The sequence below is a fragment of the Coturnix japonica genome, chromosome 6, assembly GCF_054131305.1.
Source record: "Coturnix japonica strain WE chromosome 6, WE-NBRP24, whole genome shotgun sequence".
Taxonomy (NCBI): domain Eukaryota; kingdom Metazoa; phylum Chordata; class Aves; order Galliformes; family Phasianidae; genus Coturnix; species Coturnix japonica.
The window spans coordinates 27942081-28199580 of NC_140668.1; the positions used below are offsets into that span (position 1 = coordinate 27942081).

General features: G+C 42.3%; 7 protein-coding genes, 3 long non-coding RNA genes and 1 other non-coding gene across 35 annotated transcripts in view; 3 read left to right on the forward strand and 8 right to left on the reverse strand.

The window, feature by feature from the left end:
* The first annotated feature begins 16940 nt into the window (after positions 1-16940).
* On the forward strand, positions 16941-30309 carry BRD7 (bromodomain containing 7). Of its 3 annotated transcripts, none has more exons than XR_014947491.1 (17): positions 16941-17038; positions 17303-17511; positions 18594-18723; positions 19088-19145; positions 20361-20505; positions 21578-21688; positions 22007-22191; positions 22639-22762; positions 23186-23261; positions 24088-24195; positions 24725-24857; positions 26183-26294; positions 27171-27334; positions 27936-28044; positions 28209-28352; positions 29013-29156; positions 30099-30309. XR_014947491.1 is itself a non-coding variant. In XM_015873511.3 (17 exons), the coding sequence occupies exons 1-17, from the start codon at positions 16990-16992 to the stop codon at positions 30161-30163; spliced, it is 1953 nt and encodes a 650-aa protein (XP_015728997.2). In that variant the 5' UTR covers positions 16941-16989; the 3' UTR covers positions 30164-30309. The 3 variants fall into 3 exon arrangements, 2 of the variants coding, with proteins under 2 accessions (XP_015728997.2, XP_015728998.2); XM_015873511.3 differs by having other exon boundaries at positions 27284-27334; XM_015873512.3 differs by lacking the exon at positions 24088-24195 and having other exon boundaries at positions 27284-27334.
* A 1322-nt stretch (positions 30310-31631) lies between these two features.
* Positions 31632-87112, reverse strand: ADCY7 (adenylate cyclase 7). Of its 6 annotated transcripts, none has more exons than XM_085551024.1 (27): positions 86743-87112; positions 58631-59171; positions 57748-57948; positions 55581-55742; positions 54675-54824; positions 52448-52596; positions 52044-52155; positions 50338-50465; positions 49932-50090; positions 46789-46921; positions 45534-45719; positions 45117-45160; positions 44649-44729; positions 44151-44223; positions 43229-43326; positions 42439-42523; positions 41248-41385; positions 40186-40248; positions 39683-39721; positions 39055-39218; positions 38151-38232; positions 37470-37625; positions 36650-36796; positions 36176-36283; positions 35324-35438; positions 34566-34690; positions 31632-34442 (listed from the first exon to the last, which is right to left on the reverse strand). In XM_085551024.1, exons 2-27 carry the CDS (start codon positions 58799-58801, stop codon positions 34296-34298), a joined length of 3216 nt encoding a protein of 1071 aa, XP_085407150.1. In that variant the 5' UTR covers positions 58802-59171; positions 86743-87112; the 3' UTR covers positions 31632-34295. The 6 variants fall into 6 exon arrangements, with proteins under 6 accessions (XP_085407150.1, XP_015728980.2, XP_085407152.1 ...); XM_015873494.3 differs by having other exon boundaries at positions 40162-40248; XM_085551026.1 differs by having other exon boundaries at positions 57748-57797; positions 86524-86779.
* Positions 87113-88159: 1047 nt separating this feature from the next.
* On the reverse strand, positions 88160-89065 carry LOC146760542 (uncharacterized). The gene is made up of 2 exons (XR_014947493.1): positions 88927-89065; positions 88160-88207 (listed from the first exon to the last, which is right to left on the reverse strand). It is a non-coding gene; the product is annotated as an uncharacterized LOC146760542 (long non-coding RNA).
* Positions 89066-90791: 1726 nt separating this feature from the next.
* TENT4B (terminal nucleotidyltransferase 4B) lies at positions 90792-127718 on the reverse strand. Of its 7 annotated transcripts, none has more exons than XM_015873509.3 (12): positions 127020-127718; positions 110478-110601; positions 105567-105613; positions 102815-102935; positions 101710-101817; positions 100578-100706; positions 99086-99299; positions 98026-98152; positions 97823-97926; positions 95900-96087; positions 95176-95340; positions 90792-93834 (listed from the first exon to the last, which is right to left on the reverse strand). In XM_015873509.3, exons 1-12 carry the CDS (start codon positions 127574-127576, stop codon positions 93655-93657), a joined length of 2064 nt encoding a protein of 687 aa, XP_015728995.2. In that variant the 5' UTR covers positions 127577-127718; the 3' UTR covers positions 90792-93654. The 7 variants fall into 7 exon arrangements, 4 of the variants coding, with proteins under 4 accessions (XP_015728995.2, XP_085407155.1, XP_085407156.1 ...); XM_085551029.1 differs by lacking the exon at positions 127020-127718 and adding an exon at positions 112325-112539; XM_085551028.1 differs by having other exon boundaries at positions 92232-93834; positions 95900-95946.
* A 491-nt stretch (positions 127719-128209) lies between these two features.
* On the reverse strand, positions 128210-129091 carry LOC146760543 (uncharacterized). The gene is made up of 2 exons (XR_014947492.1): positions 128950-129091; positions 128210-128862 (listed from the first exon to the last, which is right to left on the reverse strand). It is a non-coding gene; the product is annotated as an uncharacterized LOC146760543 (long non-coding RNA).
* A 4400-nt stretch (positions 129092-133491) lies between these two features.
* HEATR3 (HEAT repeat containing 3) lies at positions 133492-150614 on the reverse strand. Of its 6 annotated transcripts, none has more exons than XR_014947485.1 (16): positions 150165-150614; positions 148934-149106; positions 148725-148812; positions 147986-148098; positions 146368-146477; positions 145738-145878; positions 144851-145131; positions 144555-144725; positions 144095-144185; positions 140903-141060; positions 139780-139862; positions 139384-139520; positions 136355-136443; positions 135508-135651; positions 135228-135404; positions 133492-134348 (listed from the first exon to the last, which is right to left on the reverse strand). XR_014947485.1 is itself a non-coding variant. In XM_085551027.1 (15 exons), the coding sequence occupies exons 1-15, from the start codon at positions 150480-150482 to the stop codon at positions 134229-134231; spliced, it is 2223 nt and encodes a 740-aa protein (XP_085407153.1). In that variant the 5' UTR covers positions 150483-150614; the 3' UTR covers positions 133492-134228. The 6 variants fall into 6 exon arrangements, 2 of the variants coding, with proteins under 2 accessions (XP_085407153.1, XP_015728996.2); XR_014947487.1 differs by having other exon boundaries at positions 150223-150394; XM_085551027.1 differs by lacking the exon at positions 144555-144725.
* CNEP1R1 (CTD nuclear envelope phosphatase 1 regulatory subunit 1) lies at positions 150612-156434 on the reverse strand. Of its 3 annotated transcripts, none has more exons than XM_085551033.1 (6): positions 156306-156434; positions 154675-154746; positions 152763-152836; positions 152329-152438; positions 152140-152194; positions 150612-151585 (listed from the first exon to the last, which is right to left on the reverse strand). In XM_085551033.1, the coding sequence occupies exons 1-6, from the start codon at positions 156328-156330 to the stop codon at positions 151538-151540; spliced, it is 384 nt and encodes a 127-aa protein (XP_085407159.1). In that variant the 5' UTR covers positions 156331-156434; the 3' UTR covers positions 150612-151537. The 3 variants fall into 3 exon arrangements, with proteins under 3 accessions (XP_085407159.1, XP_015729010.1, XP_085407157.1); XM_015873524.3 differs by having other exon boundaries at positions 150612-151896; XM_085551031.1 differs by having other exon boundaries at positions 150612-152194.
* Positions 155514-155587, reverse strand: LOC146760544 (small nucleolar RNA SNORD36). The gene has a single exon (XR_014947836.1). It is a non-coding gene; the product is annotated as a small nucleolar RNA SNORD36 (small nucleolar RNA).
* A 6463-nt stretch (positions 156435-162897) lies between the features above and the next one.
* Positions 162898-164433, forward strand: LOC107319034 (uncharacterized). Its single transcript, XR_001557626.2, has 2 exons — positions 162898-162977; positions 163936-164433. It is a non-coding gene; the product is annotated as an uncharacterized LOC107319034 (long non-coding RNA).
* A 26468-nt stretch (positions 164434-190901) lies between these two features.
* On the reverse strand, positions 190902-192521 carry LOC146760545 (uncharacterized). Of its 3 annotated transcripts, none has more exons than XR_014947494.1 (3): positions 191504-192521; positions 191179-191283; positions 190902-191084 (listed from the first exon to the last, which is right to left on the reverse strand). XR_014947494.1 is itself a non-coding variant. In XM_085551035.1 (3 exons), exons 1-2 carry the CDS (start codon positions 192519-192521, stop codon positions 191195-191197), a joined length of 327 nt encoding a protein of 108 aa, XP_085407161.1. In that variant the 3' UTR covers positions 190902-191084; positions 191179-191194. The 3 variants fall into 3 exon arrangements, 1 of the variants encoding a protein (XP_085407161.1); XR_014947495.1 differs by having other exon boundaries at positions 191504-192360; XM_085551035.1 differs by having other exon boundaries at positions 192284-192521.
* Positions 192522-192951: 430 nt separating this feature from the next.
* Positions 192952-257500, forward strand: part of ZNF423 (zinc finger protein 423) — a 191699-nt gene continuing 127150 nt past the window's right edge. For 2 of the 3 annotated variants that reach the window (XM_015873489.3, XM_085551034.1), the window contains exons 1-4: positions 192952-193117; positions 222459-222518; positions 241322-241522; positions 244961-245041. In XM_015873489.3, coding sequence (XP_015728975.1) covers positions 193078-193117; positions 222459-222518; positions 241322-241522; positions 244961-245041 — 382 coding nt within the window. In that variant the 5' untranslated portion in view covers positions 192952-193077. The remainder of the gene's footprint in view (positions 193118-222458; positions 222519-241321; positions 241523-244960; positions 245042-257500) is intronic. The other variant, XM_015873490.3, reaches the window with a different exon arrangement.

Consider the following 257500-nt stretch of genomic DNA (forward strand, 5'->3'; position numbering starts at 1 on the left):
TTTCAGGTTTTCTCCCTGAATTTATAAAGCTGATACTGAAAATCCTTACACAGTGCACATTATTCTAACACGTACTGCATACAATGTATGTCACCAAAAATAATTCTAAGTAAGTCTCACTCCTTTGTAGTGTCACATATGGACTATTCCGATTAAACATAAATTTCCTAATCACTACTTCAGTGAAAAGATTTAGCCTCTGTTTTGACATGGTAGAGCATATCACAAAGTATCTTGATCCCCACTTATGAGATTTACAGAGCAATGTCTTGGGTAAGCAATCATGATACGCAGACACCTGTTATCTTTCTTACTCACAACTTCAGAGGGAAATATTATTATATGGTGAGATTTTCAAAGGTAAAAACAGAGTGAAGTATTCAGCTGACACGGATTTTCAGTCAGCTGCCTAGCTGCCCTTTGCAGCTTCAGAAATTCTCTATTAAATATGATATTTTGCAAAGTATTGAAACAGCCTCATCAGAGACGTGTACCCATTTTGGCCAATGTCAAAAATAGATAATGCTTATGAGGCGCTCCACAGTGAAATGTTAGGGTGAAGGACAAAGTTAAGAAAAGAAATAAAGGGATGACTGGTGATTTATCTTCAAAAGAAAATAAATATAGGCTAGTATGACAAAATTTTACAGCAGTGCAGAATGTAACCCAGGCACTGCTTTTTACCCTTTTCTTTAAGCAAAACCATTGGCTCATCCAGTAAGATAGAAAGCCAACACATCCATCCACACTTCACACGGGCCATACCTTTTCTAGGCATTTTTTCCACAATGCTGAATTGATCAGTGTTTAACTCTAGCAGTGGAAAAATAAATCATGAAAACAAAGACAGGAATATTATTTCATGGAAACAGATATGCCATTATTTGTCCAGAGTACTACTGCAGAAACCACATATTAGAATTTCAGTACTCCAGGAACTTCAATTCTCTGTATGTATTGAAACTTTTCCTCAAAACCTTATACCCTACAGAAACACATTAAATGTGATTTGTGTAAACAGACTCAATGTTGCTTTAAAATGTATAATCTACCAGCACAAACCGGAATACAAATTAACCATGAAAATATTTAGCCAGCATGGTTACAGGTGCTTACAGCTCCCACTAAGCCCTGTGATGTAATTAATGGCCCAGACCAGCCCATTGGGTATATCCACACCATGCTACACCAAAGTTTGTACAGATCATTATAAGAATAAATGACAATCGCATTGCAGTACGTTATGCATTATCACATTTATATAGCTACTACACGAGAGCTTTTAGCAGAACTCCAAAAACTTTGAGCTACAAATCTCCAGGTGCTTGTAAGGCACACACATCTCCTAATTGTATGGCAGCCTGGGAAAAGGCATAAAGATTACACCAGATTCATTTCATCTCATTCTTTTATGAGATGACGAGTTTGATCGATGCAGTTGGGAAGTATAGACCTACTTAATTGCACTGCTGTAAGATCATTGATGAATACCAACTCTTCATTTAATTAAAATTTAATGTTAAAAAAATAAAATAAAATAGCCAGGCAAACATTAATGAATTACAAAATGAATCATTAATAAGAAAAGAGGTCAATGGTGTTTCACACTTTCAGTATTGACAAAGAAGAAAAATACATAAATATTGATCAAGTCTGCAGATACCATTTGGTGGAGAACTAAACCATAGCATGAATAGTTCATCCATATCCAGCTAAAACAGACATCAAAAAGAGTCAAACATCTGCTCATCTGCAAACAAAGGTAGGTGGTCATACTTACCGAGTGAAGTATCCTGGAAAACAGCAACGTTGTAAAGTATCTTAGAATTGTAACAGGTAGCAGACAACAAAGTATCAAGGGCACCAGGCCACAAGAGCTACTGAACTAGGTCTTCAGTTGCATAAGCAACGAAGAATACAACTCCATTTGTGTTTCAGATCACCACTAGGGTACAAATCTTGAGGATCTACTTTTCAAAAGGATTAAATACTGACGAACTTCTTTTTCTTTTTCTTTTCCTTTTCCCCCTCCCTCCACAGGACAGTTAAATGTCCTTAATTAGAAACAAGTGAAAGGAAACTATAAAAAGAGCAGCTACATGCTTGAAATCCTCGAGGAATGCTGTCTTTTTGTCTATTTCCTTAAAACAAAGAAACAAACATGCTTTTACAAGATTAGTAAAATAGAATTCAGGAGTCATACCACTTTCTTTAATATGAGGAAAACAAATGAATTGACTTACATTCCACATTGCACAGCGCAGAATAAGACATTTGCTTGGAGGCCACAGAACACCTGATATACACATCTATATAGAATACTGGTGGGCAGGGTGATTACTACTAAAAACAGATTTAAAGGGTTCCCTGTTGTCAGGCAGATTGTAGTTGAGAGTTTTAGGATGCTTACAGTAGTTAATTAAAGAGAAGCACTGGGAGCATCACAAGGCTATAAATTCCTCCCTCATACCTTATGGGGCTCAGTGCTGGAACTTTCCATATGTCTGTTTTTAACTGGCATAAACTTGTTTTGACCTTAATCAGCATTTTAGACTACCATTACATGGGGAGGAGAGAGAGAGAAAAGCAAGGGAGAGATTATTAATCAAAGAGGCTTCCTGCAAGATGCATGTAATGAGAAGATTGGCCCTCCTGATCTATCCACTAGGATGTTAAAAACATCAAAACGAAGACAACACGACATTTTATAATCTAACCGTTCTACAGGAACATAAATTAACATACATTTTGCAATCAAACCAGCAAGAACTTGAAGGACAGGTTTATCATATCTGCAGGTGTCAAGTATCGTAAAACATATAAATTAACAAGTCTGTAGATTATTAAATGACAGTCGAGATGCCAGCTTTCCTTTTTTTATCATGGAAGATATTCCCAGGATCTGTGACATCTGTGGTGGCTAATCCCCCATAGAGAAACTGACATTAAAAGGAATTCACACTGTGGTAAAGCCATACACCATTACAATGTCAGCTATGGCTTCCCAGAGCTTTCCTGGATTCTAGGCTGTGGAGTGGATTATGAGTGAAAAACGACAAAGCTGGTATCCTATGTGCATTGCAAACAGCAGAACATATGAATGTGACTGTGAACTGATTTGCTGTGATAAAGATTTCCAACCTACCTTTCACAAGAAAAAAAATACATCCCTACGCACCACTGTTCTCATCTGCTCTCCTGAATGCCCTGCTATTCTCAAGAAACATTTTTCCAGCTATTACTTACATCTCTTTCAGCATATGAAGTACACACGATTTTTTAATTTGATAAAAATGTAACGTTATCACTGTGAAATATCCCTGCAAGTTCTCCAGACACTGCACAGTTGACAAATGTGTAGATTATTCACAACAACCTTTCAGGGGAAGGCTCAGAACAAGGAATAAGCCTTTCCCCACACCACCTCAATCCATGTAGTTAATAAGTATAGTCTTGTCCCTGTTCCAAACCCCTCTACACATACCTTCTATCCCTGACCTCAGAAAGGTTCCTGAATTTGTGTTCCGATCTTGATCCCTCCAAATAGGAATCTAGGAACTTCTGTTCTTGCTTCCTCTGATAAAACCCTCCAAGTTAACAGTGTTTTTTTCATTCAATTTCTGATCAGGACAATATCATGATCTTTTTCCTTCTGCTTTTGGGTTGCAAACTTTGCATCTCAGCAGGACATCCTCAATCTGACATTACCAGATCCTTGCTGTGCTGTAAGTCTTCTAACACAAACCAGCTCAAAGATTGAAGGCTTACATCACTGAAGAATTCCATTGTCATTCTCACAGAAATACAACCTATACAATCAGTGTAGGTCAAATGGTTTTCCACTATCGTGTGGCCAAAGAAAACAAATCCAAAAACTAACAGATGACTTCAAAAAAGAACTTTGCTTCACCGTGCAGCTCCTTCACTGTAAGCGGCTGCTATCATGTAAGTAGCTGGGCCAGCAGTGGTAAATAAGTGACTGTAAGGAACAGTGGGAAGAAAGGAGACAAATCCCCTGTACCAAACTGCATCAGGAAAGAACTGAACTGCTACAGATCCCAACTGAATTTGTAGGCAGCATTTGACAGGAAAAATATATATATAAAGAAAAAATTCAAAAAGAAAAGTGTTTCTGTCCCTTTACTTTTAGAAGTAAAACTCAAAGAGACACAACCTTCAAACATCTTGGACAAAGGAACCTTAAAGCTCAAGCTCATTTACAACCCAAGACTAACTCTTCATAGCAGTACGGCAGTAACTCTGTACACACACAAAAACATCCCAACTACTTCATTTCTGAAGTGTTAATCAGACTTTCCACGAGCCTTGAAACACAGCATTCTTTCAACCAAAATAGCATCCTCAAAGTAATACTACGTATTTTTGCTTTGCTGCTATGACAAGAATGGCAATTACTGACTACACACAGTTTCCACTTACTTAGGCGAAACTACTCTTTAAAAAAAAGAGTATTTTATACTAGCTTATGCAATAGTAAAGATCCAAATGAGAACCATTTCTATACCACATTTACCTTTCATTGCAATTTAAATCACTTACTATGTCTATGGTGTACATCTCAATTGCAAAACCATCCTATAATTTCATATCTGTGCTATAATTATATATATATATAATTATATATATATGTATTCATATCTCACTAGACTTCCATTCTTTAGCCCAATATGCCAAATAATCTCTCATTGAATGCTTCCCCATGGACTGTATAACAACTAGGGGGAAAAAAAAGGATAATTAATTAGCACTGGAGAGAGAGAAGAAACTTCAACAAGAAGCCTTAAATAATTAGATAATTAAAATTAAGATTTGAGTTAAATCAGAAGAATCACATTAAAGAAAGACTGACATGCATCATTATAAAAATAATATAAACAATGTAAATAAATTGCTGATACATTTTTTTTCTCCCTGGAGTCATCTAAGAAAGGAGGCAGCTACCTGGTGGAAAATGCTCTAACGCCATCACAACTAGCCCACAAACAGCACCCTTCATTCATTACTAGTTCTGTGAGAGCTACAGGAAAAGGCTGTTGTGGCAGCAGCCCATCCTCCAGTACCACCACTTCAACTATGTTCTGTCCCATCACCCTGATCGCTTTGAGCTGCATAGACACACAATGAAAGTATTCCAGGCTTCTCAGGATTACCTGATCTGTTCAGAATAGCAACAGTCACAGTGGACTGGTGGTCACTGAAAGTACCTGCCCTACTGCACATCAATGCTGCAGCAGCTCTGTGCAGGGCAATGCCTTCTATCGCAGCCCTGCAGGATTTTGCAGGCTCAAATCCTTAAAAAGTAAAGGAATTTTCTTATACACAATATTTCAGTTCTTAGTGTTCTATTTATTTTTAATCCAGTTACATCATAAATCACATAAGCATGAATTATGAGCAAATAAAACTGTGAGACAGAAAGTTTTCTTAAATTTTAAGAGCTTTGATTTCTTAATGGGATTTGATGTACATTACATTTTGAGTCACTGAAAATATGATTAGGTAAAAATATAACAAAATATCCTTCATAACTTCACCAAATATAAAACGCTGTAGCTCCATTATGGTTTTTATTTAGTTAGCAAGCTATTTTGGGTAAGAACCTGTGAAACCCTAACCTCTATAGCAGCACAGCCAGAGTACATGTCAGACAACACTGTAATGTGCTATATTCTAATGCTAATCAAAAGCAAAAATAAGGCTAACAAAATGCATTTAAAAAGTAGCATCAGTTGTCACGTGAGTGTGAAATCCACCAGCCTGCTAATATCAGTCTCAAAATCACAAAAATCACCAACTCTTCCTTCTAAACTGTGGTGGGTTTTCTCTCTGTGATTAACACAACCATAGATCCACAGATTCTCCCTACTGTTAAGCAAATGTTTATCCTACTGTGGAACTCAGACACTGAAATGTGGAACTTCAGTTACACATAGAAGCAGCAGCTCCTATAATGTCACATCTGAAGTCAGATATCCTTTCAATAGAATAAAAATCTCAATTCTATGCAATATTACTGGAAAATCAGTACTGACCTAAATGCTGAATAACATGCTCAAAAAAAATGAGTGAAGATGTAGCACAGCAGTAACATTCCAAGTAGTAAGTGCTGCACACAAAAGTACTAATGCTGCCTGCATTAAAAAAGTAAGGTGCATGCAAGAAGCATGCATTCAAGCACTTCAATGGCTTAAAGGCTAAAATGCCACGCTGACAACAGAGAACCTCCCTAGGAACGGGAGTTTGACCAATGGGTAATCTAATAAAATGCCTCCAGGCATAGGAGGTAGAGCAGCCACCTGCCATTTAGAGAACAGCTTAAATTCCATTTTGTCATGGTAAAAGCTGAATGAGGAAGCCACCACTCCAAACACAGTTCCGCAACCCTGGTTTGATGTTCTAGAGGTTGGGACAGGTGGACTGAGGTTTTTCCTCATGTCTGAATGCTAAAATCAGCCTAGAGATTTTTGGTGGAGTCACATGCAACTTAAAACTGAACACTAAAAACAGCTTGAGGCAGCCAGAGGCAAAATATAAAATAAAATTAGGCAGCAGGAAAGTCAAGGACACAGGAAGAAAGGCATGGTAATACAGCCCTGGGAGAAAACGGAGAGAAAGCAAGAGCAACTACACCTTCTAAAACAAAAGATTAGGAACTATAAGCCAGGAAATTTTTTTGCTGCCATTTAATTCCAACCATTATTAGGACTACACATGTTCTCCGTGAATATGGAACTGCTCTCACGTCTTTCTACATAAAAAAATTCTTCCCTTTACAGAAACAACCTGTAAAACTCTGAGTAACAAGAAATAAAGCTCTTCTGCTATTAATATCCTGCATTTATGGAATACCAGTTGTCATCAAGAATACTGAGCGTAGCAGCCACTCCCAGAGAAACAGACCCATCATAAAACATTCAGCAAGTGGTTAGGTGATTAGTAAAGGACAGTGAAACATCTATCTACATTTGGCTAAAAATAAATAGGGATGAAAGAACACAACCAGATTTGCTATAGATGCCAGACCTTCAAACATATCTGTTTTGGAGGATATTCTTCATAAGCACCCACACAAACAGCCACCACAATCTGATACACTGAGGTGATTTATCATAAAAGAGCGGTAGGATTTATCATTGCACTTGTAGTACAGGTGACACACAACTCATAACAAGAGTTACAACAACTCATAACACTTCAGCATTTTCCTTCAAGAAGATTATTTTATTCTATATTTATTATTATATTTATTCTATATTTATTCTAATAACTCAGATATTTTAGAGACAATGCACAAAAATATCCCTTCTGTGGTCTTACATTCCATAGAGCCCTAAGCAATGGCTGCACAAGAAGAATCCCAGTTTAGTGGACATCTTTATAGCCTCTGTATCATGCAAAGATTTAGGTACACAGAACTGCTTTTGTAATCCACAGTGTTATCTTGCAGCATTACCTTGTATTTAGTTATACTGTGCATGTCATCCATATTACTAAGGAACCAGACTCCCTTGATCAAACATTCAAGATCCATCGCTTCTAGTTATTCTGAGCAGCAGAGTTCTACATAAGTAGCTCCAATATAATAAGCACACTTCTGCCAAAAAGATGATCAGTGGGACTAACCTGAGAAGTAAGGCTGACATTATTCAGAAGTATTAACTAGAATATATGCTAAAATTAAAAAGAAACCCAACAACCCAGAGGTCCAGTACAGTTGCCAACATTTTTCCCTTTCGTGTGCTCTCTAGAGGGGGAATCAAAACTGAACTGTAACCAGGAAACCAACATAATAGCATGAACTGAAGTTTCTTTCATCTAAAATGACCCAAAACGCCCTCCTGAAAAGAAAAAAAAAAACAACTTGCCTTCCCACACTGCTGCTAAATCTCTGCATTAGAAATCTTTGCAAATCTAATGCGCTCAAGAAATGTGATGAAAATGAAATTAATGTACTTTTGTACATTTGAGGATTTGGAAGAATCCCCTTTCTTTTGAACATATAAAATGAAAAGATCCACAACACCCAGAAGGCTGTGAATAATTATTTTTACTAACAGGACTGCCAGAAATTTTTAAACACTTACTAAGCACAAGATTTCAAGATAAAAAAAAAAAAATTAACTTTTAAGTTTTTTTTCCCCAGATTCCTTTCCTCAACAGACTTCACATAAAGAACTTATTTCAATTTTCCCCTCTATTAAAAATAAATGACATTAATAAAGCCAAAGAGGAGGCATTTCTATTCATCTAAACTCAGTGAGGAAGTAGATTTATGCAGATAGATGTGGTAACGAACACTACAAATCACTCAGAAGTGAGGCTGCAGCTCTTCAGTTTTGGCCTTTTTGTGAAGTAAACAATATGCTCGATTCTGCTCCGTGACGTACTGATCGCAGAGGTGTCACTCAACAGCATATGTTCACAGCTGACACAAGATACACATTCCTCTTATTTCTTGTGTATTTTCGGTAGCTGAAGTTCTGTGCTAGTCAAACTCAGAATTATTTATAATGAAAGCCAAATTCTTCTCTTGTTTGTACTGAAGTAATCCTACAGTAACTCAATTTCAAGAGTAAAACTGAGTTTTGAATAAATCTGAGCTAAAATATTCCAGGAGTTGCACTAACAAACTGTAAAAAGTCTTCTTTGCTTCGTGGGCTAAGCTACACTCTTAGAAGGCGGCAGCATTTAACTGTTCACTAAGTATAGTATTCTTGCTAAGAAACAGTGGTCCTGCCTATTTTACTCCTCTTTCTGTTCAGCAAATATGACTATCAATACTTGAGCTATAGAACAAATCGATGTCGGCAGTGAAATCCCCACCTGCCAAGCCTGACATAAGAATACAAGTACTTTTAACCTCTGTTAATCCAGATCTTAGTTCAGTGCCAGCCAAGGCAATCAGTCATGTTACAAAAGCAGGAAAACATCCTGGCTGCAAAGTGCCTCGAACGTTACATTCACAAAATAAGCTTTTTCAGCGCAAGGAAAATGATGCAATCCCTATGGTCAGTGCATATTATAATCTCCTTCTAATAAAAAAAAGGCTTGAAGTCTATCAACAGAGACTATCAGAAGTTTGACTTTAATTTAAAGACTCACACATTTAACTGAAAAGGTTATTACTTAATTAACTGCCTTCTGGCTAAGTGAAGTCATCACACTTACACCCTTACTCCCTGATCCAGCTGACATGAGCACACACCAGCCCAGTTAAGCCACATGTTTCTCTGATTATAAATCCAAAGGCATCAGATATCTAGCTGAAAAATAAGGAGAACTCTGGCAGCATTATTACTGCCAAGGTATTAAAGCAAAAAGAGTTGTCTGTGGCCGAGAAAAGGCTATGGAACTTTTCTGCAATAAAGTGAATTTAACCTGAAAGATACTCAAGTCAATTTACCACCTGTGTAAACCGGTAATCTCCAAAAATACCAGCACTGTCATCTGGTTTACCTTAGACAAACAAATGTTCTGCTTCTTTTTAAATCAGACTATGAAATAAGCCTTCTTGATAGAGTTACAGAGTTCTAATGAAAGTTTGAAATAGCTGGGGGGACTGCTTAGTGAGCCACTGTAGGAAGCAATGCTGTATTGCTGTGGAATGCTTTAACACTACAGTGATACTGACAGGAGCAGGGGAGTCTAAGGCAAACAGCTTCCCTCTAGAGAAAGCTTTTCACTTTGTGTTATCTTCATCCTTAATAATCATTCAGACTCACTTTATACATTAGACGTTTTCTCCCAAAATAATGCTTATTTTAATCACTACAGCAGAATAGGCCGTGCCACTTGCAGGCAGGTAGGAAGCTGTTCAGGCACTGTAGAGTCGGACATCAGCAAGCAGCTTAGAATATGGTGTTGCTATAAGATAAGATAAGAACCGTGCATGATCTTTAGATACCCTAAGATGAGGAGTGATATGGTGAATCACGTGTCTAGCATTTTTTCCTCTAGTTCTCCTGAGCACAGTATTTCCCTAAGTGGGAAATGTTAGTAAAAGCAGAAAGTACTTTTAAAAAATACTTTTAGAAAAAAGATATTCTCCTTTACATCCTTCAGTTTTTAGCAAGTATTTTCATTACACAGAAGTGGTGACTATGTTTTCTTTATGGTTATTGTTAGAAATGTGTATAAGTCTTACAAGATCACGTGTTGAGCAACAATCACAAATAAATTAACATACTCAGCGTGAGATGACAGAAAACAACTTTTCTGTTCCTTTTTGCTCCTGGGTTCAGCTTAGCAATACATCTCCAGAGAATTCTGTTTTGGTCTTTACCACATTGCTTATTGCTGCATTAGCATTAATCCCTTCCCAGGTCTTACAACTTGAATTATGTCAGAGTAATAATGAATCAAATCAAAACACAGAGTGACAGTGTTTACCTTATGCGAACATGGTATGAGACTGAAATGAGACTTGCTAAAATGCACATGCATAAAACTCTCTTCATTTAGACACATAATGGCCTCCCATTTAGTAGTCTTAAGAAAATGTATGCATGCATTATGAATGAATTTCAGTTCAGCACAAAGTGATACAACGTTGGACCTGTTAAAAGTTCCAAAAAGTTTTTTCTCGTGCTGTAGGAATACATTTTACATCATTATTTAAGCCTTAATGGATTTTTTTCCACTTAAGTCTTACCATTTCTCATCACACTTGGCTTTCTGATCTTTGCACAACCATAACAGAACTTGACAATTCCCAATTACCTGCAGTTCTTCTCCCCACTTGCTGTATGTTCACTGATGTGCTTAGCAATGCTCATTCTTCCTAAGCAATTTTACTTAAATTCTTCCTATTTTTCCTCTCTTTCCTCCCTGCACAAAGTAAGTTTGCAAAACTAAATCATTTATAAGCATCTTCTCTGTCAAATTTCAGTGCTTGTTATATAAAAACTTATTTGCATCATTATGGTTGCTAAGATGAGTGTTAAATTGAGCCAAGTAGAACTGAGATCCCAGAACTTCTTAACAGCCACAGTGAGGCTGGTAAGAATTTGATCATCTTGCAGACTACTGATAAAACCTCTCATTTAGGTTATTGTCTCATTTTTTTTCCCCTTCCTCCTATTAAAAAAAAGACCTATGAATGGGCAGAAGATAATAAAATAAAATAAGTAATAAAAATTGGACTGTACTTCAGCTAAAAATCCTCCAAATAATTATCACAATCACAGTGTTTTTGATATTAAATACTTCTAATCATTTTTCACACCCGGAATAGATTCTATGTGTTGTTAAACGCAGGCACAGGGCCAAAACAAGAAAAGTATTTTACTAAGAATTACAATAAAATATTTATTTTAATTTAATCAGAAAAATAAGCAACCTGATTGGTAATCAAAACATTAAGCCTTATAAAAGCTCTGTAAGACTTACTTTATCCCACACTTTTTTGTTTACGTCAATAAGAATAACAATCCCAGGGTGTTAAGTAAGAAATCTGTAGGCTGATCAAATAAACCCAGTGCTATTGTATCTTAAAAAGGCCACCAGACTTGTAGAGAAAATACTCCTAAGTAGTTTGAAAACCATGTTATGCTACACTTGCATTTAATAAGGTAACGATTTACATTTATGCAGCACCTATTATTCCAAAGCAATTTACCACTCATAGCCTGAGATTATCACTTCATCTCCAGAGAAACTTGGCAACTATGAAGTGTTACTCTATACAATAAAGCAAGAATTCTGGCAGGTAGCAATAAATATAAGGTTTCAGTTGAATAAGTATGACTTATATTTATCCCTACAATGAAATCAAGTAGAATATTATTTTTCTGAAGTTGTATTGTCTTTTTATATGTAGTGTCCACTGGCAAAACCAGAAATAGTTTCCTTAGAAAGCAGAAAAATATTTGCAACATACTTTGCAACAAACCTTCCCAGCAATACTGGTGGTCCAACAAGGACTCTGGAAGCGCCATCTACTGTGTGCTTCAAACTTCTTCCTGCGCTGCTTCCTGTGCACATGTTTGGCTGAAGAGCACTCAGGAATGGTTCCAGTTTGGGAGCTACATTTAGAAATACCTCTAGCTTTCACATGAATGGATGAAGATATTTCAATACAGGATTGAAGAGAAAAATAAATAGAAATCTCAGTCATTCAAAATGCCATGATTTCCACAGGAAAAACTGTTATTATCTTAAAACAAATGTATGTTGTATACTTTCATTTTCTGTTAATTTTACCTCTGGAATACATATTTCCATGCTTTACTCTGCATCTACAAAGATGAGAGAGTGCTCCTTTGGAAAGAAAGAAAGAAAAGTAGAAAACAAAAACAAAGAAAAACAAAACCCTGAAGGCTAGAAGTTATGTGACTCAATGTACTATGGGCTCAGGGGAAAAATACTGGCTATCCTGCTGTAAGGTTAAGCACAGATGATGTTGGTTTTCCAGGACATAGTAGCTTGGCATGAGAGTAGCTCTAACTGAATATCATCTATTCTATGTGTGGAAAAGAAAAAAGGTCACATTAGCCAAATGAGGACATAAAATTTAAAACTGATGGAAAAATATACACCTTCTTGCCCAATGAGCCCATGGAACCACCTGTCATAAGATAACAGAATGAAAACAACACCAAAAAAAAAAAATAATAAAAATCAGGAGTTTAAAACTTCAATTACATTCAATCATTCCATTCTCAGTATGCAAGACAATGTCCTTCAGAGAAATCAGGGTATAACATCAGGGAATAACCATGCCAGCATTCAGCTCAGTTGCCTAATGCAACTCTATGTCAAGTTCTGTAACCCTGGTAGGCAGTGTTTGGAATTAGCAGTCTCCTCTGGAGGCAAGAAGAGAACAGATGAAGGGCTTACAGAAAGGTACACAAAAAATCCATCCCAGCTCCAAGCTCACAATCTGGTATTTCCCCCAGGCCTGCAGCGTGCTGTAATTCAGGTAACCTTCTATCAGAGCGGGAAAGAAGGAAATGGCTGCAGCGAGGGGCTGATCTCTGAGGCGCATTGCAGCAGTCAGCTCAATCACTGGGATGATCGATTGCATTTAATAGGAGATACTACAACCCTATGAGAAGCACCCTTATTGCTGTTTGCCTGTTCTTAATTAACAGAAAGAATAAATAAAACATTGATTGTGGTCAGATGTAAAAATCAGAAGGACTCCAAGCAGCAATGTGAACACCCTGTCGGAATACATCATTAACATGTACATCCACCTGGATCTCAGAGCGAATCCTTCATGCAGCCTGACAAGGCCATTTTGAATTGATCACATCCAGTTCTTTTCAGACAATCACGCACAAACACTTGGCATAACAATGTTAATAAGCAATGACAGAAGGAATCTGTGTCTATCCAAACAGACTGCATCTGAGCAGTTACATGAGAAAAGCCTTCAATTCCTTCCCCTGCTCTCTGGACCAAATTCTTTACTTATTTTTTTACAGGTGATTAAAATAAATAAAAAATGGATCACTTACTGGTCATTTACCACAGTTCTTTCCATAGCAGTGCAGCATAAGAAGAAGCATAAAAAAGGTATAGTGGAGTCATGTTTTTCTCAGCAACTGCACCCATATTCCCTCTGATGCCACATATTACTAAAGAATTTGGAAGAACTCTAATCTGTACGGCATTCTAGAGCATCAGCCCAGCCTGAAAGCGTCTCTCATGGCTTTCATTTCATTTCATTTCATTTCATTTCATTTCATTTTTCCTACTGTCAACTTCTAATCCCAGCCCAGCTTCTTAAAAGAGTCTGTATTCCACTGCATGGAACAGGTTGAGATACGTATGCATATATTTATTATTATTACTAAAGAATTTAAACACAGCAAAAGTTTGGGAGTATTCAGAGCAATGACTACTCCACATTCCACTTCACTGTCTATACAAATAATAATAATAATAATAATAATAATAATAATAATAATAATAATAATAATAATCAGTAAAAACCTTAGGAAAATATCCCTTACTAAACTAAGGGAAACCAAAGCATTTAATAAAAGAAACATCCATGTCTTGTGACAGAACATCACAACAGCCCAGTGAAAATGCAAAAAGGGCCATCAGCTGTTCCAAGAGCCATATTCAGAGAACAGAAGGATGTCCTGAAAGAAAAGAAGTGGTTCACTCCAGCTCAAGTTTGCAGAGCAGCGTTATCCTGGTGCTCCTGTCCTCACTTTTGTCCCTTGACATGAACACCAGCACACACAGCAGACATTTCTGTCTGTGCACACAGTGTTCTGCAGAGCTGTGTGGCATCCTGCTGACCTCAAACATTTTGCACTAGGGGTGCAGGCAAAGGCAGGCTGAACAATTCATTCTCTTTGTTGGGCAGAGAAAAACAAACGGGCCCCATCAAACTGACCTTCCCCCATCACCATCCCTCCACATCCTCACTGCACCAACGTGCCTGTGGTACAGTGTCGCCACACAAGCTCAGCTGTAGCGGCTGCACCTGTGAATGTGAGAGATGCCCAGCCTGCAGCAGATGAAAAGCCAGGCTCTTACTGGCAGCCATACACTGTGGGGGCTGCAGATGTGGTCATTTCCATTTTTATGTTTAGCTTTTCCACTGTGAACCTTCCCAGGATCCCTGGACTAGCAAACAGAACAGCAGTAACTTGCACACAGGCACCTTCAGAGAAAGCTGAGCTGAAACCACAACTGATTCTAGCAAATGTACTTTCTTGGCTTCCTGCTTGAAATTAAAGGTCTCCAAAAAAAGGCTGCTTGTAGTAATATCACTTACTGGGTTTAATCAGATAACCACTACTGCTTTAACAAGTGAATAAGCGTGGTCTATTGTGTGCACTTCTTCAACTTCAACATGACTGGTTCATTTTCCTTTGCGTATTACACCACCAAGTGGCCTAATGCTCTTCACATTTTCTTCTATTTATCACATTTCCTTTAGAGATACCAGTGCAGAAAACAAAATAAAATCAAAAAGCTGAATCACTACGTACAATAAATGAACTAACCAGAGCATAACCTGAGAGATCCAGCTAGATGCTGGGAAAACATTTTTCTCCTATTATACAAGCACAAATTTAATATAAATGTGAATTTGATTATCAATTTTCCCTCTTAGCATCAACTTAAAACCTACTAGGAAGAGGATCATCTGCACCTTGTCTGGGTAATACTCTGCCAGTGACACCCTGCTCGCTAAGTAAATGACCTGCTCCAGCTGCCCAGGCAGTTCCAACTAGTTTGCTATTCAGACTTCTCCCTCTTTTTGCTCCAAATCCTTTGAAATCCATGTGAGCAGGGAGAGGTGTGGATGAGGGCTACATTTTCCACTCACCTCCACTCATGAAGGAAGCTAGATGGATCTAGCTGAATCCTGTTTAATTTTCCCAACCAATGCAGCAATGCCAGCCAACAACCGAGGTCATAAATGCTTAAATTTCATGCAATTTCATGCACATCTAGCAAAAATTTTGCTATCTAAGTTCCAAGTTATGCAACAAGTTTTTCCTCCAGGTGCATAAAATCACTTTAAAAGAGGTGTATTAAAAGAGGTCCCCAGAGGACTTGGATAATGTCATGGGCAGGATATTTACAAGACACAGACTTTTGCGAATATACACATGTGTACACATGATCAGCACAGGGCTCTGTGGAAAATAAGGTAATCTTCCCTAATTACAAATGAAGGCCAACCTGATTATAATGAGGTGCATTTCAGTACATTTCAGAATAGAAACTGAACAAATGGTTTTGCCATACAACACTTAAAAGAAAAAATAACTCAGAAAGCCAGCCAGTCTTCTTGTGGGAACAGAGGATGTAGCAACTGCTTTTCTTTTTTTCCCATTATATAAAACACGTCCTTTAAACATTTACTAGCCTTGTAGTTTCTACATGTGGCCACGTCCCAAGCAAAAGCCCTCTGCCTCTCACTAAATGATGCTTGAGAGCCCTCGCCGCACGTGTAATAAGAGCATCAGAGGATCCAGATGTGGATTAGAAAAACAACTGTGTCGTTTACAGCTGAGTTTCCAACTGCTGGGCTGGGATCAAGCGGCAGAACTGCGGTTTGCTCCATGGCAGAACCCACCCACACAGCACTCGGAGCTGAGCAGGAAAGCACACAGCGCTCACACCTCATGGTGCTCCCCTTACTCAGATCTATACATAGATGTACCCTACGTTCCTAATTATCATCTGATTCTTATGTTCTTTAGCTATAGAATATCACAAGTGTTTCAGCAAATCTGGGCAGTACTTACAGCGTTATTGGGTGGGATTAAAGCTACGGCTTCTCCTGCACTCAGCTCCACGGGGCGACATTTCACGAGGCCTCACAGAGCTGGGCCGGGCAAAAGCAGCAGCCAGGGCAGCGCCGTCGAAACAGTATCGACCTCTTGGCTTTAAGAGTGCTCCAAGGAGGCGCTCATTAGTATCTAAATGAAGTTATCTGTAACTTACGATGGACAACGCCAATGCGTTCGCCGTGAACGTGCAGCTGAGTTCTGAGGCGCTGCCGGCTCTGCTCACGGCGCGAGGCGTAACGGGGCGGTTTGCAGGAGCTGCGGGGCTGGATCCGCCGCCTGCAACAAGGCGATATCCCGTGTGTGAGCACGGCGGGGCGTGCAAAGCGGGCTGTGAGGAACGGGGCACACACGGGACAGTGAGGGGCAGAACACCAGGAAGGAGCTCACTGCAGGCTGAGACAGCTCTGCATAAGCAGCACTGCTGTGCATAAGGCTGAACGGGTTGAGCAGCTCGGAACAAACCCCGTCCGACCTCCCGCTCTCCATTGCAGTGCTCGGCCCCGACGACCGCTCGCCGCCTCCCACCCGACGGCAGCCGCCCGCTACTGCGCCTGCTCCGTGATGTGCAGGAGCTCCGCCGAGCCGCCAGGGGGCGCTGCAGGGCACGGCTCCCCCCGAGGCCGCTCTGTGCCGTGTGCGCGCGGCGCCGCTGCTCGGCGGGGCCGGTATCCGCCCCAACAGCGCGGATTGTAGGGCCGCCATGGGGAAGAAACACAAGAAACACAAGTCGGACAAACACCCCTACGAGGGTGGGTGGGGAACGGGGGGTTACAGCGGGCATCGAGCCTCGGGCCTGCCGGCAAGGCCCAGCCAAGCGAAGAGGGAAGCAGGGGATGGGCAGAGAGACGCGGCCGGGCCTGGACACCTACGGGCGGGTGGGGAGGGGGGTCACAGCCGGGGGGAGCCGGGGATACGGGCTGTAGGGGTGAGGGCGGAGGGGAATGATGTATGGGGGAGGTAAGATCTGTCTGTGCTGCTCGTACACCTCATTGATGTGCTGTCTGTTGTTACAGAGTACGTGGAGAAGCCGCTGAAGCTGGTGCTGAAAGTTGGAGGGAACGAAGTTGCCGAACTGTCCACTGGAAGCGCGGGGCTCGATAGCAGCCTGTATGAGGATAAATCCGAGCATGAAAAGCATAAAGATAGAAAGAGGAAAAAGAGGAAGAAGGGAGAGAAACAAGTTCCGGGAGAAGAGAAGGAGAAAAGAAAGAGAAAAGTTAAGGTATGTGTTCATGCAATTGCATATTTGTGAAAAGGAGCAACAACCTCATAGAAAAATACCTTCAACTTTGCCCCTGTTACCAGACAGCGAGCAGATACACCTGGAACTTGTATCCTTAACCATAGAATGGCTTTGGTTGGAAGGGACCTTAAAGATCAATTAGTTCCAACCCCTCACCAACCTCTGAGTCATCACTCTTTTCCTAACATCTCACCTCAATCTCCCCTCTTTTGGTTTAAAGCCATTCCCCCTTGTCCTGTCACTATCGGACTGTGTAAAAAAAACAGTTCCCTTCCTGCTTGTTGGTTCCCTTCAAGTATTGGAAGGCCACAATAAAGTCTCCCTGGAACCTTCTTTAAGCTAAACAAGCCCAGCTCCCTCGGCCTTTCTTCATAGGAGATGTGCTCCAACCCCTTGATTACCTTCCTATGCTGGAATGCATTCAGACTCTGTGTACTGGCTTTGCCAATTCCTTTGTTTCAGGTATTCCAGATAAAGGTGTGTAAAGTCATCTCAAATAGTGGCTAGTATAAACATACAGAAAGTTAAAAACGGAAATAAATGATGTCCAAATAAGTCGATTTATATAAAATAGAATTAAGACATCACTGGTTCTTAATTCAGAAGAAAATACAATTCCTTTGGGGGATTTTTTTTACCCAATCAGCATTTATAACGCATTTATTTATAGCACATGGTTACACTCTCATTTTAAACTTCCTATCTCTCTCTTTTACTAATTTTCATATAAAATTCAGAATCATCCCATAGGTATCACTAGAGACAGTTCTCTGTGCAGAGGATCCCTGTCATGCTGTAAAGGCTGTCATGTGGTGTTTAAAAAATAAACGTTCAATGATAGATTGCATTGTATGGCTGAATTATCGTATTGACCAGTAGATGGAGACAGTACATTAGAAACCCTGCATTTTTTTTTTAAGCCTTGTAAACACGGTGTGCTTTTTTGTGGTTTGTTTTGTTTTCATTATGCAAGGGTGTTTTGAAAAATCTGGAGAGTTCCATGCAGTCATAACGCTGGTTTTGCAGCTCCTCTGAGGCTTTGTAACAATTTTTTCTCCTAGGAGGATAAGAGGAAACGCGACCGAGAACACCCAGACAGTGAGGGAGAGCAGGAACTGAAATGTCAGACCCCCATCAGATTGGAATTGTCGCCAGAGAAACCATTGACGAGTACTTTATCAAAACAGGAAGGTAGAAAAAAAATATTCAGTGAATTCTAATTCTCTTCTACTGATTTGCTTTTTATTTTTGCTGGTGAAACAAGTGTGCTGACATATTTTGTCATCCCCATGTTCCTCTCCAGCTCCTACAAGTATTGAAACTGTTACTGTATCCTTCTTTTGTAAAAGTTGTATCTACTGCCCCTGTGTAGAACATTGAGAACCGTGAGAGAAGTATGTCCACCTATCCTGTTTTTTACCACTGTATTTGTTTATGCAGAGTTCTCAAGTAAGATCAGTTTTGTTTGGTTGATTACTAACATCTTGGAAATTCAGTATCACTTGCAGTCAGTTCCGTTTCACATCCTTCCTATCCACAATTCTTTTTGGTCTAGAGGTGGAGCAGACACCGCTTCAGGAAGCTCTGAATCAACTCATGAGACAGCTACAGAGGTAAGTATGCATGCTACAGGCTCTCAGAGGTGCAAAATGAATATAACATACATTTAGGGACAAGGCCTATAAAAAGTTTAGTTCAAATATTATTGGATAAAACATATATTACTGAAAAATTAGGTATAGTTCCTATATAAGAACTTCTTTTCCCCCCCATGAGGTTGGAATAAAGTTAAAAAACTACAATTTCATTTATTTACCTTGAGTTCTCCAATTTTTTATATAAAAAGGAAGTATATGCTTCATAAGTGTAAGTTATGTCCTATTAACTAAATGCATTTTGAGTAAAATAATCAGATCTGCAAAAGCTGCAGTTCCTTCAGGTAAGCTCTGGTTCAGGGTATTCCTCCTTAAGGAATTAATGTATGTCTTAAAGTGGTTGAAAGACCTTTACGCTGTCTTACCAGATTAAGCTCAAAACGTTGTTTGGGAGGTATCTGTTATCAGGTTTGGGAAACTGACAGCATACTATCTAAATGTGCGTACAGGCAACTTTGCAGCTAGGAGTGCTGCATAACTAAGGCCTGAAACATCAGTGCTTTCACCAGTATGTAGTAACAGCAAGGAATTCAGCAAAATTGGCATGGGGGGCCAGTCTGAAATTACAGAGTTCAGGGAAAAGGGAAGAAAAAAAATAATAAAAAAAAAACAAACAGCAGTTCTGGAAGAGAAATTCCTACCAATTAATCTGTCCAGCTTTATCCCAAGGAGGGAACACCAGGGAGCGTTTAATTTTAAAGCTGTTCAAAATTGTGTAACCTGAAAACAAACATAACTCTGAATACACGCTCTATTGTAGCCTTTATTCTCTTCCTGTAATTTCAGAGTGAGCAAGCTAGTTAATGCATGACAAGTATACGTTCTCATCACATCAGTTCCCTTTGTTTTACATTGACCTAGTTTTAATTTAAATAAATTGTGAAGAGAAAAACCTCAAAAGCATGTTAATTGTATTTTACTTTTTAATCTTGGGAATAAAGATAGTTATCAGAATGTAGAACTAACTTCTAAAATGTGTTTGTAGCACTTTTCTGGTATCTGGGTTTGCTTTCCAGTCTTCAAAAGTGAAAGACTGTGCTGACAAAAGCCATTCCTGGCTTCGTATTTTTGATTCTTTTTCAACTTGGCCTGTTCCTTTCTACTTAACTCTAAGCTCAATATGTTCTTTGTTATAAAGTTGAAACATAAAAATGTCCTTTCATATCTTAACAGAAAGGATCCAAGTTCTTTCTTTTCATTTCCTGTGACTGATTTTATTGCCCCTGGCTACTCCATGATCATTAAAAATCCAATGGATTTTAGTACTATGAAAGAGAAGATCAAAAACAATGGGTACCAATCCATAGAAGAATTAAAGGTAATTCTATGAATTTCATTTTGACTACAGAGATGGATTATGTGCAATTTACTTCAGCTCTATGATTTTAGAATAATATGAAGTTGCCAAAAAAGAACCAGTGCTTGTGCCTGAGGAAGTATTTCTTACTGACTTGATTGCGAGCAGCTAAGTTGTGGAAGGGAAGAGAAAGCTTACTTCTGGTTTGTGAATATGCACTTCAAGACAGCATAGATGTCTTTGTTTCTTATGCAGGATTATATAAACTTGTCCATCAGTGCGTCAGTTTAGGTCTTCAGAATGAAAATGTTAGTACTGTAGCAGAACTGCCTCCCAGAAAAACAAGGAGTTGGGTTAATTTATCGTCTTTGCCTGTCGGTTACTTCACCATTGGCATCCCGTCACCTCAGTTCTAGCTGCTCAGCTTATCTAGGGATGTAGAACCACAAGTAGGAAAGGCCAGATTAGCTCAGTCCTGTTCATGGCAGGCAGTTGTGTCTGGTGGATTGAAGGCCCCTAAAGTATTGTGCGTGCGATGGTGTGTGTGGGGGGTGGGTCTGGGTCATAGTTTCAAGTACTATTTTGTAGAACAATGGAAGAAGATGCTGAAATGTTCTCTTACACATATTTTTTAAAATTCAGTAAAGGGACATAGGCAAGGATAACTGGCCTATTATTAGATAGCATGGGTTCATTACTATTTTGTCAAAACATAAGAGAAGTGAAGCTGTTTTAACACTGTAAGCAAAAAAGAAAGCAGGGAAAAACTTACATTGCTTCACTGTTGCTCTTTCAGTGCCTGATGATTTGTCAGGGAGGTGGTAATTTTATCTAACAGGGCATGCATAAAAACTTAAAAAATTAAGAAGAAAGCTGAACATTTAGGAGTATTTTCAGGGTGTTTACTGCATGCTGGTTTTGAGACTTGGGTCTGATTCACATGCTTACTTCCATTTACATTTTAAAATCCTTTTAATTGAAACTTTTCTTTGAAATTCTTTTTTGCTAAAGCTTTGGGTACACCATTTGCAACGAGGATTTTAATACGGCATATTATAAAACTTTAACTTTCATTCCAAAATTTTTTGCACAGGACAACTTCAAATTGATGTGTACTAACGCAATGACATACAACAAACCAGACACCATTTACTACAAAGCTGCAAAAAAACTGCTGCACTCAGGGATGAAGATACTGAGCCAGGTAATAAGGGATTACAAAACAAAATATTAAAAAGAAGAAAAGCTCCTTGCTTTCACAGAGTTTAGGGGTTGGAAGGGACTTCTAAGGATCATTGAGTTTAAGCCCCTGCTAAAGCAGGCTGCACAGCTGGGGCATCCAAATGGGTCTTGAATATTTCCACAGGAGATATTACCAGATGACTTATTTGCATTTAATATTTGAGTTTTCTGAATTGTCTTTATACTTGCAAGCATAAGAAAGAACTAAAGTTAAACTCTTCTTTATGGTTAAGAAAAAAATAATGTAAGCAGGAAACAGAAGGATTCTAATGTTTTTTAGGAGAGGATTCAGAGCCTGAAACAAAGTATAGAATTCATGGCTGATCTGCAGAAGACGAGGAAACAGAAGGACAAGGTGGAACTGCAGCTAAGTGGAGAGGATGAAGGTGGTTCTGGGAAAGACAAAGGAGAACCCGTGGATGGTGATGTCAAAGCTTTCAAAACACCTAACAAGGAACACAAAAAGTGAAGTATTGTCTCATTAATGTTTAGAGGATGGACCCCTTTAATGCCACTGAAATAAGATGACTACTGGGGACTTGGAGGTGTGGCTTTCTTTGGTGTTGGGTATACTATAACAGTCCTTCATATCTCAAGGGAATAACATTTATGTAAAGTCAAAATACCAATATAAGTATATTTGGAATATATATATATTTTATATGATATTGTCATTTTTCATGGGGATAGCCTTTTACTTCTCAACAACTCCAGTTATTTTGTGTTCTAGTGTCTGTTTCATGTAAATTGTACTGTAATTCTTATCATTCTTAGTTCGTTTTGTCAGAGTAATGATGTAAATCTGGACATGCCAAACTTTGCAAAAAGAAATTATCCAGTGCCCTGTTCATAATACTCAGCCATTTGTGTCTGTTAAAGCTATCAACTAAGGTATATTGGTTTTATTCATAGGAAGGACAAAGATCTAATTGAAGACAAATTAAGAATCAATAGCCTGGAAAGGGAACAAGAACAGATTGATCGCATTGTTAGAGAATCCGGAGGAAAGTTAACAAGACGACTTGCAAACAGCCAGGTAAATCCCTTTTTCCTGAACTGGGCTTAGGTAGCATCACTGAAACTCAAGGAATGCTCTTAGTACAGTTTGTATCATCTTACACGTGACTGATAACGTCAATGTAAAGGCAGGAAGAGAATCAGTTGAATGCATGCTGAACATCATCAGCAGAGCAAGTTCAGCTGACATTGTCAGAATTCTTTGATAAAGTAATAGAGGAGAGTGAATGCTAGGAATTTCAAGGAAAAAAAAACCTCCTAAATCTGAAGCAACCACATATCTAAGCACAGGAGAAGGAATCCAGTTTGGTGAAACAGCCTGCTTCTACTAAATATGACTTATCCATTTCAATTCCTACCGGTAAACGTATAGAAATAGCTAATGAAGTTGTCTTAAGAACTTGAATTTCATCTAGTGGCATAAATTATAATTTTATTTCAGTGTGAATTTGAAAGAAGAAAGCCAGATGGTACAACAACTCTGGGCCTTCTTAATCCAGTTGATCTTACTGCAGGAGGTAAGTTAGCACAGTTCAGATAACAAACCATTTCCACCAAAGCACTCTGCTACTTTTTTTTCCCCCCACTGGTTTAGATGGGCAAATACCTGTGGTTCTTAATACCCTGATAATCTGAATCTAAAAAGCTGCAGCTGGTTTGAGGCAATTGGGGCTGCACTGAGGAGCAGCTGGAGGGAACCATCAGTGGCCAATCCTTTTCCATTTTGCATGAGTTGTTTGTGGGAGATGCAAGAGAGCTTTTGCCATGAGAGAAGGAACTACCAGCCTTATGTTAGGGTACATTTAATTCCTGGTCTCTCCACAAGTCAGAATCAAGTTCTCAGTGCAGTCTGTTGACCCAGAGGGTCAGACTCCCCAGAACTGGGAACTATTCGAGTTCCACATGACTTTGTTTCATCATTGCCATCTGTGTAGTGCCACCAGCTGGAACACAGGTGCTTGATTATCTAACTGCCACCTTACTGCAGAATTGAGCTGAATGTCTACAGTACACAGAAACCATGCTGAAAACTTCTCAATTCCTCTTACTTATGCAGTAGGAGACCTCAGCAAGACAGTACAGCTTTTGTTACAGGAGGCAGGAAGGAAAAAAACTAATCCTTAACCAGTGTTACCACTTAAACCAGTGTGTTATCCTGGGTTTGAATTCATATTTAGAACTACGTGCGGTCTTTAATATGAAGCAATTGAAGAACAATGCACTGAGTCGTAGCCAGAAATTTCAGACTAAACAGGATGCAAGTAATTTAATAAGTTTGGACATCTTTTTATGTCACTTAATGGTGCCTTATTAGTCTTGTATTTTGATTGTATGCTATTGTAGAACCAGGTTACTGCCCTGTAAAGCTTGGTATGACAGCAGGAAGACTTCAGTCAGGAGTTAATACATTACAAGGGTTCAAAGAAGATAAAAGAAACAAGGTTACTCCAGGCAAGTGCTGATTGATTTCTTCTTGTTATATATAAACAAAATATGTTGATCTCATTACTAGTACTCAGTTTAGAACTATTTTCATTATAAAGTACATCTTTGCATGTATTTATGGCACAACTAAGCAGCACATCACAAAATCGAGCTTAATTTACACACACAAAGGAGGAAGCGTATTCAATAGAAGATTGATCTACACTAATAGAAACAGCACCAGGGAGATGCAGGGGTTTCTGCTGGCTTTGAAGGAGCGCAGTGGGGAGCCTGAGAACCAGCACCAGACTGAATTTTCGTATTGATTTTAGACACACAATATCATTAATAGAACAGCTATAAATAAATATGTATTTGAAATAGGCATTATTAAAAAAATGGCAGGGTAAAAAGATGGTATTTTATGAAAACTTGTTTTCTCTTTAAGAAACGTGTACTTATAGCTTCTTCTGGGGGATTACTTGACAACTTCTTCTCATTTTTATTTAATATGTTCATACCAAAGGTACTAATTAGTATTATTGTTATTCATTAGTGACATACTTGAACTATGGACCCTACAGTTCATATGCTCCAACATATGATTCTACATTTGCCAACATCAGCAAAGAAGATTCTGACTTAATCTATTCAACCTATGGGGAGGACTCTAATCAGGGATCGTTCAGGTAATTCTGCAGCTGGAGCATGCATTACAGCAGTCATGTATGGAAACAGCATGCAAATTGCTGCAGCATGGGCTGTGTCTGTGCTGCTGAATGATGTCAGTGTGTCACGTGTCTTACAGCTACCGCTTTTTTGTTTTAATGTTTTGTTTTTCCCTTATTTAGTAAAGGAAGTTGCATGTAGTGTGAAATGAGGCAGGAATAGGGGATTTGGATGTTGCTGATACATAAGAACATACAGTGTAACAATTATATATATAACTTGGGACTCCTGTTCAGAAACAGAAACGTATGGATTGGATTTTTTTGATGTTAAAGAACTTCACTCCTGCCTTAGTAAAAGCAGTTTTTCTTAATGACCACACTTCTGTGCTTGCAGTAGTAGATCTGAGTGCAGAGACAGTATGCACTAGTTTCATTGTTAAATACCACTGCTAGATTTTTATGTTATTTGCTACAACAACAAAAAATCCCGTTGTTTCCTTCACCATTAGGATGTCAAAGTCCCTCCATTATGAGGACTCAGAAATAGAATACGCAGATATGCATTTGCATGAAATATGGGAGTACTTAAGTACAGTACAAATGTTAAGTGTCATAAAATCCTAGAATACCAAGGTTGGAAAAGACCCATGCAATCACCCACAGTCCATCCACCCATCACTAATGGTTCTCACTAAACCACATCTCTCAACACTGTTTCTGTGCATAATGCTATAATGTGATGCACAGCAATGACAGCAAAGTCCTAGACTGCAGCAAGTGAGGACTTGCTTAAATACAACAGTCATGGGCAAAGAAATAAAAAAAAAATAATCTACTCACCCTTAGAAGGCCTCCAAAAAGTAGTTACCACTGTAACACTAACACTGTAACAGTAACACTGTTTAAACTAAAAAGTAGGTTTGCCACTGCAAACCCTTAAATGAGGTCTAGGAAGGGGTGCATCCTGGCTCCACCCCTTCCAGTCACTCAGGTACACTGCATGCACCTGAGCTCCCCTGGTTGGCCCTGCCTTCCCACCATGTGCTCCATCACTGTTTCAGGCCATGACTTAGCACTCCTACTATGCTTTATATGTTTGCTTTCAATTTCACACAGCTGCCTGAGGATGCAGATTTTTGTTTTTCAGTTCTTGAATCTGAATGTGTTCCTGGGCTACAATGGCTCTAGGCAATACAAAAAAAAGCAAGCCAGTTAAATTAAATTCTTTGCTCCTTTTTGTGTTTTCCGTGCTGTAGGCATTGGTTAGCCTTTGCCTAACAATTTTTTTTCTCTTGAATGTTTGATACAGAAATAGTTGTCTTAACTATCTTTTGATCTTCTAGTATTCATGAATTTTTGATGAAATCGCAAGATTATCCTTTCTTAATGGCTGATAGCTTGCTTGATGTTCTAACTAAAGGAGGACATTCAAGATCTCTCCGAGAACTAGAAATGGTAAGGATGAACTTGAGTTTTCTAGTCATTATTCCTGGTGCACAAGCTGTACAGCTAGGAAAAGATGACACTGATCCTAGTAAAGGGGCTCCCTTTTTAACAGTGAAATTTGAAAGTGAAGATACCTGTCTCCAGAGAATAGGTTTTTCTGGAAATATATTATGCTAGTTTGTTAATTGGAGAAATGTGAAAATGAAATATTGTAGATAGAGCCAGAGCCTCATAGCCACTTATCCATCTGTTCTCCTACTTGTGCCTATTACAGTTAGTAAGAAAACAGCTTAGAGCTCAGCTTAGAGACAAGGTGATCACTGTTGTTTGTTTGTTTCCACGAGAAGTTCAGCACACTGCTAGCAACACTGCTTATTTTAAGAGAATATTAACTAATTTTTTCCCATTAGTTAGTGCAGCGCTTTTAAACTCAAATATGTGCTATGAAAAAATAGTAAACGACTTGTGAGACTTCAGTATCCACATGTGCCAAACAGGACTGGAATCAGAGGGACTGATGTGTATCTCCAAAAAGTAGTTACTCCTGCTTGCTGCTGTAGCTTACTCTGAATTGAATGGAAGCTACTGTAATAAAAAGTAATAGGTGTTTAATAACGATTTGTATATAAGCTAAACGAATTCTGGAAATAGCTCACAGAGATCAGACCCCCAGCTTCCAGTTCAGACCTTTGCTTTGCATTACAAGTTTATCTCTTCTGTTGTACCCAGCAGTGCCATTGACTTATAGGGGTGATATCACTGGGGAAAAACATGTGGATGTTTGCAAAGAGTAGTGAAACGTGTGCTCTAATAGCATATCTTGATAAATATTGATATCTGAAGAAAGCTGTTTAAAAACAGCTGCTTTGTAACTTGGTTTTACAGAGAGAGCTTGAATCGTTTACCTCAGATTCAAACCGCCGCATTTTAAGGTTCACTTTGACTTTAAGGAAAAGATTAGTTTTAATTCCTGCTTTAAAAATCCTTTCTGTATTCAGCCCCTGGAGGAAGATGAAGGGCACCATGAAAGAAGTGACGCATTAAAAGAGGTAAGGGTAAAATTTTTATAGCTGTAAGCCGCTTTAAGAAACATCCATCTAACACCTCAGTTATCCAACAGCCCAAACCCCTGCAGCTTACAAAGCAACAGTGAAACTTTAAATGTAAATATGCAGTACCTCACTTCTGACAACTGCCTGCTATTGTGCAGCCATTTAGAGCACAAGAATATCACAAAAGTCAAAAGTCAGTCTTACACAAATTTGACTGTGTCAAGAAAACCAGAAAAAAAAATGTGTATGTATTTGTGATTGCTTGTTTATCAGTTCAGTTTTAGGTGAGCTCACATTTATAGTCTTGTTATATTTTTTTTTCCAGTGGGATGTTGGTTTGTTTACCACATCATTTGTGCACGGCCCCACTGCTTTTGGCAGATGCCAATTCCTTCCTATCTATGTATGAAACATAGTAATAGGCTGAGTAGCTAGAGAGCAGTAGATGTTTCATAGGGTATCAGTACTACTTTTTTTTCCCCCTCTTTGGAGCTGACTAATTTTAATTAACATAGCATTCTGGTTTTCCCAAAACAACTTTGTTGTTTCAAGGTTGATCTAAGTATTATCTATCTGAATTATTACTTACTCTTTTTAGATTATGGAAATTGATATCACTGCAAGGTTGGATTCTGCTAATGACAGACTTACAGCCCTAAAAGCTGTTACAAACTTTGGCATGCCTATGGAAGAGTTTGATTCTGAGGGTAAGTTAGTACGGTACTTGCAATTTTGATATGCATCTTTAACTTCGAATGAAAGGTAGTTAATGTTCTCAAACTCTCTGCACAGTCAGCCTTAGTGTATTTGATATCAGAACATAAGTAAAGGTACCCTCCTTACTTAGCCAGGACTTTTCTTTGATAAACAGAGGCTGAAATCTTCCAGAGGAAACTTGATGAAACAACAAAGCTTCTGAGAGAACTTCAGGATGCTCAAAATGAACGATTAAGTACAAAGCCACCCCCTAATATGATCTGTCTTCTGGGTCCGTCTTACAGAGAGATGCACTTGGGTAAATATATTTCTTCTGCTCATTCTTGCATAACTGATGAAATACCAACTTAGAGTAAAGCAGAGGTGTAACGGAGTGGAATCTGTGTGCTGTTCAATGTCATATGTGAATTTATTTTTCATTTTTTTGTATGGAGATCCAGATGGAGCTTTTAAACAATAACTGCAAGTAATTGAGCTATCCTAAAATTGTAATTTTCTCAATGCCGCAGGGCAGATGATAGCCAAGCATCTCTAACTCTACCATTTTTCCCATGTCTCTGAACAGATGTTGCTTACATTTCACCAGGTTGTTATTGTAAGGTCAGTTTTATTCCAGGTTTGGTCTATTTTATTATGGCAATTAACAGCAATCATTTATTTAATTATCTGAGCAAGGTTCCTTGTCCCACTGGTCAGTTATGGTAATGGAAGCCCTCCATATTAGGACTATGCACAGAGCATGTCTGTTTTGCAAGTAGAACTAAATTGTGCACTATCAACTGCAGTTTACGTGATCTGAAGTAGCCAGCTCACTGAGGAAAGCTAAAATGCTACCAGTGTTGGTCCAGTTGCATTTGAGTAATTAAACTCTGCTTACAAGATGAAAGACTCATGTCAGCAATTGTGTGTGTGTGTTTATATATGCAGCTTGTAAGTACATCCATTTATCTTTTTTTAGCGGAGAGAGTAACCAACAATCTGAAGGAACTGGCACAACAAGTGACTCCAGGTGATATTGTTAGTACATATGGAATCCGGAAAGCAATGGGAATTTCAATTCCTTTACCTGATACAGAAGACAATGGGGTAGACTTGACAGATGGTGAGTATCTAAAACCTGTGTAGCATCTGTACAACTAAAACAAAACCATGTCTGCAAATCATTAGAATGGCTTCTGGTACAACTTACGGGACTGTCAGCTTCCAGTTATTCTCCGCTTCTAAAAATTGTGTTTAATGGAAAATTCCTGTGCTTGGTCTCAGTCCAGAATTAATCTTTAGGATATATGGAACTTTGGTTCAACTACTCAAAATAGTTGTTTTATCATTCATCTTAAAGCACTGCCAAATTTTAAAGCTTGGCTCCATTAAATTCCAGTTTTTCCATTTAGAGTGAAGTTGCAAGAGAAGAGTTAAAAGTTACTCACTTGCTGAAATGAGGACATCTTGCTCCCTTTTTTGCAAGGCTTTTAGCTGTGCTCTCCTTTTGCTTACTTTGGTCAGCTGTATGCTTTTCTAGTTGACAGCATCAACTCATTTATCTAGCAAGAACTAATTACTGATTTTGCTGGATTAGGAATTTGGCCAGTGGAAAACACGAGTGCCAGAATCAGGTCTCCCCCTTGTGGCAGTGGCTTTAATAGGTCATGTAAACTATGAAAGCACACCTAGAACTTCTACTCAATTTATAAGGCAAGTAAGAATTCAGTTTCAAGATAATTCATGCAACAAAATTTACTCAAGTTGTTGCTTGTAAAAGGTTTTAGTTAATAAGTTATTTAATAACATCCAGATTGATTCAATGAAACTAAGAAATCTCAATTAAACAATTACTGAGCAATTTAGTTTTCATAGCATTGTACTACTGCAAGAGAGGCCATGTAGCAGATGCAACTGAGAAAAGTCTCATGGACTAAAGGAACACACTGCTAACTTGGGGCTGTACACAAATAGTGAGCGTCTGAGTACTGTGTTGTCTGTGCACTTCTGACATTGAAAAGTGACTAACACGCTGACTGACCTGGTGTCTGTTGTGAACTTTCAGATTTTCAAGAACCTAAAAAGACTGTCACCATCACTGAAAACGAATGTGGTCCAGTTACAGTCTGAAGCGTCAGTTAAGTTTACAGGTGTTTGTTTGATTCTGTTTAAGAACCAGATAAACGTCCTTCAGGTGCATTCACTGGGCATGTGTATATTGTGTGTTAAAGAAACTACTTTTGTTTATTAAATTTTGGAACTGATGATTTTTGAAATTGAGTTGTTTGTATTAGAATTTCTTCTGCTTCATAAAGCCTACATATGGTGCAAAGACTGAACTCAATTTCCAAATGTGACACGTACGTGGTTTAGCTGAATCTGACCAAGGCAAAAATAACTCTGAATATTGTCTGAATATGAAAGTTTCCCTTTTCAAAGTAACTCTGCAACAGGCAGTGTTGGGTATTTTTAATCATTGTTACCTACAGCATTTACTCACGTTAAGATTCCAGAATTACTTTAGACTTTACAGTAATGATACGCAGTAGTTCATCTCCATCTGATTAACAATTTATAACATGTGAAGTGGCATGAAACCAAAATGAAGAGCTAACTTAAAGGTAAAGCAGAATAACAAATTCCCCTCAATCTGCAGCCTTACGTCCAAAGTAATCTTTGTAATTCCTTTCCTCTTCTTCCTCCATTATGACAAGGAGCAGCAGAGGTGCTTGTCTGCTTGTTGGGGTTTTTTTGTGTGCTTCCATAATTCTTAAAATTCATTCCTAAAAAGGTTGAATTGTCACCCTGAACACTTCCCCTGTAATTTCAATTGTCACAGAATGTTTTTAGTTTATTAACAAACAGTCACTGGGGTTTTCTTCCCCAGCAGTGGCTAATTGTAGCTGATTACCATGACATTCTCAAGGGAGTGAGTTTCTCCATTAATATTTATATTTAAACTTATTTTGCTACAAGAGAAGACAAGATGTAAAGCAACAGTTCCAGCCAAATCATCGTTGGCTCAGTTTTTAGCATCTAATTTCCCATCACTTACCTCACTTACTTTTAATATAGTGAAAGTATGAGGCCACAGATGGCAGAAAACAGGACTGAAGTTATATTTCAGCTGTTGAATGCAAGTATCTCAGTATGTAATTTTCACTTGTATAAATTCTCATAAATATATGTATCAAATTCACTTTGCTGCTAAAAAAAAAATAAATTACTAACTCTACAGGAGGTATAAGAAATAACAGCTCCTGTTCATGGCTATCACAGAATCACAGGGTTTAGAAGCAATCTCAGAAGATCATCAAATCCAACCCCCTGTTAAAGCAGGTTCCCTACACAGGTCGCACAGGGAGGCAACCAGCCAGGTCCTGAGTATCTGCAGAGAAGGAGACTCTATCACCTGTCTGGGCAGCCTGTTCCAATGCTCCATCACCCTTACCGTAAAGAAGTTCTTCCATATCTCTTTATGGAACTTCCTATCTTCAAGTTTTAGGTCACTGCTCCTTGTCCTATCACTACACACCACTGAGAAGAACCTGGACTCATCCATTTGCCTCCCTTCAAAATAACTGCAAAAACAAACAAGTTTCAGGAAGTTGTTTATTTAATAATAAAAACAAAAGTTTGTTCTTTAAAATAGATTGTTAATTCTAAACATTATTAGCTCTTCAGATTAGATACAGTGTCATTTTCATAGTTCAATAATGCTGTAAAGATTTTCTAACAAGATTACTTTCTCAGTGGTCAGTTCACAGTTCTCTTGAGATTAACGAACAGTTGTCTCTTAAACTGAACTTTTTCTGTAGTCAAATAGTTTTCCCAGCATAGCACACAATTTCTATAGTATTTCTAACAAGAACTTAGTCATCTTCAGCAATGAACCCCTTTTTCTTTACATAATTCTGTGACCCCAACTAAAATTCAGTGAGCAGTACACAATGTCCTTTAAAAACAACAACAAAAAAGTTACTCATTCCAGTTCAAAAGCAACAGCTTTCTATACCACTTCTGTAAAAGAGGTTAAGGTATGCCTAAGCAAGTCATTAGCCTGACAGGCAATACAATGTAAACAGAAGCATTTCCAAATGCTGTTAGTGACAGCCAGTTTTTTTCCATAGATAACTTAAATCTAAATTCTACTAGTTCTGTGAACGTTAGAGCCAGCTCTAGCTATAGGCACGATGCACTTTTCAAAACATATTGGCAAGGCAAATAGCCACTTCACCTAACTACTACATGACATGAAAGACTGCTGAGTCTTTCATACATGCATGGTCCTTATAAAACAATAAATAAATACCTCAAAACAAATGCTTGTTGAGCATCTGGTATTACAAACACACATCATACAAGAGTAGCAAAAGCTCTTTGAGAGTTTATTCTATTACAACACTGACCTGATACTGAGAAGACACCAAGTATGAAGCTTCCATCCTCAGCAGAGCCCATACATGAGCCAGACAACCTCAAACTACGGTTTTCTAACCTGCTAATTTCTAAAGGAGAATTACTACAAGCACAGCTTTGACCTACCAAATTGACAAAGGCTGTAAGTATGATTTTTTAAATCCACAGTAGGACAATATTTAGATTTGTTTCTGTCTTGAAACAGTCACTTCATTTCCTAAGGAAATTACACAGTAATTAGAAAGTGGCAGTAATGTATATGACTGCTTGTTACAATCTTTTCCAGTATAATTTAGTACTAACCCCCAAAATTAGTAGATGCTGCTTTGTTTGTAAATGAGTAAGGCTTAACAAAGCAGATGTTGCATTTATTAATCACTGTGCTGTTAGTCATACTCCATGGGGTACAAAGGGATGAGGAAAGAACACATCCTTAGTGTATGCGTTCATGTGTTTAGCCACAAGATCTCATCATTAGAAAAAATGGTCATCTCCACCAAGAGAAAATAGATTGATTGTAAGTAGATAAAGGCTAATTTAGATTTTTGCTTAAACTATTAACACCTTAAAAACTTTACAGACCGACTTACAGCAAGCCAACTTCTGTGATCACCTCACCAATGTGCTAAGCCTACTTTTTGGCACTGAGGCTCTGCTCAAACATTTCCCTTATGAATATGTTTTTCCACATGTCCTTTTGTAATCTTCAAAACCAAATTGTTTCATAAACTGCAGTGCCTTTAAAAGGAATATAAACCAGCAAGAAGCCAACCGTATCAAAGAAACAAAATAGAAAAAAAAACCTGAAAACTCACCTCAGCTGCAGCTCTGTTTATACAGTATCTGCCGCTGTTTCTAATACTATTTTATTAGATCTGTTCTTCAGTTTCCAAATAATTCAAACCAGATTATTTTCTTCTACTAAAACATTCAAGAATGCAGTCAGAATGCAGAGTTCCGGCTGGATGTCAGTGCTAGAAGCTGGTACCAGAGTCTGTCTGACCAGCATTCAGCACAAACTGCACTAGGTAGAATTTTTTGTAATTTCAAACCAGATTTTTAAAGACCATTGTCCTATATGGCTGTACATATAGCACATGCATGCGCTAAATACAGAGGCACATAAACACAAAGGGCAACATATCTAATGTAAACACCCTGAACTAGATGAAAGATTTTTGGACAGCTGCTGGTTAGGAAAACTCTTGCATAATACACGATACTGCAGTGGAGGAGGAGAAGATAATGAAGAAGCCATCCAAATCTGTGCAATTACTTTTGTATCCGCCTCAAAGGCTCTCAGCTCGAAGTTTACTTGTGTTTCTCTTCCATTATTCCGCCATCTTCTGCCATGAAGTTTGTTACGCATTAATAGCAGGGCATGCAGTGCCTGGAGTGTCATCTCAATATGTCTGTGACAAATGCAATACTGTGTGCAAGTGTGACAAAAAATGAAGCAGTGGAACATTTTAACGTGGTAAGGAGTTCAACAGTGCATCCACGTAGTTTGTTACAGGAGCTGTTAGACTCTCACAGTGCAAGTAAAGAAAGGACCTAACAGAGAATGCTTCACAACCATTCCAGGTAAATCCTGAAATCACGTCAAGGAAAAGGTAGCCTTGTTCAGAGTGGTGGTTTGACAGGAACTTGTCAGAGCTTCTTTTGAAGATAAAAAAATTAAAACACCAAAACTGCACACATTCTCCCATCTTTTGATGCAGAAGAAATATGAATACTATGTATGTATTTTTAGAATAATCTCCTTCACATAAGGAGGGAAGTTCTTAAGTCTTCACAGAAGGGAGGCAGTTCAAAGTCTACTTGCATTAACTTTGTCTTAGCCTCAGTTCAGTCCAATACCTTGGAATTTGGCTGTCTCGGTGCAAACAAAGTAAGTCCTCAGTTCTCCCTTTCCTTTGACGTTAATGAGGCCCCTACATTCACATGAATATCCCAGGTCCTGTAGTATTCTACTCGTTTCTTCTGTGACCTTTGTGTGAAAAGAATTAGAAAGCTCTGTTGAAATACTGCAGATTATTCAAAGGAAAAAAAGAAATCCATAACCAATTGGAAATAATTTCTTAGACTTTCCAAGGCTTATACATTTCTTTACCTGGATTTTTCCAAGCTCCCCTGTACTCTCCATCCTGCTGGCAACATTAACAGTGTTACCCCAGATATCGTACTGAGGCTTCCGGGCACCTATTACACCAGCGATCACAGGACCATGATTTATCCCTGTATAAGTAAAAGCAGGTGTTGTTACTGAAGTAGAAAATTACTTGCTATCTACCTTCATTATTAGTTATAAATTGTCAGTCTCAAGGAAAGACAAAAATGGAAAACTGTTCCATACTAACCCTGCTGTGCCTTTCTAGCGGTCTTACCACTGATCCAGCACTGAGTGGTACTTAGGCTTGGGAGATGTGAAATTACTATTCACTGTATAATGGAAAGTCCAAGAGAAACATAGGGTAGAGCTCATGCCAAAGCAAAACTTCTAGTCTTAATATATAGAAAAACAAAAAAGAAACAAAAAAAAAACACCAAAACACTTGTATAATATAACGCTGTCTTTATTTAATTATGGGCTATCTCCCTTTTCACCTGTGCCTGTAGTTTTCTCCCAACTGATCCAAGCTGAAGTCTTCCTATTGGTCCTTCCAGTGATTAGAAGAACCCATTCCTCAATTAGCTTGGCATATTAAAAAAGCTAGACTATACAACACTACCTTCATATCTTCAGCATTTTGTAAGCACCCAAATACTGCATTCAGTGTTAAGTATTGAGTGTTATGAACACTCTGTGTGCCTAAGTGCTTCATTTTTAATTTGTACAAAGATGAGCAATTGGAGCACTTGACAACTTACCAATCCGCAGTCGGAAATTGTTAAAGGAATGTCGGTTGATGCCATCCAGTTTACTCATCAAGGCAATCCCATATTCCACCATAATCCCAATGTGTGCGTGTTGTCTCTCCTTATCCTACACAGTTTGTAACATGTATTAATGATCAAATAACAACACAGATGGTTGCGCTTAGGCTACCATTCCAAAACAGTTCTGTTAGTGCGTAAAGTATATAAGGATGAGGGCACGGAATAAAACAGCACAGTTCAACAGATATTCAACAGACTAAATTCAATTGGCATGGCTAGTTATAATCAATTACATATCTCTTTTTGAATTCCACATTTAATGTACATGCCTTATATGTACGTAACAGCTACCTGCATCCTCCTGTCCTGTGTAATCCTGCTACAGTGAAAGTGAGCCTGAATACAGACAACACTGCTTCTAATTCTTGTTGGTTGCAGAATGTTTCAGATTCAGGTCTAACACAGCACTGAAAGAGTCGCTTTTTGTGCAGGTTCTCGGGTATCATAAAAAGCTTCCTGTCAAATTCTGAGATAGCAATTTCTCTGGCAGCCATTCTTTTACTTCCTTATCATTAGAGCTACTGTTATGTCTCTAGAAATGTTAAACTACAGTAATAAGAGAAAATATGTAAGAAATATACAGGGGTTACAGTCTTACTGCTCACTTCAAAATAGTAAATGTGAGACAATATGCTTCTGTGACCTTTTCCAACATTTCAGAAAGTCATTCTTAATAATTTCCTTTTTCCATGACATTTTCTGCTGTTAGTCTGAAATGCTCATACAGACATGGTAGCCTCATAAAACACAGAAAATTGAAGGGGGATTCCAGAGAAAACTCACCTGGTTGTTCTCTTGGCCTGGCGTAACACTGAGACCAGCTGCTGCCATATAAGTGCTTCCAATTGTTTTTATTTTTTCAACACCACTGAATTTAGGTTTTAACAAGAGCTGTTAATGTAAAGAAAATAGAGACAGAGACTTTAATAGCCTATTCCAGTGTCTGCAATGAACATCTCTAGGAACAGAATCACCACATGAGCATTAGATGTAAGAAAGCACTGGGTATTCATTTCACTGTCTTGCTCTAAGAGTTCATATAATAAGAGCAGTGAAATCCATGACTTTCAAGCCATATTACTAATGAATTAGATGATCCCATCAGATGGAATATATTTTCTTTCCAAGATTGCAAGGCTGAACTCAAAGTATTAGATCAGTCTAAAGGTGTTTTTCACCCTCCATTGCTCACAAATCTAGTGAAGCATTTTACAGCAAGTATGTAATCCAGTTCACTTTAGCCAAAACCTTAATTACCTCATCAAAATCAGCAATGATTTCATTCAACAGTCGCAAGCATTCCAGACCTTCTTTATTGACATCGCATTCAGTATAAAACACCTTAAAATCTGGCACTGATGCAAACATGACACAGACACAGTCATAAGACTGATGGTACCAGTCCTACAGGAAAAGAGTATAATCACACACTGTCAGCAGTTGACTTCCACCACAGGTATTCAAAACCACGATTATTGTTTGCAATCAAATTACAGTTTTCCTATGAAGCTACAGTACTTTACAATGGGTGTGTCCAATTTCAAGAGAAATGTTAACAAAGTTGGTTTGCATACAATCTACTTATCTCAAAGATTCTAATCTGTTCTAGACCGTGCTTGTTTTCTCCCACTCAGCATGGCTACAAAATCAGCAATACTTATTCTGGTAATATGTTGGCAAAATCAGAAGGATGTCTTTGAAAAATCATTAACGATCAGCTTTTCTCACAGGGGTTGTTAGCACAGAGATACCAGCTGTTCCTGGACTGATTTGGTTAGAAAGAAATCCTGCTTTCTCCAGTAAAATATGGTCTTTAGAAAGCAGTAAATCAGCATTAACTATTTGCCAAACTCAAACTGTGTCCCAAAGCGAAGTAACCAATTCTGAAAACAGATTTCAGGGGCTGGCACTAAAATTTGCATTTTTCGAGCCCTCCTGGATGGCAGATTAGATTTACAAAGGTTCACAAGCAAGATGGAAAACAGTGCAGAACCTTGTAGCTTTTCCTGTGCTTGTTAGCCTGATGTTCTGTGCCACAGAAATCCAATTTACTGTCATTAGTAGAGACTAAACCTACCTCGTTTCGCTTTTCACCAATGAAATAGGCAGCAACGTGTGCTGGGAGTACATTTTCCAGTAAAAGCCTGTTGACATTCTCCATCGTTTCAAACTGCTCGTGTTCTTTTTTAAACTTATTCTTCCACAGACAATCCAGTCGACAGTAATAGTCAATCTGCAGAAGAACACAATACGATACATTAAATAAATACATATAATATCTTGCTGAAACATACATGAGTCAAATTAATCCAACAGCATGGAGGCAACATTTCTCTAAGACCTTTTTAACCTGAGCAGTTACAAAGAGGATGCTTCAAAAATGAAGGTCAAAAACATAAGCAGCAGTCACTGTGAATGCCGTTCAGGTAGCATCAGGTGTATTAAAAAGGATATTTTATTAATGAAGTGATTGTTTTTATCTATAATTGCTACCTTGATTTAGGATAATTACATATAAATATAGATGGATTCAAACTGGTGGAAGTTCAAAAAGTTAAGACTAATATAAATACTATTGAAAAGAGTAAAAATGTTCCTGCCTTCCTACTTTTAATAGTATTTATTTATATTATCTACAGTTAAGTACAAGAAAAGAATTTATACATATCTACACATACCCACACATACATTTACATTTTATTTAAATTAACTGGCTGCAAGTAAAAGAGAACTAACCTATTGCTTTTTCAATACATACCTGCTTTGCAAGTAATATTAGGGTTATGTAAAACAGAACCAGGTATATATTAATCATTATTCTTGGCTCTTCAATGAAAAGCCTGTAAACAAGAAAGCAATACAAAATCCTCTGTGTTAATCCCATATGATTAAGAGTTGCTTTGGGGGTATGGAGGGCAACAGAAAGCATGCACACACATATCTATCACCAGTGTCATTTTTTGCCAGTGGCTGTCTGGTTACAGCACTATCCGATAATGAAGAAAGATTACCATAGTTCAGTACGTGAACTGTTTCACATAACAACAAGACAACACTGAAACTTTGCTAATTGTTGCAAGGAGATATTTGTCCACACTGTCCTACAGAAAACAGTCAACAGAGCCTTCAGATTCAAAAGCAAAACTTTCTTGTTTGTAGAAGGGCAGCTGATAACAAATAACAACCGGAATTACTAAAAACTCAGCCATTAAGATACTCGTGGAAATCTGAAAGGCATTCATATTTTTTAGTGAAATCAGTTCCTCGTTACATGATGAAATTTCAGCAGTGTCTCAAACTAAATTCTCACAATATGATTAGTCTGGGATTACAAGGCTAAATTAAGAGCTCATTTAGCCTTTTTTTTTTTAACTGTACAGAGAGCTCACAGGCAGTCTCTGCAAAATGAATTTATCCTAATTATGACCTATGAGAATATGCTAAAAACCTGAGAACCAAACTTGTAAATTAACAGTACAAGTTTTTCACATATTTTTTACAGTTCCTTCAATTAGATCAGGGTATTTCTGTGGCACTGGAGTTAAGCTTAACAAAAAGCTTTATAATGTCTGACTCACGCAATTCTGATATCTTAATATAGTGTACCAAAATCTAACATCTTCTTTAACAGAATATTATTGTTAATAGATTTTCAACCACACCTGGTAACGTTGACAGGGACGCTTGTGTTTCTTTGTGGAAGGGTATTAAAGATGATGAGGTATACAGCTACAGCAATGGAGAGGAGGAGAACTTTGAGTTCAAAGCTCATTTGAAGAAATACTGAGCAAGCAATGAACCCCAAAATGCAGCAATAGGCGTAATACTGGAAAAGAAGAATTTAAATACAGTTTCATTATTCAGACTTTATGCTGCATAAGATTAAAACTAGAGTGTTGAAAACGTATCTTCTGATGACTATGAATTACTTATTATGAGTTCAGGAATAACTTGAAGCAGTTTTACAGTCCGACAAATCGGTTCCAAAGCAGAAAGTCCAGAACCCTGGTCCTATTTTTCATAGTGCTCCCTTTGTAAGCTTAAGCTGATGCTACATTCTGAGATCTCTACTTTTAAAATTCAATAAATAAATAAATAAATAATTGCAAAGCCATACTTTCTTTATCAGAGCAAGAGCAACTGAAATGCCTTGATTTCATGCAAAACTTTGCTGCTGCTGCTGGGCACCTAGAAAAGCTGCATCTTAGAGCAACAAAGCCTGACAGTTGTCAAAAATAGGTACAGTATTGAAAGATCTGGGCTTTAAAATGAAATGGATTTACTACTTACAGTTTCCTCAATGAAGTATTCAGTTGTGTTTTCAAATGACTGATTTACAAACATGCAAGAATAGAAAATTACAAAATTAGATGAGTATCATCTACAGATTGGAATGATCTCTAAACTGAGTGCTATTTAGAAGTTAAAGAACTAAAAACATTAAATCCTTAGAAATTATCCTCTTGTCCAGTTAACATGTGCTATGTCTAACTGTCCCTGACACAAACTGCAGGGAACAGCTTCTAAAAATGCAGAGGAACCAAAGCAAGCTGTCTTTGGGTTAATGCTCTGGTACTGGAGACTTCTGAAAATCCCTGGGAGATGCAGAGCCAAGTCACAGTTAATTACAGAAAACACTTCAAGAACTGCCTTGTGGAAGTAATAATCTTTGAGTTCAATGAATTAATTCTATTTTTATAAATATGTGAAAATGTATAAAAATACTCCATCCATTTATACTATACACACCAAGCCTTATTTCTTTTTACCTTAGAAATGAAGGTATAACTCACATTGGCAGTGCCATTCAAGTCACTTGATCCAGTAAAGTTTGCAGCATTGATCTTTTCAGTAGTCTCATTTATTAGGAAGAAAAAGAGACAGAAATCAGTTAGCAGGTAGTCATTTATTTTAAGTGTCTTCTCTCCACATGTTATACAGTGAATCCTTGCCTGGTTGCCCTTTCAGTGCTATTGCAATGTAAGTGTTAAAATTCATGATACCCCTTATATGCAGAGAGGTTAAAATTGCCAAGTGTCTACCTTTTGTTTATTTATCTGGGGGTGAAGCTTCACATTACAGCTAAGCTAATCCAGCAGCTAACTGGCACAGTGTCCCACTCACCAGTCTCACAGCTGCTGTTCTCTTTTGGGCTGTCTGGTGGTGTTCACATGACACCACTGTGAGTCAGTTCAAGGACCTGAGCCAGCAGAAACACAGCCCTACAAAAGCTGCAGAACAGCTTTCAGTATGAACTCCCCATGAAATCAGGAGAATGATAAACTGAGAGTGTGGGATAGGAAATATATCACTTATAGTAGTTAGCTACTAGAGAGGTTTAACTGTTACCTTGATGTCACACAATACTTATTAAAACTACAAAAAAACAAATGGTGTGGTCTTGAGCATAATGTAACACCAAAGAGTAGTTTTTTCACATGTGTGTACCCCAGGTGGAATACAATACACAACTGAGGTTAGAAGATGAATTCTGTTTGCCTCTAGTCTAGTCTAGCAGCTACTACCTACAGCATGTTCTACACAATACAGACACTTAAACCTACATAAATCAGAAGACAATCTTACTGACAATAGCTATAATCTATGGTAATTATAAATGCCATCTTGAAAACAAGAAAAGGTGATGTAAAATAGATCTCAGAACTTTTAGTTTTGGTGGGATTTTTTTTCCTTTGAGTTCTTTTAATTCACATGGGGCATTTATCCATGTGCAAGTCAGCTCAGGTGGGAACTGGACATTGGGAGGAGAAAAGAGAGAGCCAAATCCTTCATGAAATGAATAAAGAACGCTGCTCTTAGTATGGGCACAGAATGAAGACAAAGTGATTACTTACCAAGTTAAAAATGGCTATAACCAACAAGGCACCTATAGTGATGGCTGCTAAAGGAAGCCGAAGTAAAGGCATTGTTTCCACTTTTTCTGAGACAGTGCAAAGTCGGCGTAGGAAAGGCCACCTTTCTGAGCAGCACTTCTGTTAAAAAATAGAAGTTTCAATAACACAGACAACATGAGGGAAGAAATATTTGTGAGTTTAGAAATGCTTTGTGCGTGCGAGAGAGAGAAAAGACTCTTTGTTGAAATCCTAATTTATAACTCTGAATCCAGACATTCAGATTCCATGCCTGCTACCTTGGATTCCACGTTTGTGCAGTGAGAAAATGCCTTCTCATTTCCAAGACACTGGGCCACTGCATTTTTTGAATTTCTGCTATAAAGATCCAAAGTCAGGATCTGAGTGAAAGGCCCTGAGAAATTTTAGTAAAAACATAATAACATCCTGCACTGTATTTTTTATTCAGTTATAATATCTTTCTTGGAACTACATTTGCAGGTGTCTAAACCAAAACCAGGTGGTTCCTTTGCCATCCTAATACCCTCCATTTGATGGTACAGCAAAAAACCATGTAATGAAGCATATTAGTTTAAGAGACTGCAAACACTGTTTAAGGGTGCTACAACCAAACATCCCCAGTGTAAAATTCAAGCCTGATTGTAATATTAGAACTTTCTTTTCTCCACCACCTTTTATGTATGTAGAAACTACCTGCACACCTATACATGCACATATACACCTCTCTACATAGACCTATACACACATACATATAAAATCCATCTACCAATTGTACTTATGTAAAAGCCATGCATGCTATCTAACAGTATCTAACAAGTTATTCATATATTTATAATTTTCATGGGGCTTTACAAATTATTATGAAAACTAATTCAAACTTTGTTTTGCTTTTAATACGGTTTCCACTATAGAAACCTCAGGATTTACAGCCAAAATTACTGTTAATGACATAGAAATGAATGTAAATAAGAGAACAGCCCCACCACACAAGTGTTAGTAACTTCCTCCTCCCTCCTAGCTACCTATTTTGGTACTCAAATTAGTCTGAATTACATTAACAACTTTCAAACATGACAGTCCATTTCAGCTCCTATGGAAACTTGCAGCTTAACCCATCAACCTCAAAGACAGACTGAACTGCCAAATCACATCCATCCACGTTTTTATACTTACCATACATTTCTCAGCAAAGCACACAAACAAAATAAGTGCAATGATGATTGCAACGACGCCAAAGGAAATTCCTAGTTTTGCAGTTCTAAACAGAAGAGAAAGGATTTAAACAAACCAGTGTTAAATGAAAACGTCATTCAAACTGCACTTCAGACTAACATTTCCTAACACTGTTTCTCAAACTTTGAATAGACTTTTTTTCCCTTCTGGCACTGGATAACCACCAAACTGCTCATGTTACTGTTGCTGTGTTGCACAAATACAACTGAATTATCTTATCCCCTCGCTGAGGGCCTGAGCTATTTCCCTTATGCATAAAAAACATGGAAATTGAACTCCAGTGGCCATGAAAAAACTTCAGAAACATCAAACATCTGCTTTCTTGGAAGTATGAGAAGAAACTGGAAGTTCCTCCCTTGCAACTCTACAGAAAAAAGGAACACTGAGCACCTTTTTACCAGCTAATCCCATTTTTCTATTCCCCATTCAGTCAACATTTTTACAGCCAGCTGTTATAAAATAGTAATCCTCAATCCCTTGATCATCTCCTTGTGTATACTAATGAGGCACGCAGATTATTTATGAAATATCTATATTTTATTTTCATAGTGATATCTGGGCTCATTTCCCAACAACACAACACAAAGGCACCTTTTACTAAGGGTTAAATTACACTTAAAAGTCACATCCCTTAGGAACTACAAAGGACCCCAAAAAGTCCCATACATGCGAGTTTCACTTTAGCTACTGCCTAATTTGAATCGTCAGTTACTAAAATACTGGTACTTACTTGGGCATTACAAACACTTGTATCAGAAAAATACAGAAGAACACAAAACTTGCGCACGCGAAGTAACTCTTCAGTTTTAGAATTGTAATGGTGCGGTACTGAAACAGATGTTAGTAAATCAGATTGTTATAAAGAATATTACCTTTTTAAAATGCTATAACTTTTGTGATTACATATATATAGAAGTTTACACTGCATTATTCAAAACATACACAGAACTAAAAAACAACAAAAGAAAGTCATCTGAACATCTGTCAATATATACCAGCCCAGACCAAAGGATAATTTTTAACCTAGAGGAAAATCTAGCACTGACTATGTAAATCAGAACTTCTCAGATGCATAAGACCAAAATCCTTACCAAAAAATGACATACACAGAAGTAAATCTAGTAAATTCATGTGTGTATATATATCTATATACATACATATACACCTATGTATGTATATACTAATATACATACACACACACCACATAATGGTTCATTATATATATGTGCACCAGCAACTATGCACAGTGTATCTCAGCACAGCAAATTTAGGAACCTAACCAATAATGGTTTTATAGTTGTAATGAAACAACCACAGAAATTAATTTTATTATGGATGCAGTATCTACTTTTTAAAATTCTCATTACTTTCGAAAGTTCTTCATACAGTAAAACCAGCCCAGGTCCTACTGACTCCCTATGGCAAGAATTTAACCACAGATTAGAAACACTCTCCAAAACACGGGTTATCAAGGAAGCTTAATCAACTTAAACAAATCATGAGATTCACTTTCCATTAGGTATCAAAAACCATTCTGGGTTTGCAGTCATCACCAGAATCCAGTTCAAGAATGAAAACAGTTTTAATTACACTACTGTGCTGCTCTGAAGTAGAAATCAAAGAACAAAAACTATTATTTTGCTCTTACCAACCTCTTTTTCAAGACCAGGTTCTGCAAATATCAGTGAAAATCCACAGAAGTCATCGGATTTGCCACACCATGGGCTGCATGCACAGAGACACACGTGTTACAGAATGTACAGAACAGCCCAGGAAGGATGCAAAAGCAAAATAGTTACAGCCCCACAGTACATGGGGTGATAGTGCTACAGATTTATACGCAATTGACAGCTCTGAAAAGTCTTTATAATTCATAGGGTGACCCAGAAGCTGTTAAGTTTTAAGTTAAGAACTTCCACTAACAGCAGTTTGCCATTTATGTGCAAAATGTAACCCCAGACCTTCTTTGTGGTTTAAAAATAGTCATGTAGAACAGCAAGTGTTAGAGATGGCTTACAGCCTCCAAACTTTGCCCCTAATTATTACCAACAGCATCACCTACTAGGAATAGTAGGAAGTACAGTTTTAATTGCCAGTTAAAAATTGAGGAAAAAAAATAAAAGATTATAGAAAATAAGAGCTTTGCATACTTAGTTGAACTGAGTCCTTCAATGGTTGACATCATTTCATCATAAATATCTTCCTCTATTCTTCCCTTCTGAGATGAATTTCTGTGAACAACATGAAGCCAATGTCACAAATGCTATTCAAAAACAAGTAACTGCTTAATCCTCTCTATCCCAACTACACAGTAGAATTATCACACATTGTTTATCTTAACTAAAAAGCTTTTTGACAAATAGAGGTATCCTAAGTCACACTGAAATAACATCTGGCTACTTTCAGAACTGAAGGAAGAGAAGGTTGGGGAGAAAGCCTTTAGAGACTGCCAACCATAACAAACATGAATTTATATGCCTTTTAAAAGTCCAGCAACCTAGCTGCACATTTTCATTGTGGAAACAGCATACACAGTGATTAATCAGTCAAAAGATTGCATGCTTACAGTAGACAGAACACAGAATGATATATCAAGGAAAAAAAAGTACCCAACAAACCTGTCAGAAGTCCTCTGGCGCCCAGTGGAACACAGAGGTATTTCCTAAGTCATGGAAGGAATAAAGAATAAGTTACACACTCAACACCGGGAACAACTACTGAGAATGAACTTCAAGAAGAAGCCAAAACCAGTTTTATTTACAAACAACATTCAAGAAACACTCTCAAACAGAAAGGCTTATCAAAACCAACACTTTCCAGCAACATTTTCTGCTTTAAGAAGCGGGTGTTTTCTGCCCTTTCTATAAAAATCATTAGAAAATGATTTAACAAATCTTTTCTCTGTTTTTTTTCCATACACATATTTAATAGTAACAGCAGAAATTCAACCACAAAAATATGCCAGATTTCAAGTTTCAAACCAGAGACAGAAGTAGCTCATAATTTTAAGATGACATAATCACTTAAAACTTTACCTTTCTTTGCCTTCCTTGTGAAGTCGAAGAGTCACTGCTCACACTTTCTCTATGGTTTAGGTGGGCAAAGGGCCTGGCTGCTCCCCAGGACTCTAAATAACGTGTCATTCGAACAGATGCCCGCATCTTCAGCCCATCATTCACTCTTGTTTTAGGAAGATGATTATTTGATAAGCACTGTTTGGACTAACAGAAAAACACAGTAACTTAGAAAACAGGAAATTATACAACTTACAAACAAACAAAGCTCAATATAGTTGAGTAATTGTAAACTAAATAACTGAGCCACTTAGTAGGACTTGACACTCATCAGCAAAGTCAGCCAACCTCAATTCCTTTGTCTCATTTCATTAATTTCAGTTGTAGCAAATCATGACATAATGAATTTGCTTGAGCTGCCTTTGCTAGCCTTCACATGTAAAGCAACTTTCAAGCTCCCTCATTTGAAAGTGATGATACCAGAGATCCTGGGACCATAGATACAATTTCCATGCAATCAGCGCAACAGCAGGAACATAAGGTTCCCAATTTCTGAGCCAAAGCATATCAAAAGAATAGTCAGGAGAAAGATCCCATCGATGACAAACTCACTCTTAGATTATATCCCTACACAACAGATAAACAGTCTTCTGTGGGTCTAAAAGGAAGCTTAAACTACAGAATAAAGTGATGCATCATTGACTGGCTATTTGCTAACATTTCATAGGTATCTTCAGGTGAGCAGGGACCACTTCAATAGTTTGTTTCAGTGTTGTGTAAATAAAACATATAAGGAAGATAAGATTGAGTTCTTGATAACTAAAAGTGGCTCTCCTTTTGAAATGTCTTACTTGTCAGCCACAAGCCAATCCAAACTAGTAATGCTTGAGGCATTACTCATCCCTAAATGGGTGACAGTTACTAACTTCATACCTTGAAAGGAAGGTGAATCTTACATATACAATAGCGAGGAGAAAGTTGCTGGAAGCTATTTCACAGAGAACATTCTATCTGGAAGTGGCTACACTCATGGGTGCTCTTTCATGACTTCATCCCACCTTTTGAACTGAATTTGTAAGTCACATGCTTCAAGCAAATACACGGTCAAATACAAATGCTGTGACTATATGAATCACATATGAGGTTGCAGACACAGAACAGTAGGATATGCTTTCAGATCTAAAGTCCTAAATCTAAGTTACTCAGATGACTCACACAGACACCTCTGTAATTAAAATGAATGTATTTAAATATGTGTTTAAAAACACACACATACCCTTGGATCAACCACCAAATAGGTTTTGATATTCATGGATTCAAGGTAAGGGTCTCTAAGGTGTCCATTTCCTTCTTCTACTTCATAAGCCTTGCCCAAGTGATTTAGCGTTGCTTCAGTGATGTGTACACGACTGAGAATGGAAGAAAAAGACAAACAAGCATTTACAGAAAGGTCATAGTAAGCATTTCATTTACATTTCAATGGCTACTGCTACATTTCTGCTTTTCAGCTTTGGCAGCCAACTCCAAAATCCTGGCAGAACTTAAAACTGCATTTGCAATCCATCACCACAGTCCTTTGTTGAACATCTTTCATACAAAGTATCCCAAAAAACACTTCCCAGAATGAGACAGTATCAGTGCAAGATTAAAATGGAGTAAGCACAAAACCAGAAAGACAGAGATAAAAGAAGAAATATCATGACAGAAGATCTGATGACCGAGAAGACAGACATACAGGCAGGTTGTTGCAGACTGTAAGAGCTGCAAGGAAAGCTGACATAAAGCACACAAGGGAGGACTGTCTTAGGCTGGCAATGCATGAGTGACAAAGAAAAGGGGAAAAGAGAATGGAAAAGGTTTTTGTCAACAAGGAGGATACGTCCTGAAGTCTGTCTCTCCTGACAGAAACAAGTACAATATAACAGCAACAGCTGGCACTTTTTGTATCCACTCATGCTTTCCCCCTGGATGTGACTTAGTTCAACATCCTGAATCATGTACTTGCACAGAAATGATGAGTTACACTTTTCCACACAGAATTTACTCATGAGAGGCCTCAATACGTTCATGTAAGTATGTACACATAATTTTGCTATATTTTTTCTAGTTGCCCATTGTCCCACAACTTTTCTCATTTTTCCTTGGTAAAGAGGGGTTAAAACCACTGCACCATCATTCCTACAACCCATCAGCACAGAGCTGGTAACAGCACATGTCCAGAATGGAAGCTGATTGCATTTGTCTAAATGAAGAAAAAAGGGAGTGATGGTCCGGTCTCAACTCTCTTAACCTGAATAGGATACGAGAAGATAAAGCAGCCAAGACCTGGAGACCATGGGCTGTGGTTTCCCAGAGAGAAGCAAAACATTCACAATTCTTTTGGAACTAGAAGGTAAGAGGTTTTTGTTTACTGGCAATTTTCTAAAAAGACTATGGTGTTTTGTTATTTGTTTTTTCCAATGGATTAAGCAGCTCTGAAATACAGGCAAGTATTTGAATCTGAAATCTTACAGCCAGCTTCTGATTGCCATTTCTCCCCCCGCACAGGAACTGAAGCACATTGAGTGATGTCTGTATTAACTCCGCATTAAAACACACACTTACTGCAGTTACTTTTCTGTCTTTTTCTACTTACCTCATCTGTTCAGTATCCATTTTTCTTATGGATCCTCTACCCTCTTCCCTAATCACACACTATCATAGTACATATCAGATCTTACTGTAAACTTCCTTCTACTTATTGTGCTGACAACTTCCAACAGTTCCTAATGCTTCAGTGGATTCCAGGATCAGCATATAACAAAAGCTGCTAAAGCTGCCTCTCCAGGCAAGCTTTGACATGCACTAAGGCACCTATATCAATGCAGAACACCTGAAACACTGCACTCTCACTTCCCTATGCTAATATGTCTGAGCATGTATTTCAGTGTTTCTGGCACATCTATGTTAGAGAAATGATCATAAATGTGTTTTTAAATATTGATGCTGTGCTTGCTCTGTTTTACCAATACATTATTATGTTATTACAAATGTAATTAAATTTTAGACTGTGAAAGAAGAACAAGGATACTCATTCAGTGGGAATAAATTATTCATAAAAGGAGCAGTTTCTCTGCATTTTTTCATAAACCATTAAAATTTCTTCATTCACAAGGCCCAGTACATTTATACTTCCTATTTTAAATAAAAACCTCAAACTGCTCCCTATGACAAAACTTCTGCTGACTTCCAAAGGAGAAGAACTAGGTAGGAGTGGAAACTATGGAGAACCCCAGACAGATGATTTTTCCACAGTAGAAGCTACATAACAAGCAGAAACCCCTCCTCCCTTGGAGGCTCAGTCTTCCAAGAACAGGTTTCCTGTGGCCAGTTTTAACACATGGAAAGTGAGTGCCACAGCAAGTATTATGTGCTATGTTTTGGAATCAACAAGCAAACTGAAAATAATTTTTAATTCTATCAGAGAGTGGAATAATCAGTTTTTAAGATTCAACAATAGTCCTAAATGTGATATTTGTATGATATTCATGTCATATTCAGATTCGTGTTGTTTTCTTTGTCAAGAAGAGGAACTTCACAACTCCATATTCTTGTTTAACCATGCAAAATTGCTCTAAAACACTCAACCTGGATGATATTGCAACCGTTAACTAAGTTTCAATTAGTTCGCTTTCTGTTACCGAAGAAACAAAAGAACGTGATATTCATATCCTACTACTTTGCAAATCTTACCTAAAACATAAATAAGACACTCTACAATGGCAGTGACACTAAGCAGAAAAAAAAGAGTAAGTCCAACGCCCTGCACTGCTGAGTGACACAAATTTGACTACTCATTCTCCTCTCGTTCTGCCCATGCCAAATACAGCTCAGAGAGAACACATAACAGCCAACAGCTCTAAATTCTTCTTCCTTGGATGCTCCTCACCAACGTTTATTTTCATTTCTCAGAGTTCAGTGCTGTGAAGTGTTTGAATATAGAGCAAATATAAATCGGGTGACCAAGGAACCAACTGATATATCAACAGAAACATTAACTGCTGCAAATATGCAGCTTTTCTTTGTCAACCTAAGTTCTGTATCTATTCTTCACTGAAGCTTAAAAATATAGTATTACCCTCATACACAACACAGGTCGATTCAACATAATAATACAGTGCTAAAGCCACACAGCTTTCTCAAATAAAGGAGAGGTCAAGAAGTAGTCACTTTCCTGATAACACAATTTTATAGCTCATTAAAAAATTACAGCCAGAAAATATTAGCTTTTTACAGCTCAGGTAAGTACACATTCGCTCCATTTTATTCACATCATTATGGTGATTTGTGTCACGGAACAGTTACAAATTCCAGTCTCACAAGCCATGACTATGAGAAAGGTGATGACAGTGAGCCAGCAGTGAGAGTGGAGGGCCTCACCCAGGTACGCCTGCAGACTCCATACGGTTCGCTAAGGAAACATCATGAGACCAGACATCGTACTGCCACTTGCGGAGGCCGATGACACCACACAGCACATTCCCAGAATGAATGCCAACTCTCATGTTGATATCCACACCTGTGGCTTCTCTCACCTGCCTGTAGGAGAAGAGAGGAGTTAGAGTATAATTTAGACTTCTGACTTTCTCACTTCCTTCTGGAGACCTATTGAGGTTTAGCTTCATTAAATGCTCAGTGCAAAGACAAGCGAGAAACTTATGACCTAAAGCATAACTATCAAACTAGAGGGAGTAAATAATTTTTTACAATGGCAGTACTAACAATGACTTCATTCAATATCTTTATAGCCTCTGCACAAGTAAAAAGTCTTCTATGCTTTGCTTACTTTATTGCTTCACACATGTCCAGTCCCATTTTAACACAGTTCCTGGCATGAACTGGCAAGGACACGGGTAGGCCTGAGACACAGTAGTAACAGTCTCCCAGGATTTTTATTCTCATGCATTCATTCTCCTGAAAAATAATAATTAATGTATTTAATGGGAAATAGGAAAAAAAAAAACAACAAAAACAAACAAGAAAAACAACCAAAAAACCTGCAAGGAGATGAATTACACCAAAACTAGGACTTGTCAACATCTTTTTGAGGAAGTACGGCTATATTCAGTCCTGTCAGAAGCAAAACCCATTCTCATTTTCTGCATTCAAATGGCTGGAGCGTAATAGAAATTACTTCAAGTGTTTCTGAAATACAGTCTTAATAATTTCTGACTTTATTCTTGGAACTGTTAGCAACTGAAAAATGTTTGAAGAATTTATCGTTTGGAGGATGAAATTTACTCAACTATATTTTAAGACTCATCTTTATTATTCAAGTGTTAATAAATTAATCACTTTGTTCACCTTTTCCTCAGCTTTTCAGGGAAGTGTCATAAAACCTTCACAGAATCTTGGGATAAGTTAGGAATTAAGGGGCCTAACATGGTATATTTACATACAAAAAATTTATTTTATTTTTAAATTTAAAGGAAGAGGAACTTGGCACACAGTGGAGTTTGCTGTCACTCATCATCAAAGCAGCAGTTCAGTTTGGCAGCAGAAAACAACTTCTGAACTCTGCAACAGAAGACATTACTGCCTGTTATTGGCTGAAAAGAGGAAAGAAGACTTCCTCATATTGTCTGTTGTTAAGATACTACTGACAAAATTTAGCTACAAAGTTTACAAGTAGGCCAAGGCTAATTCTGCCTGAGAAGGCTGTATAAAGTTTGATTGATAAGGGGAGATGTCTTAATCAAGAACAGCTGCCATTCCAGCTGCAAAACCATCCCTGCTGGGGAGCAGCCTAGCAATTCTTCCACCAACTAAAAAATACTATTATTCACAACCAATCAGTGACAAGTCATCAAACTAAGCTGTTCTCACTCGTCAATCCAGGCCTGAAAAGGACATCCACTATTCCCAACATCTGAAGCCATCCAGTAGATTCTGAGTAAACCAGCTTACACAGCCCTGAGCTTCTTCATTTCAAAGATCAGTGGGTAACATTGTTAGAGCTGGTAGACTTCAGTATCACGCCCAGTTTCCAGGTTAGCCATGGGCTTTTATTACGTAGTTTGGAGCCTACAACATCCTTACATAATGGAAAAGATGACAGAACATACTGCAGAACAAAAATAGCAAAAATAACCCAAACAAACAAACAAGCCCAAACAAGAATCACTTCTTATAGCCCAATCGGAGAGCTGGAAGACCTTGACTCACTAAATACAAGTGTTTTTTAGACAGGGCAATTTATGGAAAGTAGCAAGAAATTCAGATGTATCAACTTAAAATCACAAATCTTTTATATTCTTGTAACCAAAGAACAGTTGCAAACAGTGACCAAATATCTTTGACCTCAGCTCTTACTGTAGCACAAAAAGCTGGTGGCAGCTAGGATGGCATAACTTATTTTTGTACATTCTAGATCCCTGCTTTGATACAATACAGTAAGTATGGCCCTCTTATTTTCCAGCACTTGGAAGTTCAAACAACAACTGAACTTTAACTAAATTAAATCCCTATAACACAACAAACTTCAACATGTACCTTTGCAATCTGATCAAACTTTCCAAAAAGTTCATTCAGCATCACTACGAGTTCCTTAGGAGAGCAGTCACTGGCAAGGCGAGTAAATCCTACAATGTCTGCATAGAGAATGCTAGACAAGAACAAAAGGAAAACAAAAAAAAAGATAGTTGAAACATGAAGATTTGTCTACTCCACAGTCAGTTGAACATTAAAATGCACTTAATAGAGGGCACCTCAGTCTTAGGAAAACAACTCCAGAAATCTCAACTCATTACAAGTTCAGGAGACATTATCTTTCAACAATATGAAAGGAGCTCACTTCAGCCTGAATTTCTCTCACTGACTTTTGGTATCACTGGACAATATGCACTAAGAAATCAGTAGCTCATGTAAACTCAAATACCTCTAGAGTTTCAACTTACCTAACATTTTCGTGCCTTTTAACGTATAGAATGTGGAAGTTGTTGTCATGCATTTGCCTGTTATCATTAGTTTCCTTTAGTCGCTCTATGATTGCCAGCTTCATTTCCATAGAAATATGAGCTGGCAGTATGGATAAAAGCAAATTTTCCTAAAAGGTGGGGAAAAAAAAATTAATGATGTAAAACTCTTCATATAATAATTTGGAAACTGCAGGACAAAGTGACAACACAGAGGAACTCAAAAGATAAAACCTCTTTATTCAACCAGCCTTTCAATAATGAATGTCACATTTTCCAGAAAAGACTGTTCCATTTCAGTTCTCAAAAACTCTGATTTTAGAACTAAGTAAAGGTGTTGCATTCTATTTTCTTCCTTGTGACAAAGATGCCACATCACTTTAACTATGAAACAGAAGAAAGAACATCAATATTACTACAATTTCTTGATAAATTAACCCTCCTTGCCCACCCCTCCCACCCCCCAACAGCATGAAGCTGCAGGGTAGAGAAGAAATACAAATGAGTACTTCTAATCCAGGAAGGGCTCTGCTGCTACACAGCAGTCACCACAGAAGAGGAAATGCCACATGGAGCAGCTATGAGCAGGAACAACTTCTGATGACACTGCCAGCAAAGACAGAAGATTGTGTAACTGAGTAAAACCCTGTTTCTTCTGCCTAAAACTTTGTCTCCCCTTCCCAAGCAACTATGTAGCGGTCCACAGAAGGGAACAAGCTGCCAGGATTGCTTAAACAGCACATGCCACCAAAAATAAATGCCTTGGGATCACAGTGGGAAGAAGGAGCCCATCAAGCATTTGACTAAACTAGCCTTAGACAGCAGACTGACTTGAGACTGCCTACCAGAAACAGAAATGTCTCCTTTCTCTCCTCCAATGTTTTAGTAATAGAAGAGCCAACTTTGGGGAATATCTTAAATGAAAACAGAGCCCCAATGCATGTAGTGATGATGTCATGTTACTCAGCTTTCAAGGAAGTGATGATGAACCCTGACCTGAAGTTCTTGTATTACCTTCATAGGGAAAAAATGGGTGGCAAAAAGGCAAGTCAGCACTGTCTGGCAAATTGCAACACAGCTGAAAAGTAAACTGTCCATAGATTTCAGCTCATCAACACTTCAAACAAGCAATCATAAAACATGTGCAAGTTACCACATCACCCAAGGATGTTTTTGAATCACAGTGCTTCTGTAAGCTGCTTAAATACTTCCCTGCCTGTTGCACAGGGAACAGCTTTCTGCCAGGGTTTTCACGCAGGTTCGTCACCTCACAAGATTATCATCAGAAGACAGGCTGCATAGCTGTGTGGCATTCTCTTCAATTCTGTCAAGTCAGTCACTTCTCAGCCCCTTCCTTTTATCTAGGAACTTGTGGGCAGAGAACTCAGCTCACATCAGCCTTCAAGAGCTGCTGCTCCACACCCCGCTCACACCAGGATTAAAGGAAGACACGCTACTTTCAGCTTTGATACTTCCATACAGTCCTTCCTCAGTGGGAGATTAAAGTTCCTTGCTTACTCTTTAAATACCACTGGAGTTTAGAGATGTAGATGTTATCTACAAACAGATGTTATACTCCAAACTGTAACATATTAAATGACTTTTTTTCATAAAATCATAGAATACCCTGGGTTGAAAAGGACCAAAATGATCACCTAATTTCAACCCCCTGCTACATGCAGGGTCACCAGCCACTAGACCAGGTTGCCCAGAGCCAAATCCAGCCTGGATTTTTTCTCATTTAATTTTCAGTTTTCTCCTAGCAAAAGAAAAACAGTTTCTGAGACAAGAAAATAAAAGAACTAAATACTGCAGAATTTCAAAGAAAATTCATAACAAAGGGAAGCATAAAACTGCTAAAATTGCCCCACAAGTATTTGTAAGGACACTGAGGACATGTTCTGTTGGGTTACCTTAGGCCAGTCCCATCAACCTTTTGTGCTAGGAAATACAAGTTAGCTGAAATAACTGGCAGAGACATCCTTGCTACAAATACTGTGATTTCCATACAGACAAGCCGCATGGAACAGCTTCCTCCTTTCAACTTCCTTCTTTTGTTACTAATGGCACGACTTTTATTTTTGATATGAGGTGGGTATTAGGAAGATCAGCCCAAGCCTTTCTATGAACATTAATCACAAACCTCATAAAACTGCAACAATTTTAGAAATGAAAACAAGCAATTCATAGCAAGAACCACTTCACTCACTTGTTGCCTCTTCTCAATCTTCAGTTTCATTCGGACCTGAATGCACTTTAATGTGTATCTATACAAATCCCACGAAGCAACCTGCATTTGGCGTTTGTGAAATGCACCCATCAGGTTACCACAAAGGAAAATGACAGCATTGGCAAGTACCTGCACAAGAAAAATATTTACCTACTGCAGAACAGTCATTGATATTTCACCAGTATGCTCACTAGTTCCTTAAAAGTAATCGATCCCAGGCACTGTTCAACTTTCCCTTTACCCTGTTACACACCAAATGACAGTATTTCCATTGGCCAGGATGTACCTGGACAACAGAAGCCAACTTATGCAGCAACGGGCACTCCTGTGGGAATGTATGCTAGTACGATGAAACAACTCTGCTGTATCACTTAACACTTTTATTTGCAGACACCAGTGATTGACTCTGGGAGAATACAGTCCACAAAACCATGCATCAGCATGCTGTGTGCAGTCTGACAAATATCTGCACTGAAGAAGCAGGGTGATGCTTTGAACACGCCCTATAAATAAGGGCCAGGAACCCTGAGAGGTTCCTGTAGCACCCCCAGGCCCTGCTGACTCCCTGGGGCAGCAGTGGCCCTTTTGATCCACCCAGCAGGCAGTGTCAGATGAAGATAGAACCCATCTGAACAGCACAGATTGGGAAGAAAGACTGTGGTGAAGTTTGTCTTATGATGAGTAACAGTTAAGAAATTCTGCTTCTTGCACTTACATCAGAAAATCAAAATGTCTTATAAATGAAACTAAATACAGATATGGGCTCATGATCCAAATCCTTGAACTTTGTGGAAGTTTGGAACGTAATCTGAACAGGATAGTTATGCCAATATCAAATGGTAACATGACTAGGATATTTAATGACTTAAAGTAGCTCTTCCTTACCTGAAACACAATGGATCTTTTATTTGCATGAGGATCCTTGGATAACACACTTAGCACAATAATATGGGAGAGAGCAGAAAGAACACTAATTATGATTGCGTCTCTCATCCCAAAGGGTAGCATGGTATAAACTGTGAAGATTATGAACAGAAAAAATGGCACCTACGGAAAAGGAGAAAAAAAAAACAGAACAGTTAATCACACACACACATTACTATGTGTTTAACAAAACTCACTAAAGAAGGAGAGCAGCAGCATTCTTATTATTTTCAATCTGAACAATGAAATACTGACATTTCTAAAGTAGAGTTAAAAACATCAGGAAAGAAGTAGACCTAAAAGCTTTGAGGGAATTGGTAGATACAGATTTAAAGACTGAACAATTAACACAACATATCACTTAATTTTTTCAGTTGTCCTTGCCCTTCACTCTTAGCTCATCCATTACAGCTGAAGATACACCTGATATATCAAGAACAGTGCGCTGCAAGGATAGCAAAGCTGAACAGAATGGAATTTCTCACCTTCTCCAAGTTAGTATTTTAATCTTAAAAGCACTTCATTACTTGTTTATTTACTTCATATTTGACAAAACCAGAAGCCCAAATAATAGTTCTCAATGCTGACATAAGAAAATAACCACTATTGCTGCTAACTGTGTATTTAACAGCAGAGATCTTACAAAATGCACAATGTTCTGCTGCACTGCTAGGGTTAAGAAGGAACATCTACAGAAGTTATACCCATATTTATAGATCTGTTATAACCACGTCCATATATATATATATATGCAAAGTAACAACGTCAATCAGAAAAATATAGGGCAGTGTTTCTGGCTCAGCTCTGTCTCCCCATTGCAGCTCAGCTCACGTTGTTCCAGACAGCAGCTTCCTTCAAGGAAGTTTCAAGGCTCAGACTACAGTGAAATGCTTATCAGCACACGTTTCTTTGCTGAGACAGAACGTAACAAGCAGACAAACAAATATAAGGTTTCATCCAACAGGCGTAACCTTTTAAATGTTCATCTTTACTATTTCATTTGTACCAAAACCTCCTCTGCCATACATACAACCCTCATCAGACCGTTCTGAATGTTGTGCAATATTTTTTTAAGCACAGACAAGCAGAGGTTAAGCTTCATTTAAACAGTAGCTTCAGTCTGTGATAAATGAAGAACTTACAGTAAAAATTTGGAATTTACCTATTTACTTCTTCTTTCTAATCTAACCTTCTATTTTTGTCTTTATATCACCATTATTACCAAGTGACAATGTTACAAGCCACTGTGTTGCAGCACTGAAAGCAAAATAACCAAATCTTGCTTTATTACACATTTGTACCTATAATTAAGAACTAGATTTTGTTTTGTTTTGTTTTTCTAATGGTTATATCTTCTTTCTTAAATCAAAAAATACTGAATAGCAACTGTAAATACTGGTGGCTGGATCCAGGCCATAATACAATCAGATATGTGTTGTTTAACTCATAATTTATATCTTTCTTTATCTGAAATAAAGAGGGGAAGGGGAAGAGTCAGTAAAACAAGATAAAAAGTCATTTTTATTTTACTGAAAATTCTTCTGTTTATATTATGAGAATTTAGGAGGAGTTTCCTACAGATTATGGTATTTTTGGCATCACAAAATCTCCCGTCTTCTGATCAGAGATACCAAGTAATGAACTTGAACCGCACCCAGCTATGCCAGGACGTGTCATTAATTCTTATTGTTCACCTCTCCCACTGATGTGAAAACATGCTCTCTAGGGCACACCCAGTTCCAGAGTCCTTTACACATTTCTTGAACACCACTCTGACACACAGAAATTAATAAAAGCCAGCATTATTAATGCAAAATTCTCTTAAAAATGAACTCGCAAACATTAATTTTTAACCCACTTACACAGAAATAAAATTTCAACTTAAAAGATGCAATTCCTAAACAGAAGCGTGCAATTATCGAGTCTTCTTAGCTGAACTGTATTTTCTCAGTCAGAAAACAAACAAAAGCTGACCACAGTATGAAGTAAGCCAGGAAAGTACGCTGAATCTCAGAAAACTAGTTTTATGCTGTCATAGTGTTCAGAAAAAAATGAAGTGTGCAACCAGATTCACACATAGTGACCACAGGTTTTATGGTAAATACTTGAATCACTGGGAAATACATACCTGTTCCCATGCTGAAAAATAATCTTCTCGTTCAAGAAGAGGAATGTAACCTATCGTTAAGAAGCAAATCCAAATTGTAACTCCAAATAACGTTAGCCATCTCCGAAATAAGGATTCGATACATAAAAGTAAGTACATGACTGAAAATATGACAAGAACAGCACATACTGCAATAATGAAGGCAAGATGAATACGTGCTTCCTGAAAAAGCAAAAGAAAGCATTATGTTTGCTCCAACATTCTCCTTTAGAAAAAAGAAATAAATGGAAAACTCATCTGTACCCTCCTGGAAACAGCTGAGAGCAGAACTCAGGTTAGCATACTTTAAATGCTAAGCAGTCTGGCTGCAGCAGCTCTAACACTTTCTGGTATTGATACATTCAGAGATAATAAATAATTCTGAAGATATCCAGTCTACCCAGCTTCACCACTTTCATTTCCCAAACTACTCTCTTTGTTGTTGTCTTTTAAGATAAGTCATAATCCTGGTGAATGAATTTAAAGAATTCAAGCTTTGCTAAAAGTGGTGCAACAGCGCTTTTCCAAGTTTTACTTACAACACATGAATAACGATGCTACTCTCCTGTTTTAAAAGAATAAAAGCTAAACTGTTTACAAGTACAATTGGTACGATTAAATCTCTTCAGCAGTTAACCTAAAGACACACTCCCATGCAGCACTGCAATTGGAAAGCAGTGTTAGAAGGCAATAAAGGACTGTAACAGCTTCCTCATCACTCTTTTACTCCTTTTTGAAGTTTCTGTGTTTTCTTTCAAAAAAACAGTCATAATATGCTACCCAGCCACAAATTTCTTTAAGCAGCACCTTTCCTAAGCCTACAGTATCCCTGCACTTTGCTGAATGAATACCGCTCAATACTCACATCTTTGACAAAAAAGATTATGATTAGTGTAGTCCAGAAGATGATTGCAATGAAGAGCAGCAGTAGCAGGAGTGGAAGCTGCTGGCTCGTATAACGGTACTTCTCATAGAGAGGGTCTGTGATCCTGCAGTCATCGCTTTCACTGAAGAAATATTTACCCCTAGCTGGCATTTTATCCCAGGCTGGCCGCTATTTCTCTCAGCTGCCAGTGCACACAGAAGGACACAGCTGGATCTCCCACTTCACAGGTAACGTTTGACTTGTCACTGTCACCTTCGCAATCTGTAGCTGCACTGAGTAACCCGGGCCCTCCGGTTTGACTTCTCATGAGCATGAACTTCAGATTTCCAATGCTTGCAAAAGCAGGACAGTTAGTCTCTCCAAAACCAGGAGTTTCATGCATGAATCTCTAAATCAATGCATATTTGTGCTGCTAGAATCTTTTTATGGCTTTTTTTTTTTTTCTTTCTGCTTTTTTCCCCAGTGCTTATTTTGCAGGACTTCTTTCAGCACACTTGAATTTTACTTCCTGGGATGTACTCTGCAGAGAGAAGATACAATTAAATTAATTGACTTTGGTTGAATGGACACGGCGTTCCCCAAGAAAAGAGAAAAGCACCTCCTTTCACATTGTTCTGATTAAAAAGAAGGAAAATGAGAGAATGATACAATTCCATCCAAGCCAAAATTCACTCAACTATATTAAAAAAAAGGCACTTAACATCAAGCAGCACACATTGCATTCATCTCCAGTTAACAGTGTTTCTGCAGTAATCGGTGTACTCTACTAGCAATGAACATTAAGGAACAAACCGTATTGTTAATTACTAATGACCACTGCTTTCCAAATAGATCCACGAATATAACTTGCTCAGTGCCAAAAGACTTGAAGCAAAACAAAAGAATGGGGGGATGGGATGGGAGGAAGCATGAAAAACAGGCTTTCAGGAGAAGTTTTATTAGAACTTGATAACAGGACCGCAGCTTCTTTGTCACTTGACGGCCGTCACCATGGTGCCTATTTATCTGGGGAGAAAGAACCAGCTAAAAGGAAAGCCAAATTCCAGCCAGTTACTGTCAAAAGACAAAACGTTTAGCCACACGTGTTCACACTGCATTCACACTGCAATCAGGAGCGGTATTAAGGAAAAATAGTTTCAGAAAGCACACTGAATGACTTAGTCTATGTAAACACAGCCAAACATTAATGTGCCACTCTTCTACTAACAACCAAGAAGGAGCAAACAGACATATCATACTGAGACTGGACACACAAAAAAAGCAAATTTCTACATAAAAATGAAAAATTAACCTCTTGCTCACAGTACATCATAAACTTGCATTAATTATAAAAAATGAAAGAGTGTATTGCACTACTTTCATTGATCACAGAACCATGGAATCGTTTGGGCTGGAAGGGACCCTTAAAGACCATCCAGTCCAACACCCCTGCAATGCACAGGGACATCCAGAGCTCCAGTGTCTGCAGGGACAGGGCAGCCACTGCCTTTCTGGGCAACCTGTGCCAGTGCCTCACCACCTTTCCCCCTTGTCCTATCACAACAGACCCTGCTAACAAGTCTGTACCAGAGTAACTTAATGGACATATTCAAAAATGAAATAAATTGGAAGAAACTCTTCAATAGATTTTAATGGCACACCTGACATCTCACCTGTACTTGTTACTACTGAGCTTTCCTTTGTAAGAAAATAGTCTCCCATAGCTCAACTGAAAAAATAATTCTGGTGCATACGTTATCAGCTCTTATAACTATAATAACTATTAATTGCTACATAGTCATACATTCACAATTATGAGGCACATACAATCCTGTCTTGGGCTGCTGACTCTGAAATCCAGGATAAATGAATTCACAGTTTTCATTCTGTAATTTATTCTTCTGACCATGTCCTTGAAAACACAGCACCAGGGACAATCCATTCTACAGTTCAGTTGTCTAATTAGTTCTAGCATTAGTTTAAAAGATGAGAAAGATGTTAAATATTAACTTGGAGCTCTCTCTGAATATTAAGGAGTTTTACAAGACACAAAGTCAGAGGCATGTCTTGTCAATGGCTTAATTGCTTTTAATAATACAAAGTGCTAGCTTATCAATTCATTTATTCCTTCTCAAATACTCATTGCCATGCACGTAATTATGAACAAGGCCTGTGTCAGAGCATTTTTTTCTCAAAATCTCCATTAAGTAAAAAAAAAATAAATCCCAGAGCAATATTTCACTGGTTTAACAGAAATCTGTAATGCACTACAAAAACCTGAAGATGATTCAATTGTAGACTTGATTCCGTTTGCACCATGTCCACTGCCACTACCAGAACACTGCTGACAAAGAACCATGCAGCAACTTTTACTCCTCCAACTCAAGTTAAGTACCTTGAAACTTCAAATTTCCCCCATTACAAGACATAAGCTACTTGCAGCTCCAAAACTGTCTGCACTGTATGACTTGATTTAAAACACATAAACAAACGTTGCTGATATTAAGTTAAATTACTGGAAAGAATTAATTAAAAAACAAATCTTCCGTTCAAGAAACTAACAGTCCTAGCTGGAAGTCCCCACTTTAGGTGCCTTTCCTCTGAATTCTTTCCAAAACCCATCTTAAAACAAGGAAGACAGACTTGGAGGAAAAACAAATCCTAAGAATTCTCTGTCTTGCAAATAACAACACAGAATCACCAATGGAAGGCACACCTGTTTAAGTATTTAAGGATCACATGAGCACTGTTCCTCAGTTTTACTTTTTTAGGTCAGTTTCTTGGAGATTTGGTGTTCTCACACCACAAGAGAGGAGCAACCCAGAAATGGTGACAGACCACAGAACCCAACAGCACTTCCTGAAGTACCAGCAGCAAACACAGGAAGCCAAGCAGGGACCAGACCCAGAGCTCATCACCTTAACAAGAAAAAGCATCCTTTCTTTGGGAGTCTTCCCTTCTGTTCAACATGAACACTGTCAACACGATTATTTTGTTCATGTGCATAAAAAATAACCCAAAGTGCATGGATTGGAAACTGCACCGAGAACTGACAAGAATGTCTACAGAAGAAATACACAACATTCAGCCAGATCCAGGTGAGCTCCAGACACCTGCATGCCTGTTAATGTGACAAACACCTGCTCAGATGAATACATGTTCCCAACCAACATGCAAGAACACTAGATGCGATAGGCAAAACAAGACAAGAAAAACAAACAAACAAAGAAAAATAACAACACAAGTCCCACCGCAGTAAGGTACCTTCCAGAACCTGAATCAGAACCACCCCGTATATCCATTCTGGTTCAAGACAATAGAAACAAAGCTGCATTCATATTCAGCAACAGAAATTCAGATAAGTAGTGGGCAGGATTTCTCTCTCACTGGTGCACAGCCACCTCTGGCTCACCAGGGAAAAGCAGACCATGCCTACTGCAGATCTGATGATTTCTGAAGGCTCTGTGCTTTGATTTCCACTTAAAACAACCATCAGGTATCGCTAAACTCCCCAGTCTCCTGCTGACAAAGCCATGGGATTCTGTTATAAGATTGTGGAAGCTACCAGGCTTGGACTGGAGCTCTTTTGTTCTCCAGCACTAGTCAGGCTGCCTGCAGCGCTTTGTGTCAATACAAAACATTTTCTTAGGAATGGGCCAGGATTCAGCAGTCTCAGAATAGGCAAAACTGTGCTACAGAACCTAGAGAGACCAAGAGCTTGAAACAAAACAAAAACAACAGAAACACAAGGGCTACATTCGCAAGTAATATTACAAAAATCCAAAGAAAACTGCTTTTGCAGCTTGCCTAAGATAAGTGATTACAAAAAAGCAAGTCCGATCACAAGGAAAATTAATCAGGAACCTCACACAGCACAGAGAAGGTGACCAAACTCCATTGCTCCTACAGATGCAAGAACTTACCCCACTTGCCATCTCCAGCCTTGTCCTGCACAGCATGCACCATTTCACCAGGGAACAGACTCCTCCAGCCATTTGCTTGCAGATAAATGTTCACAATAGAGCTACGTACTAAACAAACCATTTTTCCCACCTTATTTTCCAAATAGGCTACTGCTGCTTTCCAAAGTGCATCAGTGCTCTACTTGCCATTCTAATAGCTGACAACCACCTAAATTATTTTGTTAGTGCCTTGAATTTCATTCCAGGTGAGCATCTGTAATTAATGTAACTGGGAGACAGAGATGATTTCTGCCTCCCAGTGGTGTATTCCACACTGTATGTGCATTCTGCATCCAGTGCAGACAAACATGCACTGAACAGTGAGTAGAAATCAAGTCGTCTTCTTTTTCCCTGTTGACTTGAAACAGGATCACATCAAAGTCACAGGCCATTGAAAGCTTCTGGCACCCACACTTCAATTTCTCTGAAACAATACTAAATGGGTAAATGTCACAAGGCTCTCTAGATGCTTCTCAAAATATACTGAGATCAAAAGTTCAGTTGAGCCTTTGTCCTGGCAATAACTGAGGGGTCTTGCCCCTGGGTCTCACATCTCTCCACAAGCATGAGATAGCAATGTCTGTTTAACAGCTCTTTGTTTCACCTCTCACAGTCTCTCCTGCTGCCTGGACAAACACCTTACTTTCAGAAAGCCCCTAGTTCCCCCTGCCTGCTTAGGGATGATTTTCTACTTGCATCCATCTCCTGGCCATTCACTCTACTTCCCATCTACTCCTTGAGGAAGTGGCAGAGGCTCACCAGTTTTTCCCCATGATACACAGAAGTGTTTGCTTCAGCAACATTGCTCCAGACCTTTTCTATTTCCTTCTTTATTTGTAACATGGTGCAGGGTCACACATCAGCCCAGACGGATGGGGTCACTTTGGCAGCTTCCTTTCCAGCAGCTGCCTGCAAGGATCAGTGCCAGAGCAGGGCATGCAGGGAGACACAGGAGGAGATCTCAGGCATTGAGGGAGCACAGCAGAGAGCCTCTCATCACTGAGGCTTTCCTCTTGAACTGTGGCACAAATAGCATTCTTCCTTGTTGACAATGCAAGGCAGAGCAACAGACAGAATGACACACTATCTGATACAAAAATCAGACTGATAACAGAACAGCTCTCGGTATGGCACTCTTCTATTCTCATGATGAGCACAACCCATTTTCAGGTGCTAGCTTCATCTCAAACTGCAGAGTGGATCTGGCAAAGCTGTATCCTCCTGCTCAGTCTCCCATTCACGACTATGATGCAAATGGTCAGGAATTGCATCCTTTCTCCCTTTTCCTCACAAGTATTACTCCTACAGCTGCTGACCAAGTTGATGTCTTTCCAAGCAGGATCTGAGCATGCAGCAGTTCTGCTTTCCATTTGGAAATTACCAACGTAGTCACAAACACATTCTCAGTAACTGCCTCAATAGTTTTAAAAGTACTTATTTTTCCACTTAGCTGTTCATTTGCCAAAAACACAGATCTCGCTGTTCACTAAAAAGCAATCCCATCAATGAAACATTAAAGACAATCCCTAATAGCAACGACCAAGTAAAATGATATCTACTGCCTGATTCCTGTCCATAACCACAGCACAAAAGCAAGCAGAACCAGTTTTTCTATTTTTAACTACTATGGTATCAAAGAAGGATGATACACTTTTGATTTTCATTTCATCTTTTGTTTCACACAAATGTCAACAGTGTTTCTGAAATGACTTCAGCAACTTCCGTGACAAGAGTGATTGCTGACCACAATTACCCATTAGCAGATATTACAAGGGAACTGGGAATCTCTAAACACCAAATGGAATTATTGGAAAAGTATTGCTAGATGAGTTACGAACCTCAGACAAAAACAATCTACAGTCTGGTGGGCTGCACAACTCATTTAGATTGGGAAACAAAGGTTTGTAATCCTTTTGGACTTTGAGTACTTCATAGCAGCCACCACAGGAAATACCGTTCACGTTACAGATGACTTCCTTTCAGAAGATACTCCAAGTGCTAGTCTGCAGCCCTCTTGGCCTTTTCTACTGCTAGAAGGACATTAAAAAGAGAACTGATGTTTTCAATGACTTGCCTGCTATCAGCAGTAATTCATCACCTGTGCAGGTTGTTCTCTCTACAAAGGCAAATCATTTTTACATTTTGAAGTTTTTTCATACAACATTCCACCTTTCTTATTTATGTTTAATTTCTGAAGAGATTCTTTCTGGTATACAGAAAAAAAAATCATATTGAGATTAACCTTCTATTTTCCACTCATCATTCAAAACTCAATTTAAATTCAAACCAGACTGGCAATTGGAAAAAAAAATCAGGAGGTAAATGTACTCCCACCACACATCCAAATGGTCATTATTAATGAAACAGAACAAAGGTGAAAATGAGACATTAAATCACCTAGACTATGCACTTTAATTTCTAGAACTGTAACAACAATTGGAGCAAACACCCTGCAGAGAAAGGTTAAAACTTAAACCTTCTCTTTTCACATTCTTTTCTGAATAGATTGCTGCTTCTTGTGCTGTTCATTCTACAATAGTCTTTAAAATCAGATCAAGAGTAGTGATTTGAAAATGATTTTCCAGTAACTAGCAGAAGGTGTATAACGTCAGAGGATATATTTTCCCTAACCTGAGTCACACAGGTGGCTCAGAGCCCCAGGAGAAGGTCTGCCACACAAGCCCCTCTCCTGAGACACAAAACCTCCCCAGCTGCTGGGCTGGCCACCAAACAGCCTTGGTGATCACACCTCTGCCATGGTACTGGAGCAAAGGTGGCTGTGGAGCTCGGAGCTGGCCTAGCATTTGGAAAGGCACCAGGCAAACCACATGTAGGAGGGCTTGGGAACTGACTCACCCCTTCCCGTGGGTCTGCAGCCCAAGAAAAGGACATCGATAACATCACCTCTGGATCTGGGGTGGGGTGGTGGTGTTCATGTCTAAATACCATGATGGTTACAGGATCTGCTTTGAGGATAAGATAAGCCAGTAAAGAAGGAAAAAGAATCCATACAGCCAGAGCAGCGCAACTGAATTAGATGGCAGGGTTTACTACTGTTCCAAGATGGTTTACTGCGCTATGACAGTTCAGCCAACAAATGTATTAGGCCTTATAATTAACTTCTATTTCCATCTCAGCAGGAAAGAAAAAGTCCTTTTATAATGGCTGATTTTCATAAGCAGCCAACACTAGGGTGTAAAACAACATATCACACCAGAAGGAACTCAGCTGTGCTTTGTATCTTCCAAAGTCCAAGGTGCGTGATTGCCTCATGAGTCCCAGACACTCTGTCCTATCTCTCTGATAGATTTTCAGACTTCACCCGGTTTAAAATTGAACTTACAACTACAAAAGTCAATATCCCACTTACACTAGGTTCTCAGTGATCTATTTAGAAGTTGCATCTTTGAACACCGTGTCCTCAGAAGTCCAGATGAGTTTTCATTGTATAATTTCAACTTTATCAAAAGCAGCTTGCAGTTATTTGTAGTAATAAAAACAACAATATTAAGCAACTTCTACACATTTGAGAGGAAAAAAACACAAAAAAACCCAGCATATTTAGCTTGAAGACTACAGGCAAAAATAGTGTGTACCATAGTGAGAAAGCCTCGATATTTTCTACTGAGTACCCATTATTTTTAGAGAAATTGAACTCCCTGGTATTTTCAGATTTATTTATTTTTTTCATTATGAGTGTAGGGAGGAAATACATTACAAAGAGTAAATTTCAGTCAGTACTGAAATTAGCACTGAGAAAAAGTAATCGCTTTGAGAGACGTATTCAAACTGACAAGAGATTCTTTCAGATGTTATTATTTAGGATACAGAATTCTAAGCATACAGCAAAATGCTAAAGCTGACAAGCTGCCCAAGCTCAGTTGAATGACATCTAGAACCGAATCTCTCATTTGTATAGCAATGTTTTAAATATGCCTCTGTTTTTCCGTCTCACTAAGGCAATCAATAAGCACAGACTGCTGATGTGACAGAGCCAGAGTACATGGATGTAACCTGACTCTTCTAATTACAGCTCGGTATGCCAGGAGATGTTCAAAAAAATAAATAAATCACAGTGGCTGCAACAGGCATCCCACGTTACCCTTATCGCCTCCCCCTCCCCATTTCATTTAGTTGTTTAGGGGGAGTGTTACAGTTCCTGATAAATGTGTGTTTCCCACCTCTAGGGTAAATAGTATATTTGCACAGAACAGGTGCAATCATAATATGGCAAGGGATAAGGAGCATACTGTGGGCGGGAGGAAGATAAAACCTGTCCTGAGCATGATAAGAAACCACTTGCTGTTTAGATTTAGGTTCAGTTCAACCAAAGACAGTGAAAAAGAGAAGCAGACTCAAAGACGAAAACCTCTCTTCTCTCTGCAGTACTTCCACATACTGAGCAGAAATGCACAGACGTAGCTGAGGCTGCACAGATGCCCTGAACCCAACAAGTTTTCTTTCTCAGGCTTTTCTTTATTCTAGACTCTAGATTTTTGAAAGAATGAACAACACAGACATTCATATCTAAACTATGTCACTGAATAGTAGGTAACTCACCTGTAGGGCTGCTCAAAGCATAGATCAGCACTATTTTTGTAACACACTCTGTCATCAAAAGTTACTACAGAACTAAGCACTTTTCAAGGAATTGTATCAAAATTCAAGAGTAAATAATAATACAAGAATCATATTGCTTATGTTTGCTGCCAAAGGCAAAGATTGTTCTTCCCATCTGATCTTCTGCTTATTTGTGTGCAGCATTCTTTGGGTTAGTATTCCTCCAGAAGCAAAGAGAACTGCAGGCAGCTTCTCTTTGGGAATAAAGCTCAGCCTGAGGCTGAGGGATGGATAATGGAAAGGACATAACTGCCTTAGCACCCGGAATGATGCTCTGCAGAGCGCTGTTAAAGCACAAATATTTTTATTAAGTTATAAAATGCCCTTGAAGTTTTAGAAAGCAAAGCCTTCCTGCCATTTATAATAATGGGGGGAAGGAGACACCAAATATTATCCTCTTTGTTTAATGACTACTACTTAAGCAGTAAGTTCCATGGAATATGTGTTTTTAAACATCTTTTATGAACTACTTATTACATGGGGATTTTAAGAGCGTCTTCAAATATCAAATAGCCATATTGGTTACACCAACACTTCTGTGCTTAACAGCCAAAACCAAAACTAAAACTAACACTTGCAATGAGGAAGTTTCCTCCCTTGGAGGGTAAGTGTGAAAGCACCACTAAGGAGATGTGCCTATACTTCAAACAGGAAGCACCGCTTCTGCAGTTGTACCCTACCTCAGGGCAGAGCAGCAGCCAAACCAGAACTGTTCTTTTAAGAAAGCTGTGAAAAAATACAATATTAGGTTTTAAAAAAGGCCATTTACAGACTCGCTCTGAAATAAACCACCACCAACAGGATGCAAACCTACAAAATCTTGTCTTTTTAGTCACACTTCAAGTAATGCAAACCTCAAAATCGTACAGGAGTTGTACACATTTATCACTCACCCAGGCTACATGCCACAGATGCCTGCGTAGGTACTTTTGGATCTTTGGAAGAACAGAAGCAGAACAAAGCTCCCCATGTTGTACTGCTCCACACACAACTTGCACACCTCATGAGAACTGTTTGCACTGTCAGCTTTGATTGTCTATTGAGATACTGCAATTGCCGAACACAAATCTGTGATCAGTATCATTCTTCTTGTTTCATCTTATCCTCCATCTTTTATTTTCAAAGCTTTACTTGGCAGCCAACCCCACTGTTTTCCACACCAACAGGCTACTGGAAACCTACATCATGTGAAGCACTGACTCACAATGGGAAACACTGGTGTCTCAACAGGCAGCAGCTGAAATGAAGCAGATGCTTAAATTAAACGATCCTGGAGCAGCTTAACCCTTGAGATCCACTCACACTATGTTCAGTTATCTGGTATTAGAACAGAAATAGTTACTACCAGAAACTTGAACTAATTTGATAGCAATAGTAAAACTTGAGAACATGACAAAAGTCACTTTCCTTTAAAAAAAAAAAGAAAGCAAAAACAAACACAACCAACCAACCAAACATGAAGAAACACAACTATGCAGTTACTGCCTTGGAGTAAGACACAAAGTTCACAGAAGAACTTTCCAAAACAGCAAAGGACAAAGCCACTACCACAGAGGTTATCGTGCTGATGATCAACATCCCATCGATCCCCAGAGCTGGGTGTAGCCACTGAGAAAGTACTTCATAGATTGCAACCCTAAGGCTGAGCTGTGCACAACAGGTTACTCGCAGGTGTTACTGTCCTGAATTTTACTAAGACTCCTGCTTAAAAACAAATAAAATTATTGTTTGCTTACCATTACAGGCCAAAGAATTAATCAGCAGAAGCAGTACTTCTTCACTCTGCTGTGGTCCCTTTGATCACTCTGAAATTTCTGCAGCAGAATGAATGCAGCCCTGCCGGGCATGATCCCTGACACCACATCTTTAAGACACCCCACACACCAGCCTGCACCAAGGCAAATAAGAACATTCTGAGGATCAGTGTCTGCACTAAGAATTTTTCTACTTCTTACCCTCTTAGCTCAAGGAAGAAAAATACTAATCAGTTTCTCCACAGACAATGAAACTTTGGCCTAGAAAAATCAATACAGGAAAAAGTTAGATTTTTGTCAAGGATGACAATACACTGTTCTATTCAAATAAAACAGTTTTGTGTCTCAAAGGCTGAAGCACAGCGTTATCAAAAAAGCATTTATCTTCACTAGCCTAAAATAAGAGAGAATAACAATATACATGTGTTAGAATGTTTGTGTTCTTATGTAAAGACACCTCTGTCCACGTGAACACACAAGTGCACACTCTACGTATCTGGACACAACTCCACTCAGCATCAAAGCCCCTGGGAGCACATCTGTCACAATGGACTAAATGTGCACTATAGTCATAAGAAAGATGACAAGTTGTAATCAAATCTGATCACTTTTTGCACAGCAGTGAGCTCCAGCAAACCACATCAATGGACACCAGAATTTATAAAACTCAGGTAGAAACTGGAGATGATTCTTAAGAAGGTCAAGAACCTGACAAAGGCTGCTGGCAGCCTTGGATCTAAAAGGGAAGCGAATAACACCCCCCCACACGCCCCCCCCCAAAAAATTAAAAAATAAATAAATAAATTAAAAAGCAAAACATCTCACAGAGTTGATCTATCAAACCAGATAGAAATCCACCAAGCATATGTATGCACGTGCATGTACGTGCAGATAAAAAAAAGACTTTAACCTTCAGATGTCTTGTTAGAGGTACATGTTCAATCTGGAACGCCCAAGCAAGTTTCCACTCACACCCTGATATTTCTCTAGCATTAAGGATGACTCCTATGTCATCAGCAGACAGATGCCTCGTGCTTCTTAGAAATGGGTCGGTGCTGTCCAGGGACAGAGCCAGGCAGCTGCTTACTGGTACTCAGGTGGGACAGGGAGGGAAACATCCAACAGCTGAGGTGTTTCAGAATTGCATAATGCCTTTTAGAAATGCACACCATGATGCTGCTTTGAAACCATCCAGAAAGAACACAGGTCAAAGACTCTGGAAGAGGAGAGAAAGAACTGAGCACTGATATTTTCAGTATTCTGAAGGGGCTTCATTGCTGTAATTTGTATTTGCAATGTATCTGGTTAGCTAGTAGAGGGTTACATTAAGGACTATGCCAAATTCCCAAAATTTCACCAAATTCAATTTTATTTTATTTTTTTAAAGATGTTCCTGAAAATATGACTTTCCCCTGTGCCTCTGACAAAGGTTTATATGTAAGGTTGACTTCATTGTCATCAAGTTGCTCATCTGGAAGCGCTGTCAGGAGCAGTGCCCAAGGGCAGCAAGTTCCATGGCAAACACAAGCACTGAAAACAGAGACAGCAAGCAAGAGAAGACTTCTACATCTACAGAGAGAAAAAAGGTTATTCTGTTTTTGTAGCTGAAGCTTGTCAGCACGCAGCACTCTGCTGATAAGCAGCAAGTTTCAGGAAGTGATATGCAGGCTGAGTACTTTGAGCCTTTTCTTGATCAGAAAGACAGACAAACTTCCCCGCGCTCAGCACTAACCACAGGCACCTACTGCCCTAAGAATGGGTGCAGGCTGTCTTCCTTCTGACCCAGGCACATTTAAGCAGCTCCACCATCTAAACACCGCACCTTTCTGCCCTGACTGCAGCAGCTCTTCACACCTAACAATTGTTGCTTGTGTCCTGTTGAGCTGATGGATCAATGGTGCACCTGCAGGACAAATAGGTTTTGATTTTGGTTTGGCTGTTTTCTGGTTTTTGTTTTTTTCCTATTGCTTTTGTTGTCATTTTTGAAAAGCAACTTTTTCAAGCTAAAACTGTTACAGGGTGAAAAACCTGCAGCCAAGCTGTAATACCAATAATAACACCTCTTCTCTTTACTCTTTGGCAAAACATTTTGTCTACTATTTCATTTTTTCATGATTTTTCCCTTGCTTTAGGTTTGCAGTACAAACAAGTTTGTTGTATGAAGAAGACAGAGATGCAAACAGTTCTCAGTCAGTTTTAGAGAGAGTTCATGAACTTCAAGAAATAACAAATGTGACTTAACAGAAGCTCCAAGGAGAGGGACAGATTAGTTTTGTATTACAGGATCCCAGACTTATCATAGTTTATCCAAATGTAACACCTCCTCAGAGTACAGACCTCCCACATTACTTTCTTTCTCCTGGTTTTACCCAAGACATCAGCTCACTCATCACTCACCAGCACAACCAACCTGAGGAAATTCACATTTCATTGTGGTTACAGAAATCATACAGAAGTTCTGAAAGTAGCAGTTCAGATTAATTCTTCTTCTACAAGGCACTCTCCTTCATATTTTCCTCTTGGTCCAGTTATAGGATACACTTTTGGCTTCTTTATTTTAATATAATACAACCCATTACTGGGTTTGGATACTGTTTTTTAAAGTGTTCACAGTATCCTTACTCAGACATTCTTACTGGTTCATTTGACGCCTCCACTTCTGTAAAGAATCACTGCAAGGTTTTTGGTTATCTATTTGGTTTGTTTATTAACTTAAATGAGTCTCAAGAATTCACCCTGGCAGTGTGTGTAACAGAAGTGGTGCTCCAGCCCTACTCTGAATGCTCATCTGCATCTGTACAATTGTGGAAATACCTCAATTCATATCAAATTAATTACATTTATACTGAGAATGAGAAAATTTTACGGCAAACCTCTCATACCACCTTTGAACTGAAATACTGACATCCATTCACTTGTAGTCTTTTTAGGCAAAATATAGCAGAATAGCATTTAGCAGGTCCAGGTTTGGATTCTTTTTTATCAAATCTACAACAAAACGTACGATATTGGAATATGGACACACAAGATTTTTTCAGCAAATATGTAACTTGAGTTATAAGATGTCACGCTATACTGTAGTATCTTAACAGGCAAATCTTCAAACAGCATTTCATAACACTGCTGATGTTTTCTACCACAAAAAACTAGAGGCCATCATTAAGAACTCTTCAGTGCCTTTCAGAAATACTTAAAATATTTTTCATATTCTCTAGCAAGCACAAATGAAGCAAACTAAAATTAATACATAGACTGGACTGTAGGGCTGAGCAGGAAGAAAATCTCTTCCATGCTATCTTATATAACAGTCTAAAGAAAGATAAATTGAGCTGATGCTTAGCTTTCAGTTTACTTTAATCAGCAATGTATCAGACGGCTTATTGGAGAAATGAAATAAATGCTTAGGAACAAAAGTCAGAACAAAATAGCACTAGTTAAAACTGGGACTACTTCCTCTCCAGTACTATCTTCAAAATGACGTTGAAAACCACAAGAAAAGCCAAGAGCGTATCGATTTCTCCCATAAAATGAATTTTAAACTTTCTAAGCAACAGCAGAACAGAGCAGCCCAACTGCACTGGTTGCAGCTCCTGGTCAGCCTGCGGCTCCCTCCTTCATTTCACCTGTTGTTACCCTGCAGCTCTGTGGCTACCAACGTCTTACAGATGTCCCTCTGGATATGCCTAGAAAACAGGACTTCTATGCAAGGACTGGTTCCTGCTCTCTGGGGAGTAATATTTCATTAAATGGGAACTATTTCCTGAAAGCAGGAAGTCTGAAGTAATAAGACACACGCAGAGCCCGTCCCAGAAGTACTGCTAGGAAGGTCTCCAAGATTTTCTGCTACGATCCTTATTACTCCAACAGTTTTAAAGGTTACATAGCGCTGCTGGAGTGCTTTTAAGTTTCAGTGACTAGAGTTCCTCTATCTGGCACAAGAATTTCAGTAATTAAGAATTTAGCAACTAGTAGTTCACATTTAAACTATTTCTCATCTAGAATTGCAGTTTTTTATAAGCAAAGGCAAGGACAAAAACACTGTTACTACAGGAAGCTGCAAAGTACACACAACACCTGCAGGCTCCTGCAGCTCTCCAGCATCAATGGCAGCTCTTTGCCAGAACCCAGCACAGCTCCAACACACACAGTCCTTCTGTCAGCACATTTGTACTGACGCTGGTTGTACCTTGGCAGAGCTCATAGCAACAGCGATACACCAGCGCAGACGAGATGTGGATGTACACCAAAACTAACCTCGGAGAAAGGCACTAACAAAGCTGAGAGCTTTGGGATCTACTAGAGGAGACAGAAAATACACCACATTGATAATACAGTGATGCGCTTCAACTACTCATCTGTAACCAGAACAGAGAACATAATGACATAAAAAGGGACAGAAAAGACAATTTAGGAAGTAACCAATTCAAAACTAAGAAAAGGCAAAACCTTTAATGAAAATGTAACTAAACTATGTAACTGAATTCCATAAAATCCCTAGTTTATCTCTTATTGTTGGTGGAAGGAATACGTGGTTTTGGCCTTTCTCTTTTTCTCCACAAAGTTTTATACATCAAGAAAACTGACTAAAAATGGACTTCAACAGTAGCCCTATGACCTGACTAAATGGTAGCATCTTAAAAGATAATCCACGATTCAAAGATCTCACATCCCAAATAGAAACACGAAGGGAAAGCAAGCAGCCATACACAGGAAAAGCATTTAATTAAACAGCATGAAGTTCCTCAGAAGCAAACTTGTGAAGAAAACCTAGGCTTGATAGCTTGCTGGCAAGATCTTATCTGGTAAATCAGGGAGGTCCCATGGAAGCATAAAACACCCATTTAATTAGTGCCACAGACATTTCCCTACTTCTCAAAATCCTGATTGCTTCTAACTTTCACTTAAAGTGCCCACTACAGTTTAAGAGCAGGCCTGAAATCCAAACATTGCCAGAAAACCCAGAACATTATTTTAACAACCACATCCTGTGGTTAAAGCATAATAAATTCCAGAGGCATTTCTCTTGCCTGCAATCCCTTCTTTCCATCCTGTGCACACACAAATTCTCAAAAGCATTTGAAGCTCTCAGCCTATGAATGAGAAGGGTGGCCACTGTAGCTGAAGCCAAGAGCTCAAAACTCATTTTCTAACTTTCAGCTCTCCCAAGATCTCTTGCTGGCTGCCTTTGAGGGAAAGGTACTCTCTCTTCTCTCCCAAAGGGGCTGAACTAATACCAGCACCCAAAGGTGCTGACAAAATAAATGAACACTTAAGACATTTTAAGAGTACAACAGTCCAAAGCTTGTAAGACACAAATCATTTTGGACTGTAACAACACAATATAGTAGACATCAGCTTTTGCACTTAATTTTTTTTTGCTTAACTTTAATCTTATGCTTCCAGAAACCAACAGTCCTGAAGGAGAAAGTCTGTTTGCCTGTGGCAGGAAGCACAATGCCAGGCTTTAAATATCACATAAAAATAATTAAGTTATTGCATAATATTATTATATTTATTTTTTGAATATAAAATTAAATAAGAATGCATGCTAAGGATAACAGAATGCCAGTCATTCCACTCCCAGCAATAGTCATGGCAGTTACACAAACAGAGTCAATCAGTGCTGCAAACTCAGTTAGGAAAGTGGGAAAAAATCCTTCACTTACGGTTTGACCATCTGAGAATTAATGGTGGCTTTTTCAGCACACCTAAACAACAGCAAAGCAGAGAGCAGATAAAATCATGGGGTTTCTTGTATCTCTTTCTCGTATTTGTAAACCAGCCACTGCAGGGCACAACCTGACAGGTGAACCATTGCCATTATTTCATTACTTGTAAAGTATAAGTTTCTGCTCAAGAAAATGAACCCCAATATAACAGGCCAATGGCCTACTGGTGAAATGACAGGTATTGCTGCCAGGGATGTCCTCAAATCCAAACAGCTGCTATGACAAGTTGGCACGTGCACATATTAATGAATCAACCCCTGCCCAACACACCTCCTTCCCTCTCTCGTTTAAATTAGTTCAGTGAACAGAAATCTAGAGAAGAACTTCTGCTCATTTTTAACCACTGCATCCCTCGTCCTGGCTCCAGCTCTGGGACAGGGGCTTTGCTGGTAACAGTGGTTCAAGGGAGCTTCCCCTTCTCTCCCTCCACACTGCTTGCTCCTACCTTACCAACACGCGATACCGCTGTTTCGATATGAGCATGCAACTATTTCTAGGCCCACACTCAGCGAATTCAGCTCAAAAATAACCTACTGGAGCCTCTCGGTTCTTGTTCCTTTTCCCCTAAGAAGAGCAGCAGCACAGCAAGGCAGCACAGCCAGGGCAGGTGCTGCGACCAGCAGCAGGAGCAGGGTGAGGGCAGGAAGGAGCTGTGCCCCCTGCGTGCCCTGAGCCCAGAGAGATGCTAGAGAAAGGTCAGTGACAGGAAAGATCAGCTGCTTGGGGAAAACAAGCTGCTCAGCTACGCAAGCAGTCAGAGCAGTCAGTAATTCCCTATTTTAATGCTTGCCAGCAGTGACTGCCAGTTCAGTTACAGCCAGTCCACACCCCCGGGGAAATACTCAAGAATTTAAGAAAGGGGGACCAATAAGTACGCACAAGAGTAGCCTCCCCCCAGCCAGGCTGGCTTACCCCACTGAAAATCAAGGCGATGAGAGACGTGTTCCCCGAGCAGGGCGGAGGGCTGCGGTTGCAGCACTTGGATGGAGCTGAGCAGCGGCACCGGTCCGGGCAGCAGCTCTCCTTCCTGTGAGTCAGTGCTGAGCCAGACGCTGCCCTGCAGCCATCCCTGCAGCTCTGTGCCGGCAGAAGCCAGGACTCGTGCACGGGCTACAGAGCAGGATCCAAGCTTTCACTTATTAGAAAACGACCCGTGATTTTATTTCTCACAAAGTGCAAGAATATATTGCTAATACTTTGGGCAACTTCCAGCAGCCAAATTACTGTTAATGCCCAGAGCACATTCTGCTTTTGCCAGGGGCCTCCCAGAGGAGCACATAACACCTCCTGTACTCTTGTTAGTACCAGCGTTTTGCAGGCAGAAAAAGCCAGAAAAAAAAAGCAGATTTGCTGGGATCACCCTACCAACACCAACTGCATCTGCTGACTGCCAGGTTTATGCTTCCACCATTAAATCACACTGAGTGCCACCTAAAAAGCAGGAACTTCACATGGGAAAAAATCCATTCTTCCATCTTAGACTGTCACATAGTAAAACATACACCGCAAATATCTGAATACATGTGCGGGTCAGGGGGGAGGATTAAATGAAGAAGTTTCACAATGAAAAGAAACCTTTAAAAGCTTTAGCTCATGCTTTTAATAACACAACAAACACAGAGAAACATCAATCCTGTTGTGACTGTTTTGAAGTATATGTATTTCATATGCTTTACACATTTTTATACACCTACGCAAATCACAGAACCAAGTCATCTTGCATTTCATTTCCAGTTTCATTTCCAGATGAACTATTTCCAAAGAGAAAGAAAAGAAAGAGGCAAAGACACGTACACCTTTTGTACCTCTAAAGTGACGCTCCCAAATGTTTTCATGTCCAGAAGTTACTTTTAATTTAACAGCTTCCTTCAGGTATTTCTGTTGACAATCAATTAAGCCATTTAATGGTCTCAGACAGTTTCAATAGGGAATACCATGATGCTTGGAAAAAAGGAGAGTATCTCAAAGGCAAAAATTTAACAAATGAAGCAGAAATGCAATAGCCTGCGAGACGTGACAAACCCTGCATTCATACCTAACACAGCCTGCTTCATTCAGGAGCCAGCAGCCAAACATCTCAGGGTAAGAAAAAACACAAACCATATGCAACCCTTCAGTGACCTAAACTACACACAGAACAGGCGCATCTACATTTTTAGCTACTCTGTGTTACACACAGCCATAGAAATGCTGAAACATTTAGTTAAAACCACAGCAGGTCTGTAACAAAAGTATTAACAGTACAAGCGATGTCCCCTTGGGAAATGAATTGTGCGGGGTCACTAAGAGGCGCTGAGCACAAATTAAGAACAGTAGAAGAATAAGTTCTTATATTGAGATAATGCTATGGACAATGAACAAAGAAATGAACATTCACTAAACTCCCCACCCAAAGCATTGATTTATGAAATCCTGAATTCTTAGACAGGATGACGCACAAAAGTAAAAAAAAAATAAAATAACAATATAACAGCTGCAATCAACCATGCCAAGACAAGGAGATGTTTTGCATGCGCTGTGAACACTGGGTGTCTGCATTATCAGCATCGTGGGTGAAAATAAACCTGTACCCTGAGCATAAAGCCAGAAGGTACATAACCCAAAATAAACAAATATTAAGAGCTGCAGAAAATGGTATTCACAACAGGAAATGCATTAACTAATACAACAGTTATTTCAAGTTTTGTTTGACTTCAAGCTTCCCCAAAGGTTTCCTCTTGGCTGAGGTGATGTTTGGAAGCTAGTACAAAAATGCATGGAGAAATGTGTCATTTAAATAAAAGGCAACGACGCTGAATTAAGTATCAGTCTGCACGCAGTCCCCACCTTCCTTCCTGCAGTCTGCAGTGGGGTGGCCTCAGAGCTCTGTCCCAGAGCACAGGCAGATGGGGCCAGAGGTCTGGGCTCCTCACTCCTCCCAGTGATCAGCCACTCCTGCTCCAAGCAAACCAGTGTCTCTCCCAGTTCACCCTTTTATGCTCCCATAGAAGCTATTAACGGATCAGCCTAAGGAAAAGCAAACATTTGGGGAATCCTCAGGAGCATCAAGGAACTCACCGACTGCATGGTAAATCTATGTGAATGAATCCCCAAAAAGAAACATGCATGCTCACTCTGACTAAAGGGAAACAAATGAAACACCAGGATCTCATCAGTAAAAAGCAGAGGTTTGCTTCAGTACTCCGACTTTTAAGGTCCTTACCACTGATTCTTGTACAGAAATGATTCACTTGCACAGAAGAGTAAAAACAAGACAAAACCTCAACACAACAGTGTCTCACACATTACTGAAACCCAGCATATAACCTCGCTCATACATTCCTTCATTTAGTGTGCCTGAAATCTACAATGAGTATTGCATGGTAGAGAAGCATACACAAAAGTGTAAGTCACAGGCCCAATTAAAGTGCACAGAAGTTTGCAGCCTTCTCCATTAAGGCAGGAAGGAAGTTATAAGAATGATTTAGCCTCCCGGCTGACAAGCTCACTGCTTTATCAGAATATTTATGCTGGCTGACATTTTTAGTATAACACTAAATCACAAAACTGTGTGTTTTAATCAGAGCTTTCAGCACTTGTCCACAGAGGGAAATTAAACTTATGTCAAAAACAGGTGAAAATTCAGAAAGCACAAGAAAGAGAAGCTGTATGGCATTAACACACTTTTGACATAAATGAAAGGGAAAACAAACCCACTCAATAACAGAAATTAAGGGGATCCATAACATGTAAAATCTCCCATAACAACTACCAATGTACAAACTATTTCCTCCTGCAAGTGAAGCCAGAACTGGCTCACATGTCCCTTACATAGGATGGCAATGCACACAGGAGGCGTTATGGCTCATTCCTCACAGCTTTCCCTGCAGTCATCTTCTCAGGTTTGCATGCAGACCAGTTCCCTGCCCACTTAGGGACTATGAGCTACCAGGGCCAGAACTACTTTGCTATTCCCTGACACATCAGCAGGTGTATAGATTGCCTGACTGTGCACCATTCTGGAGAGGCAGAAAAAACACAGATGCAAAATACAGCTTCACTCCACAAATTCCTTGGATTACACGTGATTTGACATCTATGTTCTGGATGTCAGTTGGACATTTCTAGATCTTTACAGATAGCATTTCTGTTCAAGACCCAGAGCCCAGCTAGGAGGATGGACTGTACTGCAGCACTGAGGAGCTCAGCCTTCACAGTTGAACATCATTAAAGACCATCCACAATTACCTGGGCCCTTCCCTAACAGAACAGATGGTTAGTGCCCATAAAAACCAGTTTTTCAGGTCTGAACTCAAATTGCATGGTAACCACGCAACAGACCACCCAGGGGTTTGTGCCCAACAGAGGGCCAGGCAGCAGCTGAGGGAATGGTGAGAGGATCCTTCTGCCAGGTGGAGACAGGCCTGTACCAGCTGCAAAGCACAGAGATGGGAGCCCAGGAAAGCATCAGTCAGACCCCAGGCAATGACAGAATCACAGAACTGTAGGGATTGGAACATGTCAAAGAATGTAGGCTCAGGGAACAGCATGCGGAATTGTTCATTTTGCACTGTCTACGATACTATGATTCTATGACTGGCAACATTCAGTGTCACCTAAAAGCCTTCTTTAGAACATGCCCCAGAATGAGCTGGTGTCTCTGTGACTGGCAGCTACCCCAGGCACCAGGAGCCCAGTGGAACTGGTTCAAGGGCCTTCCAAGCTATTTACTTGAAATGGATGCAGAGTCAGTGCTGGTTTTAAGGCCTAGGACAGCTGTTCCAAGGTCCAGGCCCGTTGAGGAAGTCTGTAGAGGCACCACACTGAGCATCCCTCGAGCCCCAAAGTGCTCAGAGCACTTGTGTACAGGGGGCACAGTACTACTGACTGCTGCCTCGCAGAGAAGGCCCCTCTGCCTACAACCTGCAGTCAGTCTGTTTCCATGAGCAAGAGCCACAGTCAAAGCAGTCATTCCTCTTCTACCCCCTCAGCCACCTTTTCCCACTCTAGAAACCCCTGTTTCTAGTGAGAATGTTTCCACAGCATGTAAGAACAGAAACAGAAATCCTCTTTCTAACTATTCCAACTGCACACTGTGTTACCTAGCACAGCTTTCAGCGCGCAGAATACACTATGTGCTGGAGAAGTGCTGCCTCACTCCCTGGCTTGGTTTCAATGAGAAAATAAATTAACCAGCTTATGCATCCACACTTTCTGCAGCCAGCACTCCTCATAGACTTACCACCAAGTGGTGTGATATTTTTTTTGGCAAGTGCTTCTTAAAACGTTGGTTATCCATCTGTAAACGCATAAGATCAAAGAAGGATGCCTGGGATACCTGTACACAGAGATGAGAAGCCATCCAGAAAGACAAACACAGCAGCTTTTTGATTCTGTAATCTCCAGGAATGACATTTTAGTCATCATTCTTCATATATGGATATGTGCTTTTTTTCAGCAGCAGAGATAACTATGAAAAGCTTCACCATCACTAGCAAGGGAACCACATCTCAGTGAAGTACAGCAGAGTGCGTTTCTAACTGACAGCCTGGATGAATTTAGGGCAAAAATTGATTCAACATTTAAACCAAGTGTTTAAGCCACTCTGGTAAACCAGTTGAGCTACAACTACACCCAAATTCCCCGTCTAGACATGTTTTATAAACAGTTACGGGACACACACAGTCAATGTAACAAAATGAACAGCTCCATTCTAAATCTGTCCAAAATCTAGGGGGAAAAAAAAACACAACAAAACAATCCTCCTTTTATTCTTCCAGTACATTATTCACGAATCCCAATTTAATCACCACTGTCCAGTAAGGCTGGTAGCCAACTGGCCTGCACCTGACCAGAAGCAAGTTAGCAGACCCCAGTTCTGCTCCCACTGACAAGTGACATCACCAAAGTGTGCTCTATGGCTCAGAGAGCTCCCAGCACGCAGGCAATCAACACCTCAGCTCCCCAGGTAGAACAGCCCTGCCTGTGAGAGACCTCGCATATTTGTGGCACAGTAAGAACCACATCCAATTAGATTTACGAAGTAACTAAGCTGCTTTTTTTCCTACGTTCTTTGAAAGCTGTGCATGTTGTTCATAGTTACAAAACTAAATTCTCACGTTCTCAGATCAGCTCCTAGTTTGGCCTGACTTCCAAGATCTGTTTATTTCATATTGTTCTGTTACACTCAACAGCACTGCCCTTACCCAAACCAAATCACAGCATGTGCCAATATTGTTGCTTCTACAGTGCTGGGATGAATCTCCTGCCTTCTTCTACAGTGCAGCATCCTGAGAGAAAAGGGGTGGTGGTGGTTTATAACTGCTGCATGGCATTAGTTTGCTAATTGTAACACAGAAGCAGAAAATACAAAATCAAAAGCAGGATACTCCTCAGGAACCTGCAAAAAACCAAACCAAACCAAACTGTAACTGAGGATAAAGCTCTTACTTAAAAATAAAAACATGCTTATCCTACAGATGCTGATGCTTTGCCCACGAGTTCCAGAACCAGCTCAGGAAGTGGGCAGAGTTGCTCCAACCCACAGACAGACATGTGGCCTCACCATGCAAATCCCTCCCAGAGTTCAATTTACACCTTAGTTCCTCTTCAGTCACACAGGAATATCTTCCAAAAAATACACTTTACAAAGCCATCAACAGTCATTTGCACATAACCAGCGTGCAGAAAGCAACCTGATGTTTCCAGGGCATTCCCAAAAGAAGCTGCATGCTGCTGGACATATGCAAAGCCTTTGCTGAGAAAGAATTCTTAAATTCATGAGCTGCAAATGAAGTCCATAGAAGAGCAAAACTAGGCCCCCAAAAGCCAAACCTCAATCAGCTCCTAAGCTTAGAACAGCAGCTTGAGGGGCTGAGAGCTGCAAAGAGGTGCCACACATCTCCTCCTGTGGGCAGGGCACCAGGTGTTCTTCCTACCCCACACGTGAGGAAACACACTGCATTGCTCTCACTCCCTTCAGGCTTCTTACTGAAATAAATCAGCCCAGCCATCTATGAGTTGTAAACTGACAGGAGAATTCTTTACCTGCATTTCTCTTCTTCTGCTGGATCTCTTCTAATGAAGTGCACAGGGCATGCACACGAGCGTATGTATCACATACAGGGTGAATAATTAAAGATCACAACTGATTCATTGCTTTTATCCGTAATACTGACTTTTAGAGAGTTTTCACCTCAAAATCTGGATTAATTCTGATTAAAGCATGCTCATAAACAACAACACACATCATCTGTGTGCTTTATTTTAGCTTTCTGCAGTAGAAGTGTATCTCACAAACACAGCCTCATTCCTCAGACACCACTTCCCCCATCCCACTCAGTGCAGCCCAGCAGATCAGTCAGCACAGGGAACTGAGAAAGTGTGGAGAGCCGAGCCCCAGCTTCCTTTCGAATGAGGAAATTGAAACTGAAAACCTATTCTGCTACTGGAACTCAGGGCTTTTTGACTCAGCCCCAGAAGCTCAGTGGCAACAACAGAGAATCAGCTACAGACAAGAAGCCCAAGGAGGAAGTTTGTTCTCTCTCAGTGCCCCACCGTTTCCCCCTCAGCTCGGCTCCAGCAGCAGGTCCCGACTGAAAGCAACGTAACAGATGGACCAGGGCTGACACGAGCCAGGTGCTAAGAACACCTGACATTTAAAATGATCCCTTTTCCTGCCCACTGCCGTTAACTTCAGCTGCCCAAGAGTAAACCTCTGTGACCTCAGACTGCTTCAAACCCAGCTCTGATGGCTGCTTCCACCACGCTCGCTATCCAGCCCAGCAGCACCTGCACAGCCACTCCATTTGGGTTACACGGGCAGAAGTCAGCGCCTGCATGGAAGTCAGTCACTGCTTTGGTCAGCAACCGGTTCTGAGAAAGACATTTTAAAAAGAAGCTCCTAACACCAAAAAATTATATTCCATAGAAATAAAGAGGATATCACAAACCAGACATTATGCGACTAACGACTAAAGTCCAGGATAAATTACAAATTAAGACTTTCTTAATATTTTCTTCAACTCACCGGAGCGCTGACATTATTGGTCATAACAAAACTTCTCCCAGAGAGAAAAGTAACAAGTTGCAAGGAGTCACGTGTGGGCTGTTTCGACATTTATCTGCCTATAAAAGACTTACGCTCCCTCCTTCCCCAGTATAAAGTATGCACTGTTAAGACCTTAGGACTTAATCAAAGTCCTTTTAACACATTTAATATTGATTACAGTACAAGAGGACGCTCGTGGTCAACTACAAAGCAACGTTATCAAAAGAGAATTTATCAGTATACTCGTTGGGAACCTCAGAAAGACATGTTCCCTTCGCTGTGGAATGAACCACAGCTCCCAGGCTGAGCAGCACTGGCTCATGCATCATACAGAGGACAACATAGAGCCCCATGATGGGAGCAGACTGAAGGCAGGATGCGAGGAAGGCTGCTGGGAACACCCCATACAGCCATCCTTAGTAGAAGCTCTGCATGCTGCATGCACTGAGCTCACACCCGGGCAGACATACAGGCAGCATGCAGGCACTACAGAGCAACACAGCCACAAACAGCCACATCCAGAGACACCTTTCACCTTCCTCTTATGTACACCTTAGTTATAGCCTCGGTAGTCTTTGTTATTTCTGTATTAACTACAGTGTGTTACTTAATCACTTAGCTGTAAGTCAAAAAACAGAAGCTGAACACACCCTGCTTGTTCCTTCTAATTACAGACCAGAATCTGCTGCTAATGCTGAAACAAGGATTGCAGAACTGTGCTAACGTGCAGCACTAGGAGATGAACCCTCAGCTCTGAGCTGCAAGGAAGCTCTTCACAGAAGCAGCAGCATGTGCAGCCCTGAGCCAACTTTGACGTGGCTTCGTCTCTAAACCACAGGCAGACGGGAGCTGCTGAACTCACACTGCGCCATAAAGAGCAGAACAGCAGCCTGGCTGGCACAGAACACTGTCTTGAGTTTTATAGAACAACGCATTTTATTAAAGGTCTTATTATTTTTTTTTCCAGGTGAGGATGGCTCTTGAAAAGAGTAGGAGGAAATCCCAAATTCCTACTTTACATTTATAAGCAGAAGGTTTGTCAGCAGCCGGCAGCGCTGCACACGAGGTACGGACCTCATGGCCTAAGGCAGAAGCTGCACTTCCTCATGTTGATGCAGGATGATCTGCCTGCAGAGCGGTTACAAACTACTTCACACTGTAACATCCTGTCAGGTTAGCAAATCGTCATCTTGAAACTTCGCAGATATTCACTTAATAGATGATGTGCTGAGCAGCATTCAGCCTGTAAAAGAACAAGCAGGCTCTGCAGATGGTGCCTACCAGCAGACAGCTCTGCAGCCCAGACATCTCCAGTCCCACTTCCCACACAGCCCTCAGCTCCAGGTCACTTACTGTAAACAAATGGTCTTGGATTTATAAACATAAGTATATTTCCAATAGAAGTCCCAAAAGATGAGCTGAACAAAAGCCCTGCTCAGCGCTGTTTTATCATCTAACATAGCGACCAAACCCTCCCAAGCCATCAGGCAGGCTGGGTGCAGCAGATAAAACATGTCTCTAATGCCAACGATCAGACCCAGGGAGGAATCTCTGGGTGCAGTGCTTCACCCTACACATTAAAGCCTTTACAGCAGATTAAAAGTGGTCCCTTTTTCTCTATTTGATCCAAGAGCTGCTGGCAATTACACAAACGCCCACGTTAACAGAGTTCATCTGTCTCTAGGCTAACACCTAAGCTAATTAGCTCTCCACCAGCACCTGCTCTTTCACTTAGCACAAACCATGAGGTAAGTACCCACATACATTAGGGAATGAAGTGCCTTCCCCACTTACTCTTAATGGTGTTGACATTAGCTTCATTAAGAAAAAAATTAAGAAGCTTAATGGCTGCTCTACAAGAACCCCCAGTGTCCCCAACTGCTGTCAGTAATGGCTTCTGCAAGCACAAATAACATCCTTTAATGGCCATTAGAAACCAGTATTGCCCTCTTGCTTCCAGGCTGGCTCTTATTGTTCTTATTTTCTATTCTGCATCTCTGGATAGAGGGGAAACTGTCAATGCACGATGACTCTGTCAACCACTATGATGCACAATACTTATTCCCAAAGCACTGATTTCACACAAGCACACCCGGAGCACACAGCAGCACAGGTCTTCCCACAGACCTGCGGAACATCGTCCTCCTGCCCAGAGGGGACCTTTGAAAAACTTCCGGATCAGGATTTCAGCATCTGAAAGACTGGGATATCTCTGTAACAAACAAAAACCCACAAGTAATACAATGCTTATTTGTTTAGTTCAGACCTATCAATACCATTAAAACTTCCCTGAAACTTTCTCCCCTGGAATTCTGCTTGCTTAATGCTAATAAACCATTTCGCAGCCTGTTTCTTCATTTAAATAAATAGGAAAGCTTGCAGCATCCGCAGTTATAGCACAAAGCAGTAAAATCACCAGTGCATGTCCCACCCCGTAGGAACATTCATACTCCCGTGTCCAGTAGAGGACATTTGATTTCCTATGGCAAATCACAACAGCCTCAGAATCCAAACCGGTTTTAGATGCATTTGCATGGACTCCCCAGTATTTGCACAGCACTTAGCACAACGTGGTCTTGGTCCATGACCAAGCATGTAAGGCAGAGAGCAATACAAACAAAGAGCTGCACACTGACAGGAGAGAAGCGGGCTTCTCTGCTGAGCCAAATGCAAACACTGCACTGTGTTTACTTTTACTGCCCAAAAACGGCTTCAAGTGGCTTCGTCAGACTTCAACACTCTTGCACACCACAAAGGCAGCCTCACCTCAGCAGCCTCTAAAAGGGCCCCAGGTCCTCAGTAACACCCGCAGGATGAGATAGATGTCCCGTCTCACTGACAAGCTTTACCTGCCTCCAGCAAACACAATGTGACCAAACAGCGGCGAACAGACATCACATCACACGTATGGAAATGTCTGAATCCCTCAGTTAACCACGCTCACTTACTGCAGTAATGCTGTAATGCTTCCTACCAAGAGCAGAGCTGAATGATATGCACTGGTTTAGCAGCACAGAAAGACATGAACTGACCTGCCTCGTGCATTTCAGTCTTTGGAGATTTAAGTACAAAGGCTGCTCCAAAAGAAATACCTCCTATTTTATTACGTTGGCCCACAGTGGCAGAAGCACATGTTGGTGGTGGTATGGCAGCAGAGGTTGAACCTTCCCACCAATTACAATTAGTTTGTTGCCATGCAACAGATGGCAGCAGAGGGGCAGTCTGATCAAATGATGTCTGATATGGAAGTGAGGATGAAGCAAAGGTGTGTCACTGGGTTCCTACGTGCAGAAAAAATAACACCCATTAACATCAACGTTTGCTGAATGCTGATGGAGGCCAAACAGTGGATGTGAGCACAGCGAGGGATACTTTTGGAGCATCCTACGTACTTCTTTCCCTAAAGTAAAACTCGAAAAGACTTTAGAAGTTCTCATTCGGGGTCCGGAGCTCCTCGGGCAGGACGCGGCTGCTCTCAGTCTCGCTCCGGGACACACGGGGCGCGGAGCTCAGTAGATGCGGAGCTCAGTATATGGGGAGCTCAATACACGCGGAGCTCAGCACGCCCTGCCGACCCAGCCAAAGCAGGACGGGCCTGACACCGCGCCCGCTACTCCCACGCGGCACTCGGCGCAGCGCGGCACGCTGTGACTTTACACAAGTTCTGCACTTTCAGCCTCTCTTTCCCTTTGTTACTCGAACCGCCCAGCCCCGATCGAGACCTCCGCGAGTCACTAAGTGCGATCCCGGGCACGACGCGACGCTTCAGCATCGTTCCGGCCCCCCCGGCTCCCCTTACCCTGCAGGCGGACGCTCCCCACGGCCGGTCGGACGGCGATGGTGCTGGCAATGCGCCGCAATGTGCCCGCACCGCTCCCCGCCGAGCCCCCCGCCTTGGCCTTCACCTCGGGGCCCCTCACCTCCGGGGCGCGGCCGCTACAGCCGCCTCTCGGTGTCGCCGCCTCCCGGCCCCACGCAGCCGAGAAGGGGCGCACCCTCCGCCCGGCCCAGCGCTCACCTGCGGCGGACGGAAGAGAAGAGGCAGCAGTGGGACAACAGGACAGCGGTGGAGCGGCGGCTCGGCTCCTGCTCCTTCCTCCTCCTCCTCCCCCGCCGTCTCTGAGGTATCCGCGGGGCGATGGAGGCTCCGTGCGCGCGGGGCGGCGCGCTCCATGCCCTGCCCGCCTCCTGGCGGCGGTACGAGGGATCCGAGCAGCGCTCAGAGCTCAGCTGTGGGACGGGAAGGGGTCAGTGCATCGCCGTGTGACAGAGCTCGGCCAATGGCTTAAACATTCCACCTGTAAGGATGTGGCATCTTCAAACACTTCATGAGTATCTCAAAGCTGAGAGGGACTAAGATGGTAGGGGCTTTAGTTGCTTACTGTTTTGTTTCTTAGTGTTTTGAAGTCACAGAGTTCTGCTCTATCAAAAACTATGAGTGTGTTGAAAAAGACTGATGCCAACTGGCAGCTAGAATGAATGGCTGTGGTTTCCTCTACAGGCCAGATGTGTCACCAAGGTAGAAAAAGCATGTAAAAACTGAAATATCCACGAGGACATGAAACAAGAAATGGAAATAACTTCTATAATGACATCAGGAAAGTAAACATCAATTCTAATTTATGTCCTTTTACTGTTGCAACAGCTCATCAAAATTGTTAACTGCAGTTTTCCTTTACTAAGCCACATCAGGATATTCAGACTCTCCCAGAGGTACAAACACAGGAGCTCATCACACTACTTTGCTTCTCATGGGCAGATTTTTGCTTGTTGATAACCTGGAGAAAGAGAACTGGCATTATTTAATGAATTGTTGTTGCTTTCTATTGTTTAGTAACATTTCCAGACCAGCACACTCTGTACCTGTGGAAGTCTGAATTCCTTCCCTTTTGTATTAATTCTCCAGCTTCCAGGTTCCCAACTTTAGTGTTTGCCAACCTACTGTGAGAAGCTTGTTCTGTTTTTGATAAAGCATCACGTGACTTTGCTCTGAAGAATTGAGAAATCCTTAATTGCTACACTCACTTCAACAAAGCGCTTTGTCTAGGAAGGCAGGTCCGGTCAGTGGGAGCCGCCCATGGCAGTCCCTGCATACACAGGGAGGCTCCAGGCCAAGCAGCGCCATCGCTGTGGCAGCTCCTCTCTCCATAGGCGGGCTGCTCTTACCCATTGGCTTCTGAACCCTGTTGATATTGTTTAAGCTTTTTTTTCTTTTCCTCAAGCATCAGAAATGGATTTTTTCAGCCGTGCTCTTAGCTCTGGGCTTTGGGATGTATGAGGAACGGAGGTGTAGCTCACCTCATTCCTTCTACCTTAAGTTCCCAGCATCTATGTACAAACATTATAAAACAGAAACCTTTGAACTACCTTTCTTGATGGAGTACGTTGCTTAGACACTGCACAGAAGTCATTCAGCAGGCGGCACACGCTGCAGCTCTGACGTACTTGGGGTTTTCAGGAATTAGACTGCTTTATTTTGTCACCTTGAGGGATACAAGTTAACATCATAACATACATTTGGTAAGACACGTTTCGGTGTAGGTAAAAATCGTATAGAAAATATGACTTAATTAATTGTTCCTTTGCACTGTTAAAAATGTTGAAAAGGCAAACAAGCTAGCAATGAAGGAGGAAAACATGAAACATTTCTACCTGCTATTGGATTGGCCATTGATTTTTCTAACTGGGGATGGTCTTTCCATAGTTACTGATTACCAGACAACCACAAATGAGTCTGATTCATCATCTACTGCAGTAAAGAAAAATAAGACAAGCACCCCAAACTGAAGCAGTGCCCTACTTTGTGTGAGAATGACAACAGTCCAGTTTGGAAAGGCCATAAAACAAGGGAAATGCGAATTGTAACCACTAAATTCACATAAACCACAATATCATTGTAAAATAAACAGAAATTATATATATACATATTAATACTCCTGGGTGCAACAATCTGTTGTGCACAGACCAGTGAAATAGAAAAGGCTTATGAGACTCAAGTTAGACAGATCTTAAAAACAAAAGCAACCAAGGATTAAAATGACATCTTTTAAGTCTCCCAGCAGAAGAAAGCATAAGCAAGACATATTAATATCAGGTTAATTGCTAATAAATGCCTTTGCAGCTCTTTACAGCTGCTGGGGCACATAGGAACCCTTAACAAAGTTCAGTGGTGAGCAGATGTACCGTTCATGTCATTCCGTACCTGATGAGAAGTTTGGGCAAACTGACCCATCAGACTTGTGGTGTCTCAGCAATCATTCATCCTGGAAGGCAAAGAGATGGCATTCCTCGGCAAGGCTTTCACATTGAGTATCCCCAAGATTGCTTCTGTTCATCTTCCCTTGGTGATCCCTTGCTTATCTGCATACATAAAGGACTTCCACGATTCCATCCATTTTTATCAACTCATTTGCAGAAAACAAAATGTATGGGTTTTCTCTCAGCTTCACACTCATGCTCAGCACTGGTGGCTCACATAAGAGAATGAACAAAGGGAAAGAAGTGATTTTTTGAAGGTAGCCTCTGTAATGAAAGGATCGGATTGCACTGTACCCCCCCAGGTCTGTGGTCGAATAGAAGAATCCCTGGGATTATCTCAAACATCCTCACCACCAGCCTTTGAAGATTAGTTATTAGGCTCAGAACAAACTACTACTGACTTGGAACCATGAGAATTAACGAAGCTGCTTTCAACTTACAGGTGAAGCCACAAACACATCTGTCAGATGTGTGAACGGTTTGTGGATACGGAGCCAAGACACACTAACATTTAGGTCACTGAAACTGGAAAACATTTCTGAGAAGCTATTTAACGAGCTTATGGAAGCACGACAAATTAGAAAATAAAGCTGTCATCTGTTTGCACTGTCAGGAGAGAGAAACACAAGACATGGCAGATTGGATTCTAGAAAATTGCATTTCTAAGCAAAAGAATCAAGTTGTAGGAACCATCAGCGTAAGTTATCACCGGGCTTTTTTCACTTTAACACTGGCTGGAATAACTAAACACATTTTTTTCAACAGCCCTGAATGGGGCATGCCCCTTTCTAAAGGAATTATGTAGTTTGCAATCTCCTGTGCTTTTCTGGGGTTTTGGTTTGTTGTTTTTTTTTTACTTTGGAGTCACACATTAACATCTAACATGAGTTCTAGCATCCATCGAGACATCAAGTAGCCAACCTCTTTAACTTAATATATGTTTTCAGGATAAGACCGCTGTCTGTTTTCCTAGAACTTAAAAGACTGGAAATCCGAATTGTAAATTCTGAGGATGCTGCAAGGAACGTGGAGGTGAGTAGAGAGAATCATGTCACGAGTCACAAATGCAGCTTTACTTACGTTTCAGCTTCTTTTTTGCCATACAGTAGATGAACGACTGTGTAAAAAACGAGTATAATAAACAGCATTTTAGCTATAAAAACAATCTGAGCTACCTTTTAAAAACAACAACAAAAGACCCACCAATCTGATGTCCCAACACGAATATATGTAAACATTTCAGCATCTCTAGGTATTTTAGATGGTCTGTGTTATTAAACTAGTAGCAGCAAGGAAGAATTCATTATGTATGTGTCTTCTTACTGGTTTATGCAAGGATTTGCACAAGTGAGTTATAATTACTTAATAGAAATAAGAACATACACTTCTAAAATCAACCATGCACCAGGATTTATGCTAAACAAAGCTTCCACTGAAGGCCACTCACATTAACTTCTGCATATATCCACAGTGCCCTGCTCCGAAAGCAAGGTTTGAGCAACTCCAAATGGAACACAAGATTGGATAAGTTTCCTACATATACTATGGAGGGAAATTACAGTCATAGTTACAAAGGCCTTTATACACATGTATCCTTACAACTTGTTGTCAGAACATTCTGCTTCAGCTCTCTTAAAGTGAAAAGCTGCAGGGCAGGCCTACCAATGCAAAAGGTAGAGATGCCCAGCAACCAGCAGGTAAAGCACCCAGATAGTACAAAACATTAAAGGGCTTCGACTATTCTGTTCTCTTCAGTACTGTGAAGGGAAAAACAGGGTGAGTGCCAAGAATGGTGATAAACTGCAGTGGTTAGATTAAACATTTATTTTTCATATATTCACAAAATCTTCACAAAAGTATTGAAACTCAAAAAGGAATTAGACTTGAGTCAAATACAGAGATGAAATGTACAAGACAAATGAGCAGGCAAACTAAAAGGTCTTGAAAGTATTTTACTTCAGATTGAAAAATGAACAGTTCAACTGTTCTGTTTAAATAAAGATTTGCAAGATATACAGTATTTTATGAATACAATGCTGGTCATTTGAGGCAATGTAAAATACCTCAATTCTTCCTTCATGCTTTTTTTTTTTTTTTTTTCCTTTTTTTTTCTTTTTTCTTTTTTTTCTTTTAGAAAGATACTGTTTACCAAAAAGAAACTTGAGCAGTCCAGGAAAAGCTATTTTCCATTAAATTTATGAAAACCATAAATTGAGGCAAACCTAAGATTCCCAATGGAATCAAGATTATCTTCCCGCTACCACCACCTTAAAATTATCACATGCTTATTGGAACACTAACATCTGCACCCTAAGAGTACATTTGCTTTCAACAATGAGGGTGATTCATTTGAAAAACACTTCAGTGTGGTAAATGCGATACAGATCTTTGCAGTTACTTAAGTTTTGGAACAGTTTTGCTAATAGCAGCTAACAATACTGGATTAATATAATTTATAAATAATTGTTCCCTAAGCGGTGAACATAAGTCTACACATTCACAATAATCTGAAACAAAATAAATACTGTGATTATGCATAATGTGGTATAACTTTTACTAGTTTCTATGAATAAAAGCTCAACATCCTGTGGATAAAATTATCTGATCAAATTAAAATATGAATCTAATCTCCTTGTTAAATATTGTCAAATTAACATCACTTAAGCTTAGTGTTTGAGTAACTGTTACGGCTTTCCATACGTTCAGAATACATATATATATATTCTTTCCTTTTTGAAGTAAAACACTTTAACGCATCAAAAATGTTTATTAATTTAAGTGATGACATCAGTTCTGGTCTTATTTGTGCATTTTTTTTTCTTTACTTTAAGAATCATTGCACTCATTAGTGCCCATCGAAGGTCAGGTTGGTCTGTAGAATTCCACAAATGTATATGAATTAATAAAAAAGAAAAGCTAACTGTACTTTTTATAAAAGCAACATCTCCAGAACAGCTGCATTAAATACAGCCAGGTATGCTGGGTACAGACCTTCCCCTTAAAAGAAACACGTGAAAGTAAATGCCACTCAACCTTTTACCACTGAAGTGTCCCAGCCCCCTTTCCAAACGATACCTGCAGTTACACATCTGAGTTGCACTCACGGCGTCGAGCTGCCAGGCTTACAGCGTGACCCAACCAGACAAATGCGGAGTTTAAATTTAGTGGTAATTAGATCAATGAAGAAATACTATGAGATATGAAAGGTTTGGGTTTTTAAGGCAATACAAAATATATTTCATCATTCGATTTTTTTTTCTTTTTTTTTTCTTTTTAATAATAATTAAGTGTAAATACAAAAATGCCTTAGAGGGGAGTGAGAAAAAATACTTTAATTGTAAAATTTACTTAAAGCTTCAACAGTTATCATCTCCTACAGGAGTTAGCAAAAATATAAAAGACAAAAAACCAGACCTAGAATGGGGAGGGAAGGCACAAACAAAGAGGCGTGGGATCAAAGCAGCCCAGGAATGCACATGGCCTGTAGCAAACTGACTTGTTTTGGGTTTGTTTGGTTTTGTTTTTTTAAACTAAAGGGGTGGGGGAAAAAAAAAAAGAAAAAAAAAAGATTAAAAAAAGAAAAAGAAAAAAAAAACCAAACAAAAAGAATCACCAACAGCAACCAACCAGCCCTCCCCAAAGTGGCCAACATCAAAAAAAAAGGAAAAAGAAAAAATAAAAGAGGGAGGGAGGACCACTAAGGGGAGGAGGAGAAGGGTGCAACTATAAAACCCCACTGCCCTGAAATGATGGCACTCTAGAAAACAAGGTGAAGAGGTTACTTCTCCGAGATGACAAGCTCAGTGTCTACACAAAGTACAGCTACACTTTATACAAATGAAACGTTTCATTTGTCACCATAGAACTTTCTTCCAGAGGAACAGCTTTTGCAGATCAAATGTTCTATTAAATCTTAATGCCAAGAAAAGAAATTCTGAGCAATGTAACTAGTAATGTCTCTTTATATGGGTGTTAAGATGACAATTCAGATCATTTTCCAAACTAATCCTGAGAAAAATTTATGTTTACAATTTAAACAGTAATGTTATGTAAAAAGTATTAACAAATCCACTATTACAAATGTCAGTTTTCCTATATGGTCATCTATATATACACAATAAAATGGTAAGTATATGCAAAAATAATAATAAAAAAAAAATCATGCACAAATTACTTTCACGTTTAAAGGCTGGGTTTCCCTCAAAATACAATTTTTTGCCTTTTTTATTTTTTTCCTATTTTTTGTGTTTTGTTAACCACCCCCTAGACACACTGAGTACTACCCCTACAGGTCAGCATGAGCTCATGGGAAATACATTTATCTTACATTCAAGCTTTTATATCCTAAATGACCCTGTTGTAGCGTATGACTTATCAAATGAGCAGCCTTTTTCCTTTTTTTTTTTTTTTTCCTTTTTATATTTTTTGGATTTTAAATTTTTTTTTCCTTTTTTTTTCTGTTTTTCTTTTTTTAATTTTTTTTATATTTCTTTTTTATTTTGCAGTGATCAATCTTCATGATCCGTTCCGTGGCGAGCTGGGAAAAAAAAAATGCAGTTGCTAATCAATGTCCGAACAGTCTGAAGCTCCGGAAGAGATCCAAGGAGTCACTATCAAACTATCCTGTAGCATGAGATCATTGCACACAGAAGAACAGTCATAAAATAGGCAACTATCTACAAAGGTCTGAAAGGCCTGCATCCCTCTTGTGTTTCCTCTTTTTGCCATGGTAATACTGATGGTGTGATTTGCTGCCTTGATGTTGTTTGTTTGTGACTGAGGTACCGTGGCTTGAGTTTGCTGGACCTTGGAAGCCTTTGTTAGAAGAGCGAAATAACCGTGCAGATCCATGCTGTGAAAAGAAAGAGAGCCCAGTAAGTCCACGGTAAGAAGAAAGTGAGGCAATTGCACAAACCTATTTTGGGATAACAAGGACATCAACCCAAGAAAATGAGTCCACAAAGGACCTGACAAGGCAGAAGCTGGACCATTGTTTGGCTGGCAGCCTGGAATCACAAATCTTTCATTTTGTCAGCTGCAAACAAACCTCACCTCTCAATCCAAACCACGCATGTCAAGAGCGTGAAAAATAAAGCGCTCTGAATTTTGAAAACCATAGAACTGTTCTATCTCACCCAGTGTGCAACCACAAAAAAACAACATCTACAGAAACAGAATTCCATAATCCAAGAAGAGAGATGAAGATTGCTCAAATCTCATAATCTGTGCAAATTAAGACAACATCCCTTTAAGACCAAGACTAATTTTACATCACATCTTTCTGCAGACATACAGTCCCTCAGGTTGTATATGTTCACCTGCCAACATCAGAACTGGCTCTGTGTGATAACAAAACATACATTAATAGTATATCAAAGCCCTGGTTATTGTTTTTTTTTTGTTTTTTTTTGTTTTTTTTTAAACTCTCTAGTTCTTAGCTAGAGAACATCAGCAAACAGGATTCTTCAAATTTACTTTCCAGGAACATGACATTAGATTCCGGACTATTTTACATTCTTTAAAACAGTCGTAAATTCTAAGCAGAAAAAATTTGAAGTGCATACATTCACATATACATATATATACTGAATATAGAGGCACATTGTATTTATAGATCACTGAGCTGTCACCAAAGGGTTCTTCAAAAAGAGAAATCCCATGGTGTGGTGTATAAGCTGCTAGGGCTCATCATAGAGATATCTGAGTTTAAGGGGAAATGAGAAGGAATTTCATGTGCCAGCAAGCATCTCCATCTCCTTTACTAAAAGGCGTTTCAACAAGGATAACAGCGAACACAGCAGCCAGTCACTGTTTCACATACACATTTGTGCTAACTGTTATTTACTAAAGCATATGCAAGTCCCGTTATTTCCGGTGCTGTGGAGTTAAGAATGGACTGACAAAATCTCTGCAGAAAATAAAATGTTTACAACACAAACACGTACTTCTAACAAGTCTACACTTAGCAAAATAAAGCCAATCCAACTGGATATATTTAAGACCAGGGAAAGCACAAAACTAAGCTAGACAGAGAACTGGGTGAACTTAAAATGCTAAGAGTAGGTAGCTTCTCCTTGTGGAACAAAAGAAAGAAGGAAAACACAATGTTTTCTTTCCAGAACAAAGTATCCTTCCATAGAGGTGTGTGTAATGCTCCCAGTAGGCAGCTGTAATGGTTAAACATTTCACAAACCTGAGATTTGTTCGTGTTGCTGGATGTATTGCCTGCTTGGCTGTTTTGTGTTTTCCCACTTGACTGGGAGGATTCCAGTGATACTTCTTGTGACCCCACTCTGTTTGTCGTAGGCTGGCGACAACTCAACTGTTTAGAGGTTTTGCAAGGTGTTCCATCAGAATCCTTCAGGAAAATGTGAAGTATTAGTCAGGTTTTCTTAAGAATAAGAGTGTTTTTCTATAAGTGAGTTTTCCCTTAGAAATAAAGCTAGCAATGCACACAACTTCAAATGCTGTTTCTTAAACTTTCAACTCAGAATTCTTACAGAGTAAACAGGTTGATTTTAAAAAGTCTTAGTTCATGAATCCAAAGTTGGGCTGCATTTTTCACTTATTAATTTTAAATAGAATTCTCATTCAAACAGGCTTATTTCTAAGACATTTCCAATTTTTCTTTTTAAACACACAGATTATGACTACCATTATTTATTTATTTTTTTAATACATAAATTAAAAGAGCTATGTAGCTTTGTATCTACTACACTCACATTCTTATATGCACAGTGTCAAAAAAACACTGCAATTTACATGTGCAAGAATTGCATAAAAGGGAATATCTTATGCAAGTTAGGATTCTGGTCAAAATACTTAACTCTGATCCTATACCTTCCAAATGTGTTCTGTGGCAATGCCAGTAAGGAAAACACAGTTCAAAATCAAAATGCAGGAAACCTCCAACTTACTACATCACTAGAGCTGGACAGTGTAGATGATGATGATGATAAGGGACCTGATGAAGAATTTGAAGAATGTTTACTAAGTGTTTCTGAAGTTTTATTTCTAGGTTTTCCCAGTGCTTCATTCTCTTCAGCGAGATTATTGTTGCATTTGTCTAGTTGCTGATTATCTACTATCAAGGTTACTCCATTACCTATTAAAAATGAGACAGAAGCATCAACATACATTAAGTGACATTAATGATTACTTTTTTCAATATATGCACTCACTCACGTATGTATCTATTATATTCAGCAGGACACAGTCAGACATTTGTCTGTGCACATCTGTATATTTGGGTGCATGTACTGCATGCAGCAAACAAGTTCTTTGCAGAGGCTATGGAGGATTACTGACGAGATCCATTCTTGTACACCATGAGAACAACTAAGCATTACCCATAGTTCAGGATGAAAGAGAGATAAGGCATGGAAGAGGGCAGTTAACAGAGCCCAGAGGTATGGATTAATAGAACTGCTTTACAGCATGTTTAAACAGCACACTATATTTAGCTTTATTTTTGGTTTAAATACTGTTTCTACGCACTCAGCGTTCAGCAACTCCCAGCTGTTTTCTACTGGAGCTGCCAGGGTCACAAGAACTTCAAATAATTCTCACTGGCTTTGTGTGACTCCCTCAACTGAAAATACAAGACACAGAATTCATTTTATTTCTTAACTTCTACCTTAATAAATAAAAGGAATCAGAACTTCAAACTAAACCCACCAGCTGAACATTGCAACTGCCACGATTACCTCCCTAATATATGGTTATCATTATTAAATAACTGCTTTGTCTGTCATATTGTACCTTGCAGTTACCTCTGCTTCTTTCCCAGTAACTAGTATCCACATTAAAGGCTGTCAGGCTTTTTTGGACAACTTGTATTGAATTGGCTTTCTAATAGATTTATGTAACACACATTTATTGCACCACTAGCTTTATTTATATACAGCTTCATATGTCTCAAGAGGTAGATAAGTCACGCTACAGAGCTTGCAGGACCAAGCTACGGTTGACTGCCATTGTTAGTGGTACAGAAGTGCCACAAAGATCTACAGAGAGGTAAAACAGAAATGACCCATTGGGGGAAATCACTAAAAATATCTTTAAAAACAAATAAAACCCCAGCCTAGCCTGAAGACTGGTACTTGTGCATCTTCTCTGTTTAATGGCTAACAGGAGAAGACTTCAAGTAGCTAACAGTCTAAAATAAATTGTAGAGTACTATAATTAATTTTAATTGGAAAACTTCCAGCTAGCAGATACACCTACACCCACAGAAAGTAACAACTTGTTACTGGGCAATGAAAACAAAGATGATTTTAAAATACATTTTTCAACAAGTTGTCTGTATAGATCTTGTGTTTCCATTCCTTAGTAACAACAATGGATCAATCACAATTTTTATGTCTCTGTTTGAAAGGCTTATTTCACTTATATGGACAACCCTTGTTTAAATACTGCTTCTGTAGATAGACATTGTTATGTTAAACATTAAAAATACAAGATGAACAAAAGGTAAAGATTTGGATTTTAACTAGCATCTCTAATAATTCTTTTTCAAACACTATCCACAAAGGAAGTGCAACAATAACAACTCATGTGATTTAAATCTCATGTTTGTCATGAGCTTAGTTTTGCAAGCCAGCACTCTTCACAGACATCCATACTGACCAAATCTATCACTGTGGAATAGTGATGCTATGATATAACCTCTCTTGTAGATGTTTAAATTTTCTGTGTGAAAACACAAGAAAATCCTCCTCCACTTTGCAAATAAACTTATGTTACGATGTATGTCCCCTTATGGGGAGCAGAAGCAACAAAAAAATCCACGTAATCAAAATACACAGGAAGTCTGTCAATTGTGCTTTGTCAAGTCTTACCATTACATGAAGACTCAGTCCTACTTTGCATTCCCCACTGCTTTGATATCCAGTCTCTGTAGGTGGCTACTTCTTGTGTTACTCTAATTATTCTACCTAATATACTGCAAACCAGGAGAAAAGAAGAAAAATCCAAACAATTAATTTTAGGTACACAAGAACATAAGCAATTAATGTCTGAGATTTAGACTCATAAAATTTACCTTTCCGTTTCGTTGTTGGGATAATATTTAGCTATTGGGGAAACTGCATGGCTCAAAACAACATAGGCATAATCAAAAGCCTGTTTCACTTGCATGGCACCATATGAACTCCTCCCAACATCATTACCTTAAAATAAGAATATAAATAAGTATATGAAACTGAAACCAAGATTATCTCCTTTCTGACAGGGGACAGTTATGTTTTTCTGTTTTTGTTTTTTCAAACTGTCCTTAAGTTCCATCTCAGTACAGTTCAACTTTTACAATACAAGACTACTAGTGAAGACTAAACACATGATAGACTTTAGGAAACCTGTAGATATTTACATGTATGGAACCCCAAAAGGATAAAACTTCAATACACGAAGAAAAATACAAATAGAAATACAAATCATGCACTGCATGTGTTACAAATGTAACTGTACTATCCTGGGCAAATGTTAGATTGGAAGAATGTTCACTCTTTCCTAAAATAGCACTTTGTTTACCACTTCAGAATGTACTCATTCACATTAACAATTGAATTTAACATAAAAGTAACAAGACAGAATACAATCACTGTGTTTACATGATTCTAAAGGATCAGAGCAGGGGCTGGACTAGATCATCACCACAAATCCCCTTCCAAGCCCTACAATTCTGTGATTCTGTGAGTGAGAAGAGTTGGCAAAAACATATATTATAAGGCACAAAGGCGCAGCTCCAATAGAGGCAGGCACAGGCTTTGAAGGGACACATCCAGCTTATTCTCATGACTGCACTGCTGTAGCTATATTGCTGTCACAGCTCTTGAAGACTGAAGTCGTTTGGTGTACCTTCTTATAACCAAATTTCCTGACAATAGCACAGGCACATTTTTGGATTACAAGGTAGCATTTTCTAGGAACATTTTAAAAGAAAAACAAAAAGCAAAACCCACAACATTCAGAGTGCATCTTGTGTTCTCAGACACGAACAAGGCATTTCTTTGATTTTTGGTGGTCACTAATCTATCCCTTGGTTTAGCTCTGAATTTAGCATATTCTTTGTCAACACAGAAAAGCATGGTCTGTGAGGATACCTGGCTGTAATGGATCTTCAATATATAGCATTGATGGTCTATAGCCATCTAGCATGCTTTTTTGCACTTCGTCTTTGGCAACGTAAGAGCCACCATCCTTTATTCGGATTCCAGTCTTCAGATAATTGAAGTGGCGTCCATATAATTCAAAAAACTCTATTAAAAGAACACCATAGTTGGCATTGGGTGTGCAGGCATCTTCCCTGGGATGCAGCTATTGAAAAGAAAAAAAAAAAATAAAAAATTCTTAATTCTCCAGGTGCCTGTAAGTCCTCTTCTGTTTACCTTTGTATTCTTCTCTAATTCAAAGCAAGCAAGTTGAAATATAATAAGAAATACATAATAAGAAAGCAAACATATCTCAATGTAATAACTATTCTTGATAAAGGTGTCCTGCCTCTTTGAAACAAGACGTAATCAAAGCTTCTATAAACTCATTACCTCTTTACAACAAAGCTGGCAGGTATTTCTGCCTTTATATTTGAATTTTAAATGTTTCTAATGTTAATATACTTTGTATTTGAACTTTCAGTTCAGTACGTCAACTTCAGTGCCAACAACAGAGTTTGCACACACACGCAGAGTACTCCAAAATCAATTTGATCTTCAAAAAGCTGGGCTTGAAATACAAATACAGGATTTCAATTTACAAAGCTATACAAATTATCCCCCTTACTGTTAAGCACACAGCCTAAGAGATTACAAGTTGATTTTGTAGTTGATACAAAACTTGACTGGATCTATTTTTGCAAATGGAGATGCCACCAGTTACAACGAGGGGAAAAAAAAATGAAATAAAAAAAAGGAATGGGAGAGGTTCTGGTTTGTTTCCAAAAGATATGCCTGTTACCTTCACTTCTTTTCTGCTCAGTTGCCAACTGAAAACTGCAATGAGCCAACACTGATCTCCAGTTCAAGGCTCAGGTTTATAAGTAACTACAATGTGAAAAAGTACAAATATACACACATGCAGTATATACACACAGTATAAGATTAAATAGAAGAAAAAAAAAACAATAAGGCTAGAAAACAGAACTTGCTACTTTGTACTACTGCAGTATTTTCACAGCCCAAAACAACAAAATCGATTTAGCTTATGAACTCCGTTCTCTAACATTTAACAGGAAGTAAAATCTTTGTTCTATACCAGGTTAAAAACCTGAACAAGCAAATAAAATTCTGTTGTATTCATTTAACCACATACAGAATGTATGAGCTGGAAACCAAGTGTTATAAAGAACAGCTGTATCTAACACTAACTACCATGCTCAAGACCTGGTACTGATACACTAATGGATGTTCCAAACGCCTCCTCTAATTCCAGAAGCAGCAGTAAGGAAGACAGAACAGAAGACAGGTGAGATGTGACTATTTGTAAATGAAAAGGGGGTGCAAAACCACAATCAGAAGGGATTAAATTATTAAGTTTAACAACTAAATCCCTTAATATATGCCCATTAGCATCAACAGTAATAGATTTCATTAAGCTTACCTGAAGGAAACTGACAGCCATTAAAAAAAGACTATAAGAACCGATTCCACCTGTGAATACTTCATTAAGGTCCCTCTGCAACAGGAACTGTTTCAATACTAAAACTAGATATGGTAATACAGGATATTTCTGAAAAAGAAGAACAAAAGTGTTAGGGTAGCCTGATGCATATGAAAAATTGATGCTAAAAAGCCTGACATACAAACCTTCTGCCTAAAATTTGTATGAGCACACACAGACAGGACTAGACAGACAAGTACTCAAGACTATTATGCCAAAACTGAGCAAAGAATGAAGACTTTTTTTTCCTCCTATTAGACTTCTATAAGTTGAAGTACAAGACAGTGTAAAAGCAAACTGAGTTACTTTCATGCTTACTAATATATATACATAAAAGAACCGAAGATTGACAAGTTGAAATCCATACATCTAGCTCATCAGCAACAGAAAATCCCCCAACACTTGGAAGTTACCTTGCAACTCAATGACATTATCAAGACAGATGTACATGATTTCTCATCATTTTGATTCAGTGCTTGCTCTACTCAGACTCACAGAGTTTCCTGAAGGAGTTCTGCTTATCTAACTATTGAAAGACTTTCTTTTTCTTGTTAGTTTGGTGAAAAACAAAACAAAGCACTTAGCAGTAGAAAACCAACCCTGTATCGCCAAAATGAGACTGCACTTCATACCCTTACATAGAACATGAAAATCCAAGTAACATTTTCTACCATTTTCATAAAACATTTACCATCCTACTTAATCAGCATTCGTATGCTGGAAGAATATTCAATCTAGATTAAGATTATTCCTACCTGCTACAAGACTGCAGGGTATTACTGATTTTATGTTCACGGAACCATAGTTAAAGAGCAGAACGTTCAAAGTCAGTATTAGTGCATTTTCATCAGTCATTGTATTATTGCGACATTTCCATATGTACTCTCATTGTACATTTTACTCTCTCCATGTCTTTGATGGCAATAAACCTAAGAATTATGTAAAGTACTACCAGACAACAAAAAGTAACTGTGAAAGCTTATCTGCAGTGAAGATGCAGGTCAAAGTAAAACAGAATCAAATTAAGTCATTACATATCCAACTCTATAGCTCTAACATAGTATTGCCTAACCTTGATAAAATCTTTGATGAGCTGTGCTGCTTTAACCCCATTCTGTACGTTAAAACTGATATCAACTTTTACTTCCGTGAAGGAATCTGTCAGTTTAATAATAGGTACCTGCAAAAGAAAGACAGATTAAGTCAACACACTTCCAACACACATTTGTTTTCATCCTTAATGATATGCATCAATAAAACTGATATATCTATGAATTCAGAGAGAGAAGGTAAATAGAGAAAAGAGGACTCCTAACTAGTTATGAACACAGTCTGCCTACTTGTTCAAATTTTGCTTTGGTTAACTCATATATGTTGCTTTCAGTTTACTATACTGTTTTAACAGAACGTAACACATTAGCTTCAAAGTTCTTTATTTTACACCGGTTTTAGTTAGTTTCTGGTTCAGTTCTAGTAGGAGAAACAAACACCAGAGGGAGACAAATGCCTAAGAAATAAATGGTAACAGATATATTCCTAAGAAAAGACACAGATTCCTCAGCAAAATTATCTTTAAACAAGAAGCAGAAGGTATTGAGAGCACTCTATTGCATCTCCGCCTGCGTGATTTCCAAATTATGTCCTTTACTAATGATAGCAATCAGACACCTGTTTAAACTTCAACACCCTTAACACAGTCTTGAAACAAGCAAAATGGAGAAGTCAGAATAGAATTAATCCCATCCTGCACAAGAAATACCATTAAATATTTATGCCATACTTACACCGTACTTATTACTTCTATATGAAAGCATATTATGTTTGCTTACTTGCAATAAAAAGTACATATATTTCACTTACACATGTAGAAACTGCCCAGAAATCCACAAGTTTGATCATAATGACTCACCTCAATAACTAGCATAACCACACTTGAAAGCAAGCATATGCTGCACTGTGTGGAAACTTCGAAGACTTTTTCCAAAATAGAAGAAATGTTTCTTTTGGAACACCAATTATTTTGTCAGAAATAAAACCATCATTAAACAAAAAGGTTCTATTTTGAATGTGTATGTGAAGTAACTTCTGCTTATGAGTATTTATCCTTTTAACAGTGATATTCCTTTGGCTAGATATTTAGCTTAGAACAAGGAAACACCCTCCTTTCCCAAACTTACAGTTGCTTTATCTAAAACTTTTACTGAGTTTTCATCTGCTACATTGTGCTTTCTAAGAGCTTCTTCCAAGGTCCAAAGAGGTAACGTCTCCCATTTTCCAAACACAACTAAGTCAATATCGCTGAAATGAAAACATAAATACATTCAAATTAATACACCAAAAAAACAATTGATATCCACATGTAACTAGAAGTAAGCTGATGGAATGCAGCTTAGCCAAATACTTTATTCTTTATGTTCTTTGGAAAGGGGTCGGGGCGAACTCTTATGCTTGGGAAGATAAAGAGCATTTCAGATTATCAAGAGCAGAGGACTGATACATGTACAAATCAACCAACTTGCCAAAGTCAGACATGAGTCTCCTCACATCACACAGTCAGCAGAGAGGGATCAGTTTCTCCAGAATAATTCAAAGCAAGAAAGCAAATAATTGTGAATCATCTTTGGGCTGTATTCATCATTAAGGTCAACTTAACAGCTAGTCACTGAAAGGGAAAGCCCTGCTCCCCATCTTCCTCTCCCAGATGCATAGTCCTGTCTTCTTTACTCCAGGTCTGGTATTTGTCTAATCTACAGCAAATCAATTCATATACTAATGAACCTGGCAGAAACCGATACTCGCTCAGCCCCTCTCCCTCCACACACAAAAAAAGCCAAACCCAAAACAAAACACCACACTCTGGGGGTAATTTCCTGCCTCCTCACGACTCAAAGGGTGCTTTCTGGGTGATCCGCACACCAGAGTGGGTGCGTGGTAAGCAGCTGGCATGTACCGCTAACAACAGGGAGCAGGAAAGAAGAGAGAGAAATGTGGCAACTTTTCAGGAAGCAACAAGCTGTTAAATAAGATCAAACCTTCTAATTAACTTCACTCATTAACTCAGCTCCTTGAAGAAGTACCTCCATCCCTCTACACTTCCCGCCAACGCACGCTGACATTCATTTGGCTACGCAGGGAGCTGAAACCCTAATTACTCCTTTTTCCTCTTTGCTTCTCAACTTTTTTCTTGATTTCCTATGCAAAGAAGGCAAGCATATAACCCTGTAGTTAAGTGTAGCCAAGGTCACTTCAGAAATATGGAGAACTGCATAACAGAATATGGTTTAACAAAAAAAGAACATAAGAACACTACTCCCCCCATTCTTTCCCCCCTCACATAGGTTTTATAGGTTTGCTCACAACAATGCTTTAACATTCTCAAAGCATTCAAAGAAACGACATCTGAAACATCTCTTGACAACAACTACTGGTAGCAACAGGCAAGTTCAGCACCAGTTCAACTGCATACCATTTAGCTGACAAGGACAGGCAGCATTCAGCAAGTTTCTAAAAACCACATTAAAACCTGACTGGAGAGCAGGAAAAGGTGCTGAACACTTCTAATTTACGTTAACTAAACTAGTGTTTAACACACTGGTGATGCTGATGGTGGGAGTAGGAGACATCTTTCTGATGTACATTAAGAAAGAAAAGGCAGCTCTCATCACCTTGAATATACAAATTACCTGCGAGATAGTACAAAGATCCAGAAGCTGAACAACCACATACGCTGATACTGAAGATTTCGTGTAAGTAGAAGGAGATTAGAGAAATTCTAGCACAGAGTAACACAATTAAAAACACACCACAGGCCTCTTTGAGTTCAAGGACCTGAAATCTAGGCTGACTATTGAGTTACCAGTGAGAGGGAAAAAACAGCGCAAAGAGAAGCTCTGTTAGAATGCAACAGTGAATTAATTACCAACATGCGAATGTTGGCTATTTTGAAATTTAGGAAAGAACTGCCACAGGAAGATGTTCCATAAGTCTACACTGTTTTCAAAGTACCTGCATTTATCTCTGCCAAAAATTCATTTGAAACCAATAAGGAGAAAACAAAGTATATGGAATCAAGTAGAAAACAACAAACCTTTTTTTGTTATTGCATCAACTTCAAAACAATCAAGCAAACGCAGTACAGAACTATAGCTACCAGTCATGTGGATAGGAATCTCCTGCACTATCAGTGTACAATCAAGTTTAATTAAGCCCATTTAAAATCTATGTGAAAAGGCTGAGAATGAGGCCAAGCATGAAAACAAAATATATTGGTGGACCTTCTAACTTTTTAAACAAAAAAAAAGGACCAATTCAGGCTTTCTGCAATATCTTAGACTAAAACAGTCCAAGTAGAAGTCTCAGTCTGACATCAGGAGGTGAGATGACTCAGGTATCAATCACAGCCAGTACTGGATAATATTTACCCACGTTCCCAAAGAGTATTTTGGAATACCTACAGAACCGAATTAAAATCTCAAACTTTTGCTACAGAAATGTCTTTATTTACTGCAGCCATTTAAGCCCTTCATTCTGATTTTTTTAAATCTTCAATACTAACATTAACACGGTAGCCCTGCATGTTTTCATCTCTAGATGATGAAATTCAGCTTTTCTGTTAAAGCTGACTTCTTATTTTGGTTCAGTCTCTTAATAAAGTCAAATCACATTTTTCTTTTCTTTTAACAATGTAGTAATTCAGATCTTTTACTGATAATGTGAAGCCTACATAGATGCATTAGAGTTAATAGCATTAATTACTGTATTTCTGCACATTCTGCAGAGTATTAATAGCACAACGCTTTCTTAATAAAAGAAGTGTATGGACATATGTGCACCAGTAACAGATACTGGGATACTGGACAAATCACTACAGCAGTACAGATTCCACAGGATATCCTTACTGTATGAAATTTATACGACAAAACTACTAACCTTGTAGGTAAATATAAACCAGTTTTAAAACTTCCAAATATCTGCACCTGAAACACAAGAGCAAAGCGTAAGAAATCAGATTTGCAGGTTTCAGAAGACAAATTTATGCAGTTGTCTGTAAGGGTTGATTACTGCTACCCTCCATTGGTAGAATTTGGTACTGCTAGCTGGTACGTTGTAAAAGAAAACACACTTTTCTGTCAAAGCATTTACATATCTAATGTAGCATACATAGTTAATTATTACATAAGCACAGATAATAACAGTACTTCGACTTTTCTCCTACTAAACGTTCTCTGTAAAACTTCTGATGTTACCATAGCCAAGTTTGGCAAAAGCCATAAACCAGATGATTTTTAAACACTAATGACTGACAGAGCACACACAAAAGACAAAAATATTATTACATCAATTCAGTTTTTGCTCAAATTAAACCCTTCTGTTTTTAAACACATTGTCAGAATTTAGCTCTATATACTTTTGTTGCTTTGTATTCCTAAAAATAATAAAAATTAAACTCAATAGTTTTTGTTGTCATTGTGTTTGGTGTTTTTTTTCCTGAATTATAGATAGCACAACTCTCTCCTAAAATATCAACAAAATCACTTCAGGAATTCTCACATCATGCACATTCATTGTGCTGGATTTTTACTAGCACTGGAAGTTTATAACATTGTATTTGCTTAAAAAATGTATTGCAAGCTGTCCAAAACCTCAATCTTCTTAATGTACCCAAGCCTCACTGGGAGGTCAGACTCATAATCCAAGTCTCAGAGGGGACTGTAGAGACTTCAAAGGTAAGTTATCTACATGCTTGGACTAATTTTCAATTAGACTGTCTTCTGATGTGTTTCCTGGAGCCACCTTACAGTTGCATATTCTGCTTTAATGAGTCTCATGAAATAGCTTGATTTCCACCTATGTGCATGTCAAATGACCCACTTTTCATATTTTTTTCCCTTTGGGATAAGAAAAGAGGGAGATAGGAAAAAGATGATGTTCTGTAAATAAGTGCTTTTATACTTTAAAAGACTAAGAAGCAGTACACAAATGCTTCCTCTTGATTATTTTGCATCACTCATTCTTTAACCTTTCTCACTCCTAAAGCCAACAAAAAGCACACGACTACAGTAAACTTAATGTTCAAAGTCCACAGCTGCTCACACCACAAAGGATTGCAAGAGATGTTACTGCACCAGTGTCGATATTTTACTAGACCTTGACAAAAGCAGAAAGACAAGACACGATAAAGATAGAAATGTAACAAAAATAACAATAATTCTAAACTTATGATAATAGAAAAAGCACTCTCTCTCAAACTGTTTGGATCCAGCCAGATCAGGATTTATTCCACCACTAAAAACGTCTGAGAAGTACTTTTGCATAATAAAGCAAACACTGTGGATGGGTTAAGAAAGTCCAAACATGCTTTCACATTACTAAACAAAGGAGCGTGTTCCACTCGACAGCAAAGAAAGCTCTTATTGAATAAACAACCCTGAAAATATTCATAAACTTACTGATACAACATATATGACCTTTGCTGAAAGGAATGAGAGAACATCTGCTATTGTACAATTATTTGGAGTATGAGAAACTGAATTATTATAAAAGAAACCCACACCCACACTCCAATCCCTCTCTTATCCATCAGAACTACAGAGATGGAAAAGGAAGAATGGGGACAGCAGAACAGATATTGTAAAAAATTTTGGTTTACTATCAAAGTAGAATTTAATCCATTGTAGTTGTATAGCCATTTTCACATTAAAAGCACCCCAAATGCGGGATACTGTTATGAGAGATGTGTTGGTTTTTACACTCTGCCAATACTGTTCACTTTCTTTTTATTCTGTGTAGACAGAGGTAAGAATACACGTTCATAAGACAGCATTTCACAGTACTGTAATGGACTCCTAATGCCGTCAGTATTTATCTCCATAAACTTGTTCAAGTTAAATTCCCAGGTTCCTGAAGGAGCTCTAATAATGGTATGTGTCCAAATACATCCTCACTACGCAGAACAGAACTCGGAAACCCACAAAACATTGAGAAGTCTGTGCTATCCAAATCCCCACATCAGGACAAAGAACAAGTCTATCCACAGCCAATTTAAATTCCTCTTTCTGTTACATCATTAAGTTAAAATACTGAATTTTCTTAAGTCTATAAAAATAAATACAGTCCTACTATTTCCAATCGCAGTACTTTTATAACCAAAGTGCATGAGGTATGCAACACTACCTCAATGAGGCCAGACACTCAGACATAAAGTTGTGGGCATTATGACAAATGCATCCCAAACTCCATTGAAGTACTTGTTGAACTCTCCATTTTTCAGATTCAACTACTCAAAAACCATTGTGCCTTTGTTAAATGCCTTCATCTAATGTTTTGGGCTGTTCAGTTCCAGTGTAATTAAAGCCTTTCTTATGGTCAGAGCGTTGCTGATGCCAAGAACAGTTCTCACTTACTAGGAATGTTTCCTTCTAAGCACATTCCCTTGAGTAAGAGAGCAAATGACACAATTGCTAACTTCTATAAATAAAGTAACAGTTTAGGATACCTAGTTTTACCCCTCTCCATCTGTTTTTTTCAGCCTTTTCTGAAGCGGAACAAGAAAACAGTGTACACACATTCCACACTATCCCTATACGACTGGATTCATGCAGCCTGATTTTACTTCCCGTGGTATCAGATTTTTACAACATACACAAAGGTGAATGTGTATGTTTGAGAGTTGATTCTAGCTGGATTTGGATTTGCTGCACCTATCAGTCAAAGTGAACAGCTTAAACATTAACTTATCACTTTACACTACAGCTACTGCAGAGGACATTGGACCAGATACCGCTCACCTTCTCAGAGCATGTACTCAGTACTCAAACTTTGAAAGTACTAAACCAGTAAGATTTTCAAAAGGTTAGTGATTAACTGAAAAGACTGGAAAATTACAGATGGCCACCAAAGTTAAAATGGTTGAGTTCAGCAGTTAGTTCCCAAGCAGGTCTGTAAAGTATTAGAAAAATGACATGACCATAATAGGCAGGTTATAAGCTGGCAAAATTCCAGTTCTTAAAAAGATTATGGCTTCAAAAAAACCAGTATCATTATGTTAGATAAAAAATGTTTTCTCAATGGCCCAAAGTCATATACTTAAAAAATAATAATAATAAAAAATAAAAAAATATATATTTTTTACATATAAAACATCTGGCTCCCATAGGCCAAGTCTGTCCTACAAATGGTTGGAACACCTGGAAAGCAGTAAATTCTGGTGTACCACTCAAAATTCTAGCAGTAGCAAAGAAAGATCCCCAAGTAGTAAATCCACTCACCCCCATGACACTAGTAAGCCTACAGCACGTAAACTTGTCTCTGGGTAACAGTGGCATCTTTTCTAGGCTGAAAATGATGCGTTTCCTCAGTGAAAACCCTGACTACAAGACTTTGGCAAGATGCACCATAGTTAAGAGCTGCTCAAGGCCAGCACTGCTTCCTGTCACAGTGGCACCCCACCACTCCTGCTCTTGAACAGGGCCTACATACTTGTTTCCTCACGGTTACATGAGAGCTACGCAACACCACTGAGATATACTGAGTTCCATTAGAAAAACTACTGCTTTATCCTCAAAGAGAAAATCACTCAATGTATAGTACTGACTGCACCGATCCCCCAAAATTCTGCGACGAAGCCTTTGACTGATGGGAGTGTGCTCTATGCATGTTATAATCACTAACACACTGTAACACATGAACTACCTTGAAGACAGCAGTACATTTTACACATTAAAACAAACACATACACAGAGCTCATATTGAATTCCAGTAGTCATTCTGCCAGTCTCTAAAAACACTACCCAAAAAAACCCAAAAATGTTAGGAAGATCTGAAATGAATAGCAGGTTAAAGTCACTCATGTCACAACATTACCATCTACTGTGGCAGGATCAAAGTGCATTCCTTAAACTAAAGAGCCTGTTGTCTGAATTTGGTTTGTTGTTCTGCTTAGCAAGTCTTTATTTTGAGCTACTGTTATCTATATTTATCTGTAGATAAATGACTGAGGATACAAATCTGCATTCTGGAAACAAACACCATGTTAGTAGAGACAATTACGCTAAAAACCCAACAGTGTCTCCATAAAAATTTCTTGAGATGTAAAAGAAGCTTTTCTAGTTTCTTTTCAATCCATCATTTATCATAAACAATACAAACCATAAATACATAGCTCATAAATACAGAGGAGAAACTTGTTTCAGTTGAACAAAGCACTGGCAAAAACCTACCTTCAATGGAAAGTGGCATTAGAGATTTAAAGCTCAATACATAGTGAAAAAATCTGCAGACTTGGGTTTGTTTGGTGGGTTTTTTTTGTTTGTTTGTTTCTCCTGTAAGAAACCTGGATCATTTGTAAGATATTTCAATTCAGTTTAACTACCCGTTATGGTCTGCATAGCACAGCATCGTCAGCATTCCACCTTCAGAGACTTATTCAAGACTGCAGGTCTTTGCACTAGAAGCCCTGCTACAGACTCTTTCAGTCAAGCTATGAGTTTCAGATTTTTACTTTTTTTAACACAGTACTGTATAAGCATGTCTGCCTGCCTGATAAGTTTACCTTCATCTTAATATTAATGAGATTAAACATAACCTTGCCATACCTTACATCTTTTCTTTGACTACAGGTCTAGCTTGTCTTTGTTCTTTTTTGTTCTCAGGTGTGATATAAAACGTTGACCTATATTACCATAGAAATAAATATCACCTCTCTTATTTGACTAGAAAGCCTTTTTTTTTTTTTTTAATGAGAGAATAAACAGTTTTTTTCACTATTCAATACTTCAAAGACTGAACAGGCACAAAATGTTATCTTTCATATTTTAACAAACAGAACAGTGTCCTACTCACATCTGCATTAGGCCAGAGTTCCTTTATAACGTTTTCTATCCTGTTCACCACTTCCATCCGCATTCTCTCTTCTTCATGTCTGGGAGACATATACTTGTAAAAGTCAATGATTTCTTCATGAAGACTGGAAGAAAAAACAAACAAACTCCTAGTTAAGGACCAGTCTATGAGCATAATGCAATACTTCACAAGATTTAGTTTCTCATTAGTTTCCATACATTAACTTGCATCACAGGTACAGAAGCAAATCTATGCCAAAGTACCTTTGCATTGAAGTTGCACTGCGTAAAGTCAGCATTATACAGAACATTTCAGTCTTCAACTAAGTATGCAGCTGTAAGCTCAAAGCACACCCAGCTCAAAAGCTCCAAGAAGAGGTTTTCAGCCAGCACCTCCCAGCCCACCCCTGGCACCACTGGGGGAGTTCCAGGCATCAGTCTATGTCCAGCCCCAAGCTTTCAGAAAAGTTTATAGTAATTGTGCCAGTACTAGAGCTTGAAAAACTGCTTCTTTTACTGTTTAGACAAGACACAAACTGAATAAGCATTCTCTCCCCGTAACAAGCAAGTAAGTAGTACACACACACAGCAGCTGTGCTTCAGAAACTGCCTGACAAGCACACAACCAACTTGGCAGATGTGAGCTACCCTGTTACATGTGCTGCTCACAGTCAGCGAGCTACATTTACATCGCTTTCACTACAGCTGCAATAACAAAGTCTTCACACAGTGCCACCAATGTGGAGACTTCTGTAGTGTCATCATCAGCTTGACTTGTATTCAAAAAAGCAGACACAAAAAAAACCCTTAGTTCCATCAAAATACATCTGGCACACAGTAGTAAAATTAATTTCATTGTTCCTTGTAATGATCATTACAGTAACAGTTATTCTATTTAAATGTATTGTTTCTAGTTTCCAAGCACACACACACAGCCCTCCTTCAAGCTCCAAGGGCCCACCATTCACAAAAGCAAATCCTTAGATCAGACACAGAATCCAACACTTCCCCACTGCACACACGTATAAATCAATCACATGTTGATAACTGAAAACTGTATAAAGGTCAAAAGAACAGACAGAAACATCTGAAAGGTGCATTTAACAGAGCTGGAGTATGGACAGTACTCAGTCCATCACTTGTCTTGCATTCTTCAGCACTGCATGTTACAAACAACATAAGCTTATTTATGTAAGAGACTGAGGAATGAAATACCTATGTTACTTTTTATCCAGCTTTTATTGGAATTAGATCTAACATCTGCCTGACAACTGTACTAATAGCCCATTAGCCTGGGATGGCAAACACCACGGGCTCTCTATGGCTGATGCAAAAAGAAAAACGCCTCTGGAAAAGCTCCTCACAGGGATGCAGCCAGGATACCCTCAGAGGGAACCTCACCAAAGCCTCAAGTCCAGACTTGGGGCAGCCTGGCTACACCCACAGCACCATTTTGCCTACAGCGATGTTTTTAACAAGGCAGAACTGAGTGTGCACAGGCTGTCAGAGGGTACATGACGGCACAGGCCCAGCACAAGATAAAACTGAGGGACCTGGGGGTACATGAACATATTGCACAGCACAACCCTTCTGCCAGCTGCTCGTGGCCCCGGCTGCTACTGGGCTTCCAGGGCCGAGCTGCACTCTCAGCTCAACTTCAGAATACTGCCACCAGGAGGTTTAAATCCCTGAAGCCAAATGAAGTCTGTGCTATTCAGACACTGCAGGTCTCAGTGCCTCCTCTATTAATGCAGCCACACAATGCTCCTATAGAGATAAATACATAAGCTAGCACATCCTTTGGAAGCATGTAACTACTGAGGTGCTACACATAAGTATCATACATACCTACGTCTGGATCACTCTTATCCTTAGGTAGCCATGCAAGTTCTTATGGTGAAGAGAAGAAATTAAGCAGGACGCAAACACAGACACTGAACGCTGCTACACAGCATAGACACAGCAAGAATGAAATGGGAACTTTCTCAGCGATACAAGACCGGCTTTAAGAGCACTTTGCAGCCCTCAGTGTGCCAGGTGGAAACCTGCCGAGCCCCAGGAGCACCGTGCTGCAGAGCACAGCCCTCAGCTCCACCTGGAACTGCACTTCCCTGCCCACTACAACTGCTGCCAACAAGTGAGAGAATGATTAATCAAAGACAAGATAAACAGAAGCAGCAACATGCAGATTTCAGAGCAAGACAACACAACTCGGTAGCATGACTCCAATTAACGCAGAGTTAACTTGAGTTGTATTGAAAATTAAAACCCAAGGTTATTCACTGTCTTAATCAACATCTATAGCTGCTCTTTTTCTAAACAATTTGTTGAGATTAATGGAGCCTGTTGTCTAAAGTCTCTAGTGGAATTTTGTATCTTCAGCTGAAATGAAGATCAAAGAGACCAAGAAGTTATTTTTGGCATCATAACAGTATTTTGTTATTGAATGCCACTACGTTCATTAGTTATTTAAGATAAAAGTCCTTAAAAGGAGGTTTGTTTTTAAAAGGAAATTACACCGTAATAAACCTGATGACAGCACATAGGGCTATTCCACTTGGCTTTAGAATCACACTGAAGCTACTGACACCCTAGAGCTGCTTAGAATGCATGAAGAGAGTACTCTGCAATGCCTAAGTGCATTAGTTTACTTTACTTATTACAGTAAATAAATAAGCATGCCTTTGTCCTGTATTCAAGGAAGTCTTAACATGTGGAGAAAAATACACCTTTCAGTTGCTCTGAGTTTGCCTTAAAACCAAGTACCACCAGTATCGTGTCCTGCTTTCAAACCACATTGAGTTCACTACAATTTTACGGACCAAACAGAACTGAAGCTACAGAAAAAAAGATGCCACTGAATCCAATGGATTGTAGTGTTTGTTATGTTTACCTGACGGCAAAAATGAGGCATCAATAAAAAAGTAAACGGCGGTCACAGAAGTTGTAATGACAAAAAGGACATCACACGGCAACAGCCCCGAACAGTGAGGGACACAAAGCCTGAGACTCACACCAATAAGGCAGAAAGCTGCAAGTAATAGGGAATGCAGGACCTAACATCTCTCCATTTGATCACACCTTATTTCCTTTTGCAGTACAACTTGTGGGCTCTAAGATCACTACTCAAGGTTCTCCAACTACATGGCCAAGATGCTGTTATTCTGGAGGATGAACCTTATCACACCTTTGCCAATCAATTAAAAGCAGTCATGGCCATCAAAACGTGGTTTCTGCTTGAAATGCCCTGCACACAGACACAAACTCAGCTGCCTGATGTATGAAGCAGCACAACTCACTCCAACAAGTGTTTTAGTGCATTACCAATAGCCATGCTGCTCCGTGGAACTGCAGACATCCTGGTGCAGACCAAATGCTGAGAAGCAAGCTGCCATAATGCTAAGCAGAGCAGTGAGATGAGGGTAATAACAGAACAGCAGCTGCGTTGCCATTGTGTGCTAAAGTGAAGTTCTATGCTAACCAGAGAAATCAGTTGTAATTGAAAATTTTCTGCTTTTGTCATCTTAGAACAGTGCTATAAACCCACTTGCTCTGGCTCTTCTTCACCTTTCAGCAGGCACACACAGCTTATTTCCCTGGTAAGGGTGCTACCCACAGCTTCTGATCCAGAATCCCACAGAGCTCATGTGCTACGATTTATTCTACAGGATGTTCTGAAGGAAGCTCCATTTTCAAAGTGATGAAAATTTAAATTATTAAGAACCTCTGTGGACTGTGGGCAGAAGCAAGCAATGCACACACAGACAACTTCTGTCTCCCCAAGCTCTGTGCTTTAAGATGAATCACTTCTGATTTCAGAGCTTATTGATTTTATATCCACACCTGGATGGGATATTTACAATGTACTTCTGTATCACTGAACAAGTCTTTATATCTGAATTTTCTTTGGCTGAATCACTCCTGTACAACAGCATTCTGTTGCCCTCACCGTTCATTTACATCTACTCTGGAGAGAAAAAAAAACAACTCAGCAGCATCCATCCCTCCACTCCAGTTAGAAAACCAGGACTGCACAGGAGAACAACTACTTTGGTTTGAAGCTTCCCAGAATATTTTACTATGAAAAAAATGGTGCTGTTTCTGCAACTATAAAACAAACAAACGAACAGAATTATGGCAGAGATTTCTGACCCTTTAGACGTTTTGGGAAGCAAACGAAGCTTGGCCATCTCCCATTTGTGAGCTGTTTGGTCCTGAAGGAACTTTGAATAAAACTGAGGCAAAGGAAAAGCACTGGAAGCCCAAACCCCTCCCTCCTCCAGTATTTTTAAATATAGAACTAACACTGTACATTCTAGCAGCACCCCAAATTTGCTTTTTAGCTTTAAGGTTCATAACTTAAAAATATCTATTTCTAGATGATTATCACCATCTCCGTGCTTTCAGTAACAAAACAGGACAGAGCAGACAGCATCAAGACCACAAACCATTTTGCCTACCTTCAATCTTGAGCAAAACCAAGCATTAGAGCAGCAAAGGGAGCAGTAAATACACAGCATCTGCTGAGCTCCTGCCCCCACCACCTGTGTCTCTGCAGCAGACTAATTCTTTTAGTGTGTGCTAGTTTTTAAGCTACTGAAATAACAACTAAGTGCATCTGCAGGTGATTTAACAGGCAATTAAGCTTCATGACAACGGATACAATCGGTCCTCACAAGAAACTAAAATTGCATTGAACAAAGCAAACAACTTTCAAAACCCACAGAGACTTTGGCCATCGCTTTCTACCCTCAATCACTGAACTACATCAATGCACTACAGGTCACACAGTAACTGGATTTTGTGGCCACACATGCCCTATGGGAACTTCAAAATGAAAAATCCCTGAAGACTTCTCTGTTAGTAAGGTAACAGATAGGAAAGTGCAAGGAGGCGCGACTGGGCTGCTGAGCTGTACTGCTGGGAAGGGCAGCGCTCAGCATTCATCTACCAGATGAATACCAGACACCTCTGACCAGCACCCCCAGCTCACCAAGTGAGCCACAGAACTGCCTTTTCACACGGAGGGCAGGCAATGTTTTCCCAAACTAGTAAGAGAGGCAGGAGCCCAGACCCTGCTTTCAGGACCAACGTGTTTCAAGATCCATCTAAATACTCTGATGTTAAATTTGAAAATGTTTCCCTGAATGGAATTTGTTCTCTTTCAAAATTCATGGTTGACTGATTATCACATTTCTTCACATGCAGTGGAACAAAGAGAGATGTCACAAAAACCTATATTACAAGGCCTATAACATCTGCCCTGTGCAAGCATTTGAAATCATGCTGTGAAGCCCCTCCTCCTTCCTCCCAATAAACACCACTCCCCCGGGTCCTTCCAAAAAAATGCAGCTTTTCAGCAATGTCCCACATTAAACGTTAACTTATTGGTTCAACAGCATCATAAAAAGCATTAAAATAACACTGCACATTGGCAATGGCCAAGACGTACTAAAACACAGCAGGGAAAAGACAGCAACGTAGGCAGCTTTTTTCTATTACTGAAATTAAATGATCACCATTATTCCAGTCAAAAAATAACACAAGAGATTGCCTTTTCTGATGATATACGAGCGACCATTTTTTTTCCCTGTGTCAAAATGGCTTCAACTCATTGTAACAGTTAATGTCTTGAGAATCACCTCTCATTCCTCTAGTGAGCACATGTAAAATACTGCAAGGCTTTTCTCTTCAGCTCACTTGTAGAAAAGCATCAGACTATTCGAATATGATGAAATATATGCAGCAGCTCTGCATTTTGCAAACTCATAATTTATAAAACAGATTTATATTAAAAAGAGCCTTTAGCTGCAGTAAAAGTAATCATTCATTAGCAGTTCACTGTATATTAGCTGCACTTTCCCAAGTAATGCTGCAACAACACAGTGAGTCTGTATCAGTGTTAGTGCTGTGACAGAAGTCACCCTTGGGACATCCCCCCCAGGGCCTGCAATTAGGCCTGACACCTCCTGAATCAACACAACAGGTAAGAGAAGGAAGCTTAAAAGAAACAAAACAACAAAAAAACCCACAACCACACCAGATCAGTTCTGCAAATGTCAGCCACGGTGTTTACTATTAAAATAGAACAGAGGGATCTGCTAGGTCAGCTTATAGTCATTGCTGTTCATCTTCAGAAACATACACTATATCAGGTTCTTTACACATCTCTAACACACTGCTACTATTTTGTCAGCACAAGAAATATTATGGTGTAAGCACTCAATGTGAGGTGTGCCTGTAAGTGACACCACAAGCTGCCAGGACACAGGTGGGATGGCTGTACTCCCTGAAGGCTGTTGAGTATTTCTGACAGATAACAGCTCTCCACCTGGACACTACGATCCAAGCTACAACTCACGCCACAGGTCCCCCTCAGCACATAGATGGCTGCACACATGCCAGGCTGCCTCTGAGCCGAGAGCCAAGTCCATTGTGTGGCCAAGAAAGCCTGATGCAGACCCAGAACGGAGCTCTGGAACAGAAGGAAGCTGAGGAGAACCGTCTGCTCTCCCACACACAGCGGGTTCTGCCTGGAAACGCTCTCCTCGCTTATCACTCCATAACAGATTTCACTGGGAAGATCAATTAAACCAAGAGGAGAGTAACACAATTATTCACTTCAGCCTCCTTCCATCAGAGCTCCAGCCCAACTACACCCACAGCAGCCTCAGGATGAGCAGAGGCAATCCTGCATCCCCCTACACACACCAAGACAGCCAGAAAGCCGGGCCCAGTCTGAGCTCCCCCTCAGCTGCTGACACACCTGGCTGCAGAGCAGCAGCCACGATAAGCACACAGCTCCCTCAGGGCCACTTACATACAAGCACACTGCTCTGCTGCTCAACAGGAACCACCCAGAACGGAGCTCAACTCTAAGCAGCTCCATTTCAGTAACACAGCATTTGAGCGAACCTGCCATTAATTTAACGTAAGAACACTGCATCCAATAACAACTTACATCTGCGGTACAGGACTTCTCAGGTCCAGCACAAGAATATTTTCAAATAAAATCTGAAATCCGAGCGTACCACCTAGAAAGACAGTGCAGAACCACATAGCTGTCTAACACTCAGTCCTGGGTAGCTACTGGGGGATCAGGGAGGGCTGTGGGGACTGTATTTGGACACACTCAAAGAACACAGAAAAGAACCACAAGTCACACAGGTTGGATCTTCATGTTACAAGTCCTTTGTTTATTTTTTTAAATATAAAGATTTGATGTTAGTACTTACTACTTTGCACAAGGCTTTGAATTTGTACGTTAAATTTATATTCTTCAATTAAAATGGACAATGATCACAACTCACCTGCCTAGCACATGCTCAGAACCAGATCATCCCATTTAAGACCTGTTACTGAATTTCGGTGACTGTGATACAACAGCAGTGCAAAATCACTTGTGGGGAGGAGGCGGTAGAAGGCCCACACATGCTGTAGGCCTTCCTCGTCCCACGCAGGCTACCAGACACGTTCCTCACAGCACCTAGAAGAGTAAATCTCTGACTAAAGCTACAGATCAAATCACGGTTTTTGCCTTCTTCCCCTAAGATTGAGCTCGTACATCAGTCAGAAAGCTATCACTATGAGCCTGGAAAACACCCTTCACTGAGGATACTTTCCAAAACCATAAAATCTTAGAATTCATATAGATCATTATATGCTGAAGGATGACTTGCTAAGGATGTAATGTGACTGGACTGCAACAACTGCTGAATTCTGGTTAGACACAAGGACAAGAGAATCCATACATGGTGATAAAACAGGGCTCTTAGTGGTTGGAGGGTCAAAGCCACCCAATGGGCCCAGACATAACAGCAGGCAGCTGAACTCTGGGCCCCTCTGTAGGATGGGACATCCCCAGCACAGCATTAATTGTGTGCAGGCCCTGACAGAAGCAGAAATGGACATGAGGCTGCTCGGAGCTCTCACAACATGCACTCGAGATTCATCCAACTAATTTACTGAAACCACCATCTCAGAGTAATTCCGTTAATAAATCGAACATTAAGTGAATTTGTCCAGCACACCAAGGAGTGAGCACAAGATGCAGCAGAGGAGCCCAGCTGCCAGCTCTCAGGGAGTCACTGAGATCTCCACACACTGCCCAGTCAATTAAGGTTGTGGATGATGTGTTGCTGTGCCCCTGCAGCTGGTACATACCAGAGGAGCAGATGCTGAAGTGAACTATTCCAGCATCCAATGACTAAGTTAGTACCTACAGGCACATACTGCTTTACACAAGAAATGAGAGATTAAGTTTATTATTATACCATTTTACTGTTCATTTGCTTCAAGGTACTGTTATCCCAGGAACTGACACTGCTACTTACTGTCACTGAAAGAGCATCTTTTACAACCTACGGGTGCACTGTGGCATTTGGCCAAACTGTAACAAGAGCAGCTTCAGAAGATCAGTAGCTAATTCAAATTTATATAGGTTTTAGCTAAGAAAATGTTTACAGCTGATGTATAATACAATTACAAGACAGAAACAAAAGCAAGACAACATTCTTAATCTGATCTCAAAAAGTATCTACTAAGAGGTAAACCCAACAGCTCAGTGAGACAAACCTCTCATCTCTACAATGCTAGAAGCAGAAATAGGTATAAAGCTGTTAACCTCAGACAACCGGCTCTTCAAGGCAAAAACCAACATGACGATGTTCTCCTATGAGTACCTGCCAAGTATGACTCCAGCAAGGAGGAATCCTCGTGGATGAATGGGAATGAGACAGTGAGACCAAAACACAACCAGAAGGCCAAGTAAACAGAAGATCCTCAAACACTGACTGAATCACCCAGCTACAGCGTGACATAACCAAGCAAATAATAACAAAACCCATAAGGATCTCATTCTCTTAGCACAGCTCAGCCCTAACCCAAGCCTGCACGACCTGCGGCCACAGCCACTATTTGGGCCCAGACAGCTCCAACACTGTGCTGTTCAGCCCAGCTCCTGTACTAACAGCCGCTGGGCACCAGCAGGCCGGGAGTCCCTGACACAGAGCTGGCAGAGCCCTGAGCACAGGCTTTTTGGACTACATAGGAAAATACCAGCTGTTTCTGAAGTAACAGTGGAATTGAACAGTTTCGGAATTAACATAGTGAGAGAAAAACTTCCAGAAAGGGGCTGGCTGCATTACCACATCTTCAGCCTACGGCCACTAACAGACCAAGAAACCAGGCCAGGTCCGCTTTGACTGCACGCTGCTCCTCATTGCAACACTGGAGCAAAGCTCCCACTCTAATCACTGCAAGACACTTTGTGAAGGCTTATCTCTACACTGTACTTGTGACAAGGCAAGTTCTCTCAGCATTAACTGAGTCAGCACAACAACCTGTAAGAAAATAAGCATCATTTTACACACGTGCTCTCAAATCAAACCAGCAGAAAACCTACACTGAGCAAGGGCAGCAGGCCAAGCTCCTGCTGACCTGGAAGTGTAATCCTTCCTCCAGTACCCTCGTTTTCCCAATATGGAAGTTTGTGAAGGACTTTAACATTTGCATCTACCCATTATTACATCCCATTACTTGCAAGATCACAGCACCAGTTCCTCTGTACTGCTCAACACTCACAGAGTAACTCCAGCTGCCTCATTCCTCCCTTCAACCCTGACCTCAAATCACGCCAATAAAACAGAAGAGTGGGTGTGCATAGGCACACTGTGTTCCTAAGCCACCTACTACCACCATTTTTCAGTAAAAATCCTCTACAAACCAAAGCAGAAGAAATAAAATGCAAGATTGGACAGAGCAGTGTAGTGATGGAGCATGCCATACTGTAAAGCCTTCTTCAAGCAATTGTAGCACGACTGTGCCTCTTTAGCTGCACACTGCTACTGAATAATTCAGATGTAGTTCCCATGCCAAGGAGGACATTACGAGACTGTCAGAGAGGCTGATCTGGAACGAGGTCTGCCAAATAATCTTAATTGTCACCATGGGAGGAAGGAAATTAACAGACGGTGCTGATGTACCAGCACAAGACATCCCCAGGTGCTGCCGTGGGGCACTTCGCCCTCGCTCTGACCTGCTGCTGCCTCCCAGCCACCACCAGCCCTAAGGCACACAGCAAGCACACAGTACCACATAGGTTTTGTGACACTGCTTTGAGGCTCAGAACAGTAACTGCCAGGGACAGCTGACTGCAAAAGACTTGGACTGAATGCAGCAATACTAATACATTAATTGCACGGTTATGGTACACAGTTATTCAAAAGGTAAACAGGCTCCAAAGACTCTGTAGGAAAGGTTTTAGGACAGCCTTACAAACAAGGACTCTGTTACCTAGATCCAATGTATCTTACTTTGACATCGAAGTCCATAGAATTCCTGGAAAAAAAAGTCCTGCTGCCTTATCTGTTCTGGGTTAAAGTTACAAAATGATTAAAGTTCAAATCACTTCTTCTGTAACGCTACCTGCAGCTTAGGGAAAATGTCTGAAGCCAACATCCAGCTTTACACTCTTTTTCTTCTGATAGGAATATTTACTGCAATTTCTAGGTTCAGGTTCAGAAAGCAATATCCAAATATAACCAGAACCACTCCTTGGCAGTTCATCTGCGTGGATAATTGAAAGGAATGAACTCTCATAATTTCAGAAATCACAGCATGTTCACATACTGAATTAGGATGCAAACAGCTCACCAAGAACAGCAGCAGCATTCATTTGCTTATAATATGCACTACGCAAGATTTCCACTTTATCTGCTGCAGACAGCCATCTCTCTGAGGAAGGTTCTCAGGCCACGTGTATGCGGGGATCTCTGCACAACATGTAACGTGCTACTGCTGCCACTGCCAGCATCCAGCAAAGAGAGTGCAACACTGTTATGCATCACATGCAATAGAAACAAAAGACCTGGGAGCAAAAGCCACCCCCGCAACTCTGGTGTATTTATTACTTTGGAGTACATGCTCTGTATTGAGAGATGGATTCTGAATTATCAAATCATGAAGTCAGTAAGAAGTAGTACAAAGTTTCACAGTACAGTTTTGATGGTGGTGTTACATATACAACTTGTCAAAATGGCATTTGAAAGCGTTAAGGATTTCCAAAGCAAAAACCAGATCTCATTCTCCAGCTTTACAGAAGTGAACACCCTGGAACAAAGTGTAACACTAAGATGGTTAAAAAACAACGAAGCAGAGAAAAATGCAATAATATGCTTTGATGACACGGCTCTAAGACCAACAAAACACTCTCAGGCTTCCTAAAACTGACCTCATACGAACAGCTTGCCAATTAAAAAAGAAGAGCTAGAACTCTAACACAGCTTAATGTGACTCCAGTGAAGATCCAGGGAGAGCAAATACTCTCTTCTCAACTGCACACGGCTGGGGAGAGCACACAGCAGCTTTTGGGAGGCAGCAAACACCCAAGGGGGAATGACACTCTCTTCCTATTACTTAATATAGACATCCCCGTCCACCAAAGAAGTCCACCAAACATCTGCTCCTTATATAGCCGCTCCAAGGTAAGAAGGTACCCGAGTCACAAACAGAATCAGAGCAAAGAGAACAGCTCACAAAAATACATTCAAATGCTCTTTCCCTGCCATGTGTAGAAACCGATAGGTCTCCAAAGTTCTCCTTAAATTGTTTAAACAAGACATGCTGAAATTTTGGCACTGGCACAAGATTCTACAAGCTAAACAATATTGTTATATAATATTTAAAGTGTGTTTCCTACATGTTTCCTCAAAATGCCTTTATTCTAATGCTCGCACCTCCTAGTAAACTCATTTTGCCCTCCCTCAAGGAGAATAACAGCCTGTCACTACCTGAGGCTGCAGGCAATAGCCAGCCCCACTCCCACGCAGCCCAGCTGCCCACCTTCCAGAACTGCACAAGCTGTCACGGGGGCACTGCCAGCACCCGGCTCAGCACAACGCTGACACTGACAGCAATCTCAGCTGGCAGACACAGGGAAATGATGAGTACTATACTCACATCCCTGGACTCCTACCTGAAGGCTTACACACGTGGGTACAAAGTGAGGAGACAGCACAGTTCTAAGCGACTGTTTCAGGGAGCAGATAGAACTTCTGTGCATATGTACACGGTGAATTCAAGTGCAACCCATGTTTTCATACACATCTTCATGAGGTCCATAACACATGCAACTACTCCAAGGATACATTAAGAAGCGTGCACACAGCTCACTGCTGTTTCACCAGCACTTCAGAACAACAAGCATTGGTTTATTTATGTGAAGTTGTGTAGGCGCCAAGCTAGTGCAAGCAGACCAAGTATCACCCATGCATTAGTTTCAAACACTGAAGAGTACACGATGAAAAGCAGCACAGCAAATGAGGATATCATTACACCTGCCCAGGTTGGGCACTGAGCCACACAAGTCAGCAGTACAGGTACACCAATTTGCTGTGCTCATGATACACTCAGCTGCTGTGCCCATGCTCCAGCCCACATGGCAATGCTGCTGCTGTGGCTGACAGCACACACAAGTGAGAGCTGTGAGACGTGGGGCTCAGGCTGCCCACTGCCCTGCTGCAGCCACACACTCACTGCTCAGCTCAGCGCACACACCTGCATGCTGAACTTCTGCCATAGAAGTCAATAAGAGGCCCAAAGAGCTGACAATGCCACATGAAAATAATAGATGAGAACTTCTCCAGCAAGCACACGCAGCTTTAAGCCACTTCTTCCTGAAGTATTATGGTTCTATTTCACAGCATCCCCTCCTCCTGCCTGACACACAGGGAAGCCCTGCACTGTGCCAGCCTGCTGCACCTCCATTGGGCCTGGGAGACTGTTATCACTGTGCTTTCAGTACTCCAAAACACTCAGTCTTCAACTTAACCCAGCCTCTCCCTCACTACTACACATAACATTTTCCTTCCTAAACTCACACATTAGCCAAGTTCTTCCTATTTGACTGTATGTTCTGGTAAAATTTATCCAGTTCCCTACAAAGTCCCCAAACCCACATCCCCGGAGCTGCTCGTGAGCTCTTCCCTTCAGTGCAAGCATCAGAGAAACAGGAGGGGACAGGCCAAAATGAACTGTGTGTGGTTTGCTTCTTTTTTTGGTTTTGTTGTTTCATATAAAGTTTCTGGCTTATGCAGTTCTTTTACCCCAGCTCAGCCTTAGCTCAGACAGAGCTGTAGGACACATTTTAGTTCCCTGGATCTTTTTGTGTCCTTACAGCTATGACACAGTGCTGTCAGCATTCACTGCTGTCCTTGGAGGGGAAGGAACAACTCAGAATCCCCCTAGGCCCCAAACCACGTATCCATCTACACCTTCTACCTTTAGTGCTAGGAGTACTGCATCCAGGTAAATTCAATCATGGCTTTAAAGGGACATATTACATTCAGAAACATCATCCAGGTCCTGCACAACTTTAGGTTCATTTTCTGTGCTATCGGCTCTTTGGAGCACCACTGCCTGCTGACAACGGCAGCAGAGGACACAAGACAGGCACCCAAGTCTGACAGCACAAAGCAACTCAGGCAGCACCAAACACGTGCTTTCCAGTGCTGCTTCCCATGCCACAAAGCTGAGAGTGCCAGCACAAAGCAAAGAGGAGTATGAGTAACACAGCATCTACATTATCAACAGAACTGGAGGTCTGAACACTTCTGTAAAGAATAGCTTTAAAGATATGCCAGAATAAGATGTCCACGCGTTGAACACAGCCAGTATTTCTGCATCAATGAATGCTCACAAACACTGTGCACAGTCTGTAAGATAAATGTCCTGATGTGAAATCCATGCAGTGGTGGGTTATGGCTGTTACTCGGTTACCACCTCACACACACTGCGTGAACTGAGGAAATGTTGTTTCTCAATAAAAATGAAAACAACTGAAAAGAAATGCCTCAAACATTGATCTAAAGCTTTAGGCAGCTCTAAAGCTTTAGGCAGCTCAGTAGTGAGACTTACATGATGTCACATGTTTACATAAACTGCCCAACAAGCTAGGAACTACCAGGCAGTTTTTCCAGGCAGCTCATCAGTAGAACTGTGCGCTCAGAGGCAATGGACGCTCAAGTGACATCCTTGCACTGGAAACAGGAATTCCACCATCTGCTCCCAGTGGTGTATGTGAGCAAGTCAGGCCCTGTCCTTTTGAAAACGGGACTGCTCAACAACATGGGGGCAGCCAACAGACTCAACATTTAAAGTGATCGACCTAAAAAAGGAATAAATAAGGGAAGGTATTCAAGGGAGAGTGGCAAGCCTTAATTACTTGTAACATTTGCACGGAAACAAGTACAGAGGGGAGAAAGGATACTTTGAACACCAGCATAAGGCTTGCAATACAACTACCATGTATTCCTTTACCCAGTCACTGCTAGGAAGAACCAACACACATTCCAGAACCAGTACTGGAAATGTGTAATCTGAGATACATACATTAGAAACAGTCTCGTTTTCTGGGTTACAGAGCTCTCTGCCCATCAGTGCCACGCGGTGCTCTAGGACATGGGGCAGACCACCAGCACCTGCTGGCAAAGAACACACAGCAGCAGCTCAGCACACAGCTGGGCAGTAACACGGAGCTCCACCATGCCCCACCTCAGCATCTCATAAATGCCCACCACAAACCTGACAGCCCAGCACACACCAACGTATCTCAGCACTTTTTGACACTAAAAGAAAAAATAAGTCTACACTGTGCAACCAACTTCAAGCATGAAAGCGATTCAACTGAGATTCTCCTACTGCAACAGTCACCACCTCCAACACTTGGGTCCAGTTATTACCTTGTGGCTCCTGATGAAGCTCAGCCCCTTTTTCTACTCCATCTCTTCAACGCAGAGAAAAGGTTTATAGATTTACAAGAAAGAAGAGCTTCTAAAAGTGATCCTCAACTACCAAGTAAATAAATGACAAGCTGGAAGGTAAACAGAGTCCAAAAACTAACTTTAAAAAGTTGGATTTAGTATGCTTAGAACGTGCTACTTGTAAGTCTTGTGAAGGACATTGTGGAGGCTCCAGCACAAAGAGTGACCACAGAACTCAGAACAGCACAATTCTGCAACGTCACTTTACAAACTACAGTAACCCCAGCAGTAAAGGTAACAGAGCGGCTGGCAAGAAAACAGGGAGCCTGGGGCTGTAAGAGTTTGTTTTCCAAAGCAACCAACAACTTTGAATATTTGTTCTGAAGCTTCTTACAGAAGAGTGGTTTTTGGGAGGCATGAGGTCAGCACCTCCCAGTGGGAGGCAGCAGAAGGACCCTCAGGCACAAGCTGGGCACACCAGCAGTGACCCACTCACATCAATATTGATTTCTAAACCAAGCCCTTCCCACTCCTCCTGTCACCACACACCTTGGCCAGCTGAACCCTGGGGCGAGGCCTGATGCTTTCTAAGCATGAAGGATTGGAAAGGGCGCTATGGCTGCTCACACTGCACTGCAAATCCACGCTTAACAAACACATGTCAGTGTGCTGCTGCTGGGGAGGACGGAGAAACGGGTCACAGCCAAAGGATGGACTCTGAGAGCGTGAACTTTAAAAATAAAAACTGAATCACAGAAACCATCAACGGATTTTAACCAGGGATTCACCCATACCAAAAGTCATCCACATGTTAAATAAAGGGGCGAGGAGGGGCTTTGGACAGCTTTCGGACAGAAGATTCATGTTTGCCTGCTGTCGATCTCTGCGGCCTCAACAACACCAAGGGATGAGACCTAGCTAACAGAAAAAACAATATGGACAAAATCCTCACATCAGCACTTGCATTCCACAGCCAGAGATCCATGAAAACCATTAATAAACCCAAACCAAAATCCATAACGCTCTATACACACACAGGTTTGTTGCTGAGGACGGGCACCAGCATATGAACGTGTCTTTTCTGTCACCTCTCTAGAAAACACACTGCCCCATATAAACGCTCTCTTTTGCCACCAGCAGATCTTTAGGTCCCAGCTCTGTGCCCGTTCCGCACGTCGTACAGAGCGTGCCCGTGGCACAGCCCGCTGCCCTCTCGCCCGCAGCTCCGTGCTACATCCTCGCAGCGTGCCGGGCTGCACCGGCAGCCGAGCGAAAAGCGAAACGGAGAACACACACAGCCGGAACGCAAAGGCTGCGGGCGGGCACGGCCACACCGAGAGCTGTGCGGCGGTGGGAGATCCGAGCACTCCACGAGCGATCCGTGTGTAGCACGCACCACGTGCACACGCACTGACAGCGAGACGAGAGGATCCCGTCCCCGCACCTAGGCGTGCCCGCTCCATTAACATGCACACAGACACCTCCCGGCCACTCGCGGAACGCGTCGCTTCGGCCTCGAGCGAACGCCACCTTCCTCCCCAGTACCAGCACCTGCACTGGAGCCGCCCCTCCGGGCCTGCTGTGCAGCACGGGCCTCGTCCCCGCACGGCGGCCCGGCCCGGCCCTGCCCGGCGGCCCCGCACCGCCCCGCACCGCCCCCCGGGCCTGTGCCGCGCCCCGCCGCCCGCCCCAGGTGCCGCGGCCCGGCGCCCCCCCGGCCTCCTCCTCCCGAGGCCCCGGGCCGGGTGCAGGCCCCGCTTCCCCGCCGCCCGCCCGGCGCTCACCCCACGACTCCCTGGCTGTAGTTCCTCTTCTTCCATGGGGTGCCGGTGTAGTGCGGCTCGGCCAGGCCGGACTGGGCCCTGGCGGCCGGCCCGTCGCCCAGGGCGGGGGCCCGGCCCTGCCCGGGCGGCCCCAGCAGGAGGCTGTAGTTGAGCCCGAAGGTGCTGGCCTTGTTGTCGCGCTTCCTCTTGTTGCTGGCGGCCGCGGCGGCGGCGGCGGCGGCTGCGGGCGGCACCCCCCGAGCGGGCCGGGCCCAGGCGGCGGCCCCCGGGGGCGGCGAGGCCTGTCGGTGTCCGCGGTTGTGCTGGTTGTTGGCGCTCTCGAGCGGCAGGAAGTCGGGCTGGGGGTCGGCGCGGGGGGCGCGGTACATGCCGGGCGGGGAGGCCGGGCCGGCCCCGGCGGGGGCGCTCTGCTGCTGCTGCTGCTGCTGCTGCTGCTCCTGCTGCTGCTGCTGGAAGTAGAGGTTGCGGACCCCCTGCGTGGTCTCCCAGATCTGCATCCACAGGCGGTTCGAGGGGCCGAGCTGCTCTGGCTGGAACCAGGCGATCCGGGGATCCATCAAACGGGGGACCCACCCCGGCCGCCTCCGCTCCCCGCGCCGGCCGCCGCCGCCGAGACCCTGTCAGCGGGTCCCAGCGTTAATGGCGGCTCCTATGGAAGGGCAGCTCCGCGCCTGCCTGCTCGCCGCCGTCGCTCCACAGCCCCCGCCCCTCCTGGCGAGCGCGGCGAGGCGGGGCCCGGCCGGGCCGGCGGCACACGGGCCGCGCGCAATAAAGGGGGGCGGCGGCGGCCGGGCCGGAGCTGTCGGAGCTGTCAGCGCTGAAGCTCCGCTCCGCTCCCGTCTCTCCGCCGCTCTCTGGTCTCTCCGAAGCGAGGCGGCCGCTGCTGCTCCGGGGCTCGGTCCCCGCGCTGAGGGGCGCCGGCTCCCGGCGGGCAGCAGGTGCGCGGGGCCGCCCCGGGGCAGCGGCCGCTTCGGTTCCCTCCCGCGAGGTGCGGGGTCGGTAACTGCCGCCCCGTCCCTCTGCTCAGCCGTGCGCTGCCCTGCAGCTGGGTGAGCTGCTGGGGGGACCCGCCTGCACCGCGTGCGGCACCGAGGGATGGAAACGGAGCGCCCGGCTGCCATTGCTTGTACGGACAGATGGAGAAACACAGTGCACACCGTGCAGCAAACGGCAAAATGGAGTAGTACGGCTTCTAGTCAGGCTGTTTTATTTCTGTAGTGCTTTCATACTACAGCCTTAAAACGTGTTCCGTATGATAACAGCTACAAAGGTTCCAGCGCTAGGTGGGACAGGATTCCTCTTCAGGCAGCAGGAGCTAATACAGTGTTTGGAACTAGAAAGGTGTGCTTCAGCTCCAAGTATTCCATGAGGTGGAAAGTTTACAACGTGTCCCAGCAGCGTTTGGTGCTGACAGCCACAGACCGACAGTGCAGCTTCACCCTGTGTCCCACATGGCCAGGAGCAGGGCTGGGGGACACTGAGCCCTCTGCTTCTGAGGTTCTGCCTTTGTCCGACTGATCTGCACAGCCCGAGAGACACCAACCCCAGTGAGAATCTCAGGGGCTGGACACAGCTGTTGAGGTGACAGATTTGATTAATTGCTTTGAAAATCACCTGCAATTACCACCAACACCAAGTGGACAGTGGTGGGACTTGAGCACAGCTCAGGAACAAAGATACAAATCAGAAGGCTTCAATTCATAAACTTTGTACTTAAACAGCACAGAAAAGGGGGAGCAACAGTAATAAAAGCTCACGTTACAATTAAGGAGATAACAGTCACAAAATATCTGGCCTAGGAAAGCAGTCTGATACCACAAGCACATGAGATCAGGGTACGAGCCTGGAAAGAGAGGCAAAAAGTTGCCATGCTTGAATACAGTTGACATGACTTTTTTAGTCACGACTTTGAACTTTAACTTCTCCTTACTAAAGAGGCAATTCCTCAGAAAAAAAGGCTGTTTAGAAACACCACAGAGTTTTTAGCTGTCAGCCATTCCACAGTTAGATTCTTGAAGTGCCCTTTACTCTCCATCAGCAGCGGGGGGTGCGAAAAGGCCAAGACCATTTCCCTTAAAGGTAAAAAAAAAAATAACAGCAATCACACCAGAAGGGGAAGGAAACAATTCCAGATGAGATTTTTGTTACAAGAAAAGGAGCACAAAGCCCAGAGGACATTTATCGAGTCCCAACACAGCTTCAGAAGTGGGACAGGCATTGACATGACACTCAGGGTCTCTCCCAATGCTGGGGCTGCACCAGGACCCTCCTGTGTGCCAACAGCCATGCAGCAGCCACAACGCTTCCAACAGCACAGACCATTGCAGCAATACCTTATTTCAGCCCCCCTGCGTTTTGATTTAAGTCCTTAATACAACAGCGAGGACACTGGGATTTGAAAGAAAAAAGACAAACGTTTATCATGTTCTTTGTGTACAAGTCTCAAGCTGTGTTTATGTGGTCACTGAATTACGTCTGACGGAACGTTATGTCTGTGCCTCTCACAGAAACAAGGAACTTAGGAAAATAATACTGAAACAAATGAAGTAAGAGTGATTTAAATATGTGCTATTCTTCCGGGAAGGTACAGAAGTTAAACAGTCTGAACTGACTTGGAGAACAGACAGGAACTCGGCAGCACTCAGTGAGAGCTCCACCGCACAGAGCACTTCAGCCCTTGTGGGAAACTTCAGATTCTTTCCTCTGCTGCCACTGTCCGAGTTCTCAGTTTTTGCCAATTATCTGAGTGTTACGTATCCTAAGAGCACATCCAAAGAGACTATATTTAGACTGCCTGCTCAATTCATCTGTGCCAGAAAAGAACCATTAGTTTTCTTTCAATTACAATTACTATCGCCTGAATTTGAATTTGAAACAGTAAATGTAAGACTCCAAGACTAGGCAGCTCTTTCCAGTCCTCTGGGAATGCTTTTACTGAAAATTACTGATTAAGGAAACAGAACTGAAGTTTATAAGCACTTTTGGTTGGTTGGTCAATGTTACTATACCACAAGATACGCGTTTCATTTATAATACTTAAACTACAGACTGATTTTAATGTGTTCTCAGATTACAGGTCTCATTTTGTAACTTTACTGTGCTCTGATTTTTTTTTTTTCCTTCCACATTCAAAATACACACATAGAACCAAGCCAAGTAGTACCGGTTATGAGTATTCTTCATCTACAGAGAACATCCTTACAACACACTGCACAAAAAATACCCTCAACATACAGCGCAAACCTCGAGTAGTTAATAGTAAACCACAAAGTTACAGACATCTTCTGAATGCTTTGTCACAACAAATACTTACTGAAATCTTGCCACTTGTTTCTCTTCATAAAGAGTAAAAACAAGCCAGGTAGCAATGATAATTCCTTATCTATGCAGCTGTGGAGTCAATGTTTTGCAGGCTGCAGAGGCCAAAGCAGCAGCCACCACCACCCGTCCCACTGCTTCTGAGCAGGAGGAGGCCAGCAGCCCCTCTTCCTTCACTGTACTTCACACCTCAGACTAGCAGTTTTTACACTGCAGCATAGACAGATGCTTTAGGGACAAGGATAAGCAAACAAATTCAGTCTAAGATACCTGCTTTGATAACAGCCTTATCTGTGTGACTACACGAACTGATGAAGATCACATATGTCTTTAGCACCTGCTTAATTAGGCTGCCCACTGGATAATCAGGGCAGTACTTCCCACCCTCAAAGCATCTCCAAGATCTGCCTTTGTCTTTATAAGCTGTCAAGGATCTCTTTGTCTCGCCTACTCTAAAACTACTCAAATAAATCAGTGCCAGAAGAGCCCATCAAACATTTAGCTTGAGCCACATCATCTTCTCTTCCACTGCCTTAATTTTCCTCAATTGTGTTAGAACAACTTTTATAGCCCAAACCTTACAGCTGAGCCTTTCTGTACCTATAAATCTCTTCTGTTTTTAGGCCATGATCTGACACTTCTTTAAATCACAGACAATTTGCCTTTTCATTGTCTTCCATAGTTGTCATATTATCTTCTATCTCACCCCTTACAAGAACACGCTCTCTATGTTAACATAAAAAAAATTACTCTTTCATATTCACTCACAAGCAATTCATTAGACACCAAGAGCAAGTTACACTACGTTAGGAGTTAGGTGGGTAATACAGTGAGATTTTCCTCATTCAACAGAGAAATGAAAGTGTGCACATCAAAATATGCAGGAAGATATTGGCTCCATTTTGCTACGGACCACAGATGAGGGCAACAGGCTGCTCACAACCATACAACACCAGCTGCCAAGAAATCACTTACAGAAGTTTCCTTAAAATCTGCAGTGAGCCAAGAAAACAACAACAAAATCCTCCTAAGAGCTACAACTTCCCCCTAAACCAATGGGAACCTACCTGAGAAGCAGCAGACAGAAAAGCCAGCCTGCCCCTTTTTTCATACCCTCAGCCCAACAGCCCCGCTGAAGTGCTTCAATCTGCTCAGGTGAAACAAAGCTGAACAAGGGACTATTTCAGCTTTCATACATGAGTTTTAGTACAAACTCGCATGAAATTGTCTTCGTATGTCCTCATTACCTGCATAACAAAGTATACCAAAAGACAGAAGCAAATACTGCAAGCACTAAAACACGTCTGCAAATGATACAGTCTATACTGTGAACCTACCTTACAATAAAATAAAGGAAGATTTTCCAAGGCATCTAACTGGTTAGTGCACAGCAACCAACCAAAAGAAAATAATTGCTACTGCTGGAATAGCTTCAGATGTAAGTGACAGTCCTTGCTTTCATTAGCAGGAAAAAAAATGGAGTATGTCAAATTATAATAAGAAATAGGCTTTCTAGCAGAGACTTTTATCTGCAACTTTCAGATTTGTATTTTAAGAGAAAACCTTTTGTTTTCTTGTTAGTAACAACCCCTGCTCCACACACACACAATTGTTCTAACAGTCTCCAGGAAGCAGGTCCGACTGCCCTACTTGATGCAAGATGTGAAGTCCTATACTTGGAACAGAGCAGTACCAAAAATCAAGCAGGCTCCTCACTGAATGAGAGCAACTCTGCAAAGAAGAACCTCAGGGTCACAGCGGGCAAGTTGAGAAGTCAGCAGTGCAGCCTCGCAGTGAATGAAGGCTAATGAATACTGCACAGCATTGACAGGAACAAGGCCAGCAAGTGCAGCAAATGACACTTACCTCTCTTCAGTACTCATGAAATCACATTGGGAATACTGTGCCCAGCTTTGGCCCCCAGCACAAGATGCACTGAGGCAGGTGAGGCTGAAGGCCACCAAAGCAGCTGGAGACTGAAGGAGCCAGGTCTGTTCAGCCTGGAGAAAAGGGCAATGCAATTGCTATTTTCAGCTACAAAATGGGGAGTGTAAGGGAAGATGGAGCCAGACACTTCTTGGTGGCATCCAAAGGACAAGAAGCCCAGTTTGCAGTATGAGGAGTTCCTATTAGGTAAGAGGCAGAGGTGGGGGAGTGTTCTCAATAAAGGCAGTCAAGCAAATGAAAGGTTTCCCCCAGAGCTGTGAGACTCCCACTCCTGGAGATGCTCAAAGCCCAGCATGACCCCAAATGAAGCCTTGCCTTGAGCAGGGGGATGAACTTGGGGACCTGTGTCGATTGTGATCACCCAGCAACTCAATGGAGCGCTCTCTAAATGAAAACATGGAAGTTCTTCTAAAATGCTTCAAACTAGTATTAATGCCTTTTCTCAGGTTTAAGTTATACTCATTCTCAGCATACAGCACATGTTACTAACATTGGGATTAAAATCTGCACTGTGCAGCCTTATCCCCTAATCCACCCAGCTTCTAGCCCTGCCAACCCCCAGGACAAGGTGTCCAACAGCTCCAATTCCTCAGGACTTCTCCTGGACTTCTGAGGGCCAGGCCAACTGCCCTAGATACTCCCCAGTTGTTCACATACCCTCACTCATTTCATTAGCAGGCAACACATCACACATTCAATTGAACTTCTATAAAGGAACAGCAACAACGGGACTTTCAGGCACTTTCTCACTCCCTCTTACTTGCACTTGGCCAAATACTGTGTGTCAGAATTCTGTAAAATCAATTTTCAAGTTATCCATCCAGCTCCAGAGCTTTCCGGTCTCACAGACTGAAATCTAACAAGCTGAGCAAATCTTGTCTTTGCAGTTCCTTGTTTAACACCATGGGGAAAATTCTGTCAAAATCCAGATGCTTGTGCTAACAAAAGAGAGGGGGGAGAAAAAGTCCCTTTTCAAAAATCAGCACAACAAAATGCTTTCCTAAAAAAGTAGACAGAAAAAGAAGCGTCTGAGGGTATCCTGTACACAGAAACAGAATCAAAACTTTCGATATATATATGGGAGTGCACAAAAACCTTTCATGAATCAGTGACAGCTTTTAAGAACAGTTTCAGTATTTTACAGCTTAAAAACATCACAAATACCTTAAAATATTTTCAGTAAATGTAAAATTACTCTGGATAATACTTCAGTATAAAAAAATATTTTATTAGGTTTATTACTTCCCTGAATTCAAATTCATCCAGATGCAGAATTACAAGGGAGAATGTAAACTGGGAGGCTTGATTCTCAGAAATAGCATTCAGATCACAAAGATGGAGCTGCATCCTCTCCAGACTGATTTCTAGAGTAAAAAGCCGTAATACCAAATTTGTCATAAATGTATCTGAAACAGTTTCCTCTGTGACAAACTTCAAGAAGTAACAGGTCCAAGTGCCCACAGCAATCTACACACTTATCATACGCTGTTCTTGGGAAGCTTGCCATAACTGCCTGTGCAAAGCTACAAACAGGTAAGAACAAACAGCAAATACCAACATCCTGTCACTGCTTAATTCCCTTAAAATACCTTGAGCTTCCCTGCCTTGATCTGGCACATAAAAGAATATTCTTTAAATTACTTTGTCATGCAACTGTAGTTTTCTGCCAGGATACATGAGGGTTTCTAACAATGACAGCAGTGCTATTTGCTGGTCTCAGGACTGCAAGAGCACATTATCATCGCTGCTAACATTCAAACCCAAAGTATGCTATACATGTGACTTCCACATTGCATCAACCCAGAAGTATAAAATACTGAATGTTAAAAACCCAAATATTAACACGAAAGCCAAACTGCTTTTCTCAGTACATTTAGAAGTTCAACATGGTTACACTTTTGGAAAACATTTTTTGATACAGAAACCTTAAAGTTCCTTGATGTTTCAAGTGGAGTTTTTGCCCAGTGTCTCCTGGTATGCAATGAATCTTCTCAAATTCATCTTCACGTTGTCAAGAACACAAAGCTGATCTGTACTATATTGTCCTTTGCCTTCTTTTCGTATCTGAAAAACCAAAACACACATACTTTCACTAATGGAGATGCTTTTCCTATTAGATCGCTAGAAGCTGGTAACGTTTAGAGGTTCTCTAGCAAGCCATGCTCTACATGCCTTTTGACAACAACACGTTAACGTGCGCACATTCACCACTAGGAAATATTTCTGCAAGTCACTTTACTCCAGTACAACATTTCAACTTAAAACTAGGCTCCCACTGGCATCCTGTTTCACTCCTAAATCTAAAACATACATTTACTAACTGCAGCTTTTCAAACTAAAGATCTTACATACCAAACTGACCAAACGACTGCAGCACTGTCAAATATCTGTATGTGCTTACTGATAGGACAATGAAAGTCACTCCTCACACCTCATCCAACTAAGAAATAATGCACTGAAGGCCATTCTCTATTTAAAGTCAAAGCTATTCTTAAAATTACAGCATACATTTTTGGCTGTACAGTTCTTGGAAATACAGGATAATTAACTAACAACAGAACAAAAACCCAATGCAAGTTAAAACCAGAACGTGAATGTAAATTCAGAGGGGACTTTTCCCAACAGAGACATCTGAAGGATTATTTTCACAAGAGTTTCAGAAAAAATAATCATTTGCACACCAACGATGCTGACAGTATTGCATGAATGTTGCAATGCAATTCTGTGCTGCCACCTTAATGGTTCTGTAAACTACAAGGGGAATGCATTTGGTTTCTCTAAAGCAGAATAGCACTAATTTAATTATTTGCTTTCATTTTTTCCACCCCATCATCTTATAAAGTCATGCATTCCTGCTTAATTATCTCTCCTAGCAGACACAAATCACAAACCTGAACCCACTCAGTAAATTGAGATACCAAGCTGGCTGCATCTGATGCCTACCCTCATTTTGAACACCGGCTGAAATTCTTTCAGTGCTGGAAGCAACTTCATCTGTACTGCTGCTTTTTCTGCTTCTTTACCATCTGCAAACACATCAAAAAGGGCATCCAAGGCTTCCCCTGCTACCACAAGAGAAGACTCCTTCATAGCCACCTCCAGAAGAAATTTTCCAATCATCTAAATATAAGAAAGAAAAATTGATTTTTTTCAAACATGGCATAAGAAAAATTTTAAATGCATCAGAAGTTTCAGGCTTGCTGCACAAAATTGGCTTTTTCACCTTTAGTGTTTCAGCTGTATCTTGTACTTTGGCCAAGACGCTGCCAGAAATCCCAAGGATGCTCACTACGTTCACTCTCACACTGGCATTGCTGCTGTGAATACTTGCTTCGCATAAAGCCAGGAGCTGCTCAGGAGTCATACACTGCTCAGCAAGGGAGAAAAAAAAAAAAAAAGGAAAAAAAAAAAAAGAAATATGTATTAACATTTCCAGAGAACCTTTTAAATATGAAATTTAAGTAATGCGCTTCTATGCAACACTCAGGGGAATCTGTAATAGAAAAACCAAAAATTCCTGTATTATGAAAAATACATGAATTCTTTAAAGTGTAATCAATAAGAGAACAGTAAAACTTTCCCTTTCAAATTCACAAGGTGTTTCTTTCAGAACTTAACTAAAGCTTTGTGAAGCTGAAGGAAAAAAGTTCTGTGCCAGAAGGGATTTTCAGAAATCTACCTATCTCATTAGCTATCCAGCTCGTTACGACTTATAGAAGCTCATATTTCAGTTTAAAGCCAGAAAGGACCAGCAGCCCACCTAGTATTACATCTTGTATAACAAATCACTAGGCTTCGTTTCTATATTTAACTCATGCCCAATGCTGGACATTTAATTAAAGTCTAGTAAACATTCTAGAAAGACCAGCTTCAACTGGGTGACATCAGGAAATACAGAATCCATATGCCCAGGTGGTAAGTTAGTAGATAACATACCTGTCATCATAACCATCTCACCCAAGGCTTTTATTGCTATTTTAATTTTTAAACATGTTTCACCTGTTTACATAGAAAAGTATTCCTGTAAGGTCTATGAATCTACCAAAACATTTGAGCTTAATATCTCTTACCTGGGAGATATTCTTTGATGCCATTGTTTGTAAGAGAGCCCTCAGAGCACTGGTTATGGCTTCCAGAAACTCCATGTCTTCAGGAAGTTCTGTTAAAGAATTGCACCCAAAGCCAAAGGTTAAATGAGAAGACGAGGATACAAGAAGCAAAGAAACATTAATTCCTTAATCTTTAACCTTTTCCTTCAGGTACTACCACAAACAGGAAAAAGCTAGATTTTCAGTAACAGATTTTTGTAGGTTGTAACCACAGTGATTTTTTAAATTCAGTAGTAATTCTATCTGGAAATTAGATACATTGTTCTTTAATGGCACTTACTTTCATAGAATCGTTTGTGTTAGAAGGGACCCTTAAAGGCCACGTAGTCCAACTCCCCTGCAATGCACAGAGACAACTACAGCTCCATGAGGTGCTCTGAGCCCCATCCATTCTGACCCCATGTGCCTCCAGAAGTGGAGCATCCACCACTTCCCTGGGCAACCTGTGCCAGTGCTTCACTGCTCCTTTCGTAAAAACATTTTTCTTGTATCCAATCTAAAACTTGTGCAGAGCAGAGGGGCAGGATCCCCTCCCTTGCCTGCTGGCCACGCTTCTTTTGATGCAGCGCACGTTGGCTTTCTGGCCTGTGAGGGAACATTGCTGGCTCATGTCCAGCTTCACATCCACCCAAGTCTTTTTCTGCAGGGCTGTGCCCCACCTTTACACCCTCCAGCCTGTACTGACAGCAGGGGTTGCCATGACTCAGGTACAAGACCTTGCACTTGGATTCGTTGAAGCTCACAGGGTTCACCTGGGCACACTGTTCAAGCCTGTCCAGGTTCCTCTGATGGCATCTCGCCCCTCGGGCAGGTCAGCTGTACCACACAGCCTGGTGTCATCCACACACTTACTGAGGGTGCAAAAGTGTGTTTCAGGACATCCTGGTTAAAACGCTTGCTAAGACTGTTCTGACACCAGTCAGAACAGAACTTGGAAACTGTGTGTCGCATGTGGCCATATCAGAGGAACTGAGAAAATTACAGAAGCTGACTGAGGTCTTTAACTCCTTTCTTCTAAACAGGCTCAGACTCAGAACACTGGGCTCTTTCCCACTCATCTAAAGAGCTCACTTTCCAGTGGTTTATAACCTTTCAGAAAAGAACTAATCCAACAGTGTATTATTCCTGTTTAACTACCAATTCACCAGTAGGAGCCATCACCTTCAGTGCACATCCTGTCTTCTTCAAAGCCTTTTATTTTTTCTTAAAGGTGTTGCAATTTTCTGGACTATTCCAGACACAGAACCTGTCACTAACTTAACACACACCTCCACCTTTCCCACCTAAGAAACTCACTCTTTATTTCCTTTCTTCAACCTGTAAGCCACAAAATTCCTTCTAAACACTTGATGACTTATCAGCTCTAACAGTTTCCAATAGATAGCATTTAATTACTAAAAAAATGTTTAAACTAATTGCAGACCCTCTGTCTTCAGCTTGTCATTTCTCCAGTTTCACCCAAGAACTTCTTGACTATTCCAAAGTATAAGTTGAAATCTTGCTTATGTTTTCACATTTATTTTCATTTCCTGCATTTGTTTTTTTTCAAGCACTGTAACCATATCACATGCTTTAAACATGACATTTTAAAATGTTTTAATATGACATTTAATGAAAAAAAAAGTGTGTTTTGGAGACAGACGCATCCTCAAGCAACAATGCAGAGTCATACTACACAACAAATAAGGGCTGCATACACCATATTTGTGGTTACAAATGAAGTCACTTGAAGGAAGGGAGGAAAACTGATCCTCTCAAGCTTTCAAATGACAAGGAATGACAAAGCTGTGCACACGCGAGACTTCAACAGATCCATCATCCATCTTAAGAAATACATTTTCTGTCAGTTTGGAGAATTGGCAGGTTCCTCCAGTCTCTAAGAACATCTCTGATTTATTGATGAGCCCTATCACTGACCTTAAAACAAACACATTAGTAGAACAGTTTGAATGAAGCAGTTTATCAGGGAACCAGATCACCGAGTTGGAACCAGCTGTTTTTTAAAAGTCGTGGTTCAGCTTCTCTACTACTAGTAACAGAGATCATACAATAAATGGTCCAGCAGTACTATTTGAATGACTGTGATCTGATCTAAGGGATTGCAAGAGGTAGCTGGAAATGCCAACTGCCACATACCTACACTAGGCCATCCATTATGGATACTAGCAGACCTACAGGGAAACCATCACAGTATCTCTATGAAATAATGTGTTTGGAGGAATTACGCTGGATGCACAATAGTGTTCACCAGGATATATCTGATACTCTAAACCAGCATCATTTCTAGAAAAATTAAATTATCCAATTTATTGACTTCTCCCTTCAAACTGAACCACCATCATAACACAAAGTAGTTATCTTAAGCAGTTAAGACTTTGCATGCTTCCTTACTATACAAATGTTTTCAATAAAGCTGTGCAATCACATGCATAATGCATGTCCTGGAGACAAGAAGGCTGCCATCTTTCCTACTGCAATATACACATGCATTCTGCAGATCTTTGCAACAACCACTTTTACCATTATTTCAAAAAATTCCTAGAAAAAAATGATGCGACAGTCTGTCCTGGATACTCTCTTTGTGTTGTTTTTTTCACCCCTTACATGAGTGTTTCCACATTTAAAGAGAATAGGACCCATCTTCTTCATGACACGGCTGATTGATGAACAGCTGCTATTATCGCTAATATATTCAAGCAAACAGTTTTGGTCTCACAGCAAGGCAGGATTCATCTGCTAACTTAGCAACTTTCTTCTTGCACACAAAGACATAATACAGTCTTGCAATAGAAGCATAATTGCTCAAGATTCAATTTGAGTAAACACACTACACTGCTGCACACTGTTCTGTCAGCATGTTTCTGACACTCAGTATCCTTATTTGAAAGACTAATAGAATACAAGTATTAATAAAATGACAATAAAACCTAACATGTGTAGTAGCTACCTTAGACCTATATGATGGGCCAGCAAGCCTCTGAACACCTTACCTTTCTTAGAAAAGATCAGCTGTGAGAGATGATGTGCAAGTGACTGAAGCGCTGAGGCTCCTCCAAGGCAATCCACATCCGACACCAACAAAATGCTATGAAGGCACGTTAAAGCTCTACACTGCACTGTGTTCAGTCTGAAACGAAAACAAAAGATGCACTTAGCAGACCTTTGTAAATAAATGCAGAAATACAGAGAAGGATCTTGAGTTAAGTAAGGGTGTGATCTGGTGTGTGGTTTACCCAAAGACTTGAATCCCTTCATTGAAAAATGAAGCATCAAGATCTGCCATTTTCCAGATCTTAAAAGTAACCCAAAGATGACCAGACCCTCTAAGTGCCCTAAAACAACTGAGTATATATGAAAAATAGTAAGAGAGACAATGAAATTCCTACTTTTTAATTAACGGCTTCCAAGACGGATTGTGCATACAGATGTCTAGAGCAACACTGTTCGGAAAAGCAGTTTTTTCAAGAATCTGGGGAGGCGAAAAAGAAAGGTTTAGCAAGAAGGCTTTTGTTTTTCTTCTCTAAAGCATGGGGATGGGAAGACTAAATTTTTAGCTTAATGTCAAACAGATACCTCGAGTAAATGTATTTCATACTTGACTGTCCTCAAAACAAAGTCTTACATGCTAAAATTGTCAGAATCTTCCTCAATCACTCAAAAGTGAAGCAGTCAAACACAGGTTTAGCGCAGTGTTTTTTAAGTGAGTAACTGTGCTGTGCATCAGGTGATTTCCTTCATCTCTACTATTCTTCCTCATTTTGTTTTTTCTAAATCTTTCTTCTCACAGACTCCATTACAGAATTTTCAGATAGTTACAAATCTAAACGACCTTAACATGAAGCTTAGGCTGCCTGCTATTGAGTACAAAAAGCCCTGAATGTTTTCACCTCAAGCGAATGCTGAATCACCCTAATAACTGGGTTGAGATAGGGAAATTTATCTTTACAACCCCAATTAGCAATGACCAAAATGATTCTGCAACAAGAACAACTTAATTCTTGTCAATGTCAGATATTGTACTTCAGACACCATATATTAAGCAGGGTAAAAGAGGAACGTGCTTTTTTTCAGTGCTGACTACTGTCATTCACACAGATTACTTCCAGTTCTCTCAACTAACATGGTCAATTGGCAGCCAAGCTTCTAATCAAGGTTCCCTCTCTTGTTGCAGGTCATCCCTTTCAGAACCAAATCAAGAAATAACCTTTGTACTTTGAAAAAGCCACATTAATTATAGCAAAACAAAATAACCAAAAAACAAACAAGAAACAACAAAGCACAAGGTTTCTGAAACATAAGAATCTTCTATTCCAACTTATGTTATTTATACAAAGACAACCCATGAGATGTTGCTACATCTCTAGGAGAAAACAAAAACCAAAACAAAAGCTAAACTGTTTTTATTTAAAGTTCATCATCTCCAGATGGACTGATTTGTTTGCCTAAGATAGGATACGAATCGGACATAAATGAGAGAACGTAGCACATGTTGGAAACAAAAGAAAATACCTTCTTTGGAATGAGGTTGTTCAGAAATGCTGAGTGAACCTCAGCAGAGAGGCACAGGGGTGACATCAGCAGCCCACTGCCCTCACTGTATGAGTTTTCCATAAACAGGTCACTCTCATCACTGCTGGAGAGCTCTTCCCACTCATCATCAGAGGGATCTGAAAACAAGAAAAAATCGTAAATGTGACCCCACTATTGAATTATACCTGGCTCCAGCTCTTGGTTTAACTCTTAAGTTCCATTGCCCTAATGAAATCCATATAACCCAAGATCCATTAAGCCACAGTTTACAAAGTGGTATCACTTTTGTTTAAACTGTCTCATTAAAAAAATACTTATTTTATATTCACTTGTGGAACATGTACGTGGAACGTGTACTTGTGGAACATGAAAGAGATTCTCCAAGTGCAGACACCTCATCATCTAGCATTAACTATGCTTTATTTAAAGATACCAGATAAGGCATAAAAGAAGCATTTCTTGAGAAAGATTAAACATTTACTAAGATTTTACCTTGGACAACACCCATTTGCTTTTTGAGATAGATTCAAGCATGCAAACACATTCATTTAACCTATTTAATACCTCTGACCAGCTTAAGGCAACTGTTTTGTCTAACAATGCTGAAGTCCCAGAGATACCTCTTCTAACTGGGCACTAATGGGGTTGGATGAAGGTGCTGCTGTTTTCACAGAAAGCTGGTGAAAAGGAAATCATGACAACAAAGCCAGACAAAGCAATTTAAGTTACTTCTGTCAGATCTTTCAGGCAACATATTTTAAGTAAATTAGAAGTATAAGTATGTAAGTTAAACTAGGTTGATACTTTCTGTAAGGACAGCTGTGGGGAGAGGTGTTGAAGTAAGGATATCAATGGGCTACAGCTACAGCAAAGTAATAATGTGTCCTTGCCTAAAAGTTGCCTTGGCCTGATGAGCGTAAGTCCATCACCTACATTTAAACTGATATTTCTACATCCACAGGATTTACACTAAGCTGTCTGATGTTTCAGATCTAGTTACGTTCTAACTGGTGCACAACTGGTATTTACACAACTTCTAAGTCTACAAGTAGCAATAATTCTCCTCACTGACAGATGAAATTTCTACCTCTGTTAAAAGGTCAAGTTATTTAACTGATGTGACAAAATTATACATACTAGTATCCACCTCCATGTAATTCTGTCTGACAAAAGATTCACGTGTCATCTAGTTCCTATAGAGACTACTGTGACAGCCATGCACTTCTGTGGCAAAAGGTAAAGTCATTCACTTAAAATACATTCATTTACTCTCTTATTGTATCATAATTATTCCACCTGCACTGTAAGCCTGCATTCAATAACTTCTAATAATTTACTTAAAAGGTGATGACTACCGTCTACGTGATGCAAAGTAATTTGTTAGGCCATGACCACCCAATCACATGGTCAAATTCTTTTGCTTACAGTAACACACCCAATTAATTCTATCCCTACAATGCACTGGTGTTACTATCTTCTGCATGAGGAAACATGCCACCTTTCATGTTCTACCAACCAAAGCCCTGCCCCACTGCAAGAACAAACATGCAAATAAAGCTGACACCTCCCTTTCAGTATGTTTCTTGCAGATGGAAGCTTTTTTATTTTTATTTTCTTTAGAAGCAGCATCTTCAAGCAAAGAAAGAAAAAACCTCTGAAAATTAAATGACCTCTGTACTAGCAGGCCTAGAAATTCAGCAACAAAGACAACAGCAGGAGTATCACAGCTCAGAAAGCAGAAACTGGATCGGCCCACAACTAAGATCAGGTTTCTTGCAATGTTCCTGGAAATCCAGGAGCATTTCTGATGGCAATCCTATCCTAACAAGGGCTGGCAAACTGAACTACAAATTGGACAACAATGCTGATTCCTGACTCCTTCCTCCACGCCTGCTGAGGATGAGAATACTGCTTCTCCTCCCAGATCCCAGCCAGTAGTCAGCTAAAAAACACCTATTTGCCAGCCTGATTATTTCCCTTAGTCGTGTGGCAAACTGAGTGTTTTCATCAAGTCAGCATAATGGCAAAAGCTATTTTAGTCATCAAATAACTTGAAAATTAAATCAACAGCTGCCTCTGGATTCCTCTTAATTTCTACTGACTACAATTTTGTCTGCCCATGAATGGGTGAAGTACTGCAGTGAAATACAACACCATCAATCTGATGTTACACTGAGAGAATGGTAGAATATGCAGTTTACCCACAAGAGATTTTCCAATTAAAGAGGGAAGCTCATGAATTACAGCTCATTAGATGAGAAATGCAGTTATGAGAAAAGCTTCACATATTAGGTGCAGAATTTCCTTCTGCCATAAGAGAAAAAAAAATCACCAACAGGAATACCTGGGTATCGCTGTGGATTTTATTGGGATGTGAAAAGATTTACCTCCAAAGTTATCTCCTATATGATTACTTTTGCATCTGCCTCACAAATTGCATTAGTGACTAAAATGCACAGTTGTTTTTTTTTTGTTTTTAAACAGAATTTGTGAATCACTTGTTTGTCTCGCTGTGGATTTGGAGAAAAGCCATCAATGCATTCGATGCAATAGTTATCAGAGTTCAAAGCAGATACCCTATATATTTTTCCTACTCCCCCTCCACCATTTTTCTTAAAAAGAAAAAAAGCTCATCAAGGCACAACTCTCAACAGCCTACATCTGCTCTGTTGCTGCTTGAGTTTCACGCAAAAGCCATCTCTACTTCTTTTGCAACACAAGCAGCACCTAAATGTAAGCTGTGTAGCAATTCAGTCAAAACTACAATAATTTTCTCCTTAAGAAAACAAACAAAAAACAGATTCCCCATCCCTGTACCAGGATTCACTTCAATACTGTATCAGATTAACACTCAAACTGAACTCTCACTGAACATAGAATTTGTTGCCAGAGTGATTTAGGAACAAAGCCTTCCCCTTTAAATCACACAGTATTTGCAGCAATATGCAAAAATTTGTAAGCAGTATAAGTTATTTAAATGAGAAAAATACTTAAATAAGTAATATAATTAATGACTGTGATTCTCAACCAAGTGAGGGCATCAGGCAGGAATGACAATTCCACGCAAGTTACCTGTAAAGGCTCAGATCACCAAATGGAAAACTAAACACAACTTATTCCAGAAGAAAAGCCACACCACCACTTGCAATGGAGGGAGAAATTCCTACCAACCTTCGCTGCAGCACATATTAACAATGATTTCCAGAGCTGTCTGCTGAGCCATCAGTAAGGCTGTCACTTCTTTCAGTTCCCATTTATCAGACTAAAGGAAAAAAGGTGCAAAATTTAATTTTGGAAAACAACATTTCAGTGCAGTTTAACGCATCTGGACTGTCAGTGAAAAATACAACCCAGCCATTCCTCTTCTCAACCCTCACATCAAGATCCATCTATGTATCATCACTCTGACAGATAGTTCAGATGACCACCTCTACTAGGGGGATCAAATTTTACTTTTAAAAATGTCATCTGAACTCAAGTTGTAACAGAAAAGATTACTAAGGTGTTACCTAAAGTCCAGCAGAAACAGTTATTTCTACTTTTTCACACAAAGAACAGTGAATGCATTTGTTATCTCTCTGCAATCTCCACTTGCAACTGAATACTTACAGCCATCAAACATCACACTCACCTTAGGCAGGGCTCAGGACTTCCTGCACTAGCTAGAGGTAAAAGAGTCAGATAAGCCTACACTTCCCACTAGCCGACAAAATGGAAATGTGCTTTCCTTATGTGTTGCTCAACTTGACCACATTTGAACAACTTGTGCTGAAATTCTCCATGCTCAGCTCTGAAGTTTTAGCTAAAACAGACAAGCCGTTTGGGAGTTGAGATTAGTGACTGTAGCAGTTAGTTACTCCGGCAAACACAAGACAACAACAGCCAGTCAAACGCACAAAGCTCCCAGAGCCAGCCAGCCACACTTACTGGAAGCAGGTCTGACAAGTCCTGTTCTCCACTGCCTTTTCCTTTAGATACTTCTTCCATGCCATCATCTTCACTTATAGCACAGTTGTCTGTAACATCAATCAAGTTTTCCTCGGTTTCTGCTTCTGCAGATTTTAATCTGTTTTTTTCAGCTTCATTCATACGAATAACTGTTTCACCAGCATCTATTGCTAATGATTCTGAGAAAATCTTCAGGATTGCATTAACCATGTTTCCCAGGCTGCCTGGTGGAATGGTTTCCTTGATATTCCAGATGGTGCCTATATATGAAATAGTTGAAACATAAAAATGCATTAAGATATCAAATCAAAGGAGTCATCTTGGCATTTTAACTTTAGGAAAAAACAAAACAAAACAAAAAAAAAAACCCAACATTAAAATCCACAAGATAATCATTTTCTGAGGATTCTCAAAATTAAACTCATTTATTGCACTCCAGTACTAAAAGTCATCATAATTGAGGTAGAGAGGGGAGCACGAGGCAGAAAATCTGAGGTAAAAAAAAAGCACCTGGTAAGATCAGAACAATTCCCATACTACTTGTTACTGACTCATTTGACTTGTGAAAACCAAATGAATATTTAAAATGGATGACGACCAACACACTGAGAATCAAGCATTTGAGAAGATTCTTTACAGACGTTCGGGTCTGCATTTCACTTCAGAACTCTGCAAAGCACAATCCTAAGAAGAAATAGCTTCATGAATCAACTGTGCAAGCACTGCTTACAGCTACTGTCAGGACAACACAATTAGATGTGAAAGTGAGAAGAAGAAGATGAGAAGAGGAAGCCTCCCAGCTCTCCTGCCCTCCTTTATCTCTTGTGCCACCCAAAACAACAGAAGGAATGCCCCAGACACTCTACCTGCTATCAGTGTTCTCAAAAGGATGTGCTTCATTGTGCTCTCTGGACACAACATCACTGTTTCCAGTACTTGCTGCACAGAGGCACTGAATGAAGGAAGGAGATCTGGATTATCTTCCGTCACTGCCTGTAAGCAATTTGCTGCAGCAAAGGAAAAAAACAATAATTAATTAACAAAGCCAATAGTAGATTTCAGTCTCCTAACAAGAAAGCACTGTACTCCCAAATGTTGAAATAATTAAATGTGGGGGAAAAACACGCGATGCAGCTTCATACTGTAGCAGCATGACACCACCCTTCACAGTTTGTGGGTGAGGTTAACAGACATACTTCAGCAAACACTCCGCAGGTAGGGCAGTGAGGCCAGTGCTGCGCTGGGCTTGGGACTTGTATCAGTTTCAGCTACATGAAATTCAATTTCTGCACTATATAATGATCCACCAAGGCTCCATTCCCCCTTTGGATTTCTGAACACTGTATATGGAAAGGAATTCAAAGTCTTGTATTCAGTGTGCAGTTTAAGCAACACTAAGGCAGGTGCATTATGCAGTGGGTTTGATATCAGTGTGACATTGAGAAAGTAAAGAAAAAAAAAATCTTTAGATCCCATCTCCTCTTTTCACAACTTACCTACTGAAATAGCCAGATCCACATTCGTGGAATACTTCTTAATGTAATGTAGTACAGCCTCCAAACATCCTTCTTTATTGAATATGGAGACTGCTGTACTGTTGCATTCACTAATGCATAAAAAAAAAACAGGATGAATAAAACACTTTACCCAAGGGAGGAAAAAAAACCAAATAGTTATTGTAACAAAATGTTAAGTAACACATACTTGGTATTTCTCACATTAAGAAATTATGCCTACTTAAGAATGACTTATTAGCCAAAGAGCCTATCACAGTTATGGTCAACCCTACAAAACATAGAAAAAGGGGCTGGGAGACCCTGGATACCTCCAAAGAAAGCTGCCCTGCATCAGCTGCTTCCTCTCACACATTATTTAGGAGTTTATCTGTGAGCAGGGCCAGCCTGAGCACAGCAGGCAGCACACAGCCATGGGCCTTCCGCCAGCCCACGTGGATGACTTCACCCTCACATCCCGACAGAGGCTGGGCCTCTCCTATCACCGCAGTCATTTACTCTGCAAAATGACCGCTGCCTGACATCCAGACATGTACATCAAACCAATGCTAAATGTGTTGTTTCTTTCTGTTATCAACTGTGGGATGCACACCTCTTCAAGTTCTCACAGCTACTTCAATTTTTCAACTCAAATATTAATACAAAACAAATTCCAACTAAAAAAAGGCACAGGACGGACTGCAGTTCGTCTTCCAAAGCACTGGTGTCTACAAAAGCTATCATTAAAAGAAAGAACACCAAAAATTGGCCATGTGCTCCATGCAAGGTGCTGAGCAAGAAGTTTCTGCACTGCTCTAGATTTCAACCCCTTAAAAAAACACTTTACAAATAAGGCTTCAAGTCAGCAGCCAATGAGACAGACAGGGAACTCCTCTGCGATACTGCATTGTACAAAACTCTGTATGGACCAGAAATGTGCAGCTGTTACAAAATGAAGTGAAAACAAAATTCGAGAAGAATTTTCAGAAGACTTTGCATCATTTAGATATGCATTTACTCTCCTTTTATTTAGTGGTTCCAGTGCCGATTACTAACTAAGTTACTCATTCTTTTCTCACATAATTGTGCAGATCTGATCTATTAGTGCTTCAATCACCACAGGGCAGTTTGTTCCAACACTTAATATTAACTTTTGCGAAGACCTGCAGAGGGAGTAAGCTGTAAGCAAAGCAAACCAAAGCTCAAACATCTATTTTGATATTTAATATTATTTAATATTTCCTCTATTACAGCAGGGACCGACAAGGCTGCATGCATCACCACCCAGCCCAAACTGCACAAGTGTATCCAAAGAGCCTATGACAGAACACATTCAGGAAACAGCATCCCAGCTTAGGGTGATCAATGGAAAGAAACTAACGACCACCTTCATATATTTTTTAAATCCTTCACTTACAAGCTGATTTTCTACTGTGGATTACTTTTGTATTTCAGATGTGGATCCGCCATACAACTAAGCAGGAGCTACAGGCAGAAATCAGGTGGGCAAATGAATACAGCTGCATCATACATCTGCTTCCTTTCTGCCTCAGCCACCGTGCTCTTTCAGCAGCAATTTCATTTAGCTTTTCTAAGAGGCCAGTGCTAATGCAGAACTCACCACACATTCCACAGCAAGTTGATGGCCTCATTGGCTATATCTTCAATGTAATTTTTGCTCATCTCTTTGCGTTTCTTCGGGGAGAGCTGGTTAGCATCCAGCCCACTGCTACACTACAACCAAATAAGAGAAACGAAGTTGGAAAGCAAGCTGAGAGAAAAGCCGAGACTTGAAATGTGCAAAGCAGAGGGAATTGAGAAATCTCTCATCAAGTGTTTAATATCAGAAAACCTGACTAATTTTCTGTTCTCTGTGAACACTGGGTCACAGCAGGATTGAATGATTGATTTGTTTCCTCCTGTAGAAACAGACTCCTACAGTACTACCTTTGTATTCAGACTTCAGAAACACTCTTTTCTAACAAAGAAATACTTAACAATTTTAGAAACTGAAAAGCCATTTCTTGCTATTAGAGCTTGTAAGCAATTTTCAGCAGTTCTAATCACAAAGACTTGTTCAGCTAGATTTACATATATCAAGAGCTGTAGTAGTGCAGGTTTACTAACAAATCCTAACGATGAAAAAAAACAACATATTCTGTATCACACGAGTGATACTCAAAATGTACAGCAAAGAACACACCTAAAAACAAGGAGAGACTATTAGATCTACTGAAAGACTCTTAAAAACTTCTTGCAAATATCTATCTTGAAAATGCTACCAAAAAATGGAACTACTTTGGAAAGGAAGATAGATAAAAGGTTAGATCAGTTTAAAAACAGACTAAGAATAAACACACCTCTTTGAGAAGTGCCACAAGGGGCGTCATGATGTCCTGGGTCACCATGTCATCACAAACTTCAAATCCTCCACAAGCACTCAGATTTCTAGGAAAAAAATACATTTGTTTGAATCAGATAAGAGACTTTCTAGAAATGTTTAATAATATTATTTCCTGACCACGTCAGGAATCCCTCACCGTAGCACTGAACGCTGAGTAGAGCTTACCGGAGGGCACCTGCCGCTGTCTCACGCACAGCCAGGCTGCAGTCCAGCAGCATGGGACCCAGGCAGCGGACGACATCTCTCTGCAGGAAGGCTGGGATGACGTGCTGCTGTTGCAGCAGCCGCGAGATGCTGGCACAGGCGAACTCCCTCACCTCGGCGCTGGGGTGCTGCAGCTGTGGAGACACAGAGTCAAGGGAGCGGGCATACAGCTGGTCTGTATAGTGCAGATGTGGCCTTTTGGCTGCAGATCACAGCCTCTGAGGAGAATCAAGGGCCCTCAGCTCCTGAGCAAGTGTATAAATCTCTGCCTGAGTTATGAGGTTATACCTATGAGCAGACAAACCCTATTTCAGGTGTGTAATGGGAGGGCAGCAGCACAGTCACGGACCTGATGCCAGCTGGCATCAGTGGGACCTCTGACCTACTGGTGTTAAAAGCACACACAGAAGTGGGGGGAAAACATTACCTGGAACAATGTCATAAAAAACGACACCAAGAAGAAAAGCTGCAGAAGCCAAAGCAACACAAGTGCATTAGGCCAGAAACATCTGCCTTGGGACAACAGGAGCAGCCTTACTCTGTGCCCACAGCCCTGCTGCTGGGTGGGTGTCAGGGCTGCACTCCAAAGGAACAACAGAGCAGCTGCAAGGGGAACAGGGATGGCTGAGATATAACAGAGAATACAACACCTGCCAAACAACAGCGTGGAAGAGCAGAGAATTCCCACACCAAAACTGATGGGCTCTCTCAGCTTTTTCATCTGGCATGGGCGTATCTGTGCACTTTATCTTTAAATAGTGGATAAGTCAGTCTAGAAAAATAATCAAGCAGCACTTTGCTCAATTGGTGACATGGGTGAAGTGAACAAAGGGACTTATTTACTTAAAGGAAAGCAGGCTTTAACTTCCAATATTAAAGCAACCCACACAAGAAGGTTCCAACTACACTTTCCATCTGCAACGCTTAAACCCAGAACTAGTGAGTGTGGTACGATGGGCTGCCACCAGCCCTTCCAGCACCGTGTCTCACTGCACGTAACACTGCCGGGCAGGCAGGCAGCAGGGCAGGGCGCAGGGCACCGGCCGGGCAGGGCCGTGCCACCTTCCCAGGCCGCGAGCGGGCGGCTGCGGAGAGCGGCTCAACCCCGGCCCCTCGGCCGGCTGACAGCGTGCAGCACCGAGCCCTCGCCTCCCTTCCTTCCCCCTACCCACCATCCCCCCGCTCCACAAACCCGAGCGCGGCCTCCGCGGCTCCTCCGGACCGGGCCCGCCCCGCGCTCTCCCCCGCACCTTCTGCAGCAGTTCCGCCGCCGGCTCCTCCTCGGGGCCGTCCTCCTCCTCCTCACATCGCGGCTCGGGGCCGGTCGGAGAGAAGGGGACCCTCCGGAACCGCCGCACTCTGCTCTTCCCCATGGCTCCGCGGCTCCGCGCCGCTCGGCGCCGGCGCACCCACGTGTGAGACGCGGCGCAGGCGCAGCGCCGACCCGGGAGCCGCCTCCGGTGGGGCCCCGCGTCCTGCGGAGCTGCCGGGTTCGGAGCCCGGAACGCATCGATTGCAGACTGAAAACGATGCCCCCAGCAGCACCCGCACCACGGGCTGTTACAGACGGCAGCTGTAACTTCGGCTGCTCCCTGTGCTCAGGAGACCTGCGCCCGCGCGGTACAAAGGAGATACCGTCTGTTTATACAAAGCATTTATTTTATACACGTTTACCTACAAAATATACAACGGTTAAAAACGATGGACGGGCGGAAGAATTGCTGGAAGGATCGCGGTGGACCGATGTTGATGGTCACTTTGTCCATAGGCTGCCTCGAGCCAGCCCAGCCCGCAGGCAGGGGCTACAGAAGCTGCAACTACTGAATAGTTTTAGTCAACAGAGAGCTTGGGAATTTAAAAGGAATTTAAAAGGCACCTGGAACAACTTCAGCTCTTAACATTCTTTGCCAGTCGAGCTATCCAAAAAGTTACAGTTTATGCAGGTAACATCCACACCCTGCATATAACACTTGGAACAACACGTTGTTATTGTATTGTGGCACTGTTTTCTTCAACAAGTCTGAAGTTACACATTTGCAATACCGGTTCCGTATTCAGACTAATCGCAGCCTAAAATCCACTCAGCGTGGCCTTGTGAATCAAGTTACAGTACAGTCTTACAATCAGGAAGATGCAAGCGTATTTAAGACAGTGTTATAAAGATTAAAGTCTTCTTCGAATTGCAGTGCTGTGAACCAGATCAACGAGCTACGGGTGACCACAAGGAAAGTGGCTGGTGCACTATACATATATACACACGCAATTTGACAAATGCGATCCTCAACACAGTTGCAAAGTTCTTAAATATTAAGACCAGTTTTCTCCAGCACAGACAGTCTCTCTGCAAGTCTCTTAACCAGTTCCAGAAACAGCGACCAGATGAGGACAGCTGTAATGAGTAAGTGTGCTAATAAAACATCCCGGGAATGGCATGTGCTCTTTTCAATACTGTTCATGAGACAACAAAACTCCAATAGTGATTGTTTTTGTCCTGAACGTCGGTGTTAATCTGCTATTTACAATAGCTTACAAATACACAACACAAATGAGGTTCGGTTTCCAGGTTCAACTCCATAACCAATTCACATACTTTGCCTGTATGTTCTCTTCTAGCTGAAGTAAAAAAGTGACATTAATACTGAAAAAGAGGTAATCAGAAGTAGCAAAAGCACTGATATGATAACAAAGAATTTGGATAAATAGTCAAAGTAATATTGCACACTTTCACTGTCAACTGTATAAGACTTTCATTACTAGGCAGTGACAACCAGTCCTGTTTGGTGGTGGTGGGGTTTTTTTTTGCTGTCATGCTACCATAAACTAACCAAAAAAGGTCATTTTTGGTTTCCATGGCAGTGGAAAAAACTGAAGGAAGACAGCCCTTATTGAACATGAGGCCTAGGTTTCAAAATTAATTTTCCAGTCTGCAAGACAGAAAACAATGAACAAGTTAAGACCTTGAAGGCTGAGCCTAATTGCACTTCAATTTCACAGGTAAGTTCAAAATGACACAACACTAAATATCCTGTATTCCACTTCTACACGCATCCATGCAATTTGATCAGGCGTATACAAGCGCTGCTCAGAGAAATACAATGTTTCACATTTATTTTTGAAATATTTGTATCTTTAAAAAAAGGTATAGAGAATGAACCACTGACACTTACATCATCACAGGACATATTATATTCTGCCAAAACTGTTCGACATCGAGCTGCTATACTGCGTGCACCGTGTCAAGGAAAGCAGCCAGCATTTGGACACTAACAGCTCACTGGAGACACAGCAGTAGCATACACCAACACAGTAACTAACGACTAAAGCACCTAACTTGTAAAAACACGACCAAAGGATACATTGATGGTGCCACCACTCTTTTATGTATTCCAGCAAAGAACAAGCCTATTAGAGTAATACAGCTAATTGTGAAAAACGGGTGATTCCAAAGTGATGTGAAAAACGACACCTAGGAAATAAATCTCATTAGTTTTAGCATAGACGTGCTCCACGCAGACAGAAAGCTGCTGTCTAGTTCACCGTATTAAACATACTGCTCTAAATCATTTCCACATACTTGTGGACAATTCTTTAGATACACCTTACGCAGCAGTATCTTGGCACTGTGCGAGGACATAGTACATAAATAGCCCAGATGGCTTGAGAGCTACAAGTGATCTCTGAGATCCTTGGGAGAATAATCTTCAGCCTTTTGACTTTCAAGATACTACAGCACTTAAGTGCAACACCAGGCTATGAGGCAGATTGCACACAGGACTAGCGTGACCTTTACCTTTTGTGTCTCTGGGTCTATTAACCAGTTCCAAGCACCAGTTGCCGTGCAGACTGATACCACTATCAGAATCACTGATAAAAAAGAAAGAACAAGAACGTGAGCATCATATTTTATTCCTATCAAAAGCAGTATTTTTTCCCCAACAGAGGCTCTTAAGCACTTATTTCTTCTCCCATATCGAAGGGAGGAAAAACCTCACCTTGGAAGTTAGAAATGAAAATATGTAAACAAACTTCTACTCTTTTTTAACAGCAGAGACTCTGTACAGGATTCTTGTGTAGGCACAAAAACACAATTCCTTTCAAGTAAAAGCATCCTGATGCTTTGAAGAAACAACACTTTCTAAAACAACACAGCTAGCAAAACTAGGAGCTGGAGTTAAGAGTTGCACCAACTATTCAGTTTCTATCCTGCTAGCTCCTCTCTGCAGGAAAAAGCCTGGAGAATTAGCAGCAACAGTTTCATTGGCACAACTAAGTTGTATTATACTCCCCTCCAACCACAACCAACACACTTTGCAAGGAAAGTGGACACAGAAAGGAAAAAAAGAAAAAGAAAAGAACCAACAAACTTAAATTGGAGCCAGGAAACAAAACAAATACAAAATGGCTTCAGAATGATCAACTCACTGTGAATGAAAAAGGCTAAACACAAACAACAGCAATACAAGACAGTAGTTTGATTTTCAGAGACTATAAAGGGCTGGAGAGCAGCGAGTGACTAAAAAAAGAAGGAACACAGTAGAGAAAGCTTGTGTTCTACTGCACATTCATAAAGCTTTGAGGCTTTCACTGGCAGCTTTGCAGATCTGAGTATTTTTTGTTGAATGTGAAGCTTAAATGGATGCAAACAGACTTTTACCTTGATAAAAAAAACAAAGAGAACAAAAAACAACGCACAAAGACACAACCTGGAGTTGCACATTCCTTGCTGAGAATAAAAAGTTAAAACACAAAACACCACAAAGATAGTAACAAATTAATTCTTTAAAAGAAAGTTGGAGAAGATCTACCTAAGGCATAAACTTCTTTTTCTGTATGAGTACTTCTTTTCTGGGGTAAAAGGAGAAAAAAATGTAGTGCTGAGATAAATACCCTCATCACAAAAAGTCCCATGTACATATGAATTATAAAACTAACAAAATAGTTCCTGAGTATGGAAACTTCAGCAGAATCTTTGAAGCAAAAAGCAGCCTATTTCTACCACAGACTACTGAGCTGAAAGTTGGCAGCACATCTCGGGTACATTCTGCTTCCCTCCTCTGCCACTTCAAACTTTCCTGTTAGAACAGATGAAGATTCATTCTGCTCTTAGTTCTTTCTGCTTCAGGACCCACTGCTATGATTTCTTCACCTTCGCTTTGAAGGGATATCTAACCTAGTCTTGTTTGATTCCAGAACCTGCAGTGAGCAGTAAGAGCTGTCAGAAAACAAACAAAAAAGCAGAACAATAAAAAGCAGCCCAGCAACAAGCAAAAACAAAACAGACAAAAAACCTACAACACATTAATATCCCAACTCTCTGCAGAATAATTCAGCCTGGAGCTCATTCTATCTTGAGTATTGGTTTTAAGAACACAACTATCCAAGCCATTGTTTGTATCTGATACAAACTCAATCCTTTAATTCATACATTTTTTATTGGTCAAATTCATGTTCAGTAGTGGCAGGACATTGCTTCTGCTTCCAGGCAAGTATTACACTTTAATCTGAGATGAACACGTTACTGCCCTGTAGCAGAGCATGTGAGTGCATGCACACCACTGAAACTGTGTGCATGCACTCACAGTTCAGTAAGTAGATCAGTAAGTAGGGACTGTTGTTTGGGCAAGAATAAATCAATTCACACCGGTAAATCTAAAAAGCACATAAAAGAGAATCCAATGTATCCCTTGAAACATCAAACTTACTTCTCCAACGTCCTGTAGCTGGTTGCAAACACGCAATATATTCAGTTAGCCTTCTTTCAAAAGCCTTGAGATCTGAGGAAGATACATTGTAAGTGTAATTAGATCTTCACCTGCTTAGACATACCATGATGTAAAAGATAAAAGGAACTTGCTTCCTTCCCCAGCACACACCACTTTCTTAAGCAGGAAGAAGAAAGCAGATGTACTCATCTCACAGATGAAATGAAAGCAAAGTCAGAATAACTCCACCCAACTCCAAATGAAAAGTGAAACGATGCTGTTACATTATACACAAGAAACACTCTTGCTTATAGAAAACAGAAATGATTAAGAACTCAAAGTATTTCAGACAGCTTTAAAAATACCCAGGTTTAGAATAGCTTAAGCAGCCCCTTCACACACAAATAGATAATGTATTTTAGAGATTAACTGTATCAAAGAAGCCTTTAAGTCCTATTGCTGATAGTGATGGGAAAAAAAAAAGAGGTTGCCTATTTGCCAGATGTTCAGCTATGTTGCAGCACAGCTTTAATGACATTATTTTGTAGAACACTTAATGCCATTTTTCATACAGAGAGAGATACATATATATACAGCAAGCACTAATTCAGTAATCTTAATACAGTTCTTCCCACCCCTTCTAAATAGACACTTCTCCTTATTTCCAATATCTTTCCATTTAAACTGCTGCTAAGAGAAGAACAGCACTTCAAGTTCATACTAACTTGTATAAAATCCTCACCAACCACCACTTGTCAAGGAGTTGTTTCACCCCAAGTCAGTTAGATTCAATCCTCTGTCGAACAAGGCCAATATTTGACAACATTCAAAGCCAGAATCCCACCCAGAGTTAAAAAGCTTTTTAATAACACATAGATTGTCAGCTGAAGTGTTTCAGTTAACATCACTCTGATGTTATACATATTATATTATATACATAATCATCCCCTTCAACTTACAGCCATTGCTAAGTTATTTAAGCTATCATAAAGCAATTAGATTATAAGGAGAAAAGAACAAGTAATGTAATCGTTCCTAATGCACTTTTCCAAGTCCAAACTACTCCCCAGCAGCGAGTTGGCAGCAGCAGCTGACAGCGCCCTGTCTGCAGGCACACAACTGCTAACGGCACTAATTGATGCCAACAGCTACAGCCAGTCCGGCAATTACAGCCAACGACCGGGGCAGCACCGAGCCCTGCACAGGGCACTACAGCATGGAGGGCATCACAGGAATCCCGATCCAAGCTGTCAGCAAGAGCTTTACGGGGAGCATCCCATAGGTATAGGGGCGACAGGCCCCTCTGTCCCCAAGAAAACAGCTGTGTTACGTAGACAAAGTGAGAATAACAACAGAAAGCCACCGAGCTTTCAAGAAATGGAAACTTAACGTTACAGCTCCGCTTATTTGGGTGCCCGTGCCGTAAGAGCAGCCCCTGATGGGGCCACGTATCCCGACGGCCCTTATGGGCATCCCCACACTGCGGCACCTCACCGCATACAAAGCACTGCTACCGCCGCCCCCGAGCAGGGCCTACCTACGGGATCCGCTAAGCCCAAGGGCAGCAGGGAAGGGCCGCAGCACAGCTACACCCAAAGCGGAGTGCAGAGAATCAGTGTTATTGTACTCACCCTCCGCCTGCTCCAGTGAGTTCATAGCGGGCGGGCGCAGGGCGGAAGGCACGTCCCGCCACCCGGCCCTGCTCGCACCTCACCCCGCCGCCACCGGCACTGCAGGCCCGGCCCGAGCCGCTCTGAGCCACACCCCCAGAACAACGCCGCGCCTTATTGGCCTGTCTGCCACTCTCGACGCCATCCTCAGCAAGCGCGGTTCTCATTAGTTTCCGGGGAAGCAAGGGGAGGGGTTTGGCCGTGTGTGGTAATTAATGGCACGGCGGGGATGTGCTGGACTGTACCTCAGTACGGCTGTACCACAGCAGAGATGTACCTCAGTACGGCTGTACCACAGCAGAGATGTACCTCAGTACGGCTGTACCTCAATAGAGATGTACCTCAGTACGGCTGTACCTCAACAGAGATGTACCTCAGTACGGCTGTACCTCAATAGAGATGCACCTCAGTACGGCTGTACCTCAATAGAGATGTAACTCAGTACGGCTGTACCACAGCAGAGATGTACCTCAGTACGGCTGTACCTCAACAGAGATGTACCTCAGTACGGCTGTACCTCAACAGAGATGTACCTCAGTACGGCTGTATCACAGCAGAGATGTACCTCAGTACAGCTGTCCCTCAAGGCGGCTGTCCCACAGCAGAATGTTCCCTCAGCAGGGCTGTCCCTCAGCACAGCGTCTGCCGCCGTTCTGCTCCGTCCCCTCCTACCGGCGCGGTGCCGTATCGCGCTGCTGTGTGTTGTTATCTGTGCTCTCTGAGCGGTACGTAGTGCTCACGGCACTGTTTTATGTTTTTAGTACGTTGTAAACGTCCCTTTCGAAGTACCGAGATCAGCGGTCACGATCGCTATGTCCATGCAGCTGCTGCCTCCCGCTGCCTTAGCCGGGATGCTGAGGTAACTGAAGTCAATTTCCCGAAATAAGAGCTTTTCACGTTTAAACGACCAGATTAGCGACTCGTCCGGAGCTGCGATCCCTGCACTCGACTCCTGCCGCGGAGCTCCGTCCCCGCTCGGCTGCCACCTGCCGTCCGGCTGCTGCCTTGCAGGTCCTCACCGCGCAGCTCCAGCTCCCGTTGTGTTCCGCTGGTTTTCGTTTTTATTTGGAAGGTTGGTCGTCGTATAAAAGCAGCTCGATTCGATTCAAGGCGATCCATCTTTGGTAAACTGCGCTTTTGTTTGTAAAACACAAATTGCTTGTTTGTTTATCTTGGAAGTCTGCTATTGAAACCTGACCTAGGGAACATTGTTTCCCCGTTGCAAAATGTGCAGCTGTGAAGGTGCTGGAGGCAGCCAGGCGAGCTGCTGGTGTCAGGCCTGCCCAGGCCGGACATTATTACAAAGGCTGCTTTTTCAGTTGGTTTGCACAGCTGTAGATGAATTGAGTTTGTATGTTCTCTGTAGAAGCTACCAAATCTCTGGCCTTGCTTCTCTCTGTTGGGGGTCCTGATGGATGAAAAGCTGGGCATGAGCCAGCAATGTGCACTGCAAGGCCAATTGTATCAAAAACTGTAAAAAAAGACTGCAGCAAAAAAGGGGTGGCAGCAGGCAAGGGAGGTGATTGTCTCCTCATGAGGCCCTTTGAAGTACTGTTGTCCAGCCCAGGGGCCTCCAGTACACGAAGGATGTGAAGATGCTGGAGTGGGTCTAGAACAGGGCTACAGACATGATCAAAGGGCTGGAACACCTCTCCTGTGCTGAAACATTGAGGCAGCTGAGATAGTTTAGCTTGAAGAAGAGAAGGCTCTGGAGAGACCTCGTTGTGGCCTTCCAGTACTTGAAGGGAGTTTTACAAGGAGGATGGGGGCTTTTTACATGGTCTGATAGGACAAGGGGAAAGGGCTTTAACTAGAAGAGGGGCGATTCTGGTTAGAATTAGGAACAATTTTTTTTTTACTCAGAAGGTGGTAGGGCCCTGGAATGTGTTGCCCACAGAGACTGTGGAAGACTTGTCCCTGAAGGCATTCAAGGCCAGGCTGGATGGGGGCCCTGGGCAGCATGATCTAGTGGCTGGCAGCCCTATCCATGGCAGGGATTGGAACTGGATGGTCTTTAAAGTTCCTTTTAATCCTTTTAACCTTAGCCATTCTATGATTCTCTGTCCTGGATGCCAATGGCAATAGGTATTGAGTGCACAAGGAAGAAAACGTGCGATGCTTGTGAGTGCAAATGCTTCTCTGTGGTGCATTCTGTAGTGATAGTTAACACTGTGCTGCTCCCATCTGTTCTGCTTATAGTAACGTTTATATGAGTGGGCCAGCAGGACTGGCTGTTGGTCTGTAGGACTGAGCCTCTGAAGTTACTGGAGGAATCTGAAATAAAGGACAAGGAGAGTGTAGTAACAATTGCACTGGAGAGTGATGGCTATCAGCAATTCAGAATTAATCTGCTCTAGAATTTATCTTTATAGCTCTTTCTACAGATTCCAAAGAGAAGTTTGAACAGATGTAAGAGGGTAACAGCCCAAGACTGCAGACAATTGAAGTGTAGTAATTAGGAGCTTATTATAAGCAGCTGCAGCACTGCTCTTTTTTTTACAATGGGGAAAGGAGACTTTGTTCTGCTAATAGATTATTGTTTATGTGTTTTGGGTGGTATTTATTTCAAGGAGGTTCTGTCTTTGCTTTGAGGTGCTTGACAAACCTGAATGACTCAGGGTGTTCTCAAGCACTAAAACATGCACCTTCCAGCCCTGCTGCCTCCTGGGGTCACAGTTTGTTACCTGCTGTAGGTGTGGCTGTTTCAGCTTCAGTTACCTGTAGTAACACTTGGGTTTTGAAGGTGAAATGCACTGAGATTTAGAAAACTTCCAGGGGTCAAATCTGAAAGCTTATTGATGGCAGAAGGTGCTGTAAACTACCTGAAGCAGTTTCGAGATGGTTTCTTTTCACCCTTATAGAATTTTCTATGGATGTGAAGGTTGTCGTGTAAATATGATTTGTGGACATTTTGTTGTCATTGTTCTCAGGTTTCATCGCAATAGAAAAAGAATGATTATTTTTGAAAATGTTTTTGTATAAGGCTACAAGAAAGATAAGCTCTTACATTATGTTTTGGTTGAATGGACTCAGAGATGAATTGCACTTGTTCAGAAAAAATAAACATTATCTGAATGAGTTGAGTAGTCCAGTTGGCTGAGTTATAGAAAGAAACAGATGTCCAAAATTAGATGTGCATAAAATCGGGCTCCTTTTGATACAGTTATGTAGCCCAAGAAGACTTGTAGCATCCTGAAAGCATCAGGAAGTTGTAATGTGCCGAATTACTTATAGTTCCATATGTTTGTTGATGTGCAGCTCTCCTGCTGATCTCTCTGATCTTCCTCCAGCCATTAGGTTTACATCTGAACAGATACAGACTTCTTACAACTGTTTTTATTGTAATTAGGCACACAAACTACGCCTACAGCAGGGAAGAAGTTTCAAGAGCAATGAGTTTCACACCCCTTAGTCAACTGTAATACTTCTATTTGTAATAAAGAGCATTTCAAAATGCTTTTATTGCTCTGTTTTTTTCTTTTTCCAAGTAGCTTTTACTCTTTTTTGTTTCTTTACAATCCCATTGGTTGGAGGCTCGCTGAGGTAACTGAGAGTCAAGACAGTAATTGTCATCATACTACAATTATAACTTGAATGAACTATTACTCAGGGTTAGTACACCTGTTAGCAAATCCTGATATCTTTTTCTGACAACACTTGTGAAGCCTTGAAATTAACTGCCTAAACAAAAGGAGTGAGTGTACGTTTGAATTACTTCATAGTGCAGAGGTGATTGGGAGAAATGTGCTTTGTCAGCCTAGAGTGAGATCTGAGGTATCTCCTTTTGAGATGCAGGGGATACATCTTTGAGCTTAGCATCTTTCGTATCTATTTCTGGTTCTCACAGCTGTACTTTCAGCACAATGAGAGAGCATCTGTTAGCAGCATCTGCTATCAGAGATAATTAGGATGGGTCACTTGTTTCTTACTTTGCTTGTGTTTCCAGCTTTCTTCTGCACATTTTCCTCTATGCAATCTCTTCTGCTTATTTTTTCTCAAACAATCCATCCCTCTTGAGGCATCGTGTTATTTCAGAGATTCTCTGTTAACACCATGTTTTTGAATATGCCTGTCTAGTATTTTTAACATGAGTTTATTGTAGGAAATGTCTCTCAAGCTTGGTGGTTATTATCCTAACTTACACTTAGATATGAGGATAGTGTTTATATGCTTTATATTCCCTTTTTAATTATGTTTTTGGAAGCATAAAATCTTGCCATTAAATTGTCCCTTTTTCCTTCATTTGATCCCATCTTCTATGAGAAATGTTATACATACAGAGATTTATATTTTTATTAGGGAATCCATATTCAGAATTTCTTGGCTCGGTCAACAAATAAATTCTGCTCAGAATAATTTTATTCTTCATTACCTTCCAAAGTTTCTCCTGGAAGAACAACTTGGTCAACTTGCAGCAGCTTCAGTAGAAAAGAGGAAGCCTTTTTGTTGGACATCTGGGCGTAATCAAAGGATTCTTTCTACAAAATGTGCCAATTACAAACATGTGATTTGTGACATGATATAATAGAAAACTCATTTTTAATTCTTAGAATTATACTTTGAGACTTGAACATGGGAAGTTTTCACTTGAAATGCTAAACAATGCTTGAATTGCAGTTCTCTATAAAGCCGTTACATCTTTTTCTAGAGCAGAAATGACTGAGGTTCTTATGTACTTTTGGGTATTACAACAGTAGTACAGCTTCCTTTCTCATCTCCTGTGGTGTTTCAGACAGAAAACCCCTTACATCCAAGATAACTTTTATCATCTCTTAACACATATAGTAGTTTGGAAGGATGATGTGTAAGTACCGTTCTCTAATTAGCACAGTGTTTTAGTGAGCTATGCTGTCTTTTCTTTGCTGTTTTTCTTCAACATTATCTAATCCCCATACTTTCTTGGCTTTCAGTCCAGATACAGATCCAGGTGAATTCTGCATGTTCTGGAGTAAATATGTAACGGAATTGATGCTATGAAGATGTGTATAAAATACTGAATCTATGGATATTAGGCATTTAATATCAGATTAAACAAAGTTCCCTCAGCAGCTCCAAGAAGCTTTTTTTGTCTTGTTTTTGTACCATGACTGTTCAGTCTTGAATAATATTTATTCATTTTTTCAGTTCCTACCCCCCTCATTTAATAATTCCCTAATGCTTTTTCCTTACCTTGTGATCTCCCACAATTTTGTTTGGTTTTCTAAAACAAATAAGCAAAAAACAGTGACCAGAAGTCAGCTAACAGAAGAGCCACCTGTTTATCTGCTTTTTCCCTTTTTGAGGGGTACCTTAGATCTTTGAGTGTCTTTCCTCATAGTAGCAGAGTTGTGTTCTTACCAACTTTCAGCTTTGAAGAGTGTTTAGAATAAGGGTAGTTTATTTAAACATATTAATTTGTGACAGAGATATTACACCATAATAAAGACTCATGGGAAAACCAAACCCTTCTTGTCAAAGTCGAGTTTCTGAGGCTGTACTGAAGTTATTCTAGAGAAGTAGGAGATAATTTCTCTCGAGGCCTTCAGTCAATCATCTTTTGATAATAATATAAAGTTCCTAGAAGCTAAATGGATTCTTTGAATTATTTGTGCTCAGTTAGGCTAGCAGGCCTTCTTTAAAACAAACAAGCAAACAAAAAAAACCTGACAACACCCTGCCACATTTGCTTGTGTTAATACTTGCATTAGATCATCTTTTGCATCACTTTCTGTATATCACTTATCCTAGAACACTGGATCTTTGGGATGTCCAATATTATATTAGTACAAATAGAGCACAACAGAGCTCTGTTGTGGAGAATCCCCATAATTACTGCAATGGAAATATAGAAAGAGGAAAAAGCAGAAAGATAGAACTGTTACTTTTTTCCACGTGAAGCTGTGCTTGTGGACAGCATCTCATAGTACAGGCAAGTCTGTGCTTGAGGTCTTACAGCAAGTTAAGAATGCAGCTTTTCAGTAAGATCCAACTAAGATACTGTAATTCCAAAAGCACACTTATTTTAGAGCATATAAGTGATGTACAAGTGCCACATCTTATTTTGGGAAGCAAATAGAGGGAAATATGATCCTTCAGGTTGCTGATGAAGGAGCTTCCAAATGCAAACTGTTCAGTAGCTCTTTACTCGTGGGAAAAGAAACGAAGCAAAAGCTTTAGAAGGATCTTGTGTAAGCAGAATTCCTGGCTTTAAACGTCCCATTGGGGTTGCATTCTTTTGTAATGATTGATGTGATGTCAATATACTTTTTTAGACTTTCGTTAAACAGCATCAGGAGGAACTGACTGAACTGTGTCGTAGTGTATCATGAGGCATTCCACAGATTAGAGGAACAAGACCTATTCACTTTTCCCTGGAGCCATTTAATTAAAGGGAGGCAAGGGAGTAATAGTACACCACTTGTGTTCATTTTTAAAATATATAATTTTTAAAGAATAAATTTTGAAAGTCTGTTGTGTGTTTTTTATCAAAGATAAATTAATATTTTGGATTATTTTAATTTTTAAAAGACTTTTCTGGTGACACGTATCTAACGTCATATTCTTACTTCTTTTAGAATAAATCCTTACATGTCGTGTCAGAAGTCTTTCATCTTCCCAAGATGATTATTCAAAGGATTTTGAAGATCTGAATAGGTAAGAAATATTCAGTACTTCTTCGGTTTTGTAAACATCCTAAATATTTGATAGAAGACTATTTTTAGTGCTATAGGAGGAACTTATATTAATTTTAGTATTCACCTGGGTATATGCAATAATATTGTGTTATGTGTAATATTAATAGGGAAGGAAAATATTTTGTCCCTTGAAGCCTACCAGTTTCTAGGCTCTGCTCTTCAGAGACTGAATTCCAGAGCACCGTCTCTTGTGGGTGTCTGGCCCCTGAGTTCTCATTAAGTCTGTGGGAAGAGTGAATGTTCTTCAGCTAGTCCTGATGGAGCTTTTGTAGTGATTTAATTGCCAGATTTTGTGGTGTACAGGCTTCATTCTAGACATTTAATTTCTGAAATGGTTGTATTTCTCCACATTATGCTTTGTTTCAAGAGCAAACAGGGCTTTTCTCCTGTTCTTCCCTTCCTCCTTCCCTCCTCAAATATACATGTACATGCTCTATCTGTTCAGGAGTAATCCTGCACATTTTGAGGATTTATAAATTTAGTTGTCTGTTTCCTTAAGTGGTATTTTATTTCTGTTAGCTATAAGGGAAACTGAGTCTGAACCTTGCTGAGCGGGAAAAAAAAGTGTGCAGAATCAAGCTACCTGAAAATGATTATTTTCTAACATTTTGGTTCTCAAGCTTGAGGAAAATTTCTCAACATTTTCACCACTAATCATTTCACCAGATAATCCGTGAAATTCATGTTATTAATTTTGTGTTCATCCAGTTAGAAAGACACTGGAATGGGACTCGATGGCATGGTCCTTTAAGAACTGTTGTGGTTATAGCAGCTCTTGTAGGAAGATAACAATGAGACTTTTTTAATGAACTACCATGGAGTTATTTAAAAGAATATATGAAAAAGATGCTCAGCTTGACAGGAATACCATTGTACTGAGCACAAAACTAACATTGCATTTGACCTGATTTTAACAGGTTGGCCTTCCATTTGCAACTTGAACTCTCACCTGCAATGAAAAGTGTTTTTCTTTTGACTTTACATCTTTACATGGGTTTCCTTGGATCAAACTGTCACTTAAAATTTGACTTAAAATGTAATAATAGCCATCTAAATTGAAATACTTGTCCATTCTTTGACAATCTATAATGCTATGAACAGATAGCTATTCAATTAAAGCTGATTATTGTACAGCCTGTAATATAGGGAAAAAAATAAATAATGTAAAGCTTTATTTTGCCCATTTTTCATCTTATCTGCTTACCAAAGCATTTTTGAGTATTTATGATCTGAAATGTGATAGTGGTTTTCAAAATAGGGTATTTTTTGAGATCAAAAGTATATATTCTCTAGCAGTTTAACTGAGTAGTACATGGAATTCTGAATATGTAGTTGGGAATGTTCTGTTATACTTCGACAAATGTTTTAATTTTATTTTTCTGTGGCTTACAATAAAGAATGGCTGCGTCTTACTATCCAAGAAAGTGCATCTGATCTACGGAATGTGCTGCTTTTTGTTTTTATACCTCACAACACTGAGCATGATATTTGTGGCTTGCAGAACATATAAGAAAGTGACAACAGTGCAAGGCTGGCAACAGTTTGAATATAAACAGCTTCTCTTCTTTGATTCATGGGAGTGTGCTGCAGTTATAGGCAATCACCTGCTATGAGTCAGGTCTTGCACAAGCATCTTCAAGAAGTTAAAAATGATGGGTTTGTGTTCTTGAAAAGTTGTGTGTGGTGCTTTGTTCTTACGCTGAAATCACGCTTCAAGATTCTATCAGAAGTAAATTTAGTTTGGTTTAGAGATGTCTCTAAAATAGTCCCTATTCAGAACTGCAGTTAAAATTTTAATGTGTTGAAAGAAATGTAAAACATTGATTCACTACACTTGATAACAAAATTTGACCTAGTTAAAATGAGAGAGCTTTGAAATTGTTCACTAAATTAAATTCTAATAATTCATAGTACTTGGAGTGATTAAACATCTGTCCTGGATTTCTTCTTCCTGAATGACATGACACACATTCAACTAAAGCAGTCGGATATAGTAACTACTGGTAGGAAGTTGTATTGAAACTGCATAATTGATGTTTCTTACCTGGATTTTATGCTGTTCCTCTTACACAGAATACAAGTGTGTGTGTGTAGGAGGGGTGTTAAGGGAGGTGTCTGTTTTTGTTTGAGAACTCTTTATTGTTCACTTAAATTGTGCATCTTTTCTTGTATCACAAGCACATTAATAAAAAGGTATTTTCTGCTGGCTGGAAAGTAGCTGCCTTGTTTAACAATCAGGAAAAAAGTAATGTGAATTTAAATGAATTCTGTGGTAATATACTCATTTCAAGTGTAGTCATTTGTGAAAGTTTTTATGGAATTTGAAATCTTTATCTCAAATTTAGCTTTAAATCGTAAGTGACCAGTCATGCTCTGACAGTGGGAAGGGGAAAATACAACTTTTCATTTATACTTCCAGTGCAGTTCATATACCTGTGCTAAATCAAAGTGACCTCTTCAGCTGCAGGGATGTTGTATCAATACTCCACTGAAGGTTTTAAAAATCTGTCTTATTACATACAGAGCTAACAGCTGTATTTTTTTATCCTTTTGCAAATGTGTGAAGTAGATGAAAACACAAGCTTGATAAAGCCAGCATGCTTTCTGCTCTGTAGTAAATCATGGTATGCCCATGGAGGATCACTGACTATCATAGTTACAGCATATGGGAATATAGTTGCTGCGTGTGATCTCACACAAGGCAGTGGATATGGTGGATGGCTACCTAGCATAGAAACTCCATGAGGGTTACAGTGGCCTCCAGCCATTGGGCATTTTTCTGTTGAGTGAGGAAAGATACTTGAATTGGGAGGATTTGGGCTTGGTAAGTGGCTATACAAAGACCAGGAAAAGTATGATTGAAGGTATTTTTTTTTTTTCCCCCTGAAATACAACTTCAAGCATCTTTTGAATCTGATACAAGTCTGTGTACATTCCATGTAAGTAAACTGTAAATAAATTAGAGCAGTAAAGATAAAGCGTGTGAGGAGTATGCCAGTGTGAATATTCATAGTCGTGTACATCCTGAAATAGGATGCATATATTTCTTCAGAAAACTGGAAGAACTGTAAGAACATACACAGGTGCCCTAATCTACAGTCGCTCTTGCAGGTATTTCATCATCTGCTTATGTTATTGAGCTGAAATTTTAAAAGCACTGTACACACTTTTGTATTTAAGCCACTGATATCCAACAGTCCATTAAACAGAATGAAACACCTGCTCTAATAGTATTCAGTAACTGAAAGGTGTACACATTTATTTGTGAAGTTTAGAGTTCTACAGAACATCTCCAAAAGATAAAATATAACCAGCTACGTTGTACATTTATTATAGACTTAAAATATCTGTGCTATTTTTACCTTAAGAGCTACTTTATGGAAACTTCCTGGATCCCTTTGTGACAAGGGATTGGTGAGATTCTTGGAAGTATCTTCTTGTGCTCTTAATGTATTCTGAAGAATTGCTTACCTCTTGATCATATAAATTATGCCTTGTTGAACAAACTGGTCCTTCAATTTAAACAAGAATTCTCACAGATATGAAAGGCCACATGCAAAGACTGCCGCTCATACCTTAGGCAAAATTACGTCCCTTCTTCCACTGCCAAGCAAGAATGCTGCTTTAAGCCAGTCACCCCTTTCTCAGCTTAAACCTGCATTGCTGAGTGTTAGGCCGTTAGGGGGTGGTCTTCCAACACCACTGAACCTTTGTATTTCCAAGTGTTTCATTCTCTGTTTTCACGACTAACATGATGTTTGATTGTAAAAGTAGAACAATACATGGTTGATACTATGTGAATTACATCAAGTAGATAAGTGGGACTTGGAAAAATCTGAACTTGCAAATACTTAGCAGTGATCAAATAATAGTTGAAAGACTGGAACTCAGCCATGCTATTTTTCAGAGCAAACTTTATGTGAAAGGATAGGAGAGTAGGGGAGTATACTATTCTTCATCTAAAAATGAATTCGTTCCAACATTATGAAAGCATAAGAATATAAAGCTTACCTTTTATGTCCTTAGTCTGAAATCAGATTCAACTACTGTCCTTGCATCTGTTTGAAGTTGGTATGGGTTGAGGTGAACACCTGGCTATTTTAGAAAGGCTTTTTTTCTTCTCCCGTTGTGAACTTTCCCATTCCACAAAGCTTTCTTTTTCAGTTACCAAGTTGGTTGCAATTCTTTTGAGTTACTGAAGCTCATTGAAAGCCAAAAGCGTGGCAGAAACAGTGAGGGCGGTTCAGATTTTAAACATGAATATTCTTAGATGCATAGGATTAGGGTATGGTGCTTTGTTGTAAATTAAATACTGCTCTCATGATTTAAATAAATAGGTAAATCAGTTTTTTAAGAAGTTGTGAAATCTTCCTAATTGGACTATATTCTTTTATTAAATGGTAGTGTAAAAAGAAACAGCATGTGCACTCTTGACAGCTATTGATATTACTGCTGAGTCTGGCTCCTTGGCATGAATACTGAATTGGATCTTGTGACCTACATTATGGTCATAGACTAAAACCTTGCTTAGAACAAGCCACAGATGTCATCTAAAATGTTTGTCTCGAACAATCAGTAAGAAATAAAATCTGACTCTAACTTTCCATGACAACTGTATTAATTTGTAATTTTGTTTCAACTTGTGTGCAAGGTTAACATTAGTATCAGGGTGAGATTTACTTTGTAGTACGCTTGTGCTAAGTTTAGTAACACTGCAGGCCAGTGTGCTCTGTGTTATATGCACCCAGGAAGGCTGTATCGCAGCTCGGTACTTGTATGTCTTTTGAAGTAGGACACTGTGGATGATAACTGCTAAGGCACTCCTTGCTGGGCGTGGGGTGAAGCTGCTTTGTCTGCAGTGCTGGTTTCTGTGTGGTTCAGGCAGGTGATGGGCATTGCTAAGGCCCGGTGTTTTCACATACTCATAGTTAAGAGCATCCTGTGCAAATAAAGCAGGTTGCACTGTTGTGCTTTTTTGTTTGTTTTTAAATAAATTCAGTTTTCTCTGCAGATCTTTTCTCCAGCAGGTCATCCCCTAACATGTACTGATGCATACGGTTATTCCACTCCAGATAATACATTTCTGCATGTAGTAAATAGTGAAGAACTGCCTGACGTGTGCTTATCAGAATATCAGAATAATGGTTTTGTTCATTTGTTTTTGCAAGACAGGCTGTCTGATGCTTTCACAGTGTGTTCTGTAGTGAGGAACTTCATTTAGGTTATACAGTGACTTCAGTGTTACGTTTTTCTGATACCGTTTGCTTGATTGCTCTATCATTGTGTACATTGGCAGATGAACTTGCTTTTTGGGATTTGCTCATTTTATGAATTAAATCAATCTATAAAATTATTTTTTTTTTCCAAGAAATGATACCTATTACAGGATTTAACAGAGCAAAATTTCTCTGCAGTGCAAACTGTCAAAGACAGCCCTCTGCTTGAGAATGAAGTGTCTTTCTGCAAGGCCTTCAATTTGTTTTATCTTGCTGCTTTTTTCACTCATCAAATACATTAGCTAAAACTGTCAGGAGCGATCTGTCAGCCCAGAAGTGAGTAAAAATGGAACTTATTCTTTGTTAAGACTGCTCCTGATGTCAGTTTTTCAAAAATATAAATTTGGCTTGTTGGGTGATAAATGGCAGCACCCTGTAGACTGATCTCAGAATGATTCTAGCTCACTATCTTTGTATTTACTTGGCTGTTGGTACTGCACCATCTGAAGGCTGCAAGCACTTACAAATTACCTTGCCAGTGTCCATGTGAGTAGGAGAGAGCAAGAGCCTTTCCCATGGGATCCTGGGAGCTTGTTTCAGAGCCGGAATTGAACTAATTCTCCTGAGCCCCATAGTAGGTCCTTAATCACAAAATCATTCCCCACTTTCCCCAAAGGGTTTAAATGTAATAACTTGTATCATTTAAGGTTTTTTTCTTATTTTTAACACCTCAAGTTGAGATTTTGAGGTGAACTTTGCTGAAGAGTTCTTTGTCATAGTGTAAAATCTCCTCTGGCAAGCAGGGAGTGAGATGCTGAGCGCTGTTGTGTTGTGTCCAGGGTCGATGAGGGCCATCCTTCCCCAGCCCTGCAACGTGTATAACCCTGGCTCAGGAGAGCTGGCACATGGGCACAGAAAGCCTGATCCCTCTGGGCCACTGGGGAGAGGGTAAATCTAAACATCCTCAGAGAACAGAAGGTGAAAGTGGTGTGTATACCTGCACCCTGTGGGGAACATGAGCATAAAAGAAAGGGAAAAATAGTGTTACCTTACTATTTTAGGAACCATTCTGAGCGTCCAACTTTAAGAATGAAAAAGAAATTTAAGGAAGCTAACTAAGGTGAACGCAGTTTACATCTGTGCTTGGAGACAAATGGAGAGGCTGGCATTGCAAGAGAATTAAGTTTAAATTAACAACTTTAGTGATATAATCGGATGGAATGAAACAGCAGTGAAAAAATCTAAACTCTGCATACCTGTGCATGGAACACATAGCATTTGAAACATAAAAACTGTGTGGGGGGGGGGAAGCAAGGAAAACACATGCATAAACTACCAACTCCCAAAAAAGAAAACAAAACCAAAACCACAGACTCTTATCTGCCTTGCAGGACATCACTGTGTCTGAAGAGTATGAAATTTGATTTTCTTTTTCTAAGAAAACTTCTGAGCAACTTAGGGTAGCTCAGATTCTTTCACCTACTGTTTTACACTTTCACACTCAAAAGTGGTCTTAAACTTTATTGTAACCTAAAATGCTTGTTTGTCTTTAAATGAGATGTTTGCTTATTTGGTGTTTGCTTATTTATAAGTCAAGTAATCAGCTCAGAAACAGACTAAAAGGCAAGCGGTCCTTAACAAGCATTCACAGTACTGTGGGGTGTGTAAGAGCAGAATGATTTGCAGCATATCAAACCATACAGGTGACTGAGGGGGAAAAAGAAAACAAAACAAAACAAAAAACCTAAACTTCAACCACATTTTAAAACAGCTGTTATTGCTTTCCTTATGGAAGAAGAGGTGTGATGAAACGTGGTGCAGGAGAGCCAGTGGGTTTTCTGTCTCTGTATTAAACTTAAGAAATCACACGGAGCTGTACTTTGGCAAAGACAAATGCCATCTGACTCCTCTAAACAGTGAAGGGAGGAAGGGAGGTAGTTCATCAAAAGTGTGCTTTTGGATCCTACAGTGCAAATGATATTAGGCCACGTGTTATGTAAAGAGAAGCTCCCAAATTGCAATTTGCCTTCTTACAATGTTTTTTTGATCCCACACGGGTTTCTGGAGATTCTCATATTTGCAAGATAAATAAGTTAAAAAGAAGGTACAAGTTGTGCAGCTCTGTGACACATCCACCTCACTGAAGCCACCTGGAGGGAGAAGCTTGAAACATTATCAGTTGTCTACCTCCTGTTCTTTAAAGCTTCATATTAAACCTGAAGATGAGAGTAAACAAACCATGACCCTTATCAAAGGCCTGTGGAAGATGTATTACGGACACCTAATCATTCTTAGAGCATCATTTGTTCAAGCTTTTGTTCAGACTTTTCGTACTTCCAGAAAATGCTGTTTATTTTCTGAACTGCTTAGTTTTGTAATAGTCACTTGAGACCTAGGCCATGTTTTACAAAGAAGAAACACACCAGATGAGATTTTAACCAGAACCTCGCTCTAGTGATCAAGTGGAAAAACAGGAAAGATAACTTTCATGTGTAGTTAAAGCTGACTTATGGCCCAGGGTGCCTGAATTATTGAATGCTTTTCATATTACCAGTATTGCGGTTGATTTAGCTGTCCTTGGAGCACCCATGGTGACAGATTTTAAATGCATTGTATTTTTTATCTTATGCTTCTGCATTTTTAGCTGGATTTACTTTTCTGACAGCTTAGATTTGAAGTACTTCTCAGACAAATACCAGCACTGATCTGACCTGTCTTTAAACTTGAGGTTTTGGGATTAAAAAACAAAAATGATGTCTATATTCAGATGATTTTGCATAGGATTCCTGTGATCTAGCAAAGTTTGAGAAATCAAAGCTGGAGAAAATGACCTCCTAATTTAAGACATGTATTTTATGGTCCATAACTTTTTTGCAGTGCACCACCATCCTGCCCCATAGACTGCACATCAGTCTGCTGCTCTCTGTGCCACCCCTGAGTTTGTAGAGGAGGGGAGCGCTGGGGAGAGGGAAAGTACCATGTCCCATGGTGGCAGCTGCTCTGTGTCTTGCTGGTTAGAGCTGCTGAGGGAGGGAAAAGCACAATTGTGCTTAGCAGCCATTTCACCAGGAATCTGGGGAATTTGCATTAGCTTTGCCTTGAATTTCCATATGGACAAACTTCCAGCACAGAAAAAATGAGTGCGGTGTTTCTTATGCCTGTATTTGCTTTTATTCTGTTGCTTCACCAGTTGGCAGCTAGTGATGGGCCAGGGAGCCTTGTGCCAAGATGGGCATCCCACCACCTACACGCTGCCACCCGTCTCTGGGATGAAAGTCTTGCTATAGGTAAAGGCTTCTTCATGATATGCATGTCTGAAGTAATTTCTGAGTTGCAAGAGCAGCTCAACATTGATGAAGTTTTACTTGGGTATGTTTTTAAAGCTCTGCTTTGTGAAACTACTTATGGTGTTACATAAAGCAAAGCACTCAGCAGCACACAGGACCTCCTCACTGGGCACACCACATCCTCTGGTTCTTATGATCTCAATGACAAGAGACAAACATGAGAGAAAAGTCCAAGGAAACAGGAGGCTGTGAGTGGTGACTGAAGGTACTCCCTTAGTTCTCTGTTCTTGATAACAGTAAAAATGCAACAATAATAAAGCAAGTGAATGGTAAAACAAATGACACACTGCTCCTTATCAGCTAGACGATTATGGAAGAGCTGTGTGTCTATTGAAATATGCAGTCTCATAATCAGAGGCTGTGCCATGCTGCTGTGGTGCTGGAGGCTCATGGTGCTGGGCCACATGCCTCCAGCTCAGGAGTGTCTTGATGCCTGGATGAATGCTTGCACCTGGAAAGCACTTCTCACACAGTTTGTATGAGGTTTCCTGGGATATGAAAACCAAACAGAAGCACCGTTTTGTTGCTTTACATCAGTTTTATTTTATTTATTAGCAATTTCTTATGCAGTTCAGTGCAAGCCAGCAATTGAATAGATTATTAACATCTGCTTGGGTCTTCAGACTGACTTCTGGAGGGAAGAGTAGTGCTAGTCTGTGTGATTTATGTAATGTAATTAGATGTGCTGAAGCAAGACAAACATGATACAAATGGAATGAGTGGAAGTAGAAATTACTGGAAGTGTATCTGCTGCCTCTTGTGAGCTTCACTGAAACTGCAGCAGCAGATAGTGTGTATCTTATGGAAGCTGTGAGTTTCCAGTCTTCATCTTTCACTGTGAGCTGTTAAGTCCTTGGTTCAAATCTTACTAAAATTTCTGCCACTGACAGCTGTATAGGCTGTATAAAGGTCTGATACAGACACAAGTTGTGGACAGAATGTGTTGGTCTGCCACAGGTTGAGCACAGCCTGTGTGCTGTAGGTTGGGCACTTCTTGCTGACAGAAACCCTTCTTCTGGTAAAACTTCCAAGCAGCAAAGCTCAGAGGTAGTAAATAACTAAGGCTTTGCTTCTGTCTGGCTCAGCAGACTCGCTTTGCTAGTGTGGCTGTCTTAGGAGCTGGCTCCTGCTGCGTGTCTGAGTACAAAGCAGGCAAGTTGTGTTTCAGGTGGGAGATGCTGCTTTGGAGATGTGGCTTCGAGTCTGAGTGCTGTGTTGCAGTGAACGAAAAATATGATCCTTGTCTGTCTTTTGTTTGGTTCCATTAGCAGAAGAGAGAATGTTTTTATTAGTGCTGTTTTCAGAGAAAAAATAGAATTGCCTGTTTTGAGTCCATATTTCAGGGAGGATTTGGGAATATATTGGGAGCCTATTAGGGCCTGCAGAGTTGAGCTTTGGCTGTGAGAACAAGCTTTGTGCTGTTAAGTTTTAAGAGATTGATCTTTCTCATTGGAAGGTGATTGGATGCTATACGAGTGCCCAGATACACTGGCAGAAGAGAGACATCTAATAACTGGGAAGCTTCTTACCCTAGCTGACAAGGGTGCGACATACCCCAGGTTACAGGCTTTTACCCAGTGAATTGACAACTCTTTTTTCATATGTCCTTGTGGGGACTTGCTGAAACCACCATTGATACATTGATTCCTCTTGTGCTTTTTCTATAGGCTATAGGGTCCAAGGAGTTAAGTGCTTGACAGAAATCATCCAGATGAGTGGACAGATTAGAAAATCCAATTATTCGGACTTATATGTGGTGATAGCTGGTGTGGTGCAATTAATTTCTTGCTGGTTAGTGGTCACATCTTGTGCCTGCATCTCCCTGCCTCTCCTATCAGATATTTCTCCTCCTGTCCTGAGCTTACTGAACAGTTGGTTCCATTTATTGTCTCCTGCAGCCCTGAGCCTTTCCTTCACAATGGTGCTTTGTGTAGAATCCATCCATAGTGCAACTTCAGTGCCCCACTGACCTTTAAAGGGCCGTGTATGTGCAGATGTGCAGGGCCAGGTGGAGACACCATTTTATCAGGAAAGTCATTTGGGTCTCTGCTTTGAGAGCAACACCGCCAAAAAGAAAAAAAGCGCTTGAAGACTTCAGAGGGAGGAGTGTGTTGGTTCAGGTCAATGTAATCTAATTTCTTTGCTTCTGTGTTCTAAATAAATGCTTTCATAATTTAGTTACAGGGAGCATCTAACAGGTGGGAAGGGAAAAATAAAAGGTGGTATAACAGAAAGCAGTGTAAGGCAATGAAATATTGAAGCTGGTTGTTAAAAGATGGGTGATATCTGAGCAGTTAAAGATAGAAGATAGAGATGGAATTAGAGGCTTCGAGCACTGGATCAGAGGAACAGTGTGACTGCTGGAAAGTCCAGCAGCTATAAGTACTGTTGTTCTATGCCTTATCTTAAAGGAAATGATGGGTTTATAGGAAACTTCATCTGGAAATTTGTTTCACCTTAAAACTGGAGGTTTCAGGTTCTCAAAAATAATTATCTCCTACATAGCTCACTTGGTTCCCAGAAAGGATTGGGTGTGGCTGAGGCTGCTGGTTTTGAGACCAAACATCCCAAGAGCAGACCCATGGGCAGTGTGGCACAGTGGGGCTTGGATGCTTATGGCTATCCAGGCATCACTGCACACCAGAGCTTCAGCTGGCTCCTAGTGGGATAAGTACACTGCCAAAATGGCTCTTGTCACTATTGCTCAGCATGATGGCGAAGGGCCGTGGCCAGCATCTTTGTGCTGGCACTTATTGTCCTCACAGAGGGAGTGGGCTGAAACCCACAGCAGTGTCTGTATGAGGGCAGACAGTGTGAGCTGATAGGAGGAGTTTAGCACACTGACTTTAGCAGATCTTGTTCACATATTTGACAAATACTCAACTGAGTCTCATCAAGATTGTAGGGGGGTACACCTTAATTCTTCATGAACATTGTGTGCTGGATTTGTGGGAGTATGCATGCAAACTGATGTACAAGGAGCATGGATCCTGGTTTACCTGTGCTGTTCCATTTGTTCGTGCATAGGCTTTTAAAATGAGCATCATCTTGGTAAGAACCAAGAATAGAAGGCTGTGTGCTTTTGTCTTATGACATCTTTATGCACATTTTAACATGCTGTGTAGATTCCTGGGTTTAATTTTGAATTACATAGAATATGGTAGAACAGTCTTGTCCAAGACGCCAGTATCATTCAGCTGCCCTGAACATTTCTTCCTACCAGCCTTGAATGTATTTCTGAACCTGTGAGTCTGTGCAGTGGTGGGAGGCATTTGGGCAGGCTCATGATGGAGGTGCCCAGAAACACTACCAAATTATTTGCTCCACATAGCTTTGATTTTGCACCCAACAAGAGTAATGATAGGAAAGTGTAATTTGCATTGGTTTCCTACATATTCAGTGTGTTTTAAAGTTTGCTTTGCAGAAAAGCAGCATCGATCTTTTTTATGCAGTTATGGATCCTGGCTGCGTCAATGCAAGGTACCCAGCGATTTCTTTGTGTATTTCTTTCGCTATTAATAGTAATTAGTATGTAGTAAGTGGTTTAGTAAAAGCTATTTGGAGGCCAAATTTTCTAGGGAGTTCTTGTGGTTTTGCAGTATCATTATTAATGGACTGAATTTCAAATAAATTCAGATTTGATTAATATTCAGCAACCTGAAGTTTGTGAACATCAATTCTGGTGTGCCTGCTGTAAATGGTGTGTGTGTTCAGAAATGTTTGTCACTGAATTTGCTTTAATAGAAAAGCACTTAAAATAAATAAATGCAATGGCAACACTTTGCCAAACTGTGTTCCAGACAAAATCCTTTTCCCCCTTTCATTCACCTCTAATTACTGCTGAAAGCCCCTCCGATAACAGCTTTTGCATGGCTTTCGTCTCGGCATTTGTGTGGCTCTCTGAAGCTGTTGATTGGAGGAGAACCACAATGGGGAAAAGAAAGTCAGGGCCCAATGTATGACAGGAGTAATGGTTTTGCTTTGTACATCTGTCAACTAATGCTTAACTAATGCAGAATTACTGTCAGACTCCCGCCGAGCTCACTTTCCTCTCCACCTGAATGCGTAATGACTTCGTGGCAAGGAATTCAAAACAAATGCAAAATGGCTGGACATTTAGGAAAAATTAGGAGGGCAGCAGAAGCTTGCCCCAGCTGCTGACTTCTTGCAGATCCCCTGCAGTGCTGGGTGAATCCGGGCACCTTGTACCTGTTGGGTACCAACCGTGCCGATGCCCAGGAGATGCTGATGTGGCCAGCAGCTGTGTCCCTGCAGGGGCACCTCCATCCCCAGTGCCCAGTCTCTGGCTGGCACAGCTATGTCCCTGATCAGCGCTGTTGTGTGGGGACCCTGCACCACAGCAATGCTTCACCCAGGAGAGAACAGCAGTCCCCACTGGGTGTGCTCATGGCTCAGCTTGCACACCCCTTGGGAAGTGTGTGGGAGGAAATGTATTTTCTAAATTTTCTTCATTACTGACTAATAGCGATGTGAACGAACAGGGAGCTTGGTGTAGATGGGGGTGGCGAGGCAGGAGTGCTGTGCTGCCATGAGTTTTCTTTGGGCAGTACCCCAAAGAAAGAGCTGGTGCCTCCCAGAGTGTCTGCTGGGAATGGCAAGCTGCAGGTTAGTGGAGTGGGGGATGAGTCCCAGGTAACATCTGCTTGTGGGGGTGATGTGCTGTTCCCCCACGTTCCCTTGGAGTGGTCCTGCTGGCAGATCAGTGTATGCGTTCTCTGTGCTCACCCTGCCTGGCTGAGCTTCCATCATCCTGGGCTGGCCTGTGTGGGCGATGAGGGAACCATGTAGCTGGGAGCCTGCCCTAGTGGCAGCAGCAACCAGCCGAGGCTGGTTGTGTTTTGTTGCAGGCACTGCTGGTGGAATCAGGGGTGGCTGATCAACCAATGTTCCTGTTACTTGCACCAGAATGATCTCAGGTTGTGCATCCAGCTACCCCACCTCAACAGGAGAATGACATCACCCTCCATGCTTTGGGGAGGAACTCAGAGTGCACAGGAAAATGCTGAGGGAAGGGAAGCGTTTCCATAATTGCTGCTGGCACAGTTGGGCACCACCTTCTTCAGGGGGTTGTACAGTTGTACATCCACCTGATTCTGCAGTGATGTTTGACTGAGAGGAGAGGGCTGGGCCAGGAAATCTGCTGGAGTGGGTGGCTGTGAGCTGCTGGGCACTGGGGAGAGTGCTCTGCCATGCAGGAAGTGCACAGTAACCTCTGCCAGCAGTGTTCTGCATTTTTTTCTGATTTTCCCTCCATATACTACTTTTCATCTAGCAGGAAGCATTCAGGAAAATATTTGTATTGGAAGAATTGAAATCTAATGTAGTTTTCTGGTATAGCCACCAGGGAAAATACTGTCCCACATATAAATGTAGGGAGAGGCTTTAAAAACAAGCAGCATCAGAGGTGACCAGTGTTTTGTCTTTGAAATGCTGCATGAAATGTATATTTGAAAACGAAAACATGAGCTGAGATCACAGAGCGAAGTTTGAAGCTGCAAGGGTGGGAGCTGGGGAGAAGGAAATAAGTGGGCACCAGAGCTCAGTGTTTCTGCACTCTCTTGTTTGCTGAGATAATGCAAATGATGAGTAATTCAAACAATTAGCTCAATGTAGGGTTACACTTTTTGAAAACGGATTGGAAAGCTGTGTCTGAAAGTCTGTCTTTTGAGAGCGTGTTGCATATGGTGTCTGTACAGAGAGCCTTGAGGCTGGTGTTGGCCAGACTGGTCTGCAAAGCTGACCTTGCTGAGTTTCTGTAGTGGTAAATTGCAAAGACGTTAATTTGCCATGCACTCATGGTTTGCTTCTCCCCACTGCACCTAATTGCAACCTTGTGAAGTTGTCCTGGTGAGGACTGTGCTGAAGGGCTCTGGTACCTCCAGCTGCTGTAGGGCAGCATGGCTGGAGTGCAGGGAGCACTTTTGGTTGGGCTGGTTGGAGCTGTGCATCCACACTGTCTGCCTTGGCACTGCTGTGGGTCATGCTTAAATTGGGGATGGAAAAGGGGAGGGGAAAAACAAAACCAAACAAAATGTAAAAGCCAGGGATAACCAGAGACAGGAAAATGTGCTGTGAATCCTTCAATACCCTGCAGTCTTACTCAGCTGCTGCAAGTAAGTGGGTTTGTCACCCTGCTCCCTGCGCCTTACTAAATGCCCTATAGCCTGGCAACCTTTGTCCCACAGGGAATTCTTGGCTTCATAGAGGTGACCCAGACAGCTTTGGGAGATATTCCCAGAGAACACTTCCACAGAACTCCTGGCACTCAACTACTTAAATCCACAGGAAGAGCTCCAGATCCCTTGTTAACTGCCAGATCACCATTGAAGAGATGCTTTTCCTCAACTGGAGCACTTATCAGCTAGACTGGGACAAGTACTTTTTTGGCATTGCCACTTGAGCAAAGACATTTCTGTCCACATTAGACCCTGGAGACAATTGTGCCAGTGCTGCTGAGACACATGCATGCCTCCAGCTGTTGTCAGCATGGCCAGAGGGACTCTGTTCCCTGGAGCTTCTGCATTGGTGCTGCATCATCATGTATGTGTACCGCCAGGGTTCCCTGTAGCCTCTCTGCTCGTCCCCTGCCAGCCATGGCTCTGTTTTGTTACATTTTGCATGCAGTTTGTCCCATCTGTCATCTTTTTTGCATCCTCCCTTTAGAAGGGAGGCTTCATGTGAGACTGTTGGATGGTTCCAGCAGATCTGAAAAGTCAGCTGTCCCCCTCCTTGATATGGCACTGTCCACAGAAATCAGAGCATGAACACAGAGCTAGAAAGGGCAGTGACAGGAGCAGAAGAAAGCAGTGTGCCTGTGAGAAGAATATGAAGAGAAAAAGAGAGTCTCTTCTTTGATGTATTTGTTTCCTCTTATTAGTATCCATCTAGTGGTGCTCAGGCTGAGACGGCTGACCTGTCCGAAAGTTAGTGATCCACACACAATCCACTCCCAATAGTGCCAAAGTACAGACATCACAGGACAAAAATAGCAGCAGTTGAGATGAAGGAGGAAGCCATGGGCTGCCAGATATGAGTGGGAATAACCTAAGTTCACCCAAGTGGCAGAGGTACTGTCTTAGTTTGTGGAGTGCGAGGAGGAAAAATGTCTTAACAATCTCGTTCTCCTGCCTATGCGCACATCTCCACTATTTTCTGTACTGTGCTGATAGACTGCCTGCGCTTGAAAGGGCCCGGCAGGCTTGAGGTCAGCTGCAGACGAACTCTCTAATTGCATGGGTCTGGCTGACCTCCGTGTTGCGGAGCGAGTAGGGATCATAGCAGACAGAGGACAAGGGAAAAGGTGGAGGAAATGTTCCTACCATGATGGCAGCCAGCTTAAAACTTGATTCGGATTGCTCCCCAGAGACAGTGCCCATGCTGTGAGGAGCTCAGTTGGAAGGAGGCAAGAAGACATTTTGCCCAGACAGTAAGTCAATATCAGCACTTGTAGATATCACTTCACAATAATGCTTTTTGACAGACTGCTGTCAGTGCTCTGGAAACTGGTATCAAGAAGGCAGAAAATGAGAACTTGTGGCAAGTTGTTGTTGCCTCTGCTTCGTATAGTCACCCAGCTTGCACTGTCTCCTGACTGGTTGCATGTGTTACTGAGAAGGTTCAAATAGATGAGCAGTGGAAACATGCCACTGGGCTCTTAAAACTGTGGAAAAGAGTATCGCAGAGAGTAAGTACTTACAACCACAAAACAGTTCTGTAAAGAGAAAATATGCTTTAAGAGTAATTAATAGCGGTGAGAAAAAAAGAAATCAGCCTGAGAAGCAGCATGCCATGTCAAGAGCCATGACGATATCGTACCCTCTCCAGCAGCAGGACTGTGGTTGTGGTATACAGCCATGTCACCTCTTTGGCAGGGTTGGGAGCTCCAGCCGTCAGGGAGCCCTCTGTGCTCACTATGTGTGTCTCACCAGGCTGCAACACACTTTAAAGTGTGTATGGACTCTCCTCTCAGCTTCCTTGTTAACTTCTTGCCCTGGCAGCAGAAAAGGTAAAGCACCTTCCAAGTGTGGAAGAGCCACATGCCCGCAGCTGCCAATGACCTTCATGGGAGCTCTGGATGCTCAACTCATTTGGGATGATCCTCACAAAAATGCAGACCAATTTGGACTGCATGGGAGAAGCACTGATTTGTAGCTTCCAAATACAACACAGAACATGAGGCTACCTGCACAGAGGAGACTTTATTGGTGCTGTTGCAGATGTTTCATTGGTCAGTAGCATGTACAACACTTGTCCCAAGTGGCCTTAGGGCTCATCCCTGCTGAAACCACCTAGGCAGCAGAGGAACCTGCTGGTACCACATGCTGCAGGATGAGTATCCTGAAACTCACTGAAATGGGCTGCCTGGCCTGGAAGCTCTGAGTGGATTATCCAGTGGAAGCTCATGCAGTTGTAGATGAACTTAGACACAAAAAGATCTGGGAAGCTTTAGGGCCAGGTAAACACAGAAGTGTGGATATGGAAGCAGTTTCAGGAGTGGCTCAGTCCCCCTCCTGCTATGAAATGGGGTCATCATATCCATACTTTCACTAGCTCTTTGCTTAACTGATAGGAAAAACAAAACAAAACAAAACAAAACAAAACAAAACAAACAAAAAAGGGCAAAAGCGAGCCCTTTGGAATAAGATCCTGCCTCCATCTTAGAAATTCACCTTATTTGCAAGGCAGCTGGCTCCAGGAAGGCTCAGAATGAGCCACTCTGCCTCTTGCTTCTGGTCAGCGCAAATTGGGCCTCAGTGACCAGCAGGTCAAAGAAACAAAACTCAAAGGCTACGCACAGTGACAGCTGCTGTAAGTGATGATGTTTAGTCTGTATGCAACCCTCGCTGTTTTCCAGGGGTCCATTATTTCGGGGACATAGAAGGTTTCCAAAAAAACATGACAACCATCTATTACTGTATGATGCAATAACCATTCATTTTAGGTTTTATATTTGTGTTGCATGCATTTCTGGTTGCCCTATTCTATATAATCATAATTTGCCTCTGACTTGCTTAAAAGTTATGGTGACATCAAAAGCGATGCTATTTAATGCTACGTGTGCTTGAAGGCTGATGTTTGCTCGCTGTTCTCAGGCTGTCACTGCACAGGGGTCTGGCTGCTGGTTTGTGCAGCTGAATGAGCTCTACAAGGAACTGGAAACCTGCGTGGAACACAGGGATGTGGCAGGTGCTGGAGATCACTGAGATTCCCCTTGCGTGGGCTGCTGTTGTGGGTGCTCTCTGTATAGAGATCACAAACCAAACTGGTTTAAATTTCTGTCTTTAAAGAAAGCCCAGCTCTTCCTCACAGCTCGCAGCGCTGTCACGTGAGGAGGCACAGTGCGGTGATCTGCTTTCCGAGGGGCTGTTGCCATGCGGTTTTGCACCGTGCCGGCGGCACAACGGCTGCTGTAATTAACGTGTCAGAGTCTGGCTTCTGGTGGGAGTGGTAATAGCATGGCTCTGGTGGAGCTCCTGCTGCCAGGCTCTCGCTGGGCTGCTGTGCTAAAGTTTCGGGCTGGATCTTTCTGGATTTTCATTTTGCTTCTCAAATAGCTCTGTGTCTTTTCAGCACCTCGAGAATCACCCAACATGTATTTTCCACCAGTGTTTTTCGTTTGTGTTCAGTCCCTTGGGATCTACAGCACCATCACTCCCAGGACTGGCTTGTAGTGGGGCAGTAGGCTGCCAGCAGTCCATAACGGAGTGATACACAAGCTGTTGTGCTGTTATATTTTGCTACCTGTCACTCTAATGTCACTCCTAATGCAGGAATTATGCCCCCATTGTGTATAATTACATTTCTTCTCCCAGCCCTGCTCAAGGAGCAGTGAAACGATGGAGCTGTTAATATTAAGAACAGCACATCTCCCTCAAAAAAAGTCAGAGGTCACACCTTAATTCCTAGTGCATGAGGGTGGTTAATCAAGGGGCGACTGGGCTAGAATAAGTATGGGGACAGAAATATCCTGCACAATTTCTGGTGTAATTTAATTAGAAACAAAGTATTAATAGCATCTGAACGTGCAATGCTGTTTTGCCTTGCAATGTGTATAGACTTACTTGAAGCTAGTCTGATGGAAAACCCATTGAATTTCTGTTTCCTCTTTTTTCTTTTTTTAATAAAGGAAAATAATAAACTATAATCAATAATAATAGTACTTAAAAGCAATGAGCCCTGGCAGGAATCAGCCTTCTACTAGCTCTCCTTAGAGTTTCTCTTTCAGGTCAAGATGATGCTAATTAATTAGGTGTTTGGCAAAAGTTTGTGCTCTACTTGTCCCAGTAATGAACTTCCATCCTTTAATTTTCTCAGTAGCACAGAGTTCTTCAGTGGGAAAGCAACCACGGGGCTGCTGTGTTGGGATTTGTGCTCACTGGGGACTTGGGCTTCCTGGCACAGCCCTGGGTTGCCCTGTGCTGTCCCAACCCCATGGGCTGGGTGCTGCCTGTGGAGCTCTGCGCCCCTCCAAGAACTGTGCTGGGTTTCTCCAGGGCAGGGTCCTGGGCCTGGGTTCATGTTCATGGGGTGCCTCTCCTGAATGGCACAACTAGAAAGTCTTAGTGGAAATAGAGCTTATTGCAGCCACAAAGTGGATTTCCTTTCCTTCCCACTCAAAATAGATTGACTTTTAATACTTCTTTTTAATACTTCTTTTCACCAAAAAAAAAAAAAAAAAAAAAAAAAAAGTTAATATAGTCAGTGTCTTATAAATTGATTTCAATTATGAGATCCTAAAGCAGTCTGGGCTTCTTAATGAATTAAGAAATAAAGGCTATGATAATTGAATTCAGCATGGCTTGCAAAATGCTTTGTTCAGATGAAAACGCCTCTGCTAATGCCAAGTGTTTTCATTGCTGGTGACTTGTGTGCCTTCCTGCTGTGGTTTCCGTGAGCTGGGCTGCCCTGCTTTGCTGCTCTGGGCACTTGTGGACCAGGGGAGGGGACAGAGTGGAGTGGGACAGGGACATCCCTAGGGATCCCGCATGCTGTTCCCAGTTCTGCCTTAGTGAAGGCTGTGTGTATCCTATGTATAAAAAAATTATATATATATATATATATTGAGTCACCAGCTCTGCCCATACACTCGTTTTTGACAAAGAACATTTGCACCCCCAGGGCTGGGATGTTCTCATTGTCCCTGCTGCTGGCTGCACCGCAGGGAGGTGGAAGCCCTGAGGAGCCCAAGCATCCTTCCTTTACAGAACCTTTTGTTCTGGAAGTGAGCCGGTGGCTGCAAGGCAAGCAGAGGGGAGGGTGTGCATCAACTCCTCTCAGCAGCACAGGCACGTTCGGGCACTGGGGCTGCTGCTGGGGGCTGAGGATTTCCAGCAAGTGCTAGCTCCAGGCTCACAACGGCGCTTGGGCTCCAATTATAGTGATATCTTGCTCTCAGACCAATTAAAATTTCATAATCTCTCCACCAGACGGAGTGGACAGTGTTATGCTGGGTCAAGAAATATCTTCTAGCTCTAGTCATTCTCCTGGAAGTTTTTGGCTCCGTGAGGAATAGTACCTATACAGGACTTATGAAGAGGGGCTGTGAAAGCACAGAAATTGCAGCTTTCTTGCAGCCATTTTTGCAAGCTATTCTATTCTATGTTTAGGGGCAGGAAGATTAAGCTTTGAAACACGGGTTGTAGATAAGGCTGTAAGGAAGTTTAGGATCACAGCCTTAGGTGAAAATGAAGCTGTAATACATAAAGCATTAGAAAGGTGAAGTATAATGGCCTCCCCCAAAGACATCTGAACAGATGCAAGGAAGTCTGCCTTATTGCTGCAATTTGAACATGAATTACATTGCAGTAGGAAAGACCTGTCTCTGATCAGAGATGTGACCGTGCAGCCATTTCTGTTTCAGTCAAAGGTAGCTGCATTTCTGTTAATGGTGTTGTCGATTACAGCGAGCCTCCAGGCAGTCTGCAGAGCCAGGAAAAGCCCCTGGACCAGAGCTGCTGTGTTTGTTCTACCATGAAGTGTATCTTGAGGCTGGCACCATCCTTCCTCCTGGCCAGGGCTTGCTCCGTCAAAGGGAGCTCCATGCCAGCAGTGGGAGCGTCTCCCCCTGGGTGCATGGAGCCGTGGGCTTGTTACCTGCCCACATCCCTCACCACAGCTTTGCATCAGAAGCCATTGCACTGGGAGGTGCGCTCATCTGCAGGATGGCGCTGGGAGCATCTCAGCTGAGCAAGGCCAGTAAATCTGAATCCGGGTGGGGAACAGAAGCTGTCTCCTGCCATGGGTGTGGTGTGACGGCAGCGGTGCTGCTACCATCTATTGGTGGGCAGCAGAAAGGGAGCAATCACAAAGCTGCCTGCAGCTTGCATACCACGGGGCACTTGGGCAAATACAGAAAGGAATGCCTTTTTTGCTAGGACAAACTGCTTGGCTAGGCCTTCCAAATCTTAAATAACAAGAGAACCACTACAGTGGGGGCTGAGTTGCTGCAAATGGTGGTTTAAAGAAGGTGATGGCATGTGTTAACATCCAAGAGGTGTTTGTAGAAAGCCGAACCTGCCTGTGCAGGTGCTGCAGGCCACAGGCAGAGGGTTATGTCTCTGGAGGTTTGGTCATTGCAGAAGGGGATGCAGCAGTGCTCTGAGGTGGCAAACAGCCTTCAGCACATCCCCAGCTCCCCACAGAGCTGGGCTCCCATAGGGCCATACTGGGAAGGTTGTAAAGCTCTTTTTGTATTTTTAATAACGAGGCGGACAATAACTCTATTTACGAAGAAATCTTCCTTCTGCAGGATTGTGGCGTATACCTGTTCCTACAACCCTCTCACAAATGGGCAATTCTTGTTCTGGTTTTTTTCTGGCAGGGATGTTTTGTTTTCCTGTTGGCTGATGCTGTCTGCTCAGTCTGTGGAGGATTAACCTATGTGCTGTTGCTAGGTGGCCTTAAGCAAAGAAATAACACAGATCACAGGCTCCTGCATTCCTACAGTGTGTAACTCCCTTGTTCAGCAAGATTTCTCTTTCTCTGTCCTTCTGTTTTGTGTTTATGGCTGTGGAGATGTATATATTAGAGAATGCACATATAATTTGCACAAGAATAATGGATTAGACCCCCTATAAAACATTGGTTTTATTTGGACTCGCAACATGTAGCAACTCACTCTTTGCCAGCCTTCCATGTTTTGCTTTCTGTTGGTGTCTAAGCCTCATCCATCATTTCCAGATGTGTTTCTGCCCAGTGTGAGGTCTCGGACTTAGCAGGGACATGCGGCTTGTCACATCCTGGAGGGACCTGTGCCTGCAGCATGTGGAACCCATCAGGGAAGCAGCACTTGCCTTTAAGATTTTCAAGCTTATTTTCTTGAGAGTTCATTTCATGACATTTTCAGAAATGTGGTTATTCAGAACTCAGTTACTTCTGATGCTGTACACTGGGTGACTGAATATTTTGCACCACTGCCACCGTGGCTAGATAGCAACAGCCAGGTAAATCCCGTCAGTTTTCAATTGAATACAGAAACATTGCCTGCAGTTGCCACCAATCATTTCCATATCCAAAGTGTGTTACCTGTAACATGTTTTGCTCATGGCATTGGAACAGGTGTCGTAGGTTGATCCAGCACAGGTGCAAGCAGAGCTAGCAGGATTCACTGTCATTTGCCCCCTTCTGGCCCAGCTCTGAGTAGGGACCACATAGATGTATTGTTCCATCTCAGCCTCCTGCATCAGGTATGCTCATGCTGAATACGTTGCTCTGCATTAATGATGTGCATTTGGCTGAAATGCCAACAGGATTTTTTTCACTCTGATATAAAAAATACATATTTCTGCAAAGCTTGTGTTCCTCCTCACACAGCGCCTGCATGGAGCAGCACTGGCACACAGGGCAGGGGCACAGCTGTGCTGCCAGCACACCTCCAAGCAGCCATGTGCCCTTAGAAGAGTGATGCTGGTGTGGGCTTGAAGTGTGGCTCAGCCACTTGGGGCTGCTGCCAGGCAGCGCTGCCATAGGCTCATGGCTTCACCAGCTTGCTTCGGGAACATGTGGGAAACATTTGGGTTTTGCTAACATGGGGCATGTGTAATGCTTGAAACCCTGAGCCTTTGTGCTTGGAGCATGAATCAAAGCAGTGGACGCATGGCCTGGTGCAGCCCATGTGAGCTCCCTCCCACTGGCTGCAAAGCTAAGCTGCCAGCACTGTGTGCTCCTCACCCCCTGCCATGCCACTGCTTTCTCACAGCTCCTGCTGCTTCATTTTCCTCCCTTGGCTCCCGTTGCCATGACCCGCTGGGCTGGCCGCTGGCAGGAATTCATGCCCCTCCGGCTGCTCCTTGCTGTGCTTGTGCTGGCCCTGAAGCAGCCCCCCTTTCCTCCCCCAGCTGCCCTGGAAGGCTCAAAACAGAAATGCACCAGAAGGAGCTCCCATCCTGAGGCCTGTGATACATTTTTCCTCTTTCAAAAGGAGGTACTGCTCAGTCATGTGCTGGTCCCTAGTGGAGGTGGCTCCCATCATGAGACTAGGGCTACTCTGGGCTTGGCCACCAATGCTGGCTGGAGCCTCACTGCACCCATGCACTGGGGAGGGGTGGGATGGCTTTCAGACAGGCCCTGTGCAGCTGTGCTATGCTGTGTCAGGCTGTGCTGTGCCACACTGGCACCTGGCAAGGACCCTTTGACATGTTCTCACAGTGCCTCCTGCTTCCCACCACAAGCTCATTGCTGCTATCACACCAATTCAGAGGGGGAACCATAAAAACCTTAACGTTAAAGAACTAACTTTCTTTAAAGTGCCTGGGGGTCTTCCAGTGCAGCTGTGGGCTGTGTTCATCAGTAGCACTGGGCAGTGTGCTGCTCCTTTCAGCATAACTAGAGTGGAAGCAGATGCAGGAAAGAAGTGAGTGGAAACTATTAATTTTGTAGAATGAGACTTGATTTGTGTTTCAGTTTTCTTTTTCTTTTTTTTTTTTTTTTTTTTTTTTTGGTGCAGATTGAAGGGACAGCAGCAGTTTGTCAGCCCATCTTCAAGTCACTCAGTGCAGCACAGGGCTGTGACATGGGCTTGGCCTTGGCCTTCATCCTTTAGGGCAGCTGTGATGGGGCAGAAGCAGGGGAGGGACACAGCCCAGCCCTGGTTGGGATGGGGCTGAGCTCACAGCCCAGCACTGGGATGTGCCATAGTATGGGGTGAGTACTGGCACCACACTGTTGTGGTTAACCATGAGCAATTGTCCAAAGCTCTTTGGTGATGGTTTTCACAGCAGAGATGGTATCAGTGGTGAGAAGGATTTGGTACAGCAGTTCGCTGTCCTGTGTGCACAGGAGCTGCAGCCCTTTTCATAAACCCAAACTGTGGGGTGTTTTCTGTTCCTTAGAAAAGTCCTTTGAGAAGGACTGCAGACCCACGTCTAACTGTAATGAATGGGACCCAGAGTAGGTAGATGATAGAGAGGATAGTTTCTCTGCATCGTGATAAGCACATGGAAACACAAAGCAGTATTTTTTTATAATAGGCATCATAAGTTGTTAAGCAACATTATAATGCTATTAATTGTCTTAGTGAGAACATTCACAGGCAGATAGACGTAAAGCCTGGGAAATCCTTAGACCTGAAGGCAACTTGGTCATGCAGTGCAGATCCTCTGTCTGACTCCCACTCTGCTTCCTGGGGCACTTAACTGGAAGAGGCTGCAATGAACAGTTTGCTCAGTGAGTGCTGGAAAGGACAAAATAGCTGTTTGTGTTTGCAGGGTACTGCACGGCCTGTGTCTTTAGCCCAGTTATCAGTAATGATTGTTTTCCTGGAACTGTGCAGGGGTGTGTGTGTGTGATTCCTCTCCAGATGGGTATTTTGTGATATTTGAGCTAAATTCAGCTCTGGTGTATGATAGTGTTTTACAGAAAGTGTCACTAACTGCACCACTTACTCTGTCTTGATTTTAGGCTATTTTTTTAAATAGAGGGAAAGATGATTGATAGAAGTAGGTTCTGTACACAAGTAGATGATAGGAAAAAAACCTGAAATCACTGTTGTCATTAGAGATGTGTGAATGCTAACATGGTGCACGCAGCAAATGTAATTCTGTGCACGGCCAAATAGATTTTGCAGTGGAACTTTCTCTTTGTCAGTGCTCTGGGACAGCAGCTCGATCCTTTTTTGCTGTAAGCTCCCAGAGCACAACATGGCATGACTGCTCTCGCTGGGTCCTGCCTGCAGCCACCCCTCATGTGCAGCCTCTCCTCTGTGTGCAGCGTTCCTGCCTTGCAGCTCCTGGCGGCCTGAATTCAGGCTGTGGCTGCCCTCTGCTAGGGCTAAAACAGGGGATGCCTGTTATTTATTTATGTAAAATGTTCGGAGGCATTAACTCACAAACACCACAGAAACTGGGCTGGTATTGTAGCTGGGGCTTTTATTCAGGTTGTCTGATGCGCTGCGGATGCCGCCTGCCTTTGTGTGCTCCAATCCAGCGTTTATCCCGACGATGCCTTTGTGTTCCCCATTTGACATATTTTACTGTAAATAAAGAGCGACACTGTCTTGCAGCTGTATCCACGGTGACATTTGACTCTCAACTGAATGAGTGCATTGTGCCATGTGTTTTGGAAACATTATCTCTTTTAAGAACTAATCCAGCCTTTAACAGCTTCCCAGTGCCTGCCTGCCTTTGCCATGGAGAGCACAGGTGCTTGCCCACCTCCGTGCAGCCTCTGCCCGCTGCCTCCTTCCCCTCATGCTGCTGGGGCCTGAGCTGGGCTCCGGCTCCCTCTGCTCAGTCTTTTTGTCTGTGTGTAGACCCTTTGATGGAATGTGCTGCAGGGCATCTCCTGGGTTGTCAGCATTTTGCCACATTTCTCATAGGCATTATGAGCATCTCCTATGTCTATGTGTACGATATGTACTTTAAGGTAGATTCTGTGCTCCATGATGAAGATGATCCCTGTGTGGCTGACTCATTGAGCGTCCAGCTGATTGGTTCTTTTATGTGTCAAAACCTGTTCTCTTTTTAACTTCAGCAAGTTTAGATCCTGGTAGGGGCCAAATTTCCTGCAGCAGGATCTGTCTCTTGGGTGCCAAACCCCACGACCAGCAGGATCAAGGTCCGCTATGAAAACCCCAGCATCCAGGAAGCTTCTATTTTTTCTTTCAAATAGCTGTTCTGCTTTTATGCAACTTGTAATTTCAAGCTAATTCTGACACACTTTAAAATCAGTTATGCCTATGTATAGAAATGTGTATGTTTTCGCACTCAGTGCTGAATGCCAATAAATCCACACACCATTGAGGTGCTGTTGGTACCACCTGCATTCTCCCACTGTAAGGCTGTGCCAGGGTTGAACAATTTGAGCTAACGTTCTCTCAGCCTTAAACATAATCACTTTGAGAAAGTGTAAGTCAAAGTGCAAATATTCTGGACGCTGTCTGCCAGGTGTGTATGGAATTAACATCCTGATACAGCGCCATAGCATAAAGGCCCTCCAAAGAGAAGAGAGCTCATATTCACTACTGCAGGGCAGAGCATAGTCCTGAAAACATCATCAGATTTTAAAACTTAGGAGACACACTGTGCTTGCACACCACGTTACAGTAGAACCCCACAGGGGTTTCAAGTGAGAATTGTGGTACCCATAGTGCCCCAGCCACCCAGTGAGCTGCAGGACAGTGCAAGGTTGTGTCTCAGGCAGCAGCTCTGCACTGTGCGCTTCCATGTAACTTCTAAGAGTAAGGAGAAAAGGCATCTGTGGGGAAACAAGGTTGATAAAGTGTTCAAAATATATTTTTATTGCTTTCTTGTATTACCATATTTAAATTAAATTATTAAATGTATTTTCATTAAATTAGCACACAAGCTGGTATTATTTGCCTTAGATATTTTAACAAGTCTGTGAAGTCTTCCCTTGTTACTAGCGCTCCTGGAATGTATGTGTGTTACTGATTTGAAGTTCTGGAGCTGAGAACAGTGAAGGTGGCTGCACACTGCGCTGCCCTGGGGCTGCAGGCACGGGCTTGCTTTGCTCGAGGGCCACAGGACCACAGGGCAAGGGAAGTGACTCGGTTCCTACCTGCACCTGGAGGGGCTGTGCACAGAGCCTGCATGTCGTGGCAGCCAGCAGCATGGCACCGGGACACGTGTCAGATCACGAGGACAGAGATGTGCTTACGGGGCAGGGCCTGGAGGCAGTCTGTGCGCTTTTGGGTTTGAAGATAATGGAGAGAAATGAATTAATAATTATATAGATGTGTGCTACACTTAGAGATGAATTTACACGTCCTTCATTTTTTAAACCTCAGACTTCGTTTCCTACTCTCTTTATCTCTGACATGGTTATCTTTCTGCAGGCCCTGGCAGACAGCAGCGCTCCTAAGTGTGCTACTGCTTTGTGATGGTCCTGAGAGCAAACCCGAGCCATGTACAGCAGAGGGGCTTGGATACACTGATGGCACCTCCTCACCATCCAGCAGCTGCTCCAAACCAGGTACAGGTTCACACGTGAACCTTCCCATTGTCCTTCCAGCAAGAGAGAAGGGGGAAAATGCTTCCATTCATTTGTTTAGAAGAAAAATATTTCGATATTTTTAGTGAACTTTGAAAAGGAAAAAGTTGTAGAAATGCCCCATTAACTGGGGCATTTAGAAAGTATTTTTAAAAGGCATAGAAAATTTGGAGGTCTGGATAGCAAAATGACTTGGGATGGCAAAGGGCTTGGGAATTACTTGCCTAGTGGAACATGTACAACTAAGGTTGAAATCCCCTCCTTGCGGGATCACATGGGGATTTGAATGTGGGTCTCAGAACTCCTCTGAGAGTGCCCAACCGCTGGCACATTCTGGATGAGAATCTGTCCTGCTGAAGCTGTTCTGCTTTGTAAGAATAATTAAATATTCATTGGGCCAGTGAGAGAACAGAAACAATCTGATAGCCTGGGGATTAGGGCTCTCCAATAAGACGAGAAAACAGAAGTAATTCTGGTCCAACTCTTATGCCATACAGATACGCATCTAGGGTCACGTTGGCCAAATTTGCCAATGGTTCTGGTTACTTTTTGGGATATAAATATCCCATCTTTTTTTCTGTAACCTCTCGTTATGTCTCTGCAGAAACTGGTATCGCACCAGCTTTTGTACTGGTGAGTTTCTTGACTAGAGTTATCCCTGTGTTTTATTGGCATCAGAATTGGGGCTGCAGGCTCTTTGAAAATCTGCCTTTCTCCTGGGTGGGTCCTCCTGAGCCCACAACTTGATGTCAGTACAGTGATGTAGAGGAAGTATATCTCAATTACAGTGGTGTTATAGGAAACATTTTTTACTGTATGTCCAGTCTGTGGTGGTAATCTGGAGTCATGCAGTAGGAGGAAACTGTAAATCTTTATTATAACATTAATAAACACGACAGTTTCTGTCAAGCTTTAAGAAAGGAGAAAATCACCACTAACCATCCATTCAAATTTGATGTGCTACAAAAATCCTTCAGTTTCATATACTGAATTTCTTGATCAAATGACAAACTCATTCCTCAATTATTTGGATTCCTGGCAATGTGAAAAGATACATATTAAAAACAAAACCGAGAACCCAATGCAACCCAAGAACACAGGAAGATGTTTTCCAAGCGGAAATGGTTACCAGGAAGGTGATGCCTTCATGCAGCCCCCAGGTCAGGCCCGGCGCCGCTCTGTCTGCCCTGACCCGTTGTTGGAGCACTTCTGCCGGGGGCTGTTTTCATGGCGTCTGCAAAAAAAACCCCAAAAGTAGTTGTATTCCACTGAAGCCATCTCTGTGCAGCTGCGGGGATGCATGGCCATGTGGGTGCCCTGTGTGGCACAGGCCCATGGCGTGGGGTCAGGGTGCCCGGTCAGGTGGCGATGAGCAGAGTAAGTGCTTTCCTCCTAAGGGTAGTAGGGAGTATTTAAACCAAACGAGCCCGACCTAAGTGGGAGAAGAAACTCACTGAGCGATTTCAAGTGTCACTTGGCACCTGGCACGCTGTGGTATAAGAAGTTGAAGGCATTTTGGATTTTTCCAGAAAAACCCTCTCCTAGCAGCGAGCCATGGGCCGTTCCGGCCCCTGCAAAGTTGAGCACGTCGGGAAGGGCAAAGTAAATAAATGTGCGCCTCCCGCTCCTCCCGCGGCGGCGAGAGGGTGCCGGAAAAAGCCCGCAAACTTTTGCCGTGAGCCGGTGCCGGAGCTGCGGTGCTGGGCGGGGCGGCGCGATGCGGTGCGATGCGGTGCGGTGCGGTGCGGTGCGATGCGGTGCCGTGCGGTGCGGTGCGGTGCCGTGCGGCTCCGCGGGCGGCGGCGAGTCCGGTCCGCGGCGGCGGTCCGCGTTTTGCGGGCGGCCGCTGTATTTCCCGGGCCGTCCATGGCTCGGTGCTGTTGGCTCTCTCTCCGTCTGATCGGCGCAGGCTGCGCGGGGCTCCCTACGGGATCAGAGCGCTCCCCCGCCGGGACTCCACTCCTCACATCCTCCTGCTGGGACTCAGCTACATTTCCAGCCAAGCCTGGCTTTATTATGTGTGTCTGCACTGCAGCCCCAGCAGCAAGATCAGGAGGAGGAAAAGGAGCCAGGACAAAGAAAAGAGAGGGAGGCTGGCGAGAGCTAAAGAAAATAAAAACCCAGGGCAGCAGCGGCAGCAGCGGCAGCGATGAAGGCAGGAGCGGTGCCACCTTCCAGAGAATGACCCATGGAGGCAGCTAGCGGCCCCGGCATCGATGCGAAGGAGCGCTTACCTCGGTCCGCCGAGTGCGTGCGTGCGGGGGAAGGCGGCGGCGAGCGCGGCCGGCTGCGGGGAGCCCATCCCGGCCGAACCTCGCGCCGCGCACCCGGGGCAGCCGCGCCGCCGGCCCCGTGAGCGGCGAGCGGGGGCCGAGCCCGGGGGCGAGCGGCGGGGAGCGAGGGGGGGCCGAGAGCGGCCGGGGAGGATTTAGGGAAACCGCGGCGAGGTCGCACCCCCGGAGCGCCTCGCATTGTCGGGGCCGCCGCGCCGCTCTTATTTTTAGACGCTCATTCTCCCCGCGCCCTCCCCCCGGCCCCGGGAGCCCCGCGCGGCTTTTTGTGCCATTCTCAAAGTGCCGAGCCGGACTGAGAGCCGCAGGGCGCCTGCAAACTTTAACGAGAACAAAAAGGCGGCGGGGGCGCGGAGGGGCTCGGCTTGTGGCGGTGCGATTTGCACATCGAAGGGAGGAGAGAAAACCAACAAAGAGGAGAAAAAAAAAAAAAGAGAGAGAAAAGAAAAAGAAATCGCAACTGTTGCGCCTGTGATTTTTTTTTTTTTTTTGTCCCCGGGGGGAGAACCTCTAGGTGCCCGAGGGGGTGGACAGGAGTTGAACTTGCCGCATTGCAACAGGCAAAGAAGTGAGAAATCCGATAATCGATCCCGCTGCTGCCGCTGCTTCGCCTCGCACAGCCCGGCAAAGTTTCGAGGGGCAGGAGGCAGGGACAGGCAGGGACAGGCCGGGCGGGCAGGGGCCGCGGGGCCGCGAGGAGGACGCGCCGGGAGGAGGACGTGCCGCGGCGCCCGGACATGTCCAGGAGGAAGCAAGCCAAGCCCCGCTCGGTGAAAGGTAAGAGCCCGCCGCCCCGCAACGCCGGCCGGGCACCGCCGCCGCGCCAGCCTCCGCGCGCGGCCAATCAGGGCCGGGGCCCGGCTTGGCGGGGATTGCGAATCCCCCCCGACTCGGCCGCCGCCGCGGGCTCCGCCCGGCCCGGCCCGCAACGCCGCCGCCGCCGCCCGCCGGAGGAGGAGCGGCCCCGGCCGGGCGCCGAGGGGAGGGGAGCGGCCGGGGGAGCCGCCCGCCGCCGCCGCCGTCCATTTTGGGGGCTCCGCTCCCGGCCGTCGGGGTGGGGGGCGGGCCGAGGGCAGCCCGGCGGGGCAGCGGCCGCGGAACCCGCCCGAAATGGCGGCCGGCGGCGTCTCCGGCCCCGCGGCGGGATCTGCGGGCGTCGCGGGGGCGGGCGGAGCCGCCGCGCTCGGGGGCTGCGGGGGAGGCCGCGATTCGGGGCGCGGAGCCGACGAGCGTCCGGCGCTGGGGAGCGGCGCTCGGCCGACGGAGCGCGGGTGGGAGCGGAGCGGGGGGAAGAAAAGTTTGACGGCGGGGCCGGGAGCGGATCGACGGGCGGGGACAGGGAGCCGCGGTGCAGCGGCCGGGGATGAGACGAGCGGTTCCTCCGGGCTGCGAACGGCAGCGCCTCGTCTCTTCCCTCCCCAGCTCTATACGTGTAACGGTGGCGAAGGACTGGGAGAATTAAAACCGAGTTCTTCATTCGAGAGCATCTGCAGGGCCGAAAACTTGCTCGGGCTGAGGGAACAATAGCCAGTTTCAGGCAGAGGTGCGCTTATAACGGCTCCGCACCCAACTTAGCGCACGGGGGCCGTGCCGAGGCTGGGGGCGCGGGGAGGCCGTGGGCTGCGCCGGGGGCTTTGTGTGCGAGCACAAAAGGGCGATGATGCTCCCGGGGCCGCGAAGCAAAAACTCGAAAGCGTTTGGAATTAAAGAACTCGCTGGGAGACGTTGTTAGCGTCCGGTTAACCAACTAGCCAAAGAATCGAACCCCCTCTCCGTGGCGATTATTTATTATTTTTGAGATACACCGTTCAGGAGATTGCAATAGAAACAGTGACAGCTTCAAATGTCCATGAAGTTTTTGTAAAGTGAGCCCTTCCCATCACACAATAGCTCGCTCGCTGCCCCCTCCGGCTCGGCCGGGGCCCTGCGGCCTGCAGGCACGGCAACGCCGCTCACAGCTCCGCCGGTCACGGCTCCCCTCGGCTCCCGGCTCCTCTCGGTGCAGGCCACGCGTTCCCCGGTCGCTCTCCGTGTCCAGGTGCCGCACGTAACGCGCAGGACGCAGCCATACGTCAGCGGAACCGTGTGTGCTCTGAAGCCCGGTTAATAAACATGAACACCTCGTTACATAATGACACGAGATATTTGCATTTGTTACTCGTTTGTTTGCCACCTCGTTACCTTTGGGCAGCATCTCTCGCCATTGATACTCTATAACGAAAAATCGTCCTTAGCTCCAAGATACAGCAGGTCGCTGTTTACAAGAGCCTTTTTTTTTGTGAATCAAAGCAGGTAACTTGCTGGCAAGTCACAGCTGGGAAATGTTTTCCATGCGACGCAGAAATATCTAGAATGTCTTTGCCACGGGGGGCCGGGTAGAGCCTGGTCTTAAAGGTTCTGAATATTCCTCCAGTCTCCAGGCACAACAAATGTGCTTTCAGTTCAGCACAAACTGGCTGTAAATTACAGCCTTAGCATGAGCTGGCTAATGGGGAACCTAAGGAACAGGCTGAATCTGGGTGAAATTTTCAGTAATAGGAGGCAGCTCATATATATGTATGTGGGATATAGAATTCCTCCCTTTTCTTATGTTCATACGTATCTTTTGCTTTTGTAAAGTCCATCATATACATTTTGTGGTCTAGGGAGCTGGCAGCCCGGTAGATTGCCACAGTACATGTTTCCATGGAAATAATTGAGATGTAATAAATAAAGGCACTCTGAGGTCACAGGTTTCCCAATTCAGCTGAGAAGAAAACAAGCATAAATTATGTGGATATATGTGTAGCATTTAGGACTTCAAATCATTTACCGGTTTTCTCTTTTCTGTGCATTTGTTTCACTTTGTGTAGTAACCTTGGTATTTATTAACCACTAGTGAGGTTTGGGCATCCTTTCTCATTCAGAAAGATTACATACTAAAATAGAATCAGCGTGCGCCTCTGATGAAAGGGATTATTCTGCATGCAAAAGGCAAGTTGCCTGCGCATTAACCACGAGTGCCGTCTTTGGCATTAAAGAAGCAGCCGACTCTGACAGAAGTATCAAATGCTGACAACTCTTCAGATCCACGTAATTTCAAATTAAGCAATTGTCAGGCAGAACGGGATGCTGACAAACCTGCGGGTCATGTGGCCCTGCTCTGTGACGAGGTGTCTGCTTCAGTCCCACAGAAAGTTGCCATGATTGCTGCAGCTGGAACTCTAGCAGTAGCCGTGGAATTTCCTTGGTGTGGATTTTATCACTGGCAACACGACACAGTGGTTTTGTTTAACCGTTACTTTGGCTGTGCAGACCTCATGACACCCAGCCGATGGTTTGGGCCAATGCTCTGCTGGGCTGACAGGGAGGTTGCTGCAGGTCAGTCAGGGCAGAGCAGAAGCAAAAGGGACAGAGCCTTTGTTAAACTGCAAAATGAACCAGTTGGGGTGGTGTGATGGTGGCAGTTTTGGGGTAAAGTACTTGCCTTCTCTGAAGCCTTCCTTCACATCATAGATGGGACCCATGGAAGTGGTTCTCCTCAGCACGGAACCTTCCTTTGCCCTGCTGTCAGCAACATGACCTGCTGGTGGCTTTGGCAGGTCTCCTTAAGAAGATCTGTACCCTCCTCAGTGCCATTAAGCCCACGAGGTTCAAGTCCCAGCATCACAACAAAGCGGTGACTGTCCCCATGCGCTGCCTGTTCCCATTCCAAGTGGTCCCACGGATGTGCCACACGCACTTCAGAGGCTGGTTGTGTGCCATCAGCTCTGGAGAGAGTTGATGGAACTGGAGCTGATGAGGCACAGACTGGTGCCTCTGAAAGCAGCTCTGGGAAAGCACAGCTGGGAGATGCTTGGGTCTGCTGGCAGAGCTGTAGGTTTCAAGTCCCACATAATTGTAACTGAAGAATGACTTGGATGTGGTTTGTGGGGACTGGGCTGGCGTTGGCACGGGGTTTTCAGCATCACATGCACTTAAGTTGCTGAATTTGACAGTTCTGCAAATTGCTGTCAGGTTGCAATGGTGTTCTGTGCATAAACGTGCTAGTCTGTAATCAAACTGTTTTGCAAAAGAACACACTAATTAAGTCTAGATTTGTTATCCTACTTGAAGTTGCAGAATTGCTGTCATATTTTTTTTGCTTTCAGTTGGCAAAAATGCTGATAGAAACTTTTGATTCACACCCTACGTGCCTCATTTATGTCAGTCAAGGAAGAAAGAGGGTTGTGCTCTACTTCGTTACCTGCAAAGTAAATAAAAATACTTCAGCCATTTGCGGAGTTCCAATTAGCTGATTGTTATGAATGATCTTCCTTAAAGGAATGCTGTTTTACCTATCTGCTCATACAAAGGTTTGATTTTTAATGTCTCGTGAAAAGGATTCTCTTTGTCTTGATTGATGTCAAGAATAAAAGCGTGATGGTAATATCCCTTTGAAAGCTATTGTATTGTCAGCTCTGGCTGACAGCAGGAGGCCCTCCTAGTGCTATAGATTAGCGCTGTGAAAACACTGACATTTTCTTTGTTATATTGCTGTTGTTCTGCTTGCAAAGTCAATTATACAATGTCGGAGCTCAGTTACAGAGTTGACTGTGGAAGTAACAATGTCTTTCATACTCGTCTTAAAGATATAATTTTCTTTTTTTCCCAGTTGATAGAGAAGAACCTGCAGGTACTGGAGCAGTACATTCTGCAAATTAAATTTTGACAAGTATAATCATAATTGCCAAATACAAGAGACTCGTGCGATTATCCTTTAATTTTACAGTTCATTCAAGTTTCGGTGGAATTTTATTGATACAGTGAAAGCAGCAGCTAAAATTGATAAAACTCATATCAAATAAGATTACACTCTTGATTGTTCTTTATCAAGTGTAGCTTTTGGGGGATTAGGAATAATTGGAGATGTTGGTGTTTCATCGTGGGGCTGGTGCCATGAGAACGTTTGAATCCACGCAGTACAGCAGGCGCTGCCTTTGGGGATTAGCCTGCAGTTTTTAATTTTTGAGCGTGCATTTTGATACAAACCCAGCAGCTTTCTCCCCTGAACTCCACCAGTCCCAGTTTTCCTTCCGCTCTCTCCCTCCGGTACTGTTTCCTGGACAGGATCTGTGTGGTATTTAACTGGTTTTGCTGATTGAAACTCGTGCCTGTGTGCAAACACCTTTTAATTGTGGTCTGTTCCCATTGGTCCTGGCGAGCATAACTAACAAGTGTGGCCTAAAATTGAAAAGGGTGGAAAAGGCAACTCAAAAGGTTGGAATTCCAAATGGGGAGAAAATAGGGATCTCGTGATTTCAGTGATACTTCATCTAATGCCATGGGTGGAAAAACAAACACCAAGCAGCAGCACTGGCTCTCACAGAATGCCTCTTTTTTTTTTTTTTTCTTCAAAAGCATCCGAGTAAAATCAGCGCAAGCTAAAGAACATCATTCATTGCTGAATTGCTTCAGATGACACATGCAAAAAAAAAGAATCAGAGAGCTCTTGTTTAGATGTTAATTGTAGGATTTCTAAATTACTATTATAAAATAATAGAGTAACAAAAGATTCCACAGTTACCAGTAATTTGTCAGGATTTATTTTGTTTTTCTTCAATAATTGAAAATTAATGTCTTGAAGTGAAAGCAGATGTTCATGCCATCCTCTGAATTGGATATAAAAATGATGTTTTGTAGAGGCGTTAGGCTTGTGTAAACAGAAATTGTCTTATCATAGTTTGGGCTTTGGCTTGGTTTTATCTATTGTTTGGTGCCAAATTAACTTTTATGTTAGACCTGGCTGAATGGGCTGAGGCAGATCTTGGGATGGCACCCAGCACTGGGTTGTTAATGTTGTAAATGACCTGCCTCGCCTGCTGCCTCTGCGGATGGCAACGCTTTCTCCGGCTGTACTATTAATATTTACTTCAGTTTTGATAAATGTGCTCTTAATTCTATTTGGTTATTTAAACCAAATGTGTTTATTTACATCCTCCTTGCAGTTTGTGCAATCAGCATCGTAGGTCTTGGCAATATTTGAAAAATACGGAGCGCATTATTATGTTCTTGTTTTGTTGATTTTTTGTAAATAAATGATGTCTTGCTCTCATGCATTAGTCTGCAATCTGTAAAAGATAATAAAATTCTTCTCGTATTGTAATATTCTCTTAAGCAAAAGATTATTAATTACCCGCAGTAATTGAACTGCCTTATAAAAATGCCTATACCAACCCCACATCGCTCCATCAGTATCCTCCTTAAATGCCTCTGAAAAAGGACGGCTATTATGTTCCACTGTATCCTTCTAAATGCACTGGAGTAATGAAATACTAATAGTACAAAACCTATTACAGACTTCTGTTAAATCCTTACTGACAAATGGTGGTGGAGGGGAGGGTCTGGTGTTAGTGCATGTGTTATTGTACGTGGGCTGTGAGCATTCAGGTGCACGTTGGAGCCAGGTGAGAACCAGCTCAGGGCTTTCTGCAGTGCCTGCATTTATTCAGCATATCTTTAGATTCAGAAGTTGGTTCTTGTTTGTTTGTTTGTTTTCATCTATTAGTCAACATAGGAAGCTGGTTACATCTCTTAGATCTAAAAGTCAGGTAATAAAAGTTCCAAGTACTACATCTCCTTGACAACTGTTATGCATATATACACATTAAAACAAAATGTATCCCAGTGAATGATGGCGCTTTAGCAGAGGCAGTGTGTTTGAGGGAGTGGAACGATGAGGAGACACTAAGTGGTCTCTTGTGCCATTTGTGGCTGAAGAAGTCGGAGCTCACCCCACCTGCCATGGGGTGTAGAAGACATGAGCCGAGGGCCGCTGGGGCGGCAGGGTGATGCAGTGGGCAGTGCCCTGCAGCAGGAGCTCGCAATGCCTGGCTGAGCCCTGTGCTAGGGAGCTCATTACGTTGTTTGCATTTGCTCAGAAAGAAAACCTTTTTCTTTCCAACCGCAGATTAGGCAATTGAAAGACCAATTTGCAGAGCTTGTAAATGCCACTTGTTAATCATATGCACTACAATTATTAATATTTTTTTCCTTTTCCCCCTTGGATGTATTAAGTCAACTTTTTAGTTTTTTATGTAATTGAAATTTGCCCTTTTGTTACCTGGGCATGAATTATTTTTGAAATGTTGTCATTACCCGCCCTGCTGTGAGGTTTATCTCTTCTGTTCATCCTAATTAAATAAAACATAGTGTTGCTTGCCAGCCTAGAGCTGCAGTGAATTACCTGCCTGGAGGCTCACACTGGCGTTGGTGCTTGTTGCAGCTGCTGATGTTGACCAGCACATTTACTTTTCGATTTTCATTTCAAAGGGATCAGTTTGTGCTGTGTGACAGGTGAATGGTGGATGCTTTACAGTACTTCCAAGAGCTGAACAAACGGTGGGTGACTGCTCGGTACTGCACGAAGTGACAAGCACAGCAGTGATGCAGCCACAGTGGTGGATGATGGTCACGGGAGGGCTGCATGGGTCTGGGGGTGAGACAAACCCATCCTTGGGATTGCTATGCCCACCGAACCTGCTGCTTTCCTGGGCCTTTCTGGTGAGGTTGGCCTCAGTTCTGTGTAGCATTGCTGATGTGTTGATGTGCGGTGTTCTCCTTGGGTCTGGCACTGACAACATAGGCTGCTTCAGAAGTGTAGCAGTTGGAGTTGCTTTATGCGGAAGTTATTTCCAGTTCGTGTTAGAGAAAGCAAACAATATGCACGTGTTTTAGAGAGAAGCAGAGGGAAAGGTCCCTGCTTGTAGAGAAGCCGTTTGTTTAAGCCTTTGATAGCTCTACAAAAGCCTCACTGCTCACCACTGAAACCCCATTACGGGTAAAAGCACAGGAGTTAGCAAGTCGCTGTACTCCAGTCTCTGCTGGCTCATACAAGGCTCTGGAGGTTTGGTCAGATGTGGCCTAATTCTGCTTTCCAAATATTAAAAAAATTACACAGAGGGCAAAAAGACAAGTTCTTAATATGCATATCCTGGGAAAATCCTAAAACAGTATTTTTACCCCCTCCAGTCCCAAGGCTAATCAAAATTCCTTTGTTTCCACATCTACCATTAAAATACGTCCCTCCCTTGGTTGCCTGCTGAATGCACAAGTTTAACCACTCAATTGATTGGACTCAAAAAAGCTGTTACTGGCTCTACGTAGACTTTGCCCACAGATATTTGCTCGATGGGAGCAGTACTCCTGGCAACTTCCAGCAGTCTTGGTGCTTAATTTTGCAGCTCTGAGCATTTCTTGATGGACTTCACCTGGCTTGGTTGAGATTTTTCTGTGCTACCAATGGGGAAAGTTAGCTAAGCCCTGTGAATGGTGGTCGCTGGAACTTGCTTCATGTAGTAGTCAAATGAGTATTAACCAAGGTGGTGTTAATAAAGATTTGCTGTGCCTTTTGAGAAGAGAATGTGTGGTACACTGCAAAGGCAAAGCTCTTCACTGGGGGAGCATCTAGGACCTGCTTCCCCAGGACCTGGAACAAATGCGTTTTTTTTACCCTTGCCATTAATGGGAGCAAAGCTGAATGTTTTATGTAAACCAGCAATGTAAGTCCAAGCCTCCTGGAGAACTACTCATGCTGATTGAGATTTTTGTTGATGCTAGAGGTCCATGAACAAGGCTAGGTATATATCAGGCATGGGATGAAACATTTCTTATTGGTGATAGTGTTTCTCTTTGTTCTCAGTAGGGATGGGCTTCTCTGGTTTAGTATTGCAACTGAGAAAGCAAAAGCAGAGAAGAGATCTGGTGGGAGCAGTCAGTTGGCACCCAGTGCTGCAGAGCCTATCTCCTGCTGCTTCTGCTGGCTCTGTGGGGCTGTTGCTGATGGGAGCACTGGGCATGTTCAGGTGCAGGGGATGCAGCAGTGCTCCCCGAGGGCACTGCAGGAAGCCCGAGAGACACTGTCTGTGTTTAACAGCTGTTAGGATAAGAGGGAACAGTGCTTGCCTGAGCAAAACTGAGCCCAGCTCTTTATCCTTTCAGCCTCCTGTCCCCTAACGTGGAAAGTAAAAGGAGATGGCAAAAGTGCATGGTAGGAAGGACTTAGTATTTTGAGAGGCAGAAGTGGTAAATGGAGAGAGACTGAAGTAGTATAGGGGAAAAAATAACAAGGTAGGAAATCTTTTGCTGATAAATGAATATGAAAGGTGTCTGAGGGGAAGATTCGGTGTACACATTGACTTACCCAGACCGGTAACAGACCTGTCTGTTGTTTTTTTTTTTTCAACTTTTATTTTAATACTAAGAAGAAAATCTGAAAAATGAATCTAAATCCACAGAAAGGGATATAACTAAACATAAGAGGAAAAGAAAACACAAGAAACATAAAGCATCTAAACAAGTTAACTTTAATACTCTTAAAAGACAGTGCCAGTGCCAGTGCTATCTCGTTTCGAGGAATATATTTGTTGTGGTTTATGGCTGTTTTTAATATAGAGAAATCAGAGGACAACTGTGATTGTAGCTGCTTGTTCTGAGAGCTTCAACTATTTTATCATTGTGTCAGCATCTGAAATTGGCCTGTAAAGATTTCTAATTGTTCAGGATTTTGGAGAGAAGGTTGGGGTGGTGATTGGAAAAAGGTTTTCAAGACCTACTTCTTTTATATATATAAATATATATATATGTACATGCACCCAAGTATAAATAATACGTTTGCATGTATGTGAAAGAGAAAGTCTGGAAGAGCCGGCAGTAGCTTTTGTTAGACCAGCAAACCTGTCTGCAAGATGCGAGGAAGTTTTCTGGTGTATCAGCCTGCCCGTTTGACAAAAAAAATTGCCCATTTTTGTCCTGTCTGACAAAGCAGCAGCCTTCTGGCTAATTGCTTGATAGGCAACTGCAGTTTTGCTCTAATTTACTTATTCAAGCTCTTGCTCAAATTTATTTTGTTTTATTAGGCTACTCACATGAGTGAAGACATACTGGGCTAGACAGTACTGCCAAGCTTGTACATTATTAATTGCTGAGCTCAGTGGAGGTGTTGCAGCTGGGTGATTTGCTCGTGGCCTCCTGTATTTCTAGGAAAATGGCATGCCTTGCCCTTCGTAATTTCTTTGCTTTTACTGACCAGTCTGTTCCCCCAGAGGGCATGTGGGATGTGGCAGTGTGGCAGAGCATTGAAAATGCTGGGATGGAGAAGCAGAGAAGCAGAGCTGTGTGAGAATTACACCGGTTTGGTATCATTTTGTCACTCCCCAAATTTATTTGGCTGAAGTGGTGTGTTTCTGGCATCAATGTTTATGCAGAATGTAGTAGCCAACTCTGGATGAGGAAGTTTTAGCCTTGACGTATTTATCTGTTTATTGATTAAGATAAAGAACTACTTTCAGTCAGATTCTGAGTGTCATTGGGGAGAATGGTACAAAGTATTTTGAGCCATTGCAAAATGAAACTGTGAATGCTTGTCTTCAGATCTGGTACTGACTCTCATGTAATGCTCATGTGTGAAGTCCATTGATTTAATCTCCTTGATTTCAAGTGTTTCTTTCTTTTTTTTTTTTTTTTTTTTTTTCTTTCCTGCTTGATAACAGATACAAGAGACTTGCTTTAAAGCTCCATTTTGGTTTATTTTGTCTCCTGTTTCTTGTCTTCAGTTAATGCTCCAAAGAGAGCTGCTGTTTGTGTTCTCAATGCAGACCCTCACCCTTACGTGCTCTTCTGAAATTGCTGAAAGCCCCAGGAGGTGCTGAGGGGCGCTCAGAGGAGCCCTCACCTGCAGGGCCCTGTGGGGTGCTGCCCCATTAGCGGGGCCTGCTGGGGGCTCTATGCCCAGCAATGTTGAGAGAAAATGGAGCAAAGTCATCCTTGTGCCTGCAGCCTGTGGAAAAGCCGGTGGAGTACCTTCAGCAGCCTTGCTTCCCTTCCTGCAGTGACTTCCCTACATCGCCTTAGGAAGTCAATACCTTTTTCTAGCATTCCAGCAGTGGCTCACAGGGAGGCTTGGCAGGCATTCCCCAGCCCTCTTCCTGCCACCTCTGGGTCCCTTCGGCTGCCATGTGCAGACTTCTGGTGCCTGCCCCTGCAGCAGGCCCTAAGGGCTGGAGAGCCATCCCCTTCTCTCTAACCTAGTGGAGATGGTGCCTCTTATGGATTGGATTGTGTCTTTCAAGGCGTAGGGAAAACTGTTAGCTGTGTTTAGTGTTTGCCATAGGCTGTAATCATGTGATGGTAAATCCGAGCTCTTTTTGTTAACTTACGGTTTTTTGTGATAACTGACTATGGCTGACCCAAATACTGCTGGGCCCCATGCACAGAACTGTGCATGTTTCTGGAACTGCAGAGCAGCAATGATCTTGCTGAGGGCAAAGACTACAGCCCAGAACAAGTGTCCTTGGGCCAGCCCCGCTGTGTGTGCGTGGCCTCTACTAGTGCAGCTCTGGCTCGCAGTTATTTGTGTTCTTGTTGAGAATATTTCTGATGTGGCAAATTTCGGTGGCTTTCCCTGCTGGGACAGGGCTACCTTTTTTATTTTTATTATATTTTTCCTTTTTTGTCCTTTTTTGCTTCTTTTCGCTCACAGGAAATAAAAGAATGGGCTGTTTGCCAATCAGAAAACAAACAAACAGAACCCCCAAAGCAACTTCAGCATTGCACCTTTCTTTGTTTTTCTTTTAAAACAAATTCCTTGCAACTCTGAATACTGATCTGTTTTTAGTAGAAGCTTGTGCTTCAGTGTTAAACTGATAGCACATCAAAGAACAAAATCTTCTTTTTGTGCACGTTTTCCTATTTATCATTAATCTCGTTTAGATTTGGGAAAATACTGTGGTTTGAAACTACGAAGAAACGTTCAAATGTTGTTTCTTTTGCAGAGGAGTGGAAGAGAGTCGGGTCTTTAAATAACTCGGTGTGCTTGTGCAATAGCATTGGTTGGGCTGCAGTCTGGGCTCTCGAACAACCTTACAACAACAACAAAAAGGCTTTACGTTTTATAAATATTTCTGCCTCTCTTTTGCAATACCTAACATACATTGTCTGTTCTGCCGTTAACTCCCTGATGCTGAATTCCTAAGTTTGGGCTAATAGAAAATTTGGAGGATTCTTCATTATCTGAACCTCTTGAGAAATACCAAATATGTTCCAGTAATTGTGGTATAGTACAACAGGGAGTCGCACTGGCAGTTTGTTGGAAAGGGTTTTTCCTGTAGTTATGAAAACCATACAACTCTTAAAATCCCCAAAACTGAAACCGCTGGGATTACTCACATACTTACAGTTGAGCGCATGCCTAAAGGTAGATATATTCAGCATGCTTTTTCTGACTTGCGTTTGTTCTTAGCTTGAGCTATCAAGCAAAGAAATATTCCTCAATCACTTTGGACTTGTGCAGCCTTTTTATTCTGTGTCTGTGCAGCCATAGCACAGTGGGTTGTGTCTTGCTGCAGAAGCACCTAGGTTTGCTTCCCAGCAAAGTACCCACAGTAAGGAGCAGAAGGCATCCACAGCAGTGAGGTACCATGGGCTGGTAGGCAGGAGTTGGGTTGGTTTTCTCCCCTCCTGCCTTCTCTCTGTACCTCTGATATGGGTTGCTGATAAGTGCACATCACCTACTTCTCCTCTCTCATTTTTTTTCCGTCTTGGTTGTATTCAAAGAGTGTATTAAACACTGTGAGGTCCTGGATAGGTAAAAGTGAAATGAACACCACAAAGCAAACCCAAATATGACCTGAACTGTAACACTAGTGTTTCATCTCCCCTATTCTAGAAAATGAATCTCGTAGAGTAGAATTCACATGCCAAGCTGGGAAGTGATGTTTGTTTTACAGCTGTACTATAGGGACATTTGCCCTTCATTGAGGAGGCCCCGTGTTCTATTTGCAAGGAAAAAGTATGAAGAACTGTAAAAATTTGCTGAGCTTGTCTCAAACTTCCTCCAACTTAATACTTTTTTTTCAATCTCGTCTGTTACTTTCTCTTAGGAAACACTGGCATGTGTCTGTGTCTTGATACATTATCTTAAGGACTTGATTAACGCACCTATTGTTCTTATGAAACAAAGTATGTTTTGTGTCTATGAAGCTGTGTAAACAATTTGCCTTGAATGAGAATTTGGAAATATGCAGCTTATGGAGTATAACTAATACAAAAACGTTTTTGTTGCGCTGCTTTAGCAAAAAATCCATTTGCACAGGTATCAATGTGTGGGGGAAGTCAATTTTAAAAACAGTCCCAGCCACTTTGTAGAAAAATATAATGCAGTACATAAACTCATTTTAGACACTACTTATTCTACCGTGTCCCATTAGTTGATGTTTGCACAGCGCTTTGAAAATGTAAAGCGCTATATAAGTGCTTATTATTACTACATTATTATTATTCTCCCACTTGAAAAAAGACCCTCCGGGGAGAGTGAGACTCACTTTGCATTTCATCTGTAGTGCAGATCCCACAAGAAATATACCCGCTTGTTTTGCTTTTTTTTTTACATTCTTCCCTCCTTACTTCCACCACTCTCTTAAAAAAAAACCAACACACCAAAACAACAACTCACCACGTAAGTATTAAATTTTGGAGATTATGTTCTTATTTAGCTTTCTGTGGATGACTATACCAGGGAGAGTATTACTTGAAAGCATACAAAAGTGTTAACACCAGCTTTTTATCCAGCTTGCATAGTAACATAGATTGCCACTGGTCCTTGCCTGCTGAAGGGCAGCAATGAGGTACAGAGCGGCTGGGTGCTGTGGGGTGGTGATGCCCTCACCAGCTGCCATCCTGCCCAGCTGCTCTGTGGCCTAAGGTGTGGTGTGAGCAGGGGCATCTCTAACCGAGCCTTGGTGGGATTCCTTGCTGCAGAGAGGAGCACTGTGTACTTTCCTGCAGGATTGGTGCTCGATTCTTGCGAAGAGAAGTTCTGTGGTTCCTCACCTCCTTTGCACTCTGTTAACAGCAGCCCACTTCCCTGCAGGAGAGCAAGGCTCTAGTTCAAATTGGTTTAACTCCCTCTATTCCTTGAATCTTTATCCTGGAAAGGGCTTTCAGTGGGCAATGTGAGTCACTTAGAGATGATAAATTCTCTCCTGATGTCCAAGGATGCTTCTTTGTGCCCCCGTCTTGTGCACTGTGCTGTATGTGATTGAGGCTGCATTCACGCAGCATTTTGGCCTGGCTTCTAAAAGAAGCAAGGTTTTACACAATCATCTTTGTGCCTCTGCATGCACCCCTGGGTGCTTGCGTGCTCTGGGGCTGTGCTCCTGGGATTTCCTATGTAGGAAGGGGATGCCCAGGTGGAGATATTGTGATGAAGTTCTCCATCCATTACTTCTTCAATTCTCAGCAGCAGCCTAGCAATAGGCCATGAAGCCCTGCAAGCGCAGATCCCTGTGGGGAAGCACCACAGCCATTACCGTGTCCTTTGTGCAAATCATGCTGTGCTGTATTCAGCACGCAGGCGCTAGTTGTCATTTGGGATGTCCAGAGAGTGGGTCTGCCTGCTGTGCCCTGGCTAAGGCCTTCACCCAAAGCAGGCTGAAAGCTGCTCCCGTCAGTCCCATTCACCGTTTGCTATGTGTATTTTGCTGACAGACACACAAAGCTGAAGTGAAGGTGGCAGTCGGTGCCTTCACTGCGGTGTGAATTGAAGGGACCTGAAGGCCAGGGCTGGGTGTCCCTGCTGTCCCCAGCCGTGTGCAGATGGCTGCTGCAGCCCTGCTGGGCCCACGACAGCAGTGCCTCAGGGCCAGGCAGATGGCGGCTGTGGCGATGGCATCAGCTGTGGCTGCTGCTGCGTTCTCCTGCCTGCTCTGCTGAAACGGGCCTGTCCCCATTCCTGCGTGCCTTCCAGGTACACAAAGACCTGTGCCCAGCAGCTGCTCTCCCAACCAGCAGTGTCTGGGAGAGGCTTTGCTGGCTGCTGAGCTACTGAGCACCACAGGCCACTGCTCCTCAGTGCCGGGCGGTGGCCATGCAGGTTTGCTCACCCTGGCTTTGCCTCCTGGCACAGGTAGCTGCTGCAGCCCTATCCTGGCTGGGCACTGACCCAGAGGTTCTGCAGTCCCTGAGAGCAGTGGGATTCAGCTCTATCCAGCCAAGTCCTCCTTGTCTCTCCTCTTTCTTTTTCCTTTTTCCTTCCCTTGGCAGCATTCCCACCCCAGCTGACACACCGCCTGCCTCAGCCCTCACCCGACTGCACTGATGCTGAAAGAGCCCTGCCTGTGTTCTGGGAGAAGGCTGGTCAGCCTTGACCCCCTCTCCCCTCTGCTGTGCACAAACCTTATCCCTGAATCAAAAGCATGTACACCTCCACACACGTGGATTTCATATGAATTTCTGTTAATCAGCACTCAAGTGCAAGAGGCTACCTTGCTGCTCTGAGCCTGTTTTCTTGGTTCCACAGCTCTTCCCAGTCAGATGAAGCCTTGCCTTGCTGACTGCATACACAACTGTTCACCGTCACAGTAATTTAGGGCTTTGCTTTATGCCCAGCACCTCTGTGTTCATCTTGCTTCAGTGCTGTACTTTGCTTGCCATGAGCCTCCCATTATAGACTGGGGAAGGATGGGGCATGCAGCTCCATCACCATTTCTTAGAGCCATACAAAGCTTACCTGCACAGTGTGGGAGTTCCCCTCCTCAGGAAGGGGGCTGCCCCCGTTCCTCAGTCACTGCAGCATTGAGGTGGGTTGGATTGGTGATGCCATGGCACTAACATGGAAATGTTATGTGCCGGCTTCTGTGAATGTCTCTTTATCTGCTATAAGCTCCAAATATGCTGCCACTGATGTTTAACTGAAACTTTGCAAATATCCCACTGAGCCCTTCAGGATCATTGCTTATGCAGCCTTATTTCTTCTTTAGAAATTGTAGGTGTGGGTAATTATATGTATTTTTGAAAGCTCTAACTATGCTTCATTTAAACTTCTGCAAACATCTTTGTGAGTCCAATTAATTGCCTGCAGAAGAAAACGATCAAAAAATGAGATGAGGAAATGTGCGTTTACCCAGATACAGCTTGCAAGCCAAGCAAAATGTTATGTTAGCCCAACAAATGGGTTATTCAAGCACTGTTCTACCAAGGCAAACATAGAAGAGTTGGGGATTAGGGAGTTTTGAAGCAAAATGGGATGTGACCCTCTCAAGTTAAGTGATCAGCATTGCACAGGTTGAGAAAACGCTTCTGGTTTAGGGTCTGCTGCAAACTTGCATTGGAAGTACCTTTAAAAAATGCAGTCTGCCTTGAACTTTTCAACTATTCCCACAAAATTAATTTGTAATCTGTTCTTCTGCGTTGCTGGATTCTTCTACTTGCACGTATTGAGCTTTGCGAAATAATGGGGCATCAGTGAAGCCAGTGTAGCTCAATGAAGGGAGATGTTTTATCACATTCAGGCTGACAAAATCTGCCCTCAGCAAGGAGCCTGGTGAGAGGCTGTTCCTCCAGCCAGTGCTGTGGAGCCCCACAGAGCCCATCTCCTGCTGCTGGCGTCCTGTGGGTCCTGTGCCATGTGGGGCTATGGGCCTGTGCATGGTGCACTGTGGGGCCAAGGGATGTGGAGACAGTGGCACAAATACAGGAGCAGACAGAACACATTAACTGCATCTTAGGGAAGCTACTCAGCTGCACTGCATTTAATTTCCACTTTTCGTCTAAGTGAAAAAGCAAAACTCACAGCTAACCAAACTGGGCCCAGTGCACTGCAATCTCTGCTGCTGCCGATCAAACACAATACTTTGTTTCTAATTTGAGAAGGATTTTTTTTTTTTTTTTAAAGTAGTTTAAAACAAGAGGAAACTGTCACATCCTGAGTGACATCCTGTGTGCTGCAGCAACATTCTTGCTTCTAAATGATCAGAATTTCAGCCAAGGGAATAAAATCCAATCCTTGTAAAAACGTATTGGCTTTGTGGAAATCCTGTAGTATTGCAGAAGCTATTTTCTGATGGCAAAATGCAAATCTAAAATCTATATCCAAGAGAACAAAAAGATTAATTAAATTAGCTATCTGGAGGAAATTCAGAGGACACTGAGTTATTGATTGGATTTTGGTGAATTTGTTTTAATATGCAAGATTACATTTTAATACTGGAAATGATGGCAGCGTTTCACAGCCCAGTTAATTATTTCTCAGATGGTGTTTTCCCAGCCTGCTGCACAGGTACCAGCATCTTTCAGCTGCCCCACGTTCCTGCCTTCCCCATGCCCTGCTGCTTACAGGGTGCTCGTGGCTGCCCTGTGCTTGTGGCTGCTGCTGGGGCTGGTTTGCAATAGTTGCTTTTGTGCTGGGGGGAGTCTGGGTGAGCCTCCACATCTGCGGGGTCTGGAGCAGTTTGGTTTTGGTGCTGGAAGGACTGGGTGCTGGAGAGCAGCTGGAGGGGGTGTATTTTGGATTACAGTGTGACTGTTTGTACTCAGGGTATTTATTTTTGTATCTTGAATTAAAAATATAAATGTGTAGCAGTTTCAGGATGGAGCAGGGAATTGTTGGAAACAGTGTTACAGCTCAGAAAGGGCAATATTTTTGTTTTCAGACCCCTCTTTGCCAAAGCCTGGCTCTGCAGTAGGGTTGGGCCAGGTGTTGTACCAGCTGCAGCTGTGCTTGCAGTGGGACCATCCGTCCCAGCTCGGCAGCCGCTGCTCTAAGAAGAGCTCTCTGGGGAGCTGAAAAGAGGCTGGAATTTATGGAAAGTGTCAGCCAATAGTGCAAAACCTGATTGCCAGGCAGAAAAAAAGTAACATCTCCAAATTAGATGCTCCCTATTAAAAAACTTCGCAGTTATGCATGTATACATGTGCATATGTATATAGCGTGTCTGAAATATTACCATGGATTGAAGCATTTATGTAAGTATCTGTGACACCTTCTACAGCACAACCCAACGTGTAAGTACACCATGTTTCTGAGTGCCTAGTAGGAGTGAACGCTGAGCTGCAGCACTGCAGAAATGCACTGCACATTTAGCACAAGGAATTCCAACATTTGGGATTTATGTAACTGTAATGGCAAGTCTGTACATTTAAAATGCCATGACAACTTTGGCAACTAAAACTGTTTTTTGACTTCTGTGCACACTTTGGCTGCAGCTACTGAGCATCTTTGTCCTGTTCTCACCTCATGTAAGGCACATCAACAGACAGTGAGTGATGCTCAGGAGCTGGTAAGATCCCATAGGACAGAATGAAGGAAGGGGCATTATGAAGGATACAGCTTTTTCCTTGGCTTTATATATTTGGGTCAAGACCTCTGACCAAAATCTTGGTTCTCTCCTCTTATGGTTCTCCTTCCCTTTTCCCCTGAAAGAAGCACCCCACAGTTCCCAGCTGTGTGGGACTGTGGGGCTTCCTGGGACAGCATGAGGATTCCCTGGGTACTGGTGGGAGCTGGGTTGGGTGAGATAAGTGTAGGCAGTCAAGAGCTGCTCCTAGTGATCACTTTCACCTCAACCAACACATGCATGCCAGCCTCTCATGTGGGAGCAGGGCACATATTTTCTTCCAGCAGGTAGATCAGTTAAGTGTAAAACTATGTGTTTTTCCTCTTAAAAGTTACAGAATACAAACCTGGGAAATAGGTAAGCTCTTATTTTTCCCATCTGCTCTGTGGGGCTCTTTCAGCAAACTTTTGTCATATATATATAAGCTGTTCTCTCATTGGTAAATTATTTCATTCTTTTAGGTCTCAAATTTTATTACAGTTAAATTTTTGTTTTCAAGCCATAAAACTGCAAAAGACTACTTTGAAATGATACCCTTTCTGGCAGATTTGAAATAAATTATATCTAAACACTATTACTTTAAAAATAAAACAATCTGACTTGCAGTGTGAATAGGAATCCAAGATTTAGGAAATTCTAGAGTGTCAGGAGATGATGGCTTAAATTGTTGGAGACTAATTCGATGTTAATTAAATGAAGTACATTCAGAAGGTTGTGATCAGTGACACAGTCTAGTTGGAGGCCTGTAGCTGCAGTGCTCTGCAGCGGTTGGTAGTGGGTCTGGTCTTGTTCAGCAACTTCATCAGTGATCTGGACAAAGGGATAGAATGCACCTTCAGCAAGTTTGCTGATGATGTGAAGTTGGAAGGAGCATTTGATACATTAGAAGGCTGTGCTGCCATTCAGCGAGACCTGGACAGACTGGAGTTTTGGGCAGAGAGGGACCTTAGGAGGATCAACAAGGGCAAATGTAGAGTCATACACCTGGGAAGGAATAACCACATGCATCAGTACAGGTTAGGGTCTTACCTGCTGGAAAGGAGCTTTGGAGAGAAGGATCTGGGTGTCCTGGCAGACAATGGGGTGTCATAAATTCAGAGAATCATGAGGTTTATGATTCTATGATTCTATAAGGCTGAGAAAGCCAGCGATATCCTGGGGTGCAGGGAACTTCTAGAGAGAGTTCAGCAGAGGACCACAAAGATGATGAGAAGCCTGGAGCTCTTTATGAAGAAACACTGAGAGACTTGGGACTGTTCAGCCTGGAGAAGAGAAGACTGAGGGGGGAATCTTTTAAATGCTTATAAATACCTAATGGGTGGTAGTATAATGGATGGGGCCCAGCAGTGCCCAGTGTCAGAGGACTGAACTAGATGACCTCCTGAGGTCCCTTCTGACCCCTGTGGTCCTGTGAAAATCAAATATTTTGTGAGCGTGTAGATATTCTGTATTCTGATCAAGGCTATACATTATTCTCTGTGAATGAAGAGTTAGTGTTAATGGCTGTGCCAGACCAAGATGTTTCTAGATTTTTTTTAAACAGTTGAGTGAAAATTCTCCTAATGTATTTTTATTTCAAGAGTTGTACGCTATTTCTTTTTTTCTTGTTAAATTCTCTGCATTTTTTCCGCCCTCTTCCCCAGTGGCAATGTTGAATCTTCTTTTATAAGAGAAGGATCATTATGTATAATCAAGCAATTTAAACAAATGATCTCTTAGTTCAAGAAGACATACACTACAATATAAACTTACTGAAATGAAATGCAGTTGTTCAAAACATATCACACTATTTCTGAGTTATTAAAAGCTCTCTTACTTTGATTTAAAAAATTGTTGCGATTTTTGTTTCACTGATTGCCAGCCTATAGCTGCTGTCTTGATGGCAGTACAACCAAGTCAATATCAAGGAACAGGCACTGGTGTTGTTTTTAGCTAAAGTTCAAATAAAGTTAATTAGCCATCTTTGAGTAATGCAGTTTTAAAAACCCAGCTATGTCAGCACACGTGCTATCAGGGGACAAGTCTGCAGCTAATAGTGTTATTGCACATGAAGCCAGTTGTGGGTGGTGTTTTTCAAGTGGTGTGGATGTGGAAGGTGATGTTTCCAGGTATCCTGCACTGTGGAAAGCCAAGCAGAAATGTCCAGCCTCAAGTGCAGTATGCAGTACCTCATTCCCCTGAATCTTGAATAAAAGAAATTACTTGAGTAGTGGCTGGAAGGCTGAATGTTGGCAAGCTGACTTCTCGAGTGTGGTCAGATTATGGGGATTATTTCACTTGTCTACAATAAATTTTTGCATCTGCCTTGGAGACTGTCACAAAACCTTGTCCTAGCAAAAAAGAAAGACTTCCCATTTTCAGACAAATGACTTGCATGATGGGGAGGGAAGGATGTCTGCGCCATTATTGATTACGAGGTCGGCTTTCTGATCAATGGGAAGTTTTACATCCACTTGACTGACGCTCACCTTAACAGCCCATCCCTGAAACCAGTCAGCACTAATACGAAGTGATGGTTTCCCAGAACACTGTGATGTCCATAATGCATACAGAAGGGATGTAGATAGTCAGTCCTATCTCTGTAATAATATTATTTAAAGAGCTCTTTTGTCAGTGTGACTTGGAGTCATTTCTGTATGTATGGTCAAAGTATGACTATGTCGAGAAGCAGGAATAAGCATGGGCTGAGCACAGACACAGCTATAGGATTTCCATAAGACTGTGCAACTCAAACAGAAAATCAAGAGAACAGAGAAATCTTATTAACAGGGAAAAAATACAAGTACAGATAGGAGATACATTCATATGCAAATGTGTAGAGGAACTCTGCTTCACTGACCCCTTGGCTATGGGTGAAATTTTCCTGGGAAAAAGCATTAGTTCAGCTAAGTAACCCTGATTGCCTCAAGTGTAAATTAATTATCAGAACATTTTTTTCTAGTGGTCAGATTGGAAGAAAGTTTTGGGAGATAGGAGCTTTTGTGCATATTTTTCCTTTTCAGTTTCACTGTAAGAGACTTGCTGACTGTGTGAGGCTGTGATAGAAACAGTTGAAGTCTGGGGGAACTTGTATTGCACGCTGCAGTTTGCCCATGTGTGAGTAATCTTGTACCCCTATGAATTCCTGATGTGGGAAGCTCCTTCTGAGTGTCACCTCATAATGGTACCTTTCACTTTGGTCAGTGAGACTTTTCTCATTCTTCTTTCCGGTACTGTACATTTAGTCCGCTGAACTTCAAATGCAAAACTCCATGCAAGTTATATTTCTTTAGGGAAGCTTTTGTCAACGTACTTGTTTGAGCCATGTTTGGAAATGCCCACACCCTGTTTCCCAGGCTCAACAGGACTTCTAGGAGACAGGACTTATGTTCTTGGCAGCCTTCCTCCTGACAGAGGACCAGAAATCAAAACAAGCAAATAAATATGACAAAGAAATGTAACAGAACACAAAGCACTGACAAGAGCACTTGTCAGAAAGGAGTAGACACAATATAATTTGCCTCCAAGTAAGGATGGGCTGAGCTGATGCTATTCCCCACAGTCCTTGTCCATAGAATTGGGATTTTAATAGTTCTGGAGGAGGCACAGAAGGGGCTATAAGGACAGAGAGGGTGTTTGCCGCTGCCCTCCCTCTGTTCATACAGATGCTTTCAGAGCTGATGCCTGGAGCTTTGTGCTCACTTCTCAGCTGGATCTCTCCTGTCCTGCTTTTGGCTGGGCCATTGCTCAGTTTCACCCTAGTAGCTCTGTCTTGAATTTGCAATGAAAGTAGTGCTGATAGCATGTGGGTGTTATGGCTGCATGGAGCAAAGATCCCTCCTAGTGCTCACCCTGCCTACCAACACATGGCTGGGTGTGTGAAGGGCTGGGGTACCACTTACCTTGTGCAAGGAATGAAGAAGCACATGGCCCTGGTAGCCAGTGCAGGTGTGTACATTTCCATACACACATATTTGCAGGAGGGGTTGTCTGCAGTGATGTGGTCGAATTCAGAGCCTTGCTCAGGCCCCAGCTCCGCTGGCTGCAGCACGCCTGAATGTTCACCCACAGTGCAGAGTGAGATAAGTACGTGTCCCTTCAGCATTTTATGAAACAAAGTAATGCAGATATCTATAAGTGAGACATGACATGAAGCGTACAGATAGTAAGTTTGGAATAGTTCTGGGAGTTAAGAATTTACATGTCTTTATTAATTATTAGATGTTATTAGTGAGTGACTAAGGAACTGGGAAGCTCTAAGCGTTCTTTTGAAGTAGCATACCCAAATTAGGCTAAATAAATAAATAAATTGGAAAATGTCGGGAAATGTCTGCTCTAATGAATTTTCTAAATACACAAATCACACTTATTAAATCAGTGGATCTTTTAGCTGTAAAAATATTATTACTGTTACACGGGGGAAATCCATTCAGAATTATAAAATATTTGGAAACTCTACGTTTCATTTTGGTGGAAAGGTTGTAAGATTAATATCAACAGAAAAGAGTATGAAGTTTTAAAAGCCAGCTTTCCCCCTTTTGTACACGTGCCAGTCCTCACTAAGAGCTGCTTTCTCCTTTCAGCCTTGTTTGAAGTAAGCTGTGTGTATAACAAGATGTTGAAATTTATTTATGGTATGTTAGCACCAAGGACAGGTTGTTAAGGGGTCATAAAAAATATTAGTTTCCACTTTATGGAAGCCGCGTTGATTTTTCTTCAAATTAAACTTATGCTATGAAGGGATATATGTGATGTATAAAACTTTCTCGCCCTCATTTCTTTCACCGTAACACAGCCAACCAATGCTGTCTTCCATGGGGACAAATCTCTGGTGGAGAGCTCCTCCCAACCTGGGCGATACCGGCCCGCAGGGGCTCCATGTGTGGAGCATTTCCATGGGCTCCCAGGCATTCTTGTGGCGAGGGAGGTGCTGGATTCCCTATGTATGAGCTTTCGGAGCTCCTTTTATGTGCCCTTTATCTGTATTTCACCCTCTGGTATTTAATTTATACACGTTGTGTGTTACTTTATCAAAATATTAAGGCTTGTACAAAAGAAAGACTGACCTTCCTGTTAGCATCGAAGAGGCAGTTCAGAAGGGTATATTGTTTTATTATTAAAATACAATTTATGAACCAGAAATGATCATAGATGCAAATTTATACTTTGCACATTTTTTTTTTCTTAATAAGAATATGTATATTTTCATCTGGGGAGAAAGCAGCATTAAAATGAGAGCGCCTGGGGAGTGTTGCCACACACACACGCACGCACACGCCTGCATGCCAGAGCCCCAGCGAGCCGATGCTGAGCACCAAGCTCCTACCCATGGCCCAGCCCGCACCTCCCAGGGCAGCTGGCCCCAGCTGGTCCCAGCGCTGGCACAGTTGTGCTTTGGGAACTTGTTTCCTTCTGACTGGGACCGGCACCACAGAGGAAGGCAAGGGGAAATAACACCACTCACCAGATGGGTTTTTCCAAGCCCTCACAGCTCTCGTTAACGTGGCTGGTCAGGAAAAGCCTTCTCTCTTCCTTTTCCTGTGCTACCTGCTCTGGAAACAGAGCTGACTAGTTTAAAAATGCCCAAGTTTGAAGGAGAAACAGCAGTAAAAATCAGTGTATTTCTTGAGGATATGGCTGAAGGTTTTCTTCCGGCTCTGACAAGCAGCTCCAGTGCTGTACAGGGTGTTGGGGTGGTGGGGGCATGATGCTGCACAGCATGCCTGGGCCAGTGGCAGGGTGAGCAGGTAGCTGTGATGGGCAGTGGCCATCGCAGTGAAGGGGACCAGGCCCTTCCTGATGCATGTGGTCTGCTGCCCCCAGGGCAGGAGGTGGGGTAAGGGTTTGCAGCCTGCTGCTCAGCTGCAGGGCCTTGTGGCCACTTCTGTTCTTCGTTGGGTTGGTTTCAGTTGCCATATAAAAGTGCTTGTAAACCAATTTCAAAATGCTCCTCTTTCTTTGCACCATCAGTTCGTGTTAGATGTGAGCCCTCAGTGTCCTCATTAGCTGCCTCAAGACAGGGCTGGCCCATGTAAATTATTTTATTAGGTGTCTTGTTTATAGAGAAACTTTATAGCCCAAATGTAAAAACAGTGCACTTTCCCGTCTATTTTTTCTTTCCTAGGGAAGCAAAACATGCAATAGCTCTGGTGTGGTGAGGCTCTGCACCCCTCATTGTGAAGTCCAATGTTTTTGAGCTTCGCAGTGCTCCAGTTTTATTCCAAAACTTCACTTCATTGTGGCTATTTCTTTGCATTTGGGAAACTGCAGCTTGTAAGCTCAGGCCCAGTGTTAAGATCCTGGCTGTGAGTTGTAGGTGTGCTAATTCCCCCTTTCTCTGCTTTGTCGAATGAATTACTCCAATTTCAACATGTAAACGTTTTTGTCCTCCAATGACATTCCAGATGGAACGAGAACATTGAAACTGTTGGTTGCTGAAGTCAAGTGTGCGGTTTTATGAGCAACGTGGGGGACTTCAGATTCACCTGTTTTCTTTCACTTGAGCTGTAAAACTCCTGTTTACTCATAGTAGATCTATTTCTGAAAGAAGGCGCAGACACTATGGTGACAGTTGCCTTAGAAATGCACATAATGAGCAAGAAGCATGCCCGTAGGCAGCCGGTGCTTGCTGCCTGCAGCCCCTACCATGTGCCCCCACCCTACCACCACGGGCAGCACACCCTGAGGTGCTCTGCCTGTCTGCATCAGTGCCAAATGCATTGGAGGGGCTGGGGTGAGAGGTGCTCCCGAATCTGTAACACGCACCAGGTGTCTCCTGGTCCACTTCTGAGAACTGTAAGCTTTGGTGCATTATGCATTTAAGATGCTGATCATGAGAGTAAACTGAAATACTGGCTGCATTATATTACACTATGCACTTGTATTTATTTACATAACAGATTTTGATGGGAAATGCATATCTGCACTGGAGTCTGTGAATTAGAAACAAGAACTAAATGTGAGCACTGGGAATGGATTTTCTGGGGCTGGTGAGTGAGGCACGTGGGTCACAGGAAGGGTGATGGTTGAGCCACCACGTGAGCCCTGTAAGCTGCTGCCTCATGGCCAGAGGCTCTCCTTTGGGTGCTCCCCTTACCTGCCTGCACTTGTACCAAGTTCCACTGCAGTGTGTGAAGACCCAGGCCTGTTAGCTGCACGCAGATTTACGGCGCGGGTTTAAGCTAATGGGTACTTATCAGACAGGCTGTATTTGGTGGTCGTCCATCATTTGCTCATTAAACAGTGTATCTAAGTGATTCTCATTTCCTCCCTGCCATGTCTGGAAAGGAGGAAACTAGACACATTACGATGGAATATTAATGTCCTGGAGGATTAAGCCACCCATAATTAGATCTTCTTTGCATAAACCTGCTAGTGCTACCTTATTTTGTTGTTTGTTTTGCTCTTCTTAATCATCTTCACATCTCTTTCCCTTCCCAAATCTTTTTGTTGTTTCATTTCTTTCTCAGTTTTCCTTTGTAGTGCTATTCCATTTGTCTCATCCTCCTTCCCTTTTCTTTTCCCCTGACCTACTGAGCACAGCAGCCTGGGTTTCCCCGCTCCTCCCTGCTCCACACAAAAAGGCTGACTTTGCCAGCAAAAACCACACTCCCTGCCAAGCCCTGTTACTGACTTTGGAGAAAAGCAGCTAGAGAACTTGTGCAAATCCAGGCTCTGAACTACCTAAATAAGCCGAGTCAGTAAACCCCCGTGTCTTATTCCCTGGCTTTCTGGCCCATGAAATCACTGGTGGATAATGGTCCTATTTAAAACGAAAAATGCTGGTCAGGCACCACTGATGGCTGATAGGACTGAGCAGCCACTGGGCTGCACTGAAAGGAGGGAACTTGTGGATCCTGGGGCAGGGTGAGGAATGGCATGGCATATCCCTCCCAGCTGTGAGGGAAGGAGGATGCACCCGTACACGCTTACTGTTACGGTTCCCTGAGCCCCACAGACCCTTCCGTTTCCATGTGGGATGGGTGAGTCTCCCTATGGCACTGTGCTCCCTGCTTGGCTCAGCTCTATGCCCACAACAGCACCAAATTCAGCTGGTTTTCATCCTGCTTTCCTTCCCTACTCCTCACGCATTTGTGTCTTGCAGACTTCTGCCTAAAAGGTGTTCTCAGGTGGAAAATCTAGCAGGAGCACCTAAGCAGGAGGTGGGAAAGGCTTTGAGATGAGCCAGGAAGCAAGGTGAGCTGTCTTCTCCAAAGCAGCAGTTTCCAGGCGTTTTCCCTCCTTGCATTGCACTACCAGCTGTGGCAGCTCTGCTTGGGCAGTGTTCTGTGCTTCAGGTAGGGAAGGAGTGGGGGCATCCTGTGCGCTGCTCCTCCTCCAAGCCAGGGTGGCACCAGTGCTGTCAGCACTCAGACTCTGGGCTGGGTGCTTTAGCTCAGGTTTTTGGCATGGCCCCAGCCGGCAGCGTGCCTCCTGGCTGGTCCCTGCACCACTGCAGTCGTGGCTGTTTAGTGAGAGTACCGGGGGGTTCTTGTATTACGGGAAGGATTAAAATGGCCTACAAAACCCATGTGATAGGGTAAAGGAGCAGATACGTGCCATCTCAGCTGCTGAGAGCTGCTGCTCACTTGTAAGCCTGATTGCATCGAGAAATCTACATCTGTTTCAGAAGCATCTCACTTTGATAAGGTTTACTTATTTCCTAGGAACAATAAAATGTAAATAAGCACCATGGCTACAAATGAAGTGCAGGTAAATAGTGGCTCTTGCTTCTGGGGAGGTGGATGTTATATCCTGTCAGAAGTTTCTCTGAGCACAAAAAACCCAAATCTTTGTGCCTGCAGCACTTGTGACCTAGCAATTAAATCAGAATCCTTAGGGAGCATCTGAGACAAGCAGGCCAAAGGCAAATATTTGGAGTGTGCGGGGGTGTTGTACCACAATGTCAACCCTCAGATATGCTGCCTTTGCTCTGACTCCCCCCTCCTCCCTGCTCTGGAGGCATAGCAAAGCCACAGCGCTGGGGAGTAATGGAAGCAGATGCAGACTGGTATGGGTACTGTGGTCCCCCCTTTTTTTTCCTAACTGTGTGCATGGTGGGCTTGGCACGGTGGCTTTGCTGTTTGCACCTCAGTGCTATTTTGTTGATGAGGCCTGGGATTGAGTATCTGTCATCCAACTGGACTAATGCTGCAAAGTGGGAATCTGCCCAAAGCACTTCAAAGGGGAGGGAGCAGGTATAGGTGGTAGCAGGAGTGTAATTACAGAGCAGCTTCTGCTGTTGCAATCATGCAGGCATGCAGCGCAATTTGGGGAGAAAATGGGGTGAGTTTGTGAAGGAAAACAGGAAGCATCCAATGAAAAACACGTGTAGTGCGTCTATGAACATTCTGCCCAAATTTAGCATTAGTGACTTTGGGTGGCTTCATTTTTCAGTCTTCAAGATGAAACACTTTCCTTCCCGTTCCATGCCAGTCCCCCGTGGTGCTCCCCAGCTGTGGGGCTGTGCTGTGCCCATGCCCTGCTGGTGTTGGAGCTGCAGGGCTGCGCCTGTGGGCTCTGTGGGGAACCACATGGACACAGGCCTGCTCCCTGGCTTTGGTCACTGCAATTGGCTGGTGTGTCATAGAAAGCATATTTTCCTGCTAGTGAAATGGGAGTTATTTTACTGTGCAATGTATTGTGGAAAGTAATCATGTTGGATGCTTCGTATTTCTTTGTGGGCTTTTTTCCTCATTACTGCTGCTTAGATTGTAGCATCCACAAAGTGAGTGTTAATGCAAACTGGTCACCTGAGTCAAACTAGCTTTCAAGGAATAATGGCCAAAATGTTGAGAAACCGAACCTTTAAAAGAAAAATGAACCAAAGGGAATTTCTCTCTGGCTGATACTGTGGGCTGGGGGCTGTTCTGCCTCAGCCCTCAGCAACAAAAGCTGGGAACCATAGGAAAACCTTTCAGCTCCTGTTTGAGCCCACGGAGGAAGGGTGAGCAGAGGCACAGTGGGACCAGGCACCTTCCCTGCTGTGCCTGTGACCGAGTCTGAAATCTCAGTGCTTCGCTCCAGCCACCCAACCCATCCTTCTCTTTTGCTGAAAACACATTTTTAAAGAAAATAAAGTAGGGAACAGTGTCTGGCCAAAGTGAGCAGCAGAGTGCAGCTGGAATCACTGATGACCAGTGCTGATCTCGCGTATTGCAACTTGGATATGACTGAATTTTCTGCCTTTGATTATTTTTAGCAGAGTATTTTCTTTATCCCTTCCTTCTGTTAGAAAACATAAAGAAATACGAAAATCCAGCATAAAAACAGTAATATGAAAAGCTATGCAAGCAAACCAAGTAAATAACAGTCATGGATAAAATAAAATTAAAAACTTTCCACTTGTCTGTTTTGAGTTAGGTAGATGAAGCATTATTTAGTTTTGGGGCAAAGCCCTCCTAACTTTACATGGATTTTAATGCATGGGTTTATTTGTATGTGAGTGAAATTGAACTTTAGGTAATTATATCCAGAGTTTTCCCGTTAAAAGATGGGTCAACGTGGAGACAAGATGGCGGTTCACAGAGCACAAAATGGCGGGTGAGCCTCTGTGAGGGAGGAGGTGTGATCCAATGGGCTCTGCCTGCCTGTGCATTGTGCCTGTCGTGGCTGCAGGAGGCCCATGGCGTTAGGCCTTTCTTATTCTGTCACTACAATTGTCTTACATGGCCTCTAGGCTACTATGGATTTCTTTGGCAAAGGTATAGCTGTGTCTGAAATAGGACTTATAGCAGAAATGGCTAATTTTCCCCAGTAGTAAACCTGCATCCCTCCCAGCTTGTGTGGGCTGGATGAGAAATCAGAACTGGGCACAGCCCTGCCTGTGTAAAATACCTCTTCTGTTCCCAATGTCTCACTGATGTCATCAATGACACCAACCCCACAGGCAAGTTTATAAGATGCTGGAATTCTTCAAAGGAAGGGAAGGGATTGGGAAAAAGCATAAAATCAAGGATCCTGTGGTGCAAACGTGAATAATCAATGCAGATAATCACTGGAGCAGGTTCCAGGGCTGGGCATGCAGATCCCACCTGGTCAATAGCGCCTGTGTTTGAGGCTTTGCAATATGGCTTTGATTTCATTTGCAGAACTATTTAGAACTTGTATTCAGATCCAGCAGTGTTTATATTAAAGTCTGAGAGACTGTTCAGTGCAAGGAATACATACTTTGATTCAGGAAATGAAGACCCGTGAATTAAATTCTTTTGGTGCTGCTGTGACACAGTAAGCAGATATAGGTGATCAAGGTTTACTAAGATGAATTTCTGCAATTACTGCTTCCAAACACACGGCCTGGCAGCAGTGGGGATGCCACTGGCCTCAGTACCAGCAGGATTGGGCTCACTGCTGGCCTTCCTGTTGGCAGCTGATTTCTTCCTTACTTGTAAGAGTGAGATGAAATTTTATAACTCCTAACAGGCAGGCTGTGTACATGTTGCTTGTGAGTGCTGAGCGCCTGGCTCTGACAGCTTTCATATCATCGAGCTTTAAATGCACTTACTTATGGCTACCATATTGCGGAACTTGCTTAAATATTACAATAGTATTCTTTTAAAACCCCAAACATGGAAAGAATCTATTGTTAATTACATAAATCAGGCAATTTCCCCCTTGTCGGACAGTTCTTTGCTGTGATCTGTTACAGCATGAATTTAAAAAATGAGCTCTGCATTTGCACTGGAAATTTTGTACATGCAAGTTGTTGTGAACATGCAAGATTTCAAATGTGCATCTTAAGCTAGGAATACCTAAACCTCTATTAAAATCTCACATGAACCTGTCCAGGAAGAAACTGCAGGCAGAAATCTCACACTTAGGTTAGAATGTAGGGAAAAACTCCTCACTGAATTTCTACCTTATGAATTATTTTATAGAAAGCAGTAAGTTCTCCTTTGGTGGTGCAGTGGTCTGTTAGAATACTTAATGTTGTCGTGGACTCGTTTTCTGATGACTTTGCTCTTTAGTTGGTTCTTTATAGCAATCACAACATATTTTTGTTCTTTTTTCAGTTGAAGAGGGCGAATCTTCGGATTTTGCTTTGAACTGGGACTCATCAGTGACTCAATCAGGTAAATATTTTAGCTTCTTCTGATTGCAAGAACTGCCAGAAAGCTGCCAGGCTTTTTACAGGAACTGTATTTTCTATGTCACATTCCTGTCTCCAATCCAAGACTACCCACTGCAACACAATTTTTATATCAGTTCCATATGGTCAATAAAATCTATTACATACAGAGACTAATATACTCTTATCCTCTGGAGAGCCATTCCTCCTTCTTGTGGGCACACTGAAGCGGGTTGTGATTTCTCCAGTATAACCACTTGGAAGTTTTTTGCAGTGGGCACTGCTGCACATTCATTCCAATCTAATTACATAAAAGCAGCTTTACCAGGAATTTTAAACTTCAGTCCCAACTGGAATGTGTGTGTTTCTCCTCTCAGAGAAAACTGGAAAGTACTGTCAGAGCTGGAGGATGAAAGTGGTACATTGCCATGGCAGAGAGATTGAACATGCAAAGCAGCTTTTGCTCTCTTTGATATCAAGAGCACTTAAACATGTGTCTGGAATGTGCTCATTTGTATTGCACTGAAAATGTGAATGAAGTGAGTCTTAAAGCATGCTTGTGTGTAGCTGTGTAATGTGTATTGATAGCGCAAATGTAATCACCTGATTGACTGGTAGGGGGAAGTAACCAGTTACATTCCAGAGCTGTGTGCCACATGTGCTGATGTTTTACTGTCTTTTACATCCCTAACAGTAACGGGATCATCAGAATATTTTTGACTCTTGCAGCTGCTAACTCCATTTCCCTGTCCTCTTCTTGATGAGATTGGGCAGTGGGATGGGAACCACTCTCAAACTGAACACTAATGTGAGAATAAAGAGGTGCTGCCTTCCTGTTCTGTGCAGGCAGTGGCACTCAGCAGCAGAGCAGCCTGTAGGAGGCCTCTACTATGGCAGCAGCATCTGGTGTGGCACATCTTCCTGGGTGCAGAGCTGTCCTGGGCTCCTTGGGTGACCAGCATTGCCCTCAGGGCCGCTTTGTGCCTTCAACACTTCCCCTGTTCTGCTGTCCCCCAGCTGCCACCATCCCTGGGTCATGTTCAGTTCTGCACAGACTGAGGTTCCAAACAGCAACAGTAGCAGCAGTTTCTGTGCAGAGTGGGAATTAATTTGGGATTTGTGGACCATATTGGTGACTAGACTGTAGGTAACAAAGCCTATAAGAGGCTTTTCCCAAATTAGTTGAGTCTCCTTCGTTTCTCCTTATTTATTGCTATAATTATAGCCTTAATTCAAGATGTCAGATGTGAGGTGAAATGTTTTGTATGTGTGGTTTATGGCAGCTTAAAGAAAATGGGTGCTAATTGCCAGGTTTTCCTTTCAATATGGTCAGTAGGCACAGGCTTCCATCTGACATACATGCCAGGATACAACTTGTTCTGTAAGTAGAGGGCAGAAGTTGCAGACTGGCATGAAACTGAGTAATGGCACAGACAGTGTGGAAAGTCACAGCATGTAGCAGTGTAATATAGCAGCTCTTGTGCAGTACATGGCCCTGGCTGCAGTCAGTAACAGAGGCTGGCCCCAGCCCACAACACCCTCATTACACTCTGTTGTGATCTTCCTGTTTGTATTAGCTCCAGAAGGTTGATGCTGAACTTCAGCAATGGATGAAAAACATGCTTCAGCTTCTTCTTTCATGCCCCATCCTTCCCCAGCCTCAAATGACAAGACTGCCTCCCCTACAGAAAAAAAACAATTAAAAGGAGAAAAAATTGACTTGTCAAACTCTGAAACAGTTGCCAGATGTTTCAAATTAACATATTTCTCTGCCTTCTTCTCCTGCATGTTAGCACATCTCTGTGTGCAAACACATCAAAGTGACTCCCATGCAGTTCTGCTGGTGCTTGGTGGGTAAATGTGGGGCAGTGCTGGGCACTGCTATGAGCAGTGTTTTTTTAATGCTTATGGGTCATTCCAGCTGAGGGAGAGAAGGTGCTTCTGCTGCTGTAGCTTGCTTTGCTCACCAAGCCAGCACAAGCAAGGCTGGAAGTGCTCTTGGAGAGGCCAAGAATTGAGAGAATGCAATGAGATTTTCCCTTATGCAGGAATTGCTCTCTATGCCCATAAGGCCCATTTGTAAGGGGCATGCTGCCAACTTCCTCTGAAGTTCTCATCCTCATTTTTTCTTAATATAGAACAAGAAAAGGCCACCCTTGCCCCTCTCACCCCAAGGACCCAGCTTGGTGGGCAGCCCCTGGCCCAGTGGAGCAATGCAGTGTGGAGCCTCCTCCCCTGCTGCCCCCACTCTGCCCTGCCTGGGGCTTGATGCTGCCTCTAGGCCAAGAAACCAGGGTTCTGCCTCTTTCTGGCTGGACCCTCATTCTGCAGACTGCACTGCTATTGTAATACATCACAAGAGCATTATCTGGAGGAGCAGCAAGGGACATTTTAAAGAAGTAAAAAGTCTTACTAAATATATAGAGAATTTAAGGCATTTTAAAGACCTATGGAAGCATTTTGCATGGGGATTGCTGGGGAGTTTCTCATTAGCCTGGCTGTTGGGCCCTGGGGAAGCTCAGCCAAATTGTCTGGGGCACACAGAGCAGATTCTGCATTCTCCTTGGGATCCCTGCAGACCTAAAAGCCTGAATTTTTGTGTCTGCTCTTGAAGAGATGGAGGTATCTTTGCTAGCAGCTACAAGCTGGGATACTGAGTGAGGGCCTGGGGAACAGGGCTGGTGACCTACAGTGGGTGATGGGGATGAGTAGCACTGAGTTCCCATGCATATGAGAGCTTGCTTTGTCCAGGATGCTGTATGAGGGTTTGAACTGCCTTCTATTTCTTTTCAAGTCTTTCTCATTTAAGAGAGAAGAAGGAAAAAAAAAACAAACAAAAAACCAGCAACTTTTGAGAAACAAACCACAAAATAATACAAAACAAACCCTAGCCTGCAGTCACTCCTCTCCCCCTCTTCCACTTTTCATGGCATCTCCCAGCAATGTAAATCTCACCTCTCACTTGGTGCCTCAGTACAGGAACAACTCTGTGCTGCTCAGGGCCCAGCAGAGCCCACATGGTGCTGAGATGGCTGCTGGTGTCTGACGTATGGCATCTCCCTGAGATGGCAGAACTCCGGAAAAAACCTGCAGCCACCCTTAAAATGAGATCCTGGGATCCTTTACTGCTGCAGAACTTTGAGGAGTTCAGTAACAACTCAGCAAGCATCATAAACCTTTTGTCTTGCATATACTCTGAAATTGCTTGTCCTGAGCGCCTTTGTGGGCTTGGGCATCTAAAAGCTGATTTCATTGGTAAATCAATACTACAACATTCTCACTGCAGTATGCAAAGATTTCCAAAGAAATGAACCCTTGAACTGTATTAGCAAAGAACAGTTTGCTAACAAACAAAGTCAAGAGACACTGGTAACATCTCTAAGTTGCAATTTTTTTTTCCAGTCTATGATTAAAGGTTTTATCTGACAGATTCCTGATGGCAGAAGGAGCTTTTTGGTGGAGGTGTGGGGTTCCCATGGTCTGACACACACCCTGCACCTGCAGCACCTCTGGAGCAGACACAAAACCCAAAGCTCTCAGCAGCTCCCTGGCTAGTATTGGATCTGGCTGAATGTCTGGTGGTGCCAGGGGGACTTGGGGCCTCCTGCAAGGGAGAGCAGCCCTCAGATGTGAACACAGCTTGTGTGGCAGTATTTAAATCAGCAGCACACACCTGTGTATTATGGCATTTCCTAGAAAATACTTACTATTAAAAATGTTAATTGGGAAAATTATAGCAATAGCACAGAGGAGGAGAATTAATTTCCATGGTAAAAGAGGGGAGGAAAAAAAAACAAAACTCGTTTGGAAGGGAGCTACAGTGTGCTTCCCTCCACCTACCCACCCTTTCACTTTGAAAGCAAATCTGCATAAGAGAAGCCAAGCGAGGAGTTGAGTTGCATTAGGGTTGCTGGACTTCCTCACCATGTAAGCCAGAGTCCAGGGTGCTGCAGGTAATAAGGGCTGTGTTCCTGCAGCCCCACAGCACTGGAAGGACTGCCCTCAGCACCACTTATCCCTGTGGGAGCCAGCAGTCAGAACAGGCAGCAAGGTCCTGCCATGGGCCCTGCCTTGATGCCAGCTGGTGCTCCATGTAGCCTGTCTCCTTCTGCTCCACTCCATGCTCCTCCTCTGCCTTCTGCTCTCTCTTCTCCTATGGTGCTACCTGGTCATATCATTCTCCACATGCAAAGGGATGGAGTTAGATGAACATTTTCTGTGATTTCAGATGAAAATTGCATCTGTTGTTTACAACAGCCTTCAGGGCATAACTAGCAGTAATGGGCTAAAGTAGAGTAAAGGAGATCCTGGGTTGAATATCAAGAAACAGCTCCCAGTAGTGAGATCTAACAGGCTCTGGTATTATCTCCCATCACTTCAGTCATTTTCAAACCATGCCGGACAAAGTGCTTGAAAACATGCTGTAGGAATGGCCTTATGTTGCAGAGGGATGGATAAGATCACCTGATAAATCCTTCTTATCTCTGATATATCCAGTTTTGCCACACTCTAGATTTGCTAATATCCCGCAGATCTGGGGACAGATGCAGTCTGAGCGCTCTGGCAAAGCGCGCTTTCTAGAGCTTGTTGCATTCAATCACTTCTATGTAGGATCTCAAGTCACTTTACAAACACTAATCAAGCCTCCCAACCAAGCAGAAAGTATTTCTAGTGCCCCATCCCACGTGGCTTTGCCTCCGCTTTGTGCACTGTGCCACTGAACATCTTGCCTGAGCTCTAGCTCCTGGATGTGCTCAAATCTTCTCCTTCAGGACTGAGGCACTGCAGGTCCCAGCCTGCTTTGGCAGGGCTGAGGGCAGCCACAGCCATGCAGCTGCAGGAGGAGGCTGCGATGGGTTTTCCCTGGGTGGAAGCAGATGGCTGAAGGGCTGAAGGGAAATCTCCTGGTAAACAATTTATTTGCTTTTTTGTAGAAGCTCCTGCGCTCCTTCAACTAATTCACTCACTGCAGTTGTTTCTGCAGGCTCCCAGCCTCAATACATGTAAAATAGGAATGACAGAATATATTGTATTGGCTTGTTGCTTAAAGAAGAAAAATCAATGCAAAAATAATGCAACAGTTGTAGATCATTCACACTGAAAATAAAGCAAATTTTCCCAACCATCAGAATGGGATCTTATAAACGAAGTTGAAAAATAGGGTAAACAAATAGAATAAACAAACTACTGCTCAGTTATCTGGAGTGTGTAAGGACATGATAAAGAACAACGCAGTGAGGATCTGCTCAAAAACTTGTGGCGCTCTATCCAAATAATCCTTGCTTATTCAGTACAGGAGACTCAAATCGTTTAGGTTGGAAGGGACCTCTAGTGAGTCTTGTTCAACACTGACCTGCCTTGTAAGTATTGAGCTAATCACTGCTTCTGAACTTTGCCTTAAATTGTCTTTAACTGTTAAGCTTATTACAGAGCAAGAGTGTATGTATGGCTGTTGTAGTGTATGGATGTGCATCTCCAGGCAGCTTTTGCAGGACTGGCTACAATTACATTAGTGTCAAATGAAGCAAGCTCGTCTCATAATCTGATACTTGTTGCTTATACGTTCAAATGAGAAAACTGCTAAATGGGAGAATTTATACTGAGATCTGGCTCTCAAATCTTGTTGTGTCCACGTCAGACTCATGGCTCTCATGTGGAGACAACCAACCTGTGTCTTGTCAGGGCCAAGCAGCAACGTGACACAGATGTGCCAGATGTGTGCAGGGACCTGTGGGATGGGATGTGCAGCACTTGGTGTGCCCTGCTCTGTGCACTGCTGCACCCATTGTGGTCATTGCTGGAGTGCCCACCAGTGTCACCCACTGTGTCCCTTTCCTCATAGGGTGGCTTTGGTATTCATTAGTAGGAATTACTAGACAGCCTCATAATGCTGAGGAGAGGGAAAAACCGCGTGCTTTACTTGGAAGTGCTATCTGTGCTGTATAGAGCCCTGACAAGATCAAGGCTCTAATTAAATTATCTGGCACGTGGACAATTCTATTGCAAGATCTGCTGAGCTAATGCGTGGCTGTTAGCTGGTACAGGCACTGAATCAGAAGCACCAATGAGACTATTTGCAGCCTGCTTTAAAAAATTCTAGTGCCTTGTGAAGCCTGTAACGTTAATTGCCAGTTAGCACATAGTAATTGCTGTAATTCTTTGCAAGTAAAGTGATGTGAAGGACTCAGTGCTGCACTGTTCTTACCACTTCACACGTTGGTGATCCACTGTGTCCTCCACTCAGTTTTGCTGGGTATCCTGACAACCAGGCAGCAGCTGGCAGCCCACTCCCACCCTTGGGCTCACCTCTTCACACAGGCTTTGGGAGTAGTGGGGCTGTCACACAGTATGTGCACAAAGACAGTGTGTCAGTGAGCCTCGACCACTGGCTGGAGCCTTGGGCAGTGTTACCCGGCCGGGAGCCCCAGCACTGCCCAGCTGTGCCTGCCCCGCACAGCTAAGTGGGCCAGGAGCTCCTCCGGGTGGGATTAGGGGGACGTGTAATAGATGAGAGATCAAAAATGTTAATTAAGAAATGGTCTCTTCTAATAAGATGCCTTCAAGGGCATGGCACCAAAAATGAGGAAATATCTCATTTTGGCAGCAGCACTGGGGCTTAATGAGGCTGGGGTGCAGGGTAAGGGGATGAAGACTGAAGGCCTCCTGCTGAAAGCATCTCCTTTAGAAGGAGGAAGTCAATTAGCAATAAAATTGTAAATATAACAGCCAGAATTGCGTTACTTCAGTGCTACCCAATGCAGAATGTGCATTGGGCGTATGTGCTTCAGCTTGATGTTTTCTTGAGGATATGTCAGCTCTGTGAGTGATAGAGGTGGGCAACTTCATTTCATTGGTATTTAAGCAGCAAAAGAGAAATTGGGCTGAAGGTAACCACTTTTTTTGGAAGCTTTGGTACATCCGAAGTGAATCTGTGCAATGCATTTTTCTGACTTAATTGCTGAGATAGGGAAGTCTGCACCTTTGCTGCAGGCACAGTGTTTGGGGAGCACTCAGTGCTCTGCAGAGGGACAGCCTGGAGCTCTTGTATCCAGCCCCTGCAGAGGGGAGAAGCTTCTATTTTATAAATAAACTGGTGCACAACTGTTATTGTGTTAAAAACCCGAAGGTTCTTGAGGGCTGTGATGCTTATTACATCATTATTACTGAGGAAAACATTCTTTCTTAAACTTTAGCATCCTCTTTGTGAATCTGCTCTTAGCTTTTCTTCTAGTAAACTCATCAAAGACCCCAAAAGGACAAAGCAGACATTTAGCAGCACATTCCCTTGCAGATGGATGGTGGGATTCCATGTCCTGCTTCAACCCACTCTCCCCATTTGGATGCCTTGATGCTGAAAGCCGCAGCATCTGCAGTCAGCTGTTTGCTAGCACAAAATGGAGGGACCCTATGGGCAAATTTCTTCCCTCTCAGTTGGGAGCTTTCATTCAGATAAAGAAAGCCTCCGGTACAGCAAGACTGCACAGCCTGTCTAGGGCTCTGGCTGTTGTTTGAACCAAACAAGAGAGAATTCTATGTTTGACAGATACCAAGGGCAAGCACTGTCAGCCAGCGTCCATGTGCACACCAAGCCAGGATTGACTAGAGCAGCCTGGCAGGAAAAGGTCCTGTGACAATGGGCTGCAACTCAGATTTGCTGCTGTAGCTGGGTGTTTTATCTTCATCTGCTGAGCAAATCTGACGGGCACGTGTGGAGCAGGGGAGGCGAGCAGTGCTTGTCCCCACCCACATCTCATTGGGAAGGGCTGGTCACGGATGTAGGCTGCTCCCAGCTCAAATGACATTACACTCCCATGCCTGCTTTAGTCAGATAAGTGAATATGAGTGCTTGTTTCCATTTGCGGAAAGAAAATCAGGGACCTTTTTCTTATCCAAAAACTTAAATCAGGTCATTTTGCAGTTCATAAATGTATCAGTTTGATGGGCTGGTAAGTTTCATCTTTACTCGATTTCACTTACATTTTATTGTTGAAATAAATGTGCAATCTGAATTAGCCTTCCTCCAAGAAGGGTCACATCAAGCCTTTTGTGCTGGCACATCAAGGGGATAGAGAAAATACCAGCAGAAAGACCATTTCCTTTTTTCCTATAATGAAGCTCTCTTAAAAATCCTAAAGTCAACTCATTTGGGGCAACTTTGAAGACACCGTTCTGAACCATTTTTCTCCAAGTATTTTTGAAAACTAATTCAAAAGAGCTGTCAGTAGCCTGCCATTGTTCTTTTGGCAGCAATAGGAAAGACTTTAGTTTTGCACTGTTGGTTTAATCAAGAGGATTGTAGGAATATGGTCACTTTGCAGTGCTGTCATTAATTTGTTCCACGGGTGAGTCCAATATAGAAATTGAAAAACTAGAACTTAAACTTTGGTAGTAGTTCATGTTGGGCTGTTTGTGTTTAGCACACAAGTCCAGGTGAACATTTATGCTGTTGAATGAATGAGGAATGTTCTGTGTTGAAAGCATTTGGCTCCTCTGCCTTGGTCATATTAAACAGTATAATTTATTGCCAAATTCCCATCCAGAAAACATATACAAAATCAGCAGGGCTAAGCAGGTGTAACTGAGAGCAGCTTTTGGTCTATAATCTGATGGGAAAAAGGGTTATGTGGCAAAAATGAACTTTTTCTGGAAAGGGTGAATCTCAGGCTGAGATCTGGTGCAGTTTAGCTACTAGCCAGGCTGGTACGGCATTTTCTGAAGGGGTGTTGTGGATGTACACATCTCTTCCTCGTCTTTTTCTTCATGTACTGTGCGCTCAGACAGCTGCAGCGCTGGAGACATGAGGAATATCACCTCTGAAAGTGCTCTTTGCATCTCCGGGCTTGTGTTTTGACAAACAAGTACAGATGCTTCTATATAGCTGAATTAAATTATGTTCCATTTTCCACCCTTACTTCCAGAAAGACATCTAAGCAGATGATGTGGGGGCTTGACATTTATGCTGTTTGTGTGTGCAATTGAAATAAGAAATTGTGTTGCCATTCCTCAAAAACACTTTATAAAACTACACAAATACACGGCAGCCCTCAGACAGGGAGCAGCACAGCTCCCTGGGGTGGGCTCTGTGGGAGTGCCCTGTGCGGCTCACCCTGCAGCCACGTGGCACTGAGCGCAGCATGGTGCACTGTAGGGAAGGCTGTCTTGTAGGGTGAGGTTCTCAGTGTCTTCTCTTTTTAGTTATCAACAACAAAAATGCAAATTCCATGTCAGGTGAAAAACTGGGGCTGAGTTCATGCAAAGAAGTGTCCCTTTTAAAGATGGTTAATTTGTTGTTATTATTGCTTTTTACCTAGTGCAAAGTACAGAGGGAATGGGGCTTCTAAAGAGCATATAAACTAAATTAGGGTTAATTAGAAGTTCTCCCAAATAGCTGGTGCTTCATCAGCACCACAGCAACATGTAAATACATCTAATTTCTCTTCAGCTAAACTCCTCACAGCCTTAATTACAGCTACAACACCCTGCCCTCTCTCTTCCCATTAGTGGGAGAGGATCACAATGGCTCTGTGGTGAGCACATCGTCCTTCCCAGGAGTCCCTTGGGGCTGAGGAGAGGTGGGAGAACTGCAGCATGTCCAGGAGACCCCCATCGGGGCTCTTCCTAAGGAGCTTGAGAAGCAGAAAGCACCAATGGAAAGGCAGAAGAATCATTGTTTTGGAGAGTCTTGTGTTAGTGAACTACATAATCTACATAGTGGAATTCCTTTATTGCCCATCTGACTTTCTCCCCTCTATTACTCCTTTGTTGCTGACAGTCCCAACTTCAGGTCTGGAAACTGGGAAAAGCACAACCAGGAGGTTTCGGCTGGAGGCCAGAAACACAGGGCCAAGGGCTCGCTCAGAGGGGTGGCCTTTCCTTGGTGCTCAAATCTCTGGCCCCACAGAGGCTTCCTTTTATTCTTAATTTTATTAAAGCTGGTGAGTTCCTTATTACGCAGTGTCACATTTCAGCCGATCCCAAATTAATAAATGAGCAGCAGCAGAATAGCGTGCAGCACAACTCTAACAGCATGAGCCACGCAGAAGTATATTTCACTTAACTCAAATTTAAATACTCTGCTCTGCTCGATTTAATTACGTGAAATTACTGAATTAATGGCTTTGCCAAGTAAAACGTGTAGGACTTCAGAGTTCTGTAGTAGGAAAGAAATCAGAAATGTGAAGTACATCAGTTCTCGTGGGCAAGCTCGTGTTATGCATGTGTTAAGCATGAGTTGGCCCATAGTGGAGCTGGCCAATTGGGATCATGCACCGCTTCTGGCCTGGACCAGAGGCGCCCAGTCCTGGTCCCCCCTCGCTCTCCCTGGTGGCTCGGTGTCCCTGTGGGCAGTGGAGCTGTGCCATGGCTGCACACAGAGGCACCTCTGAGGGAGCCCTGAGCACAGGCACCTCTCCCTCCTTTGTTCCCAGAGCTCGGAGGACTTCAGGCGGTGTCATTCACCCAGGCGTTTTTCTTCCTGCTCCAATATGTTTTTGCCTCTGTAGCTCCACCTTTTCTTCCCTCTTTGCATGGATTTCATCCCCGGGTTGTTGGCAGCTGGCCAAGTGCTGCAGCTCTTTCTCTCTGTCACAGTGTTCTCTGTGTTATTTTTTTTTTTTTTCCCCTATAAAGATGAAAAAATGAAACAATGGCTACAAATGCTACACATAAGACTGTGAAAGGCCTTCCTCTTGGAATGGCTTCTACACAAATCCGTATCTTCAGCACGGGGCAGGGGACAGGCGCATTCTGATGGGAGTGTTTCAGGGTCTGCGAGTGCTGGGGGAGCTGCTCTGCCCAGGTGTGGACCTGCAAGGCTGGTCCTTGTGTGGGGGCACAGGGCTGCATGGTAAGCCAGGCTGTTGGGATCCAGGAGCAGGATCAGGAGATCAGCAGCTGGAATTCTGAGCAGAACCAGTCAACGCCTTTTTTTCCTTTCATTTGATATGCAGCTGCAATAACAAGCCACATGTGAGTTTTATTAAGCCCTCCATTTTTTTTCTATCTGTTCAGGGAGCTAAATATTGGAGCTTTATAGATACGTGGCTTCACCTTAAAGGAAAAAAAGACAACAACAAAAAGCTTTGTTGTGTTGTGAGTACATGACATTGAATTACAAGGTGATGGAGATGTCCCATGTTAAGTTTGAGCAGGCTTACATGGAGCTGCTGGAAATGGGATACTTGTTTTCAACAGAGACTTGAACAGTATCAAAGTTGAGCTCACATTTAGGTAAATAAAATAAAAGTGCTGTTTCTGTGCTGAAAACTTGCCTAGATTTTCTAGGTTATAGCAGGCTGTACTATCTAATGCTTGTGAGCCAAAGAGTTAAAGCACATCCTTATGAAGAAGTGCACTTTCCTTTGAAGTTAATACTTGCTGCACACTAATTTCCTCATGCATATAAATTAATTCTAGATCAGTTTCGATTCAAACCTCATTATCTGAACTGAGGATAGAGGTTACCCCTATTCAGATGCACCTTAAGAGTCTATGGGTGGACACCAACATCCTGCTCTCAGATGTAGATCATCTGCGACAGCTGTCCTGAGTAAATGGGTGAGGGTTTTCTGCAGATGGTACGTGAGAAGTTGGAGAGCCACGCATAGAAACGCAGTGTTTGGTTTGGATACTGCAGAGCCCTGTGGGCAGAGTGCTGCTCAGTGTGGGCCGAAGGGAGAGGTGCCGGGTGGGTGCTGCTGTCTGCAGTGCGGCGGTACGTGAAAGGGAAACTCTGAGCAGATGGAGCAGGATCAGTGTGCAGTGGGGGGGGAGAGATGCCCCTGGCAGGACCCTCAGTCTTTGCTATAATACCTCTGCAAGGCACCTGGAGGAAATTACTCCCCAAAGAGTGTGGAGAGCCTGTGCACAGCTGCATGAAGGGACTGGGATCAATAAGGCGGGAGTGTCCCGGAGTCGGATGCTATTTCAGTAATTAAACATTTGGCACAGCCTGGGCGGCTCGGCTCTTCCTGCAATTGCATGCTTTAAAATTCACTTACAATGCATTTTGTGGCAGGGAAGTATTTACATCCCACATTTATAATGTTAAACTGGTTGCCAAACACTGAAGAGCTGATAAACACTCTGTGCTGTTAACACTATAAAGTACAATCCCACTGCTACTCGCATGCAAATAAATAATAATAACTTCGCTAGTTGTCCGCTTTTCGGTGTACAAATGCGTCTGTCGCGTAGCATTGTGACATCTAAATCATTCCAGTAAAAGCAGTAGCGATGCTGGCGCACTGCCTGCAGGTATGATTAAGAGTAAATTGTACTGTTCAGTGTTATTTTTGTGATTTCCTTCTCTGATTATTTTTTAACGCTTTTAAAATGATGTGATGCCTAATCGCGATTGCTGGCTTTCACTTTTTTTTTTTTATTATTTATTTTTAATTTCACTGAGTTATTTTGCCTTCCTAAGGATGAGCCCACAGGCTAAAAGTTACTATAAAATATTCATTAAATCTTTTCCTGCCTCTGTTACAGACGCAGATATCTTTTTAATGTGCCTGGTCAGTTTGAGGCTACTACTTTTGTTACTATCTATAAATCATTAGCAAGTATTTTTAGTGTCGTCGGTGAAAGGTTAATAGGAGCCCATAATTTTCCGATCCATCCTTCTGATTAGCTGCTCAGAAATTTCATTGAAAAGGGGATGTGAAATGTTCCACGCTGAAAACTGTGTCCAATTTGTGCATGAATTGCAATTGTCTCTGTAATAGGCTCTCAGGAAGGTGTGGGGCCGCGTGCACGGTAATGATTTAAACATAAACTGACCCTTGATGAGGGAGCTGGAGTTTCAGCTTAATGCGTTTCTGCAATTTTCCTTTGCCTTTGGTGCCTTCAAATTCTGCACAAATAATTCCTCCATAACAAGTGCCTTTCCAGAAGATGTATGCTGCTGACAGTTAATATAGAATTATTGCCCCTGAATGCATTTTTGTAATTACTTCCCAGAGAACTGTCTTTGTGTGAGAAGACATTTCACACTTTAGTAACATAAGTGTTTGGGGAGAACAGGAGTAATAATTACAAGCAGTCTTTCAGTGAAAATAAACCTAAAAATTATAGAAAAAAAAAAGCCAATGTTAAAGTTGGTTAGAGACAGCGAGGAGTTTATTTAGCGCGTTATGCATGTCTTTGTGTTTTCCAAGTTTAATAACCCTTCAGTAACTAAACTGAAAAAAAAAAAGCAATAAAGATCAGAGAAATGGTTTTGTAAGTTTTAAGCAATAATGAAACTAAAAACTGATTAAAAGTGACATGCTACTAGAGACGGTATAAAGAAACTTAATCTGAATGCTCCTATAGGAGATTTCTGCTATAATGGAAAATGAAATGACTCACAGTTTGATCAATAAAAAAATTAGCAGCATTTAATAAAAGGTTTCTCTATCATGTTGAGTAAAGGATATTATGAATGCCTTTAAGTGAAAAGAAAACCGGGATTATGGGGTGAGACTGTGCATGTGAGCGAGTGCGATGTGAAAGGTTTTGGCTGAGCAAGGCCAGTGGGAGCCAGGTTGGGCCCTGGGTGCTGGGGGCTGCTATGTTGGCTTAGCTGGATGGGCGCCTGTTGCAGTGCTGGCAGAGCTGAACGGTCAGTACGTGCAGTGCTGGCATAGCTTGGGCTGCCCAATGATGGTCTGCACGTTGCCTTGGCTCCTCATGGGCAGAACCCATGGGGTGCTCCCTGGCTCCTCCCAGCAGTACCTTATCTATGCAGTGGTTCTATTGGAGCTGGGAAAGGCGCTGAGGTCTGTCTACCTACTTAGAAAATCAGGTTTCAGTACATATTGTGGTGCAACACAGCTTTAGTGAAACGTGATAAGGTGTATATGGTATATTTCAGTACAACCTACACTTGGGTCTTGTGGGCCACTACCATGCTCTCGCTCCTCCCTTGCCTTTGCACAAAGCCCTGGCAGCCCAGCCCTGCTGCCCATGCCGGCTGCTGTCAGCGTCAGGCAAATGACAGCTTGGAGGGGTGGCAGCGGCCAGAGCCCTAGGAGGGCCTGAGGAGGTAACAATATACAATTTTCATGGTTCAAGGGTAGCCTTATCCCACTGTTCTTCATTACAGCACTGCAGCGAGATCAATTTTATTAAGTTGTAAGTCTGAGGAGGCTAGCACCATTAATACGAGCCGGATCACGCCAGTTTGGGCAGTGTGCTCCTCTCCCAGCTGCTGCGGGCAAGCTGCCTCTGCTACCTGGCCTGGGACTGGGATGTGGGTATGTTACTGGGCAGCTTTCTTGGCTGGAGCTGGGTTTTGGCACTGCTATGGTTGTGGAGCAGGGCTGTGACCCACGGGGAGGTGGCATACAGACGGTCCTGGTCTCCAGAGGCAGCTGTGTAGTGTTGGTTTTTTAAATGCTGAAGGGCCACAGGCCAGGCTGCCCCACAAAGCCTTCATCCTATGGGAAGTCTCCAGCTGAGGCCTGTTTGCAATTTTGATACTGAAGCACTAATGGCTTTTTTTGCCACTGTTCATTCTTCTTTGACCACATATAACAGAGAAGTTTGGACTCTTTGCTGTATTACACTGCAAGAGTGAACACTAAAATACCAACAAACTAATGAAAGTAGAGAACCTCCCTCACTAACTTGGCATTAGGCACTGAGTAAAACATGAACGTTTAGATTAGGCTTTTCCCTTAAGTTATTTGTTTCTTTTGTTCTCACTTCCCAGTTACAGGAGGAATTTCCTTTGCTTTCCCCATGACTGGCTGCGCCCAGCCCAGAGGAGGTGCTTGCTGCACTGCCAGCCCTCCAGCAGTTTCTTTCCTCCAGACTTTAGTTTTATCTCTAGAGGAGGAGCTATCCTGGCCCTTTGTGGGATGTTTGGTGGTTGTGTCTTTGGAACAGGGCAAGTGAATGAGGTGTGCCCTCTCCATTGGGTCCCGTCTGGCTGGAAATGCCTGTGCCCGTGCCATGGCTAGGGGATGACGTGCAGTGGCTGCAGTGCTGTCCTGCAGCCTCTCCTGCTGTGAGGAAACTGCTTGCCATGGAGCCCAGTCATTGGAGGTGCTCAGAGCCAGACATGACCCCATGCTAGATAATGTGCCCAAAAGAACAATGCTAGAATTAAAAATGTCCCAGCTTTCAGAAGTCCTTGAGTTTCTAAAGAAATAAAGAATGGAAAATCTACTGGCATGAGCACAGAAAGGCAACAAGAAGTTGTACTGGCTATATTGGATTCCACAGATGAAAAATAAGCCCAGCGGTTTGCATCTTTCTTCCCTTACCCAGGCCTACATGTTGCCCAGTGCTGTACATCCCCATGTCTTAGCGGTCAGCGTGTCACCTGCAGCATGGCCCTGCCATATGTGACCCTGAGTGAACCAGCTGGAAAGGCATGGAAATTTATTTCCAGCTTCAGTGGGACCCGGCATGAGCATGAGAGGTTCAGTCGCTTTTCCAAACTTTGGCTTTCCAACTATGTTGTTGCTGTAACATCATGGCCCGGCAGGCACTTTTGCTGGCCATAACCTTTCAGCCCAACGCTCGGGAATCTCTTCCCCACATCTGGCAATTTCCCACATTCCTTGGACCACCAGGTGAGGCAGGAATTATTCCCATTTCTTGATAGATCTCCTTTGAAATTGTAACTTCCTAGAAAATAAGCTTGTTTTTTTATACCACAAAGCAAGGGTTGTTAGCATTAACTTTAGTAGTTCTTGACTGTTGGCCAGACTGTTTAGGTCATAGCATAAGGCAGTCACCTCCTGTAAAGCCCCATAGGCCCTTTACTGCGTTTCAGGAAAAAAAAAGAAAAGAAAAAGAAGAAGCCCCTCAAACCCGAGTTTTGAGGTGTACTTTCAAGGCTGATCTGTCCAATGATTTCATCTCTTACTCAAAAATTGTTAACACAATTACTGGAGATGGTAGGTTCACTTAGAAAGTGCTGCTAACATTTATGTGAAATGCAAGGCCTCTTTCCCATGCAGAACCAACCAGTGACCGCATGCCTGAGCCGTGGTGCCGGCAGCTCCTTCTGCTGGTGCACCCCAGAACTGGCCCTCTGTTTATTGATCTAGATAGAAGCTACATACTGCTGCATAAGTTCACTAAGCTCCAAGGCTATCTGCCAAATTGGTAAACGTGTTCATCTAGGCTTGATTTTGTAGTATTGCCACTGGTCTCTGGAGACTTTTGGAGGTGCTGCTTGGCTCTGGGCATCCCCCAGCCATTTTGCACAGTGACACAAGGACACGTCCCCTTGCAGATAGGCCAAAACAACCCCAGTGCCAGCAGCGTGCTGCCTGCCCACAGGTGATATTGCCCACAGCACCACCCTGCTGGGCTCACCATCACTAGGCACGTGTGCTCTCTTCCCATCATGGTGGGATGCTCGTGTTGCACTCTCCCAAAGCAATCTTGCAGGTTAAACCATGACTTAATGCTGCAAAACTCCTCAGGAATTCGCTCCTGAGGCAAACTCCCTGGCGGCTGCTGTGCTGCTGAGCTCACTGTGGAGCAGCTGGGCTCACTCTGCCTGGGGACCCCTCAGTCCCAGCCTCACTGCTGCCCACTCCCAGCACTGCGCACCACCCCACTGCTGCCCTGGAGTTTGAACTCTGCAGGCTCAGTGCAAAAGGCAAGAAACGCCCCAGGTTTTCCTCAGTGGTTTCTCCAAGGCAAGTACCAAGCGTGTGGCTCAGCAGAGGAATCTGAGGGCCATATTATTCCAAGGACAGCAGCCCTGAGGTATGGCGAACGTGCACAATTCTTTCAGTGTGCTGAAAACAGAACACAGCCCGTTCTAAAGCTACGTTGTGTTTTTAAAGTAATTTGTGCGAGATTCATTGTTGTGTTATTGACTTATGGCCATGTCAAGTAATGACACTTTTGAAAAGTTGCCTAGAGGATCAGATCCCCGTTCAGCAGGGAATTAAAAAATGTTTCTGGAATTTTGCTTTGCAGTCGGGAATCTTATTTTCTTATCTCACATTGTACAATTTATTTTTCCTAAAGCAGTGTGTTAAATTATTTGTTATTGTTGGACTCAGTCGAACAGCTTTATCCCCAGAGCAGTCATGACGTTTTGGAGAGAAACCAAGGATGAATTTGTCACAGTGTGCTCACCAGATCAGCTGGCCTTTAGGTTAACTGTCAAAAGACAAAATTTCTACTAAAAATATTAGTGAAGGTCCCCTAAGCCTCTCTGAGGTTGCCTAAAATCTTTCTTCTTCAGGCTGTAGCTAAATCGGCTCAGAAGTGCTTCTCTGAGGCTCCATCAGCAGGAGGCATGGATTCAGGTGGCGGTTCTCAGATCAGATTTATATACTTGCACTATTTTATAGGTTTCTGTCTTACAAAGCTGGAGAGCTGACGTTGTTATTTATGAACTATCAGATCTGCAGGACATACAGGCTTTAACAAGATTGACTGAGCTGTAATGTTTGTGATTCCAGTCTGGGATGAGAGACAGTAAAAAGGGGTGCCAAGTAAATAGACAATGCGGAAGGGATTATTTCAATGTGTACATTAAATTATGTGTAAAGTAAAGGAAAGCTAACGTAGCTTTAAATGCAGCTTATTGTTTGGCAAGGTAGTAGTATAAGGAGAACAGAATTGTCTTTTTCCACTACAATACACTTTTATTAAAGGAAGAGGCTATAAAGCATGGGGTTCAAAGAGAACATTTTATTGAATAAACAGTGCAGCTCATGACTTAGAGTATGGAGAGTGTGGTGAGTGAGACTTTTATAAACAAATCCTTAAATTCATTACCTCTGTGTAAGTGGCACGTCTGCTTTGTTAACGTGAACATTATATCTAGCCCCTAATGGAAATGTTGTGGTAGAAAAGTATGTATAATTTAACAGTAAAAGAACCTGAAAATGTGCAGATCAGTTAATTGCTAAAAGCGATGCTGTGATAGACCACAAGCAGGCATTGATTTTTAATACTTCTATTGCAATTGCAAGGGTGTGTCATGTTATGAGTGCTCTATGGAAAGCTGCAGAGCATTTTACACTGACTGATTTACATCATTGTGCGCAGTACAGGAGATGGCATAACATCTGAGTTCTGGATGGAGACCGGTAGCAAAGCCCTGCGAGTGCTGTGTAGTGAACTGCACTGCTAGTGATAACCAGTTTTCATCTTTAATAAATTGTATTTCTCAGCCTTGTTTCATGTTCTCAGCATCGGTTGTCCTTAATCATTCAGTACTGATCTAATTTTGGAACCATGAGTCTCCCTGTTAGCGGCATGAAGCCCAGGCACCACCAGGCAGCCAGGAGTTGCCTCCGTGCTGTGCTCAGGAGCTGTGCCTGGGTCCTCTGCAGCTCCAGGTGTGGGGACTTTGCAGCAAGAGCCCGTCCTTCATGATGACTTCTAGAACACTCATGCCTCACGCTACGGGGCAGGCATGGGCCTTGGGGTCATCACTGACCAGAGCCCCATTGCTCAGATCATTGACATTGGGCTTGGTGGCAGCAGGGAAAGGAGAGCACAGGGAGTTCAAACTCAGCACCTTTTCTGTTAGCAATCTTGCCAATTTTTAAAGCTTTGAGGGTCTGGTGAAGTGATGAAACACCAACAGCTTCCTATGGTAGAGGCAGAGTTTCTTACTGTCCACCCACTGATGGAGACTGGGAGTGTTTGCACCAAACAGCAGAGAGTATGGTCAAGGATTGTGCTGCAGGATATAAAACCCACATGAATATAACAGAAGTTGTCAGCAATAATGCAAAAGTGGCTGTAATTAGATGTCTGTCAATGAGCGTGATGTCACTCATCAGGCTCCTGTTTTGCAGCCCTCTAAACCTTCGTTTGCATTCTTGCTGTTGGCAGGTGGCCTGGGAGGAGAGCTGGAGAGCGACGTGAAGGACAGCCGGGCCCTGGAAGAGAGGAACAGCGTGACGAGCCAGGAAGAGAGAAATGAGGAAGATGAAGACATGGAGGATGAGTCAATTTACACCTGCGATAACTGTCAGCAGGACTTCGATTCGCTGGCAGACCTGACTGAACACAGGGCACACCACTGTCCTGGAGGTAATGTTAAACTCGCTTTGCAGTTCTGACAGGTGGTTAGCTGGGTAATTGGACATAGCAACAGCTTGAGGCCTCAAGTGAGATTAAAGAATTAATAATGTAATTTTACAGTTAATGTAATTTTATTGTGGTGCCTAGGGTAGCCTTTGTTCACTCCTTTAATAAAATTAAAATAAAAGCAACAGCTTTCCAATTGGAATCTGTAAGTAATTATGATAGACAAAAATGTTTTGCTTTTTTTTAAACACTAAAATGTTCAGACAGGGTATTTTTCGCTGTTTCCCCAAATGTAGAAAGATTTTAAAATGTTACATGGCAGAAGGGTGGAAAACTCCCCACAAATAAAGGCCTCTGAACCCTATTGTAGAACAACACAATTTCTGAGACTGAAATTTGTAGTTTGAGGTTTGTCATCCACCCTTACAAATACGCCTTTCTCCCTAGGCTGCATTGCATTTCCTTTTGAATGTTCTGAAGGTGAGGGCAGCATTAGCCTCCCCTGATCTTGTTGCAAAGTAGGACCAAGCTCAGAGCGGTGGAGTGAACAACGGCTGCCCACCTCACCTTGCCATGCACAGCTCCCCGTGCACAGCCACTGGTGGCACAGGGCACTTTGCAGAGCATGCTGAGGAGAGTAATGGGGGTAGCAGAAAGCCTCACAGATTCTACACAAAACTAAATAAGTTCTTAAGAGTGTAAGCACAGAATATGTTGTTAGATATGTAAATATGGAATTCTCATCCTTCCCTTCCTGAAGCCGAGTACTCTGCCAACTTTTTTCTCCAATCGTCTAAGATGCTTTTAGCCAGTTCCCACTTTGGCAGTGGCAGGGTGAGGCTGGCAGAGCAGGAGGGTGACTTTCTCTTCTGGTGCAGTATTATCCCATCCTCGTTCCCATAAGTGCATATTCCTCCCTGACTGCCTAATTTGTTCGGTAATTTGTTCAGGTTCTGTTCTCCTTTTTGGGCAGAAGGGAAGCTGTGCTCAGCCAAAGCAAGAGTGAGGCAGTGCATACAGGCAGGGTGGGCTGCAGGCAGGCTGCAGCCGGCACTACCCTGAGCCAGGTGCAGCCCACCTGTGTCTGCAGGGCTGCTTGCTGCCTGCTCTGGTTAAACACTGTGCAGGATGCAAGTCTGGAAGCACAAAAACCGGCAAGGTTTTGTCTCATAGGGTCCATTTTTGGCCAGCTGACAACCACTAGATTGCCCTGAGATTTCTGCAGACAGAATTCATGATTTTACTGCAGGGTAACAGGCAGGAAAATGCTGTTGAATAAAAAAATCCTCACTTTCCAGACCAGGATGTGAGGTGCACAGCCCATGCTGGTCCTCTCCAAAGACAAGAACAGATGCCCTGTGTTGTGTTGGTGCAGTCACTGGTGATCTTCCATGGAGTGGGCACTGTTACCCAATGTGCCGTGTGTGCCCACCATACAGCTGGGCATGGTGCTGGGCAGGGGGCGACCAGCTGTGAGCTGGCACGGGGGGACAGGGTGTCAGAAGGAACCATTGTTTTTCCTGTAGCCAACATGCATTGAAATGCAGCAATCTTAGAGGGTTGAGTCTATATAGCGAATGTTTTCACACCTCCCTTTTTATTTCCCTTCAGTGTAGTGTTCTGTTAGCAAGACTAAGAAATATAAATTCTGGTTTTGGAATCTATCAGAATAATTTGTGAATATTCCCCTTGCTAAGTTTTGATTGCAGGTAGCATAACTTAATCTTTTACTGTCTTCACATGCGTGGATGATTTACAAAGACATTTTGTCATAAATGCACCATATAATCAGGTGCATATACACATAATAGGTGCTGATTATCTCCATGTGAGGAAATGCTTGTTCCAGAATAAGAATGCCTGTTTTCTCTTTGGTTTAATCTAGTGTCATGAAGTTATTTAATGTGAATGGGAAGGTTGCATTCATCTATTCTGGAATGAGACTGTTTCCACAAAGACAATCTGGAATGTTGCTTGATATTGCACATCTTACCATGAGCAAAAACAGCTTTTGAGTTCAGACCCACTGATTTGTTCAATAACCACAAGCATTTTTGTTCAAAGCATTTAAAAAACACGTTTAGCTCACCTGGAAAGACTTGCACCACCAGGGTGAGAATCTGAGGAGTGCTAGGAAACGCGGTGTGTTTAGAGATGTTCCCCACCACGTGAGCTGCGTCCTGAGTTGCCCTGTTTTCTTTTGTCTCTAATGCCCCCCTGACACATCTGAGGTTGTAACGCGGTGCCTGACCTCTGGGCAAGCCAGAGTTTCATGTCTTAATCTGAAGCAGGGTGTTCAATCGTGTCTACGTGGCTCCAGATCGATACAGGTAATATTTGTAGTGATAATATCACCAGGCTGATAATACAACATAACTAATGACTTCCTCTGGGATGCTGAAGTTAGGAAGGCATTGTAGCTCTGGAATGCTGCAGGATTATAGGGGCTCACTCCAAAGAGTAGGATAAACCATCTATTTCACTGGAATCCCTTAGAAATTCATTACAGTGGGCTGAAGTTATAATACAGTTTGAACACAGCTTCTTTGACATGTAAGAAAGTAACAAACAGCCATTTCCCCCACCCCCCCCCACCCCACACCCCCTTGCTTTTTCATGCATTTCAGACTTATTTCTTTGTGGACAAAACACTGCTGATATCTAGACATCTCATAGCATAAGTGTGCGACATTCCTTTGTTGCCAGCCTGGTGGAGGTATTCTGTCCCCAGATACAACCTGGGGGCTCCTTGCTGAAGGATCTATGAGGGGCCCTAGCGGGGACAGTGCATGGGGCATCATGTGTCCTCACCGGTTCCTGGCATACCTGCTTTCCTACCTTAACCTTGAGCATGAGACAGAGAGCACCATTGAAATCCCCCAAGAACAGACGGAAACACCCAATGCATATTCTGGATGTGTTAAGCTTTTAGAATGAATTTAAAACTTGTTCTGTCCCATGTCCTCTTCACTCAAGAAGACTCAGTCATTGCCACCTGCATTACATGCAGTCCTTTCTGTACGTTTTTGCACACTCTGTTAGTGTAGATGTTATGACACAGCACAGCACCATGTACAAGAGTAAAGGTTTGTTTGTTAACTTGCAGATGAGGGTGTTCAGTGGATGCATCAAACAACAATTCTGCAATGCTGAGTTGTTTGTTAGCTGATAAAAAGTGGCTACAAGCCCCAGGAGTCCACATGTGATAGTCTGGTTTAGCTCCTGTTTTTATTGCGTTGTTTTTGCATCCTCCACCCATGCCAGCCCTTTTCCTCCTACTGGGTCAGCATAGCCTTGTGTAAACCTTTTTCCTTTGGTTTCTCAGCTGAATGTAGAGTGTTTTAAAGCAAATTAGTGCACCAGTGAACTGGACAGAAGTAGGTTATGCTGGGGTCTCTGAGCATTTCATGAGGTCCTCTTCTGTTGTTGATAACTTTACAGGTTGTCTGTTTCAAACAGCAGCAGAGCTTTATATGGATATTGCCAGCTGGGAAGCGGCTGATTTTTCTAAACTACTGTACGGTAGGAACTAGTTTATAATTAAAGTCTTGCAGTTGCTCCTGTTAAATGCCCTGTAACTTGTACACTAGGTTTGCATTTGAAATGAGGTATTGTAACTATTTCATGCTAGTGTATAATTTTGCATTTTCTTGTCTTTCACCTGCTGCAAGAATTATAATTGCCATGCAACTGTATATGTGGGATGCTCATCCAGAAACCATACACAGCAGTTTGCCAAGAAGTGACCGCATCTCAGCGATGCTTTAATCAGGCAGTACTTTGTACTACTTGACTTCTACTCGACAAAGATAGACTTCTTGCATGTATTTCCCAAATTAGCCTTCCCCTAAATTATAATCTTTTGTTGTGCCTGATTGGCAAGTCATAGATTTTCAGGTGTTTTGCTGCTGGTGTTGCATCTTTAAATCGATGAATTACTGATCATCCTCCTCAAAAGAAACTGAAATACAGTTGTGAAAAAGCAGTGTGGAAACTTAATTATACACCTAGCTTGTACAGCTGTGGCTCTAATGACCTACTGGCCCTAATTACGGTGTTGTGGCTTGGTCTGAGTGCTCCTGTCCTTGCCAGAATTTTGCTCCTTTTTCTTAACCTGACTAGTGTTTCAACCTAAAAAAAAAAAAAACATTTCCTTTTTTTGTTCTTTTCTACATTGTTGTGCTGAAATGCAGGTTTCCTTCTTTCCAGAGGTCATGGCAGTGTTTTCAAAATTGGCACCAGAAAAGCTCCGTAATATAAACTGTAAAAACATGGATTTTCCCTGGAGCCCTCAGCTCTCACTGCCTGCCTCTGACAACGGGTACCAGGGCAGGCTTCATGCTGTTGGTTCCTTGAGGGGCTGCAATCTTGGGGTCCTGCCTTTATTTTGTCTCAGCTGTCCCCTCATGGGGCCAACATTTGTCCTGCTGGTTGGCATTTGTGCCTGCTGGTGCTGAGAGCTCTGGAAGGCTGGGTCCTGCAGCTGCAGGTGGGGTGGGATGCACTGGCTGGGCTACCTGGGAAATGCATGTGTGTTGTGCAGAATGCAGAGCATAGTCCTGTAGCTGAACTGTGGGCTGCAAGCACACAGGGGCACATTTCAGAGTGTAATGGTGCATAGTGACCTTGGAAGACAAGGTGGCTTCATGGCATACACCGAGTGGTGTGCTTCATTGCAGGGCGGCCTGCTGAGGTGCCTTTATGTAGCACCAAGTGAACCCTGTGTGGAAGCTCTGTGAGTTTGCCCAGGTTGCCCAGAGAAGTTGTGGATGTTCCACCTCTGCAGTTGTCCAAGGTCAGGATGGATGAGGCCCCGGGCAGCCTGATCTGGTAGCTGACAACCCTGCCTGTGATCTTTAAGGCCTCTTCCAACCCAAGCCATCCTATGATCCTCTGAGTCTGGCTTGTGGGTCTTGCAGGCCTGCATGTGAGAGCTTGTAGTGCTGGAGGAGCACATGAATCTGGAACAAAGCTCGCTGGCCATATGCACACAGCATGGGATTTGCTCAGTGGCCCAGCGGATGCTCCCTGCGGCGGGCACTGTGGCAGGCCCACAGCAGGCCCCATGCAAGCACCGGGCAGTGCACTGGCAGATAAGAGCCTGCCAGGCTGCCAGCACCGCCCCCTGCAATCGGCATGGCCACCTTTATGCTGGGCCTCTGGGGACGGTGGCATGGGAGGCAGCACCGGGCCCGGTGCTCGCAGATAGGAGCAGTGCCAGCGCAATGGCAGGAGGCCGGGCCACGCATCACCAGAACCCCATGGGAGGGCAGCGGGGGCTGCACCTGCCCTGCTGCAGCCTTGTAGCAGCGGTCGCTGCGAAGGTCACGGCCATGGGCTTGAAGATGGAGCAGACATATCTCAACTAAGAAGATGACTTGCATCCAGCAGCATGTGTTTCTGCCTAGGAAGAATGTTCTCCCTGTCATTTTTAAACATATGGCCCAGGGAGGAGCTGAGGGTGACGTGTTAGTATGCTTGTATCAGCAAGAGAGTGTTTTATCCTTGCTACTTTAATTGAATTTTATTTATCTACTTATTTATCTACTTTTCTGGTTCAGAAAACAGTCTGTGAAGTGTGCACAGGGATGTGTGGAAATGGTAGGGTCCACCCTGTCCCACTGCAGCCTGGAGCTGGGTTCCTGATGCTGAGGGGCTGTCTGCAGCCTTGACGCAGCACAGTGCAGGCTGGCGAGTGATGGCAGGCTTGTTTCTTGCCAGTATGGAATCCAAATAACGCATGGCTTTGCAGAAGAGGAGAGAGGGCAGGCATGGGAAGGTGCTTTCTGTGACCATGGAAGAGGGGGCTGCTGCTGTCAGCAGCTTCCCACACTTGAGAACAGTATGAAAATGTGGAGGGGTTCTCCTCTATTTAATCTTATGCAGCCTGACTGCCTATGCCAAGCCCTGGGAGAGTGGGATGCTAAAGCCCTCAGAAGGGCAGATTGGAGCCATGGTAGGTCCCTCTGTCCTGGGGGGGACAGCTTCCCCCTCCAGGGGCTGTTTGTATCTCTGTAGTTAAGGGAGCTACAGGGCAATCACAAGTCCGAAGGGTGAGCACAGAGCTGAGAGCACTGGTACAGGGTTTGGGGGTCTTGAGGAGCCCATGAAGAAGTCCCAAGTCTGTTTGCAGGCTTCTGATCGGGGTCTCATGCACCTTGACCCAGAGCTGGAGCCTGTGGCATGCGGCAGGGCACTGCAGGTAGGGCAGCGAGAGGGTGCAGTACCTCCATCATGGCCTGTGCTACTACACGGCCATGTTTGTCTGTTGGTCCTGGATCCCAAGCACGAAAGGGACAGCACTTGTCCTGATGCAGAGAGCAGGCAGGTGGAGAGGCAATGGCTGGCCTTTAGAGAAAAAGCAAGAAAGACTTCAGTGTTTGTTATGAAACAAGCAAGCAGCAGAGCACTGCAAGCAGTCCTCACAGAATGTAATTTTGCAGTTGGAAGTAATGGAATAGAAAAGAGTATTTCTAATGCTGATTTATTTGAATTTAAAGAATATAATTTAAAAAACAACCAAAAAAAGGGAGCGTGTGTACAAACACTGTCAGGAATTTCTATCTTCCTTTTTTTTTTTTTTTTTTTTTTTTTAAACAAGCTCTAGAAAAAAAATCCCTGCAGAAGTTCTGTGGTGCATATTTGAATGCATTTGTTGTAGCCACATTAAACTTGGCTTGTCTGCAGATACAGCTGGCATGTTATTAACTGTGCTCCAGGCTTGGGGAAGCCAGAAAGCAGCCTCCACCCCCCAGTGCCGGCTGGCTTTAGGGAAGCGTGCCAGCATGGGTTGGTCCTCTTCAGCCGTCTGGCTTTGGGAGCGCACGCTGGAGCATCCCTGCGTGGCCCCGGGGTCGGGGAGCCCAGGGCTCAGCCGGCCTCTGGCACTGACCTTAGGGAGGGCCGTGCCACGTGCCCCGTGCCACCTGGCAGCTGTGTGAGCAGGATGGATCCGCCGAGGTACGTGGCTCCCCTCGCCCGTGTGTCTGCATCCTCCATAGGGGTCTCACTCCTTTCTTTAGTGTGGGCTGGCAAGGAGCAAATTAATGATCATCTGCCAAATAGTTTCTCCATTCGGAACGAACTCCTTGTTGGACTGAACCAATCTGATAAATTGAATAAGGGAAATATTTTCCATGCACCTGCTGGAGAAGCTGTTGCTCTCCAGGCTGGGTTTGCACATCAGAAGACCTCCACCAGAGGTCTAAGCAGCTTCTGACTTCCTTCAGACTTTGGCAATGAGCAAATACCTCTTGAATGCTGTTTTGTTTATGTAATTTTAATAGTTTTATTTTAATGATTAGTTTGCTTGTAAAAGTAGATTTCATAATCTTCATTCAGAATTGTTGAAAAGATAATCAGTAGACATTTAAATGTAGTATGTGTAAGATATAGGTAATGTTAATCAAACTTCTTGCTTAATATGACCAGCTTTTATTGTCTTAGCAAATGAAAAAATGGAGTTTTCAAGGCACCAGGTCTGTTCATGTTGGATACTTCCTTCAGCACTTGAGTACTTCATAATCTTAAACCATTTTAGACTGGTGGCTTCTTTCTGATACAAGGAAGTACCAGTCTTATTTTTAATGTCATGGAATTAAGAAATCCTATTCTGGCTTAAATTTTGCCTTTTCCTAGAAGGGGCGTTCCCTCCTTCCTTCCCTTATTTCTTATTGATATGAGGTTTGTGTTGTCTCTGAGAACCAATGTCACTGACAAACAGGATTCATTGTTAGTCTGTGTGGCTCCCACAAAGGGCACCCTCTGATGCTGCAGAAACCTTCTATCATCATGAGAGAGATGGGAGGTCAGGGCTTGGGGGAGGTTCTGTGCCATCTCTCTTTAGCAAACTGGCTTGTGCATGCGGTGTCCCCAGTCTGCCCAGTAACATTTGTGACACCGGTACTATAGCCAAGGGCTCCAGGTGGGTTTTGTTATCAACACCAATAACCCGGGATGAGCTTCCTTGTCCTTGTGCCAGATTTTAGCATGTGGATCCATCTCTTCTTTAGGCCTTCTCCAAAACCTTTCTCAGCATAACGGTGAAAGACTTTCTGGCTCATCCTTACGTTGCTGCTCTATTACTGTAGCCTTGCTGAGGAGGACATAAGGAAAGGCTGAAGAGGCCCATCACTTTTCTCCTCTCCAGGGAATCTCTTACATTAAACATTTGAATAGATTTTTGAACGTAATTCCCAGTCATTTCCTCTACAGTGAACTCAGTTCACTTGTGCAGACTTTGTACTTAATGATACATCCTAAAATAAATGAGATTTGATATAATTTATATTAAACGGTCATTTTAGAAATCTACATCTACTAATTATTCATTAGAAAACTTGGAGAGACAGACAGAAGTAGAATAAATTCCTCTTATGACCTTGCTGTCTATAGAAATATACCTGCTTTCATGTTCTCCTAGCAAAAAAAGGATGCAGGTGATTTATAGGACTCCAAGCATCATCTAACCAGATCTGAACTCAGCATTCAATCTGCATCAATCAGCCTTTGCAGCCAGCCTGGCTAAAGCCAAGATCCAGCTCATCCTCAGGATAGCTGTTCAGTGGCTGTACTGCCAGTAATTGAAGCAGCTCACTGAAGGACTGCTGCTGTGGATGCCCCAGCTCTCCTCAGGCACTGCTGTGCCCACTGTGCTGTCTCCCTGCAGTCCCTCCTCTCAAGCTGTTTCCTCACTCTCCTCACTGGACTCCTTCCTGGACTCTGACCATTTTGCATTGGGCTTATAGCAGCATCCGGTGCCATCCCATCCCATCACACACTTGCCACGCTCTGTGTTGCAAGAGCTCTTCCAGGTAAGAACTGTAGCTCATGAGATAGTTCAGCAGTGCACAGTGTGGCTGCTGGGTGTCCCTTGCTGTACAGGGATAAGCTGCCATCTTTAGGAGGCTGTGCCTGTGCCTGCAGTGCTGCCTGCTCCTGCAGCCACTCGCTGGCTGTGTCCACATCAGCGAGTGACAGGCAGGCACTTTGCCTCCAGGGATCTTGGCGAGGGGCAGGAGGATGGGGAGGAAGAACAATTTGTGAACTTGCCCTTCTGAGGCTGCAAACGCTCCTCTCTGGTGACTGGGAGCACTGTGGTGCTGCCGGCAGCTGCACCCGAGCCATCTTCTGCTGTCAGCAGTGTCACTGCAGAGCCCTCAGCTGCTTGAAGGAGCCGCTCTGCGTGCACCGGGGACAGGGGAAACTCAAGGATGGAATGCTGCAGTGTGTGGGCTGCTCTGCATTTTATTCCAAGGAAGATGTTATCCACAAATGTTTTAAATTAGGCTATCCCTGATAGTTCTGGTGGTGTGGAGCTCAACCAGAATTTCAGGAAAAAAATAAGTTGCTCCGTTAAAGCAGACATGAAAAAAAATGAAGGGCTTAACTTTTGTCCTGAGGGTGATAGAACAGCACCACACAGCTGAAAATCAATCTGACCTTCACCCACGTGACATTGTTGTCTCAGTCTGTCTTTCATTTCCTTTGGTTGAGTGAAGGCCATGGCATTCAGTAGGGAGAAAAGCCAGAGGGAGGTGGGGAGAATCCTGTTTTCTCTGGAAAGGCTTCGGTGCTTGCATAAGTTGACTCCATAAAGAGAGTTGCTGTAAAACTTCAAATTATTATTATTATTATTATTATTATTATTATTATTCCAAAAACAACAACTCGGCCCCTTCGTCTCTTAATACTTAGGAATCCCATTAAGGTGAAGAAGATACGTGCTATAAAACGATTAATGAAAAGAATGCGTTCGTGATGTAAAACATTCGGTTTTAATTTAACGTAGAATTAGTCAATGACAGTATTTTGAAATGAAGTCTTTGTGCAGCAACAGGAAACCTGCGCGTTCATTTAAAAACAGAAATTTGTACCCAAAGGGGAGAAAAAAGGCCAATTATTTTTTCCAGAGATGTTTTAACATTCTGTGTTGCAGGCTTCGTCCAAACAAAGCGAATGCACCCAGTTACATGAGTATTTACATACACATCAATAAACCAATAGTTAGGGCTTGTGTATCAGCAGTATTATTGATTTCCAAAATAGAGGTTCAGTTTCCATTGGTGGAATGCTCGTTTTACACAACATCCTGCAGCAAGCTGTATGGGCAGCGTAGGTGGTAGGCACTTTCCCACCTCATCTGGCCAAAGATGTGGAATGAATTTAATGAATGGGTAAAATTCTGCGCAGAATTTGTTTCTATAGAAAACACCAACAAAGGAGAAAACCAAGTATGTAGATACCTTTGGTAGTTGGGTGTTTTTTGGGGGGGAGAGGGAAGATGGATGGAGCTACATCCAGAAAGCCATTAAAGGTGCAGTTCATCCTTCCTTCTTCATCCAATGCCCTGCTTCTTCATGGGATTCAAACACAACCCTGGGCCAACATATTGCTAGATAATTTCTTTTGGAAAATTGGAAAACACTAAATTTTCCAGACAGCTTTTACAAAACTAAGAGTGCTGTGAAACCTGTAAAGTGCAGCTTTTTCTGGTGTATTTCAGCATAAAAAGATAACATTGTTTCGTGCCTTAAACTGTTGCACGGCTTTGTATTCCTGTACCAAATATACACTGTAGCTACTGTAGCACAGGGAGAGTGAGGGATACCTGCCATTCTCTTTGTTCAATAAACATTGCTTGTTTTAGGAGCTCTGTAAGAAATGCCAACGTCTTGTTACAAGGATAAAGGCAGAGATTGGATTTAGCTGTAGAGATTAATCCCTTCTTCGTAAAGGTTAAGAATTAAACAATTTCTTCATTAATCTGTTTGGGATGTTGGAGATTAATTTGTGGCTCCAGCTTATTATTTAAGTGTGGTCTGTCAGATGTACCAGCAATCACGGACGCAGACCTTTGCTATTTTTTAACATGTTATTAAAAAAAAAATCCATCAAATTTAAAAGACGTTGGGACCTTTTCCTGGTGAGCTCTTCTACTCACGTCTCAGTGATATGCCCAAATGTTATTTGGATAAACGTAGAATTTAATAAGTTATCATTCTGATTAACACCATTAACTGCTTAACTACTGTAGAAATTGGCTTCCAAAGTTGCTTCGTGGTAGCTGTTGCTCTCAACGTCATTCCATTTGCTGTCTCACTGGGGATAATGGTATGCAAGGGAAAGCAAGAAGGTCAAGGATCTTTTTGTTTAGTCTCTTTGCACATTAAAAGTTCTATTATGTGCTTGTATTGCATGTGGTTTCCAGTCTGTTGGCTACAGAGCTTTCAAAATCCATTGATGATGAATTTGTGAAGCTAAGTATATCTTGTGGGTTGTCACTACCAAGCTATCGCTGCGTGCAGCAGTCAGGGCCAGTGTATAACAAGTGTTTTTCAGTATGAGGAATTTTGAAACCAATTTAAATGGTCTTACACAAGGGTTCACAAAATGCTGGTCTAGAAGGCTGCAGAAAGTACTTACACCCTACTCTGTGATGGGTGTTGGGAGCGATGCTGCTCTATTTATGGGGATACGTGTCTGAGTTTGGGTTTTTTATGTTTTTTATAGGGTTGGGGGATGGGTTGTGGTGCAGTTGTGTCACAGTGCTGCATGGGCTGAACAAAGCCATGCCATCTCAGGCAGCCTCCCCTGCCCAGCAGGACACAGGTGCAGGCGTGGGGGCAGCTTCCCAGTGGTGAGGAGCACCGTGCTGGGCTGTGGGATGCATCCAGCCTCAGGGCTGGCACAAGCACAGTGCCTGCTTGCATTCTGCAGCCAATAGGCCAACCCTTTAGAAAAGCAGCTTCAGCCAACAATAGTTAATAGATTTCATTTTGGTCTTAAGCAGTCGTGCTCACATTCTGATGTGTAAACTTGTGGCTATAAAAAGTGGAAACAGCCACTTGTGTTGTGCTGAGGCTGAGTGCAAACTCGGTCAGAAGTCACTGCCTTCTTCCCAGGCGTCAGTAAGAGATAACCATTCTCTTCTAAAATGAAAGCAGAGATTTGTTCCAAACAATTCATGTTCTGACTGCATGAGTACCTTCACACCTGTCAGTTGCATCCAATGTGCTCGCTCCCCAGGGCTACCCGGCATCTGGGAGATCCTGCTGAGCCCAGCCTGAGCCCTGCTGCAGTGAATACCTGTGATGATATTCTGTTGGAAATGTGGTTACACCACCACACATCATCCCTTGCACTATTCTGTTCTGCTCTGCTCTATTCCTGCTTTTATAACTTTTGGTTTAAATTCTACTCTCAGCTGTTTCAGGAGCATTGCAGCTCTCTATAAGATGTCTTGCTGTTCACTGTGGTGCTGGTAAGCTCAAAAACATCTGCAGGCAGGGTCAGTCCAGCCTGCTGGTCTTCAGAGGATATTTACAAAGTTTCATAAGGCTTGGACCCATATCCACACCCATGCTAGATGCAGTATCTACAGATTATCCCCGAGAGCCTCTTACAGCTTTGTTTGCATTACTATCTAGAGCTCTCCCACTGCTGAAATCCTCAGGAGAGAGCAGTGGTCAAGAGTACTTAGAAACATCTGTTAAAAATTCAGACAAACACTGCACTGTCACTAGAAGCTGCTAGGAGAAGGGCAGTGAAATTTATCATGTGGTGCTACAGGAGGAGGGGACACATTTTGTTCCTTCTCTTTTCCTTAAAAATCAATAGTTTGGCTGGTAAGGACAGGAAGATGCCCTGCAGAGCCTGCTTGGGGCGGGGAGCTGCTTTTTGCCAATGTCACAAACTCAGTAGAGAGCCAAGCTCACAGCCTCACAGGAGTGCTGCTTCCAGTGTGTGTGTGCTTCATCACAAACGTTCTGCTTGTTTCAAGGAGCCCCATGTTGATTGTGCAGCCCTAGAAAGTGGTGGCAGTAGGAGACGAAGGACTTTGCAGTGACTTTTCTTTCACTTGCCATCCACAGATAAAAGGGGAGAAGTTCTAAAGACAAATGTAGTGTTGCATACTGTTTTGTGTGTGGCTACATATTGGGTTCAGGGAGTAATTGAGAAATACTGGCACTTGTCCCTGATGATGCATCATGAAGTTACAGGCAATTTGGCAGAAAAAGACCCAAGTTTTGCGATGCGTGCGGTCAAACTTGCTATGAAGTTGTGTTTCACCACAGCCAAACCCAGGTCCTGCTCTGCATGCAGAGCTCACCTCTCCCTGTCCCTGGGGCACAGCAGGGGCCATGCAGGCGGCAGTGTGCGCAGGTGGGCTGGACTGGGCCCACAGTGGGGACAGTGGCTGCCTCTGCTCTTGGCCTTCCCCCAGAGACATGAACCAGGTCCCTGCCTTACCCAATACAAGGAAGCTTCACCAATTATAGAGAAACTACATTTCTATAAGAGAAACTCAATTTCCCTCTGAGCTCTATCTCCAGTCCGATGTAATTCAAAAGTTAATAGGAAGGGACAAACAGTTAAGGCATATGACAGGCAATATGATCACATAAACCTTGTTTTCTTATGTTGCCAGGCTGAAAAAAAAAATGAACACAGTGCTCCTGAGAATAAATGAGTCACTTCAAATTGAGACATGATGGACAATGTTGGCTTTGTTATCACACTGCAGGCAGTGAGGAGACGGGGTTAAGGAGAATTTCCTGAGATGTAGGGAAGTTGTTATTAGAGGGGTAAAGCTTCCTCTGCCATGTGTCCTCTGTAGCAGAGCTTGCATTACCCTGGCCCTCCTCCTTTTAGGAGCCTTTTGAGGAAAAGCCTCTGGTGACAGGAACATCTCTCAGGTCTTTTCATCCGTGAGCTGCCAGGTGAAAGAATGGGGCTAGAGAACAAAAGATGTTCTGATACTGCAGACAAGCTTTTGTAGGATCTGCCACGTCAGCTGTCTCTTATAAGGTCTACTGTATTTTCTGTTGATGGTGCTCTTCCCCTGAGGATTTCCCCACACCTGGGAACGCCTGCCATAACCCGTGCTGATATTTTCCTCAATGCCTTTTATTTCTGCATACAGATGGAGCTGGGTATCACACGCCGTCCTTGCCCTTATTCTGTTCTGCTCCTTGGCAGTCCCAGCTTTCCTGGCTCAGAGCTTTCATCCCACCTCCCTCTCAACCTTTTCCAGGAGGGGCTTTGCAATTATTTATAAGCTGGCTTGTCCTGTTTTCTGACATTTTCAGTCTAGTCTGTGGAAGAGGAAAGCTAAGTGCATGCTCCCTGATTTTACAGGGAACAGAAAACCTGAAATAAATGTGAGTGGTGTGTGTGGTCTGTGTTAGCAAGTTGTTCTTAGATTAATTGGCTTTTTAAAAAATTTATTTATTTGGAAGCAAGGAACCTTTCCTTCATCATAAATGGTCTTCTGGGTGGAAAAAATCATAGTGGCCAGTAACCACCTCTCGCCTTTCATGTGCTTGGGGAAGTGCAGGCACCCAACTGGCTTGCCTGGTCCAGGGGCAGCTGTGTTCCCCTTGCCATCATAAAGCCAGTTTTCTCCTTCCTCCTACCACACGTCAGAGTAAGAAGCACCCTATGATTTACCTCCTTCTTCTGCTCATTGTTTTCTGAGGCTTGAGATTTTCCAAAATACATCACGGTAAAGAGGGAAAGCTTTAATGATTTGGGCATTATAGCTCCTCTAGAGGCATTTTTAGATTCTCTGAATGAAATAAACATCTATTTGAGCTGAAGAGCAGCATTTTCTCATTTTGTTGCTGCAAATAGGTGGGAGGAGTGACTGACTGCTCCACTGGAAATACTAAAGTGGACAGGCTTGTCTGCTGCCCAGTACTGCAAGTTGGATGATACACCTCCCCATTCACCTCATCCCTTACCATGGCGATAATGTGCCTACTTACATGCACTGCGTATATGTGAGAGAATGATAGGCCTCCTGGCTGCCTTTTCTTCCAAAGCGAACTCAAAACACAGAGTATCATCTATGGAAGATATACTCCTCCTGCCCTGTTGTAAGCACAAAAATCACACTTTTTTTTTTTTTGCTTTTGACCAGCCTCAGATAAAAACTGATGGTTGCAGTTGAATCTCAGTTTGAGTTTTTTCGTTAAAAGTGTTCAAAGCAAAATACAGGGTGGAGGATCTGCTGTGAGCCAAAACTAACCTCCCTGTTCTTGCCAGTGAAGCTGTATTGCCAAATTTCACACAGCCGTGTTCTCTAGCACCTCCTTTGAACACGAGTGTGGTTCTGGAGGTTGTTTTGAAGCTCCCACTTGAAACACTCTCTGTGAGCTAGTGGAGCATTTTCTGGCACTTAAGCTTCTGTATCTGGTGGCAGTTTGTTCTGTATAGAGTAATGAGTCATGGTTTGCTAAAGGAAGGAAAAAAAAAAAAAAGGATTTCTTAGAAAATCCTTCAGAAAAGCAAAGATTATTTTTCAGCTGGAATTACTGCTGGTGTCAGTGGTGAAATCGGTGTGGCAAGTCACCTCTGCCATGTTTCTAAGAACTACCAGACAGCACAGCAGCTCATATGAATGCTCTTTTTGTTTGGTTTTTGCAGCACTGCCTTCCTCCTGGTATAGGGTATTTCTTTCATGTTTTCCACCACCTGGACCGGTGGGTATGGGGACTTGTTTCATGGTGGACTTTTATTCTTAATTATATTTTTGAGTTAAGAAATTGCAAAATCTCCCACCTCCTGTCAAAATATCGTGGAATTACGGTGTTCATCACCCCAGACAGTCAAGTAATTGTGCTGCAGACTTTGCTCCCAGTTTGTTCTTTTCTGTAGTTTACCAGCTTTTGAATGTTTCACTTGGCCAGTTCCAAGTTTGTGGCAGCAGAACACGCTATCAAAACTGAATGTGCTGCTATGGCTGCAGAACCAGCGTGCCTTGCAGTTGGTCTTTGTGTAGCACAGAGGTGGCACTGCTGTGTGGGTGCATGTTTCACTGGTGGGCAGCAGCACCCCAAGGATGCTAACGGGCTGGTACCCTGCTTGCCAGCCCGCATCCCTCACCTGCTGCACAGTCTGCTCCGCTGTGGGGCTGCTGGGGCCTCCCTGCTGCCACTGAGCAGACTTCAGCTGTTTTGGCTGTGAACTGAGCTTGTT

What these genes read in the sequence shown, in the direction of transcription:
- BRD7 (XM_015873511.3), top strand. Translation starts at nt 16,990, where the DNA reads ATGGGGAAGAAACACAAGAAACACAAGTCGGACAAACACCCCTACGAG. An exon ending in GGACAAACACCCCTACGAGG is followed by an intron (nt 17,039 to 17,302) that starts GTGGGTGGGGAA and finishes CTGTTGTTACAG; the next exon opens with AGTACGTGGAGAAGCCGCTG. An exon ending in TTACAGAGAGATGCACTTGG is followed by an intron (nt 28,353 to 29,012) that starts GTAAATATATTT and finishes ATCTTTTTTTAG; the next exon opens with CGGAGAGAGTAACCAACAAT.
- ADCY7 (XM_015873494.3), bottom strand. Translation starts at nt 58,801, where the DNA reads ATGCCAGCTAGGGGTAAATATTTCTTCAGTGAAAGCGATGACTGCAGG. An exon ending in CACAAGGAAGGCAAAGAAAG is followed by an intron (nt 45,161 to 45,533) that starts GTAAAGTTTTAA and finishes TCCATGACTTAG; the next exon opens with GAAATACCTCTGTGTTCCAC. An exon ending in CAATTTCCGACTGCGGATTG is followed by an intron (nt 34,691 to 35,323) that starts GTAAGTTGTCAA and finishes TTACTTATACAG; the next exon opens with GGATAAATCATGGTCCTGTG.
- TENT4B (XM_015873509.3), bottom strand. Translation starts at nt 127,576, where the DNA reads ATGGATCCCCGGATCGCCTGGTTCCAGCCAGAGCAGCTCGGCCCCTCG. An exon ending in GGTTTATATTTACCTACAAG is followed by an intron (nt 102,936 to 105,566) that starts GTTAGTAGTTTT and finishes TTTTCATTTCAG; the next exon opens with CGATATTGACTTAGTTGTGT. An exon ending in GACTGAGTCTTCATGTAATG is followed by an intron (nt 96,088 to 97,822) that starts GTAAGACTTGAC and finishes CATTTTTAATAG; the next exon opens with GTAATGGAGTAACCTTGATA.
- HEATR3 (XM_085551027.1), bottom strand. Translation starts at nt 150,482, where the DNA reads ATGCGTTCCGGGCTCCGAACCCGGCAGCTCCGCAGGACGCGGGGCCCC. An exon ending in GCCGCGGAGGCCGCGCTCGG is followed by an intron (nt 149,107 to 150,164) that starts GTTTGTGGAGCG and finishes GTGTCTCCACAG; the next exon opens with CTGCAGCACCCCAGCGCCGA. An exon ending in TGGAAGCCGTTAATTAAAAA is followed by an intron (nt 139,521 to 139,779) that starts GTAGGAATTTCA and finishes TTTTCGTTTCAG; the next exon opens with ACTGAACACAGTGCAGTGTA.
- CNEP1R1 (XM_085551031.1), bottom strand. Translation starts at nt 156,330, where the DNA reads ATGAACTCACTGGAGCAGGCGGAGG. An exon ending in CTCACTGGAGCAGGCGGAGG is followed by an intron (nt 154,747 to 156,305) that starts GTGAGTACAATA and finishes TATCTTCCTCAG; the next exon opens with ATCTCAAGGCTTTTGAAAGA. An exon ending in AGAGTGGTGGCACCATCAAT is followed by an intron (nt 152,195 to 152,328) that starts GTATCCTTTGGT and finishes CGGTGCACGCAG; the next exon opens with TATAGCAGCTCGATGTCGAA.
- LOC146760545 (XM_085551035.1), bottom strand. Translation starts at nt 192,521, where the DNA reads ATGCGAGGCGCTCCGGGGGTGCGACCTCGCCGCGGTTTCCCTAAATCC. An exon ending in CACGCACTCGGCGGACCGAG is followed by an intron (nt 191,284 to 192,283) that starts GTAAGCGCTCCT and finishes TTTTTTTTGCAG; the next exon opens with ACGCCATGAAAACAGCCCCC.